We start from the raw sequence: 276,637 nt of genomic DNA, 5'->3' as shown, positions 1-276,637 counted from the left end.
CACGTGTGCCTGGCTGGATCCGCCAACCACGTGCGCAAGACATCCTTCTTCTTCTTCTTCTTCTTCTTTCTTTTAATGGCGGTTGGCAAACAACTTTTAAGTGTGCATTACCGCCACCTTCTGATATGGAGTGTGGATCACAATAGCCTTTCCTCACTACCTTTAAATAAATATATAAATAAATACATACATCCGTAATAAAACCAATAAATAACTTCATAAATATTTAATAACATTATTAATATTCATACATGATCATTATTATTAAATACAACTTTCTAAGACAACTCAACTCATATTCTTCTACTAAGTCCTGTTTTACTCAAAAACACAAATATCGCTCTATACCCTACATGTCCTGAATTCATTTGTAATATTTCCTTCATTTCAAATCTAATTTTTTCTTTTCTAAACCAGTTTTTCAGCCTCATCCTTTCCTCCTTATACTTATGACAATTTATAATAACATGTTCTACTGTTTCATTAATATTACATACCTCACACATCCCGTTTTCATGTTTCCCTATTAATGTAAGCGTACTATTCAATCCAGTATGCCCAAATCTCATTCTTGAAATAATGTCCTCTTCCCTTTTATTCCTATTATTTTCTCTCATACCTCCTACCCTCTTTTGGATACTGTAATACATTCTTGCTTTTATTTCTTTATTCCACTCCTCTTGCCACTTCTTTATCATTTCTTCTTTGATTATGCTTTTAACTTCCGCCTTACTATAACTTATTACCATATCTATCTCTGTTCTTTTGGTTGCATTTTTGGCATATTTGTCTGCCATTTCATTTCCTTCTACTCCTATATGAGCTGGAATCCAGATGAATTTTACTACTACTCCTACTCTATTAACTCTATAAACAGCTTGAGCTATTTCCAACAAAATATCATGTCTTGCTTCGGATTGCATGTTCTTAATACTGGTTAACGCACTACTTGAATCTGACCCAATTAACACTTCCCTTGACCTACTATTTTCAACCCACTCAAGGGCTAAGAGAATGGCCAGCATTTCTCCTGTATACACTGACATTTTATCATTTATTCTCTTATTTAACATAACATTCACTTCTGGTATAATGAACGCAGCTCCTACTCTATTACCTTCTGTTTTTGATGCATCTGTATATATCTTAATAAACATAGAATAATTCTCCTCTATATATCTACTAACCTGACTCCTATCAATACTATTCTCTTTTTTCCACTCTAATAGGTGCAAATCTACCTCTAACTCCCCTAATAGCCAAGGAGGAACATTAGATAATGGCACAGTTGGACTAACCGTCATATTTCCTATCCCTATCTCATCGACTGCATCCCTTATTATCCAACCAAAGCTCTTAGTCTTTCGTCTTTCCCTTTCTTGACATGGTTGTAACACCTTCTGAGTCGGGTGACTTTCCTTATGCCCTTTTAAATTTGCCCAGTACGTTAATGCTATCTGTCTTCTCCTAATCTCCAATGGCATCTCATTAATTTCTACCTGTAATGCCGCTACTGGGGTTGTTTTAAAAGCACCACAACAGAGTCTCAACGCCTGACTTTGAATAACATCCAACTTTTTTAGTAAAGTTTTTGAAGCAGACTGGTAAACTGTACATCCATAATCTATAACTGCCCTAATTAATCCAATATAAACTACTTTCAATGAGGTCCTATTTGCTCCCCACTCTCTACCTCTCAGACATCTTACTACATTCAATATTCTTTTACATTTTTCAACGACTTTCTCAATATGTATTTTCCAGATAAGTTTTTTGTCAAACCATATCCCGAGATATTTAAAACATTCCACTCTCTCTATATTTTTATCATAAAGTTTAAGTTGAATCTGTTCTTGCTTTTTCCTTTGAGAAAAACAGACTACTTTGGTCTTTTCCACTGAAAACCTAAAACCCCATTCCATTCCCCAACTCTCTACCTTCCCAATTGCCTCTTGCATCTTCCTCACTATATATTCTATATTTCTTCCCTTTTTCCACATAACACCATCATCTGCAAATAAAGCAACACTTATAGATCTATCAACTCTACTAAACACCTCATTTATCATAATTGAAAACAAAACTGGACTAACTATACTCCCTTGAGGAGTTCCATTTTCCACTAAATACTTTGTACTCAATTCTGTCCCTACTCTTACTGCAATCCACCTATCAGTTAAAAAGTTTTTAATCCAACTATACATTCTCCCTTTTATTCCCAATTGATAACTCTTAATCAAAAGTCCTTGTTTCCACAACATGTCGTACGCCTTCTCAACATCAAAAAATACAGATAATATACTTTCTTTATTAATTTGAGCTTTTCTAATTTCACTCTCTAAACATATAGCCGGATCTATTGTGCTTCGTCCCTTCCTAAACCCACTCTGGTAATCCTTTAACAATTCCTTTGTCTCCAAATAATACTTTAATCTTTCATTTATCATTTTTTCCATAATTTTCCCTACATGTGAAGTTAAAGCAATCGGTCTATAACTTTCTGCCAAACTCGGATCCTTACCTGGTTTACATATAGGTACGATAATTGATTCTTTCCACTGTTTTGGCAAACATCCTACTTCCCATACCTTATTATATAACTTTAATAACATTTCTTTACTCTCATCATTTAAATTTTTTATCATACAATAACTTATTTGATCAATCCCTGGCGTTGTTTTTCCCGATTTTCTTAAGACATTATTCAACTCACCCATTGTAAACATCACATTTATGGTACTTTCATTGTCCCCACCATCCTGTATTACTTCACCACTATCTCTTATTGTTTTCTCCCTCTGCGTCTTTTCCTCATTACTCAAATTACTATTACTATGTATTCTAACAAATGTCCTTGCCAGCAACTCTGCTTTCCCTTTGCTCTCTATTATTACTTTCTCACCTTCTTTCATTATAGGATAATCATACTCTCTTTTATTTCCTGACATTCTTTTAATCATACCCCATACTCTATCTAATGGTGTACTTCTTCCTAGAGATTCACAATACTTCCCCCAAAAGTTTTTCTTAACTCTCTTTATTGTCTTCCTTACTACAGCCTGCTTCCTCTTATAATCAATTAAATTCTGGAAGTTATGTGTTCTTTTCAGGATTTTAAATGCTTTATTCCTCTCTTTAATTACCTTTGTGCATTCTTGTGTCCACCACGGAACAATTTTCTTTCTAATACTGCCTCCTCTTTTTGGTATCGACTCTTTTGCTGCACCTAAAATAATACTACTTATTTCTTCATTAAGATCTTCAACTCCCTGATTTATACAAACCTCCTTTAATTTTTCTTTGGACAATATTCTAAACTTGTTCCAATCTGCTTCCTCATATTTCCACCTACTTACTCTCTCTTTCTTTTGCATATCCCTTTCTATTCCAATTTCTATATATATAGGATAATGATCACTCCCTATAGTACTTTCCTTTTTCACTTCCCAACTACTTATCCCTACCAAAGACTGAGACACCACCGTAAGATCTATTGCAGTCTCTATACCCTTACTTAAATTGATCCTTGTACCAGACCCATCATTTAGACATACTAATTCCTTTTCATCCAATATTTCTTCTAAAATTTCTCCATTCAAATCTTCTTTTCCACCCCACACCTTACTATGTGCATTAAAATCCCCGCACCAAATAATTTTTCCTCTCCACTCCTCCAGTATTGATTCTAGTTGCACTCTCTCTAGTTTCTTACATGGGTTATAAAAGTTAATCACTTTGATATTTTCTTTCTTATTCCATATTTCAACAACTATTACCTCTAATTCTTGTATTGTTTTTAACCTCCTATATACTATACCCTCTTTAATAAATATTGCACATCCCCCTCCAATTCCATTTCTTCTATCTTCACGTATGGTATTATATCCCTTAATAATGAAATCCAGATTAGTTTTGAGCCATGTTTCCTGAATGCAAATGATATCTGGTTTCTTTCCTAGCTTATCAATATATCCCTTAAACTCATATCCATTTGCTAACAAACTTCTAGCATTCCATTGAATTACCAACATTAAGTTATGCTTTGAGAAGCTGTATCTGCGTTCCCTTCTCCATGGTTAAGATCAGCATGTATCTTTTCCCATGACAAATCTCTCATGTTTAGGAATTTAGCTGCTGCCTTAACTATAATTTTTATCTTCTCTGTTTTTGTTTTTGCTTGTTCTGAACAATTTATGACATATGCTACAAAAAGCACTATCCTATCCATTGACATTCCTGTATTTTCCTGTTTTGACCCCGTTCCTTCTTTATTCGTACCAATGTCTTCTTTTTCTCTTTCATTATTATATATTTTCACAGCCTCTGCATATGTTACTTTCTGATTTGATTTTACTTTTTGAACCTCAACTGCCTTTTTTCGGATTTCACATCCCCCATATGCTGCTGTGTGGTTCCCTCCACAATTACAACACTTTATTGTAACATTACTCCCACACTCTCCATATGCATGTTCTCCTCCACATCTACCACATCTCTGTTTCCCTTTACATACATTTGCAGTATGTCCATACCGCTGACATTTATAACATCTTAATGGAGGAGGTACATATTCTCTGACGTTAAAGCTCATGTATCCTACCATCACTTTCATAGGAAGTACATCATCTTTAAACTGTAGCAGTACAGACTCACTATCTGTTTTTTCTCCATTTCTGAAAGCCTGCAATCGAGTGATTTCTGTGATCATTCCTCCTTTAATCACTTTCCTTAGTTCTTCCAGATTCTCTTCTACAGGAATTCCTGTTATCACTCCCTTAGTTCCTCTCTTCTCACCAATTATTTTTTTCTCCACTATTTCTTTCTTACATACTGATTGCAGTTTCATAGTTTTATTTTTCTGCTCAATATTTTTGCATTTCACCAATAGGCTCCCATCACGCAACACTTCGCCATTTCTATTTCCCCAATCGCTTTCTTCAATCCATTTGTAAGAGTGATCGGGCTAACTGATGTAATTTCATTCCCCACTTTAAATTTAAGAATGATCTTAAACTCTTCCATCATTATCTTTTTCCTTACTTCTCGAATTTCTTCATCGTCTTCTAATGTTCTCTTCTTTGTCATCTGACTATTTCTATTTTCTTTTTTCCCTCCTCCTTTCCTACTAGTACTCTTTTCCCAACCCATCTGCATATCTTCATCCTCTGAACATCCACTATAGTTTGCCATTCTGATCCAGTCACAAATCAGATTATGCCATGAACCCGCAAACAAAACAAACAAAATAAACTTTAAGAAACTAAGTAAGAAACAAAACAAAACAAAACAAAACAAAACAAAAACTTTCCTTTCCAGCAATGTCTCTGCTCCCGGTAGCTACTTCCTCCTTCCCCTCGTTCGGAGTCACACACACTCCATCCTGCGCAAGACATCCGTAGAAGAAGACTGACTTTATGCCTTTCTCCTTCGTCTGTCTTGGGTGAATACACCAAGTGAAAGTGACATATACCGCCCCCTACTGTACATTATTAACTTATAACAGGTTACTGCCCTCCATTGGCTCCTCTATTGCCATATCTAGCACCACCTTTGCTTTGATATATAATTTATATTCCCTCTCTATACTCTATCCCATACATAATGTCCATACACTCATTTAGATTTTTACACACAACCAGCCTAGTCTAGTAAATGGCAGTGATTTACTAGAGGGACCATGCTTTGACATTTCAGAATTCAGATGTATTTAAATATAAAAATTTCTATAATCTATACCAACATTACACTCTGAACTGGAACGCAGACCACCCTTGAAATTCACTCCCTGGACTCTGTCCCCCCACGCCCCCATTTTCAGCCCAGCACACAACAGGAAAATGACTTAAATCAGGTTTTTTTTTTTTTTCACTTCTCAAGATTCTGTTGTGGTTAAAAAGTTACCATATCATTAGTCTAGGGGTGTAACAATATATCGCAATACATAAATGCATCAATATGTATCATGAATAGTGACAATACGTATTGTGTATAATTCACCCCAAATGAAAATTACTGTGTGAGAAAAAATTCAAGTTTACAGAGTTTCAGTGTCAGACATTAAACTACTATATATAATGTTAAATATAATGTATAATGCAATGGGGGAATATTTGTGAGCCCTGAAAATGCCAAATGTCTTATGTTGCCAGAAAAAAAAGTGCCCTAGATTATTGTAAATATATCTAGCGGGTGACAGAGTGCAAGCATATTCGTCTAAAATAATTCTGTATTTTTATTTTTATTCTGGTGTCACTATTGTCCTGTGCATTGGGTTGCCAGCACCAAGTCCAAACCTATTAATTTACACCCACAATGTAAAACCCATTTAAGCATTTTAATCAACAGTACATTTTTTGTTAACCTTTTATCATATGTCTTGGACTGGAGTATCGCAATAATATAGTATCTTGAGTTCAGTATTGTGATATGTATCGAATCGTGACGCGGGTATCGTTACACCCCTACATTAGTCAAATCGTTAGCAGGTACATTGTTTTAAGGAGTGCAGACAAATTACACTACAAAAGGGTTTTATTATTTCCCAGTTTATATTTCTAGTTCCATGCGGAAAACTTTAAAATTTGAAACTTCTTTTAAGTTGAATTTCCACACACTGTACCTCAAGGAGTATCATTTGTCGCTCATCCATATAACAATTCTTAGATGATTTGAGAATCAGATGGGTTTGTAAACCATTTAAAATCATAGATGCATATTAGTTATGAGTAGAATTTTGCTGTCAGTTTTGGTTTTATTTGACCTAAGAGTTTTATTGTCTCAAGGGTATAAACAAAATGAAGACTACATTTTTTCTCAGTATACTTTATTTGACAACTTACAAAAGAGAGTCTCTTGGCAATCATTTAATTAACAGAAATCTTATAAAACGAACCAATAATGCAAAGACATAATTTGAGCATTTTAAAACCACATAATATCCATCAATACTGTTTTAAGAAGATCTCTAGTGTGTATCTTTGATTATGTGATTTTTAAAAGTGCATGTTTTTAAAAATATCACTATGAGAACCACCCCCAGTGTTCAAGGAAAAAGGCATAAAAAAAGATTGAAACAAATAACAAAATAAAAACCACTTAACTAAATTCCCAAACATATGCAAATACACACAGCAGTCCCTGAGAAAACTGTCTTGCATCTTCATGTCAAATTTCAAAAGTTCAGAATAAAAATCACACTTTCTTTAAATCAATCCAGGACAACTTCTGAAAATCTGATTTTGTGCTTTAAGACAGGATATGGTCTGGAGGAAGTTCAGTAAGGCTTATTAGACAGGAAACTCTGTAGCATTTGTAGAGATGGACCAGGAGCCCACTGAGGAACCATGTGACCTGCACCCTGGAAGAGTAGAATTGTATGTCACAAGAGCTTTGATAAGAATGATTTCACTCACACTCACACGTTTTCTATTTGTGAAAGAAGTCTCTTATGCTCACCAAGGCTGTTCAAAAATACAGTAAAACAGTAATATTGTGAAATAATATTACAATTTAAAATCACTGTTTTCTATTTGATTATATTTTAAAATGTAATATATTCCTGTGATTACTCCAGTCTTAAGAGTCACACGATCCTTCAGAGATCATTCTAATATGCTGACTTGGTGCTCAAGAAACATTTATTATTATTACACCACAAAACCATATTTGCTAAATGAAATCCAATAGTTCTTTCTTACTAATTTTAGGGTGATGATTCCAAATAAACAGCACCTGTTTTGAATTTTATAGCATTTTTGCTTTCAACAACCATTTGTAAGGTGAATAAGTCTTGTATTACCCCTTAATTAATATGATATAAAATTACTGTATAATATTACCCTTCAAAGACATGATTCCCATCTTCCTCTGAGCCAGGTTAGAACTATTTAATCAATTCTCAGCTGATTTTCACATGTATGACATAATTTTATGCCTAATCCTGATTTCAAGTGACAGAAGAACATGCAAACATGACCCAGATGTTTTCTGCTTTGTACATCTGTGCATTGTACTACATTCAACCAGCGACAGAAAATTACAGATTTTAAAGTTGGGTTTTTTTGTTGGTAAGTTGGTCAATTAAATGATACTTATTTTGTAATTAAAACTGAATCTTTTGACATATGACTCCGTTTGTTATTTGGATTAGTGAATTAAACTTGATACATACATATAATTTGAAAAAAATAAAAATGTTAATTTATTTTGTATCGTATATTTTGCACATATGACATTTATTGCTATGTTATTCGATCTGCATCGTCATCAATGTTTGCGGCGGCCATTTTGTTAACAAAGAAACTGGCTTTATGCACAGCTGCACTACTTCCTGAACTTCAGCCAGCTCCTTTGTTTCCTGTCTGCCATTATTGGACAAACTGATTAATCCAGGTGTGCCTGGCCTCAGTAACAATAATCAGGCACACCTGGATTAATCAGTTTGTCCAATAATGGCAGACAGCAAACAAAGGAGCTGGCTGAAGTTCAGGAAGTAGTGCAGCTGTGCATAAAGCCTATTGACAAGCGAGGCAGCGTCGGTATTATCACTGTATTTTTTTTTTTAAACAGCGTGATGGTGTGTTGTGTAATACACGGCTGTTCTAACAACAGCAATAAGAACCCCGGAGTTAGTTTTTATGCGAGTTACCGACTGTCAGAAAACGTGAAGGGAAGGAGACAGAGTTGAGCCAGCGCAGGAGAGGCGAGCTAGGATAAATAGGCTAAACTTTCAGACAACTCCCCACAGAAAAGTCTGTTCCCATCATTTAACTACAGGTTTCACACATAATCCGTGTGCGGTGCGTATACGGTACAGAAGCAGGACGCGCTATAGTGCTTTATATGCTGCGTTTGCAGTGCGTAACTGATCCGCGGGGACCGCGGGTGTACCACAAACGGTACTCACTATTTTTATTTGAACACATACTCACTATTTTAACAACGTAAGCCAATTATTCCATGCATTACTTCTATATATTAAGTTGCTCAAGCAAGTGGTCAAATATGTAACCATGTACTTATATTAAAATCACAAACATTTTAAATTAAAACTTAAAATTGACAAAAACAACCGACTCTCATGCCTTTTCTTTTGCATTTACATTTTAATACAACAAATCTTGCATGTCACAAAGAACTTGTTTTTCCACCTCCACGAATGAGACGAGTGTCGTTCATTATGTTGCCTTGTTGAGGTAAAGTGTAGTTTGTATACGGATACTGTATGAACGAGATAAGTTAGTTATAAATATCCGGATAAGTTACGGCTGGCAATAAGGACGGATCTTTACTTAATGCTATTGGGTCTATTTGATGTGGGTCCACCACACCAATCAACCTCATCTTCTCTTGATACCGACGAGATGAAGCCATTAGGCTACTGCTCCCCTCAACTCAAATCTGCGCGCGGCTAGGGGCAGCAGGACAGATGTCATGTCAACAATATGGCCGCGGTTAGCTACTTCCGGTGTTTGCGAATAAGGTCTATAAAATGGAAACCAGCAACATTTTTAGGCATATCATTACAATAACAGTTTGGCGCTTTTACAGTTTAGCCTGAATGTCTAACTGATTAGAGCCAGTCATATGAATCTCTATAAAGATTACAAACAGAGGTTGCACATCAATGGATCTTATTGAAGCTGTAAGTAAGTAAAGTATTACTACACCTTGGAAAAGAGCAACACACATTTACCTTGACTGTGAGGAAAGTGATGTTGCCAAATTGCTGGTAGAATCCAGCAATCTGATTATCATAAATCCAGGACTGGTACTGTGTGCTTGCCTTGAAGAAGAAAACCAAACATTAAACCTAGAAGGTGCTATAAAATCTGCTGAACATCTCAAAGAACTTACCTTCTGTCCAAGCTGCTCGACAAACCACTGGTCTCCAAGGAAGTTACAAGCCATATCGGTGTCTCCATTATAGACCAAAGCTCTCAGACCCAAAGTCAGCAGCTTCACATAGACGTCCTTCACAGTTTCGTAAATGGTGTGATACTGGTTTCCCACAACATCACTGCATAAAAAAGGAAAAACACAGTATGCACACATGATCTTATGCACACACACAGTCAGGACAGGCGTCAGTTTACCTGCAGATGTCCCATGGTGGTAGGACATCAGGAATGTGCAGCGCCTTTCTCACATCTCCTCGGTTAAGCCAGTTTATCTGAGCGGTACTATTGATGCATGGAGGAACTCCCTTAACATTTGGAGTATTTCCTACTAACTGAACATACAAACGAGAACACAATTCACCTTTTTGTTCTCTCTGGTTTATTAAAGTAGATGTTGGAAGGATGCATGAGTAGAGCAAACAGGCCTCACCTGATTAGCTTCCCAATGTTTCCTGAAGTTTATAAAAAGGTGCTTCATGGCTCTCTGAGATGTGACACCACCAGCACAGTCAAGATACAGCGCATATGTATTCAACCCAGAGCTATAGACTATATTAAATGCATGCGATACCTGCAAAACACAGAAGACAAATCACAAAGTCGGCATGAAACGGAAGTTGCGATAGTCTTTTCTTCTCTAATGTGATGTATATCCGGCTTCTCAAACAAGAAAAAAAGTAGACTTGATTTTGTCCATCAGGAATTGATTGAATCATTGTGGTTTGCTATTGCTGTGATCTCATGTGAGTGACGGGTTGTCCCGCCCTCACGCCGAAAAACACAACATCAGAGAAGAGAAGTCGCTGCAAGTGAGAGTGGCAGTTATTTTGATTAAGATTACGAAGGCACAAGCATATATTTTTTTAAATATGATGTGCACGAATAAATAATTTATAATAAAAACGGCAATATTCCATTTAAACAAGAATAGTACATTTTTATTTCAGGGTTGTACAACAAGCAGCGAGCATGTGGATGTATTCACGTTACCATGTCAGAGCAGGACTCTTTAGAATTATTGTAGAAGTTACAGACTCCATTTTGACAGCAGTTGTCATTCAGATCCTTCCACAACCTATAAGCAAAATAGCATAGGAAAAAAACCCCACTTTAATTAAAATATTAATTGTCATTACTGTAATATAAATACACACATGAGTGGCCACATATACTGAAGGAATAATTGATTTAGCTTACTGTTCTCCAAACAGGCCGTGATAGTTACCAAAGTAGATTAGTGATTGATCATTTAGTGCAAAACTACTAATGCCATTTCCAACAGCAAAGCCCTGCAAAAGAAACCAAACGAAGAATTAAAAAATAAGTACATAAATGAGAAATAAAAAAATAAACCTTTCAACAGACATTTGTCTTCAAGTATAAGCACATAAATAAATTACATTTTAAAAATGAATCAAGCATATTTTAATTTACCTTAAAGTTCACTTTAAGCTGGCCTCCAGTGGCAACTCTCAGACTGAGTGTGGGTGCATAGATGCCTCCATAACTCTCGCCAAAAATGAAAAACTCATTCTGGGTGAAATTTGGGAACTTGGTAAAAAAGCTTTGCAAAGCCAGGTAGTTGTTATCCGCCACCTAAAGAAAAGGTACATATCAGGCTTTCAGAAGTTTTTAAAGGCTATTAATGTCTATGAATGTTTGCATACTTACCTCATCATCATCGGTTTGATATTTTTGGTCATCTGAGTAGGAGTAACCCACTCCAGCAGGAGACTCAAGATACAGAACATTGGCGATTTTATTCCAGCTGAATTCGTTCTCGTAAAGAGTGGCTCCATTATCATTGACCTAAGGACCACAGATAGATAGATACACACACACACACACACACACACACACACACACGGAAGAAACAATGTTTATGTTTATGCTTTTGTGATTAACAGAAAAGCAATTTAGAACAATTCAGAACTCAACATTACGTTTTCCCTCTCTAAACTTTACAGCTCTGTAGTTCTTAGTCCTTTGCAATTAAATCAGCTCTTGAGTAATTGTCATTTTTAAATTGAATGGAAGAAGTTTATCAACCTACATGAAAGGGTCCATTCTCTGATAGAAACCCATCCAAAGAGCTGCATCCCGGACCTCCATTCAGCCACAGCAAGACTGGGTCCTTGAGCGGGTCCCTCTGAGACGTCACAAACCTGAAACATACACACACTCATCAATGCCATTATTAATACACAAAACATTATCTTTCTGCCTTACTGAGGAGACTCAAACCTTGTTTGCACAGCTACTAAGTTACTCGTACTCACACTAAAAGTTCAAAACCAAAACTTATAGTATTACAATTATGTACAAAATGTAATACTTTTCTAGACAGGCACGATATGGTATGAATATGGTACAGGTACACTATTGTGTCTTAGTTTATATCACACCCCATTCAATGGACCATATCGCCAAAATATTTTATTAAAAAAAACAAAAACATTTTTTTTATTACTTAAAAAAAGGTATGTTTGGTTTTTTGCATTTAAGACGTCTTTATTCATTCAGTGTGAAGGCGGAAACGCCATTCGCCTAAACATATCCTCATCACAAACAAAACATGCTGCATATTCACGCTCAGACAAAAAAAAAAAAAAAAGACTAATTAAACTCACCAATAATGCAAAAACTTGCCCGAACTCGCCTTCAGATAGCCTGACCACTGACGGTAATTGGGTTTAAAAGACATACCCGGCAGATCCAGCACCTCGTCTGGATCATACATGCCGCTCACGACATGCACCGACACGGACAGAAGACAGAGGAAGACATGGAGAGAAAACATTTTACACAGTCTGATGGACATGGACCTCGAAGACTCCAGCGAGATGCTTTCTTTTACTGTCTATGGCTGCGACCCTCTCTGCTGCCTGACCGTGGGCTTTGAGTTTCCCTTCCTCTCACGGTCATATGACTTTTACATTCGTCAGGTGATGCTGACAAACATCAACTAGACTCAGCACTTCCGCTTTACTTAAGCAACCAAACTCTGTTTGACTGTCTACGTGTGTAAACAATCACCTTTTTATCATCTTATCGATTATTATCCTGTTATTATCAGATTATATCAAAGATCCTCATAACAAACGAATTGAATGACATTTGCTGGATCAGCTAGGTAGAGTAAATATATTAGAGCAATTTTATGCAACATAATACTTTTTAAAATTACTTGATATTTTATTAAGCACATGCTTGAAATGAGAGTAGAAAGATCAGACGGAACCTGAGATATTTTATGTGAAATTAAGAAATTAAGGTCAGATCTGAATAAAAGCATAACATGTATGTTATTTAATAATTCGTTTAATAAATGTGAGATGTACGTTTTTTTTTTAAATTTCACATAATTTTCAAACATTTTTGAAGAATTGATTAGAGATTAAATAGAATTAAAATAAAAGAGTACTTTCATAGCTTAAAAAGTACTTTTAATTGCAGATATCTTGCGGTTCGCCGAAACAACAAACTAGGCATATGCGAGGGAAAAAATGGACATGTATCGTATATATGATGCATTCTCCACATGCAGCACATTTTTTATCAATGTTTTTTAATTAAAGTAAAAATTGAAATGTCCAAGAAATATGTAACTAAACTATATTTCTGTATTAACCCCCCCCCCCCCCTTCCCTTTTTTTAGCTGAAGCTATTTCCCCATTAAATTTCTATGCATCAGTATGATCTATCAATTAAGTGCAGTATGGATTTTGCCAGTATTAGCAGTTTTATGTCAAACAACATAATTTACAGCTATGTAGTTGGGTGAGTTCTTTTCACCACAAAGTGTATCAGTAAAACACAATTAATCTAATTCATCCTGACAAAGCATTGCAGAAGAAATGCTCATGCTTCATCCTCCATCTCCTGCCCTAAATGACATGAGTTAGTCTTACAGGCTAATTTAAACTGAGCCTTGGTTATTTGGCCAACCATTTACATTTTCTGAGTATTCAATTTTATATTTTTTAGTTGAATGCATGATAGTTTAACAGCATCTTGCAGTTGAAGAAAAAAAGAGCACAAGATCAGTATAATGTGGAACATCCCTTTAGTGATTGCACTGAAACTGTAAACATACAATAATAAATGATTGAGGAAAAGGCAAACATCCATGCTAGTGTTACTGATTAAATCCATGAGATATGACATAAGAATTTTGCTAATATGCATACACAATTGACAACTGGACCATGTGGTGCAAAAGGAGAAACCAGCACACCAATGTGACTTACACAATTTAACTGTTTGGAGAATGGTTCAAATGAATTTACTAGAGAAATGCTCATTTTCAATACTAATGATTCCACCCTAAAACAAAATTGTGTTCAAGTGTTCAAGTTAACCATTTAGTCTTCATTACACTCATTCAAGTATCAGTGAACTTATAAAACCAGAGATTATTGCATCCTTGGCCAAAACATCTTTTTCATGAAAAGCACATTTAGAAAATCTAGCTAAAACAACAACAATGCATCAAATTAAAAATAAAAACCATTTTTCAAGAATACTCTAAAAAAACATCTTAAATTGTCACTTTCAGTCTAAAGCGGTGTATATATACACGACACACACTATTAGTCTTCCCAGATCTTTTAGAACTAAAGAATTACATGTTTGGCAGTGCAAATCATCGAGAAAAACAAAGTTTGCAATAAGATTTTAAGGGTAAACATTATGAACACTGACCATATTAGCAATGTCAAGTATATAAGGCCATCATAAAATCAGTTTCTTAAAAAAATATATAAAACTTAAAAAGAAGGGAAAGGGGACACATTTACATTTCAAAAGAAATAGATTATATTTGGAAGATCTAACTTAGGAGCATTTAACACAATGTCCACATCCATTCAGAATAGAGAAGTATAGCATCCTTTCCAGGGGGTCCTCCATTCACAAACAGCCAGAGCAGAGAGGTTGATGTTGCATGCTGGTGGTTGATCCACTACATCAAGAGGTACAGGTTTCTGTGGGAGTGCATGCTTTGCAATATGAGACATTTAAACCAGTCTCCTGAATACGTAATAGAGGTCAGTGGTAGACATGATTTTTGGACAGTCTTCATTCCCTTGTTTTAACTATCTCTATTGGTTCATAGCCCATATTGGTGGTCACAACAACCCCATTCCCCCTCCCTATGGGCTGCTGATGATATCTTTGTAGATAGCATTCGTGGTAGTCTGGCCAAAGATGAACGCGCCAATTGTAACCATGATGACTCCATAGGCCACCATTGCATTCCAACTACAGAGAAAGAATTAGGTTATCAGTTTTATCATTTAAAACACAAATCTTTAGGCATTGCTGAATATTGTTTAAAGGGGTAGTTCACCCAAAGATGAAAATACTCTCATCATTTACTCACCCTCATGTTGTTCCAAAACCCATAAGACTTTTGTTCATAGTTGAAACACAATTGAAGATATTTTTAACAAAACCTGTGAGATTTCTGTTCCTCCATTGAAAGTTCATTCCACCAAACAGAGATTGTAAAACTAATCCATATAAATCAAGCGGTTTAATCCAAGTCTTCTAAAAAGACATGATCGCCTTACATGATAAACGCATTTAATTTAGGCTTTTATTCATATATAAACATTGATCAAAGTACAAAGAGCCCATTAAATATGGTAAACAGAATCTCAAAGGTCAAGCAAGCAAGTAGGGAAGTATGTTTGAGCTTCCGTTTACCATATTTGATGTGCTCTACGTGTGCGTGTGTAGTTTATATGGATTACTTTTACAAACGTCAAACTTTTGGTGAAATGGTCCTTCATCTGAGGTACAGAAATCTCTCAAGTTTCATTAAACATATCTTCCTTTCTATTTCAAATATGAACAAAAGTCTTATGGGTTTGGAACAACATGAGGGTGAGTAAGTACGGTAATGACAGAATTTTTGGGTGAACTAACCCTTTAATAAGTAATAAATTAGTTACCTGGCTGATCTGAAATCATGCTCTGAAAGCTTTGCCTGAATCAAACACAACCCTATAGACAAACATTAGAAGAATGAATATGATGAAACAATTATGAGATACAAGCAAGAGTACAGTCTTAGATCATTCTCATTTTAATACCTGGAAAAACAAAAATGAAGCACGCAGCCAAACCACCAATTAGTGAAATGACTCGTCCAATATCAGGAATGAAGAGAGCAAGAATTAGTGTGAGACAAAACCAGACGAGTGTCTGCACTATCCTCCGTCTCTGTTCCTTGGCCACATCTGTCTCCACCTCCTCTCCTTTAAAACGCAACCACAAACCTTCCAGCACTGCCCTAAAGCACAAACAAATACACACATCCTTTTAGACTGACTATATGCATCCTTCATCGACACACATCTATAGACCACGAAAGGCTGTTACCTTCCACAAAAGTGCAGAATTGGATACGAGGTAACAACACAGATGATGATGAAGGCTCGCGCAATGGCCACCGCAACATCATTAGATGGATACGACATTAATACATCCTGGCTCACGCTTGAGCCAAATGACAGGAAGCCACAGACGCCTGTGGAGAAGAACAAGCACAAAGCTTATACAACCAGCTCATCTTAGATCTCTTGTTCGGCCTGCTTTATCATTCGAATATTTTGGCAAATTTAAGCTCACACACCCGTGCCTGTATACACAAAGAGGCAGATGATCATGCTGACTGTAACAACTGCCCACCAAGGCCGGATTTCTGGCTTCTTCATGCTGTTGAAAACAGGAACGCTGCTGACATGACACTGGGAAAAAGAGTGTGAGGACAATGATGATTTGCTAGATTTCAAAAGTAGAATTAAATCAGACATTAATTCATTGGCTGAGACAGATACACTACCATTTAAAGTTTGGGGTCTGTATCTTTTGAAATAAACTAATACTTTTATACTGCAAAGATGCAACTAAATTGATCAAATATGACAATTTAGACAAACGTTACAAGATTTCTATTTCAGATAAATGGTTCTTTCTAGGTTTCTATTCATCAAAGAATCCTGAAAAAAATGCATCACAGTTTCCACAAAAGTATTAAGCAGATTATTTTATTATCTCCAATAAAAAGTGTTTCTTGAGCAGCAAATCAGCATATTAGAATGATTTCTGAAGGATCATGTGACACTGAAGACTGGAGTAATGATGCTGAAAATTCAGCTTTGCATCACAGGAATAAATTACATTTTAAAATGTATTAAATTAGAAAACAGTTATATTAAATTGTTGTAATATTTAATACTATTACTGGTTTGATCAAATAAATGCAGCCTTGGTTAGCAAGAGACTTATTAAAAAAAATAAAAATAAAAACTCACCAACCCCAAATTTTGGAAAAGTCTAAAATACTAAATGGAGTAAAGTCTACTTACACACCTGGAAACCAAAGCAGATTGTAGGCAAGGCATTAAACACATCGGTCCAGGATGCAGGGCTGAAAGACGCAAACATCACATTATAATAGTGATCACAATTTACTCTGTATTGTTTCTCTCAAATAACTATATAAAATGTACTTCTGACCTGATTGGGATGATTCCTGGAGAAACGTCTTTGTCAGGCCAGATGTATTTGATGATGACTATGATTGTCACATACCAGGTGCCGATAACACTCAGGGTGCTAAAAATTAATCAGTACAAATATGCATATATGATTTAACCAGCAAATACTGAGGAACAGTGTTGGGGAAAGTTACTTTGAAGAGTAATGCATTGCAATGTAAAGTTACTCCCTTAAAAAGTAACTAATTGCGTTACTTACTTTTTAAGAAAAGAAATGCGTTACGTTACTTTTTCTCACCTGGGCTGGGCTTGTTTTTTATAACAAAAAAAGTTTTATTTTGGGGCAAATGTAAAGGCCCTTACACAACTAAATTGAAATAATAGGGCTGAAGGAAATGCAAATTCACGCGTGTATAGTAGAGGGCGCAGCTCAAATAAACCTTTCAGCTGTGCTGCCATTCTGACTCTGGATTGCAGAAGAATAGGATGCAGGAGAAGAAAGTTTAACACTTACTTCACAAATAAAAACAAAAAATCTTTAGTCATTTTTAGTTTAACTGAATCATCGAAGGTCAGCAGCAAGTACATTTGTCAATAAAGTGAGATTAAATGCATAAAGATATTTGTTTTAACACATTTAATTATTGGAGGTTTGCATATTAGTATTCTGATTTTGCATTTCACTGATTTTATTCTTTGAGTAATTCGGAATCTTTTTTTGTCCAAGTGAGATTAGTAAATGCATGCTCAGATTTAGTTTAGAACTACAATAACCATCAAGTTTACACTCAACGCCTCTTCACTTACTCCTGATTTCTCTCAACGTGGGGACAGGAGAGCTGTCAGTCAATACATGGGAAAACTTGCGTTACTTGTTTGAAAAAGTAACTCAGATATTTTGTTCTGACCTTCATCGCGCAAGCTAACCTGTGGTGTACCGCAGGGGTCTGTTCTTGCACCTACTCTTTTCTCTCTCTATCTGCTTCCCTTGGGATCTATCTTTAGGAAACATAACGTTTCTTTTCATTGCTATGCTGATGATATGCAAATCTATCTGCATATGACCTCTGATAATGAGCATGCTCTTAGTTGCTTATCCGCGTGTCTGGACGACGTAAAATCATGGCTCTCAAATAACTTCCTGTTTTTAAATTCAGATAAAACGGAAGCCATTGTTTTTAGCCCCTCCGAAACTAGTAGACAAAACTCACAAAATTTGGAATTCTTAAATTTGAGTACCTCATCCCAAGTGCGTAATTTAGGTGTGATGATCGACAATAGTCTGAAATTTGACAGGCAAATTGCCTCTGTAGTGGGCTCTAGCTTCTTCTACTTACGCTCTCTTTCTAAAATTAAATCTTTTCTCTCGAACGCCTCATTAGAGGTTGCTGTCCATGCCTTTATAACATCGAGGCTGGACTACTGCAACTCTCTATATTATGGTGTGGCTAAGACTCAAATTTCACGCCTTCAAGTCGTTCAAAACGCAGCAGCGAAATTCCTGAAGGGATGTAAAAAGTTTGATCATGTTACACCCCTTCTGAGATCCCTACATTGGTTACCGGTTCAGTATAGAATTGAATACAAAATTCTATTGCTGGTCTACAAATCACTAAATAATCTTGCACCATTATACCTGTCGGACCTACTTCACTTATATACCCCTAAGCGAGGGCTTAGATCGGTAAACAAATTCCTCCTTCAGATTCCAAGAACCCGATTGAAAAACAGGGGAAATAGAGCGTTTGAAGTAGCGGGCACCACATTGTGGAACAAACTCCCAATCCAAATTAAAATGGCCTCCTCCTTATCTGAGTTTAAATCTGCTCTGAAAACTCATCTGTTTGATTCAGCTTTTAACATGTAATTGGATTTTGTACTCACTGAACCTAAGTGATCACTGTTTGTTTTATTATGTATTTTATTGCAAGTTTTGTACAGCACTTTGGTCGGTTGCCAGCCGGTAGTAAATGTGCTCTATAAAAAAACGGAACTTGAACTTGTTGTAAATCTAAAAGTAATGCGTTACTTAAAAAAAGTAATCTGATTACGTAACTCAAATTACTGGTAATGCGTTGCCCCCAACACTGATTAAATAATCAAGTGGAATTGTGTTTACAGAAAAATATTTGCACTCATCACAGCTGTGATATAACATTGCAATGCATGACAAAACTACAGTTAAACAACACGAAAAAAGACGTTTCTACCTGGCATACTTCTGGAAGCCAATCTCTTTGGGTATGGACAGAGGAAGAATGATCAGCACGGAGGTCAAAGTGATGGTGAACTTACGATCTGTGTACCAGTGCGAAATAATCGCTGTTTCTGACTCATGATTTATAGCACCAATCACTGTACCAAGAAAGACAGAAAATCAGACAACTCTAGTCAGACTATTTTGACATATCTTTGTATATGTGAATATACTTACACTTGTCCAACTGATCTCCAATAATAATAAGGAAGGCTATGCAGGTGCCAAAGGTGTAAACAGCGATGGCCAGCTCACATATGACACCGAGAACCTTCCCACACACAGCACGAATCACCTCCTGATACGTTGTTTCATTGCTCACCTAAAAAAAAAGAAGGTGTGGGGCTTAAACCAGTGGATCTCAGCAAGAGTAATTTTGAGGTACCCTATGGACCCTTTTCACGTTTTTACAGTCATCAGCATTGTAAATCCTCCAAAGTTTTATATATATATACACTCACCAGCCACTTTATTAGGTACCCCATGCTAGTAACGGGTTGGACCCCCTTTTGCCTTCAGAACTGCCTCAATTCTTCGTGGCATAGATTCAACAAGGTGCTGGAAGCATTCCTCAGGGAGTTTGGTCCATATTGACATGATGGCATCACACAGTTGCCGCAGATTTGTCGGCTGCACATCCATGATGCGAATCTCCCGTTCCACCACATCCCAAAGATGCTCTTTTGGGTTGAGATCTGGTGACTGTGGAGGCCATTTTAGTACAGTGAACTCATTGTCATGTTCAAGAAACCAATTTGAAATGATTAGAGCTTTGTGACATGGTGGAAGTAGCCATCAGAGGATGGGTACATGGTGGCCATAAAGGGATGGACATGGTCAGAAACAATGCTCAGGTAGGCCGTGGCATTTAAACGATGCCCAATTGGCACTAAGGGGCCTAAAGTGTGCCAGGAAAACATCCCCCACACCATTACACCACCACCACCAGCCTGCACAGTGGTAACAAGGCATGATGGTTCCATGTTCTCATTCTGTTTACGCCAAATTCTGACTCTAACATCTGAATGTCTCAACAGAAATCGAGACTCATCAGACCAGGCAACATTTTTCCAGTCTTCAACTGTTCAATTTTGGTGAGCCCTTGCAAATTGTAGCCTCTTTTTCCTATTTGTAGTGGAGATGAGTGGTACCCGGTGGAGTCTTCTGCTGTTGTAGCCCATCCGCCTCAAGGTTGTGCGTGTTGTGGCTTCACAAATGCTTTGCTGCATACCTCGGTTGTAACGAGTGGTTATTTCAGTCACTGTTGCCCTTCTATCAGCTCGAACCAGTCTGGCCATTCTCCTCTGACCTCTGGCATCAACAAGGCATTTCCGCCCACAGAACTGCCGCTCACTGGATGTTTTTTCTTTTTCGGACCATTCTCTGTAAACCCTAGAGATGGTTGTGCGTGAAAATCCCAGTAGATTAGCAGTTTCTGAAATACTCAGACCAGCCCTTCTGGCACCAACAATCATGCCACGTTCAAAGTCACTCAAATCACCTTTCTTCCCCATACTGATGCTCGGTTTGAACTGCAGGAGATTGTCTTGACCATGTCTACATGCCTAAATGCACTGAGTTGCCGCCATGTGATTGGCTGCTTAGAAATTAAGTGTTAACGAGCAGTTGGACAGGTGTACCTAATAAAGTGGCCGGTGAGTGTATATATATATATATATATATATATATATATATATATATTATGTATTCAATTCAATTCACATTTATTTGTATAGCGCTTTTCAAAATACACATCGTTTCAAAGCAGCTTTACAGAAAATGCATGAGTCCACATTACAATTTAATGTATGTACATTTATAATCCTATACTTTGTATTATATTACCTTTGCATTAAATTACAAAAAACTAGTAAATGCTGCTGTGGGAGTGTTTCTAATACAGCGGCTATGGGAGTGGCTGTAAAACTGACATCTTTCTGTCTTCTGACTGCTGTTATCAATCTCTCTCTGTTTTCCCCCCCTCTTTTTAAAAGTTGTGAAAACACTATTGTAGAGTTTTTCTTTTGCTATTTGAGCAAATGGGAACAAAATATCTATATTTAATGTAGTCTCTCATTCACCGTTATAAAAGTTAATCCAACTATGACGACTTCCGCTTCCGAGAAACCCGGAAATGTGAAAACGGTCAATTGTGCAGTTAATATTCAAAAGTTTTTATAAAACTAAATATATACACAACCGATCAAAAGTTTGGGGTTGGTAAGATTTTTTTAAGGTTTTATTTTAATGGAATCTCGTATGCTCACCAAGGCTGCATTTATTTAATCAAAAATACAGTAAAACAGCCACATTAATAAAAAATATTTTCTATTTTAATGCATTTTAAAATGTAACTTATTCCTGTGATGACAAAGCTGAATTTTCAGCATCATTACTCCAGTCTTCGGCGTCACAGAAATCTTTCTAATATGCTGATCTGCTGCTCAAGAAACATTTCTTATCATCATCAATGTTGAAAACAGTGCTTAATAGTTTTGTGGATTCTTTTATGAATAGAAAGCTTAAAAGAACAGCATTTATTTGAAATAGAAATCTTTAGTAACATTATAATTGTCTTTACTGTTACTTTTAATCAATTTAATGCATCCTTGCTGAATAAAAGTATTAATATCTTTCAAATAAATCTGAACAGAAGTGCATTTTCTCTTGATGCGTCTGATACAGATATATGCTTACCTGAGAACAATAAGCCAAGATCACCAGCCCAGTGATGATGAAGACCATCATGCACTGCAAAAGAATAAGGCAAACTTTGAATTTCACAACATCAAACTTCAAAGGACTAGAACACTTTTTGGTTTTATTTACAACCGTCCATACGTCTCTCTCACCATTTGAAGGGTCACTCCGGCTGTGACGCCACCAGCCATGTTGAAAGCAGCAGGAAAATTGAGAAGTCCGGCTCCCAGAGCAGCATTCACCACAATAAAAACAGCCCCTAATGTAGATGTCCCTTCCCTTCTGTTGTCTGATTGGTTAGGCAGTTGGATGGAGTCCACGCTGGGACTCTGCAGAAGCCACGCCCTTTCACCAGCATCCTCACTGTAGCCCCAATCGCCCACTTCACTGTTAATAGCCCTGTCCGCCCTCGACATGACGCTTGCTTTTCTCACACCCTCAGATAAAACTTACAGGGACACCATAGGGTAAAAGTAGAGGTAAACACACTTGTGCTGTCAGTCAGAGCCGCCACCATTGAGGGGGAAAAGGTGCAAACACACCTCGACAGGGTCCATACAGTTACAGAGAGTCGTGTTCAGTGTTCAATGTCATCTGTGAACAAAGAGGGGAACATATCACATGGTAGTTTTCACAAATTGACTAAAACGGTTTATGAGCATCATAAAATTACATTGTGTGGTTTGCACTTTTAGGTCTGGGAGTCACAGGACATAATTGTATTTCTCAGCTGAACAAACAGTAAATGTCTGATATCGTATTACAATTTCAAATAACTGTTTATTTTCTGTGATGGCCAAGCTGATTATCAGAGTCACATGATCCTTCAGAAATCATTCTAATATGCTGATTTGCTGCTCAATAAACATTTCTTTTTATCAGTTGAAAGTTGTGCTGCGTAGTTTTGTGGAAACCGTGAAATTGTTTTGATGAATAGAAACCACATGGTTTATTGGAAATAGAAATCTTTTGTTGCATTATACTTTGGACTTCTGAGTAATTTAACAAATCCCCGCTCAATAATTTATTTCTTGTCTTTTTGAATGGTAGTGTATTTGCTTTTGACTTGTCTGACAGATATTTTTGCTTGTTTGAGAACAATACGTCAAGATCACAGTCCACATGGTAGTTTTGATGACACAGAGGTTTGCACTTTAGTTCAAGTCTGGGAGTCACGGGACATAATTGTATTTCTCAGCTGATCAGTAAGCAGAAATCTCAGACGATGAGGAAATGAAATATGCTGTCCACAAGAGAAGGAATAAAGCACTGTCTGGACCTTATCTTTAAAGCAGCTTGATTAAAAGCTGATCAATAACATATTGATTTGGGATTATTTCATGAAATGTCTTAACTAAATGACCGAGGACAGTGGTGGTAACGTTAGTTTATGACGGTGTCTTTGAGATTATAGCAGATACATCACCACACACTGACCATCATGCTCACTGACAATAAGATTCAATCAAAACATTAGGCCAAGTCAAGGCAACTGACACTGATCAAACACTAAATTACTCCTGTAATAGGCACGATTTCAATCGTGCAGAAAATGAACTCTACATTCACTAACGTTAAAAAAACACAAATCAGAAAGGCACAAAACATGCCATGACACCCGAACACTTACGTGACTCACATAGCACTGCATTTGTTTAGCTAATAAACTGTCCAGGTATGAAGGATATGTGATAAAGCAGATGTCCCACCTCAAGCGTATGTTCTTCGCTAATCCCGCACCGTGATGAAGAGCATAGATGAGATGTTTTCCAGAGAAGAACTGAAATAAAGATGAGGCTGCTGCCTCCACTGAAACTGGTTCATCGATTAGCTGCTGACACAGACATGGTCACATGACAACATTCAGCTAGTGATGAGCGATTTCGAAACACCGCTTCATGAAGCTTCGAAACCTTTACGAATCTTTTGTTTCGAATCAGTGATTCGGAGCGCGTGAAGAAACTGCCAAAGTCACGTGATTTCAGTAAACGAGGCTTCTTACGTCATATGGGTCTATGGGTTTTACACATAAGGCTTGTTCGACTTCATGCAGCTCTGCGCAGACCGATCGGCGGCAGACTTGAAGCAGTGCATGCCGGTTAGAAATGTTGTCCGACTTGATACAGCGCCGACGCCACGTGACTGTGACGTATGCCATCAAAGTACCGCGAGAGCGATTCGAGAGTAGCCGGAGAACTCAGCCAGCGCAGCTTCTGAAGAGCGGCTGCTCTGGGCTGCACGAGCTGTGATGACGACACAGCTGTTCCACGATTGGCCGGATTCACCGCATGACAACGATCACGTGCGTTTCGTGTTTATTCTCACACCTTTAGTTCCACTAAAGCTCACAAATCAGTTTTTTAATAACAGTAAACACTCTTTTCATGTAGTCGCGATTTATTGTGTTATGTTTATCAAAATAAAACTGATTAAAAAACGTTGATTCCACTTCATTGATAGTAGGCCTAGCTGTGGGCTTATGTTGAACTTTATTCTTGTTCAAACAAACGCTGTATGAAGCAGTAGGCTACATAAAGTATTGAATGAAAATGTCTCTGAAACATCTGTGTATTTGGCAAATATTGCATTTATTTCACTTCAGCTGTGCTAAAGTATACAAACACCACGTGAGCGGTCACTACGGGAACCAGAAAGTGTCCGACTTCACGTCTCCGTTTGCAGCTCCTCCCCGCCTGCACGCGGCTACTCTCGCCGATCGCTTACATCCAGCCGCAGCCGATGTCGAACACACCTAAAGACATAATGCGATACGTCAACGGGTCCGCCATTTTGCTGAGGGCAAGACTGCACTGTAATCAAATGTAAGCAAACGGGGGAGCTGCGTTTTTTCTGGATAAAAACAAACTGTTTTTACATTATCAACCGATTGCAGTGGTTTGTATGTGGTGTACAAAAAGTTCCATCTCTAGTTATTTAAAATCTCGATAGTTAGACTTGTAAAATATTTTTTTTAATAAAGAATGGTCAAAGCTCAGGCTTGTCATGTATCTGGCTTTTTATTCTTGGATAAGAATGGTGAAGAAGACCCCCATACTGAGATATAATTTAAGTTTTCTTATTGTGGAAAAAGCATTTTCTGTGATTGACCTGATTTTAGCAATAACAAAGATAACTGATGGATCCTTTATAATAATACGTTATGGTCAAGGCCGTAACCAGGGTTTGAAAATTAGTGAGGTCCGGGGTGTTGTGTAAAGAATTTTGCTATAATAATGGTTTGGCCATTGGACCCACATTTCCCAATGGACATTAAGCTGTGACCCTTTTTTTTAATGGAATTTGGCATATATATATATATATATATATATATATATATATATATATATATATATATACAGGGGTTAAATTTGGATTTAATTATGTGTGGGGTAGTCTCTCACTAGGGGGGTCCGAGGGTTTGCCCCCCCGGGATTTTTTTTGTGAAAAATAAACCAAAATGGCACTTTCTGGAGAGTTTTGTGCAAAGAAAAAGTAGGTCTAGCAAGTGCAACGCAATCTCACGACCAATTCGTCCGAATTTGACGAGTGATTAAAAGATGGCTAATTCGTACGAATTCGTACGACCTCATTCGTACGAATTTGTACGATTTGTCTAAACCCACGTGATGGGTAGGTTTAGGGGCGGGGTCAGGGTCATTCGTACGAATTCATACGAATTGGGCAACTCGTCAAATATGTACGTTTTAGCAAAAATCGTACTAATTCGTACGAGTGAGGTCGTACGAACTGTTACGAATTAGCCATCTTTTAATCACTCGTCAAATTCGGACGAAATTCACACAGATCAAACACAAATATGCTGACTGAATAGATTGCTAGTTGAGAAACACTGCTTTAATTAATGTTTTTATGATGGCTTTGTGAAAGGTTAACTAAACAGCATGAGCCGTCTTCCAGCTGGCCAGTAAGTTATTTGGCAAATTTCATTCTGTAGGCTAACATACAGATCTGTTTTATGCTATTGTTTTTGATAGTGTTATACATTTCTTACAGATAATCGATTGTCATTGCGTTTGTCTTACCGAATGTGGTAGCTTTATGCAATTACAGTTTGTCTATAAGCTTCTTTTTTTTTAAATGTATTAATGCCGACAGTTAAATGTTGCCAGATATTGCTACGAAAAACAAGCAAAACAAAATAATAATAATAATCCGAAATAAGTTCAAAGCTTGTGTTTTGGAAATAAGGTTAATATATCACTAAACCTTCCCACATTAATAACTTCCTAAAGTGTCACATTAAATCAGAAAAACAGGTGACTACTGCCACCTTTCTATTAGGTGGATCTGGCAACACGGAGGCTGCACCCGCGTTCACAACGCGCTCTCAAGCCCCGTTCAGTTCACTGCGCCAGCTTCTCGCAGCAACATGAATTGCAAACACTCATATGAGGTGGTTTAAACACTGCTAATTAATCATTCAGAGAGCTTGACATTTTATTTTTGAATGTAAAAAAAATGACCGAGGTCCGGACCTCGGTGACCTCATAGCTGGCTACGGCCATGGTTATGGTACAACTACAGTGCAATGCAAATAGTAAATATAACATAAAGTGAGAAGTAATAGTAAATAGTTTAGTCAATAAAATAAACAAATAGTATACAGCAAATAAAATAGTAATGATTAGTATAATTATATAATATCATAAGTACAATAATACAATCATAAAAATATTGATAATAGCATAGTTTATTAATAATACTATAATAATAGCAATAGAATAAGAAATATCAATTACAGAATATACACAATAAAAAATAAGTTAAATAGTGACTTTAATATTTAACTCTTTTTGTTAAATTTCAGTTTTATTGATCAGTAATAGCCATTATAACAGAAGTAGCTTCAGTCAAGCATACAGCAGGATACAATGTTAAAATAGCCTAAATATAAAGTTATGAAACTTCACTTTGCCCTCAGCCAAAACGATTTACCAGGGAACCATTTATAGATTAATGAGACCAAAGATCGCCCGTTAGATATACACAAGACGAATTATATCTCATGTTTAACCACTAGACTACAGACATCCGAGTCAGCGGCAACACTTCAGAAGCACTGGCCGAGGTACGGCTGTTCCAGGCGGGGTAGACGAGCGCTGAGCGCATCTTACAGCTCCGAAAACGTCAGATCAAATTTTTAAATAGGCGCTATCTTTATAAACAAACCACATATTTGAGCTTTAAACAACTACATTGTCGACTGAAAAACTATTTAAACTACATTTCGTGACACAATAACAGTAGTATTTTTAAATTTATCCTCTGAACGTTACTATTACTAATTAAATCATGACCAAATACAACCAAAAACAAACGTTCAGTCTTGCTTGTGAAAGGTAATTCCTCGAAAGCTGTTTTCAATTGTGTGGCGATGTGTACAGCCCCAAACAGCGCACAAAACAGGCATTTTTCTCAATTCCCGGTATGAGAGGTATGGGAAAGTTGCCATCCCCAACATGGCGGCGCCGTTGACGTACGCTCCAGCGGCCAATGTATTTATTATGTCTATGGTTTTACATTTGTAGACGTTTTAATTAGTATACTTTAGTATACTACATTAGTATAATTAAAAGGAATAATAGTAGTTAATAATCTCTTATTGGTCTGTTTAACTAAGCCATCCATGGAATAAACAAAACAAGCACTGAAAATGTATTAAAAAAAACATATTAGATACAGACACTTGATATATAATCTTATTAGATGATCAGTTAATTGTATTTGATATATTTTACTTTCAATAAGGCATTTGCAATGGGTTTGTAAAAGGTGTTTTTGTTGCATTTAGACCTATGATTTACACACACTGCTCTGACCAGCAGGCGTCACCAGCATAGACATATGGTCACCAGTGTGTGGCGTTTCGAACGCTTCGAAACCATGTTCGAAACAGTGAATCATTTTGCGAAGCAATTGGTTCAATTGAATCGAAGCTTTAAAAAGCTTCGTTTCAGCTCATTATGGGTAATGTAGTCGACTCGATTCCATTGTTTTCACCGACTTAACCCTTTATTTAAAAAAGCTGTTTCCTGATAAGGATCCACTTTCCGCCTCCGTCGTCACTACAGTGAATCTGCTTTGGAACTATCTGTAATGTTTTTCTTTTAAACAGTCTTTGGTATACGATGACTTGCTTTAATTGAGCATGAATCTGCCCCCCACCATTTTGGGGAATTATACTTTTTTTATATATATATTGTTTTATTTAAAGATCATTTTCTGACAAATGTATTTATCTATCCACGGTTTTCTTCAAAAAGTGTATGTTTTTGTTTGCAAAGCCCCCATTTACTTTCCTGTGTAAAGTTTTTAAATATTATCGGGATACTTATGTACAACCAGCAACTTAAAAAACTATCCCAGTGTGAAATGTATATAAGATTTTTACATTCTTATAATGCATTAAGGATTTTGTACTGGCTTGGGAAGAAATATTCTACTGTATTTATAGACTATAGAAACATAACCATGTGTACAGTAACAGACAGTTTTAATGTTCCTAACAGTACAAATAATTTTTAAAAATCCATTTTGAATTGATATGCAATTCCTTGTAGTAAAAGCAATTTTTATGTATTAACACGATCATACTTTTGTACTACAATGTATATTACTAAAAAAAATCTATTTTATTATTTTCCTTCACTATTACACAAGAGACTGAGTATCAGATCAAGGTCAGACACTGCAAGATTCATCTTATTTAATATTTTCCATTAAGAGGCCTTTTTTTGTTGTTATAATTTCTGATGTATGTCTCCCTGCTCTGACTTAAATTCTGAGATTACCAGCAGTTGTTAAAGATAAAAAGGTTGCTTTGTGTTAAAAAGAAATCAAATCACACACTAATATCTTTGACAAGTATAAGTGTAATTCTTAAATTCAGTTACATTTATTTTTCTTAGAAACAAAAGGTAAATTTGAACAGATTAGTGATTGAACTCAGATTTTTCTACATTGATACTGAATAGATTGATTAACAGGCTTTTCTGTCTATATGTGGTTAATGTGTGTGCTTTGTTCTGTCCCCAACAATGAAAATCGCAGAGAACAATAAATGGACACAATACCTTTATTATTGTTGTTCATTTTACTTCACTCACACAATAAATAAAGTTCATACAGAATTTAACAGGATGGAAAATGTTCTCAAATGTGCTCAGTAAAAGAACCACAAGATAACCTGTGAGATGACTCATAGGTTACCATTAGATACCCTGATAACATGTTCAGGATCAATGTTGACCTAGAAAAACAGCCAAATGAAGTGAAGCCGAGATCTTAGTCCAAAGAGGAATAGTGGGGTGGACTAACAGAAACAGGACCAGTATACAAGTCTCCTGTATCAGCATCATTTTGGTCTACTTAGTGACCTGGTGAATGGCATGTGCAAGGTATCCCACATTTCCAGAGGTCACACCGGCAACGCTGATACGGCCATCTTTAGTCATGTAAACAGAGAACTCCTTTGTCAGACGTTCCACCTGAAACACAATACATAGTCTCCTACTATTAGAGCTTATACCAATATACAACATTTAGTTAAACACGCTACATTTAGTTAATTATACTAGTTTTTGAGTATGCAAAGGGCTGTACCTGCTCAGGTTTGAGCCCAGTGAAGCAGAACATGCCGATTTGTTCAGTCACGTGTTGCCAGTTGTGAGTGGAGCCCTCATTCTTCAGATTAGTCACCAGCATTTCTCTCATTTTAATAATACGGTCTGCCATTCCCTTCACCTCCTCCAGCCTACAGGAATACATTTATGTAAAAAAAAAAAAAAGAAAAAAAAAAGAAAGCTCCTCTATGTAGTGTATGCATTTCACACATTTTTGAGTGTGCAAGCATTTCTCACCATGTAGAACGCAGCTCTGGTGTTGTGAGGATCGTGGAAGCGATGCGTGCTCCATTCATGGGTGGATTGGAGTAAATGGGGCGAATCAGGATCTTCACCTGAGACTCCACCCTTTTAGCCTCCTCAGCATCTGCGCACACCACTGTAAACCCTCCAACACGCTCACCTACAATACAGTTGTAAGATTATGATGGTGTATAAACAAATGTTAGATGGTCTATGGCAGATCCTTTAATGTACAACTATCTTAACTGCACTACTGTTCAAAAGTTTGGGCTCAGTAGTTTTGTTTTTAAATTACTTTTATTCAGCAAGGATAACATTTTATCAAAAGTGACAGTAAAAGACATTTATAATGCTACAAAAGCTTTCTATTTCAAATAAATGCGGTTCTTTTTAACTCTCTACTAATAGAATAAAAAAGTAAAAAAAGAAAAAGAAAAAAAAAAAAAAAGTAATTCCGTTTCCATAAAAATAATTTTGATCAAATAAATGCAGCCTTGGTGAAAATAAAATAATTCTTTAAAATACAAGGAATTCAAATAAAAACAAAACATTACAGATCCCCAAAAAGGTAGTGCATGCGAGTTTTTTTTCATTTATTGCTTTTTGATCATTGGCTAATTTTCTAAGGATATTGCATGTTGTTTTCTGGCCTAAATGGTTTTTAAAAAAATTTTAAAAATTTTTTTTATTCTGCTATCAGAACAGGCTGTGTCTCGCTAGCCTAAAGAGAAAAGGTGATATTCTCACTTCTGGTGTGCATTTAAGGGACACACTGTATCTTTGATATTAAATTACAATCATTTTATATTAATAATTCAGTGTCCAGTATGTGTATAGTTTTATTTAAATAAATTTTTAACTTGGAAAAATCTTTAGTGTTCTAATTTTTAATATTACTTAAAATGATTAGATAAATGTATGCCTCAGCAAAGGACCAACAATTTAGATTAAAGAGGGTAGTCAGTACTTCATAGGTCAGATGACCAAATATTACATACATATCAGATTTGTGAAAAATAAAATGAAAATGCATTTCTTGCAATTTACATGCATACATCACGATCAAATCTGTGCTCTTTCTCATATATATATATATATATATATATATATATATATATATATATATATATATATATATATATATATATATATATATATATATATATATATACACACACACACACACACACACACACATGTAAAAGAAAAGAAAATGGTTTAGTGTAAATGCAGCCTCTGACACACACAATATACTCACCATAGAGACCCATGTTCTTAGCAAATGACTGAGACAGGAGGACGTTGTGGCCCTGCTCAATAAAATATCTCACAGCCCAGGCATCTCGATTAATATCTCCACTAGCAAAGCCCTGGTAAGCCATGTCAAAGAACACCAGAAGTTTCCTCTTCTGCAGAGAGAAAGTGGACAACAAGACAGTGAAGCAATGTCAGGACAACAGTCTGGAGTGTCTTATCAGTTCCTACAGAATTAAAAACATTTTTTTTTTTTTTTTTGCTGTGCTTTTGGAGTCATGCCTCTGTAAAGTGAAAAAGAAGGTAAGAAGGATACAAACAAAAACACCACACACATGCGCGCACCTTAATGAGGGCCGAGAGCTCCTTCCACTGCTCTGGTCGGGGGTCGACACCAGTGGGGTTATGAGCACAAGCATGGAGCATGATTACACTGTGCTCCGGAATTTGCTGTAGGTAGAGAAAAATTATTAACAATCAGTGTATCTTAGAGAGATTCATAGTTTAGTCACATAATCATGTCAGTAGGGACTTTAACCAAAATTATGTGAAAAATAGAGCCAGAAAGGACAACATTTTCTCCCTAAATATCTACACTACTGTTCAAAGGTTTGGGGTCAGAAATATTTTTTCATGTTTAAAAACAAACAAAAAGTTTCTTACGCTCACCAAGTCTGCATTTATTTGATTAAATATACAGTATTTTTTTAATTATAACTTTATAAAACTGTTTTAATTTTACATATTAAAAAATTTAATTTATTCCTTTGATGGCAAAACAGAATTTTCAGCATCATTACTCCAGTCTTCAGTATCACATGATCCTTCAGAAATCATTCTAACATGATGATTTACTGCTCAAGAAACATGTCTTATCACATTTGAAAACGGCTTAATTCATATTATTCACATGACGTCACACCTTTATAAGACTGCCTACCTGGAGGGAAAAACAAGGCTTTCCTCCATTGCACGCCAATTATTTTTTTACCAAGTTTGAGCTAAGTATTAATATCACTAGGAAGACAGTGATATTAAAAGACCAAATTCAATATACACCTCATTGATGATGCATACTACATACAGGCAACCAGATGAATCCAGAATATAAAAGCAACACACCCTCCATAAAAAACATTATAAAGAATACACTTAGTGTGATGTGTTCATATTCTGGGCTCATCAATAGTGTATAGTGAATTTGATCCTTTAATATCACTGTTTTAGTACATCAAGGCACTTTAGGTGTTTTTCACGTTAAGCGTTTTAGAATGTCCCGCTGTTTTTAATGATTGAAATATTGCAGCAGGTGCTCAATTTGTCCTTACTGAAAAGAAAAACAAAACCCGTACTGAGCTAAAACTTTTAAAGGGTAGTGTACTGATTATAGACTGTATGGGAAAGTGTGCTGTGTAGTACTGGCTCACCGAGATGTCATCAAGCGCTCCGGTAAAGTCAAAGCCACAGGTAGCAGAATCATAGTAACGGTACGCTTTCAGCTGCATACCACCGTCACGTAAAATAGGGTGTGGTTTCCCCAGGATGGCTTCGGCAAGTACACATCCTTTCCTCCTAAGTGGAAATTTGACTAATGGACAAAAGAAAAGGAAGAGGTGCAAGGTGTATTTATGTTTGCTTCTTCTAAGATACATAATTCTACTGTTTGCCATCTGGAGTCCATTCTTCGTAACTCGCTTAATACATCTGATTTGACAGATCTTCAAATTGTGAAAACTGATCTCTGGCTAATTTGGTTCTTCAAACGGATTTGATTCAAATATCTGGATTTAGTTGTCTGTGCGTTCTTGTGTTCATTGGAAAGGGCAGATATGATCAGCAATGCAGTGATTGGCTGGTGGCAAGACAGCAAGGTAAATGACATCATATTAAGAAAAGAACATCAAACACCTGACGAAAAACTTGAGAAATACAAGGAAACATGATTCCCAGTTATTTCCATTATTTCATGATTTCTAGTGGGCTATTTGTACAGGCTTTACATTTTTATTTCAATGTTGTAATTAGCAATTCATTTAATTTAACATTTGAAGCAGATTTTTTACGTGAAAGAATGAATTAAAGTTTGACAGCACAGCAGACAGCATTTTTTACAAAGTTATCCACATCTCCTGCGCTGCATCAAGCCACTCCCATCATAGCTGTTCAAATTAATGCACGGCATAGACTTACTGTACATCATGTGTGTAAGACTCTTAAATAAAAATTAGGTATTTATTCCCTCACAAATAAATCTCCAAATTAGTAAAACTGTCTATATTGTGCCAGACTACACAACATTATAATATTACTTTCATTTAAATCTCATAAAATTCATTTTTAAATTATTATTATTATATTAAATTATTATTGTTCCTGGTTCAATAAAGTACTCTTTAAAGGGTTAGTTCACCCCAAAATTTTAATTATCCCACAATTTACTCAGCCATCTAGGTTTATAAGACTTTCTTCTTTAAGACGAATACAATCGGAGTTCTATTAAAAAAAAATGTCCTGGCTCTTCCAAGCTTTTTGAGAGTGAATAGTAACTGAGGCCATCCATCATAAAAGTAATCCATACAGCCTCAGGGGTTATTAAAGGCCTTCTGAAGCGAAGCGTTTTTGCTTTTCGTTTTTCTAACACGACATGACGTAATGACAAACACGGAAGCGCAGAGGACAGAGCAAAACAAAACACCAGTCACAAACTATAAGTGTAAAACAAGAATTTTTAAAGCGAAATAACGAGAATTTGTTTTAAAAGCGAGAGGCGTCTACTCACCTAAGTGTACGATACTCCTACGTCGGGTCAGAGGTCACTCTCCTGGCGGAACTAGACTTGTGTACGGCCGTTACCGGAAGCCAGTGATTGTAGTTTATATAGTTATATGGATATTTTTCTTACAAAAGCACATCGCTTTGCTTGAGAAGGCCTTTATTAACCCATTGGAGCTGTGTGGATTACTTTTATGATGGATGTGCTTTTTTGGAGCATCAAAATCTCAGTTACTATTCACTTGGAAGAGCTAGGATATTTTTTAATATAACTCCAAATGTGTTTGGCTGAAAGAAGTCATATACACCTAGGATGACTTAAGGGTGAGTAAATTATGGCATAATTTTCATTTTTGGGTGAGTATCACCTCCAATGAAAAGGATGCAATCTAATCCCGTTTACATAAAATAAGCCGGCTCCCGAGCAGGTTTGAGCTCACAGACCTGTTACTATGACAGCAACTCCGGGATGATCTTAGAAGAACCTAACAATCCTGGACTACATCAAATCGTCAACAGTAAAATCCAGATAACGGAGTAATCCACGTACAAAGAACGGGCCCCTGGCCTTGATGCCAATAAAATCTCCTTCTCCTTAACGTGGAGATGCAAAACTTTTTGGCTGAAGGAATGAAGAGAAGGAATGAATGACACACCAGGAAGTTTGCTCCAATCCTTAGAGAACCAGTGCCTGAGATTGTCTGGACAGTGATGCTCTAATAATAGGGGAAAAACAGATGAAGTGTTTTGCTAAATAAGCATTAACATGTTAGATAATAAATTATCCAAGATGTAAAAGTAAAAACAAGAATGAAAGACGCACTGGGAACTAGAGAGGCATACTCACCCTCTTGCTTTTGAGAACCTCACTGTCCGGCCCCAGTGCAAGCTCAGCACAAGCTTTACTAAAATCACCCAGACCCCCAATGGGCAGATATTCTTTATCCAGCATCTTAGAGGCAATCAGAGCCTCTGCCTAAACAAAACAAAAAAATGCTTAATTTAAAAAGAATTACTCACTAAGTGAATACAATATTTCATCACAGTTACATAGCTAAGGGTCATGAATGTAATTGAAGGATACTGCTTAACCAGAGACAGCCTCTCAAATCACTGAGTACAGGGTGACTTTGCAGAAATACAGAAAACCAAATGCACACACACACACTGTTGGAAATACTGTTGGAGCACACTGACACGAATGCAAAAACATCTGCACCCTTAAACTATTGGTCAATCACTGACAAGCCACCGGAAACTTTAATAAACCATTTAACTCTGAATCAAAGAGAACACCAGGTTTAAACTCTCCGTCACACGCTCAGGCATAGGTACACACAGAAAAAGGTCCATACCTTGCGGACACAGTTGAGAACATATGGCTTGCCACTGTCGTCCCTGTATGCCCCCACACCCAGGTTCATTTTCTTAGAGTTTGTGTCACGTTTGAAGGCTTCTGTCACCCCCAGGATGGGATCAGGTGGTCCCATCTCCACCTCAGTCCACCATGAGCTAAATTGAAACATAGCAAAGCATAAAAAAAAAATCTGAGAATAGTGTTTTTAACCAAAAATAACACTAAGAACAACTATTCAGCCTTGCCTGTGGCGATCAAAATACATGTCAATGGCAATAATATATTATTTACCCAGCTCAACTACTGTAAATCTGAAACAATACACTTGTATTTAATGTTTCAAACAGCCATGCAGATTTTTGTATTCGCTTTTATCACAGACTTCATAGGCTATTTTTTAAAACATTGTTTGCACTGCTTATTATGTTGTTCTTTATAGTTATTTTACACTTAGGCCCTAAATCTGTTTGAAACATTTGTTTGTTTTATAATTGGTTTTGCGTATTTTTTTATTGTATTTAATCAGATCTTTTTGTTATTTACCATTTTTGTCCGGAGATCTTTTTGTTGTTGTAAGAACAAAAAAGTTATTAAACCTATAAGGAGGATAACAATTAGGTTTTGTAACTTAATTCAATACCATGATGACAATACCATATACCAAGATAAAGCTTCAGCAAATATCATAATACCATCAAATGCCTAGAACGGGACAATAACCATAACAGACACTGCAAATAATCCCCCTTCCGCCCCCCAACCCATGATTGTGGAATCATGGGAGTTGTCATCTTCACCTCCACGGGCGATGGAAAGCAATCCAACAGGACAGAAATCATGTTCTTGGATGAGCTAATGTAGTAAAGCTTTAAGTTACTGAGGTTATATTTTATTATGCTTAGCCTATATGCTGCAGACGGCCGCTGCTGCTCCTTTCATTTTGTGTAATTAATTTTAAAATATACTGTATGATGAAAAAAAAGTTGTACTGTTACAAATAAAGCTCTCTATGATTATGCCATGTTAGCCACTTGACAAAATAGTGTTGTCTCTATAAAATGGTAAAATAAAGTCAATCAGTAAAATTTCTCTGGAATTAAACAACATTGTTATATATTTTGACTTATTTACTTGTATTATCCCAAATGTTTCCAACATTGTTCTAGTGGTTTTTGGATATTTGAATCCAAAAATCTTACATTCGGTGCCTTTACAGCTATTTACAGCATGATAGCATCAGTAAGCTCTGCTATATCTTTTTAAGTGCATATTAGGCCATGCACAGTCCCAAGGAGTCAAAGGTCAGTCATGGAGTCAAGTTTCAAAAACTCCTACTGCATAGTGTCAAAGGGGTTTATTTAGTGTATGTGTGTGTTTTTATACAACACTATAACTTGGGATCTGACATTACTTGGGAGCATGGTTGTTGCATTAATTCCAGACTTTAAAAGAGAATACAAAATTGAACAAAAGTTCAATTTATAGTGGCCAATGAGAAATGTACTATCAGTGTAAAAAAAATGGCAGTAGGCCTTATTACTCCTACAGCCCTTTTATGTTAACTATCAAATACGTGGACATGAGGCCGTTGGTGTGGCATAAGTGGCTGCGTCTCTTTAAGAAAAAAAATAATATTGTACTAAATAGGAGTTATTTATCTTCGTTCATCATCAGCTCTGCTTTGCCCCCCAAGTGCAAAAGGACACAGACTACCATGATAACTTAACGGAAGAACCCGGAAGCAACATGGCCCATCAGAAAGCTAAACCTGCTTGTTCCACCCAATGAGCGCACAGGAAACCTGTACGTACGGTCTCCTGGTGAGATCAAACATAGTTAAGCACGCTATCGCGCTCATAAGAATGCGAGTCATTTAACATCACACAAGATTAAAAAAAGTATTGACCCCTATAATAAGCACAATATTGAGTGACGGACAGCTCTTACCAAAAATTAATTTAGAATAAGGAAACCAATGTTGAATTTCTTGCCTTTTCCGAGATGAAGGTCAGAGGGATGCTGAATGATTCTTTTAGTAAACATGGTAGAGATGCGCTGTACATTTTTTGTGTTAAATCTGATCCATTAGCAGCTAGAAATTGGCTTGAAGATGATAATACAAAGCAGTCTACAATACAGATATCTGGCAACACCCACATGGTCTAATATCGTGAGCTGCAGTGTATCATTCTACTACTGCATCAACTCCATGTGAACGGATGTGACTGTAGTACGCGCGTGACCGTGAGCACAAATCTGATGGCGTGAGTTGTAAGAATTAATTTAATCCATTAGTAGTATTATTTAATAGTATTATTGAAAAACCTATTTTCCATCCTGCATGTATTAAACCTCAACTTAAAGTAATTCAGTGCAATTCCTTCTCAAAATGTAACATAACTGTCACAGAATAATATAGACAGATTATTTTAAGGTTCCTTACCTGGCTCGAATGGGTAGGGCAGCCAAAGACGGCGTCAAACTCCCAACAGAGGATACGAGCTTGGTCGTTTTGAGGAGAGCCATTGCTTTGCTGCTGCTGCTACTGTGTCTCTCGGCTGAACTAAACGCAGAGTGAGTGACTGGGAACCACTGGGAACGGGCACGCGGTTGTCGGCGTGCAAGAGTGCGCGCTCTTAAAGGAAAGTGCCGCGTGACAGCTCCATCTAGCGGTGAATGATGGATACGGAATGATTGATTATTAGATTGTAAATCTGTATTCATCCTCCACCTCTAGATGTCATTAGACATAATCATTAGAACCCAAGCTTTCAAATGGCTTTGACACATCAGACAATTACCTTACATAATTACTAGGGCTGTCAAATGATTAATCGTGATTAATCACATCCAAAATAAAAGTTTTTTTTACATAATATATGTGGGTGCATTGTGTATAATTATTTTATATATATAAATACACACACATGCTTGTATATATTTAAGAAATATTTTCATGTATAGTTTGTTGTACAGGTGAGGTGGCATTACCTGCTCTGGCTTTCAAGCCTGACGCACCTCCTCCGGTGCCAATTGGGACAGCTGCAGGGTCATCAGCTGGACACCGCCGTTCATAGATGTTTCGCCCCCACGACCAGTACATCTCCAGGCGGGGGGGCCGGTGGCATGCTGGGGACGTCTCCCCGCCACCCCCTGCAGCTGTCATTACTGGGGTGATGATCCCCACCCCATCTCTTTCCTCCTCAACCAAAGCCAGTAGCTCCCTTTCTCCGCTTCCTCTCCCAGCACCCCCGTGGCTTTCCTCAGCCTTGAGCCTGTTACGCCCACTCCATGTAGCAGCTGGACTGCTGCTTTGCCCACAAAGCCTCGACAGCCGATCTCCACCGGGTGTACAGTTGCTTTCCAGCCAGCATCTTTGCACTCCGCTGCTAACTCGGCGTACTTCTGATGCTTCCTTTCGTGGGCTGCTGCCATATTCTCCTCCCAGGGGATGGTTAGCTCAATGAGGAGGGCTCGCTTCGCCACTGTTGACCACATGACTATGTCTGGTCGGAGAGTGGTAGTCATGATCTCTCTTGGAAAGACCAACTGTTTCCTAAGGTCTGCCAGCATCTGCCACTCTTTACCAGGTGCGAGCATGCTGATCTTCTTCTGGGCAGGCAATTGGTGTATACCGCCAGGCTTTACAAATCCTGTCAGGGCATGCTCTTCTGTTGCCGGCAACTGGTTTGCTGCAACCCTACCACCCTCCAGAATCTCGGCCAGTTTCGTCAGGATTGCATCATGGCGCCACCTGAAGCGTCCCTGGGTCAGTGCCACTCTGCATCCCGACAAAGTGTGTCGGAGACTTGCCTTGGCGCTCCCACACAGATGACAGCCCACTTCATCACCATACCACAGTGTGAGGTTCCTGGGGCATGGAAGGGTGTCGTAGGTCGCCCTTAACAGGAAGCTGAGCCTGGATTGAGGTGTCCTCCAGATATCCGCCCAGGTAATACGCCTGTTGATGGTAGCATCCCATCTCGTCCAGGCTCCTTGTGTGCCCTGGGATATTGCCTTCAGATGGAAGCGCTCCTTCTCCAGTCTGGTGATTTCGTCCACCACCATTGTCTTTTGCTGCCTCTTGGTGGCTTTGGACCAGAATTGCTGCGCTTCTCCCCAGCCCAGCCCAGCACGACTGGTCTGGACCGCCCCCATCACTTCTCGGTGTTGCAGACTGGAGATGGCACGCTCCACTTCTGCTTGCGCCTTCCATTTGCGGCCTGTGCGGATGGGGACATTCGCACTCCTTATGAGCGGGTCTGCTGAGTTCTTTAGATCCAGCACAAGGCGAGCCTTTTCCTGCTTATATCCTAAGCTGATGGATTTGAAGGGGAGCTCGAGCACGCTCCGACCGAAGAGACCTGCGTCTGAAAAGCATCGGGGCAAGCCTAGCCACTTGCGGATGTAGCTGTTGGCTAGGCTATCCATTCTGCTGACATGTGATGAAGCGATTTCGCAGACCTTGAGGGGCCACAGTATGCGTTGGTACAGGATGTGCTGATAGCACCACACTTTATGCTTCCCGGGCAGTTGACTTTGCTCGATCTTTGCCAGCCCTTCTGCGAGTTGATGTTTAGTTATCTTTCCCATCTGCCTGTCTGACAAGTCTGCCGTGTACAGCCTCCCCAGGCTTCGCAGTGGTTTCTCGTCCAGCCGTGGAATGGGCTCCCCTCCTACGACGAAGCTGTTCTGGACTTGCACTGTGCCTTTCCTTATTGACAGGCTTCTTGATTTTTCCGCATTGACCTTCATCCTCGCCCATTTGAGAAGTTCATCAAAGCGCCTGAGGAGCCTGGTAGTACACGGAGCCGTTTGCAGGATGCTTGTCACATCGTCCATGTAGCTCCTCAGGGGTGGTAACCTCACGCCCGATGATAATTTGATACCTCCAACTACCTGCCTGGCCCCTATGAGGATTACCTCGAAAGCCATCACAAACAGGATGGGGGAGATGGCGCATCCCATTGCAATTCCACGTTCTAACTGCTGCCATCCTGTTGTGTAGTCCTCTAGCGTGAAACACATGTGCAGGTTGCTGAAGTATCTGGCGATGATGTTCTTTACACCAGCCGGGACATGGAAGAACTCCAAGGCGAAGTCAATCAACCTGTGTGGAACTGACCCATATGCGTTGGCCAGGTCCAACCATACCACATGCACATCACTCCTCTCTCTCCTGGCGCGCTGGATCTGATCCCAAATCAGAGAAGAGTGCTCAATGCATCCTTGAAAGCCGGGAATTCCAGCCTTTTGGCAGCCTGTATCGATGTAACCATTTGCCATGAGAAAGTTCGTCATTCTCTTTGCCAGAACAGAGAAGAAAACCTTTCCCTCTACGTTCAACAAGGCAATGCTTCTGAACTGGCTGATGGTCTGGGAGTTCTGCTCCTTGGGAATAAATACACCGATTGCTTGCTGCCACTCGGCTGGGACTTGCTGCTTCCTCCAAGCTGTTTTCATTAGCCTCCACAGTGCCTTGACTACCTGCGGGCAGTTCTTGTAGAGCTTGTAGGGAAGCCCATTCGGCCCTGGGGCTGATGCTGACCTCGCCTTCTTGATCACCTCCTCCACTTCTCGCAACTTCGGTGGAGAACTGTCGAATGGTAAAGTTGGGGGGGCTGGCCGTGGTACATACCCTGGTGAACCAAGCTGTGATGTTCGTTTGTCGTCACTATACTGGCTCTTGATGTATTGCTCCAGCTCCTCCTTGCTGACGTTCAACTTGCCACTTCTCTTCTCGTCCAACAACTGCCGGGCATACTTGAAGGGATCTCTGAAAAAATTGGTTCTCTCTTTCTCTCTTCTCTTCCTCCTCCTTCTAATCCTCTCCACTCTCCTCAGCCTGGCAAGGTTTTGTCTGACCTCGTCCCACAGGACCTTCAGGCCTTCCTTCTCCTGCGATGCGGCCTTCCTCCAATTCCGACGGAGCTGGCGCCTTGCTTTAACGAGCTGTTCAATCTCTCTCTCTCTTCTTCCTTTGGCTGGGGCTGCGGGCTCTTTCTTACTGACCTCGCCAAACCTCTCTCTGCATACCTCGAAGATGATGTCCCCAATGATGTTCAGTTTACTCTCGACGCTACCTCTCAGCGCCACCTCCAACAGTTGGCTCACGTCAGCATCCAGACTCTGCCACGCCACCCGGTCATTCGCTTTTGGCCATTTGATCTTTTCGCGCCTACCTGGCTGCTTTGTTACTGGCTTTGTCGGGTGTGCCTCTGGTGGGCTGGTGTCCTCGTGTTTGCAGGGTACCTCCTCCATCATGGGGTTTCCTTCTGCCACTTCCGGAGACTCAGCACCAATGGGTCCTGCAGCACTGTGGTTGCACTCCCGGCTTCTGGACCCTGTCGTCTGACCTGGTTCCTGAGCAGTGCGAGGTTGCTGGTCTACCTGCCTCATACACTTCATCTTCCCTTGATGGATACGCAGTCCCCTGCTTGACGTCACCTTCTCCCATCCACACGCACACTTCCGGAGGATTTTCTCGTTGTCGTTATTCGATCCTGTCGTTGCCTTTTGGTCCGTCCTTGTGGGCCCATCTTCCATCCCGCCTCTCGGAGGGCCCTCGGGCTGTTTTCTCTTTTGTTGCTTCGTAGTCAGGGATGGTGCGTCCTGGGGCTACCAGGTCGCTAGTGGGTAGGGTGACTAGCCGCCCACTCCTAGTGCGTTCTTTCCCGCCGTCAACTGGTCTTTCCCAGCTGTCCACCAGGCTTTCCTGGCTGTCACCTGCCCTTTCGCAGGAGTCACTGGTTGCCCAGGGTGTTCAGTACTGTATATATACAGTATATGTATATATATACTGTATATACTGTATATAGATTTATATATAATTTATATTATATATATAAATATAAATATTTTATATATAAATTATATTTTTTTCTTAAATATACATGCATCTGTGTGTATTTATATATATACAAAATAATTATACACAGTGCACCCACATATATTATGTAAAAAAAACTTTTATTTTGGATGTGATTAATCGTGATTAATCATTTGACAGCCCTAATAATTACATGAATCAGATCTAAATGTTGTTTATTAGAAAATTGATCATCAGCAAAATAAAGTAGGCTAGTTAATCGCAATATTACAAGAAAAACAGTTGGATAGAACATCAAATATAGCCTATTAAAAATTAATTAGGACACATAAAAGGGGGAAAAAATGATCTCTATTTCCCCCTATGTGTAATATTGATCAGACAATGGTACCAAATAAACTTTTTAAATTAGTATGAAATCAGTTTAATACTTGCACGAAATGTATAGTGTGTCATAGGTGAATATAGAGTCGTGGGAAAAAGAACCATGTAAATTGTAAACAAAAGCATCTGCTTTCGAGTATTCAAATGCACTTTAAATCTTATCTTGTTTGGTGAACATCATTGTGACAACCTAGTGATAGTAGCCTAAGTCATATTCTAGCCAAATCATAATCTGATTTATTTGTGACATTTGTTAAATATGGTATATCTAATAATACTTCTAATAACACAGCGATGAAAGGGTGGACAAAAGGATCTGGTGTCAAGCCAGTGTGCCAGTCTGTGGAAAGCCTCTCATCGCTGAGCATCATGGGAACTGCACTTTGCTGATTCGAATCTTACCTCACAGGTAGGTCTTTCAATGTAGCCTCGGGAAGGGAAGAAATTCAAAGCACATCAACTAGTCACAGGGCCAGGGGGTACCTGAAGGGTCAGTTCTTGGACCCCTCCTCTCCTCCATATATTCATATACATTACTGGGACCTATTATATAGGTATGCTGGAGACACACAGGTTTATTTTTTCACAGCTTTTCTTTTCAGTGCCTGAGGACATCTCGGCATGGATGAAAGAACATCACCTGCGATCACCAGAAATCTTGGGGCAATCTTTGATGACCAAGCTGACATTTAGAGATCACATTGCATAGACAGCACTGCCATACAGGTTATTTGCACAACACCAAGATCAGAGGTCCTTGTTACAATGCTATTCTGACTATTACAATGCTCTTCTGGCTGGACTTTCAACATGCGCATACATCTGCCTAACCCTATCCGGACAGCCGAATCCATGACAATATTCAAGAAACAGCTGAAAGCTCATCTCTTCGGTGAGCACTTCATAGCATCCTGCTGACTCTTCAAAGAAAAACGCTTCTGCTTTCACTATTAAATCCCTCTCTGTTTTAGCTTTTACTATTCTGAACAATGTTTGAATCTTTGTATTTTTAGCACTTCTTGTGTTTATTGTCACCTTAAGATGAATCACTTGTTGTAGTCCTTATTTGTTAGTTGCTTTGGATAAAATTGTCTGCTAAATAAATAAATGTAAACAAAATGTTCTGTTAAATAATTTTTCAAAGTTCTAAATGCAATAACTCATTAACAAACTTGATTATTTATCATAATTAACATTTTGACAGCTATTGGATATTTTTCTTTTTCTATGTGATATTGTAGTTGTTTTACAGTAAATAACTATGAATTTTAAATAAAAACATCCCAACCAAGTTTTGTCTCTAATCTCTCTATATAGCCTATTGTCTGTAGGGGAACAAAACTGGAAGGATATCTACCTACCTAAAAAATATTTTCCAATTAAATTAGTTTGAGTTAGACAAGCATTAAAAATGACTTCATAAATGTATCCATTTCATTTAAATTGTATTAGTTTAAATTCAGTTGGACCAACTCAATTACATTTCATTGCATGAATCTATGAGTTACTCATGCATGAATACATGAGTTACACATATTTATTGGATGGAAATCCTGCCCTCAATGAGTTATTTTATTTTTTAAGTGTTGTCACTTATTACAACTTCACATTTCATGTTTCAAAACTAAAGTTACAATTTTAAGGCAGCACAAACATTTACTTTTTCAAGCAGAAACGACATTTTTTATTACATGCAGGTATTTTTTTATAAAAAAATCAGGGCTGTCAAATGATTAATCACGATTAATCACATCCAAAATAAAAGTTTTTTTTACATAATATATGTGGGTGCACTGTGTATAATTATTTTGTATATATATAAATACACACACATGCATGTATATTTAAGAAAAAAATATTATTTATATATAAAATATTTATATTTATATATAATATAAATTATATATAAATCTATATACAGTATATACATGAAAATATTTATTAAATATATACAAGCATGTGTGTGTATTTATATATATTAAATAATTATACACAGTGCACCCACATATATTATGTAAAAAAAACTTTTATTTTGGATGTGATTAATCACGATTAATCATTTGACAGCCCCAAAAAAATATAAAGTACAATGTAAAAACATGTAGGCCTATGTACAGAAATAAAAATGTGAACAACAATATTTATGTGCATATTCAGTCACAAACAGGATTCATTCAGAATCCAAACACAAATTTGTTTGGTAGATTTGGTTGCTCCTTCACGGGCCACACTACAATACCTATGGCTTTTGCTCAATCTGTGGAAGCAGAAAAAGCCACCAAAACATTATGCACTTTAAAAGGAAGAGACTTCAATTAACAAAATATATAATTAAATGCAAGAATGATTTGTTCACTTAAAATTCAACACACAGATTCATTCATGAACCACTAATAACAGTTCCGAACAGTGATGCTGGCCTTAACATACACCACTATACACACACAGATCAGGAATATACTGTAAATGAAGACGACAATGGTAATAGAGAAGCATATAGTCCAGATAATATGTGAAAAATTTGAGGTGATATGTTCACTTTTTCATAAAAGCATGAAACTTAGTACTCTTATACAGTTTGGGGCCCTGAACATTTTCAGAAATGGAGCCATTGCAAAAACGCGTTGTGGTGGGCATTTTACTTTCCGCCATAACCAAATTATGTATTTTGTATCATATCTCCTGAATCAAACATCATAACACAGAAAGGTTGATGTCTTCCCCTACGATTTGATGGTCAAGGATTACAATGATACCATATTCAACATCATAAACTGTTCAGGTGAATAGTTAATGGTGAATTCAGGAACGTGAGAAGGAAATCACAGTATCTGAGAACATAGGCTAGACTTTATAATATCATGTCTGTTGCATGCATGTTATGTAGAGTTTAAAAAGCTTAATCCTTTTGTTCATTAACATTGACAATACAGCCTGTGGAAGAGTTGACCACAATGGTCTCCAATCGCGTGTGTCCATCCAACCCCGGTCTGTTGGAGATGGCATATTTGGTGCCACCTCAAGTGCTTGTCCCCAACAGTGTCCTCCTTGGCACACTGCTCTTTTGAGGTGCTGCACTTTGTAAAGAAAGACTATGTGCCCGCACACATACACATTCAAACGTGCATGCCTGTGGACTGAACACATAATGCGCATGTGCATACCGTCGCCGTTTTCACAGATTCACTTTTTTGAAGTAAATGGTAAATGGACTGCATTTATATAGCGCTTTCACAGACCCAATGGCCACCAAAGCGCTTTACATTTTGCCTCACATTCACCCATTCACTCACTCATTCACACACCGACGGCGGTGTCAGCCATGCAAGGCGAGCCACTGAGCCACTGCCGCCCCGAAGTGTATGTAGAGATGAGAACGGTATCATTTTCAAAACTCGTTTTCAAGAGCTTGCACTTTCAAGCCTATTTGGGGTTTGCGTTCTCGGGCCACCAGGGCGACGTTGTCGTGTGGATGAACGGCTGGAGTGCATTGAGAGTTTTCTGTTTTCAGTTGAGAACGGTGTTGTGTAAGCCGCCCCTAAGTTAATACCTAATGATTTTTACAATGGAAATTAATCAATAAAAGACTTACTTAAGCTGGACAATGACTTTCTTCTAGAGCTGCTGTACAGCCAAAACAATCTTTGTTGAATGAATTTTCTATTATCACTGTAAAGCTGCTTTGAATCAATCTATATTGTATAAAGCATTATATAAATGAAGGTGACTTGACTTGACTGCACCAGTGCATCCTTAGTTGGGTGGATTTGCTCCATTCCTCTTCCTTTCTTTATGAACTCAAGACGAGCTTGATCGATGTTGAGTTCGCTGCTGGTGCTCGTAGAGGAGAATTGTGAAGCGGGGTTTTTCCACAATGGAAATGACCCCCTCTGGAATGCTTTTTGGAGCCTTTGCAGAGCCATGAAGGCCTCTGTTGCCATGTCATCTGCATTCCAGGTATCACATGCAGGTTTCTTGCTCCTGGTTGCAAATGCAGTGACTGTGTCATAGCCAGTGAAGGCATGAAGTATGGAGTAGCATCCTTGTATCTGCCTCTTCATGTGTGCAATGTGTAATCTGATCTGATTCTTGTGGGTTAGATGGTTGGGTCCGCATGTGTAAACAACTTGTTTGGTAGTCGACATTTGGTTCCTGGTCAGAAAGTAAAAGAGCTCTGTTTTGTTTTTATCCACTCAGGAGCCTTTCCAGTTGATTTGTAAACTTGTTTTTTTCCATCCACTCTTGTTCTTGTCCCCTTACCCTGCTTCTGGGACTTTAGGCTGTTAACTTCATAGCAGTCCCATACAACATCCACTCTGTTGACCCTTTCAAGTTTCTCTTTGAAGATCTTGCTGGAAAAGTCATTGAAGGTTTTAGCTACGCCTGGTTTCAACATGTTGATGACTGCTGACCCATCTAATATTTAGACCTCACTGTATGGGGCACTGTTTCGTGAGGCACTGTCTGGGGCACTGCTTTTACTGTTTTCTAGGCAGATCAGCCTTGTTTCCCAAGCGTAGTCCACCATGAAGTGAAGAGTGATAGAGGGTAGGCCTGATTTTCTTTTTTGAAGAAGTTTTCTAGGATCCCATCATGGGTCTGACAGGCAATGTAGAGTCTGGAAAACAGTGCACAGTCATTTTTCAGCAAGTTTTGTCTTGGACTGTCCTCTTATCGGAGCTATTTTAAAAAGAAGGAGCTTGTTCCTCTTCAAAGGGGTGGTGATGGGTTTCGTGCCCGGTATCCTCTCTGCAACAAAGAGTTTGTTCTGCTCTTGGTCCATCCTCTCTGCAACCCGAACAGCATCCACAGCAGCTTGGTCTGCTAATTCTCTTGAGTTGCTTCAGAGGGTTGTTGGAACACACCGAAAAATTCGGCCGACACTCAAAAACTGCCTGCCGTTGTCGGACGGCCAACCGGCTTGGTGTGTCCCTGGCTTAAAAAGTAATCCATACACTATAAGACCCATTTCTTCTTGCCGGTCATCCGCCATGTTTGTTTACTTTAAAGTCACGTTTGATGCGATTTTGCGAGATTTCCTGTGTCCACTGTGAATGGAATATTTCAGTGTGTGGTTTGCTTTCCTGGTCACATCATGGCACACACTAGAGCAACAAAATGGATAAATCTATGTTTTTTAATCATCATGTTTGTGGTCTCTTACATTTTGAAAATATTATAAGATTTGAAAAATCTTTTAGTATGGCCCCAGCTTCAGATGTTCAGATGTTCTCAGATTCTGCGATTTTATTGTAATCCTTCTCACAACGTCACTGAATTCACCATTAACTATTCACCTGAACAGTTTATGATGTTGTATGGTATCACTGTAAATCCTTGACCATCAAAACATAGGGGTAGACATCACATTTCCCGTGTTATCATGTTTGCTTCAGGAGATATGATAGAAAATACATAATTCAGTTATGGCATGAAAGCATAATGGCCACCATTGCCGCCAAGAGGCGTTTTTGCGATGGCTCCATTTCTGAAAATGTTAAGGGCCACAAACTGTACATGTGTACCAAGTTTCATGCTTTTATGAAAAAGTGAACATAATTTTCACATATTACCTGTACTAATAGTACATATAGAGCTCTAACTGAATTACAGCTGATATCATGTGTTGTTTACATTTAAATGAGCATCAACATTCTATGTCAGTTCAGCAGCTTGAGTTGATATTTGAAATCAACACAACGCTCCCTGAAGCCTTGAAGCCTGTTCTCACAACTCTACAATTTGCTAAGTTTTGGAAATTTGCCCAATTTGGATAGTTATTCTTGAATTATCATCATGGAGCAGCGTCGCCCGAGAAGAACCAGGGCTCTTCCCACACACCTGAGGGGATTCTCTTCCACTCCAGACTCCTGTGAGCTTTCACATCTGGCAGCTGTAATCGGGTTGGATCACACTTACAGCTGCATCTCTGCGGAAGCTCAAAGTCCCAGCGGTTTGGAGGAGCGCTACCTGAAGAACGCTGCTGTCCTTCCCGACATCTGTCCAGCAGCCTCAGTCTCTTCAGTGGACACGTGTCAGCAGGAAGGGCCCATCTCCATCCACGGCAGCAGCGTGCAGGCCTACCAGGACATTTACCGTTCTGCGGCGGAGCCCATGATGAAGTCTCGCTATGGTCGGCACCGTCCCTACAGTCTTGAGCTGGGCCTGACGATCAAGCAGCAGCTGTGGGAGACACTCAACTGCCCTTCACTGGTGGAGACGGAGCAGCCCGATGGACGTGTCCTCGTCACCGAGAGCTTCTCCACACCCAGCAGAAGACGCTTCGCTCCACAAATCCATGTGGACATCAGTGAAGAGCCCCTGCCCGAAGAACCCCGAAGAAAGAAACCCAGACACTGAGTCATCACAGTGTCACATGGAGCCCGGAGTATCACATAGTGGGACCTATGAATGTAAATACTAGAGTAAGTTCACAGTTTGTGGAGTAAGTTTTATTTTGTACAGTAAGTCTTTTGCACATTGTTGTGTGGTTGTTAGGATGTTTTCTGTGGTTGTCTGTGGATTGATATGCGTTAGGTTGTTCTGAGTGTTTTCGCACTTTGCTTCTTGGTTGTCAGGATGTTTCGGGTGGTTTCTTGTGTGTTGACATGCGTTTGCTAAGGTTTCTGCGCGGTTGTTAACCTGTTTTATGTGGTTGCTGAACTCTTCTTTCTGGTTTTCATGCTTATGGTTGTCAGAACGCTTTGAGCAGTTGGTTGATATGCGGTTGCTTTTAAGCAGTTAGATTAGGGTAGGTTAGGGTCCCTCACAAGGTTTGGAGCTTGACGTGCTGTGAGGGCTTGTGTGCATCAGTGATGCTGAGAGCTACGCCACTGGTACTTCACAACTACTGGTAGGGTCACCCATAGTGGACAGGTCTCAGCTGAGATGCCAGACGAAGACAAACCACCTGATTCTGGACAGCAGCAGATTGACATGCATGATGCTCCTGGCAGAAGATCACAGTCTTGTGACAACAACAGAATTACTTGAATGGAAGAATATTGATTATGTGTGGAAGCCATCGATGGAAGCAAACGTTCGACCAGTACAGAAGGTAATGCAAAATGGTTTCATATTAGCTAATTCATATTTTTAAAAAAAATTCATTTAAAAGTGGACATTTCAAGCTTTATATAGATATATTTCTTATGTCTGTGAGGCTAGTTTACACTGTTTCATTTTTGAGACGCGCTCCAGTTCACGCCACGGAGACATGAAAGCGTGCCCTGTTTGTTTTCTTTTACAAAATGTGTTATTGTTATTGTGAGTTTACACAGATAAAAGTAGATGCGACTGATGTATTATTCTTTTCTGTATGACCAGAAATGATGGAGTATTTTAAGTTGTTTCCACTGTTATAGGAAAATGCAAGTGACCGCGCCGGCGCCTTCATGTCATGCAGTAAGAGCTCTCCACACTCCACACAAACACTTGGATATGCGTCTAATAATAGAGAACATTTATCTAGGTTAACGTTAGAACGAGCGGCCATACCAGATGGATAAGTCCTTTTCATGTTTAACAAATCAAATCATGCATTTTCTACCTACCGCGAGTAAGCGATGCGCCAGTTTAAAAAAGGCGGCTGAGGCTAGGTGGTAAAAGCATAACCAGCGTATCGAGAGAGGGGGACCCACTAAGGGGGATGCAGAGATGTTGCTGCGTCTTTATATTACCATTTCTGATTGTTTAAATGATCAGCCTTCGGGGGCCTGGCCCCCTTAAAATGCGGGGCGCCAGGCAATTGCCTGGCTTGCCTGCCCTATTGCGACGCCTCTGGATAGGCTGCATAACTTATGTATTTTATTTATTTTCAGAAACTAACGAATGTGGTTAGCTAGGCATAGCTTAAATCATTAGAAATTAATAGGCTAAGATGGGGAAAGATGTAAGGGTAAGAACAGGTAAGGGTAAAGGAGTAAGAACAATGTGCATTTACTTTAAAATTGTAACATATTCAGATAGGCTTTATATCTTTTTTACTCCGCAAATCTAAAAACACGAATGTAAATCCCTCATTAACAAATTGACACAAAAAACGATATTCAACAGATCAATCTTTTCCAGAGACACAAAATGAGATCAGTTAACCTAAAAAAAACAGTTTTTACTTACTAGCCCAAGTCTCACAAACAGTTAGGCCTATACTCATATTAAATGACAAAATTAAGAGGAGCATAGAAATGTATTTAATATGTTGAGATGTGATTAGGCTAAATCTTCTCAAGACAGCTGCTGAGTCACACTGTATTATTGTCATTTGTGGAAGTCGGTGTCACAGTCTTCGTCTGCACCAGTCTGTCTTAGTCTGCACTACACTCCCCAGAATCCTCCTTGTTTCCACACCTGAACTCACTCCCTCACTTATCAGCCTGTTCATCGTTATCATCCGTGTCACCTGTCTTCACCTTGTTATGTTTGATTTGTGCTTGTATTTAGTTCCCTCAGTTCATTCAGTCTTTGTCGGTTGTTAGTCGTATTTAGATGTGTTTTGTGTGCGTGTTCCTGCCCGTCATGCTGCCTGCACGTACCTGTGAGTGTTCAATAAGTAAACTGTTTGTATTGGAGCCTTTTGACTCTGAGTCCTTCTTCAACCCGCACAACACCGTGACAGAACAACCGACCAAAAGATGGACCACTTTGCAGCAGTCAAACTGCTTTGTTTAGAGCAGAAGGACCGATCCCTCGAGGAACATTTAGAAGAATCTCTCAGCCTCGTGCCAGCTACAACTTTCCCGGACAACTGCCTCTGCAGCTTCCTGCATGTTGGCCTCAACACCGCCACTAGAGAGCAGCTGTCCGGAGAGGGCCCCCAATGGAGCTTCTCCCGATACGTGGAATGGATACTGGTGTCCTGTGATTCGCCGCTCACGGTGATGGGTGACGAGCCTGTCATCAGGTCTGTCTATGGGCGTCAAGGGCTGATGTCCAGCCCGGCAGATCCACCGTTAAAGGCCGCACGAACCGCCAAGAAGCCCGTCCAGCCGGGGTCTCGTCCCACCGAGACTTCTTCACCGCTGGTTCCGTCCAGTCCAGCCGAGCCCTCACCGCTGGCCCCGTCCAGCCCAGCCGAGCCCTCACCGCTGGTCCCGTCCAGCCCAGCCGAGACTGCGCCGCTGGTTCCGTCCAGCCCAGCCGAGCCTGCGCCTCACGTCCCGTCAGCCACGCCGAGCCTGCGCTTCACGTCCCGTCTGCCACGCCGAGCCTGCGCTTCACGTCCCGTCAGCCACGCCGAGCCTGCGCTTCACGTCCCGTCTGCCACGCCGAGCCTGCGCTTCACGTCCCGTCTGCTCAGCCAGAGACTGTCCCTGAGACTGTCACCCCTCCCCCCCAACCTTTCTTGGGGGGGGCTATAGTTCTTCTTGGCTGCCCGAAGGGCCGTTTCCGCCACGGCCGCCCGAGGGGTCTTCACCGCCACGGCCACCCGAAGGGCCCTGGCCGCCTGCACGTCCTGCTCCGCCCTGCTCCGCCCTGGCCGCCTGCACGTCCTGCTCCGCCCTGGAGGCTTCCCACTCCTGTGATGCCAGGCCTTGTTCAGCCTTCAGGGCGCCCACCCCCCCCACCCACCCATGTTGTTCCAAGGCGTGAGGTCACGCCTACCGGGAGAGGGGAGTTATGTCACAGTCTTCGTCTGCACCAGTCTGTCTTAGTCTGCACTACACTCCCCAGAATCCTCCTTGTTTCCACACCTGAACTCACTCCCTCACTTATCAGCCTGTTCATCGATATCATCCGTTTCACCTGTCTTCACCTTGTTATGTTTGATTTGTGCTTGTATTTAGTTCCCTCAGTTCATTCAGTCTTTGTCGGTTGTTAGTCGTATTTAGATTTGTTTTGTGTGCGTGTTCCTGCCTGCACGTACCTGTGAGTGTTCTATAAGTAAACTGTTTGTAGAAAAAGTAAAAAGTCCTTCTTCAACCCGCACAACACCGTGACAGTCAGTGTGTTTATGCATATTTTTACTTGAGTAAAATGTCTGTTTTAAAAAGCTCTTATCATTTCTGAACTGTATTTCCACACAGGATATAAATGACACGTAACTTTTTTTACGTAACTCAACAAATTATAATTATAATGTAGATCTACATTAAGACATTGACATATTGAAATTTTCAAAGTTTTAACTGCTTTTTGCTTCATATAAAATCGAATTGAGTCAATATAAAGCTCCATTTCTTTCTTAAATGATATAAAACAGGGTCTTTTACAGGACAATTTACATTTTTGAATATGGAATTTTGCCATTAAAAATAAAATGTATTATATAAACCTGACTGTGCTTGTCTTTATAATTCTCCAAAAGACCAAATAATAGATGTTTCCAAAACAACACAAATTGGCCATTAATGTTCTTTGTGATAAAATCACAAACATTTTGCCAAAATGGTCTTACAAATGGGCAGTGCCAAAATAAATGAACCACAGTTTCAGGTCAACTGTCACAAAAAGTGCAATTAAAATCAATATTGGTTTTAAATTTCACAAAGTAGCATAATGTTTAACTGGGTACATTTTATGTATAATTTTGAATAATACCTCTTTAACTTTGTTTGTAATTAAATATTGATTAGGTATAAGCCAAACCCTTTTCCACACAATATTGTCTGTCAATTGATTCCAGTATGAGTAAATATAAGGCAAAGACAAATTGTTTTTTTGAAATAACGCTCTTATGGATCTGTTTTGTGAGTTAGGGGAAAAACAAATATTACCTACATAAGAACTTACTATAGTAGGTGGGGACCATTGTTGAATATTAAGTCTTTTCTGATGTCTATACAGATTTCAGGAGATATTGCATCAAACACATAGTCCATTTTGCATAGTCCCCTGGTGTTACAGGAATCTTATAATGTGCCAAAAACTCACTGTAAGTGAAAAGAAAACCATTTAAATTAAATGACTGATCCACCAATGATGCCATTATCAAACCAATATTTCAAAAACAATGATTTATGTTTATATAATATATCCTTATTATTCCATATATAATAGCCTACTTATGTGGTGAAAAGTTGTGCATGAAAATCAAGGACAATGATAAAAAGGCCTGGCGATGAAATTCTGATAATTTGACTGGTATTTTGTCAATGTTATTAGAAAGAGGTTGTTAGAAAATGTATAGGCTATTACCAACGTTAGAAAGCATATGGGAAGGGATAAAGTTCCAAATGGAGTAAGGATTTCTAACAACCTGACTAAGCCAATATATTTTAAATGTATTATTTAACGTTTCAAAATCCAAAAAATGTAGGCCACCATTTTCATATGAATTCATAATAATTGTTTTCTTTATGTAATGTATTTTGTTTTTCGATATAAAGTCAAATAGATCTCGCATAAGCCAATGATGTAATTTACTTGTTGTTTTTTCAACAATAGGATTGAAATTTAGTAAGCACCTTTTGTGTAAATGACACTCAATTTGAAAAGTTTGATAGGTGATTGAGCATGACGTCACACGATTAGAGGTGCACCAAAACGGTTGTCATCGTCAGGTGATGTTTAGGTTGAATTCCGCCCGCTGATTGTCTTAGACGATGGTAGCCTTCCAGGTGGCACTCGTCCGTACGAGGGGCTGAACATGAAGGCTACCAGCAGTCACAACTGTCTGAGACTCTGCGTACTGTCGTGTTTGTTTGTGCTGCACATATCTACGCGCGTGGCCGGAAACATGTCTTCTCCGTCACATTTTGGCGTCACCAGCAGAGAAGTTCGTCGAAATCGATACCCAAAACAGAGGAACTCTTATTTTAAACCTCTCCTTGAAAGCCAAACTGAAGATGAAGGTATGCGTCTGATGTTAAGTCTATACAGGATAGCGGCGGATGCAGATGGACGACCAAAGCAGCTCAGGTTATTTGGATCCAACACTGTAAGGCTGCTCAAAGCGTCCACCACTGAAAAGCACTTTCTCCCAACCTCAAATGGTAAAGCACTCTATCTTATCTCATACATGTCCATTACAAGTACATCTAGGCATTTTTTGTCCCTATTTGCCCCTTAAAAATAAAATTGGCATCTATTGTTCAATGAAGAACATTTACCATCAATGGAACCTTCCATTGCAAGGTTCTTTATAGTGAAAATGATTTAAAAAAAAAAAAAGATTATTAAAACATTCACTCTACACTCTTAAAGGGATAGTTCATCCAAAAATGAAAATGTTGTCATTACTTACCCACTCTCAAGTTGTTCCAAACCTGTATGAGTTTCTCTCTTCTGTTAAACACAAAAGAAGATATTTTAAAGAATGTTGTTAACCAGACAGTTGATGACATCCATTGATTTCCATTGTAGAGAATAGTGAGTAAATGATGGCAAAAGTTTCATTTTTTGGTGAACTATCACTTTAAAAAGTTTTTCATTGGCATCTAATGTTCCATGAAAATCATCCATAAACATTTATGGAACCTTTCCATTCCACAAAAGGTTCTTTATTGTGGAAAAGGGTTCTTTAGGTTTTGAAAGTGTTCTTAGTAAGAAAAAAATTGTTCTCGGAACTGTTCGCTGAAAGGTTCTTTGATTAACCAAAAATGGTTCTTTTATGGCATTGCTTTGAAAACCTCCTTTTGGAAACTTTAATTTTAAGAGTGTAAGAAAAAAAAGATTAACCATTTTACTGAATGGTTCTTATATGGCATTGCTGTAGGGAAACAAAAAACTCTGCTGGAACCTTTATTTTTAAGAGTGTGCTGTGCACATTAGCCCTTAAAGTATTATAATAACTATTAGATGTGTATTTTTGAAATCTAGGCCCACTGTCTGATTATTTATTTTCATTTTCTCTCTCCTATCTGTAAATCCTACTGGACTAGACCTTCAGTATAACTACACAGTGAAATATGAACTGAAAAACCTCTTGTTGAACAAACTGGTGAAGGCGTCTTTTATGCACCTGAGGTCTCCTGTGTCATCCCGTCATCCTTTTATTTGTGAGGCAAGGGTCACGTCTCTACAAGATCTTCCTGAAGGTGACCATGTCACTATGGGTCCTCGAAGCCTGTGGACCGAATCGGATGTTACAAACCATGTGTCTGAGTCAAAAGATGGCCAGGTATCCCTCTTAGCCCATTATCGATGCATTAAACCAAAGCATGCCAGGTCCATTACACATCGAAAATGCTTCCCACCTCAACACCATCTTCGAGCTCCTGTTTTGCTGCTCTTCTTAGAGGAGAACAAGCAACCTGTGGAATGGGGGAAGTACTTCACGCCCCTTTCCCGCCCCAGGACCCGCCGATCTCAGGAGTCTAGGAGCATCGTCTCTGACATCCCCAACTACAAGGACGGGTCGAACAGCGTGGCCAAAAACCAGTGCAAGCTGCACTCCTACCACGTGACCTTTAAAGATTTAGGATGGGACCATTGGATCATTGCACCCCACAAGTACAACCCTCGTTACTGTATGGGCGACTGCCCTCGTATCCTGCATTACGGCTACAATTCGCCCAACCACGCAATCATGCAGACTTTGATCAGCGAGCTTGGTGTGTCAGATATCCCGATGCCCTCTTGCGTTCCTTATAAATACAAACCTATCAGCGTGCTGATGATGGAGAGGGATGGAAACATAGTTTATAAAGAATATGAAGATATGATTGCAGACTCCTGCACCTGCAGATGACTTTGGGCTTGGGGTCAGATCAGGAGAATAATTGAATGGTGCTAAAGGACAATGTGAATTTGAACCAGCACAATTGAAGAACTCAGCCGAAAGGAATGGTTATATTGGGTTTGATTTGCCTGTTGCCATTGCTTGCGCATTACTAAGAACATTCACACAGCGAGGTTTGTGTTAGACTTGAATTGTGGAGAGTGATCAATTCAGTCTCACCTCTCACAGTACAGACTTTTTAGGGATCTAGGTATGAATAACTGGATTGGTGAATGAGTGACTATCATGTAATATTTCTTTTCTGCTTACTCTTGTCTATGTTCTTTATTTCTGTCTGGTATGTATTAATGTGACATCTTTTGTAATGTATTTATGGAGGGGGAATGAAATAGGAGAATTTTGGCACTTTATTGAAAAAAGGAAAATGGAGGAGAAAAAAAGAAGCACGAAAGAGCCCTGTCGGTTGACTTAGGCCATAGAGTTGTTGCTGTTTCTCTTGTCTGCTGCATTTGTGTCCTCTTTCTGAAAGCACAGATTTTGCCCATCTTTGATAAAGAAAGCCTTCGAAAGCAAGTGGAGAAAATAAGCAGAGGCTAATTTTGCACAACCTCAGTGAGGACATGCAGTAAGTGTATAAATGAGACTTTCATAGATGTATTTCTTAGAGGAGAAATGTCCATGCACCTAAATGAATGTTTTAATGTTATATTGAAAGATGTTAAAATAAAGAAGTTATTTTGTAAAAAAAAAAAAGAAAAAAAAAAAAAAAAGGAAGAAAGCAAACGTATAAATATGCTTGTTGTGTGGTCATTTGATTCTCTTTTGTTTGGTATTTCTCATATGTTTAGATTTGGTCAGTAGGAGTCGCTCTCTCCCAGCTGTGTTTCTCAGCTCTAGTAAATGGAGATGGCAGGAATGCTGGTTTGAACTGGCTTCTTTGATGTTATAGAGCTTGTCTGGTGTAAAGTTTGGGTGAAAGTTCATTTAGAACCTTATGCAAGTGTTCAGCATCTATGCAATATCAGGACAAGATATGGAAGAATACTTGAATGTTTTGAACATTGAACATAAAAAAACATTAGTGGTGTCTACTTGAAACAAAAATGGCACTGACAAGTCTCTTATGCTCAACTAGGCTGCAATTTGAAATTATTTTTTTCTATTTTAATATATTTTAAATCTTAAAATCTAATTTGCTGATTTGTTGCTCAAGAAACAATTGTATTATTATCATGTGTTGTGCTGCTTAATATTATTTTTGTAGAAACAACACCTTTTCCCCTCAATATTTTATGATTAATGGAAAGTTCAAGAGAACTGCATTTATTTGAAATGTAAATTTAATAGAAAATGTATATTAATAGAAATCGAATTTTCTCACAAATAAAAGTATTAATTTCTTTCAAAACAGTTTTACTGACCCAAACTTTTGAACAATAGCATATTAATGACAATTCTACCAAATGGAGAAAAAAATAAAATCTTTCTGTAGTCTTTTTATATAAAACATTTTTTTAATCAATATCTGACCCATTATTGTTGTTGTAGCATCCACACTTGGTTGATTACACTTCCATTTCCAGTACTCATAATCAACCTAAAGACTAATGGCTTTTACAGTGATATAATGGCATCTTTCAACAATTAACATACAACAGGTATTCCAACTGAATCATACATCAAATACATATATATACATATATAACATTTTTATTTGACAACATTTTTATTTGACAACATATTGGGGAAATATACTTTATATGTAGTGCTCTTTATTCTGCAGTTTGATGGGCAAGTTAATCCCTGTGGTTCTTGAGTTATTTACAGCTCAGACAAAACTATTTAGACTTTTAACTTTTAATTGTTTAGATGCACTATTGACAAGTGGAACAAGGTGGTAATTCATAGAACAAACATAGCAAGCCCAACAGTACATAATAAAACTATAATTATAAACTAAATCATGTACACTAGCAAACATTTGGCAGGTTTCACAGACAAGGCTTAATAGTCACAAACTAAAATGCATGTTTGAGCTGTCTGAACTGAAAGTAACTTGCTATATTTAAGATATGCCAGTGCTATTGTCTTGCACATTATCAATATTCACATAATGTTTTTTTTTTCGGCACACTTATAAAAGCTACTTAAATGTCCTTATTGAACTAAGGCCCAATGGTAGAACTAATCACAACCACAGAAAACAATCAAGATATCAGAGGAAAAATTAGCAGCTCCGTCTAAAGGTCTGCAATGAAATAAAGGAAGAAGCACAGTGGTAGCTTCCCTTATTGATATGGTTCACTCGCATTGGTTCAGTCTTTAGCTGAGACCGGGAAACTCCAAACATGCTGAAGCCTGATTGAATCGTTTGCAACTGCACAAACCTCTGGCGCTTCAGCCCGCCAGAATGGGCAGGGCTACCCGTCTATATAAGCAGGCCAAAGATCTTCTCCTCGAGCTGACCCTCGCCCCGGAAGTGGATCTCCATCGTGAGTATGACCATCGGCGGACGAGGGAGTCGTGACTACGGACGATGAGGACTGGCTGATCGACTTCAATGAGGAATTATCGACTCCCACCCAATCCAACCCGGTACCTTCATCATTGCTGTTTTGGAACCGTACCATTGACTGTATAAACTATATGAACTATTCTATGTCAACAGCCCTGCTCCATCTCCGTGGAAGCCCTGCTAAAACGTCGTGCCGCAGGTCGTGTTACAAGCAGCGTCAGTGCGAGAGGATTCTGCGGCTTCGACTCCAGCCTTGGATCTCTTCGCTCCATCTTGGCCTGTCGACCTGTTGGCTCCTCCCACCTTCAGCTCCACCGGGTTACCTCGTCCTGCTGGCTCCCCCTTGGTCAGTCGTCACACAACTTCCACAACGGACTTGTGGGCTTTCCGCTACACCCCGTCTCTCCACCCCTACGGCTATAGTGGGCTCCTCATTCCTCTCGACGTCACATCTGTCCTCCATCACACCGGCCCCACCTCAGCCCTTAGGTACTCTGGCTCCACCTTCATCGGCTCTCCATCTGCGCCTGTGGATCCATCGGCCTCGTCCCCGTCGGTCGTCCCCCAGTTGTCGTCAGCCGCTACACCACCTTGGCTCCTCCCTCCCTCGACCCCGCCGTGGGCTGTCGGCACTGGAGACTCTGTGTCTGTGGACTATTGCCATTGCTGCCAGGGGATCGTCGTCCTCTCATCAATCCTCTGTCACCGTCTCCTGTCACCACTCCTTCGCCACCTGCTCGTCCACCTCCGAAGCCCCCTCCCTCCCTCACGGACCTCCGTAATATTGATTCCCTCTCACATTTTAAATCAAAACTCAAAACCCATCTTTTTAGAATAGCTTACTCCCTCTGATCACAACTGCATTGTATTTTAATTGTATCACATAGTTTTTTACTTAAATATTGTTATTGTTTTGTTGATGATGTATGGTGACCTTGAGTGTCAAGAAAGGCGCCTAAAAATAAAATGCATAATAATAATAAAATCTTTTGACTAAGTGCCAAAACTGACAAACAAACCAAATGGGGACAGGGTGCTTGACCCTAAAGCACTGAGGGAACACCCTGATGAATTGTCATCATTTGATTCATAAAGAGAGATTAATGTTAAGGGAAAGGATACATAGAGTTCTTCCCCTGAAGTTTAACTCCTAAAAGACTTCTTAAGGCTTCTTCTGGTGGAAGGAATTTAATTTCTTATCTTTTTCAAATGATAGAATGGTCTATTATTGTGCATGGTCTGTTGTGCATGGAGTACGAATTATCTCCAAAAAAACACCCTCAAGGTTTGTTTATCAAATCTATGCAAAGTTGCATTTCAAACTTCTAAATCTATGCAAAAGTATTTTTTGGTAACACTTTATTTTGATGGTCCCTTTTGAACATTCTGTTGACTATAAGTAACTTTGCAACTACATGTCAACTAACTCTCATTAGAGTATTAGTAGACTGTCTGCTTAATATCTGTTCTTTATTGTGATGCTCCCCTAACAGACATTCTACTGCAACTACATGTCAACTTATTTTAACCCTAACCCAGTCTACTAATACTCTACTATCACTTTAATGAGAGTTAGTAGACATGTAGGTGCAAACATAGATCATAGAAGAACAGAATGTGTTAAAGGGACCATCAAAATAAAATGAACCCCTTTTTTCAGTGTTTATAAGAAACAGTGACCCTCAGAGGAGTCACGCCTGCGCAGATGGTGTTGGATACAGATTTCCTGGTAGAATTGCACAGAAAAGCCCACTGAACTTTGGAAGCACATGGTTTGTGTTTCTGTTCACCTCATTTAAGGCTAATTACACAACCCTGCTAAATAGCTAAAGGCAATTTTTCATCAAGCTATAGGTTTACATTTCAAATACTGCAACGTTTATGTTTCAGTGGCCTAAATCACACACTTTGTGTCCTTAGTTTGACTATTCAAGTAATGCCATAGCATCTCTGATTGTGTAAATAGAAAAGAGTAATTTTCTCATCTTTTCATTAAATATACACTACTGTTCAAAGTTTGGGTCGGTAAGACTTTTTAATGTTTTTGAAAGAAGTGTCTTATGCTCACCAATGCAGCATTTATTTGATCAAAAATACAGGAAAAACAATAATATTGTAAAATATTAGACAATTTAAAATAACTGCTTTCTATTTTAATATATTTAAAAATTTAATTTATTCCTGTGATGGCAAAGTTTTCAGGATCATTAGTCTTCAGCGTCACATCGTCACACATAGTCTTCAGAAATCATACTGATTTGCTGCTCAAGAAACATCGCACTACTTCATATTTTTCTGAAAACCATGATACTTATTTTAGCAGGATTCTTTGATGAATTGAATAAAATATAGAACACTTTTATAACATTAGAAATGTATTTACTGTAACTTTTGATCAATTCAATGTATCCTTGCTCAATAAAAGTATTGATTTCTTTAAAAAAGTGATCCCAAACGTATGTAACTCATAAAGAGGAAAGGCCAGTCCTCAAAGTGTGTAGATTGCTGTGCTTGACCTCAATGAACTTAACCTGAATAGATTTAATGCAATGTTGATCTGAACAAGAAGAAAATTGCAGATAAGCTTAACCTTGAGCTCTATCACAATACTATGACCAACACCGCGAGCATGCTAGAAATGTTTAAAACAAGTCCACCAGCTTATGAAATAGTACTGGATATTATTTACATGAACTGACAATCCCAAGATGACAAGCATCAGAACCAGTAAACACCATGAGTCAGTGTGAAACCTTTGTGATGAGCTGGATCAGAGGCCTGACTCATATCTGACCCGCTGCCATCTTTTCTGACTTGTTCACAGTCTTTTTTCCCTCTTTGTTTTTTGTCCATTTTTTTATTCTTTATTAAAACACAGCAGTTATCTAATCAGTCATTATTCTTTTTCAAGGTCCCTGTGCATGTGTATATGATAAAAGGGAGACAGAAGAACTATGTCAAAGAAACGTTGAAGAAGCAGGATGGGAAATGTTGATTCAGAAGCCTTAGAATCTGCAAATCGTTGCATTTACATTGGGGTTTTAAATCGGTGAGTATTGCATAGCTGTCTAAATTACAGTTCAACAAACTGTGGTGAAACTGCAGATTTACATCATTGAACTCTAAAATGCTGACAAGCACATATCCAAAAGCACGTCTTATTTTTTTTTCTTATCTTTCATTCCTCTCGTTCTTCCTTATCCCTTGCTTCTCTCAACTTTGGCTGCATTTTCTCCCAGAGTCCCAGAGGACATCAGATCACAAACATTAAGCAAACAAATGCCACATCTGGCAATGAAAAAGTAGAGAGAGAGGGAGAGAGAGAGAGAGTGAAAGGAATGAGGGAGAGGCAGTCGGTCTCTCTTATGCTGACTGGAGGGTATATAAGACAGTACATCATCTCTGTCGTCAGTGTCTCTGTTACAGCAACTGAATCTATTCATTCAGCATGCAGGATCACATTCACAGAGGGGCTCTTCTAGCCTGGTGCCTGGTGTTTTTGGTGATTGTCCAGCAGGTAATAATATATATATATATATATTTCATTTTTAATATTTACAAAACAATTTTTTTTTCATGGCTCTCTAAATTATTGACTTTTACACCATCTCAGTTTGATGATATTTCTGTTAGTGTGTTCAATTTTTTCTTAAGTGGAATTCCTTTAAAAAAAGAAAAGAAAAATAATATTTGATGTGCTCTTATGCTATTGTTACCTTTTTAATATTATTGTTAAATGGTGGAACCATTTTAAAGGAGCTACAATGCTGGTTTGGCTTAAATTTACTTGTGTTTATTCGTTTTTTTTTTTTTTTTTTTGAATTTGCTGTTAAATTAAAATGACATGATCAAACTAATAGTCAAACTCTTGCAGAAAGGGTTGTATAGTTTGATCTTTTTTATGAAATGGATATTAAGTTTTATTAGTGTAGAGCTCATTTAAGCATTATGTGTTTCAGGTGACCTGCAGCCCTCTGGCACAGTTGGACACACCCTCTTCTGTGCAGAAAGTTCAAAGGTCACTGAAGAGAACTGCTCGAATGACCCCATTATGGAGGATCATGGGTACTAAACCTCACGGTGCCTACTGCCAGAACAACTATGAGTGCTCAACAGGAATATGCAGGTAAATGCATCACTTAAAGTCACCTTGACAAAGGTGAAAAATGGACAATTTTTTTTTTTTTTAATGGAGTATTGCAGTGTTTATTAAAAATTATTTATCTGTGCAATTTTTTTTAAAAATCCACGTGCCCTCGTAATCTTTAACCAAAATAACTTACCCTTCCTCTTGCAACGACATATTTTCTCTTCTCTGATGACATGTTTATTGGCGCGAGGGCGGGACAACCTGTCACTCACATTAGATCAAAACCAAAACCATCCAAACAATTCCAATCAAGTCCCGCCTTATGTTGTTTCCTGATCAAGAAGCCATTTCACATAGCTCATAATAGGGAAGAAAAGACTATTGCAACTTCCTTTTCATGCCGACTTTAAACATTAAACTTTTTTTTTCTTTTTCTTGTTGGCAGTACTTTCAGACTTTTAAACAAGAAATGTGAGAACTATATTCATTGATTCTTTATGTATATTTTCATCCACAGGAGAGGCCACTGTTCCTACAGCCAACCGATTAATTCCTAAAATGAAGACTCCGTCTGTCCTCTCTGATCTGACGTTTTTACACCATCATGCATGACAAGAGCTTGATTCAATGAGCAACAGGGGCAACTGAATGTGAATGTGCAGTTAATCATCAATTAGATATATAGTTAAGGCTAGGACTGACTCCTCTAAAGCCACAAAGGAGGCAATAGGTAATGTTCTGAAGATTGGGCTTATCATAAAGTAGGCTACATAACGTGGACTTTTTCCTCATAACCTCATAACCTACATGCACAGTGTATTGCTATATACAGGAAGCATTATTAGTGAGATTCGAAATTACATTTTTGATGGACTGATGTGCTGGGAAGGTGATACAGTAAATGTTATGAAGAATGTCATTTTGGGCCAGATTCCCTGAACCAGATTAAGTCCAGTCCGTGTCCTGGATATACCTGGAGTAGAGTATGGCCCTTGCCACTAACAGCTCATCTCAGGACTAAGCTCAGTCTAAACATGGAAACTGGTCTGTAGTATTAGATCATGTTACTTGAAAGCTATAAATGCAAGTGAAGGCAAGCGTAAACCGTGAAGTGCCTTAGCTCAACCGAAAAGCCGTTGAACCAAAGTTAGTCTATGAGAAAAGGGACAGAGAAAGTGCAAAGGTTGCCATTATTGATCGTGTCTAGATATTATTAACCATTTACCTCCATCCTTTGCCTTTGTCTATGTGCTCACGTTTGTAGTATTTAATTTAAGACTCATTTACCTTTCACTATTTATGTTGTTATAAGTGTCTCTTCTCACCAAGCATCATTTCAATATTGGATTACTTATTTATTGTTTTTCTCTTTTTATTTTGTATGATTCAACAGTTCATCTAAAGCTCCATTTTTATGTATGTTACTATATATTTCTCTATAAGATGTAATATTCACTGTACTGTAACTCTATATGTGCATGTCTCATATGAGTGAAATGGGGTTCTGAAATAAAAAGGTGTTCCGAGAAAATTCCATATGTCATAAACTCCATTTATTGACTTCAAAGTTGAACAGATCACTGCAGTTTGCAATGCAGCATATTTCTCAGCAGTGGTTGCTGCTTCTTTTGGGGGGGGGGGGGGGGGGGGGGGGGGGGGGGGGGGGTGGGACGACAAAATTGTGCATTTAAAAATGTAAAGTTTTGTGAATTGGCCTGAATAGCTGGACATCACGCCACCTTGGAATTATAGGTTCTATCTGACATTTTTGTCAAAATTGAGTTATTCACATATTTTTATACTGTGACAATACACTGAACAAAAATATAAACGCAACACTTTTGTTTTTGCCCACATTTTTCATGAGCTGAACTCAAAAAGACTTTTTCTATGTACACAAAATGCCTATTTCTCTCAAATATTGTTCACAAATCTGTCTAAATCTGTGTTAGTGAGCACTTCTCCTTTGCCGAGATAATGTTTTTTTATGTTGTGTAACTTTTTGGGACTTTTTATTTCATCAAAACTCTCACTGCGCTTTCCCAGCGAATTAGGTGCTATATATCAGTACAAAAATGCAAAAAAGGTCTGCACATTATTTGCTACAAACAGGAGATAAAGAATATACAAACGTGTGTTCGACACTGACGAAGGCAAAGAGCCGTAACGTTTGTATATTCTTTATCTCCTGTTTGTAACAAATAAAGTATTTTTAGAGTGCGGACCTTTTTTGCATTTTTTGGACTTTTTATTTAGAAAACAAAAAGGTTCTATCTACAAAGTCGAATGTAATGCAAAAACGTATAATTCCAAGGTGGCGATCAGTCATTATATATTTGTCATGCAAACCTCAGTGGTGTGGTCAGGGTTCCTGAACTGAGACCATGGGACCCACGCAGCACACAGCCGCCATTTGACTGATATGGCAGACCTAGACTTCAAAAAGGTTAGCCAAGCATGTGCAATGAATAGAGATAGTGTTCAGAGACGTATAAATCAGTGTTGCTCATGTTCAAATGACAATTTGAAATTGGCATTCTATCACTGACAAGTTTTCTGCCAGACAGATATATCAAGAGGCTAGTCACATGGTGGCAGAGCTGTGCAGCAGATTGACACTCAGTCTAAGCATGCCTTCTGAGTGACAAAGAACTATGGAATTCATAAACTCATAGATAAGTACCTAGTAATCTTTGTCATTCCTCCTGACTGTCAGAGTGCTTTAAGTGCTGAACACTAGATGACCCATACCACAAGAAAATATTAACTTTTCAGAATGAAACATGCAGGCAACTATCTTATATGTCCCAATATAATTATTACTTTTGGTAACACTTTATTTTGATGGTCCCTTTTTAATATTCTATAGACTATAAGTGACTTTGCAACTACATGTCAACCAACTCTCATTAGTGTATTAGACTGCATGTCTGCTTAATATTTGCTAACTCTTTATTGTGATGCTCCCCTAACAGATATTTCTACTGACTAAGTAACTTTGCAACTACGTCAACTTATTCTAACCCTAACCCTATCAGTCTACTAATACTAGGCTACTAACACTTTAATGAGAGCTATGTAGGTGCAAAGTTACTTAGTCAGCAGAATGTGTTAAAGACACCATCAAAATAAAGTGAAACCTTGCTTTTCAGTAATAAGGTACATATTAAATAAAAATATATTTAGCCTATAAATAACAACATTAACTGGGATAAAGCAATTAAGCAAGAGGGGAATTATATGGCCACAAATCACTGCCCGGAACTGGGAGGAAGGTGAGATGATGAACAGAGCAGACATAAAAAAAAAGATAATTTTTCTTGGAATTCAGATGACATAAGTTGAGATGTGAGGAAACAAATAAATAATTCCTTCAAGCTAATTTAAATTTAAAAAAAAAATTCCTTAAAGTAAATTTAATGATGATTGAAATCTGACCTAGAAACATGATAGGGTGTGACTATACTGCCACTTAGTGGACACGAGCAAGACACTTCTCTATGAAACTATGAAATGTGCTTTTGGTAACTTAATTAGGCAAAAGGAAATAACTGAGCTTCGGTCGGTCTAAATTGTTTATACATGTTACACAACACTGAATACTTAAAAAGAATTATACATAGGCTGAGGATTTACAAAGTGTTCTTACTGTTACAATCATGATACCACCAAAGAAAACAATCAAATTAACCCAAATATATAAAATAACCTAAGTTATAAATGAAACCAACGAAATTATTAGGGGAAAACGAAGTAACAAAGGAAAAAGTTTCTTGAATCTTAGATATTGCTATTGCACCAGTTCAGTTTTAAATTGCAAGTTGTAAGGTTTATTGTTTGCGTAGGTCTATATTGTAGTAGTCTACTTTCCATAGGCTACATAATAGCAATAAAAATTTGACCCCCCCAACCCCCCTCCCCAAAGATTCATATGTGCATGCATTTAAACGCATGTTCAGCATGACGTCAGGAATATGACGTTTTCTGTATAAGATGTGTACCGTAAGTTAACAAACTTGAGGTGAAAGTTTTAAGTCCACTTACTCCAAGATCTCAAGCTTTTTCAGGCTTGTTCATAAACTGACATGCTTTCAAAAGTGTGTCGCTATTGTAGGCTATACATTATATAATTGAGCTCACTGTTATTTTGAAAAGTCGGAGGATCCTCCCAACTGACTGTAACTCGCGAGTGTGTCTATGGTGTGCACGAGTAATTTACTTTCCTTCCGGATTTTGCCCTTAAGTGAGCAGGTTTGTTTATGTTTACTGAATCTACGCAAGTTTTGTCGGGAAAAACACGTTTTGTAGTTTGGTCATGCAGCGCGAGCTTCTAGCACCATGCAGCCCTTTGACAACTTGGTTTCAAATTCGTTCAGCTCGCCTCCTATTCTTAATGTCCAAATTGCTTTATTGCAGGAGGATGTTGGCGGTTTTTGAAGCATAAAGATTTTTCGCAAAACTGCTTGGCACTAAAATGAGGAGTCGCAGCAATTCTGGAGTTAAACTTGACAACTATGCGCGGATAGTTCATCAGACTATTCTGCGTCATCAAGTGAGTGTTTCATTTCTACACTGACGCTTCACTAAAAAGCTTGTTTTCACTAAACATGCCTTCATTCAACGAAGTTCTTATAAGTAGTATCACATTTTTGATGTGCTTTAGTTATTGGATCTGTATTCATGTACCCTACATTATATAAAAATATCGCAGTTTTCTTTGTGTTTTGTTAATCAAACAACCAAACACTTGTATAAAATGTATAATAAAATCTACATCATGTGTAGGGTATTTCAGGGCCGAGTTTGACTAGGGTTTGGTGCAAAAATTGGCACTGAAAAGTGACAAAATCGACCAATTAGCTACTCAATCCTGTAATTCTGTTAATTACTCATTTATTTATCTGTGCTAGTGTACTTATTTACCATTTAATTCAAAATTCAGATTGAGTATTTGACATAAATAAAACACGTTATGTGATTTTATATGGTTACAAATATACACTGGCCTTCATAAAGATAAAGAAAAAAAAATACCCATGAAAATAAATTCCAGGGCAAAAACTTCTGACGCAGGTGTGCTATGTTAAATTTGGGGTCAGTAAGATTGTTATTGTTTTTAAAAAAGTATTTTAGGCTCATTATTTATTTGATAATAATAAAGTAAAAATAGTGATAATGTGAAATATTATTGCTATATACAATAACTTTTTTATATTTTAATATATTCTATAATGTAATTTATTCCTGTGATGGCAGAGCTGAATTTTCAGCATCATTACTCCAGTCTTCAGTGTCGCATGTTGCTTCAGAAATCATTATACAGTAATATTCTGATTTGCTGCTCAAGAAACCTTTCTTACTATTATCATTGTTGAAAACAGTTGTGCTGCTTAATATTATTGTGTAAACTGTGATACATTTTTTTTAGGATTCTTTGATTAATAGAAAGATTGAAAGAACAGCATTTATTTGAAATATAATTTTTTGTAACTTTAAATATGCCTTTACTGTCAATTTGATTTAATGCATCATTTCTGAATACATGTATTAATTTACTTAATATCTTTCTTACTGATCCCAAACATTGAACAGTAGTCTACATAATATATAGTTTACCATATACTATGTATTTGTGTTATACTGTATGTGGTAAAGGTAATTCTTGCTTATTGATTAGTTAGATAGTGTGCAAGGGCAATGGCAGAGCAGATTTATCATGTAGCTATTAAATCATTTTAACTAGCTGTATTGGTAACTTGCAGGACCCAGTGACAGGTCTGTTACCAGCAAGCAAAGAGCAGCCTGATGCCTGGGTGAGGGACAATGTCTACAGCATCCTGTCTGTCTGGGCTCTTAGTTTGGCTTACAGGAAGAATGCAGACCGCGATGAAGACAAGGCTAAAGCCTACGAGCTTGAGCAGGTACAACCTGGGACGGGACATGTTTGTTTAGATTTTTTTTTGTTTTATTAATCCATTACAATTTTTAAGATATTTGTTCAGTAACAACATTTGTTCATGAGGACATATATGCTAGAGATCCCAGAATAGTCAACAAAACCAACAAACTCAATATGTTCGACTGGATGAAAATCTGTGATCACTTGAGCAAACTGTAGCAACCGTTGAATAATCTTCATTCGAATGATCTTAAATTAGACGCCACACCAAAATATTCACCAGTGGCTATTTTACATTATGTGCGTGTGTTTTTTTTTTTAAGAAAGGTCAGTTGTCTTTTCATGCCCCATGTGTGTATGTATCAGTGTACCTAAGCTGTCTCTTTACAGTGGGCTCAGAAGTGTCATGTTACTCTTGCCTGTGCTATTAAACGATGAGCCGAAAGGTCACAGTTGAGCCTGTTCCAAGTGTTGTTTTTGGAGGCAGTCTGTGTGCACTGATCTCTGTTTTTCTTCTTTCAGAGTGTGGTAAAATTAATGAGGGCACTTCTTCAATGCACCATGCGACAGGTACCATCAGCTATTAACACTGAAGACTGGAGTAATGGCAGCTGAAAACTCAGTTTTGCAATCACTGGAATAAATGTTAAATTATAATATAAAAGAAAAAACGGTTAATTTAAATTGTAATAATCTACGGCTACACATTATTTTGATGGTCCCTTTTAGACATTCTGTTGACTATATGTAAAGTTGCACCTAGATGTCTTCTAACTCTCATTAGAGTATTAGTTGACTATAGTAGACTGTTAGGGTTCGGGTTGGGATTAGTAGAATAAATTGGCATGTACTTGCAACGTAATTTATAGTCAGTAATGTCTGTTGGGGAACACCAAAATAAAGTGTTAGCAGATATTAAGCAGACAGTCTACTAATACTCTACAGAGTTAGCTGACATGTAGGTGCAACATTACTTAAAGTTACTTATAGAATCTCTGTTTGGGGACCATTAGGTAAATTAGGTAACCAAAGTGTTACCTAATTTACAATATTAATGTTTTTATTGTATTTTTGATCTAATAAATGCTGCCTTGGTAAACATAAGGGACTTCTTTCAGAAACATAAAAAAAATATTACAGACCCCAAACTTTTGATCGGTAGTCTACATAAAGATGTAGACACAAATATACAAATGCACGTACATAATTATGTAATCTGTCAATCTCGAAAGCACCCACTTTAGGGTTAAGATTAATTGTGCATAACACAAATGACCACTTGTCTGAAGTGTTCTCTCTTGTCCCCCCACAGCTGGACAAAGTGGAGAAGTTCAAATACAGTAAGAGCACTTTGGACAGCCTTCATGCCAAGTATAACACTCAGACCTGTGCCGCTGTGGTGGGTGACCGGGAATGGGGGCATCTCCAGCTCGACGCTACCTCCGTCTACCTGCTCTTCTTGGCTCAGATGACTGCCTCAGGTACTCCAGGTCTTGCTTTAGAGCTTGCATAACGTGACATAAGGCACGTGAGACTCTGTCTGGGACTGTTGTCGCCTCTCGTCAGCTGCTTCTCGGCCAAAAAGCTGCAATCGAACACCCCAAAAGAACTAAAGGCGACTGTCAACAACCATGTGCATTCTGCGCCTGCGTGGAAGTGAATATCTGTCTATATCAGCAGGTATCAATAGTCTATTTTTGTTATTCAAAAAAGGAAACCGAAACTAGGACTGCAGATGAACCGTAAACAAAGCAGCGCTTGTTTACCATGTTGAATATCAATCACGCTGATCACTTTCTTCTTTTCTATTGGCTCATGTTATTATGACAATATTCGTGCATTCGAATGCTCAGGTAAGATGACGTACAATTATAACAGTTAATAAAACATAAAACACAATAAAAATAGTCCAGGCCTGGTCCTCTCTCATCCTTCACTGTCGTTGCTCCTCCTTTAACCTCCCAGAGCTCCTCCGTGAGTAACCGCTCCATTCCCACGGCTCTCGGCCCCGCCCTCCTTGCCACACTCGTTTTCATCACTTTCGTTTTTCAGTGCACTGACTCGTTCGCTAAGTTGAACAGCCAATCAGAGTTCTCTTTCTCACAGATGCTCCTACGCCGATTCAACATGCTGAATCGGCCCCCCCAAAAAAAACAGATGGCGCTCAACTAGTGCCAATTGTGCAGAACACACCAAAAAACTAAGCAGACCGACACTCAAAAACGGACCAACTTTGCCCAACTGCCGACTGTCAGCTTGGTGTGTCCTGGCCTTAGAAGTGTGCAAGCTTCCTTTCTTTTCCTGTAAACCAGTAGAATCTCTCTTTTGTCCGTGTTTTACAGCCAAGGTTTTAGTAGGGCTGCACAGTTATTCAAATAAATAATACAGATTATAGTCATGGCTTGTGAGTTGTTGTGAGCTTTAATTGTTCAAAAAGTTTTTTTTGTTGCAGTGGTTGAGCACTGTAGCCAATCACAGACAAGACAAAATATTTTGATTAAAGGATAGTTCACTCAAATATTATAATTCTGCCATCGTTTATTTACCATGTTTTTTTCAAACACACAAGAATATCATTCATCTTTAAAACATAAATGAAAATATTTTACTGAAATTTGAGAGATTTCTGTCCCTCCATTAAAAAGTCCATTACACCAAAACTTTTACACTTACACAAAAAGTTCATTGAAAGATTGTAAAAGTATGGTTTAATTCACGCCTTCTGAAGAGACACAATTGCAGTGTGCTTGCTTTGATGTTCAAGACCCAACAAGGTTTGCTCTGTTTTTTTAAACAAGCACATTTGAGCTTCCATTTACCATATTCGATGTGCTCTATGTATGTGCATTAACCAGTGTTTATAGCCTAATTTAAATCTGTTCATCATATGAAAGAATTGTGCCTCTTCAGAAGACTTGGATTAAACTGCTCAATTCATATGGATTACTTTATGAAGTTTTTGAAGCTTGAAAATTTCGGTTGCATGGACTTTCAATGGATGGACAAAAATGATAAGAGAAATATATCTTCATTTGAGTTCTGAAGTTTTATGGGTTTGGAACAACATGAGGGTCAGTAATTGATGACAGAATTGTCATTTTTGAGTGACATATCCCTTCAATTCTATTAATCAAAATTAAAGAAAAATAACCAACTATTAATAGATTTTTGCTGTAATTGTGTGGCCCTAGACTTAAAGGTAGGGTAGGTAGTTTTTGTCTAAAAAACTTTTTTCCAAATTTGTTTAAACCAGGGTTCATGAATCTCGGTCTTAGAGGGCCGCTGTCCTGCAGAGTTTAGCTCCAACCAGCTCCAACACACCTGTTTGAAAGTTTCTAGAATGCCTAATGAGACCTTGATTAGCTGGTTCAGGTGTGTTTAATTGGGGTTGGAGCTAAACTCTGCAGGACAGCGGCCCTCCAGGACCGAGATTGGTGAACCCTGGTTTAAACTGTCTTTATATATCAATGCATAATTAAAATGTAAGTACTGTGAAAAAGAGATAACAAAAAATCGAGTGTCTGTAGTCCTCTTAGGGCTGCAATAAACACAGCTCATTATTCCATTTACTCCCACCCCCTCCCGCCTGGGCTCCTTCCAAAGCCACGCCCCCAAAACACATGAACGTGCGATGCCGACCGCGGCTCAGTCAGCTGGAGGAGGAGGCGTTTACCAGCGCAGAGCGGAGAGGAGCAGTGCAATGTAGTGACATCATGTCAGAATCACAAGTAATAAAATAACTAACTTTATCATTCTGAATATAAACAACTAACATGGCTGTTAGTACTCACTATCAAGCTAGCATAATCGATACTGGTAAAGTTTAAAATATATTGAGTTTGATTCGGTAACGAGCTAGTAACATAAGGCAAAGCTATAAATAGCTTCATTGGTACACGTTTTCCCGTAACCATCAGTTACACTGTGATGAAGGTGAATTTCGTGTAAGATTCATAACATATACAGTGTTTTGCATGTAAGAGCTTCCACGATGAAAGCACTGTTGGCTCTGATGAGGACTACACTCTGGAGACAAGTACCGCATCGACAACCGGCTCAAGGACAGGTGTCAGCAGGGGTGGTAGCCATGGTAGCAAGGGAGAGTGACAGTCGCCCAGCCAATCATTTCATTAATCCCGAATGGAATAATGAGCTGTGTTTATTGCAGCCCTGAGAGGTCTACAGACACTCGATTTTTATAATCTCTCTTTCAGAGTACTTACATTTTAATTATGCATTGATATATAAAGACAGTTTAAACAAATTTGGGAAAAAGTTTTTTAGACAAAAACTACCTACCCTACCTTTAAGTACATGTCTAACTAGATTTACTAGTCATTGACAAAACAGCAGTGTGAGGAGAGTAGTCCAAGAATCTGATTGGCTGCTAGTTTACTTCAGCCCAGCATTAACTTCTCCCACATATATCCTTTGCTGTGTCTTATGTCCTTTTAGGGCTACATATAGTGTACACTCAGGACGAGGTGGATGTGGTCCAAAATCTGATGTTTTACATTGAAGCTGCTTACAAAGTGGCTGTAAGTCTCTCAGTATCATCATTTAGGCCTTATATATGTTTTAGCTGTGAGACGCTGTGTGTCTGTGACTGAATTTTTCTCCCATTACTGTTCAGGACTATGGGATGTGGGAGAGGGGAGACAAAACCAATCAGGGGATCCCTGAGCTCAATGCCAGCTCAATCGGGATGGCTAAAGTGAGTCTAATGAAACAAAATAAACAAATTTAACTGTCCTTCTTTTTGTCTCTCTCTCTCTCTCTCTCTCTCTCTCTCTCTCTCTCTCTCTCTCTCTCTCTCTCTCTCTCCTCTCTCTCTCTCTCTCTCTCTCTCTCTCTCTCTCTCTCTCCTCTCTCTCTCTCTCTCTCTCCTCTCTCTCTCTCTCTCTCTCTCTCTCTCTCTCTCTCTCTCCTCTCCTCTCTCCTCTCTCTCTCTCCCACACACACACACACACACTCATTTCCACATAATGTTGTCAGTCCTTCTCTGAGCAGCTGAGAACTCTCAGACGGGCATGGGGAGGGGATTCACACTGTGTGTTCATGAACACTGTCTATTAACGTCTCTGATGAACATAACCCAATGTAACCTCTACATGGCCTCTCTGGTATTAATGTTCCTTCCCAACTTACCCTGCAAGCTTGTGTCAGTTCTATTTGTTCCTCTTGCGACACTTTGCTCTGACAGAGAACAACCAGAACCATTCTTCTCTGAGAAGACAGAGTACCATTTTAAGGGCAAGGAACTAGCCCTTAACCTCATTTAATACAATGTACCCATTTGAATTCAGAAAATAAGTATTAAAAATTAAATTGTGGCAACCTCAATGATAAAACACTAAACATAAGAGTGAAGGTCATCTCTGGCAGAGAAGGCTATGCCTAATTTGTAGTCTGTGGCCCTGAATTTCAATTCACAGTGAATAAATATAGGCTTTGTTCTGACTATTTAGTTGAGATTCTTGCTAGGACAAAATACTGTAACAGCCCCTGAATGGACCCTTTGTAACTGCAGGCAGCACTTGAAGCCCTAGATGACTTGAATTTATTTGGGGCCAAAGGGGGACCTGACTCTGTGGTTCATGCCTTAGCAGATGATATCCAGCACTGTCAGGTGAGGCTATAGATATTCCAGTGCTTTGGATTTTCCTATGCATTGTTTTTCAGCATCAGCATGCTTTATAAAAAAAAAAGATTAAAATGATTACCATCTTCCTACTACCATATATTTCTCTCAGTCCATTCTGAGCTCCTTGTTACCCAGAGCTTCGACATCTAAAGAGGTGGATGCTGGGCTCCTGTCCATCATTTCATATCCAGCCTTTGCTGTGGAAGACATGGAGTTAGTCAATATCACTAAAGAGGAAATCATCTCCAAGCTCCAGGTCAGAACTTGATCTCCGACATGAGGAACTTGTTTAACAGCCGTCTGTCTCTGACACTAGGGTGGTTTATTCCTTTTACTTGCATTTCTTGTCTGTAGGGAAGATATGGCTGCTGTCGTTTCCTTAGAGATGGCCACAAAACTCCTAAAGAGGTCAGTATATCCAATACACAGACAAATTAGGTCACACTTTACATCTTATTGGATAATTTTCTGTTTATACAACCCCATTTCCAGAAAAGTTGGGACATTTTGTCAAATGCAATTAAATCAAGAATCTGTGATTAGTTAATTCTCTTCAACCTTTATTTAACTGACAAAAGTACAAAGAAAAGATTTCCAACGTTTCCAATGACCAACTTAATTGTATTTTGTAAATATATTTAAACAAATATTTTGATGGCTGCAACACACTCTAAAAAAGTTGAGACATAGGTAAAATAAAAGTGAAAAGATTATAAAAAAACAAAACCATCTATCATACATAATATTGTGAAAAGATTCAGAGAATCCAGAGAAATCTCAGTACAGTAGGGCAAGGCAGGAATTTTTCTGACCTTCGAGCCGTCATGCTACTGTGTTAAATATAGCCACATGGGCTCAGGAGTACTTTGAAAAACGTTCACTTTAACGCAGTCTGGCGCTAAAAAAAAAGCATCTTGAATCGTTGTTATGCAAAGAGAAACCTATACGTCAATTCTTTGCAGAGATGCCACTGAGTCCTCTATCCCAGAGATCATCTCAGACGGTCCAAAAGACAGTGCAAATGTGTGCTGTGTTCTGATAAGTCCACATTTCAGCTTGTTTTTGAGAAAAACTGACATCGAGTTCTCAGTTCCAAAGACGAAAGGGACCATCCAGACTTTCATCAGTGACGGGTGCAAAAGCAAACATCTGTCATTGTATGGATGTGCATCAGTGCAAACGGCATGGGTGACTTGCATGTATGTGAAGGTACCAGGGGCGTAGCCATCATTTCAAAAGTGAGGGGGACAGAATGTCAAGTTTTTTTCTTGAGACTTTTGTTGACAGGTTTTTGCTTAATTGGTTTAATATGCAATTTATTTTTAAAGCAATAAAACAGAAAGAAAGAAATGCAGATGTTCAGTACTTTATATTGCACATGCAGGGTGTTTGGTCGAAAACGAGGCGGAGGTGGTAAAATCCCGACCATGTATTTAAATTAGATAATAAAATGTTTATTTTTCGTAGATCACCATATAGCCTACTGTTACCCACATTATTTTTGTAGGTGGATCTCGGTACTTCTAGGGGGGTCCGGGGGCATGCCCCCCCGCAAGAAAATTTTGTAATTTTTAAAGATAAATTCATTAATCTGGTGCACTTTGAGCCCCCCGAATCCACTGTTAAAAATAAATAATCCACCCGTCAACCGCCCAAACATATGATATTCTCTGATTTATATTTGATCATCGCATTACAATTATTAAAATTATCAGTGTTAAACATGATAATATGGTTAAATATCACACTGAAGTAGACTGATTTAAAAATAACATTTAGGTTACTTAGAATAAAAGTTCTTCTTTTGGCAAAATTAAATTTCCTTAAAAGCCTAAACAATGTCTGTCTTACTAAACTTTCCAATTGAAAACCTTCAAACTTCAAGCTTTTAAAACTACTTTAAACTTTCTAGTTAGGCTTTTTCAAGAGAACTTAAAGTTTGTCTATAACTTTTTTATCTAAATGTAAAGTGTTACCGAATTATGGTAAACATCATGTAAATGTTACAACGCTGCCTGATTCAAGCAGATTGTGGCTATTATTGCATGAAAATACAAATTCAGCATTAACAATCACCATGTTTATTCTAATTTGAAGGGCTTTGATAACATATCTGTGAAAATAAAAGACATTACGAATAAAAAAAGATTGAAAATAGTGCACGTTTTTGCGGGTAGTGAATATTTTCAATTTACAACAAAACTTCTTAATTCAACAAGAGAAATAGGCAGAGTTATTCATCATTGTGCAACACAATTCGGATACCACATGACAACTTACAGTGCTTGACTTTTTCGTGAAAAACGAGTGAAGAGTTTTTGCCGCTTTGAACTGATACTGATGGATTCGGCGCAGGTGCGAGCATGGGCGTGTCGTAGGCTAATGCACGAGTGAATGATTACCATGGAAACGTGAAAGTCACGTATGTAGATAGACTATCCTTGACTCTTTGGATTTTAAATCTCGATGTAGGTTACACACACCCGCGAAAACCTCAGCTTGTTGTATACACACTTGCCCTATGAAAAAGTGCGGGGGACGAATTTACATTTTATAAAAAGTGGGGGGGACACGTCCCCCCCGTCCCCCGTGTAATCTACGCCCATGGAAGGTACCACTGACATGGAGGCATATATTAGGATTATACAGAGACATCAAGATGACATCTTTCCTGGGAAGTCCATGGTTATTAGGGCAAGACAATGACAGGCCTCATTCTGCACATGCAACAACAGAGTGGTTTTGTAGACACTCTACACCTGCATTCTTGTTTTTGCTCCTATTGAAAATGTATGGCCCATCATGAAAAGGAGACAACGACGACCATGGTTTGTTATTCAGATGTCTTGTATCAAGCAAAATTAGGCAAAAGTTCCACTTGCAGCATTTAGTATCTTCAATTCCCAAATGATTAACAAGGTGATACAGTGGTAAACATGTCCCAAATCTTTTCTAGTGTGTCGCAGCCATCAATTTTTTATATATATATATATTTACATAATACAATTAAGTTGGTCAGGGAAAAAAATGGAAATCTTTTCTTTGTATTTTTGTCAGTTAAATAAAGGTTTAATAGAATTAACGAATCACAGATTCACGATTTTACTGCATTTTACAAAATGGGGTTGTACAAATACTTTATAATATATAGCAGCAAATACATTAAATATTACATTGAATATTAAGAATTATTACAGACATGTAAATATGTAGCTGTGTAACTTTTGTTGTCTCTAATTGTGCCTTAAATGAACTAAGTTGATCATACTTTTCAAATGCATGACCTTATTTCCCAATAGGACCCCAACAGGCTGTACTATGAATCTGCTGAGCTGAAGCTTTTTGAAAACATTGAATGCGAGTGGCCACTTTTTTGGACTTACCTAATCTTGGATGGCATCTTCATCAACAGTCCAGAGCAGGTAAAATGATGATTTTACCTACATACATTATTTTTTAATCCATCTCATTCTTGAAATATGAAAGATTATAATCAAAATGTAAGGGTATTTCTTTTCTACCCTACATTTCTACCAGGCCTAGCCAAAAAGAGCTAGAATATTATTAGCACACAAAGCATTGAGTGCTACTGAATTGTTTGTCTATTCTTTAGTACACTTTGTTCAGATGTTTTCTAATCAAACCTATTACATGATATATTCACAAGTTATTTAATTGTCAATTGGGTAAATATTTAGCTAAAGATACTGAAATCACCAAAATACTAAGACTCAGTGGCAAGGGCTAGTACAGATGCTAATGTGATTCCAAACATAGTGTAGATACTGTTGCAGTAAGGTTAAAGTTACATTTAGTTAGTTAGTTATACTAGTAAAGGCTGGAATACTCTACACAACTTTTGCACAGATTTTTGCCCCAATTTGCAGTCTGAAGGAGTCAATGCTAGTTAGATCCAGTCTGCAGATTTTGGGCAGTTGGAGTTGAAAGATTTCACAGGCAGCTGCATAGTACAGTATGTGATGGATATATCATTTTTTAAAGCTTCAGGCTATGATTCTGTCCAGTCGTAGGGTATCAAACATGTTGGATATTTTAAGCCAATTTTAGAACACATAATTGTTTTCATTTGTCATGTATCTTCTAGCAATGAGGTTGTGTTGTGAAGTGTGTTGTAATCAGAATGACTTTAAAGTCTGGTAGTATGTGATCCTCAGTCATTTAGTGTATGATGCACATTTCTGTAACCATTTACAGTCACATGTAGGATGCCTAGTGTTTTAAAATCTGATGGTAAAAGTTGTGCAGTTTATTTCAGCCTTAAGTGGATTGGAGAGAATTCAGGAGGCTAAGTTCTGGCAGCTACTGTAAAGACTTTAGCAAAGGCACAGCTTTAAGAGTGACTTTCTGGAGGTTAAAAATAAGTCAAACAAGATGTTCTCAAGGTTGTGTTGCTCATTTCTGTCCTCTCAGGTTCAGGAGTATCGAGAAGCTCTGGAAGGTATCATGATCAAACAGAAAGATGGTATACGGCTGCTGCCTGAGCTCTATAGTGTTCCGCCTGATAAGGTAAGACACTATTAAATTTATTTTTTAAAACAAAAAATGGAATATCAGTGAAATTTCACTGGATTCATGTCAACTCAGAATTTCATGTCAAAATTCAGATGAAATTTGCTTTTTATACTTTTGATAACATATTTTTTCCCCATTATTTCAGGTGGATGAAGAGTATGTTAATCCTCACACGGTGGAGAGGATCCCATTGGGAAAGTGCCCTCTGAAGTGGGGCCAGTCCCTTTATGTCCTGGGGAACCTTTTGGCAGAGGTGAGAGGTTATAGGTCATGTCTTTGCTATACTTCTTCTTTGAAAGCTTTGTACCAAGCACTAGTTTCGTTAGACTTTCTCATTGTCATTTAGTCGTAAAATTTTTATCTTCATCTATAATTACCCTTCATTTTAATATTTTAATGATAAGACATTTGAGTGAATTTAAAAAAAAAAAGTGAACTGAAAAAAACTATCATTAACTTAAAGGTGAACTAAGTAGAAGAAGAAGTTTTATTTATATAGCGCCTTTCCAAAGCTCAAGGTCGCTTTACATTGTACATTACAATACATTTAGACACCCACATAAGTATTACAGTCACATTTAATCACATTATCCAAAATGCATGTTAAATAGATATGTTTTTAATTGGGTCTTGAATGTAGCCACAGATGAGGTATTACGTAGTGTAAGAGGTAGCGAATTCCATAATTGAGGAGCATTAAAACTGAAAGACCTTCCACCTACTGTAGACAACCGAAAACAAGGGATGGACAGTAAACCGAGTTCAGCTGATCTGAGAGACCGTGTAGGGCGGTAAGGGTGGAGTAGGTCAGACAGATATTGTGGAGCAAGACCATTTAATGCTTTGAACGTTAGAAGCAAGACCTTAAAGTGGATACGTGATGCCACAGGTAGCCAGTGAAGTTCATGAAGAAGATTATTAATGTGAGCAGAACGCCTAGTAAAGGTGAGAACTCTTGCTGCAGAGTTTTGAACATACTGTAATCTTGCAATACGTTTTTTGGGAAGACCAAGAAATAAGGCATTGAAATAGTCCAGGCGTGATGTGATTAATGCATGAATTAAGATTTCAGCATTAGCTAAAGTGAGAGAAGATCGTAAACGAGCAATATTGCGAAGATGGAAAAAAGAGTTTTTAACAATAATAATAATAATAATTCATCACATTTGTATAGCGCTTTTCTGGACACTCAAAGCGCTTCACATAGAAGGGGGAATCCCCTCAACCACCACCAATGTGCAGCATCCACCTGGATGATGCGACGGCAGCCATATTGCGCCAGAACGCCCACCACACACCAGCTTACTGGTGGAGAGGAGACAGAGTGATGAAGCCAATTGGTATATATATACATGGGGATGATTAGGAGGCCATGATGGACAGAGGCCACTGGGCAAATTTGGCCAGGATGCCGGGGTTACACCCCTACTCTTTTGGGATTTTTTGTGACCACAGAGAGTCAGGGCCTCAGTTTAACGTCTCATCCGAAGGACGGTGCTCTTTGACAGTATAGTGTCCCCATTACCATACTGGGGCGTTAGGACCCACACAGACCACAGGGTGAGCACCCCCTGCTGGCCTCACTAACACCTCTTCCAGCAGCAACCTGGTTTTCTCAGAAGGTCTCCCATCCAGGTACTAACCAGGCTCAGCCCTGCTTAGCTTTAGTGGGCAACCAGTCTTGGGCTACAGGGTGATATGGCTGCTGGCAATAGAAGAAATATGAGAGCCAAAAGATAGATTTTGATCGAATAAGACACCAACGTTACGAATCGATGGCAAAGGCTTAACGTGAATTCCATCAATATCAAAGGACTGGCCCATCCTTTCGACTGAGGCAATAGAGCCAATCACTAATACCTCGGTTTTCTTATCATTTAATTTGAGGAAATTCAATGACATCCAATGCTTGATGTCCCTAATACATGCAGTGAGTGAGTCAGGCAGAGATGGCCTATCAGAGCTGGTGGTGAGATAAATTTGAATATCATCAGCATAGCAATGGAATTTAAGTCCATGCCTGCGTATGATGTCACCGAGTGGACAGATGTAGATGATGAACAATAGTGGGCCAAGAACCGAACCTTGAGGAACACCCTGTGTAAGTGAGGCAGTGGCAGATCTAAACCCTTGTATGCTGATATAATACTTTCTGTCACTGATGTAGGAAATGAGCCAGGAAAGAGCAGAGCCAGTGATGCCAATATCAGAAAGCCTAGAGATCAATATTTCATGGCAAACTGTATCAAAAGTAACTTTTTTACCTTAAACGAACAGCTTTGGAGTCATTGTAATGTTTATATTACTGATTTCGTGTTGAATGGTGGTCGTCTCATACCCCCTGGTGCCTGTGAGCCGCAAAACCACCCTTGCAACTTTGGGCCGACGAGCCGCCGGCCTCAGTGTTAGGAAGTATCGTGTGATATCAGGTCTCGCGAGGTAACGAATTGCTTTACGGCAAAAAAACAGATCTGATAAAATTCTGATAAAATGAGCATCAAACAGAAATAACCCGGCGCCGTATACATGTGGTGTTGGGCGCGCGCAGCTCTTAAAGGGGCCATACCTTATTTCCACTCGTTATAGCGTCCATCCTACTGAACAGGTACCGGTGTACAGGGGGAGGGGATCCGGCCGTGAGTGCGAGCCATCTCTGCGTGAGTGCTATTCACGACAGTACAAGTACTCCACAGCGACTCTAGGGGTCGCTGTTTGACAAAAACCGAATTCCTACTTAGTGCTGCTTTAAAGGTTGAGCCTATAGACTAGATTATGCAAATACAGCATGCCCTCCTTCTGCACCAGTGGCCACCAACTGGACAAGGGTGGGAATTACAGTTACAAGTTATAGTAGATCACCCTCAGTATAATTTGTCAAAATGACGGACGTCAGTCAATGACGTAAAATATTCGGTTAACACGGTCTTTCGTATCAAGTTATATTTGGGGAAGTATGACAAACACCTCTACCTTTCCTATCCATTTCAGGGTTTTTTGGCTCCTGGAGAGATAGACCCTTTAAACCGCAGGTTCTCAACCATCCCTAAACCGGATGTTGTTGTACAAGGTATTTTTCAACATTTTTAACCAATAGCTGATGTGATGCATTGCATGGTTAAAATTCATCTTGATGTTTGCATTTTGTTCTGATAAGTGTCCGTCCTTGCTGAGAATGAAGATATTAAGGCACTCCTGCAGAAGAATGGGATTGATGTGGAGACAGTGGCAGACATCCACCCTATCAGAGTGCAGCCATCTCGGGTTCTCAGCCACATTTATGCTAGACTAGGTAGGAACTGGCACACCATAAAGTCTCACTTGATACTAGTATGAATAAATACAAAAACACGCTATTGCTTTTGACAGTCAACTATATTTTTAGTAGACACAAATCATGTAGACATGTAATTAGGGTGCATGTGTGTGTTTGCCTTTCTCCAAGGGCGTAATGAGAGACTGGGGCTGACCGGCAGACCTTACCGTAGGATTGGCGTGTTGGGAACCTCCAAGCTTTACATCATCCGCAACACCATCTTTAGCTTCACACCTCAGGTTCTTCATAATGTGCTGAACTAGGCATGTTTGAGCCTTATGTTGACTGAGAGAGCCACTGCTTATCACCCAGCAGAAGTTAAATAAAAAAAAAGTTGGTGAGGCAGAAATTACCCACATAAAGCTTTTAAAATATACCCTAAAGGCCAAATGTTTTTCGTCTTCTCTCTTTCTTTTCACATGATTTTACATTACTTCATGTCTCTGGGTTTGTCACGTTGCTGTTCTGTAGTTCATAGATCATCAGCAGTTCTATCTGGCCCTGGACAACAAGATGATCGTGGAAATGTTGCGCACTGACCTGTCTTACTTGTCTTCTCGCTGGAGGATGACTGGCCGTCCTACCGTCACCTTTCCTGTTTCCCAGACCATGCTTAGTGAGTAAAAACTGGTGCCTCTGATAATGTAGGGTCAACGGGAAACAATATTAAATTTGAAGTGTGTAGGTTTTTCCTAATTTTTTGTGTGTAACTTCTTAGACCATGACCACACAGACTTGGAACCTGCTGTGCTGGCCACACTTAAGAAGCTTCAGGATGGCTACTTTGGAGGGGCAAGGTCAGATAATGAGGATGTAAATAAATATCATGTCATCAACAATACACATTCAAGGGCAGTCTCCGCTCACTTGCTTGCTGCTCTCAATTTTTCTAGGATCCAGACTGGAAAGTTATCTGAGTTTGTGACCACGTCTTGTTGTGCTCATCTGAGCTTCCTTGATAGTGGTAAGACACGCTCCAGTAGGGGCTGGGATGAAGATGATGATGTTGAGGACAGCTACTTTAGTGGTGCTGTGCATGACCTGAACTTCACTGATGGTAAGGGGAAAGAACGAATATTCTGGCAAAGAGATTTTGTTTGACAATGACTTCTGAAATGGTCAGATACTGATGTTGTTAATGTGAGTTGAAGTCCTTGATGTAGGGTTGTGATTTAAACAGCTCACATTGGTAAACTCTTTGTTCCTTTGTGTTCTAATGCATTAGTTATTTTTGAATAATTTTCCTCTTCCCTCATTTTACATAGATTTTATGCCTAGACTACATTTTAGCATAAATGTTCCCACTTTTTATTTATTTTGATGTTTTGAGGGATCTTTTGGGAGAGTTTGTGTAATGGATTACAGAATCTCTAAACACTAAATGACACTAAATGACCTTAACAGTTTTTATAATGTAGAATTTGCTGGACGAAACATTTAAACATCTCTGACCTTCAACTCTTCTGGTTTACTTTGACATCTTAGCCTTTTTTCTCTACCATCATTGCAAAATGTGTTATTTTTATGTTGATCATTTGCAGTGAGCACTTGCAGTGTGAAAACGCATCATGTTGTTAAAAATTCTTGCATTTTTTATATTACTTTCTTGTGTTTTTAATTTTTTTTTCAAATTCCTGTAAAAAATTGAATGGATGATTGATTAATTAAAAAAAAACCCCGAATAATCTGCGTTATCAAGCTTGAATGATTCTCCAAGGAATGCATTTACCCTTTAGGTGATGATACACGGGGCAACTTTTTTGAGCAATGTTCCTTGGGCACTTTCTCATTGATAATGGGCAACAAATTTCTATCTGGATACTTTAGATCGGTCGTGGGCTCTGTCTCACCTGGTTGCCCATTGACGACAAAATTGCCCAGCAACATTGCTCAAAAAGTTGCCCCGTGTATCATCACCTTTAGACTGCGGGCTGTGATGTCACACAAACAGTTCTGTTTTTGTGCATTGCAAACTGTTTTACTTGAGCATCTTGCAGCTCATCGCCACCTCCAACCCAACAACCTCTCTTTCTCTCGTCTCTTTCTTTTTTATCCTGACTTTTCTAACCCTTTCTTTCTCAGATACAGATGATCTAGCACAATACCTGGACCAGCTGTTAACTGCAGCGGTGCCTCAGCGAGGACTCAGAGTCGAGGGAGAGGCGAAAGGACTGACTCGCTTCAAGGCTGCAGCCACCAAGACACGTGAGATGGTGTCTCTTATGAACAAAGCAAAGGAGCTCCAAATCCACAGTGAGCTGAATTAATGAACTCTTACATGTTGAAGGGTGAAGGGTAATTTTTAGGGATGCAACAACCAACCGATAAGGCAAATAGTCAACAATGAATCAAAAAATGTATTAGTTGGGTCTTTTGTGCTCTACTACTCATTGCAGTAGTAAATATAATTTTTTTACTTTGAAAAATAGCAAAGGCCACAAGGCAAGATGCAGGGCAGAATGTATGAATGGAAGGATGTTATATTAAAAGCTTAAAGGTGTGTAGTTTCACCTGGCCAGGCTGCCACATAAAGTGCTCAGGGTTTCCGCGGGGTTGTAAAAGGTAGTAAAAGGTAGTAAATTAAATTATGCCAAATTAAGGCCAGTAAAAAGTAGTAAAAAGTAGTAAACGTCATCTGACGAAGTAGTAAATTTTCGAACCCCCATCCAACTAGGCCTATGAGTTTCAATTTGTGTTAAGTGCAGGACTTTGTTCTAAAATTCGCGTGGATTTATTTATATGTTGCGAGTAGGACCTGTGCGATATCATGTGACGTGGTGTTTGTTCGTTCGCGCGCGCTGAAACAAACTGGGTACCCGGCTGGCCTGGCTTGCTGCCCAACCTGTTCGCGAGTTCGCTTCTATTTCAGTCATCAGTCGGCCGCCAAAGCCATATTTGATCGGTGAGTAGCCTAATGTAGACGACTGACTGCTACGCTTGTGACAGGGTGCATGTTAACTGAAAGAAGGAACAGAGAGAGAGCCCCGGCTGCGCGCGCGCACTCAATTCACTCTTGCTCTCTCTCCCTCGCTCATATTAATCAAAATCAATTGACAGACACGATGGTAAAAGGTCGGAAGACCGAAGTTTCACGTGGTGCAATTGGAAATTTATTTCCCGCTGTGTGTGAATTGTGCTAAAAAAACGTTGCCTTATCTTCTCTCACGGCGTGTGCCACATTCAGCTGACATAACCACACTTTCAATAAAGGAAAAATCTATCCTAAAAAAACCTATTTGTTGACACAAATTTTGTGCAATGTCCTAACTGATGGGATAACCACACAATGCGTACACGTCCGCTAATGACGCGTCACTTTAATGAATGGTTAACACAACGGATCTGTCCTCACGGGACTTCTGAATCGGTAACACAATATGGTTCCATTTATTAAAATCTAGTTAACTACATTAGTTAACATGAACTATTAATAAACTGCACGTCTACATCATTAATTAATCTTTCTTAATGTCAATTTCACCATATAGCCTACATTATTGAAATCAAAGTTGTATTTGTTAACATTAGTTAATGCACTGTGAAGTAATATGAACAAACAATTCATGTATGTTGTAAACTACGTAGTATTTTCAGGTTATTTATGTTATAATGTGTAGAAACATTGCAAAAAAAAAAAAAAAATTAGTTTAGACTGGAGTGAGGTGAAACCAGAAAAAAAGTGCAAAGCAAGTTGTTATCTAGCAGCAATTTTTGTTATTTAATTTTTTTTAAAAAAGTATCTGGCAGCTAATTCTATTAAATTTTACAGTATATGGTAGAAAATTAGACTTCAATAAACTTTTAAAATAAACTTTTTAATGCTCCGTTTTTATTCTACTTTTTGATATTGATATGATTATACCAAAACAATTATCACGTCCAGCAAAGAAGTATTTTTTTTTTAAAAAGGGCAAGAAAGGATAAGTGTCTGTCGGCCACCAACGAAGACCAATTTTGACCAAGGAAAAAACCCTGGACATTATGGGGAAATGCAAGTTTTCGAAGATATTTCATTACTTTACTTGTCTCTATATACGCCACTACAGTTGCATCTTGAAGTCGTGATGGTATTAAAAAATATAGTGAAGGTATTAAATTAATTTTAAGAATTTCTGTGTATACCCTGTATTAAATGAAAGATAAAATATGATAGAGCAATAGAATGAACAGTGACAGAAACAGAAGCATGCTTTTTAGCAGGATTAATTAAGCATGAAAATATCTGAAGGAAATATATATTTGATGAACAAATTAAGCCAACTAATATGATTTATATTCTTTTGGTTTATCTACTAATACATTTAAAAATTACAAATGCAGTGAAAATTCAGGGATCGGTTACGGTATCGATATCGGCGAGTACCAAAAATGAAAGTATTGGTATCCGTCTCGTTCTGCAAAAAGTGGTATCGTGCATCCCTAATTGAAAATATTTAACGGGTTCGCGTGAGGGAGGAGCAAAGCAGTGCCATATTTGAAGCACATTTAGAGATGTGATTTAAATAAATTGCTGTTTTGGGATAGTAATTTCACTGCTTAAGTCTGTGTGTGTGAGAATGTGTGTTTGTGGGTAAGTGTGTGTGATGTGACACACTTTATTATTAATCTTTATTAAAGTTTATGGCTGTTAAGTGTCATTTGTTTTTAAGTGCCAAGGTTATTATTCACCTTATTAGGGCTAAGGGCTAACGTAATGGTTAGGATAACTCAAGGGCTAGGGTTAAAGCGGTCATATAATGCCATTTTTGTACAAGTTAATATGAATCTTTAGGGTCTAAATGAAAACTTTGTAATATACTTTTATCAAAAATTCTCATTAGTATTTTAAGAAAACACTCATTTTACCAGCTCAAAAATAGCTCTGTTTTCAGCACGCCGTTTCAGTGCACAATCACATCCCTTTAAATGATAATGAGCTTTGGTCACCCCGCCCCTCTGCGTACACAGTTTTTAATAACACAATAACCATAACGCGTTGTTCATTATAAACGTGGGATTATGAATTATATTGAGAACATTGTAACGTTACATAGAATATATGTCGTGTTGGTAGTAAAAAATATTGTGGAGGTAGTAAAAAAGGTAGTAAAAGGTAGTAAATTCATCTCTATGATTCCTGCATAAACCCTGGTGCTTCAAGAGCCTGATCCTGTTTTACATTTAAAGGGATAGTTCATCTAAAAATATAAATTCTATCATTGTATACTCGCCCTCATGTCATTCCAAACATGTCAGCAAAAGAAGATATTCTTTTTTTGGTGACCATTGACTTCCACTGTATGGACAGAAAAACACTGAGACGTTTCTCAAAATATTGTCCTTTACTTTCCACAGAAGAAAGAATGTCATACAGGTTTGGAATGACATGAGGGTGATTAAATGATGACAGAATTGTAATTTTTGAGTGAACAAGCAACAATTAAGGGAAAAAGAAAAAAAAACTGTTCTTTGGAAGCAAATCAATCAAGCATTTGTCTAACAAGGCAAAGAGTACACCGTTTGCCTGTCTACATTTCTATTCAGTTTTGCCTTGTCTTTTTTTTGTTCCTTGTCTGTTTTTCAGATGTGCAGATGTATCTTCCCAATAAGCTTTTCCGCTCCCCTCAGCCTGCGCTTAATCTAAAAGATTTCCCGGGACCACGGACCAGTCATGTGTGTATATGCAGACACACAAAGGATCTTATAAAAATGGAAAACTGAGATGACAGAAAACACTTTAATATGTTTAATTGAACTCGGTAGAGTCCAGATGTGCCCATGTCCTCTGAATGTAACCTGCCTCGGGACACTGGTGGCGGCATTGACTACAGTGGTCTAGTCCAAGTGCTTAAAGACACCGAGAGCCTTCATGATCAGGCAGACATCCTCTTCATCCTTTTCAAAGACAAGTAAGTCCCTTGCCACATTTTAATCAGAGTTATGAGTGTGGACACCTCTATAGAGTTGTTTTTATTTTGTATTAAATCGAATGTGTTGTGTATTTTCTCACAGGGGAATGGATTGGGATACTCAGCTGCATGGGAACGGCACCACTGTTAAGAGTTTGCTGGTGGAGCTCTATGAGAAGGCAGGAGAACTACGCTGCTGGGATCTCATCCGTATGATTTCAGGCGTGCTCCGCAAGAAAGTGGAGGAGCTGGACTGGGTAAATACAAGCTTGTGGTAAAAGGAACTATAATACCGACTATTAGCATTTCTCACAACTCTTTCTGTTAGATCGGCACTCTTACTTTACAGGATAAGATTATTGTACAGTATGTACTTCGTGAATTGTTCTGTATTTTGCTTGATGGTCATGTTTGTAGGCCTGCTCAGATTTGCTGGCCCATCAGAAACACTTGACAGTTGGTTTACCGCCAGAGCCCAGAGAGAAGACTATTACTGCGTGAGTTTTCATATTCCCAGCTCAGATGACACTAAAACGCTGCACAATATTGGTAGATTGTGTGTGTAATCTTGATGTTTCTCTGCAGGCCTTTGCCTCTTGACCAACTTGCCTTACTTATTGATCAAGCCAGCGAGAACAACATCACTATCGCCATCCTCACACAGGTTACACGCAAACATATGTTGATTTTCCACTACTATTCAAAACTTTGTGGTCAGTAAGATTTTTTTTAAAGGGATACTCCACCGTTTTTTCATATTTCATATACATACCTCTCTCGTCTCAGTGCGTGCACTAAATCACTCTTTGTTAGCACTTAGCTTAGCCCAGTTCATTCATTAGGATCCAAGCAGAGAAGCGACCAAACACCTCCACGTTTTCCCTATTTAAATACAGTTACACGAGTAGTGTAACTCGACCAAGAATGGTGACACAAAATAAAACGTTGCGCTTTTCTAAGCATGTAAAGTGGATAACTATAATGTATGGCGGAATACCATAGCAAGTGCTTGGGAGCACTTCGACTCGGCGCAGTAATATCATCTCTCTGCGATGAATGAACTGGGCTAAGCTAAGTGCTATCAAAGTTTCGCCGCAAGACAGAGCGATTTAGTGCATGCACTGAGACGAGAGAGGTATGTATCAACTCGTCTTAGTTAAGGGAATAACATAGTTTAATATGAAAAAACGGTGGACTATCCCTTTAAGGAATTTATACTTTTATTCAGCAAGGATGCATTAAATTGATCAAAAGTGACACTAAAGATTTATAATGTTACGAAAGATTTTTTTTCAATGTTTTCTTTTGAACTTTCTATTCATTAAAGAATTCTGAAAAAAATGGATCACATTTTCCACAAAAATATAAAGCAGATCAATTGTTTTCAACATTGATAATAATAGGAATTGTTACTTGAGCACCAAAGCAGCATATTAGAATGATTTCTGAAGGATCATGTGACACTGAGTAATGATGCTAAAAATTCAGCTTTGCCATCATTTGAATAAATTTCATTTTAAAATGTTCAAATATAAAAGTTATTTTAAAAATGTAAAAATATTTCACAATATTACTATTTAAACTTTATTTTTGATCAAATAAATGCAGCCTAAGTGAGCATAAGAGACTTTCAAAAAACAATAAAAATCGACCAAACAATTTTAACCAAAAGCACACAGAACTTTTTCACTTATTCTGTTGATTGTGGGGGAAAACTATTTGAACACGATAAATTGTAAGATGATAGAACTACTCTTATGTCAGTAGATGAAAGCATTATCAAATTAGCCAAAATATTTCATAATTCATGTTTTCAGTGAAATTCTTTGTGCTGATTCCATTCAGACCTTGCTTATAAAAATTTTTTTGAGGTTTGTTTTCAGTGTATATGTTTGTTTTTGTATATGTGTTAGGAGATCATAGTGTACCTCGCAATGATCATCAGAACGCAGCCCAGTTTGTTCAGTGAGATGTTTCGGCTGAGGATTGGCCTCATCATTCAGGTTATGGCAACTGAGCTGGCCCAATCTCTAAACTGCTCAGGTACTGCATTTATCATTCATCATGTGTTCATAGTGCATTTTAGGAGATTTGAGGATGTTTGTATAGTTTTTTTTATAATGTTTGTATAATATTTGATATATATTGTGTGTATTGAAGGTGAGGAGGCCACTGAGAGTCTAATGAAACTGAGTCCCTCTGAGTTGAAGAATCTTCTCCACCACATTCTGAGCGGCAAAGAATTTGGTGTTCAGAGAAGTGGTGAGTGACTTCATGAAAATAACAGTTTTCTGTACTATTGAGCTGGGAATTTTTAAATATATGTGTCAGTACATTCAGCATTGCATTTAGCATTCTCTGGTTGGTTTGGTTGTCTGAATGTGGGCATGTTCGCTGTTCAGTTCGTTCAGTTGAGCCCGGCGCTAGTCCTGTCATCTCCATCCATGAGGTCGGCAATGTTGGTGCCACCAAGAGTGAGCGTGCAGGCATCAGCAAACTGAAGAGTGACATGAAGATGGTAGGTGACTGCTCATCCAGAACCAAAAACATACAAGCCAGATATTACAAAAGCACAATTATAAAATTCAACCATGTAAACACTATAGCTACTTGTCTCTATATGTTTAATAGTGTTTAAATGTTTTCAGCTAGAAGATCACCGATTGTCATGGTCGATCCAAAGTAAGGTGATGTGTCTAATGAGCCGTGACTCAGTCTCATGTAATGTGGTCTAATCTCAAATTAAGTTCAACAACTCAAAAATGTAAAGAGAAAACCTGACATCAGCTGTTCAATTTGGTTATGGGATGTGTTAATGTTATGGAAGGAAATCCACTGTACATCTAATTTTAAATCTGGATATCGCATTAAAGAAAAATGTACAGGTTTCACGGGGTCTGAAGGTGCATGGCATGGTGTTTAATTCCATGGGTAATGTGAACGTAATTGTGGAAGGAGGCTCAAAAGAGTTTTGTCATGTAGAAAGTTTGTAAAACTGTCCATCCCTGTGTCTGTCTTTTCCCTTTGTAGACATTATCAGGTCAATCCTTCGACACTGGAAGTGAATGGACAATGGAGTCAGGGGTAAGTGCTTAGTTCTTCAAAGCCATATTAATTTTTCGCTTAGATTTTTTGAAGGGTAAGATTAGGCTACAAAGAGTTGCAAAATGTGCAAATAGTTTGTGCCTGAAAAATAATTTAATTATTCGATGTGCTGTAGGAATGAGTCCTAAAACCCAGAAAAGAGTTAGTATTTTTGCTCTTCTGGTTCCATCCCCCTGAAGTCAAAGTTTTTGGTTAAAAGCCTGAAATAAGGTCTGTGGTTAACACAAGCTCAAGATATTTTCACGTTTTTTTGTACGACATAAAATACACCAGTTAAACCGAGCTTGTGAGTTTAAGTGTCTTGAATAAGACTGTTACTAACAATTGACCAAATGGGTCTACAAAGTTTATCTGGGAAATTAAACGTTATCACACCGAACAGGTAAATTCATCTACTCACTACTCCGCATTTACAGCCTTGTGTTTACACTCGCATCCTTGCATACTATTGTCAAACTTTCCAACTTGTAGATTTTAAATAAAGATAGAAAGAGTTTCCAGAAGCTTAGTGGTGGTGAGATTTAAGTCATGCGACTGTGGTGTAGTTTGTTTATAGCCTAACTTTAGCGTTTTACTTTCGAAGATTGTATTTACGCTTCAAAATTCATAAAAGGTGTTTACATTTGTGAAGATTATATTGATGAACAAAATGTATAAGAATCATAAACGTTTGTTTTTTCACAGACCTTATTTCCTCAATAACCTAATGGGAAAATCCTGTGGTCTTTTTTGTCGAGGGAACCAGGTTGATGCTAAGTTCTGGGTTGGCCTACAAAAAAATGTCATCACTGCAGCACTCTGTCATTTTAATAAACTAGATGTTCAACTTGTTTCCACCACCTTTCTTTAACGATGTTCCTACATAACCGGATGCAAATACTTCTAACCACTCTATTAAACCAAGTCAAACTTGGTGTCTGTAAACACCAGAATAATGAAGTCACATGCCTTCCTAATCACCAGATCAAAGTTTTGTGAAGTAGATTTTCATTTTATTTGTCATGAAGAAACCATTTCTTGAATAATACAGTACGTCATACCACTAACCAAGAAATTGGTCAAATTGTTGACCTGTGCTAAAATGTGACTTGCAGAGGTACCGTATGCCTTCGATTGATGGGCTTGACAGCTCGGTGAGTGTCGGTGCGTCCCGGGACAGTCGGCAGGGCCAGTGGCTGCGCAGAAGAAGGCTTGATGGTGCTCTCAACAGAGTTCCTGTAGGCTTCTATCAAAAAGTCTGGAAGATTCTACAGAAGGTTGGAAGAATTAAAGCAGTGTTATGTTAATAACATGAAATAGTTTGAAAAAATACTTGACCTTGATCAACCTCATTTTGCTATGTGGAAGTAAGCTATTTTCTGTGATTTATGTGAGACCTAGAAGAATAACAAGTGCTGTAAATATAGGCTCTACAAATCAAGTGAGTTTCACGACAATGCTTTAAAATAACATTGCAATATCAAGCATCATAATGAGCTGTTTTGTACAGCTAAAAATAACTGGAAGCCTCGTACATTCAAGTTACAAATTATCTTGTCTGCTCTTATGTTAAAAATAATGGATAGCAAAATATTTTTATGCAAAATAGTGAAATATATGAATTTTCTTTTTTCTCCCCGCAGTGTCATGGCCTTTCAATAGAAGGCTTTGTGCTCCCATCTTCTACTACAAGAGAGGTTTGGGCCCTTTTAAAAATCCTTTAACATACTGCGCTAATTGCTTTCTGTAACTTAGACTGCAAATTTCCTTCTCCACCACTCTCCCTCTCTCCAGATGACCCCGGGGGAGATTAAGTTTGCGGTACATGTAGAAAGGGTGCTGAACCGTGTCCCTCAGCCTGAATATAGGCAGCTGCTGGTGGAAGGGATCCTGGTACTTACAATGCTGGCTGATGTGGACATACAAAGCATTGGGAGCATCATCCACATAGAGAAGGTTGTTCACATCGCCAATGACATGTTCTTCAAGGACCAGGTATGGGTATTTAACAAAAAAAAAAGTATGGCATATATTATGGTATGTGTTATCAACAATACATTATCAACAAATATTTAAAAAAATCTCTTCTCTCTCTGTTCTGCAGAAGGATCTAGGTGCAGAGGACAGTATTTTAGAAAAGGATCACTCTACAGGCATCTGCCGGCTCCTATATGATACTGCACCCAGTGGCCGCTTTGGCACCATGACTTACCTCACTAAAGCTGTGGCTACCTACGTCCAGGACTTTCTGCCTAGTGGCGCCTGTACCGTACAGTGATACCATGAAGTTTTTAAATACTATAGTTTTTATTGTATAGTGAAAACACCACTGTTTTAGAGCAGTTATTGAGATGTTTGTGTTCGGTGGATGATCAAAGAAAATATGTAGCCGTTTTGAACAAGACTGAATAAACTTGTTGACCACATGCTTTGGAAGTTCAGTTTGATGGTGTTGTCTTGTCACTCAGTAGTCCTTTAATAGGTTCTCCATAGACCTTATAGTCAGGGTAGCGCCATATTTAATTTGTGACAGGAATTTAAATGACCCAGTGAGGACAGTGTGTATTGAACAAAATGCAGATTATTCAGCTGATGAAAGTAAAAACAAGTAGTGTATTTTGAAAATCACATGTGATCTAGGATGTTTACAGTGCCATTGTAAAGACTGTAGGTGTATCCCTTACAGCCTCATTTTCATCCTTGTAAAATTTAATATGGTGTCTATCCTGACTTAGGTCTATTAAGCATGAAACTCAATTTTGTTCTTTTTGGTTTTTATTTGCCATCATAAAAATAAAGGTACTACATAAAATATAATGAGTAGTGTGTTTACAAATTACAATCCATAATGGAGAGGCGTGACTTGTTTATAGATGTGTTTTAGACTTAGCATTTGTGGTCTTTACTGCCATTTTACAAGTCAATAGTAGATGTTTGTTTATACTTTTATACTTGTATAGAAGCCATTATGGGATAGTAACTTTTATTTATTTTGCTTAATATAATACATTACAACTGAATAAAAATGACAAAAATAAACTTATTTTATTTTATTGAATTATCCAGATATTTGTCAGTTTTTACTGTTTCCTATCAGAAAGCAATTCAAAAACAGCACGTTATCTTGACAAACATTACAGTAAATTGATAACAAATCCGGACTTTTATTTTGAAATAACGGACGATTGTTGTTGTAACGTTCATTGTTAGAACAGTCAGCCACAGCGCACCGAAACTAGGCTCTGTGTCGGTTTATGAGGAGCTTTGATTTTAATAGTTCGATTTTAAATGAGTGATAAAAGCGACAGTAATAATGACAAAAGCAGAAATCGCAGTGTGGTGTATGTTTACAGTCCGGAATACATCCAGACATGTGACTCGCTGTCTAAAGCAGTGGTTCTCAAAGTGGGGTCCGCGGACCCCTGGTGGTCCGTGAACTATAGCCAGGGGGTCCGCGAAATAATTTATAACAGCCTACCGTTTTTCCCGACTGTAAGTCATGTTTTCTTTAGCATCTGAAAACTTGCTATTTATTCCAAAGTGACTTATATAATGCATTTAATGTCAAATAATAAAAAAGTAGGCTCTTAAAGGTTTCTATAGATAGATAATCTATCTATATTTCTTATGTCTGTGCGTCAAGTATTCGCTGTGTTTTGGTCGATTTTTGGGCACGTGCGCCAGAAAGGAGACAGAGACGGCAGAACGCGCATCCTGTTGTGTTCTTTATTTTTAAAAGGCATGACATTTTGTAGTCATTTTTAATGTATACACAAATAAAAAATAGACACTTTGCCTTTTTGAATGATGTACTCTTATCTTTATGACCATAAACAAGAGTATTCCTTTGTTTCCACTGCTGAGGAAAAATCCAAGTGTTCGCGCCGGCGTCTCGTGTGCGCGCACAATATGTCAGTTCTAGCACTGCTAATTTGACATCAAAACCTGTTCATTATCAAAATAAAATACTCACCGAACTTATAAAAAGTTCTGCTTAATTTAATTTGTCTGTTGTACACTATGAAGGCAGTGACGGTCAATCATATACTGTCGACTTGCTGTTGTTCCAATCTCATTTCTCCAAATGTGAAGATGCTGATACGTGTAGGCCTATATTGGGACTGAAGCATGAAGCTTTCTTTACATAAATAGTTAAGCATCCAAATGTTAGGCTACATCGCAAATATGGACACTTTGGACCGAATGAGAGATGCACGAGCCCAACGTCTGCAGTTTCAGTTTCGATTCAACTTAATTCGTTTAGACTTGATGTTTTAAATAAATGTTGTCTGTATACTATTATTATTATTATTTGTATTATTATCTATTAATAGTATTATTTTTCATTCTCGTTTTGTTCTGAATACCATTAATTTAAGGATTTGCTGTGGAGTGAGGGGAAGTAGGCCTACTACGCCTCAAGAACGCAACAAAGTATTACACACTCAGGTGCAACTTATTTTCTGAAAAAATATAGTAAATTATAAATTTGTGCATAGGGACAGGGTCGTATACCCACAATTGAGGTCCCTGAGGTCCGGGCCTCTGTAATTTTTCTATGTGTATAATGAAAGTTGTGAAATAATTGCCTAATATTAACTCTAATTTGGTGCTGCAAGGATATTAAACATCGCGATGATGATAACTGACCTTCTCATCTGAGCGGTTTCAGCAGACTAACAGCGCTCGTCAATGTCAAAATGTTTGAGTCGGAGATTAAATCAAGGCGGGTTTATGTTCACAGAAGCTGCAAGCCGAGCGCGAATTTCCGCATGACGCTTCAGTTATTCGGTCATAAAGTGCGAGATAATATGTAAATCGCTAAACTAAACAGCTGTTATAGAAGTTTTAAACGAACGACAGAAACAATCAGTTTGCAAAGTATCAACCGGGAAAGGAAATATAGGGGATAGCGGGGTCAAGTGGGTCATGTTGTCACACTGCGTTACAATGAATATGTTTTGAACTATGTTGTATAGCTTTTTTGTTTGTCTTGTATATTTGTTTGATTAGATCAGATAACATTTTAATCTGTCATATGGTCATGTTACAATGTGCCCCACCTATGGGACATGTTGTTGTCACATTGCACTTCCATTCTTTCTGGGTATATCAAGAAAAAAGTAAAAAATTTTGGCCTTAAAAACACCTTAAAATGCACGTGTAGATCAAGAAAATCTAAAATTCCTCGGGGGGCATGCCCCCGAACCCCCCTAGCAAGATCAATTTTGGGACCTCAGTATGCTATTTAGAAAACCCTGCATATGACCCTGGGTCGAGACTATTTGTGTCAAAATATTTCATTAACCGCTCCCACATTAACTTTAGGCTCAGTCACTGTTATAAATATGAGGGGGTCCTTGGAAATGTTTTTCCCCTGTAAGGGGTCCCTGGCTCCAAAATGTTTGAGAACCCCTGGTCTAAAGTGCCAAACCGGGTGAGATGAGCTGCACTTCTCACACTCCCAAACACAACACACACATCTGTCTTCTGCCAGATTGATGCTTCATACTTCACCGCATTACAAACAAAGATATAAATAATTCAAATGGAATCGCGAATGACTGTGAACTAACTGTTAACGAAAAAGTACCATGTTTTGACATCTTCCGTGGTATATTACCGTGGTATTCTTTGAAGAACTTTGGAATAACATGTAACGTTAGCGTTAAATACTATAGTAGCCTACATTAATGTGTTAATCAATTAGTTAAATATATATATGGAATATATGACACATTCCTGAATTTCTTTACTACTTTCTTTCTCTCACAGGCGAGTATGGTGCATTCACTGATTGAGGCGTATGGCTTATTGAAATACATGAGGTGCCGTTTACATAATTTTCATTTAAATATGTATTTTTTAAATACCTAAATAATGTTAACTGATGTTTATGTTGTTGAAACTGTTTTGTGTGTTTTTTAGGGTGGTAAAGCCACATGCGGCTTCAATAGAGGAGATGGCCGTGTTTCACACAGACTCTTACTTGCAGCACCTGCACAAGATCAGCCAGGACGGGGACAATGATGACCCTCATTCTGTTGACTTTGGACTGGGTGAGATCTGAATTCAGATGATCAGTCATCATTTTTTTTAATCAATATGGACTCCTTTAGCTGTTTCCAGCAGCTTTTACTCTTCTGAGAAGACATTTCACCAGATGTTTGCTGTAGGAATTTGCTCCCACAAGAGCATTATTGAGATCAGGCACGGGCAGATTGTCCTTGCCAGGCATTTGCACGGCTTTTGGCTTCATCTTCATAAACCTATTTTCATAAACTTTTTTTGTTTTTTTGTTAAGTTTGCAAATTTTTTGAACCCAAGGACCATAAAATATGATAACCATTCCTAAAATATAAAGGCAGCTATATATGTTCATGTGAAGGGACAATTATATTATTATACTATGTGATAAAAAGTAATAATGTGATGATATAAGTTCAACATGGTTTTTGCAAAATTAAATAATTGGATTTTATATTTAAATTATTATCTGGAAAATATTTTCTCAGCAGTAATACAATTTCAGTTGAGCGTATATATTTTTTTCTACCCATTTTAATGTTTATAAACCTGATGTGATATTTTCAGTTCAATTCAAATTATTAAACCTCAGCAAACTTCCATGTGGGGTGCAAGATTTAAAGTAATTGTAAAATAACTTCATATATATATATATATATATATATATATACACACACACACACACACACACACATACATACATACAAGTAGCTTTGTCATCATTATACCAGGGAAAGTTTCAGATTCAAGAACTACTGCCAATTGAATTTCGTTTTTTTTTTTTTTTACTTGAAAAAAAAACATTAAAATTCTCCCTCAAATTTTTCGCAGACCACCTAACACCCCCTCCCAGAGCCCAGTTTAAACCCCTCTGAATTAGAACTAGATTTCCGGAATAGTCAACCAAGCCAATGGTGTCCCTTGTGCTAGTGCATGCAATGCCCTCTTGCTTACAGCAGTGGGCAGTATTATACTTGAATCTTTCTCAGACTTTCCAGTTATTATAATCAGTGTTTAATTTTTGCACTGGATCACAGCCATGTGTAATTTAAATGCCTGACAAACTGACACTTCATACTAATCTCCAGGGATAGAGAATGGTGTTATTGTTTTTGAGGGGGAAACAAAGCTCTTGCCAAAGGATCTATTTTAATGTAGTTCAGTGTTTATTGTTCTTTCTCACCCTCCCACTCTGTGACAGACTATCTTTCCTCAGTTTCCTCTCTACACCCCATCCCATTGTCTCTCTGTGTTATCAAACCCCCCTCTTGACGCTCTTTTTTTTTTTTTGTTGTTCAGGTTATGACTGTCCGGTGGTGGAAGGTATTTTTGATTACGCGGCCTCCGTTGGAGGAGCCACTCTGACTGCTGCCCAGAATCTGCTGGATGGAAAGTGTGATGTGGCCATCAACTGGGCCGGAGGGTGGCATCACGCCAAGAAGTAATACAGCACAACAGGCCTTGTGCCCACCCTCTTGTGTTTCACCTCCACATCAATCATTGAGATGCCAGTGTCATCTTTAGCATGTTAAAACCAAGTTCAAATTTTTATGTCACAGTTTGTTTGCAGAAGATTTTTAAACGAGCTTAGTGTTTAGTTTTTTGTAAAATGTTTATTATAGATGAATGTTTATATATGTGTAGGACATTGTTCATCGGGTCACTGGAGCATCTGATTGAATATGTGTTGTTATGTAAGGGATGAGGCATCTGGGTTCTGTTATGTGAATGACGCTGTTCTTGGAATCCTCAAACTGCGGGAGAAGTATGAGAGGGTTCTCTATGTGGATGTGGACCTTCACCATGGCGATGGTAATAACACTTCCATAACAATAACCATAACAACCTTTTGTCGTTAATAGCATTTAACATCCTCCTTTTCCACAAATAATTCACAAATTGGCTTTAAATTTATATCTGACGTCCAAATCCACATTAATACCAAGAGTGAATGTTAGATGGGTCAGTGACACAACACTTACATTTTTTGGAAATTGGATATTAGTATATTCAAAAATGCAAAAAAAAAATTAAACTCCTAAAGGATGAATATACCTCTTCTACGATGAGCTTATTTTTAAAATTTCTAAATTAAACATCATTTTGAGTTTGACAGGGGTGTTAGGGTGATACAACTGTCCTGATATCACAATGAAGAAAGTCTCATTAAAAGAATGGCATTTTTTAAAAGAAACCTCATTGGGTAGTCTGGCAAATTCTTTTTTTTTTTTTTTTTTTTTTACAAAACTGCTAATAAAGCTCAAAGTCATGTGTTGCAGTCAATACAGGAAAAACATACAACACAAAATTATATAGAAATGAGCATTCAGACCCTTAAAGGGTTAGTTCACCCAAAAATGAAAATTCTGTCAGTAATTACTCAGCCTCATGTTGTTCCAACCCCGTAAGACTTTCATTCATCTTCGGAACACAAATTAAGATATTTTTGATGAAATCTGGGAGCTGTCTCACTCCTTCATAGGCTGCTAGGTAATTTCATCTGCCGGCCCAGAAAAGTTAGTAAAGACATCGTTAAAATAGTCCAAGTGACTACAGTGGCTCAACCTCAAGTTTATCAAGCGACAAGAATACTTTTTGTTTTTGTGCGCAAAACCCCCCAAAAATAACGACTTTATTCAACTATTCATTTTCTTCTGTGTGAGCCTCTGACGTGTGTTCACGAGAGCGCCACGACGCATATGCGAGAACTGAGAAGATGACGCAGATGGGTATCGATGTAGTGTTTAAAATGGTTCTAAAGTGTGCATTTCCTGGATGTCCGAATCTTGACAAACCAACAAGAAAACGTAAAAGTGCCTTACAAATGCCGCAAAATGAATGGCTTACCTTTCACACTTTCCCATCAAAGGATCGTGAGCGTCATTTTCTCAGTTCTCGCGCATACGTCGTGGGCCGTGGCGCTCTCGTGAACTCACTCAGAGGCCCACACAGAAGAAAATGAATAGTTGAATGAAGTCGTTATTTTTATTTATTTTTTTAGCACAAAAAGTATTCTCGTCGCTTGATAAACTTAAGGTTAAATAGCAATAGTCACTGTAGTCACTTGGACTATTTTAATTATGTTTTCACTAACTTTTCTGGGCCGGCAGATGAAATTACCTAGCAGCCTATGGAGGAGTGAGACAGCTTTCAGATTTAATAAAAAATAACTTAATTTGTGTTCCGAAGATGAACGAAAGTCTTACGGGGTTGGAACAACATGAGGGTGAGTAATTACTGACAAAATTTTAATTTTTGGGTGAACTAACCCTTTAAGACAGTGTTAAGTTCAATAAGTCTCTAAAAATATGATATAATTGAACCTTTCTTAGAAGGGTTTTCAAAAAATTGACACCAGATTCTATTTTATTTATTTTGGAATATTTAATTTTTCATTGACCCAGATGTTTAGATAGTTGCATGTCATATTCCTTGTTTGTATTTATCTGTTACCGGTTCTGTTTATTTCTCAATTAGAGCACAAGTCCATCAGTGCAAAAGAGCACTTCCTGTATGCTTTTCCTTGGACATGATTTAATATCCTTCCCATTAAGTAGACTTCTGCATTGTTTCCTCTCCAGGTGTGGAGGACGCTTTCAGCTTCACCTCTAAAGTCATGACAGTGTCTCTGCACAAGTTCTCTCCTGGCTTCTTCCCAGGTTAGTTCTGCATGCCTCTACGCCTCAGTGAAGACCAGCACGTCTTTTAATTCCCTTAATTGACAGTCATGTTTCAAGCCATGCCAGAGCTGGAGCTGCAGGCTCCACTCCAGCGCCCAGAGTCTGATTACCCAGCTGATAATGGAGACTGGAGCTCTGTGGCTTCTCTGAGAGCCCCTTCACTAGTTTAACAATAGCACTTGGAAAGGTAACTGAGCAAATACTCTATGAAGACAAGATATTTAATTATTACAGGATAACTGAATTATTGTTTACTTAATGAGTAAATATGGGCTTGTTTGCCTTGGCAAAACATTGGCTTGGTTTTTCCACACAGTTGCTCTTCACAAATATGACACATTCAAAACATTAATTCATATGTGGACAGTGAACACACTTGGAATAGATTTTCTTAACATTAAATAAAATTATAAACTCTGCTCCAGATACTTGTAGTGGAAATCTGACTGAATTGAGTAAAACACAATAAAATTAGACTAACTGTCAAAACAACCCAACTGAATCTCTTTAACTAGCTAGCAATAGTGTTCATACTTTTTTTTAAACATTCTACTAAAGCGAGGAGGAAGAGACTGATCACTGCACTTGCATTTCAACAGTAATTGCTCTTTGAGTAAAGCTGAGTCATACACGTTATACATTATTCATATACATTAACGCATAGCAGATGCTCCGCTCTTCACCGCGGTTGTAACCCCTGAAAATCCAACCCTAAACATAACAACATTAAGCTCCTCCCAATTTTTCATCATCAAAAACACATAAAATAACATTTAATTTCAACAGTGTCTCTCTCAGTGCAGTTATATGCATAGCATGCTGGGAACTGGAAATCCCCTGCACAGTTTCAGCAATGGTATGGTAATAGCAGTGGAATATGTTCATGCAGTCCCAACACAATTGGATTAAGCAAATGTCTGCTTTGCAAACTTCAATGAACTGCACACCATGAAATTACCTTGTGACAAAGTGTCCAAGAATTCTAGTTAAGTAAATTAAGCAAGTAGCAAAAAAAAACAAAAAAACTCTCTTTGAATATGTAATATACTTGCAACAGCTTGATCTGAAAGTACAAAGTAAAAGTTTGGGGTCGTTAAGATGTATCTTTTTAAGTTTATGCTCACCAAGGCTGCAAAAATACAGTAACAGTGAAATATTACAATTAACAATTAAAATAACTTGTCTATTTTAAAGCAACACTAAAAAACTTTTTTTTTTTACCTTAAATTTAATAATGTTTCCAAAATCGTTTCAGTGGTTCATCAAGTCGTAACAGAATGAAAGGTACTTGTGCATTCGCTTTGCAGCCCTACATCTGCTATAACCGCACTATGCAAGTTTTCCCAGATCGGGTAGCATTTCTGTAGTTCGAATGAGACATAAGAAAACTACAAATTTGACTTGCTCTACGGCAAGCGTTACAATAGCTTTGTTTGTTTTTCTTCGTTTCTGATGCCGCAATACATCATACTTTCATAAAATCATGCAACATACTGTACCTTGTCTGTGGACATCGTTCATTCCAAAGCCGGTGCTGGATAAAATGTGCGGTAGGTTACATTATTTACGACAGCGGTAATGGACAATTCTGCTTCCAACCTGTAGGGCGACCGAAGAGGAAAAGTTGTTTAGTGTTGCTTTAATATGTTTTAAAATGCAATATATTCCTGTGATGGCAAAGATTGATGGCATTTTTTTCCAAAATATTTTGATGAATAGAAAGTTCAATAAAACCGAATTTATTTGTAGATTTTTTTTGTAACATTACAAATGTCATTCCTGACACAATTGAGCAAAAAAATTAACTTATATATATATCTGACCCCGAACTTTTGAACGGTCAATGCCAATTGCGTGATGTAGATAATTCATACTGGCTCAGACATCAGTTTTGTCAGTGATATGATTGAATGACCAAAGAGATCAGCGTAAGGGCTATCATTATTATTTGTTTCAAAGGCACAGGTGATGTGACTGACACTGGGCTGGGTAAAGGACGCTGGTACGCTGTTAACGTCCCCTTTGAGGATGGCATACGTGATGATCGGTACTGCCAGACCTTCACCAGGTTTGTAAAGATCCATTAACCAGCCATCCAATCAAGTTCCTTGCAATGTTTTGTTTGTCCCTGTGGCTCAGTGTCATTTAAACATAAGCATTATTTTCTTTTTTTCTTTTTCTCTCAGTGTGATGCAGGAAGTAAAAGCTCTATTTAACCCTGAAGCAGTTGTGATGCAACTAGGAGCGGACACAATGGCGGGTGACCCCATGTGCTCCTTCAATATGACTCCCGTTGGAGTTGGAAAGTGTCTAAACTATATACTGGGCTGGGAGTTACCCACTCTGCTACTAGGAGGAGGTGTGCGTCATTGTTTTTATTCAATTGTATTATGCTCTTAATCTCTTAAAGGGTTAGTTCACCCAAAAATGAAAATTCTGTCAGTAATTACTCACCCTCATGTTGTTCCAACCCCGTAAGACTTTCGTTCATTTTCGGAACACAAATTAAGATATTTTTGACTAAATCTGAGAGCTGTCACACTCCTCCATAGGCTTCTATGTTTTTGAAACTTGCCGGCCCAGAAAAGTTAGTAAAAACATTGTTAAAATAGTCCTAGTGACTACAGTGGCTCAACCATAAGTTTCTCAAGCGACGAGAATACTTTTTGTGCGCAAAAAACAAAACAAAATAACTTTATTCAACTATTCATTTCCTTCTCTGTGGGCCTCTGACGTGAGTTCACATAGTGTAACAGCGCAGCGCTTCTGCGTTGTACGTCAGAATGTAGGCTCACTATTGGCCAACGCTGGTCATGTGTGTGATGCGTGTGACTTACAACACAGAAGCGCTGCGCAGTTACACTACGTGAACTCACTCAGAGGCCCACAGAGAAGAAAATGAATAGTTGAATAAAGTTATTTTGTTTTGGGGTGGTGGACAGTCTTACAAAAGTGAGAGCTTACAAAAGCTACAGTAAACACTACATCAACACTAGTGTTGGCTAAAGTTCGTCAGCCTTTCGAAAGGTCAAACAAATACATTTTGGAAACGGGGTGGACAAAACAGCATCTCTTTGACAGCGACAACACTGTCTTCTCTAATGCAGCTCAACCAGGCCTCATCCCCTTTTTTTGTTTATTCCGTGGGCGGGACAAAAACGCATTGTTGTCCAAACGAGTCGTTCGTTGTAGTTTTTGAAAAGTGGATTCTGTTAAATAAAACATCTCCCTTTGGAGTGGACTTAGAGCTTCGTAACCTTGCAGATCTTTTTTGGCTGAAACAGCAACATTACACACTAACTGACATGAAGTTGAAAAAGCATAATAGGACTCCTTTAATATCCATAAATAAAAATTCTGTCATTAATTGATGACGTTCCATGACGTTCCAAACATATAAGACTTTCATTCATCTTTGAAACACAAATCCATATGAATCGAGCAGTTTCATTTGCTTATTATGATGACCAGATTTAATTTAGTCTTCTATTCATGACTTATGCAATGTTAATATGTAAATAAAAGCCTAAATTAAATGTTTATTCTGTTTAACCGCTCGATTCATAAGGATACATGTACTTTCTGAAGCATGCAAAGTTTGGTTGCGTAGACCAGCCTTTCTCAAACTTTTTTCAGTCGGGGCACCTTTCAAAAGTGCATAAAATCTCAAGGCACCCCAGTGTAAAATATAAATTAAAAACACTGCATAACCCAAATGTAAATGCAAATGCCCTGTTTATTTAGACAGAACAGTAATGAACAGAGCATAATACGAACTGTAAATAACAATAACAATAACAATAATAATAACAACTTTACAGGGCTATCATTTTTGTGAAAAAATCCTGATCGATTTTTGAGACATAAACGTTCATTGAATCGATTGTAAAATCGATTTTCCATGTCTAAAGACGTTTCCATTTTCAGCGCCAAATATAGGCAAATCCACGGACAACTAACAGGCATTAGCACGAGCGTAAAGAGTGCGCTTGAGACGCGCACAAGTCAGCAATATTTCTGATGATTTATTGGCATGAAGTTTCGTGCACAATGACAAACAGGAGTGCAAGATTCTCGAAAAACAACAAGCAGAGTGGACTGCCATAACATCAATGAAAAACATTACTGCAGGCTTCGACATGGCTGTGTTTACGATTAGAAATGTCAAACAAATTTCGCCTACGTAGGCGATTGTAGGCTGGATCTGTATCTGTATGCATGAGACTGTCTGAATACCGGCAGAATTCACATTTTTGTTGTAAAAAGAGACACGTTATGCAGAAGTATAGTATAGTTTGTATGTGTGTTTGTCAGAGCCTGCAGTTGCTGTGTGACGCGCGTTCACGCGGTCGGTGTTGTTGCTATAACGCGGTGCTATGGGTTGCGTCACTTGCGTCAAGTTGTGTGTGTGTCTTGCTTCGGTCTTGTGAGACGGATTTTTATGGTTAATTTTATATATATATATTTATCTAAAATGAATTTACAATTTTATTAATACGTTCATATGTTTAAAAAGAAGAAGAATGTATTTATGTAAATTCAAATATATATATATATATATTTTTAGCCTACGTAATTTTTTGGCGGCACCCCTGACAAAGTCAGGGGGCACCCCAGTGTGCCGCGGCACCCACTTTGAGAAAGGCTGGCGTAGACTTTCAGTGGATGGGCAAAGATGATGAGAGAATGTTAAATTATCTATTTATTAGATTATTAGATTATCTTCATTTGTGTTTAGATGTCATGGGTTTTGTACGACATGAGGGTGAGTAAATGATGACAGAATTTACATTTTTGGGTTAACTAAATCGACAGACGTTGTCAGCAGTGTTGCCTCAGTTTATTCTTCCTCTATGTCTTAACACTGACAACTCCATCTTCTGTCCTTGTTGCCAGCTTTCTGACTCGGCCAAAAAGTTTATTAGTGTGTTGTTACGGCCGGGTTGGGGTTGGGCTGAGAGAAGAAAGTGAACTTTTGTGATTTTAGCCCATTTTGAAATGAGCTCTAAGCTGCAGACCTGCCTAGCCAAGCTAGATGAAAGGTAGTAATTACACTAGTACAATGAAGCCCTTTTGCTGACTTCAATCCCGCTTCTCTCTCTCTCTTTCGCTCTCTGCGTATACAAATCTGCCTCTCTCAGGCGGCTATAACCTTCCCAATACTGCCCGCTGCTGGACCTACCTAACGGGGACCGTCCTAGGACAGACTCTGTCTTCTGAGATCCCAGACCATGAGGTGAGACCCTGTTCCCTCTCTTCTTTCAGCAGCTGTCTAAAATCCCAGTCTCTCCTCCTCTTCCTCTTCCATTCCTGCTGAGTCACCCAGTCTAATCAAATATGTCCAAGCACCTCTCAATAACCGGGTTTGTTTTCATGAAGCGGGGGGGGTTGTGCGTGTGCACACCAGTGAAGGGGTCTTAACAATACTACTCTGTCCCTACCGGTTGACTGAGAGGGACTTGTGCTTTTCTCTCCTCAACTGTTTATTCCCCCTCTCTCCTCTTTCTCTTTCCTTAGAGAAAGAGAATGTGTGTACCCAATTCTGAGTGAGTCTTTTTAAGAGCTTTTTCAATCCTTTTTGAGAAGCTTCTTAGGAGAAATGAAGGGCTGGAAAGGCCTTCTGGTTGGTCCGAGAGAGTTTGATATCTCTCTTTTCTTCCGACTCACAAAGAATGTCTTTTAATGTTTATAGAGAGCGCTTTCATGGTCACCGCAATAAAAGATTCCCTTGTTTCCTCTGACATGACCTCCTGCATCATGTTGACCTTTGACCTCTCCACAGGACACGCAAGCCAAAATAAGGCTGTGTAGATTAGGGGTGGGCGATATACCGGTAGACACGAATAACCGGTAGAAATTTGGCAACCGGTAGAGATTTTGGACTATCGTCTCTATCAATGTCACGCTCCTGTAATGTTGCAGTGCTTCACGGTCAAGGAAGCTTATCGTTTGCATGCATTTTTAAGTGATTTTAAACTGTTGAAGTGTAATTTGCAGCGAAAGAGAACTCATTTCAGTGTATGCGCACACTATCTATGAGTGAGACTGTTTCTCAGCGCTGTCTGACATGAGGCCGCTGCTCATAGAGCACTTGAGAACTGAACTGAGTGCTTTTTGCCACCTAATTGGGTTTGAACAGTTAAATACACATACCCATGTGTCAAAGTGACCATGTATTTGCAAGTAAACGGAGTCATTTATGTCTTAAGTGCAGTTGGTTTTAAAGGGTTAGTTCACCCAAAAAATTTCACCCTCATGTCGTTCCAAACCCATAAGACTTTAGTTTATCTTCGGAACACATTAAGATATTTTTGATGAAATCCCAGAGCTTTCTGATCCCTCCATAGACTGCAACGTCATTGCAACTGTCAAGGCCCAGAAAGGTAGTAAATACATCATTGAAAATGTAATGTTATAAACCCCCCCCCCCCCCCCCCCCAAAATAACTACTTTATTCAACAATCTATTCTCTTCCCCGTCATTCTCCTACACTTGATATAGTGTGAACAGTACAGTGCTTCTGGGTTCTACATCAGAACGCCGCCTCACTATTGGCTATATTGGTGCTCACGTGAGCGTCGGCCAATAGTGAGGCGGGATTCTGGCGTTGAACCCAAAAGCGCTGTATTGCGTTTAGACATGTGCCGGTATTCGGTAATGCGATAAATCGCGGTAATGAATATGCACGATATCGTTATCGCGGGGACTTCGAAATACCGTGAAAAATAATAGATCCGAATTTAGATTTTTAGAACGTGCATCAGCTTATTTTCCATCAACCGCTTAAAAAACAATGCGTATATGCTGCGCAAAACACGTGCGCACTTTGATGTAAACAATCCCCACATCACATGTATAAGCACTGTGTGCATGCAGTGCGCACTCTAGTCTAATGTAAACAATCCTCACGTGGAGAAGAAGCACGGCGGAAGGAGGAACGCTGCCGACTATTTATCCCCCGCATGGCTGCCAACTCTCACGCATTCAGCTTGAGACTCACGCAATTGACACTTTCACACGGTCTCGCGCCACACATCCATTTTCTCACGCAGAGAAAAATCGCGGAGCAAAGAGGACACTGACACCGACAGACTAGACAGAGCAGGTTACTTTTGATATGAAAAAAACATCAGCTCTCAGGTTCTGTCCATTTTATAACGAAATTCAGACAATAAATACTGTTTTGCTGCTTGTAAATGTGACGTGACAGATCGCGCGCCTCAGTTCAAGTAAACCGATCATCTGTTACTTTTTATTAAAGGGGCATTATGCAGAAATCCCGTTTTTGTCAAACAGCGACCCCTAGAGTTACTGTGGAGTACTTGAATTTAACGTTACTGTCGTAAATACCACTCACAGTATACAATAGTACATTGTGTTTAATTTGTCGTTTAATGAGATATAATATATGTTGTTAGTGGTGAGAATTTTCACGTGATTAAATACATAGATCCGACAATTTTAATGGTCCAGAGGCAGAACTTTTGCCAAGTGTGTCAGAGGTTCTGGGTTCTAATCGGTACTAGTAGTATAGTTTATTTTCCTCATCAAAACCGATTGTTTATTAGTGGTTGTATTTCAAGCAGGGATATGTTTTTTGTGCATTAGATTTTGTGATTTCACCATAACAAAATATAGAGAGTCTCTCAGTCCCCGCAACGGATTCAGGCACGCGTCACAACAGAACACTGTAACTTATCTGCACCACTGATCGCAGAGGCAACGAGCACTTTGGTCACTTGATTTAAAAAATAACACATTTCAGATCGCCTCTTATTTAACAAACGAACGAAATGAATGCTCTACTAGAGTTACCTGGAGATGTTTTATTTGTTTGTAATGGTACATCCGTGCCGCGAGAAGTTTCAATGGGGACATAACACACCTGCAAATTATGCCTATGCTCGTGCCCGACTCCTCGCTCGGTCAGTCTGCCGTTTCCTCTTTCTCTGTTCCTCCGACAATGCTTTCCTAGCTTTCTGCATCTTATATGCCGGCTCAGCCATGACGATAGTGTGACAAACTCCATCCATCTATACCTTGTTCCTGTGTGTATGTGTGAGTTGCCGTAAAGGAATATGTTACATCGCGAGAGCTGATATCACGCGATACTTCCTGACGCGGCCCGCCGCACCGAAGTTGCAAGTGAGATTTTTGCGCTCACAGGCACCAGGGGGGGTCGAGACGCCCACCATTCAACCCGAAAGAAGTTATATAACCATTTCAATAACTCTGAAGCTGTTCAGTTAAGCTAAAAAAGCTGCATAGTGTCCCTTTAAAGATACAGTACAACCCACCGAAAGGTACGTACTTTCGATCAATCAGTGTTTTTCAACCACGGAAAGAGGTCAATAACACTGCAGGAGAACAATTATGTCACAGAACGTTACATTTACCTCAGGAAAGCCATTTAATGTTAATTGACTATAAGAAAATAGCTATAGAGAGGAGTATTTTGCTAAATATGTGCACTATATTACATATTTTAATATATGTTTACTTGTCATTATATAATTGTTATTATAATGAAAATTACGGCATATTACATTTTTATATTTATATTATTATTATATTTATATTGTATGCATTATATTTAATTTCTCTCTGTATGTTTACAGCATTATGTGAGATATCTTTTCTTGAGAAAAATTTAAATGCAGGCTATCTACTGTAGCCTACCTAATATTTATCCAAATGAGTCAATATTGAATCAAGATTGAAATTAAATCCAAGAATTTAATTGAAATCGTGAAAATTGTGTTAAGCAATAATACAAACAGTAGCCTCAGTAACTGTACCATGTAAACATTGTAACATGTTGTCACTAAAAAATAAAATTAATGTTTTGACAATCACAATTACACATTGTGATGCAAGTTTTTTTTAGATACCCCCAATCCATCTGTTTCTCTTGTGCAATTAAAATATCGTGATAATACCGTATACCGTGATAAAAGCTCAATCAATTAATCGCAGCATGAAAATTTGATACCGGCACATGCCTAATTGCGTTTAGTACGCAAATAGCGTAGGAGATATGACAAAGAAGAGAAGAAATTGTTGAATAAAGTCGTTATTTTGGGGGGGGTTTGCGCACAAAAAGTATTCTTCATAACATTTCACTTGAACCACTGTAGTCACATGGACTATTTTAACGATTTCTTTACTACCTTTCTGGGCAGTGACGTTGCTGTCTATGGAGGGACAGAAAGCTCTCGGATTTCATCAAAAATATCTTAATTTGTGTTCCGAAGATGAACGATAGTCTTACTAGTTTGGAACGACACGAGGGTGAATAATTAATAACAGAATTTTCATTTTTGGGTGAACTATTCCTTTAAAGTGACAGCATCATTTTATTTACACAGTGAAGACTATGCAGTGTTTTTTAAACATTTACTTTACACATTTTATGTAGTATTTCTAGTGCTTGAAGTTAGGTAGGTCTAATTAATTTGTGTCTTTGTTTTATTGTAGTTTGTTTTCTTTGCTCTTTCTTTTTCAGTTTACTTGTCTTCAGTAAGCTTGAGAGGTTTTTTTAGGCTAGTATTAGTTTTTTATATTATATTGAAAATAGTGATACGAATTCTGAAATTTCAATGGGATCAAAAATTGATATCATAAAACCCTAATTTAAGGCAAAAATAACTATATCATGATATATATAATTATCGTGAGATAAGATTTTGGTAATTTCACCCTCTACTAGTGTAGATAATTGTCAGGGTGTTTGTTAATGACAGTGATGGTCGTGATGATGATTTATACAATTGAAGAGATTTGAGCTTTCTGGAATACTTGATTCGGATAGGTAAATCAGGGATTTTCTTTCTTCTGTAGGCTACAAAACATATTGCACTGTAATGATGGCAAAACTGTAAAAAGGTAACTTCACCATTTAGTTCTTTAAAGGAGAGCAGTTCTAATTCTAAACTTTTTGAAGCGTTTATGTTTACTAGTGCCATTTTTTGGAAGGCTCTTAAATCCGTGAAATGGACTTCCCTTATACTATTCACCATTCAGAGGCCAGGGTCAGAAATTGTTTTTATTTATGTATGCTTACCATAGACCAAGGCTGCATTTATTTGATCAAAAATACAGTTTCTGACCTGTACAGGAATTGTTTTCTATTTGAATAAATATTAAATAATTATTTACTCCTGTGATGCAAAGCTGAATTTTCAGCATCATTACTCCAGTCTTCAGTGTCACACGGTCCTTCAGAAATCATTCTAATATGCTAATTTGCTGCTCAACATTTCTTATTATCGTCAACTGAAAACCGTTTGAAAGAGAAATCTTTTGTATTATAAATGTTTAACTGCCACTTTTAATGCAAGTTGGAATGCATCTCTGCTGAATAAAAGTATTAATTAAAAAAAAAAGTCTTACTGACCCCAAACATTTGAACAGTGTATATTTTTCCATCTACTGCATTTGATTGATTGATTGATTGATTAACACATGCTAAAATGTACAGTAATAACCTAGTAGTATGTAATATGATTTTATAAGCTACTTCGCAACCTTTGAAATCCTTTTAGGGACATGGTCAGAACTCTGCATATTCTTTGGGTGATTTGGAGTTGAAGTCTGTTTGTCAGTGTTGTCCATATTGCTTATCGTCCAATGTGACTTTTATTGAAAATTGTGCACTACTCCTCCCAGAAGAATGCTTGTCCAGTCATGGGATGAACACAATTCATCTCAAATAATCTTCAGTCAGTTTGATCAGTAACTTACAAAAAGTACATTAGAGGAATTTTTTTTTTCAAAATTGCTGGCATATAAAACAGTAATAAATTCTATATGAACTTGAAAAATGGGCAGTAACACTGTATCTTGGCATTTTCACACTTTCAAGGTAACTTTTCACCCAAATAGTTTTGAAAAACATTTTGTAATTTAAAACTTTTGTCATTTATATTTCAGCACATTGTAGTGTACCTCGTGTGTTCTATTCTATTCTATTCTATTCTAATCAATTATATTATATTATTATTCACTATAATGTTGAAATCATTTATTTGGTCCCCAATAAGTTGACAGTTTTAGGACTGCCACTCGTTCTCCCCCTTCTCCTCACCTCTTTCTCTATAGCTTCTCTTCTGTTATTGTTCCTTCCATCGGCTTTTCAAAGCATGAAACTCTCTCCTCCCCTCTTAGAGAGAGGAACCCCCATCTCCTCACCAGCACTATTATTGTGTGTCCATCCCAGCCAAACAAAACACTATTTAACTGTAGTGTGAGTCCATAAAGACAAAGAAGGTAGAGGGAGAGAGAGTGCGATAAGGCTGTTAAAAGACAGAGAGGCATCCACCAATGGGGGTTTAAAAAAGATAGAAGAGTATTGCAGCATAGAAGAAGCTGGGAAAGGAGAGGTGGAACAAGAAGCACTTTGTACCTGTGCAATCTCGCTCTCTCTCCTCGAGCCGGTCCAGCTGCTGAGACTCAGAGGCGGCTCAGTCTAGGTCTGCCCTGCCAGGACTCCAAACAATGAAGACAGACTGGAGTGGAGGCATACAACGAGCTCATTCAGGCCCTGTCACAGACACAGAGAGATGAAAAAGTGAGGCTAATATAGACAGTCCTCTCACAAGGGAGAGACCCAGAAAAAAAAGTGCAGGGCCTTTTATTTAGACCTGAATTGTTTCTCTTCAAGAAGCTGATGAATTGGAAAAGCTTGGTCCAAGACAGCCCTGATATTGGTCTAACTAAACTCCATTGTTGGCATTATAGGCACCATCTTCTGTGACAGCTGTGTGTCAATCCAGTTTTTTTTTTTTTTTTTTTTTTTTTGTCAACACATTTGCACCAACAAATTGTCTCTCTTCAGTGTCTAAATTTGACCATGGCACGAGACTTAAACCTAGGGAATATACAGCTGATTGAGATGTTGTGATGATCTCTAGATCATCATACCTCTTTATTTTATTTCATTTTTAAATAGAATAGAAAGTTAGCAATAGATGTTGTGAAGTTTTCACCCTTTAGATCTCCATACATCATGAGAGACAACTTCCTGAGATTTGTAACCTGTGGAATTATATTTGTCACTGGTGAAGTATGTAATTGAAGTTGTTGTGTAAAGGTGAAGTGTGTAATTTTTGTGCCACTAATGACACCAAATAGAATTCCTGAGAGGATTGCCAGACACTTCTTTTGCCCTAATTTCACAGCATTGATTGAGGTAGAATTAAGCACACACTGCCGTTCAGAGGTTTTGGATCGGTCAGATTTTTTTGTGTTTTTAAAAGAAGTCTCTTCTGATCACCAAGGCTGCATTTATTTGATAAAAAAATACAAAAGTACTTTTGTATTTTTACAGTAATTTATTGTTAAATATTATGACAATTTAAAATAACTGTTTTTTCCGCATCATTACTCCAGTATTCAGTGTCACATGATCCTTCTGAAATCATTCTAATATGCTGATTTAATGCTCAAAAAAATGCGTTATTGTTATTAATGTTGAAAACAGTAGTGTACATTTTCTTTCAGGATTCCTTGATGAATAGAAAGTAAAATGAACAGCATTTATTTGAAATAGAATCTTTTGTAACATTATAAATGTCTTTACTGTAACCTGATAAATTTTCTTTCTCCCAAAAAATAAAATCAAAATTCGCACTGACCGAATTTTGAACGATAGTGTTTAATGTTACAAAAGCTTTCTATTTCAGATAAATGCTGTTCTTTTGAGCTTTCCATTCATCAAATAATCCTAAAAATTTTTTTTTAATAACTGTTTTTAACATTGATAATAATGAGTTTGTTGATGTTGAAATGTTTCTTGAGCATCAAATCATCATATTAGAATGATTTCTGAAGGATCATTTGACACTGAAGACTGGAGTAATGATGCTGAAAATTCAGCTTTGCTGGAATAAATTACACTTTACTATATATTCACATAGAAAACAGCTGTTTTAAATTGTTATAATATTTCACAATATTACTGTTTTATTTTTTTAATCAAATAAATGCAGCCTTGGTGAGCAGAAGAGACTTCTTTTAAAAACATTAAAAATCTTACCGATCCAAAACTTTTGAACGGCAGTGTATAAAATTGCTGAAACTTTATCATGGTATATTATCACTGTACTAAATTAGATTACAAATACAGGTTAAGAAGATAAACTTAAACTAACCGTGTTATTCTCTTTATAACAAGTTTAATAACCTTTTCAAAACCCCCAAAAACTTAAACATGTTAACACAATACACAATAAAACTGCATCAAGTAAATGTTTCAAACAGGTTGAAGTGCAAAAGAACAACTATAAAGAACAATAATTAAACCAATATCTAGATCTCTTTCTTGGGCTGGCATATTTAAGCCCATAAAAAGTGGAAAAAAAATGTTAGGCAATACATATTAAGTTTTATTGGTGTTTGGGGTTGTTTGAGAAGGACCATCACAAAAAATGTGGCTGTTTGAAATATGTAAATACTGTTTGACTTCCTTCTCCGTGTCAGGCGGATGTCGTAAACAGGAAAACTTTGTTTTCTGGGGTCACTGTGATATTTCTGTTTTTCTATAAGCACCACCTACTGTCAGAGAGTGAATTTTCATTCAGCCCAATTATGCAGCATTTACGCAGTGTTTTGACAAAATCAAAACAATTTGTACTTAGAATTATTCATTGTATTTTGAAGTGCTCATGATAACAATACTGTACTACTGAATAGTTAATAGTTGTCTCTGTATAATTAACTGTAATAGAAGAAAATATTTTAACATAACTTGCACATCTCACCTTAATAGGTGAACCCAATGTTGCAGACTTTCTCAGTGTGACTAAAGCTCTTTTTTATTTTTGTCTAAGGAAGGCGAAACTGAAAACAGAATAAAGATTGAACAGTTGGCAACTTGGCATAGTTGTTTACTGGCAGCATCAAAATAGCTGCATTATATAAACCGTTAAAGGGATAGTTCCCACAAAAATGGAAATTCTGTCATTTCTGTCACATTGTTCCAATACATGTATGACTTTCCATTTTCAATGGAACGTAAAATATATTTTGAGAAAATACTTTTTTTTCTTCTTTTTTCTTTTCTTTTGTTCATACAAATGAAAGTAAATGATCACCAAAACTTTGTTCTGGTCAAATCTTATCAGCGAGTGGTAGGAAATTTGCTATGTTTTTGTTTGAGTGCTGTCAGGGACTCTGCTCGGCCTGCGGGTGGAAACAGCCCTCACCGCTCTTGTGGCCAGTCAACATCTGTACATCCTCTCCTTTTTTAAAACTTCTTTTCACTTGTTTCTGGCAAGCTATTTTCAGCACAGCCCAGTGAAATAACAAACACCCAGAGCTCTGTTTCCCCCCTGCAGCCAGATAGACGTTTGTCTCTCTCTCCCTCTCTCCTCTCTCTCTCGTTCTTTTATTGAACTTCATTTCACAGGAACATTTAGAGTGTGGTGGTTACAATAAATGGACAGTCTGCATCATTTCCCCCAATTGTACAAGCAGTTTCTCTTACAGACAAACTTCAGCATACCAGCGTATGACTGAGTGACTGAAGTACTCCACCCATGATCTCAAACACTTATCCAAAGAGTTTACAGGTTCATACACAGGTGTATTGTTAACTCGTGAGCTCAGCCTACACACACAATCATAAGAGGACTGCTGTGGTGGTTACGCTAGTCAAACAGTGCTAAAGGGATTGTAAGGTCTTCTGTCCTGTCTGAATAACTTGAGGAGGGGGTAAAGACCCCATTGGGCAGCGCAGGGACAGACAGTGCAGACCCTTTAGAGGAGCTGTGAGTGGATTGAGAAAAGTAAAGATGTGTGAATGTGGAACCGTTTTATAAAAGCAAGCTCCCCATGCAAATTGATTTGTATGGACCTATAATGCACAGCTGGATAGTTCGCCATCACAGTTCAGCTGGTTTAGTTACTTGTATCTCAAGTTGTGATGTCAATACCTTTAGAATTTGTGAAATGTTCCTTCAGAAATCTTTTTTGATGCACGTACACATGCTCTTATTGGCTGCCAACTTTTTCATGCTGAGGTCAACAGGATGCTGTGAGTGCCAGTAGTGTTATGTTTGCATTGTCTGTAGTTTTGCCCTTTGGTCCAGCTCTGGTACTTCACTGTAAAGTGCAAGACAGACAGACAGACAGACAGACTGGCTTGGCTCATTACCGCCTGCACGTACTGACTGTTCTAGAAGGGAAGCGTTTCAGACAGTGCAGACGCTGTATGTCCACCCATGTTATTTACTTGAGATAATAATAAAATACACCCTCTGGTCAGTGCTTCAGTGAATGTTACGACAGCTTATGATTTCATAATACTTACTGTATTTTTTTTATTTTTTATTTTTCAAATAATGTTTTTCTGACATTTAAGCAGACAAGACTACAGACTTTAAAATCGGGTGTTACTTAACGTCTCCAGTCTCATCTATCTTGAACAAAACGTGTGATGCCACAACAGTAACAATCAGTGTGGCCTCTATATCTCCTTCTGTGGGTGGGACCTTTTGTGCCGTTGCGTCTGGGAAGTAGCTGGCTCCCAGAATTCCGGAGTGGAATAAATGCTGGAAATGAGCTTTGGGGAAGTCCATAATGGAGGTTGGGTGGTGTTGATGGTTAAGTGGTCAAAGTTCAAAAGGTCAGATGAAGAAACCAAAACTCACCTTTATGATGAGCCACTCAAGGAGACAATGAAGTGCCGGTTATATTTTGACTCTGAGCATATCATTTTGTCTGCTGTTATGGAGGGAGTTATTGACCTTATTCTGTTATGTCTAATTTGTCTAACTTTATCTTTTACCTATCAACTGTGCAGTTTGTCATGTATTGTTGAAATAAGTACATTTTTCTCAATGTGAGAAATTTTTTCTCAATCAGTTACTCACCCTCATGTCATTTCAAACCCTTTTTTTTATTTATTTTTCTTATTTTCATTTTGTTGACAATAAACAAACCAGAATGAGAACATGAAAACACGAATGAAATCAACTCCCCACCTACCAATCCCTCCCTCCCCTCCCACCCCACCCAGCAACCCCGCGGTCTCTTTGCAATGGGGTACATAATGGATAGATAAGTTAACAAAAACAAAGCCACAAGAAAGATAAAACATGAATTAAGAAAACAAAACAAGAAGAGGGATAAAGTGTTAGGGTATTCAATCGGAGTCCTGATCATTGCTTTGCGCAATATAATTGGAGATCTTCTCAGGAGCTATAGTCCGTATTTTTAATGTTGAGATTTGTGCCGAGTTCACCCGAGCTGTGGATATTTCCAACATTATAATGTCCTGAAGTTGAATCAACCACATGAATATATCAGTGTATATACAGTGTTGAGCTATCAGTTTTTTTTGCAGACGTTAAACCGGCCAGCCTGACAATTTTTTGCAGTTTAGAGAAATCAAACTGAGAATCATCATTCAGTAATAATACAGATGGGATCACCGGTATAGGATATTCAATGATTTTCGATAAGGTAGCACATACCTCATTCCAATTTTTTTTTTTTTTTTTACCTTTTCACATTCCCACATCATATGGAAAAAGGATGGTCAGGAAGTCAGGAAGTTGTTGGTCAGGACATTTATCACAGAAGGGTCTAAAGGAGGAGTCAATACGACTTTTTTCATCTTTGAAACATGGATGATGAGATTTCTGTCCCTCTACTGAATGCTCATTTTCCCAAAACTTTGATGCTTCAGAAAGTTAAAAAAGACTTTGTAAACCTATTCCATATGAACCGAGCGTTTTCTGAAGAGACACTTAGGCTTTTATTCACATATAAACATTGATCAACGCACATACATAGAGCACATCAAATACGGTAAACGGAAGCTCAACCTGTACATGCTTGACACATGAGAACAAACATAATTGGTTCTCACATGTCAAGCACGTTTGAGCTTCCTTGGATTAAACCACTCGATTCATATGGATAATATTATATTTACAATGTCTTTTTGAAACATTAGAGTTGTGGTGGAATTGACTTTCAATGGAGGGACAGAAATCTCTCAGGTTTCATTAAAATATCTTCATTTGTGTTTCAAAGACGAACTAAAGTCTTATGGGTTGTGTTTGGAACAACATCAAGGTGAATTATTGATGACAGAATTTACATTTTTGGGTGAACTAACCCTTTAAATAAAAAAGTTCCAATGTTATCTTAATGTGGTCCAAACCAAACAATGCAACAGAGATGTGGACACTGCTGTTTCAGATTACGTTGAGTTCATGGGAAAACAAGTGGCACACTGTGGTGTCCTGTGTGTGGGAATGCTTACTAAAAGCATTGTAACTAATTATGTATGATCTGCACACATCAAAATATACTGTAGGCCAAATAGCTCACATCAGTTTATTATACAGAGGCCACAAATAGACTAAAGTGCAATGTGCAGCAAAACGGTTTTGGGTTCAACCCTTCATTAGTGCCTTGTGCTTCCAAGCATCCACCTGCACAAATTTACAAGCTTATTACCGTAATCATTATAATACATCGCAGACGGACTTCGCCACAAACATTACAACTACACAAAAATACACACATACTACATTCAAAACATTTTAAAATTCTAAAAGCGTAACCATAGAAATTCTTGTTATACATTGATTAATCTCATAATTTAAATCTCAATATAAGTGTTTTATTACAATATACATTTCCAATACCACTTGATTAAACGCTGACATTCAATTTATATTAAATATTTAGATATATAAATTAAATATAAATTCAATTGTTTTTGTATGTCAGTGTTTAATCAAGTGGTATTGGAAATTTATATTGTAATAAATAGACATGGTTAAAAATGCATGTGAATGTCAATAAATAAGCATTCACAAAAAACAATTAGGAATTAATTCTTCATGCCTAAAGAAAACATGCATCTAAGGTCAAAAATCCTTTTACATTGTCTCTGTAGAAGTCTTCGTTCCATATTCCCACCTCTACGAGACTGTGTTATTTGCTCTATAGTTTCAAAGTTCAATTCAGAGACTGAGTGCGACATTAACTAAAGTGACGAGCAATGGGACAATTCTGGTCTTTTTTTCTTATTGGACTTGTGTTCAATAATACGTGTCCTAATTTGTCTATTTGTCTCGGCCACATATTGTTTTTCGCACGAACAAGACAACAAATAGATTGCATTAGTAGAAGTGCATGTAACGTATATTTTTTTACATGCCAGCCGGTTTTGGATCTACGCACCTAAAGCCTTTTTTTCATTAACTTCTCCTGGACGAGTATTTGGTGCTCAGCGATTTCTTTTTTTCGAACTGTGCGCGCACATGCACAAATCATTGTGCATCCTATTTCACATTTCTTGAGTGTGTGTGTAAAAACGTGTAAAAAAAAAAACTGCACACATTCACATATGTGAATGTTGTATAATCCCTAGCATGTTAGAGCACATTGGGACCGGAGGTAAGCCGGATAAACAAAATAGTAATTGAAAGCAGAGTTGAGCTAATGCATGTAACACGCATACAACCAAATCTGATCTCTATCCAGTTTATACACCAAACACCCCACCAACACAATGCAGACCGTGTTTTTCGAATGAGCAAGGCAACATGCCTGACTGTCTTTTTGGCCAGTCCCTAGAGTTTCCATTTCAAAATCATAATGAATCGCTAATTGAAGCATATTCATGATAGGGGAAACTTTAACTGCTTTTGGCTTGCCTTTTTGATCTAAAGGATCAGGACACTGACAGAGCGTAGCTATCCAACATTGAAAAGAGTTTATGTATATGTGTGTGTGTGTTTGGAAGAAAGTGGAAGTATGACTAAACCTTCCCAAATTTACTCAAGTAAATGCTGCTTCCTAGCTGAGAAAAATTGTTCTTGTTTCAGTGAAGGAAACCTTGATCGCATTAAAAGGTCATTAGTGAAACTGATTAGCAAATCTCTGTCCTAGGTTGAGAAATGTTGGCTTGCAGCATACACATAATGCTATTTTGATCGACGTATTCTGAATTTCTGTAATTAATTAATTATTTAAAGGGGGATCGTTTTCCCAAAAAGGAATATTCTGGCATCTTCTGTGCAACATACAGTCAAATAAGATATTTTGAAGAATGTTTCAACTGTTTCAACTCTGGACCCTCATGAGTTTGATTGCATGATGAAAAACATGCATTTTTCTAAATATCTTATTTGCATTCTATTGGTTTGGAATGCCAATAGAATGCCAATAGAATCTTAATTTTTGGGAGAACTGTCCCTTTAAGGAAATTCATGGTGCAGCAAAACCTTCATACTCACAACATTTCTTTTAAAGTCTTTTGAAGGGGTCATATAATGGTACATGCACTTTTACAAGTTGATTGTACTGAAATGTGTGTTGGCAGTGCCTGTACACAACCATCATATAATGATAAAAATCCATCCAGTGTTTTTGTTTTAATCTCCTTATATGTTTTCCCCTGCCTCAAATTGAGCCGTTCGTTTTTGTGACGTCAATAAAACGGACGCCCCTCCCACGATTGTTGATTGACAGCAGTGTTTCAACACAGACCCGCCCTGAGCGAGATGTCATCATAGTCCGTCATTGTTGATACACTAGAGCAGAATGGCGTCTAAGCGATTGTGGTGTTCTGTTCTTGGGTGTAATAACGAACAGTCATTTTGATGTTCCTAAATCCAAACCGCTGAAGACACAGTGGCTGAGTTTTGTTTTCGAAAGGAATATTCCCCACGAGCAACGTCAATGCTTTCATGTTTGCGCGAATCATTTCTCACCAGACTGCTTTATAAACGGGTCAGTATAAAGCTGGTTTTGCTAAGAAGCTGCTCCTGAAAAAGGAATCGGTAGCAACTATTTATGTTCCCTCTGCACCTCCAGAAGAAGTAAGTGTAAGGTTTTATTAAACTTTATATTAATCTTTGCAAATCGCGAAAAAAAGTTTTTCATGACAATTAGTTGTAACGTCAATCTGTCAATGAACTAACTAACGTATACATCAGTAAACGCATAGCGTTTGTATCTCACTACTCTACCCAGCCAGTGCATACAAAAATAGATCAAAGTGACATTACGTTAACCAACCATTCAGAAACGTCCTGTTCGAGCCTTAATTGTCGAACTTCTTCGGGGCCGTCATCTTGTTCCGGGTGCGACTCCGGTTCAAACTGATACGGTTGCACAGATATGTCCTCAGAGACTCAACTGTTGTCAAGGCAACACTCCACATGTGTTGTCAAAACGCCCCACAGAACAGAGGGGCGGAGTGAGCGAAGCTCATTATCATTTAAAGGCATATGCACTGAAACGGCATGCTGAAAACAGAGCTGTTTTTGACCAGTTATAATGAGTGTTTTCTTAAAATACTAATGAGAATTTTGAATAAAAGTATATTACAACGTTTTCATTTAGACCCTAAACATTCATATTAACTTGTACAAAAATGGCAAAAATGGCTTTAAAACAGATGAATTGATAAAAAATAATAATGTGGTTGGATAAATTGTTTATAATACACAGCAGAGTTCCATAAAAAAATATAAGAATAGTCCATTTTGATTTCATGCTAATTTGAAGTACTTTTTTTTATCATCTCTAATCCAGTACTTCACTGAATACGGCCCAGATTATTCCCTGGAGATCAGCCCGAGCTGCCGACCCGACCGCAACGAGAGCCAGCATCTGGAGCGGGTCATCAGCACCATCAAAGGTAATTGCCATGACAACAACCAAAACCTCATCATACACAACACCGGACCCGAATATCACCCTTTCTCCACACTTAATCCAATACCATTTCCACAGATGGAATTACTTTTGTCCATTTCAAAGCTGGTTAAAATAGTCAAAGTAATGGTCTGTTTATTTAGAAAACCATTGATGATAGATATGATGGTGTGTCAGTCATTCATTCATTCATTCATCCAGCTGTCTCTCTAGCCTCTGCAAGAACTTTGCGTCCCACCCCCCACGAGTGACCAGGGAGACCTTTAAACAAACCACAGTTGTCCCCTGTGACTGGCTCTCCTCAGCTGTAGAAAAGAGAAACATGTCTGTTTGATGTTCCCAGTCATCAGTAAACAAATAAGCAAAGCATTCTTAGGAACTTGAAACTGAAGTCTCAGGAGAGAGGCTGGGATGAGAATGAGAACAGACTAAACTAGGAACATTTGCACACATGTACGTGCAGGGCTCCCAGACACGCACTTATCCAAACTTTTATGAGATGTTCCTTGACAAAGTGTCTGGTTAATCCCTTTGTTCACACAAGGTTTTGTTTTAATGTTCTTCCTATAAGTACAAGTTATCACTTAGTGTATTTTTATTGTGCAATTGTGCTAAACTCTGTGCCCGTTTGTGTGTGTGCGCGCGCATATTCGTGTTTATTTTCGAGGTTTCAGCAAACTCTTGCCTTTTCACCTTCAGGGACAAAAGTCTTAAGACTCAAAACATGTTTCAAAGCTATGTTGAGAACATTTCAAATGCCCCTTGGATGTAATAAAATAAAGTTTTTTCCTCTTGAGCTCATTCAAACATCTGTGTGAATGGGTAAAAATCTGGCAGTGAAAAGGGAAAAGCTGTGTTCAGAATTTTAACACATTGGCATTGTTTGTGAATAAGAAGAAATGTAATTTAGAGAAGCCAAAAAGGACGAAAGAAGATATTTTGAAGAATGTTTCAACTGTTTTAGGCCATACAGTGAAAGCCAAAGACAACATCGGACCCTCTGATTTTCATAGTATGGACAATCTTCTTTTGTGTTCATGGGTAAACGATGATAGAATGTTCATTTTTGATGAACTTTCCTTTTTAAAGGAATAAGTGTCCCTCTCGTGTTTATGAGAGAGACGTGAGTGACGGTTTGTGTTCTTAACACCTCACTCCTTATGGGATGAAGTTGACCTGTTTAACCACCCTTGACTTGTGTTCAACCCATGGGTTTTAATGTGTCAGTACTCCTAGTCACATCTGCTCCACCTTAGCTTCAGTCTACGTGGTGTTTCAACTATGACTAAACATTTCTTATTGATCTTATCGCTCCGGCCCCTGCTCTGGCTAACGTCTTCTCCACTTTTCTCTTCTTGACAAAAGGCATCAGATCTTTGCTGCTGACCTAAAGGTCCCTCAGAGGTCACGACCACGTCACCGTAAGAGAAGCAAGTACAGTCTGACACCTTCAGTTCAGCTTAGTTAGAATCACACTTGGTTAGAACCCCATTTGTTGCTTTACACATTAGCCCCCTTTCACAAATACAGTCTTTACTGGTAAATTACCATTTAGAGATCATGGGCCCTATCTTGCACCTGGCGCAAATGACTTTGTACACTGACGCATGTATCATTCCTATTTTGCACCCGCGCAAAGCGGACTTTTCCCTCCACAGACACACGTCGGTTAACTAAGAAATACACTTGCGCTCCCCGGGGCGGTTCAGCGCAAAGAGGAGGCGTGTTCCGGCGCAAACTTTTCCTCATGCTATTTTGCTGTTCTATAAAACAATTGCGCCACTGACCAGAAAAAACCTAGTCTAAAGTCAGTGGCGCGTTGCGCGTTGTTCATAATGCTATTTCAAGCGTGCATGCTTGACCATAATGTATAGCGTGCACAATGCGCATACACTTTGCTCATGTAATCTACACAGATGCAACAGTTATTTTTGCTAATCATACATTATAACAAGGAAAAATATTAACACATGAGGGAAATCATTGTGGTGTCCATGAAGATGTAAAAAATTTAGGTTTTTTCCTCCCACGCCTGTTTAACCGACGCTGATTTGGGTGGGTTTCTCCCATCCCCATACAACGTCACTTCTCTGTCTTTCACGGTCCTGACAAGAACGTCGGTCTCCTCGGTTGTGAACCGCTCCTACCGCGCGCTTGGTAAATCCGCCGTTATAATAGCAATCCGCCATGGAACATGCGCACCTGCTCTTAAAGGGTATGTTGGATGACGCTCTGATTGGTTTATTTCACGTTACGCCCAAACCACACCTATGAATAATGAAGCTACTTCAGACCAACCCCTTTTAGATTTGCGCCAGGCGCAAGAGGCATTTATCCCGCCGGGAAAATAGCAACAGCGCCGGGATCCGCCCACAAAGTTACTTGCGCTTTGCGCTTTGACACTTGCGTTTCAGATCGTTAAAATAGGGCCCCATGTGTGAATAGGCCATTTTCAAAAATACCGGTGAATCAGTTCTGTAAATTTTCCGTGATAGAAAGTTAAATTAATGGTATGATGCTATGTATGAGGAAAGAACAGGATTACCGGTACAAGATTAGAACGCACTGATGTAAGAGATTTGCTAAGATGTAAAGCTCTGTTGGAGCTGTTTACAGTAAGCTCCGCTGCTTTTAATTTTTTTTCTGTGTAAACATGCACTGAACGGACTTCTGACCATTGCACCACGTCTCGCGCTGAAGACCCTGCCTTATTTTCCATTCATCAGCGATGCAGGTCTGCAGTTATATTTTTCATACTGTAGCCTATAACAACTGTATTATAACTACAATATTTAGTTTTTTTAAGAGCAAATCTGCATTGTTTGATCATCCTCTTAAGACTTGCGTGCTCCACTGTGCATGAATTAGATTGCAAACCATTGCTCACGGGCAATATCCAGTCAATTAAATATGAATGCGCATGATTGGGAGCGCGAAAAAGTTCCCCACGCAGATTTCACTGGTGTAAAAGCTGGTCTCCCGAATTCGCCTCATTCAAACCAAGCATCTTTCTGTTGGTCAAAGTGACTTCTGTATAAGCTGTGCTTCATGCATCACTACACTATTGACAATAGACAGTGGACCTTTTTCCCAATGACATTTTACTGAAATGTCACTGTGACCAAACATTAAGTGTGAAAGAGATTTAAAAGCTATGGCACAGGGGAATATTGTCTGTGTATGTCAACTCAGACTTCAGTCCTTTAACACTAAATAATTGATATCAGTTTTCAGAAGATTTATTCGTAAGAAAGCATCACTTGTACTCCTTTTACTTCAGCATTGTTTATTTATATTTGCAATATGGGTGTTCTGTCTATTTCTTAAACAGTATGGGACAAACATGCTTATTTTCTGCGCCCATGCGGTATGTGTAGCATGTGCTACGTGTTTGCTCTGTCCCGCAGCTCTAATTAAAAAGGGCTTAAGGCGCAGACTGCTCAACTTCCATTTTAAGGTTTCCACCCATCTCTTAAGACCGCTCTATGCCAAGCTATCACACATGAGCACAGATTCCAGATCAGTTTGACTTTTAAGATCTTCTGCTTACAGAGGGTCACTCGAGAACGAAATATTGTACTGAGGTCAGCTTTCGAGATGACCTTAATGGAGCTACGTTAAGTGTACTGTGCTGCACGCAACACATCACATCCTCAGTTTTATGAGAATGGACAAACTCCTCTACTTAGATTCTGTATGGCTTCTTTAGGTTAACCAATGTGTTTATATTGGCATATTTTACTTTACAGTAGCATCTGTTCTGCCATGTTGAAACAGGATTTACGTGTGGTGTGTGAAATGCGCTATGCAAAACCTCTAACTATGTCTCAGATATAATTGTTTTTGGGTGTTTTTAGTTTAAAATGCATTTTGATGGAGCGATTATCTGTCTGTCATTTTACTTGTACGTGGCAAATCTTATGTAATATACCCAGAGTAGATTCCTGCAATTGAATGAGTACAAAAGACAAGCATCTATGCTGCAAGAGTTCAAAAGATTGGGGTCAGTAAAATTTGTTTGAAAGAAATTCATTCTTTAATTCAGTTAGGATGCATTTAATTCATTAAAAGTGACTTTTACATTGTTCTAATTTTTTTTTTTATATCTGTTTCAAATAAATGCTGTTCTTTAAGAATCCTGAAAAAAATAAATCACCGTTTCCACCAAAATTTTAAGCAGCACAACCATTTTCAACATTGATAATAATAAGAAATGTTTCTTGAGCAGCCATGATTTCAGAAGGATCATGTGACACTGAAGACTGGAGTAATGATTCTGAAAATTCAGCTTTGCCATCACAGGAATAAGTTACATTTTAAAATGTATTAAAATTCAATGACGCTTAAATGTGCCAGGTAACTGTGGTGTTATACTTGGCATGTGAATGGGTGTAGACTGGCATTATTGGCTGGCATGCCACTTATTTTGTTATTAGATAGTCAGTGGAGCACATTGGTCAATTGAAGTCAAACGGTTGGGATTATATTTGGAGGAAGTAATTGTTTGTGATGAGATTTTATTAGGCACTAAATTACACCACAAGTGCAGGGTTTTCTAAAGTCTCCCCTGTCGTTTTTCAACAAGCTTGCACACCCCCATGTTCCTCAGCTTTCAAATGAGTAGCTCACATCAATTAAACCGTTTAATTAGCCATTTTCTGTTGTGCTCTCTGGTTGTTTACGGTCTTATGTCACGTAAGCATTGCGTTTATGAGGGAAAGGAAATTGTGCGGATGAGGGGAAGTGAGTGAGTGCCAACCTGTGTGAGTGAGGAGAGGCACCTGAGGTCTGTGTCTGACCTTCCCAAACATGCGCTGTTCTGATAATACGCGCAACCATTTCTCTGTGAAGAACTGTGATTGATTAACGCAGGTAATAAATAGAGAGGCTCGCAGTTGTTACACATTACCGGAGTTTGCAAGCACATCTGGGTAACATTTACGACACTCAGCCTTGCGTTATAAAACGCTGAGAGAAAAAGGAGCAAAAATGTGTAAACACCATACATGGCTGTTCTGATGAGCAAATACTGCAGAGTTTATCCATCTCAGCTTGAAAGCCATATAATTTTAAACAGTGGGTGTTAATAGAGACCGTACGGTTTGTGAACATTGTAGGCAACTACAAACAAGCTGGACATTTTTTGTTGATTCCATCCCTGAAAACAATCAATATTTGAAAAGAACATGCAAATGTAGGCCAGAAAGATGTAGACAGGCAGTCATCGGACAGCTGCTAAATGCTGAATGTACTTGCGTTCATAAACATTTACGGTTTCCTTAATGTGAAACCGCTCGAGTTTTAGGATAGGAAAAGCTTGCTCATTTCAAATCAGAAAATTAGTTCCAAGGGCCTCGGGAACCACAACCTTCAAAGTTAAAGGAACATGTTGTGCATAAAAATAGTGTTAAAAAAAAGGTCTCTGTAAATGTATGGCTTCCGATTAAATCTCTCAAAATGAAGAAACACTTTTTTTTTAATGCAGTTTTGAAAGAGCCACAACGTTTCGTGACAAATCGCGGCCTTAGCATTTCTTGAATGCTTCTCTGCTTCAACAGTTAATGCAAATTTAAAGGATGTGATTTTATAAAACATTGTGAGATTAAATGACGTTTTTGTCTTGATTAAAAAGCTTGCCTTGTACAGTATGGATTCCTATTGATTTCTTTTTAAAACCAGGATTTCCTTTAGTGCCTTAAATTCAAATTCATTAGCAAGCCATAATGTTATCAAAACACCAGCTGGTGAGAACAAAAAGGGACGTCCTGTTTCAGCTCAACTGTATAGTGTTTGTGTGAGTGGAAGGCACAATTCCAATGCAAATTGCGGTTTGTAAATCCATGTAAATTGATTTAGATTGGAAAAAAAAAAAATATTTGAATAACTTGTGCTTCCTCAAAAGACGTCATAGGAAATCCTGTTTTTTCCTGATTGGCAACCTCTCTGCTTTGTTATGATTCATGTCATTGTGCCATTTGGTTCTTTGTACAGATGTTCTGGTGGACACCCCAGATTTTTGTAGATATTTAGGTTTGACACTGATTTCATCTGTATATCTTTTGATTTCATTACACCACTTGTCTCCATCACTGTATGAATATTTCTCAATAGGTTTTCTGAAATTCATTTTGACCCATTTTTTTATTTGTCTTTACCCCTCTCTATCTCCTCCCCTGCTTGTTTACAGGGAATCTGAAGAATGTAGTTTAGGAGTGGGCTCCCAGCTCATGTTTCCAAATCAGGCCCTGCTCCTCTAATGAAGACAGTATGTCGGAGCCATCGCCAGAAGGGAGTTTGGAAAACATTACTTGAATGTTTCCAGGGAACATTTTTTAAAATGCAGAGATGGACCAGTGTTGCCACATTTGAACGGTTTTAGTCAAAGTTGGATCTGGGGAAAATGTGTGTATTTTTTAACAAAAATCCAAAGCCATTTTCAGATGAAACAAAGCGTGAATACAACACGTTGTGAGTGCGATATGTAAAAAAAAAAAAAAAAAAAAATGTTTTTTTTTTGTCCCCCTTTTTGTTTTTAACTATCTGGGATCATTTGTAAATGAGAAATAATAAAATGCAAAAAAAAAAATCTGATGATGGTGTCTTGTCAAAAATGCATCCCAAAAACATGTCTAACCAAACGGAATGGACATGGCATGTCACTCTTTATGGTTTGGCTACATCCTCCTTAATGAAACCATCCTATACCTTAACTGCAATATCTTGTCCAGTTATGGATTGGATAAATCAACTTTAATGGGCAGACTGACCAGTTACGTTGGCTTCATTCATTCATGTTTTGTTTTACTTGTACGCTTTTACCACGTTTATTTTCTTGTGTTTTATGAGTGAGCAAAAATGTTTTCAAGCTGTCTATCAACTTTTGATTTTTGTATAAATGATTTTTTCAATTATATATTAAAATAGAAAAAAAGTAATTGTGTGGGTTTTTTTATTTATTTTTTATGTTTTTCTTCCAGTGAGTGTTGTCCTTGTGTTTCAGTGGGGGCTGCCACATGTGGAAGTCCTGCTCTTTTCAGTATGATCTTTATAGATTCTTGGTTGCAGAGTTTTCTCTGAATGGCACACCAAGTGTGATTCATTAAGTCCTTTATTAGCTTTGAAAGATGGGGCTTATTGCATTTTAGTCCAATAAACAGATCCATGCTACCAAAAGAGTGCCGTAAAACTTGCAGAATTAGGTGGAGAGACGGGACTGATTTTCAACGGCTCACCCTATTAAAACCCTAATGTGTGTAGAACCAAACAGTCTACTCAGTGATACATGACTATTCATTTTTCCTCTGCGCTTTCTGAAGCATGTTGTTTTGAAAAACTAAACCGGATTGAATACAATTCTTTTGTTTGCAGCGAAAAAGAAACGTGACACCCTTATATCCTGTTGAATTATTTTTAATAGTTTAAAATATGCATATTGAATACTTGCAGCTGTGTTTTGTTCTAATTTTTTTGGTCAATGACATACTAATTTTATTCATTTATTTTTTTAGGTTATTCAAATCCATAAAAAAGCAATACATACTCACAATGACCAGAGTACATTTTCTATGAATGTTTTCAATTTCTAAAGTAAAAATTGATCAAATTCAAGTCTTATTAAAAGTAGAAAATTATTACTTATAAATTAACCAGTTTTGTTTTAAAATATTAATATCTGAAATGGCCTACTACATAAAGGTGTTGTGCACTCAATATTTTCTTTTTTACATCTCAGTCACCTTATGTCATTGAGCCCTATAAACTGCCTGAAATAAGGTTAGCACATAGGCTATTGTTGATCGGACTGGTTGACGTTCGTAAAGCCTATACTGACACCTGCTCATCTAGTTTTATGTTTGACATCACAACGAATTTTATGCAAAGTGTTCATCTGTCGACGTTGTCAACCGTTCACTCAGTCTGATCTTCTATTCACCCCATTAAGCACAAGCAGATTGTGTCAGTTCTGGACTGAAATGAAGTATTTGAGGAGTGTGTGGCCCATTACTCTATACAAAAGTAGCCTTTATGACATTCGTTCTTGAGTTGTGGCAAACAAAGGGAATGTCAAAACCGTTTGTCCTCATTTGCATAACGTTTCCCACAGGAGAAGAGCACATCCCTGCTCCTTTACCCGCCACTTCCCTCCTAATCTACATGTGAAGTGTCTTCATGAATGACGACAGATGCGGTCTTTAAACCCGTTAAAACGGAAAAGAAAGCAGCCGTTTGGCGTCTGCTCTCGTCAATATTGAGACGAGCAGCTCAAGTTTTTCTCATTCTGTGAAGATTGAAAAATGTGACAAGTTTCTAGGGGAAATTATCAAAAAGAACTTTACTTTGAAGAGAAAAAAAAAACTATTTATGGTTTTATTTCCATATTCTGTTTAGAGTACCTGTACGACTCAGGGTTAATTGTCCCAGCGATGTTGTTTTATTACTGCCTGTCTTGTGTCTATGACAATTATTAAGTGGGCTATTATGGGCAACAGTGTGTGCGAATAGTGAGTGAGCATCTGCCTGCCCTGCCCACGCACTTTAGCAGGGTGAAAAGAAAACATGGAGAATACTCCAGTCTGGCACACGGAGCCCATATTAATCGGCATCACTTCGATGCCAAATGAAACGCATCATGTTTCCATGATGATTCTAAACAAAGCATATTATTGACATTAAAAAAAATACCACTATGTTAATACAAATAAACAGGCTTATTCGTCACAGCAAAGCTTAACATCATTTTGCTTCAAAGTCACGGACTATGGTGCCAGTACAGTGAAGAAAAGCAGAAAAATACTGTTTTCGAACAATATGAGGGTGCGTTAATGGTGACAGAATATTAATTTTGGAGTCATTTAAACTTTCAAATGCTGTAATTTTAAATGATCGGTTTATACTTGACCCGTCGTCGTCTTTTCTCAGTCCGCTTCCGCAGATGCTCCATCCCATGTTTGTGAGCGGACTCGGATCCCTCTTGAGAGCGTCGAGTGTGTGTATTTAGGCTAATGCCTTTGATTCAGTAACAGTTCATTGAGGGTGCTCTCCTCTCCTGCAGCAGGACTGGAAACATTTCTCTAACTTCACGTCCAGCGTCGACCTCGCAACTGTTCTTGCCAAATACAGCAGTGACTTATTTCAACAGCTTTGTTTTCATGCAGTACCATTTTAATGCATATATAGTCATTATTACAAATTATAAAAAAAAAGAAAAAAAAGTTGGTCTTTCGTCAAACTGGATTCGCAACACGAAGGCAAGTTGACAGTTACTCGTATAAAGGTACGTAATTATATTAAAAAAATAGTAAATTAAGAAATTATTTTATTTAGTTATTTATTTTTACATCTCAATTGTGCAAATTGGACTCATTCCAAATAACTTTTAAATTATCCCAATGTGTACGGTTTAAATAACGCACGGAGACAAGTTCATAATTATTCTGAAAGATTTTGATAAAAGTAACTTCATCATTTTTGTTTCTACTGTTATCTACATTTTCCACACTCGTTAATGAATATTAAAAATGGATATATGACGCAACACATTATCGCACTGTTTTCGCTCTAAGCCAGTTAGTGGTTGTAAACCATGCTGTTTAAATCAGTTGAATACATTTGACCAACTAATGTCCTAATCTTGTTTTGACTGTTTAACTGACACCAACCCACAACATCTCATTGGCCAGTGATAGAGTTATCTGTAGTTCACCAGACAGATTGTGACATAAATTATGCTGTGGAAAATGGTTATATTTGTATGACAACTTTTTAAATAATGTATTCTTAAATGTAACTATCAACTCTTTACTGAGGCTTTTTCACAGGATGCATTGAATATTTCACCATGCAGTCAAATACTGAAGTTAGGCTTTGCATATAACCGCAAAGTTCGGTTTTACATTTGTCTTGGTCTAATTAAGTTTTAGGCTTCATCGTGTTGTATGTGACTGCTTCCAGGCCATGAATAATGAATACAATGAGCTAAACACAAAGATCTGGAGATGAATGCCCTACAGCTGTCAATGTCTGGAAGAGGCGCTGAGACGAGCCTGTGTGTTGCTCATTGCTGGAGGTCCATTGCAGCTGCATGCCAGCTTTCAGCAATTATGCCTTCCCTCAAAGGAATGGCTGGGATTGAGAAGAGCGGAGCAGCACATATGATTAAGTGCCTCATTACTTGTCCTCCGTGTGTAAGAGCACATGTGAGACGCATGAGGATATGAAGTCAAAGGGCGCTGTCACGTACTCCATAATTAACCCCACATATGAGTGGATTATGAATGGCTCATCTCTACAAATGGTCTTGGAAAGTCATATGACTTGCTGCCCTTCTGAGCTATTGATAAACTCTTGCCTTGTGATCTCAGTTAATGGCATAGTTAAACTAAAATCCAGCCTTATAATGTTTTTTTTTTTTTTAAGCTTCAGACTGAATTCGTCCAGTTAGAGGATATCAGACATGTTTGATATTTTGAGTTGATTTTAAACCCCATATTGTCATCATCAGTCTCCTAGTGACGAGGCACATATTTCTGCATGTGTTCAGAATGACTTGAAAGTCTGGGTAGTAGTATGTGACCCTTAGTCAGAACTCTTTTTCTTTTTCTTTTTCTTTTTTGGTCAACCGAACCCCTTAGAAGTCAAATTTGTACTTTAAGTACCTTTATTAGCTTTTCATCAACTCATGAACTCCCTGCAGTTCCCTCATGAACAACCCCAGTTTTTCCTCTGGAACCATTTTCAAAGTGTATGATGCCTATTTTAAAATCTATGTAGTGTATTCCAGCAGTCGTTCCAAACCTGTATAACTAACTTTCTACCGTGGAACACAAAAGAAGATATTTTTACTAGACTTTCATGTTGTCGTCATCTTTTCCTTCAGGTGTGTCCATCTAAAGAGCCTGCTGTGTTCTCACCATGAAAGACCGTGACTCTCTCTCCCTCCTGCACTACTCCGGTTCAGGCAAGACGAGCCCTCAGTTTGCTTCCTCTGCTCTCCATCCCAGCTCCCCTGTGTTGGGAAAGCCCCAGCCTTTCTGCCTGCAGTCCGGCCAGCATCTCATAGCCTCCATGCAGCTCCAGAAACTCAACAGCCACTATCAGAATCTGTCCTCTGCAGCTACAACCGGACCCGGCCGGGGGTACGGAGCCACCATGCTGGGCACAGGACAGATTGCCACCCCTGGTGCGGCACAGGCACCCGGGATCATTGATTCTGATCCGGTCGATGAGGAAGTTCTGATGTCGCTAGTGGTGGAGCTGGGTTTGGACCGTGCCAATGAGCTTCCGGAGCTATGGCTGGGTCAGAATGAGTTCGACTTCATCGCGGATGTGCCGGCTGGCTGCTGACCCTCTCGGGTGCTACCAAATCTCCTGCGTCTTTAAAATCAAAGCAATTAAATGTGCCTATAAAAACTGTCAGATCTGAACTGTCAAGAGCTGTTATTTACAGTTTTGGAGGGCAGACTGATGTTGGTTTGTTTCGAGACTTCTGTTCGGGAGACTATGTAGACTCTTCTTGTTGAGGAAGAATCTCAGACATTTTCAAAAGTCAGAGGACTAAGCTCGCATACCAAAACGACCATCCTTAAGATGTTTTCCGCTGCCTTAGGGACATCTATATTTCCAAAGCTCATTCACACCCTTATGAATCCCACATCATGATATGTGGAATGGATTTGAATAGTCACCTCAAAGTGAGGTTGGAGGAGGAAGAGATCTACAGCAAATATGGTTTGTAGAGAACAAAGGCTACTCCTGCCCGCTGCCTATTGCCCTAACTTGGTCCGACCCTAAACTGTGGGATGGTATTACATGTGTGTAATGGAAGGTGAATGTGAAACTGGTGCGCTCAGCTGAGCCCCTCCATCATTCGTGAGATTCCCTCGAGAAGCCGTGTCATCGCAAGCCTCGCTGGTCACAGAGGAACTCGACCTGGCCGAAGGTTTTCCATGGTTAAATATATTAATGAGACGTGTCTGTTTACCCCACAAGTCAACCTGCATGGTCTGATAGCCTTAATTTGATATTTTTGTCTAGAGATCATTGATTCATGCACTTATCAATGTTCATCCAAAAAAAAGTATTGCCTACTTTTTTTTTCTCTCAATTTACTTCTGTTCTGTTCTTTTTTGTATTGTATTGTAGGCTGATTGAATATAAGTTAATTGTAATGTAGATCTATGCAGGCCTTGTCCAAAATCCACTAATATGTTAAACATTGTGCATGCTTAAAATGCATTTGATTACCCATTGAATAGAACTTTCTGTTAGATATTTCCTCTGTCATTTTACTTTACTGTTTTTGAAATTTGTGACTTACTGAACCTTAATCAAAGATTTTTCGTTTAGCACTTTTCTTTCATCCATTTATTTTTCTACATAAGAGTTATTACCATATTATATTTAAAAGTGTGTACTTTTCTGTGTTTTTTTTCTAAATGTGAAAAAATAAAGTAAAAAAGCACATCACCTTGTTTTTCTTTCCCATAAAAAAAAACACTTTACTGAATTCCACGTTTAACAAGCAAAAAACTTGCACTGCTTTATAATTTAAGAACAATAGCTAGGAGATTGGTAACAACTGAGATGGAATATAAACCTGTTTATAAAACTCACATGATCACAGTAACCGAGCAGTCTCGGCTAGATCCATAGACAGTAAAAGATAGATCCCGAGCTAGGCAGTGAAGATGACTAACTGTTTAGTACTGGCATCTAGTGGACAGCGCAATAAATACATCAACCCTTGTAATTAAATGTAGAAACATCAGTTCACGGTGAATTTAATTCTCCTTAACTTGCGTCTACGTTACTCAAGAAGAAATGCATAAAATCGAGGGATAAATGACATTTAACTTAATTAGCAGCATTCATAAAGTAAACGGACTACGACAAATAAAATATAAACATAAATGACCAAGAGGAGAAACTGCACATTCAAGACCCAAACAGTGCACAGAAAGGTTAAGGTATTCAAGCCATTGTTTAGTGATCAGTGGATGACTATCCTTTATGTTTCTATTAGCACAGCAGCCCTGGTTCACATCCTGGAATTTTCAAGCACTCGTTTATTAACTTGAACAATTAAAATATAGGCCTGGCTTCACAGGACTTAGATAAAGCCAGGAGTAGGCCTTAGTTAAATTAAGTTATTAAGTAGCTTTTATAAGCATGCCTCAGAAAAAATAAAAATAAAAACATTATGGTGTGCATCTTGAGACAAAACAATGGTGCTGACATCTTTTAAAGATGTGTTTAAAGTTGCTTTCAGTTAAAACAGCTCAAACATGCATTTTAGTCTGGGACTAGGCTTAAGGGGCTTAAGCCTTCTCTGTGAAACCAAGGGATAAAGTTGTATATGGGCTTTTCCTTATCTTTACTATTAACACTGTTTTCCCCTGATGGAATGTAATACCACAAAACATCACAATTTATCAAACCCACTGCTAATCCTATAAAATGTCATTCGTGTAGATTCAAGGAACTGGCTTTTGTTAGTCTAAGAGATATTACAAAAGTCTAAAAGGATGGAAATTAAAAAACAAAACAAGAAAATAGAGCACAAGAAAAAAATGACAAATTAAAATAATATTCCCAAACATGTTTTGTTTGAAATAATTTTATTAGAGAAAGTGTGGGACATAAAAAAAAAGAAAAAAAAAAAAGCAGTAATTTCCTAATAAATTTCCAATTTTCATGCATAGCACCAGACACCAAAGTAGTCAAATTAGTTAAAATTCACCCTTATGTACACTCAGTTGTGATATTGTGATAAAATACTAACAATGAACTGAACATTTTAACAAAGCCGATTTTTTTAAATCCAATATAGTGATGTTGACATGATATGTAGCTAATGAGAAATGAGGCAGTAGGCCCTGTACTTGAAGAAACATAGTTATAACATCGATACAAATTTCGAAGAAGGCAAAGATATTCCGTATTAGAAAAAGATAAGAAAAAAACTATGTAAACGGATGCATCGCATCATGTCACAGTACCAATGCTGGGTTTAGAGTGTGATTCCAGACCTCCCCGCTTGATGGCACTCGTACAGCTTCTAGGGGAAGCTTGGATTGTCCTCCTTCGGCACCGGTAGTTCAGCTTATCTTCCGCTGACAGGAAGTGGCTGGTCCTTTTCCCCAGACTCCAACATGGTGAGTGCATTTCATTCACGAGACCCTTCCAAAATAATCCACTATCATCAACGTTTAAAAAGAGCAAAGTTTTCCATTTGTTTTCCAAATACTGCTCTTTTATCCCATATAAGATGAACAACACACAAATTGTCTTGTTAAAGGGCAGATGGAATGTTTAAAAGGTTAACGGAAAATGCTGAGCTCAACCGCGGTCTGTCTTTAGCGGTAGAGTGGGTTCGCTGTTAGATTTTGGGTGAAATGTGAGTTTTTAAACGGGTTCGGTGGTTTTAATACTCTTTTAATCAATTGAAAGTGAGATTTACACATCTTGCACTTTTCAAATAGCACGCGTTACGTATTTAAGTAACGTTAGCAGGAATGAATCTAAAGGCCTCGCCTGGCCGAGTTGGTGTCCATCATGGTGCAGGACTAACGTTATATGCTATGCATTTACTTAGTATGGGCTGGTTTTCTCTTTTAAGCTGATTAAATGGTTTCTGTTCTTTTTCAGGCCCGAGGACCGAAGAAGCATTTGAAGCGCGTCGCAGCTCCTAAACACTGGATGCTGGACAAACTCACTGGAGTATTTGTAAGTGATGCCTTGCTTTCATAAAGATGCACTCAGTACTTTTGTATGTGTTAAAGTTATTGGTATAGCGAATTGTAGAGCACTTCTGAGAGAAAATGTTTATAATGTTGAACACTCGCATCAGATGAAGATTAGGATCTTTTATAAGAATTCTTGATGGCTGTTGTGTTTGAAAGTGTTTGAAATTGAGATACAACTTGTAAAAATAATAGTAATTTGCTATATGGTTCTAAAAAAAAAGTGACACTGTATACATAGTTAGTGCAACAAATTGATGAGGGTTGATTTTGTTTGGTTTCTATAGGCTCCTCGTCCCTCCACCGGTCCTCACAAACTGAGGGAGTGCCTGCCCCTCATCATCTTCCTGAGGAACCGTCTCAAGTATGCTCTGACCGGAGATGAGGTCAAGAAGATCTGCATGCAGAGGTTCATCAAGATCGATGGCAAGGTCCGCACTGATATTACCTACCCCACTGGCTTCATGGGTGAGTTCTGCTGCAACAGTGTTTGGTTTTCTTCACTGAACTGTTATTTTAGTGGTCCTCTGTGAACCTACTGAGGGTTTCTGCTGGTCTTGATAAGGTCACAAGTCTTTAATTCACCCTTACTCAAATTAAGACTTAAAATAGTCTTAAATCGGGCTGAAAGTCATCATTTCACGTTATTTTGCAAAAAAATTATATCCTGTTTTCCACTATAAAAGTGTCCTGTTTTCCAGTATAAAATCTAAATCTTTAAATTGAGACACTCACTTGAGATGCAAATGAAAATTAAGTCTTGAAATATTATGAACTTTCCTTTGAATTAAGCTGATTTTTCTGCCTGTTGGCAGATATTTGTTTTAATCATGAACTCACTTAGTGCTTGGCGATAAACGTTAACGATAATTATCATGCTATGATTTTCCTTGATAAAATGCTAACAAGAGTTCGATATAATGTTGATGCGCCAAAAGCGGAACGAAACAGCCCTACTCGTTTGAACAGCGCCACACAGAACACAAACCTGTTACATGTCTTAAAACAATATCACCTGTTAGCACATGCTGAAACTAAGAAATACATTTTTCTATTAAGATTTATTTTTAAGGAGAAATGACTGAAAGTGTTGGGAATTCAAAACGTGAAGTTTGTCATGTACTGACAAATAGTAGTAATTAATGGTCTGGTTTCTACAACTTTCAATCTGGAGCCTTCAAAAGATAGATTAGACATTTATTGTGATAATTATCAATATCGACTTATATGAAAAGTAATTTTTTGGGGGCATATGAGATCGCCCAGTAGCCTGGCATGCCAGACCTACATCAAGATGTTAGGTCTGGGAACTCATCATTGACAGGGCTCAATTTGATGGGCGGGATAAACGGTTGTCTTTCAAATTCTCTCAGCACGCAATTGGATAGCGCTACAACCAATCAGAGCAACGAAGAAGGGGACGTAGTTAGCGGAGCAAGTTGATATATTAAACTTTTACCGTATCCAGTCCATAGCTGTCAACATTGAACATTGAAAATAAGGGAGATTTCCAGGAATCCATCCCCAAAATAAGGGATTTTTTTTGTTTTTTACACGACCCACAAACTTTAAAAATAAAACACTAATCATTAAAAGTCTAAAGAGTTTATAACTAGCCTATGTGTGAGAGAGAAAGAGTCATTAAAACATTTTTTGTCATTAAAATAATAATATCATAGAGAATGTTTAAATACTAATATCAGCTTACGAGGGAAACGGAGGCGGAGTAGTGGTGCTTCGGAGTGCTGGAGATGATTCGGAGGTCCTTTACCGATCAGAGCGCGCGCTGACACGGAGTAAATAAAGCCTTTATACTCGACGCGTCCGCACGAGTGCGGCAAAAATGACAAGTTGATCGTTTCGCCACAGCTTTTTTGTAACAGCGCGCGCGGCGCCGCATCCGAGGATGAATGACTTCAAACCGAATATGTCCGAGCTTGCTCTGACCGTCGCAACTCTGCCGTCATTGTGTTAAGCCCGCCCACCAACTCTATACACGATGTGATTGGCCTGACCAGTTTTTGGTTTTTCCAGCTAAAACGTCTATGGAGAGTTGCTAGACCACACTGGCAGCGAAATGATTTTTGCTGCCGCTAGGGTGCGTCTAGATTTCTAGGCTAATCGCCCAGCCCTAGACTCACTTTTATTCATTTTAATCAACTTCTCAGGAATGCATTTTGATTTTTAGAATCTTTAGACATTTACACTGGAAAATAAGAAATACTGAGGAAGAACATCACTATTTTTGCAGTGTGATTAGAAGTTACAGTAAAATATATTTTTATATTCTAGTGGTTGGGAGCAAAGGTGTTTAAGTTACCTTTTTGTAAAAAGAATTAATAGATATTAGTTGGAAGTTGTATTTTCTAACTGAAATGTTAATACAATTCATTGTTTCTCCCTGCACATTTACATTTAGAGAACCTATTGACCTAGTTAATTTAAATGTATTCCTTATTTTCTTTACTTTAAGTTTTTAAAATTACCTTCAAAAACCTGTAGAAACCCTGCCACTGATTTGGAGGCAAAACCTGTAAGACAGAAATGTATTACTATTGTATTATAACTGAAATGTAAAATATGTATTAAGTAATTATTTTACTTTATAGTAATTCAATAGTTTTTTTCTTCACTTACAAGAGTTAAACCTATTTTATTTTGGCAAACAAAAATTCTGAGAAACCTTTGAGTTTTTGTCAACCGGTTTATGAATGTTTCAGTACAAATCCAGTGAAATGCTGCAATTATTGGTCCACAAAAAAGTGCGTATTATGCAAATGTAGAGTGTAACTGGCCCATGTTGCATTCCCAAGTCAGTGCTGCCAAGTTCAAGGTGTACCTGTGGGATTGGGCTACCTTAAATTATTCAAAATCCACTGGTGTACAAATTAAGTTTTCCGAAATGTAGCTTACCTTTTATTAAGTGTAAAAATATTTTCGGTTCATTATGACATGGATACAATTTTGCACAGTTTAGATGATTGTGAAAACTACTGTAAACAACCTTTTAGAGCTTAAATATTTGAAAAATAATATTTTGCATAATGAAAAAACTGCATGTCTTTTGAGCTTTAATCAGTAATTTCTAAATGTTCTATTCAATGCTTCCAATACCTATTCTCAAGTGTCCCAGCTGCATAATACTGAAATTCTACTTGTACATATTTGTTCCTCTTTAGCTTGTGTTTAATATGTTTAGCAACTTTCAAAAACCTATGATAATTGCACAATTTCAGCTAGAGTACCATGCACTCATTTAGGTGTTCTCAGTGTTTGGACGATGGGCAGAGGTTAGTCAACGTTTGAGATGTGGAACCAAAAATGTTAGTCGGGTTCTCAAATCTTGAGGTCGACTTTCCTGTAGCATTTACGTCAAACCCTAATCAAACACCTGAACAAGCTGATCGCTGCCTTCAGGATTACTAGTAGGGGTGGGAGAAAAAATCGATCCATCGATGCATCGCGATTCTCTCTCCAACGATTCTGGATCGATTCTGAGCTTAGTTTAACCAGATGTGCGATGACGTTGAGTTTGCTTTAGAAACACCCGTATTCTGCTTGCTTCCAATTCCTCACACACATACACCACTCGAACCTTCCGTAAAATAATCTTTCATAAAGTTCGGAAAGGTTGAAGCGAATTACAAGGACATTCACAGGCTTCATTGCACAGGATACGCTGTGAGAGACGCGCGCTTTCTTTGATGTTACACAATTGAAGTGTGCTGTCTCGCCCGTCGGTATTTTCCTTACAAATGCTCTACGAAGTCATCATTTATGTGGTTTGGAATGCAGTGGACTTTATATTTAAAATATGAACCTCACTAACAGAAGGCTGCTTTCAATTTCAAATGCTGACGCGCGCTTTGTTTGTGAGACTGCTCGCGCATGCGGCTGTGCGACTCCGTGTACTGGTTTAATGTAGCCTACTTGTGCAAAATTAACGTAAACACAGCCAGTTATGTCTTAAGGGATTAAACGGACAGGACACACCGCATTACTACTTTTATTTCAAAAGAGATGCGTGCGTGAATGCAGCTTAATAGATCTCCTGCAGTCTATGATGTCATAGTAAAAAACAACAGTAAAGATGAAGAAAAATCACTCACAGTTCTTGAATGGAAAACGTTCAGATAATCTATAGGCTACTGAAAGCACTTTTTGTTTGTTGTTTGTTATATTTTTCTATGCTCTTTATTATTTGTTATATTAGTTAGCCTATATTAGTTTAAAATTCTTAACATACAACTGTTTTAATAAAAAACAATTAATTTGTAATTCTTTTTTAAAAAGTACTTAATTACTTATGTTAACTAATGAATTAATAAGGGGGGGGGGGGGGGGGGGAGGTAGATAAAGAATCGTTCTGGAATCGGATCGTGACTCCCAGAATCGGATCGGATCGTGGGGTGACCAAAGATTCCCACCCCTAATTACTAGAAAGTTGCAGGTCGTTGAGTTTAATCAAGGTTGGATGTAAACTACAGGAAAGGGCCAGAGTTTTCAGACCCCCTGATCTAAAGGTTTTTTCCCCAACATATTCATCTCATTGTGATTTAGAAATGTCTGGTTTATTATGCAGTCACAGTCTGGCACTGTAGTGTATGTGAGGTGATTTATTGGGCCACACAACAAATAAATGTTGTCCAGAAATATCAGTCATATAGTTGGCTGCTGATTTTTTTGCTTTAAATAATTTAATAAGACAATAGTCATTTAACTGGCTCTCACAATTGAGCATGTGAGCTGTAGCTTACCAGATGGTTGAACCACGAACGTCACAGAGTAACTAATCCCTCAGTGTTATAACACTCTCCTTCACATAGCGCTTCTACTGTGCACCCATATTGCCTAGTAAGTGCCAACAGGATATTAATCTGCTGTGACTGATCTTCCAGCTCAGGTGATGCATTAGGTTGTTTATTGAGATGTTGTAAAACATAAGCTGAGGTGACAAAATGTGGTGTTAATAAAATGTCTTGTGAATTCTGTCGTTCTTTCAGATGTGGTCAGCATTGAGAAGACTGCAGAGAACTTCAGGCTGATCTATGATGTCAAGGGACGCTTTACAGTTCACCGCATCACAAATGAGGAGGCCAAGGTGAGCGTAATGTTCTTGTGTAGTTCATAAAAAAATTAAGTGACAAGATCACATCAATTTGATTTGAGACTGCAGATCTTTTGAACTAATGCTTTTGTCCTCTTATAGTACAAATTGTGCAAGGTGAGGAAAATCCTCATTGGCACAAAGGGAATCCCACATCTGGTGACCCATGACGCCCGCACCATCCGTTACCCTGATCCTCTTATCAAGGTCAACGACACCGTCCGTATTGACCTGGACACAGGCAAAATTACAGATTTCATCAAGTTTGAGACAGGTTAGTGAGCAGACTGTCTAAAACTGTCTTTCTCCTTTTGTTTTTGTGTTTGAGTTGCCCATCTCTATTTCCTTTTTCCTTGTGTAAATAGGCAACATTTGCATGGTGACCGGAGGTGCTAACTTGGGGCGTATTGGTGTGATCACCAATAGAGAGAAGCATCCTGGCTCTTTTGATGTGGTGCATGTTAAAGACAGCACCGGGAACAGCTTTGCCACCAGGCTCTCCAACATTTTCGTCATCGGCAAGGTGAGCACAGGGTTCAGAAAGTTTGGGATGATTAAACTGTTAGCAAGCAGTTGACTCTGCTCAGTATGTGCTGTAATCCTCAAAAGGAAGACTTGAAACTTTAGGAGCTTTCTGCACACATTTCTACCCAAGACATGTTATGATGTTGGGAAAAATTACTTTTAAAAGGAACTCGTTACAATATTGCGTTATTCTCTTAAAAGTGACATTGCATTACTTGGTTACTTTTTTTATAGAAAGTAATGCATTGTTACTTTCTCGGCTAGGCTGGGCTTGTTTGTTTCTTAATAACAAAACAATTCTGTTTTTGGCAAATGTAAATGCCATTTTATTCCGCAAGTGAAATCAGGGTTTCCGCGGGGCATTAAATAGCATTAAACGATTCCTACTGGCATTAAAAATGTATAGTTTTAAAGAGAATTGTATATCAATTTATTTGAATATAGCATTCATAATTAATCTTTTTTTTATTTCCTGTCGCAAAATATGTACGTTAGTGTGATAAACAAGCGGAACCAGTTTGGTAATTGACGTGATGCGGAGGTGACAGGACTGAACCATGCTCTGAACCTTGGAAAAATGGGAAAGTGCAAATTCCAGCCAAACTGACTGGATAACGAAACTTTTAAGACATGGTTGCAGCCTGTTAGTGGTAAAAATGAAGGATTTTGCGGCGTTTGTAAAGCATTTAAAGGTACAATATGTAGGATTTTTCGCCACCAGGGGTAGCTAACATCTTAAAATATCAAAGGCGTATGTCGATGACACAAAGCATTAAGTGGAATTATGGATCTTGTCGTCAAGCTGATGGATCTTTTATGGATGAGTGAATACAGTGATGTTTGTAACATGACTGGTATGAAGCAGGGCACGATTTCTAGTGAGACGTATACCAGCGTCACATGCAACGCGAGTCCCGCGCATTTAAAGGAATGAGGACATTTCATTCTACCGAAAGGTCAGTTTATTAGACGAATGAAACTTGAGGTAACGCAGCGCTGTTTCACTTGCTCTAACAGTTACACTATCACACTAAACGGCATTTGAGTGTGTTGAATGTTGTTAGTTAGGTTGGCTGTATGAGACTAGCAGTAAGCTAGATCAACATTAGAATAACATACAGGTCATATTCTAACATTTTATCATGTTGAACTAAATAACATTGATTAGTTTTGTACATTTGCTCACCTGTCTAAAGTACATGCAACACTCGCGTCTCTGTCAAGTCGAATTTATTCGCGGACGTGGAGCTCTCGGCATCTCGAAAGATTTTGATCTTCCCCTGCTCACACGTCCCGTTTCCCTGGTTAAAATCGCAATTTTCTCACGATTACTGTTTGGGCACTTTGGTCACTTGATTTCAAAAACAACACATTTCAGATCGCCTCTTATTTAACAAACGAATGAAATGAATGCTCTGCTAGAGTTAACTGGAGATGTTTTATTTATTTTTTATTGGTACATCCGTGCGGTGAGGTTTAAAAAAAATGGTGGGAACACAATTGACCCTGGCAAAAAGTGGTGGGGACATGTTCCACCCGCAAATGTGTTCCAGGAAATAAAAACATAAATAAATAATAATAATTAAAAAAAAAAAATTTATATATATATATATATCTCCGTGGTTAGTCATGGGTCGTGTATGGCATTAAACATTTTAAAATTGGCATTAACCCTCTGGGGTTCTTCGGGTCAAAAATTACCCGAAGTGTTTAATTTTTTTTTTTTAAATCGTAGCTTCATCGGAATGGTCCAAAACTTGGTGACTTTTTTGGTACTTGGTATATGAACACCCAAAAAAATTGGGGACAGGATTTGAAAAGTCTAAGTGGTCGTAAAAAAAATAGTCACACTCAGGGTCTTCGGGTCTAAAATGACCCGCATAGGAAATGAATGGGAAATTGGCAAAAATATGAAAATACAGTTTTTTTGTACATACAATCTACCAAACAGCCAGGATGCAGAAAAAAAGCACACAACAGTGAAGGGGTGAATCTCTTAAAACAATGGGTGACAAAATGCTTTCCATTTGTTCTCTTTATAATGCAATGTTCAGGTATAATGCAATGTTCAGGTTTGAATGTATTATAAAGTAAAACTGCCACTTCAAATTACCATTTAAACCAACCAAAAAAATTGTTTTTAATTTTTTTTTTTTAAATGACAAAAATAGTCTTTGAGAATCTGTTATTATACATTCAAATCAACAACCTGAAAAAAATTAAACAATATGTGAAAAAATCACTAGAGTGTTTCTACCATAGGTTTCTACAGAGAGCTGTAAATCCACTAGTGGTAAAAATGTGCTATTGCGTGATAAAAATGCTCAGTGTGTCCACCAGATGGCTCCGATCTCATTTCAAAAATTGCTTTCATGAGGCCTAGACTTGACTCTAAAATGAAATACAGCTTTAATAATTTTTTTTATTTATTATATATATTTATATATATATTCTATTATATTCAATGGGAAAAAATGGGTCTTAATTATTGCATAAATATTAATTAGAAATCATAAAATTATCTCAAAACACCAAAAAAGAAAAGAGAAAATATTATTGAACAAATATATTTCATTGATTTTACTCAAATAAAATGTATCTTAATGCCGCCCTCCGGGTCATTTTTGACCCGAAGGTCCTGAGTGTGAGTCTAAAATGAAGAACCCCAGAGGGTTAAAAAGGCATTTAAATTTAATGTGAAGATACCTGCAGAAACCCTGGAAATGAATATTCCCTAGCCTGGAGGAAATGCAAATTCACACTTGTACAACAAACATAACCCAGTTGTCCATGTCTGTCGCCATGGTTACTATGGTAGTACGAGCGGAAACCTTTTACCTTTGCTGCTTTTCTGGATTGTAGAATAGGAAGCAGAGTAAATGAACACTTTCTTCATAAAAAAAATGTGATCAGTCATTTTGCTTTTTGGAGTCGTCGTATTGGATTATTGAATGTCCGCAACAAATACATTTGTTAATAAAGTGAGAATGAATACATTGGTATATTTGTATTCAACATTTAATTACAGGTTTACGTAATCTGAGTTTGCATTAAACTGTTTTTATTCATTAAGGAATATTGAATCTGTTTTTGTGCAAGTGAGATGAATAGATGCCTGCTTACACTATTAGTCTAGAACTACAATAACCATGTTTGCACAGCGCACACAACGCCTCCACACCTCAGTCCTGATTCCTCTCAACATGGGTACAGGAGACCTGTTGGTCAATAAATGGGAAACAAAGTGAAAATGTAACGGATAATTTGAGTTTAAAAGTAATGCGTTACTTTACTCGTTGCGTAATCTGATTGTTACTGCCCAACGATGCACCTGACCATCTTGAACTTTGCAAGTCCTTCATAAATGGCCATATTTGCATCCTGAAAAACATATGTGCCAAGAGTCTTTTTTTAAAGCAGTTTTACAGATTTGATCTTGCAGTATTACAAGTTTATCTTTGTACTAATGGCTGTCTCTGTCATCAGGGCAACAAGCCATGGGTTTCCCTGCCTCGTGGAAAGGGTATCCGCCTGACCATTGCTGAGGAGAGAGACAAGAGACTGGCTGCCAAACAGAGCAGCAGCTAAGTCAACAGGACTAGCGTACACCTTGATTTCAAATAAAAAGTTATTTACAACTATGAATTGTGGTGTTCTTTTTAAATAAGTGTATGGCCTACAGCAATGGTTCTTATCCCTTTTTCACTCTACGGCCCACTACCCAGAAGTTTGAATATTATTCAATTTCACATCTTGACTTTTATTAGTTGTAGTTATTTAGATAATATTTTGAATTCTTGTGGCCCTTGTGGCGTGGCCCTTTGCCAGTTTTCCACAGGCCTTTTTTTTTCTCCTTCCTCTGTTACATACTGCTTGAACTGACATTTAAACTAGTGTATTGAAAAACAGTGTTCATAAAGAGCTGTCTCAACTTTACATGCATTTTGCAATTTACACTATTATGTGTCCCACTAACAATATATAAGCAATATATTGTGTGTCTTGTAATAATTAAAAGTTCTACAGACTTGCGGTCTTAATGTAGCCTAGAAATCTAGACGCACCCTAGCGGCAGCGAAAATTATTTCGCAGCCAGTGTGGTCTAGCAACTCTCCATAGGCTTTTGAGCTGTAAAAACCAAAAACTGGTCAGGCCAATCACATCGTGTATAGAGTCGGCGGGCGGGCTTAACACAATGACGGCACAGTTCATGATGTTCCGCGTGATTTCCATAGGTGATTTCCCTGCTACTTGAAAACAATGAAGATGCAGCGGTCTTTCGAATCGGCTTTGGCCGCGACTCTGGAGGACTTGGAGTTAAGAGAACGTCACTTAAGTCATTCTTAAAAAAGGAAGATGTGTTCGGAGTTTTACCGACCTGATACGGCAAAAGTTTAATATATCAATTAGCTCCGCTGGTGGAAAAACGCATGGGACTCACTCATCCACAACCGTTCGTTGCTCTGGTTGGTTGTAGCGCTATCCTATTGCGTGCAGAGGGATTTTGAAAGGTAACCGTTTATCCCGCCCCTCGGATTGAGGTATGTCAATGGAGAGTTCCCAGACCTAACATCTTGATGTAGGTCTGGCATGCCAGGCTAGTCTTAATGCCCACTTGGACCAAATACAGGAACTATTTAATGCAAGTCAAGTGCAAATATCGGAAGTGCTAGTATTGGGACTCTAATTAGTTTGAATGGTGGAGTGGGTAGTTATATATTTACTGACACCTGGTGGTGTGGTTATCACACCAAAGGAAGCCTTGTTTGATGCCATCATAGAAATGCGTTGTTTGTAGTCAATCATGACTGTCTAAAACGCTACCAGGTTACTGACGTAATCTCCATGTTTTCCCCCCATAAGGCTGACCCACTCATGTTAAACATTAACAGAATCTAAAATGATAATGTAATGTATAGATCAAAATTATGAAATTTAGACCTATTAATATACACCTTTGTGTAATCAAGTGTTCCCAAATATATTATTTAGCAGGTTCAGGTGTGTTTGATTAGACTTGAACTAATAAACTTTGCAGGACAGTGGAATCTCCAGGAACTGGATTGGGAATGGGCACTCCTGTTTTAATCTAATATTTAAAGGAATAGTTCACATAAAAATTGTCATCATTTACTTGCCCTCAAGTTTCACACCTGTATGAATTTCTTTCTTCTGCTGAACACAAAGATATTTTGAAGAATGTTGGTAACCATTTATCGTTTTTAAGTGAACTATTCTTTTAATTCCAAATTATTATTTTTTTCTTTGATCGGATATAAAATGCATGGAGTGACAAGTATAAATAGGCCCATAGTTTGTGGAAAAGCTGGAACTGAGGTGTGCAGTTTTTAAACTAAAGGAAAGTTTATCTTTGATAAAAAAAATTAGTCTTAAGAGTTAAATAAGCAGGATGGTTTCAGCACAGTACTGAACTCTTATTTTAGAGTATCTTAGCATTTGCAATGTTTGAATGAGTGGGTGTTTATGAACTAGAGCAAATATTTGTATAGATGGTTCTACTTTTGGATCTGTTGATTCGATAAGACTGGAACACACATGTGTGTATGTTTTCCTCTTGTGCCACATAGCTGAGGCTCAACTCCAGAAGGCCATATGGGCCCTGCTGAGCTTCAGCCTGTTCCTCCTGCAGCCCTTGGCCTGCTGGTCCACAGCAGCTCAGCACGGCTCACCTCAACACACATTGCAGGGGCTGTCTGCCAGAACGCAATACAAACTAAAAACACACAGACTCTGGTGTCCTTGAGTTTAAACATTCTGCGGCATTTGAAAGCATAATCATCCTGAAACCACTCACCCACCTCCCTGTCCTGATGGACTTTCTGCTAGGTGTTTCTCTGTCATCTATGGAAGCCTATTTCTGCCACATACGAAAAAAAGTAGGATAAATCATAATAATGACATAAAAAGTCAATTATTACAATATTTTGACTTTTTAACTCATAATTCTGACTTGGTATCTCATGATTTTGACTTTTTATCTTAACTGACTAGTATATTTTTAACTTTTATAATTAGTCATAATTATATATTTTTGTCATAATTTTAACTTGTCATTATTATGATTTACCCACAGAATGATTTTGTGGTGGAAATTGGCTTACATGGTCATCACGTATTTAAAAGATGGAAATAAATAATGACAAGTTGAAACTGACAGAAATGAATAATTATCAACATTGTCAAAAAGTTGAATTTATTAGATAAAAAAATCAATTATGACAAACGTTTGACTTTTTAACTTGTTATTGTGACTTAGTGTCTCACATTTTTTACTTAAGTCAATAACGTTTAGTGTCATAATTTCAACTTTTATCTCATCATTTATATTTTTAAAGTTATAATTGTGATTTACCAAAGCATGATTTTTTTCTCATGTAGTTGAAATGGCCTTTCCATCATACTGAAATAAATTACTTAAATAAATTGCTTAAATCACATCAAACTTTAGGTCAGATTTTGAAGCATTTACTCATTTCACATGGTCCCCCATATTAAGTTAATATATGAGTCTGGCTATAGTCCAGGGACCTGTTTGCAAATATACAATATTATGAAAATGAAATTTGAAACTTGCCAGGCCTCACTCCTCCCTCAAATCAAACTTGGCAGATACAATCTATCGCAGGAGACATAAAAAGAAACCATGAACAGAAGAGGAGAAAATAGTCCTTTCAACGAAGCGAGGGGGAGGAGGGTTGCCATGAAGAAAAGGTCCACCAGGAGTGGTTCCTGTCATGCACTCGGGCCATGTGGAGTGGGGTGGGGAACCAGGAACAATGAAGACAGTCATACAGTGAGGCAAAACAAGGCCCAGATGTTTCCAATCAATTCCTGTATGAGATAAGGTTTCATATGAAGCCATAGAGAAACATGCCTGATAAGATTATTAAACATGGAGGACTCTCAGTCTCTCCCCTTCTCTCATAATTTTTGACTGTACGCCCTCTTTCGTCGTCCAGTGTGGAAAGACTGGATGAACAAAACATCTAGGTGAGCCAAGTTCTAGTTCAGGGTGGGGGAGCTTACACACACACACACACACATACTAGACCAGATGTGTATTTAGGGATGGGCAAATGCAATGTTAGAATGTGACTGGAGGAAAGGATTTTTATCCCTCTCATTGTTCTCAGGTTTGTTGGAGTCACTTGAAGCACTTTTAAACCTTATTTTTGTGAGCATGCGCAGAGCAAGGCTGCTTACTAAACGCATAGTTGAGTTTTCGTGAAAGATTCAGCTCATAGGGTCTGGTTGCACGAGTGGGTGAGGTCTCTCAGGCGCAGTTCATGAGAGTTTTGGGCTGTGATTTGCAGTGATATAGTGAACTGGAGGGCTGCAGAGCTCCTCACAGTGGACAGTCAATTACAATGCATAAAATGCCTCCACTGTACGCGCAATCCCGAGCAAGAGTCTCCGCCAACACTCTTCAGCGCTGGCGAAACACGCACTTTTAAAGGGAGTTTACCATAACAGAAGAAAAGATGCCCTTCTGCAAGAGGACTGTAGTCCCTAAAGATGTGTGCAGAAGCGGCGGCAAGAGTCGCGGTGCGATGTTCACGGATCTGGTGGATGTGTGCGGCTTGACTCTGTGCGCGGTACTCCGGCAGCTGTCGGATTTATCCCGTCAGTCGGTGAGCATCCTGGAGGAGCTGGAGGGAGAGCTCGCCTCCATCTGCTACCGCTCCGGAGCTCTGGAGAATAAACTTATCAGCCTGCAGAAACACATCTCAGCACTGGCCACCAAGCCGCCGCTCAAAAGTAGGAACTTTTCAGTACTCTTGCTGACTTATTGATGTGCGTGGATGACTTGTTTACTCACTTAATTGTCAAGTTCAAGGTCTTCTTAACTGATGTTTACATTCACCATGCAACATAACACATCTCTTGACTTTCGTTCCTGGGCTGCTGAGCATATTTTGAGAACAATAGGCCTAACGTATTTATGAATTATATAGGTAGATATTGTGTTTAGTCTCTAAATGTAGGCTATAGCTGTTTCTCCTCTGGCTGTAGATGGAGGGATGATGATCCATGGAAGGAGCAACAATGTTCTTTTGTTCACCACATGAACCTTGTGTTTAGTTCTACCGACTAAACCAATTGCCAAGTCACCAAATAACAATAACAACCCGTTGTTAAGATATTACCATGGTAAACTGTGGTTTCTGCAAATACATACCTTATACTATAGTTATTGTTTTCCCTAAGTATCCCAGGGTCAAATTTGACCCCCTCTGAAAAAAGAAAAACGAAAATTCAGAATTCCCAAATTAAGCTATAACATGCAGGTTGACCGGTGTGTTTTTTGTTTTTGGTGCCAAAGTAGGCTATAGTAGAAAAAAATATATACTTTTTACATACAATGTAAAACCTACATTACCCTACATTATAATATATTGAATATTGATAGAGTAACACAATTTGACTAAAAAGAAATGTTAAAGAATTTTGGGACACAATTTCTGCAAAGGTGTTGGTTTTCCTGGTTAATTTCTATCACTTTTGACATTTCATAATATGTCACATATTTTATATCAACTTCAATGTTATTTCGCTATCAGTTAATGATGTAAATGGACTAATTACAAAAAAAAAAAAAAAAAAAAAAAAATCCTTTTATTATGGCAGTAACAGTTTGTTTCAGTACTACAGGTGTTTAGGAAAGTGCCTAAAGGTTTTTTTTTTTTTTTTGCCATGTAGTGTTTTAGGAGAAAATTCCATCATAGAGAACAATATCGTAATGTGCCATTTTAGAAAATCTAAAGATATTTTTGGGTCATACAAAATGAATTACATGCCAAAAGGTCAAAAGTCAAAACTGGTTCTGGAATTATACAGACCACAGAGAGAAAACCTTGTAATAGTTAATTTGATAAAAAAACGTTTTAAATAGCTTTTTATTGTATTATTTAGTCTTTCTGTAATTTGTCTAATTATTTTTTTATGACCATTACCAGTTTTATAGCATCAACAATAATTACTATGGTGTTTTGGAAACTATGGTTACCATTATAAATTTATGTAAGAAAATAAAAATAGCTCTAGCATTTTTTTGTAGATTCATTTGTGACATGCTAGTTTTTACTATTATTTCCGCGCTATAGTGTATCTAGGCCGTGTTGGAGTGGGGGGAAAATGCTGTAAAATTGCAATTGTACGTCACTGCCACAAAAATACTGAACAAACAAGAGATGGCCTTATTGTTTAAACAGAAGAAATCAGTGTCATTTGACATCTATTCAAGTATTAGGATAATGAACAACACTTCTCTTCTTAATGAACAGTAAACAAATGCTTTGACCATACCACAAAGACTGTTTATTACCAACACATTCACACTTGGCTTTGTGTTTAACTTTCACATTATAATGCGTTGTTTTTAAATCTTTCCCATTTGCATTGGAGACGCATTTGGCATCTACTCCCCCTGACACCTCCCACATTGCTCTGCGCACTGACTGAAACAGGATAAACCCTGCCAACTTTCACCATCTGAAGATGTGCAGAATATTTCCTCAGTCCATTTCCTTTGTCTTATCAGAGAAAGCCTCTCTGTGTTGTTTAGCTTAACCCTGAGCCCGGCACATTTGGCAGAGTGCTGGAGTCCTTCTTTTCCTCCGTCCTTATCATTTTCCAGTGGCAGACCACAGTAGAAACAAAACGTGGAGATTATCCTCCAAGTTCAGGAGGAGATCACTGGTACTGTATTTGTTTAATACTGTAATGGTGAAGCATTAGCAGTTTGAACCTCTGCCATGCTTTGACATGTTGAAGATAAATGATGTGGATCTCTGTATGCAGCGGATTCTTTGGCTGGGAACCCTTCTCCACTGCGGTGTGGGGACAGAGGTCAGGTCCCTCTGGAGACTGTATGATGGGAACAGGAGGTGAAGGAGCAGACTGGAGGCTTGTTTTTACAGTGACTGAACCAATTGCATTAAAACTGTCAGTTGATTCGGCTCTTCCTGAGTGAGTGTCAGTCAACTCCACTGATTACTGCCTCATTCCTCAGGCATTCACGTGAAAGTCACAAGACCAAGTGTAGGTATGTGTGTGTTAAGGCAGAAAACCGAAGGAGTTCTGACCCTTAAACATTTTTTTGGTTGTTTTTATGGGCTTTTTTTTGCCTTTATTTGATAGGACAGTTGTGGACAGACTGAGACTTGAACTTGGGTTTCCTGCTTACAAGGCTATGGGTCCAAACCTTCAAACATTTCTCTCTGATTTTTTATAGTAGCCTAAAGATGCATAATGAATCGGTAATTGGTCAATATTAGAGATTCTTTTAAATGTATCTGTTTTAGTCGATATAGGATATTGAATTGTGATTTGCTCATTTCCCATATTTTCACATCTAGATTACCTTCTTACTTGAAATAAATCTTACTTAAATCTTTAAAAACACTAATAATTTTAAAACACTGTCAAATGTAGTCTTTAGCAAATCAGTTCAAATAGTTGGTGTCAATTTTCCTACTGTACTTTATCCACCTTATTTTGAAACGTGGAAGTAAGCTATTTTCGGTGAAAAGTGCAAGACTTCCGACTAAGGCTGCCATAACCAGAAGAATAACAAAGTGTAACAGTAAACAGTGAAACTTTTTGTGCTACAAAGTAACCCATGTGTTTATCATTATGATAATGAATAAAATAATATACGCCATGGTTTCACAGACAGGGCTTAGATTAAGCCAGGATTAGGCCTTAGTTCAATTAGGACATTTAGGTTATAGGTTTCTCAACCATTTTGAGACAAAACAATGACATAGAAAAAATGTTAAGATATTTCTGTGCAAGTTGCTTTCAGGAAAAACAGCTCAAACATGCATTTCAGTCTAGGACAAGCTTAAGCCTTGTCTGTGGAACCAAGCAATAGAATTTTAATATATTGAATATAGTTATTGGCTATAGCATGACAATATGAAATTATAATATTTATTATCTGTGCATCCCTGCTTGCAAGAATTCAGTATCTCTGTAAGTTGATGATATCATTGTTTGACGAACATTAGTGGACTGTTCTTCCCAAGCACCACCAATGAGCATTTCGGAAGTTTTCGAAATGTACTCTTACATGAATAAATAAACATTATTTATTCTGAGCTTTATGAGTTTGTCTCCCTTGCTGAAAGTTTCATGTAACTGTGAATGGTTATGTGTAAAGTGTCATGGATCTGGTGCAGATTATGGATGTAAATCTTGAAGTGACTTTCATATTAATGTTTGAAGATTTATACAGAGAGAACATCCCTGACTTTTAGAGGCGAAGTGTGAAGAATGCTCCGTACTGAGTCGAGCCATTGCTTTTTTTCAGTGTCTTTTATAGTCTGCAAGATTAACTGGAATTTTAATAAGAGTGTGTGAGAGAGCAAGAGAGGATAGATGGAATGAGTGAGACGGAAGATCAGAGAAACAGAAGATGGAAGGAGAAAGCGAGTGGGCCAGAGTGCTCATGCTCAAGGACAGAGTAGCAAGTTTCAATTCAGCTTGAAATGCAAAAGAAACTTCAAATTGTCTTATTTTTGGCCTCTTTTGCTCCTTTTGCTCTCTTGGACTTGGCTCCCGAGTTGCCATAGAAATTATCCTATTGCTTTAAATGAATAAAAAACCCACGCAGACCTTTTCATTTCATAAACTTGTAGTTACAAGTTGTCATCACCTTATTATGACACCAAAGATAAAACAACAAGCACAAAATGAATCACTTTGTCTGGAATTAAATGCAACAGTTGCTCAACAAGTCGAAGAGCTTTCACCTCCAGAAACTCAGTCTGTTTCTTTCTACCTTTAATGTGCTCATCATTTCTTGGGCTAGCGGCTAAGAAGGATCGACACAGGTGTCGACACTGAAGATGTCTCGCAGCTGTGACAAACTCCGTAACATTGGTTGTGTCTGTCTACCAGATGCCTGCAGACATAACTGGAGAAAAATTCAGCTCTAGCACATTCTCTCAAGCCAAGGTTGTGCTGTGCAGACATTTTGTGTGTGTTTTTATGTCAAACATATGTAAGTCACTGCTCGCCTTTCCTGTCCTGGCGTCCCATCTCTAGGCAGTTGTGCAGCTCTTGGCGAGAAAGTGTTTGGCTCTGAGACTAGACCAGAGAGAGTGTGTGTGTAATACACTACAGTCCGTCCAGCTCTTACTATGACACAATAGTGTTGTAATGTAGCAGAGGTCGACATGCTTTTGGCCCCCTGACACACTAAAACATTACTAAAACAGAACACTTTGGCTTAACTGCATTTTAAATGTAACAGTATAGTGTTACAAAATGCGTACCTTTGTATTATATTGAATATATAGTGTACTTCAAATCTTAAAAGTATACTTTTAGAAAAAACTTGAATTGCAGATAATAAAATGTTGAAGTAAAATATCTATTATATAATATTAAAATAAACTTAAAGGCCACTTAAGAGACTACACTTTCATGACTGTTTCTTAACACTGAAATAATGTCAAATTAAAAGTTTTACTTTAAAGTAAATTTTCATTCACAATGTTTTAATCTTTCAAGTACTCTTTTTAAAAGAAAGCTAAATTGTTCTTCTGTTTCTGTTTTTTGCCCATTACTCAATATTTTACATTTTCATTCTTGACATTAATATGTTTTGAAAAGAGGCTGGAAAATGTCACACACAATGTTCACACACTGTGTGAATCCTATTATGTGTTTACTCTGTCTTCTCCTTTAAGATTCCTATCGAGAGAGAGAGAGAGAGAGAGAGAGAGAGAGAGAGAGAGAGGAGCTACATTTCCTCTGGGCCTTGACACACACACACACACACATCACACAGACTTAGACCAGCCACTGACATTTGAAAAGTGTTTGTGTGAAGTTTAGCAGCTGTGTACTGTTGCATCATACTGTAATGTGTTTCATCATTTCCCTCCTCGTCTTTGAGCGTGATTAAACTTAACTATTGTGAAAAGCTGTGCAAAAGCAGCTGTTTATGTGAAGGTAGCTGGAGATGCACCAGAACTATCTATACCATCTCAAAAACCATCCACAAGCAGACTGAAACTATTAGCCACTTGTTACCATGGCAACCAGACAACAGGTCTTCTTTTATGAGTATACTGAGCATTAGCTTTGACTGAAGTGACCTCATGTTACCTCAAAGGGGGAATAATTCTGGGTCATGTTCAACTGTGATAGATCCGTATAGCAGCTGCTATTACTATAGAGACATTTCGGACTGGGATTTGATTGGTGGAGATCTTTCCAAGCAATGATGCTTTACATGTTGTGCACTTTTAGTCTCAGTCTCTGTTCATGGTCTCGTCTCAGCACCAAGCAGCCAAAGGAAAAAAAAATCCCTCTGTTTATACTGTATGGACTTCAGCTGACCCACCACTCACAAGCGTAAGATAATGAGGATGAATAAACAGGGCACTGCCCGAAATGTTACAGTGCCTTTTTTATAAACCATCTCTAGTTTGTCTGCATCTACACCTGGTACTGTAGTGTTTTATCAGCACACAATGACTTAGCAATGAAATAATCGATATTTAGTTGGAGAATGGCTCCTTGTCAAGATCAACAAATGGCCTGAGCCTGGCAGTGTTGTAATAGGTGAGAAATGATTTCCAGATGTAGGGGAGCAAGTGGAGTGGCTTATAGGAGAGGAAAACATGGAAGAACAAAAAAGACACAAAATGAATAGAAAAGCTGTAAGATCCATATGATACACATTTGTTTTACTGCTAAACCTTAACAAATTAAATACAATACTCAGAGAATTTGAGTAAATTCATTGCCTTATAGTAGCTAATCTCTCTAACAGTAGTAATTGGGGTCGTCATTGTGGTGATGAGTGAAGACTGCGGTAAGGACAGTACAGTACAACATCCAATCAACCAATCAGATTTGAGGAACAGGTTTACAGTTTATGTCAAGTTTAGGCTTAAAAGCAGGATTAGGTGCTTCTACATGAGTGTTATTTCCCACGTCATTTCCCACTGATTTTAGGAATAGGTTATGTTATGGTTATGGTTATGGTTATGGTTAGGTTTAGGGGTAGGGATAGGGTTTTCAGACAGGAATGTTGTTCCAGGATCAAAATGTTGATCCAGGAAACTGTCTCACTTGGTAAAATCACTAAGACCTGGTTTGGTGAAAAAACAAGTCTATAATCAGAGGTGCAAGTCTTTAATCAGAAACTTTGTTGGTCTGGTTCTTAAGGGAACACCTGGGGATGCTGCTTGGTACTCACACTTTACGCGGCACACACTATCTTACAAGCTGTCGTCATCACTTTCATCCTGACTGCTCTCCTCACTATCTTCTTTTCCCTCAAACATGGTATATAATGATGATTTTATTAACATTAAAGGCAAGGTAGGCAGGTTTTTTCTAAAACACTTTTTCCCAAATTTGTTTAAACTGTCTTTATATACCAATATATATTTAAAATATAAGTACTCTGAAAAAGAGAGTATACAAATCGAGTGTCTGTAGTCCTCTCAGGGCTGCAATAAACACAGCTATCGATATGCTAGCTTGATAGTGAGTACTAACAGCCATGTTAGTTGTGTATTTTCTTACATGTGATTCTGACATGATGTCACTACAAGCACTGCGCTCCTTTCCGCTCGGCGCTGGTAAACGCGTCCTCCAGCTCCTATTGAGTTTGATTCGGTAACGAGGGAGTCAACCGGGTGTGCGCATGTGTGCAGCTCCTGTATCAGCAGGGGTGGTAGCCATGGTAGCGAGGGAGAGTGACAGTCGCCCAGCCAATCATTGCATTCGTTCCGAATGGAAAGAGTAGCTGTGTTTATTGCAGCCCTGAGAGGACTACAGACACTCGATTTTTATACTCTCCTTTTCAGAGTACTTATATTTTAAATATGTATTGGTATATAAAGACAGTTTAAACAAATTTGGGAAAAAGTGTTTTAGAAAAAACCTGCCTACCCTGCGTTTAATGACACAGACAAAAGCAGGAATATTAGGCTGCTGTCACTTTAAGACCGAATGCACTGACCGAATATAGACGGTTTCATCGAACGCACGCGCGTTGCCGGGGTTACGCGCTGGCCCGAAGTTAACTTCCGGTCTGTGTTTGTTAACCGGTAATATCATAATATCATTCTCTGGTAATATGGCGCCGACTACAAACGCAGTGAAAATTAAGGTGATGAGTAGACTGAAGTTGGGCTCAGGTTGTTGTGTTGTGGGATGCAACCTGAGCAGGGATGTAGTGGAGGCTAAACGCACGTAAACGCCGTTTACGCACCTCCCAATATTCGGAAATAGCGTTTACCCACCTCCAAAGTGCGTTTATCCACCTCTAAATTGCGTTTATCCTCCTCTAAATAGCTATAAATTAAGCTTATGTCGTTTTAGTTTTATATTGTTCATTACTAGTTTCATAGGTTGTTAAACCTAAGACGAACTCTTTCATATTGCGCTGCATTACTGTCAGTGTTGTTGACTTTTACTGACGGTGGTTGCGCTGTTGACGCTCGCGCAGCCTCTCGAGGAGAAATCTACTCAAATGAGCGCACACACACACTCAGTTAACAACATACTGCCTATAAAAAATCTAAATGTGGAGTTTTTATATTTTTTACATATGTTAAGCAACCTCAATTATTTTTCCTGAACACCATCACGATTGAAAATGTGACATTGATTTCCTACAACAGTTCAATAAACAGTTAAAATTAAGTCACTTACATTTTAGATGCAATATTGGCTGTTTTTGTTCTATTTCAGCAGCGAAAATAGTTCCAAACAAAAATCACAGCAGAACCACGGCGCATCTCACAGGAACACTCGACCTGTTTTCATTACTGAATGATTCAGCATTTTGAAGGAATCGATTGAGTCAAAGATTCAATGACCCATTCGTAAACATCTGTCTCATTCTTGAATGAATCAACCGTTTGAACAAATCGTTTGAATGAATGAATCAATGACTCGCTCATTAAGACGGTCGCCTGCCGCCACCTACTGGCGGTTTCGTGTTATGTTTAAAAGTAGATCATTCTGTCCAACGTTTCTTTTTTGTAAATTTAAATCAATTTCATAACATTATTTTATGCAATTGGAATTTTTCAGTGTAAATGATTTAATTTGATCAGCCCTATAGTGTCTTATTAATCGAAATAATTGAATTTATTGATCAAATTTAGGAATTTAAAATGAAAGATGAAGCATAAATTTAATAAGATTGGGGGAGGGGATGCCCTTTAAAGGTGCAGATATTATAATATGCCGATTTAAATATCAAAGGTGATTGAACACTGATGAGAATATATTGTTTCAGAATAAAAAAAATAATAATAAAAAATCCGGACGAGAAACTTTTTTACTCGGACAAGTGAATGACAGATTAAGCGTATGAAAAGGCTTAATGTCGAGCCCTCCCTATATAGCAATGTCATCAGGATACACATACACCGGTAGGCAGTGGCCCACCTTACCGGGTGACCACGTCGTGGTCCACCAGAATTTATAGTTTACCCACCTCTTTTTTTACCACTACACCTCTGAACCTGAGGCTCTGCTCTGGGACAAATACCTTATCAAAAAAAAAAAATGTCGGTTTCCTAAAAACGAAGGGAGACGGCGAGCGTGGATCACCGCTGTGCGATGAGAGGCTTGGCAGCCAGGCAAGAATTCAAGGATCTGTAGCACTCACTTCGTTACAGGTAACAAACTCATGATAAGCAACAGATAATTATGGAAGCTTGTTTCCGCCACTGAAGAAATAATAATAATAATTGCGACTTTTTATCTCACAATTGCGAGATAAGAAGTCAGAATTGTGAGAAATAAAGTTGCAATTCTGATAAATAAAGTCGCAATTGCGAGGAAAAAAAGACAGAATTAACTTTTTATCTCACAATTCTGACTTTTTTCTCACAAAAAGTCTATGATGAACTCTGTTGTTATTGACTCTACCGGAAGTTAAGTTTGGGCCACAAAAGCGCGCATGCGCAGTAACGTTTGTTTATGTTGTTGCCGTTGAAACCGTCTATACTGACACACATCTGGTTTCTTTCTCAACTGTTCACTTATGACATAACCGAGAGACTCCTTGCCGAGACGGGTATTTTGACATAATTTTGTGTGTATGTCCGTCTAAGTGCAAGTAAACGCGAAAGAGGAGTCAGTTAGATGTTCGAGTACTGTCTGAAACGTGCCTCCCTCTCTCTCTTCTCTGCGCGCTCGCGCTTCGGGTGTGTGAGGCTGTGCAGCGCGCGAGTCCCAATTTTTTTCACCTCTTCTTCCGCGTTTAAAATCATTTGAATGTGTAAATTGGCAAGACAAAACACGTCCAAATGATAAACTTTCACTCTATCATGTTAAACCTAGCAGTTAATCCGTAAATCACATGCGTACCGATCCACATGCGGGGCCTGGTCCATACGGATCACGGTTCAACTGCGATCCATTGCACCCCTAATCAGGGCCGTCGCTAGTGGGGTGAAAGGTGGTGACAATTATAGGGGCCCCCGCTGCCAAGGGGGCCCCACAAAATCCAGCAGTTATACTATTTAGGCCCCTGTAGTATGAATAATTCTAATATTTATATTAGTTGTATGCCTGAGATTTAAATGAAAACCACAAAAACGTGCAATTTGGGTAAATATTTTTCCAAATATCTGCTTCTCTTACCATAACAATGGTTTAGTCCGACCTAAAGTATTTATTAATTATTCAGTCAGAGTCAGTGACAAACATCAGATGGACCCAATAAAATTGTAAGTCCCACCCCAGCTCGTGAACAGAACCAATCAGAGTTGAGGCGGCAGCCTGAAGTTAACGATGAACTTGGTGGAAGAGCGTCGGGGAAAAGAAAACATAAATCAGGGAACCAGAAATGCCAGGAAAAGACGGAGAGGGAGGCAAGGAGAGTGGTTGTATCCCAGTCGATCAAGACGTTCTTAAAGACCGGTTATATATTGTTATTTCGCTGGGAATTAGAAAACTTCCATCTACAGTCTGCCGTGTACAGTCATTTTTTATTATCGGTGCGCGCCGCAATCGACCGAATGATTACGTGGTCTAAATTCCTGTCTTTTTACACTATTGTAACTAGAGTTTTAAAAAAATTACACGAGTCACGACGCATTGCATTATGCATCTGACCTGCCGGCTGATGATATTTAAAACATCGAGAAAACACGAATACAACACACTGCACTTGGATGAATAAATGTATTCGCTTTATTTAATAATATTACCAGTTCCATATTATCTTTATTAAAAAATAAGACAATGAATGGTTTTATTTTTTGAATTAGACTGCATTCTTGTCAATTTCTAAGGGTGTACTTACACTAGGCACGGTTGCCATGAACCGGGCCCGAGTACGATTGTCCCCCCTCCCCCTCTGGCCTGCACTCACATAGGGTTTCAGCATTCGTGCCGGAGCACGCTTACGTCATTATGGTGCGTGCGACGGTTTCGGGATAAACAAGAAGAGCGGCGCTCTCTGAACACAATGAAGTCCATCGCTCTGTTTTCTTTGTGGATAATTTTGTGTCGTTTGGTCCACGGTGGTCCACAGCCCTCTCACAGCCTGTTGTTAAACAGATGCGTCGCCTTAGTGGCGCGAAAATTTTCACGTAATCGTGCTGCTCGTATGAGGAGGTTTGCAAGGTACCAGCTGAAGTGCAGCAAGGACTTTGCAGCTTTGATTACGGACTGTGTTGGTTTTGGAGCGTCGCAAAACCATGACGCCACGCGTCCTGTTCCGTGCTCCAGCACGGTTAGCGCTCACACTGCATGCGAACCGCGCCCGAGTCCAACTGAACCGTGCTCTGGCCCACCTCTTCCAAGCGGGCCAGGGCCGGCTAATCGAGCCGCGCCCAGGCACGGTTCGGAGCACTCACACTAGTCAAACGAACCGCGCTTTGGTGGTCAAACGCACTCGGGCACGGTTCAAACTGGCTAGTGTGAGTACACCAAATGTTTACTTTTTGATTTATGAATTATAACAGACTGATGGGGGGAAAAAATTACTTTTTAAAAATAGTTTTTTTTATTATTTAACAATTTCTTAACAATTACAACTTTTTATTAGTTGTAATTTTTATATAAACATTTAACTTTTAAAATAAAGGTTTTACAACAACATCACCATCTTCTGTTATGTGGGCCTCCATGTTCATCTATTGTACAGTATATGATATTGGTGGAGGGTGGTGGGGGCCCACATCAATATTTTTTCAGGGGGCCCCGAATCCTCTAGCTACGGCCCTGCCCCTAATCATTTATGAACCACACTTATCATCATGATTGCTTACCAGAGATAAGTAGGTAAACGTGTCCCTGTCCCCAAAAACTCAGTTGGTACTCAAAAGCGCTTCCCTCCACGTTTATTTATACCTGCGCATCATTTATTTATACCACGCATGCGCCCCTGCACACCAGTTATGTGCACCCGACAGTCTCATAAAAAATCGGGTTGTCCCCGAAAACGTTCTTCCATTTGAACCCCAAGTGATCCCACTGACTCTTTTAATGGGGACTCTGGGTCCCCCCATCTGGGTCTGGCGCCTGATTACAATTTTCACAAAATTATATGTCATTTTAACTACTTTATAATGACCATTAATGTTTGTTTTAGTTAGTTTATGTACTAGCATAGCATTCAGATACACGATTAGCCTGATAGCTTAGCTTATACTTTACGCATTTTGCACTTACCCTACATGCATTCACAACAATCTTTAATGTAATTTGTAAGTTTGTATTTTTGAACCACATACAGTACTTAATCACTCAATAAGTGATGAGAGCAAATTTTGAAAATGTGATGGCATTGTTTAAAATACATAGACCATAAGTGTTTACAGTGTGCCATGTTTAATGCTGCACAGTGTGGGCTACTTTAGGCTTTTAATTGTACACTTAAGCCTAGGATATACATACATAATTTCACACTTGTCAAATTAGAAAGTGGATTTGCACTGCTTTCAACCCCTGGGGTATGAACCTCTGGAGTAGTCTTACCACCGCTCTGAAGCTAAAAGGGTACAATGTGAATTACATTAACCCATTACAAATTCCAATTATTAAAGCCCATAATTGTATTCATAAAACTATAGTCTTCTTAGTTTTGTTTTCTTGTGAGTTGTTCCAAATATCTCAGCACTGTACAGGCAGGTTCATCAGTGTGTTCTGGAGAGAGAGGTGTCAGAGTGCAATAAGAGAACAGACTGTACCAGCGCTGAGGCTCACACTGAGTTTTAATTCTGGTGACATAATGAGGACCGTATGTGTGAACGCACCCCTGTGCTGTGCAGCGCTACAGGCCTCGTGCTCCACCCAGTCCACACACACACACACACACACACACACACACACACACACACACACACACACACACACACACACACACACACACACACACACACACACACACACACACACACACCTGCCTGGTCGCACTGTGTAAACATTTCAAGGATTATGTCTTTTAATTAAAAACTCATCACAGCACGATAGTAACCGAACCATCTAATGAATGCTTAAAAGTGACTTTGCACGGAGAGTGCAATGATTTTGTTTAGTGGTTTTTATTCCACATCTCTAGCCAAATCACCAAACCCACATTCCTCTGGTGGGTCCAGCATGTTTCTTGTAAACGGGTTCCACTGGCCACTAATTTCCAGTCTTTGGAGCACTTCCGACCACAACACAAACACAGGGAACAGAGGCGGATGCCATCACATCACTCAGGATGTCAAATTCTACTGTGAATTTAGCGTGAAAGACAGAAGCTTGCTCTTTCCTTCAGCCAGACACCATGAAGTGTATAAAATTGTATATTACTGCCAGTGTAGCGATGAATTCAGGTGACAGGCAGTGCCTCGGTATAAAATATATGATTTTATATTTCCTACTTGGTTACTGTCCTAAACTTATGGAAGGGTAAATCAGCTTTGATCTGTTGCATGATTTATGATTTATTACTCGTTTTGTTAATCAAGATAATCTTCACAAATGAACACGACTTTTATGATTTTTGAAGCCTAAATACAATCGACAGAAGTAAAAAGCAAAAGTTAGGCTATAAACTAAATACACCAGTCACATGACTTAAATGTCAACACCATTAATCTTCTGAAAACGAGAAAACGAGATATAGCTTTATACAAGCTAGCAAATTTGAGTTATAATAGTTTGCATGAGCAGATTATAAACACAACAAGGATGTAAAAGCAGACTAGTGAGTAGATGATTTCACCTGTTCAGTGTGATGATTTTTAACAACTTTTGTAGTCCTATTTAGTCACTTTTTCAAGACATGTGAAAGCTTAAAAAAGTCATAATTGGGGTTTCGCTGATGTCTTTTATGTCATAAAGTAAAACGTGAAAATATTTTAAGCTTGTGCTTGCCACAGAACATTTTTCAGGTTTTTAACCAAAAACTCACTCAAAAACCAAAAATGCTCACTAAATTTCCAGCTTTCCTGCAGCACTTTTTTATCTGTTGATGTCCTGCTGAAATTTAATTAGTGGACTGCAATTGCTCTTTTTCCAGGTGTCTTACGTTTGGCACGTGCTCATGATGGTTCATGTTTCTGCATGTGAACAGATGATTTAGATCAGTGATTTTCTACTGGTGGGTCACAACGAAAAAGAATGAGCTCTGCTCTGATAGAGAAAAACAATGCTAAATGGAAATAATAAAATGGAACTTACCATTTAATTATGCATAGTTTAAAAAGCAAATCAATAGCTTTTGGGGGAGATCGTCTTCATGTTGTTGTTAATATCAAAGGCCGTGCGTCCAATCAATCTCAAAGTAAAAAATTGTCTGTCACATGATGGAAGTAGTCGAATTAGGCAGATGCCAGTTTGGACAGATGTGATATTAACAAACTATGAACAAACTATGCAAGGTAAAAGGAATTATATTTTTTTTGCCACTGTATTGCATCACTACTTGATGTCCAATGTAAAATCTTTCCTGAAACAAAACCATTTGAGAACCACTTATATAGATGTTGTAGATCCATCAGCAGCACATGATGTGAGAACAGCAGGTGTTTCATAGCGGTGATACAGTGTGAATGTGCTGTTTGCTTATTTTCAACAGTGTTGCCTTGTGTGTGTGTGTGCACTGATTTGAGGCTGACGCCGCAGAATGTGCTGCAGTGAGGATGGAAAGCCACCGAACTGATGAGAGAGAGCGAAAGGGAGAAAGTGTGAAAGGAAATGCAGCTGCATCCTCTCGTCCTGACTCACTGTGAACTCCTGTGTTAGGTGTGTGTGTGTGTGTGTGCTCAGAGTATGACGCCGTCCATGAGGGAAAACGCACATTCCTGACTTGTCATTTATTCAGCATATACAACTTTACAGAGCATCGGTGGGCAGGGTGTGTGTTATCGGACTCTACAGTGATGCGTTGGAGGAGGCGGAGGTCTCCGGGACAGGGCAGGCAGGGGGAAACGGAGGCACCGTTCACCATGCCCTTCTTCAGAGGTAACAAAGCTATTAGTGTGCTCATCTATGCAGTTAGGTGATGCTGTGTGATATCGGAAGGCACTTTGCATGATTTGTAATGTTCGGTGTATGTGTTGTAGTTTAAAGTGCTGTTTACTGATGTGCTGCAGTCTCAGGTAAGCATTCCATCACACACATTGATCGGCTTGCTCAGTGTTTACACACACACAGTTTACTATTCAGCCAACTCATAAGCTGTAAAATAAAATTTAAAGTATATTACATTTTTATATTATATTTAGGGCTGTCAAATGATTAATTGTGATTAATCACATCCAAAATAAAAGTTCTTTTTTACATAATATATGTGGGTGCATTGTGTATAATTATTTTATATATATAAATACACACACATGCTTGTATATATTTAAGAAATATTTTCATGTATATACTGTATATAGATTTATATATAATTTATATTTTTTTCTTAAATATACATGCATGTGTGTGTATTTATATATATAAAATAATTATACACAGTGCACCCACATATATTATGTAAAAAAAAACTTTTATTTTGGATGTGATTAATCGTGATTAATCATTTGACAGCCCTAAATATTATTATATATTGCTGTATTTAATATTTTAATTTAGTTTAATATTTTTTAATTACATAATAATAATAAACTTATTCTTTATGAAGCTATGTTCCCTGGGAAAAAATACTTGTAATGTTAATTGAAATAAATTATTAAATGAATTTATATATATGTATATATAAAAAAATTGTAATTGATTGATATAGCTTTTATACAATTCTGAGAAGTTTCACATACCTTGAAAATGTTGTCAGTGATGCAGTAAGGCCAAGAAATGTTTTAATTGCACATTTTTATAAGACATTATCTAGCGTGGAATGGTGGTGATTTTCTGGAGTCTTTCCTCCATCTCTTACATATGTTAACTAGCGAATGAGAGCTGGTATATTGGTCTCACGACTGCACTATCAGTCTACTGTTTATCAGCCAGCCAGGCCTCAGATTTCTGCTCACTGACTCAACATCTGCAATTCTTTTCATACTTGCTTTGTGGACTAAAACAGATAGAAAGCAGCAGAATAAAGCAGAGCATTGAGCTGTACCCTCTGGGCATGGGACATGGAGACCTTCAGCTCCAATCATCATATGACACTATCAGATGGGAGTATTGCAGCCCAAACTGAATTTTTAGTTTTTCATGTGTGCACTCAGTAATGGACTGAATAGTTCATGTGGGTATTTATCTTTGGTGCGTTTAAGCCATTTGCGAGTGAGTACATTTGTTTGGTCTATGTGTTTAAACCTCAATAGGGCTGAGAAACGTGTTTTGATCAGTTTAGATGTTTGTGTTTTCTAGGCACTGAGAGACGATTTTGAGAACAGGATGTTTTTGGCTCTCTGGGTGAGATTCTTGCATTTCATTTGATCCATATTTCATGAAATGGGTTTCTCAAAGTCTTCTGATTGCGGTCCAGGCAACGGCTCCAGAATGTTGAAGAGCTGAGATGCTCTTTCATTCTCCCTGTTTGTGTTGCTGGACGAGATTAAAAGAGAACTTTAGCGTCTGGTTAGTGCTGTATTTTTTTTTTATTATTAACTCAAAACAGACGGTTTCGTAATTGGTGGTTTCTGCAGAGACTGTTGTTATTCATTGATTGGATGTTTTTAATGGAATTTAGCTGCCAGGTTTCATTAGTAGTTATAGGTCATTACCTATGGTCATTACCCATTGTGATTCTGTATATCTACTGTAATTTGGATTCTTGATCACATAACAACAACTGGCTTACTCACTACTACTTTTTTTTATAGTTTAAATGAGTACCCATGGACCACAATAGAGAAGAAACAGATGTACATTACTGTTTAAAAAAAAAGAAGAGAAATTTAGCAAGGATGCATTAAATTAATCAGAGGTGACAGTAGTAAAAACTTTCAAATAAATGCTGTTCTTTTGAACTATTCATCAAAGAATACTAGTATAATAGTATCATGGTTTCCACAAAAATATTAAGCAGCACAACTGTTTTCAACATTGATAATAATAAGAAATGTTTATTGAGCCGCAAATCAGCATGATGGATCATGTGACACTGAAGACAGGAGTAATGGTGCTGAAAGTTCAGCTTGGCCATCACAGGAATAAATTGTATTTTAAAATATAGTAAAATAGAATATTTTAATTGAAATAATCTTTCATAATTTTACTGTATTTTTATTTTAAATAAATGCAGCTTTGGTAATAGTAATAATAAAAGACTTCTTTCCAAAACATTACAAAATCTTACAGACCCCACAATTTTGAACGGTACGTCAATACATTCAAAATGTCTTTCGAGTGAATATTTGATTCAACATCACTATGCATTTTTGTCATATTCAAGTAAACCAGCATACCTTTAAGTAACAGAAAGGCTTTGGCTGCTCTGAATTGTGCAGGGAAAGTAGGTTATGTAGTCTGGGACCATTTCTTTACTCAGTTTAAGTCTTCATAAACACTGTGGTCTGGCCAGATCTGTGGTAATGCTTTGAAAGGATTTTACAGAGAATAACAGTGCTTTGAATCTCTAAATGTTTCTGGTAGTATTTAAATGAGTGAGGTAACTAGGCATGGCTTGGAATTAGATTATATATGCGGTCGTTCAACTTCTTGAATTCCTCATGTTGTGCTAAGGTAACATATAAGTTACTTTTGACTTTTTTAGCCCCCCCTGACTAATGGCATTAGCTCATATTTGGCAGATGTAACTCAGCGCTAACCCCAGCGTTTGTTGTTGTCATTGTTTATTTTTAGAGGTAACCGCTGAGTGTTCTGCTGCCTTACTGCCATGCTACGACATTCACGGGCATGCTGGGATAGCTAAATCCCCAGGCCTGCTGACAAGACTCAATAGTATGTGCCCAGTGTGGGTCTTATAGCAGATTTGTGGATTCTTTTATCGTGATTAATATTTAGATAAGAAAAAAAGCATCCTGACAGGAAGGCAGATCTGAAAACACGTCTACAGGGAGTCTGAATCATCTGCTCTTAGTTGGAAGTTTGGTCGTTCTCTCTCCATGGAAACAGACAGAATGACTTTCAGAAAGTCAGTATAGGATGGTCGCCTGATGTGAAATCACCTGGTGTGAAAAAATTTCAGCGACCGCATTACATGCATGATGTCTCCATGTTGTCTACATTAACGAACGTCAAGAGCCAAGTTGGGAACTGATGCTCAACACTCATGCTTGTAATTACATCATCTTCCACTTTAAGCTCCGCAACTCTTCCCTTTCCCCTCCATTCGCTATGATGTCATCCTCTCCATTTTGTTTTCATTGGTTTTACATTCCTCAGTGAGTTAGGACTGATCAAGTATCTGGTTGAATAAGTGTGCAGATGGCGTGCTTATGTTTTACTGTATTATAGTGCTGATGTGGAAACGCCTCTATAACTTATGGGTGGGGGGTGGGAGCGAAGGTATAGAACGAGAGTCGAGAAACGGTGCTGACGGCCTGGCCCCACTTTCCAGGCAGGAAATGAGCACCGTGTGGATTGTGCAAGTCGTGTGTCTTTTTGCACGTGTGTTTGTGAGGCTCCAAGGCGCAAGAGGTGCATGGGCGTCCCCCGACGGCTCGTAATGCTCAGCAGATGTTTTCCACCTTCCATGTTCGTATTAATCCAGTCATGTGGACAACAAAGAAGCAATCTTTTCCAATACAGCTCTCTCTTTTCCAGCACAAAACAACCCATTGCTCCATTCTCACAGCGTTGATAGTTATCTCAGCTAGGCGGCCATTCCAGAGCAATAGCGTTCTCTCCATATTTCTCTCACTCCCTCTTATTTCCCTATGTGTCTGCACTCCATTGTTCCATTATCTCAAATATAAACCTGTTCCAGCTATCGAATTGTTGGTGAAGTTTGCCCAGTGGTAAATAACCCCTTTAGAGCAGCTGAAGTCCTCACTATATCAATATGGTCTGCAGTGAATTACGGGTATTTTTTTTTTGTAACAAGTCCATCAAGTTTCTTCACTGTTTGCTTTGTTTACATTCTCCAAGAGAGTTGAGGCAGAGGGCGCGAGGGGCACCAAATCGCTTTTTCAGAATGGCCTTTTCGTTAAATACTGTTCCAAGATGAGTTTTGTTTATTTTGGGAGATTTTCAGAGTTAAGAGGAGAGAGTTGACCACCCAGTGCAAGGAGAATATGGAAACGTTTTTTTTTTTGTCCATACACTAGAGGGTTTAGATTGATTTGGACGCGTGTCATTCTCTTTACGCTGTTCATTCTTTGAAATGTTTTCGTCTTTGTGAGGGAATGAATTCATAACCTATATTTTTTTTGCGTTCCTTTCATTCCGCTCATCCTTGGAGTCTGAATCTTCGTGCTGGCTGCTTGTCCTGGCACATGCAGACTCATCTTGGATGCTGCAGGCCCACATTAGGAGCTTTTCCCTGACCACACACACCTCCCAATGGTGCAGAGGCCAAGCCCTATTCTTGCTGGTTAACCCAACTCAGCTTCTTATATCACTGAAAATATATTTTCACTGCTGCAGGGGAACAGTGGAATCACTCAGTCCAAGTGAGTCAGTCATATTGATAAAGCACAATAAAATGTTTATTCGCTGTTGTTTTCTTTTCAGGTGATGTAAAGATAATTCCTCACTGCTGCAGAAAAAATAAATCATGACGATACTTACTAACCCATCCAAAAATATGTGTGTGTGTGTGCATTTGGCTGCCTTTATTTGATTAAAAAAAAACAGTTAAAACAATAATATTTTTTAAACATTATTACAAATTAAAATAACTTTTAAATAATTTGATGTATTTTAAAATGCAATTTATTCCTGTGTATGCAAAGCTTAATTTTCACCAGCTATTATTTCAGTCTTTAGTTTCACTTGAAATTATTCTAATATGCTGATTTGGTGCTCATTTCTTATCGATAATGTTTTTTGAATAGAAAGTTCTTTAAATAGAGATGTTTTGTAACATTATAAATGTCTTTACTGTCACTTTTGATCCTTGCTGAATGAAACAATATAAAAAAAATATCCATCTTACTGACTCCCAAACTTTTGGCTGGTAATGGTTGTTAGAGCTCATGGTAGACCAGGAAGATACTTGTTAAAACCTTGCAGATAATTTGTTTAAAGTTACACTGACTCTGAGTGTGAAATGAGTGTTGTGTTTATATTTGTGTCACTCTTCTTGCATGTGTGCAATGTTGCTGTCTCAATTATATCCTTATTGTGGAATCTCTGACTCACACACAGATCAGTGTTAGATTCAATGGTGGTGACAGAGGGTTATGTGAGTGGGTGTGTGGGAAGGAAAGGCCTTTTTCAATATGCCTTCTGGCTGGTTTAAGGGACGGACACACACACACACACACAGAGGAACATTTGGTCCCCACAATGTAATATACACACACACACACACACACACACACACACACACACACACACACACACACACACACACACACACACACACACACACACACACACACACACACACACACACACACACACACACACACACACACACACACACACACACACACACACAATAAGGTCTTTAGAGCATCACTCAGCGTGTGCTCCATTAGCTGTAGGTCCGAGTGAAGTGTTTAGTATCATAACATAATCAGTATCGAGTGTGTGTGTGTGTGTTTGGACCCATGAGGAATTGTATGTATTACATGAGTGCTGTTGCTCTGTAATTAAACTGTTGCAGTGAGTGTTTCACAGCACAACAAGCAATGGACGAACTGGTTTAGGTAAATACTGGAGAACCTCCAGTGGAATGTAACCTATCATCTTAAATTCTCCAGAAACCATCTCACTAAGTGCACGCCACAGCTCAATCTTGATCTGCACTCATACACACACAATTGCATTTCACAAAGTGTTGACTTTTCTCTATATTGATAAATGGATAGATCACATTTTCCATTCCACATTTTCCCCCAAAATATTTTTAGTGAATAAATTAATAAATGTTGTGTAAATTAATATTAAATCATATATGGATAGCTCAACCAAAACTGAAAATTCTGTCATGACGTTCTTTCTTATGCAAGAAAAAGTATTTAAAGAATGTTGGAAAACAAACAACATTGGAGCCCATTGACTTCCTTCATTGATTTCTCTTGTCTTCTTTTATGTTCCACAGAATAAAAGAAGTCATACAGGTTTAGAACGACATTAGGGCGAGTAAATGATGACAGAATTTTCATTTTTGGAGGAAAAGGCACTACTGAAAATGCTTATTTTGCGTTTCATTTAAAAAAAAATTTTTTTTAAAATCATTTGGACGTTCTCTTGAGAACCACTGATCTAGAAGCAGTTTGACTCAGTCCTGCTCAAACACTGAGTAATTACAATCACATGATGCCTCTGTGGACCAGTGTTTGAATTCTCAAAAACAGCTTTGCACTTGAGCAAGTCCAAATCATTAAAATCACTATTTCTATGGGTTAGAAAGAATGAGACCAAATATTACAAATATTAAAGCAGAAGAAATACAATATAATTCTGAGAAAGTATGAATCAGTGGTTTTGCTCATCTGGTTCTGGTTGGGAAAGAAAGGGAGGTTGGGAGACGAATATAGGAGGAGGGAGAGATCCTGACAGACTTAATTGAGTTTATAGGCAGTTGAGACGGAGATAGTGGCATCTTTATATACTGGAGAACAGATCAGCCCAGTGCTTAACTGAAAGACAGGCCAGCTGGAAGCCTATGCACAGCTCAGTCAAAGAGTCACACCACCTCTATGTGTGTGGAGGAGGTCTAACTCCTCCTCCTCCTCCTCCTCTCTCTCTCTCTCTCCAAACTTGTGTGTCCTATGCAATACGGTATGTGTATGTGTGTGCAGGCCTGAGTTTATAGCCTATATGTGTTTGTCTTACTATTGGGCTGTTGTTTAGCTGCATCTTTTGATCCTTGTGAACAGGTTAGTCCATTTGTTTGCATATTCGACATGTGTATACATTTATGTGTGTGTGTGTGTGTGTGTGTGTGTGTGTGTGTTCCTGCTCTTTTCGTATCTGCAGTATATAGACTCAATCAGTGTTGCAGCTCTGATTTGCTCAAATGTGCTGAAAGCAGTATACAGACAGAAATGCACACACTTGTGCGTTATTTAAGATTATGTTTTATATTGCTAATCCAGCATGAGTTCATTGATTTTGAGGCTGACTCAGATTTGTGAGGTGTTGCATGATTGATGGATCAATCACTGTTTAACCGTCTTTGGTTTGTTGTTTCTTCAGCGCGGTTCATTATATCTGTCCATCAGTCAGTTTTGTGGGCGGGATTAGCACACTAGAAGCATTCCTTGTAGCAATGAACAATGGGCATGTAAACAGCAGGTGTGTGTTTATATACACCTATGGGCTCAACACCAATGCCAACTGCTGATATGTGGATGTTTTTAAATGACATGCTCTATTTCTCTCTTACATTTACTTCCCATTCTGCCCCCCATTCTTTTAGTTTGACTGCTTCAGTGGCCATTTGTCGATTAATATACAGAATAAATGCACTTTCCTCGCTGTCTTTGCTGAAAGCAGCATCCCGACACACATTACTCTCTTTGAAGCCCTTCAGAGCTTTGATAGTGTTGTGTTTTACTGCTTGGCTTCCTGAAAAAAAGAAGAAGCTCAGTTTGAATCAGTGACAGGGATATGAACAGCATCTTTAATTAGAGAAATGGATGGTTGTGTTTAAAAATGCCCAGTAGAATTGTTGTATTGTTTCCCCTGTTTGGATACACTTCGGTGCCACTAAATAGTTAATCTTTGTTTTTTTCTTCTCCATAAAAAGTCAAAAACGTTACCGTAATCCAAGCCATTTAGTGTGCACATATTAGGATTTTTCCCCCCCAAAATTGCTTGCTATGGTGCATTCATCTCTTAATAAATGTTTCATAGATGTTTCGTTAACAACGCCTTGATTAATGAGAGATTACATTTTCTTTCATGCATCATTTATACTCTTATACCTCAGTTTTATGCTTCAAAAGAATACTTTGGAGGAGACTAAATATTTGAACATTTCTGCAGGAGCACGTGCAGTTCTATTCACCTCCACTAGAGGGAATAACAACACTGCTTATCACTGCTTTGAACTCTGCGTGATCTGCCTATATTTGCCCTACTCATGTCCATTTAACTTTGTTATGGTCTTTATTTTAAATCTCGGCATAATTAAACACCTGGCGAAACCGATGGATGGTTCGCCCTCCTACTTTTGTAAAAGCTGTAATGTACAGAGAGATCGGGTGAACGACAGACTCAATGGCCTCAGGGCTTGGAAAGAAGCCCTTCTTACAGAGAGAGATTATGGTGTCTGCACTGCTGTTTACAGTATGAAGAGGAAGACAAGAGAGAGAGAGAGAGAGAGAGAGAGAGAGAGAGAGAGAGAGAGAGAGAGAGAGAGAGAGAGGCAGAGAGAATTTGCCTTAGTAGGATATATGTTGAAGTAGAGGGATTGAGTTTTTCCTTCCTTTTAAGGGATTATATGCCAGAGTGTGGGGTTGTGCATGAAATATTGTATTGGAAAGTGTATTTTAATACTATATTTAATAGTCTTGCCATGAGGGATGCAGAAGACTGATGTCATGCATGCACACATGCTCATTATTATGTATATGTACACAGTGTCTGCAAGCATGCATTCACGTTTTGCTACCAATAACATAACAGGAAATGAGAGAGATTATGCTACTTTTGTCCCTTCTTCTCTTTCCTCTAGTATGTGGCTCTTGGGATCTGGAAAGATAAGACGCAGTTCTACATCAAAAGCTGTCCAAGTTGCGGCTCCAACTGTTGTGCTGTTTGTAAAGGACTGTGTGAACCAGTGGCGTGCAGTTAGTGCTGTTCTGAAACGAGGATGCTTTTTTAAATGTAAATTCATCTTCCAGTTACACTTAATGATGACACATTTTTCACATTAAATAAATAAGCATTATTTACACTATCAAGAAAACAACAACAACAACAACAATGAATACAATTCTATATCAGTATTTTTATTTGAAACTAGGCATGTGACGGTCTCAAATTTACACGTTGCGATAATTGCTGAAGCTTTTATCAAGGAATACGGTATTATCACGATATTGAAATAAGTTGCGAAAAAAAAGTGTTGTCATACTATAACAGGTTTAATAACTTTTTCTTGTAACTAAAAGAACTGAACATTTAAATACAATAAAGCACAAAAATCTATAAAGTAAACAAATGTTTTAAACAGATTAAAGTGCAAAAGAATTATAAAGAACATAGGTAACAATTTACAATAAGGTCTCATTAGTTAACGTTAGTTAATGCATTAACACATCAGCAATGAGCAGTTATTATTCTTTGTTTGTGCCCATGATAACAGTATCATGCATGTTCATTATCGTAATATATCGTATTACCGAATACCAGCACATATCTATTTGAAACTTTTAAAACACAGAACAAGACAAGATAGTCCCGCCCCAAACAATTACACACTTCAGCTCTAAATGCTGTTAGTTTGTGTTTGTGGGTGCTTTTTACTTGTTACATCATTACATCAGTTGGTGGCGACAAGTGGCTTTCTTTATGATCGATTCGTTGAATAATTCACATAACCAATTCATTAAACACTGATTGATTCAAGAACAAATCACCATGACTGTGTTGATTAGTGATGTGCATTGTGTAACTGTTCTGCTTTGGCCTTGTTTGAAATTGTTTTCATTGGTGGTGCAAAAACAGAAGTTGTGTTTAAAATTTAAGTTAGGCTACTCAATATTAACTTCTTGTTTATTGAACTATTGCTCATCATTCTGTTTTTTTTCTGAACACTGTTGGGATTACCTGCAGCGCTGCTGATATTCATGATGAACAGCAGGACTCTTGCTTGTGTTCAATTGCGACTGACTTTACTTCAGTATTGTGACGTATTTATGAGTGGAAGAGAATATAATGCTGAATAAAGTCGTAGTTTTTGTTATTTTTGAACCAAAATGTATTTTCGATGCTTCAAAACATTCTAACTAACCCACTGATGTCACATGGACTACTTTGATGATGTCTTTATTTCCTTTCTGGACAAGGACAGTAAGTATCCCGTACATACATTTTCAATGGAGGGACAGAAAGCTCTCGGACTAAATCTAAAATATCTTAAACTGTGTTCCGAAGATGAACGGAGGTCTTATGGGCTTGGAGTCATTAATGACATAATTTTCATTTTTGGGTGAACTAACCCTTTAAGAATGTTTTGCCCAAGACCAAACTGACGTCATCAGAAAACCAATGCCGTTCAGATTTTGACTAAAGGTTACAAAGACAATTTTTTTTTTGTTTACTAATAAAGTAAATAGGGCTAATTTGATTACTTGTGGACCTTAATGAAATATTAGCAATTTATATGTTGTTTGCAACGTAAATTGTGGGCACAGGTGAAGGTGAAGCATCACAGGATCATCTCAGTTTAGAGAAAGGCGTGTAAAAGTGAAGGAAGTGTGCAGAGATCGTATGAGAAAGAAGTTCTAGCTTTAACCTCTGGAGCAGTTCTAATCCTCTCAGATGTCAGAGTGGAGGGCATTCTTTCTTTGGGTTTATTCATCCCTCTCTTCTCTTCTCTCATGTTTCTTCTTGCCTGTTGAAAAACTGAGAGGCTGACTGAAGGGCCAGGTGCTGTAGCTGTAGGAAAGTTACCCAGTGTAAAGTCATCCTGATTGTCTCTCTACGCACTTCACCCACCCAGGACGCTATAGTGGCTGCGCTCACAAAGCTAGAATCAGATCAGATGTGCAGCTTTTAGATTGATATGATCACATTCAGAATCACTGCACTAGACTTGAACTAATTTCCAGCCTTACGTTTGTGTTTTGCCTCTAGATGGTGTAGTTTATGCGGCTGAGGTTTATATGTGTGTGAATGTGAGGTCTTCAGAGTTTTGGCTCGTCTTACAGTGACTGTGCTCACTACCTCACAAGCACCATAAACCCATCCATCACCCCTCCATCTCTGCGGTACTCATCTGTTTCTGCTTAAACACATTGTGCATTTTCTATTCTGTTTGAGTTTCTAAGGTTTTAGCCTCATCTTATAACACCCTCCATCGAAACAATATTATTTTAAGTCTTAAAGCTACAAAGGCAGCCTCCTCCGCGTTGGGAATGCCGACTGACTCGGAAGGCAGGAGGGTTTTATTCATTTACTACAAACAAGTCTTCCAGCAGCTCCACATAGTTTCTGGGTTTTCTTCGTAATTAGTTTTGTTCTGGTCCTCCATATTCTTTCTTTCTTCAATAATGCCTGTGTGCTGAGGAGCTTTAGGAGGCCTTAACCCCCTCCTCACTAATCTCTGCACAATATTGTTGGGAAATGGCTCCAGAGGACGGAGTGAAAAGGAGGGAGCAAAACCAGGATAGGAGGAGTAAAGTGGGCGTTCCCTCCTCCAAGGCCCAGTTCATGGGGTTTTCACAAAGTCTGCCATGAGTTAAAAAATAAAAACAGAGAAGAAAAGGGGGGCTCTCTATCCTATTTCTCCTTCCGTTTTTCCTCTTCACTCCACCTTCTTTCCCTCCCACCACTCCTTCTTTTTTATTTTCTCTCTAAGCCCCCTAAATGTGACCGCGTTCTTCTGCACCCCTCACCCTCTGTTGCAGCAGAGCAGAACAGCTCATGCTAGTGTCCTTTTCCATTTGCTTTGTCAATTTGTCCTGTGGGAATCGGAATGGTGGGTCCTGGTCTATGATCCAGGTGAGTGTTGAACAGGTAAACTTTGTTTTGAATATACTTCCTAGTTCCTAGCCAATATTACTAGAAACTTGCTTGTCAGAATGAGATGAAATAGTCTGAAAGTTTTGCTTCCAGTGACCAATTTTGTTTTCCTGCCAATGCAACTTGCAAAATCTGTGTGATGTGTCCTGGCAATTACTTCCACAGGGTGACCAATTACGTTTGTGGAGTTTGATGAAGCTTATTGATGAGGGTATGACAGTGAGGGAGAAGCGTAGATTTTCAGTCATGTTTTTATGACTGACGACTGGCTAATGACAGAAAATTCCCAGCATCTAGGCCTTTGGAGAACCTTTCGTATGGAGTTGATGATTGACAGCCAGCATATTGTAAGAGCGAGAGGGAAGAGAGATGTCATGAGAGATCGTCTGTGCTGCTGGAGTAATGAAACCTGCTGTGCTATCAGAGTTTCGCCTCCCTTTTCTCTTTCTGTTTCCCGTGTAGGAATGAAGTAATAGTGATTTTCAAGCAACTCTGCAGGTTTGACAGAAGGTGCTGAAACTAAAGATGCTGACACAGCTTTTATGATGATTGAGTGAGCAGAATATATTATGGTCATAGACGAGAAGAAAAGCCAGTTGAAACCAATGTGGTATGCTGGAAGAGATGCCATGTGCTTATACTGACACACAATTTGGGGAAAATCTGATCATCCTTCTGTTCCATGTCTTGTAACATTAACTCGTTTTATTAGCACAGTTCTACTGGTGGTATGATCACAGAAACACAGCATACAGATGTTCCCTAAAGCATTTTACTCTTTAGCTGTTTAGCTGTTTCACTTACTGTTAGTGTCAATGTCAGTCAAGCATTTATATGAAGCTTAACAATATTGCTGTTGTCACATTTAATCATAGTAACAGTTGGTTGACGTGGTGCACAGGGTCACATTGCAGCTGGAGTCACTGCTGTCATTAAGAAACAGGTCCAGTTTCTTCTTATACCTTGTTGAACCCCTAATTATTAATGTGGGAAAAAGGATAATGGATGTTTCTTCAACAATGGGCACACTTGGAAAATACAGCCTCTTAAAGGGAATGGGATAGTTCACACAAAAAAAAATCCATATTTCGAATGGTTTAATCCAAGTCTTTTGAAGACCCTGCTGAAAAATCCAGTATAAACCAGCATGAATTCCAGTAAATGCTGACAGAATTGTCATTTTTGGGTGAACTAACCCTTTAAAAGACCATTTTCATCACACTTTAATTTATTTACAGTAGGTAGTTAATTTGTCCACTAACAATATCCAACAGTGGACCACCAAACAGTATTCTATCTTTGTTTTTTTGTTTTTTTTCTTGACATACACCACTATGTTGTTTTGCATGATAAAAAGTTTCCATGTCAGTTTTAATGTGTTTTTTTATATATCAAAAAGAAAAAAAAATCAACCCCTGGGACATTAAGTGTCTGAAGTTGAAGAAACACCCAGATATTAAAGGATGTATTTTCTGTTTAAATGGCGCATAATTTCAATACCATGTATTTTTATCTCAGCTAAAAGTGATAAGCGATAAGTTTTAGACAGGGCTATATGTTTTTATATACAGTATACGACAAATTTCTGTGAACAATATTTATTTAACAATTTGCATGTGGTACTGCTGGTGGCGTAGAACAATAATTGTTGAAATATTTAAAGTTTAAAAAGCTGTTTGGCATTCAATTTCACAGTTAAGAAAACTCAAGCCTCAAGACACAGCCTAAATAATTACTGTAAATATTTATATATTTAATGAGCTTTATTTTGGCAGAGGCAATACTAAACGTACACAGTGAAGCGACGAGTCGGAGAAATTAAAAAGACAGTATTCCTGCAAAATCAGCCGGCACTCACTCATTGAAACACTCAACCCCAGACAACAGTAGCCTGCAAACCGACTGACACACAGTTCTATGAGTCTTGTTTATATGAGCGAAGATCTGGTTTCTCTTATTTTCTCTCAGTTGCTGTCTCTCTGAACAGTGTGTCTTTTGCTAACTGTTAGATCCTTCTTACGATCTCTTGTGTTTAACAATGTATGCGTGTGTGCTTCTGTGGTTCAGAGAATGAGAGTGTTTCAGTGAGGGTGCATGTCATTCTCTGAGTATACAGATCACATACACAAGGGCATAGTTGAGAAAACAGACATTTATCAGCAGTCTGTCATCAACGGGCTTATGTAATGGAGTATGTGAGTGTGCGAGTGGAGGGGACAGATCCAGGATTCCTCTTACATAACTAAATGACTGGGGCACCTGACCCCAGTGATTGTGCCAGGAGCTTCTGGTAGCACACAGATCCATCATTTCTAAGCTCCATCTAGTTTAGTGAGGAGGATTGCTTCTCTGTGGAAATGTGGTTTGATAAAACATCTCAGCAAAAGATTTAGATCAGGGGTTTTCACATTTTTGGCCTGGGGAACCCCAGGTGGCTGCAAGGGGACAACGTAAATTTAAGGTTCTAGTAGCTCAAACATGTAGGACTTTGATTTCAATAAAGAAATAGTGTGCACATCCAGAAACTTTTGGCAGGTGCTCGATCAAATAAAGCATAAACTCAAAATAAACAAAAATCGGCACACTGCTACTTCTGCTCCCAAGAATTTATTAAAAAGAGCAACGTTTTGTAAGGCCTGACAAAGACCCTTTGGGGTGAAACGTTGCTCCTTTTGTTTAGCATTTTTGCATTTTTGTTTATTTTGCTCCTTGGATTTTTTATTATTATTTTGACATGGGTTTGATTCCCAGGGAATTCATAAACAGCCATTACTCTCAGTTATAAGTTTTTTTTCAGGATTCTTTGATGAAGAGAAAGTTCAAAAGGACAGCATTTATTTGAAATGTTATAACATCATAAACATAAATAAATAGCAAATAACATTGTAACATTATAAATGTCTTTACTTTTGATCAATTTAATGCATTCTTGCTGAATAAAAGTATTAATAACAGACACCAAACCTTTAAGCAGTAGTGTATTTTGTATTTAATTTCCCTATATTGATTGATTTTTTTTTTTTTTTTTTTTTTTTAGTATAAATTGGTCTTTACAAATGATATATAATATATAGCTGCCTTTTTTTAAATTTAGGAAGCGGGTCAGCCGCTAGAGGATCATCATATTTGGGGGTCCGTGGCATAACAAGGTTTGAAATCCCTGATCTAGATCATTGATTTTCTGGGAAGAACTTCTCTGGGATTTTCTGGGAAAAATTGATTTTCTGGGAAGAAGTTCTTTTTCGGTGTCCCACCATTTTGAGCATCACAGACACGAGTCAGAACCCATATTTCCACCTTTCAAAGATAAGAATTGATCATCTATCAAGCCATAAACAATAGTCAATTATAAGTGAATCAATTCACAGCTCTGGGTCTCCTCTGTCATTGGTTTTTGTTTGCATGAAGCAAATCCTCCTGTGCTTCCGTCTCTGGCAGCAGGACAGCTGTCCTCGTTTGTACAGAGACTTTTGATGTAGCGTTTGAGCCGGTCCACCCCACTTTCCCCCCATCCTATCATAGCGTGAGCTGAACGACAAAACTGATGTCCCTTTAAACCTCCCCTGCTCTACATGCACAGTCCTCCTTCTCATTCAGATAAACTGAGCAGTTTAGCTGGAATTACAATCCCCTAATCCAGCGCTGCATGGAGGAGTTTAAAAGAGACGAACCAACGGAATAATCTAATGAAATGAATTGATTGAAATGAGAGTTCAAAATACATAAATAGATGAAAGAGAGCCTGCAAATGAGATTAAGGCACTAAAGAATGGTTTTCTATCTAGACGATTGTCGAGCACGGGAGAATTGGAGAAGTGCAGCTGAAGCGCTGTTGGGGTGTGTGTGTAATCCAGCGGGTGGATGGACAGTTAGGGGTTGTAATCTGCCATGTTCTTCCTCTTCTATATGCCGCCAGCAGTCGAGTCGGATTATTAATCCACAGCCAATTATTCCAAATCTCAATCTGCGGCCAGATGTCCAGTGCTCTAGATCCAGCCTCTCGATGATAAATCATGGACAGACATACACATACACACACATCTCAGTGACAGTAGGACATCTGATTTCATGCTGTAAAACAGGAGCTGAATGATATTGTGGATTGGCAGCACTGATCTGAACACACTGGATGTGCACTAAGGTACCGTAAAACCTGATTTATCCCCTTTTCCTGGGTCTATGAAACAGTGTTTTTCACTCTCTGCTTCCAGCACCGTGTTTGTGTGGGGGAAGTCACAAATCTAGATATAGTAAGACAGTAGTTTATTTGTTCTGTGGTGTAAATAGACCTGATTTGGTTAGCTCTTGTCATCCGAAGGGTGAGGTGCTCGCACACACTGGCAGGCTTTAGGCGCGATGAGCGGTTCACATTCCAGAGAGGAAGTGTGAAGCCACGCATAATCCACTGATGGACCCCAGGGGACGCTTTTATCATTCTTAACTGATTTTTATTAACTCCTTAAAAAAGCAAAACACTACAGCAGGTGATTTCAGAGTTTAGAGGGACAATATGAGAGGAAAAGCTCAGTGGAAGAGATATTCAGCAGACGATATCTTAGTATTTATTTATGATAGGATTTATTAATGTTGTGAGTTAGCTTTTATTTGTATATTTTCAGTTTTCATTTTCATTCTTGTATGTTTTAGTCATTTGTATTTAATATTTCGGATAGCTTTAGTTTTAGTTTTGTGTAACTGTAGAAGTGTGAATTTCACAGGGGTCACTCTTGAATGTGTGTGGTCTGAGAAAAGGACGAGAAGAGAGGACAGCGGAGCGGCTCTGATCTCATCTCACACTTTCTCTCCTGTCCAGTGAAAAACAATAGGATCAGTGCAGCTGTGAAGCCAGCTGTCACTTTCAGCTCGGTCAGTCAGCAGTCAGACAGCTGTTACTGTACGAGCTCTAATCGTCCTTACGGTTTCTCCATGAGATCTCAAGTCTTCTTTTCTCTCTTCTTATATAAGCACATGTCCAGTTACACTTGAAAATCAATAGTAGCAGATTCAGCACTGGACATATTTTAGGTGGTCGTAAGCCTTTTTTACTTCAAACATATTTAATATCAGATGATTTTGACCCTCATTAAAATCTCGCTCATTTGATCGCAAAAATTCATCTGTTTTCATTTGATATAATGGGGTGAAAAGAACAGCGAGCGAGTGCTGTGATCAGTGAGATGTGAAACCGTGTTTTTGTGTGATGTTTCAGTTAGAGTCATCATTGCACAAGAAGTGTTCACCCAAATTCTGTCATAATTTACTCACCCTCATGTCAGTCCAAACCTGTGTGACTTTAATTTTCAAGTAGCCGGTTCTAGATTCTTTCTCTGCTATTCCCTGGCACTTAAACAGCTCTATAAAAACAGTCAATGTGACATTAACTGCATACGAATGTTAGTGTTGGTCTGTACAGACGCAGCCATTCATTCAATTTAAAATGTTTATCGCACTGAATTTTCGTACTGAATATTCCTCTTGGTGTGAACAAGCCTCACCCTGCTAAAGGTCAATTCACACTGCACCGACAGATGCCGACATACTTTGTCGGATTTTGTCAGTGTGGGATCAGTGTGTTACCCCTGTTGGTGTCTGTTGGCTTCTGTCAAAGCTTGTTTTCGCAAGGGTCGTGGAATGTCTGAAAAGTGACTTCCTGTAATCTGGTGATTGTCTGCATTGGTCGGCGTAATGTCGGTGCTGTATGAATTTGTCTTAACCGGGAACGTTCTCAGAACTTTGGCTAATGCTCTGGCAAGGTTCTCTCAAAGTTATGAACAAACATTATTCCAGACAGTGGTTAAAATGTTTGTTTAAAGTTATCTGGTCTTTAATAATGTTCTCAAAATGTTAGCACAAAAACATTATTTATACATCGATCATGGGATTTTTTTTTCTGAAACGTTTCAGTTGGATGTTCGTCATTTGTTTCTACTTGTTTCAGAATGTTTAGAGATCATTCAGAAGTAACAATCTCATGTTTGCAGAATTATAAAATGGAATGTTCCCTTAATGTTCCTATAACCAAGCTTTAAACGTTCAGAGAACATTTCAAAATAACGTTTGCATAACTTAATGGGAACGTTAGCAAAACTTTTTGTTAGCTGGGTAAAACCATGTTTTCTGTACAATATAAGGTAACGCTTCCTTTTACAGTACAGTACTTACGTGTACTTACAGTGTACTAGAAAGTACTGGCTAATATAAGGTAAGTACATGGGTTAGGGGTAGGTTTAGGGGTAGGTTCAGAGTTAGTGCCTAGTTATTACCCAGTAATTGTAATTACTATAATAAGTACATAGTAAGTACATGGGTAACAGGACTGTATTTGGTTTGTCTCTCTTTTGCTTTAATGGCAGCAGCACTCCAGCTGCATGACCTCCACAAGTTTGTGTCAAACCTGATGATCATGTTCTCTAACATGATTTTGAGATTATCCAAAAAGCATCTTGCTCTTCAATCAGACCGTATGCACAAAGTCACATGATCTATGACTATGTGATTCAATTATTTGATAAGTTCCCAAGAAATGTGCGTGTATATTATTCATTTTTCAACATGTTTCTTAGTTTTAAATGTTTCAAAATCCTAAAACATCCTGTTGAATTCCAGGCTTAAATTAGAATTACAGATTTTCAATGTGGTGTCATGTCATTCTTTTGGACCCCACTGTATATAACAGCCACATAAGTATTCATCCAGAGTGCATATGAATGCGCATGAATAGTTTATGAAAAGTCTTTTGTATGTGTAATGGAGCAGTGTGTGTTTACTCAGGTAATGTTATTGTCAGTGTGTGTGTTTGACCTCAGGTTGCCCTGTGCAAAGTGCTCAACAACTGAGCCAGTCTTTGCCTGAGCACTTCCTCTGCCCCTTCCTTCCTCTCCCTCCTGTTTTTAAAGGAAGACTGTTTGATCACTGCAGAGGGTCCTGGAAAAGTTGACGTGGTATTTGAGGTGAAAGAGTAAACCTGGCTGTCGTATGTCTGGGTTTGAGGGGGAGAGTGCCTCCAGGTAGGAGGGGGTGTATTATAAATGTTTGAGAGAGCTAAAAGATATTTGAATCCACTCCAGTGGAAATGTATTATAAATTGTGGTTTTATTATGTGGAAAAACATAGAAAGAACTTTGTGTGTGTGTATATTGGTGTGGGTAGTTTTTTTAAGGTTCAATTTAATATGGATGTGTAAGGGAAACAGTATGTTTTAGGTGTTGTAAATGACAAATGACTTTGACCTTAAATATAAACATTTTTCAATTTAGAATAGATTTAAAGGAAGTATAGAGACCAATTCAAACTGCACCTACAGATGCAGACCGACAGTAAAAGACACTTTGTTGGGTTTTGTTGGATCAGTGTGTTACCTCTGTTGGCATTGGTTGGCACTTGGTATAGCTGATTGTACATGTTCAATCAGCATTTGTCAGGTCATGGAATGTCTGAGAAGTGACATAATGTAATAATCTGATGATTCGCCCATATCATGTTTAAATTTCATTGATGTGCACTAGTTGCTGTGAGGGCTAGCTAGGCTCAGGGGTTAGGAGATAGAAAATATTATTTAACCTGATTTTATAAACAATGAAAGTCTATGAGATGTCCTCACTAATATGAAACAAACTTGTGTGTGCGTGTGTGTGTGTGTGTGTGTGCGTGTGTGTGTGTGTGTGTGTGTGTGTGTGTGTGTGTGTGTGTGTGTGTGCACACATATACAGGTTAAATTTCATGATGACTTCAAGTAAAAAAAGAAAGAACTTTTATTGAAAATTCCTTCAAATAACAATAGCAAAGTACCACAGCTGACCACTCAGTCTGGATTTCAGAGTAGGCAAACCATAGGTGTAATGAAGGCGAGAAGTAGCATGACCTTTACTTGCATCTCTACTTGTAATGATGTCATGGGGGTTGTGCTGACATCATATCACAGTGTGTGTGTGTGTGTGCGGGCGTGTATTATCAACATGCACAAAGCAGGCTGTGGACACTTGAGTGTGTGCTCTGTTGATTAATCATTGTGCTGCTGCATGCAGTGTGTGTGTGTGTGTGTGTGTGTGTGTGTGTGTGTGTGTGTGTGTGTGTGTGTGTGTGTGTGTGTGTGTGTGTGTGTGTGTGTGTGTGTGTGTGTGTGAGAGAGAGAGAGAGAAAGAAATGTGTGTAGACCTCTTTTATGCCAGGTCTGCTGTTCTTATAAATATTCTATTGCTGAGTTTTAAGCCTCATATGGAATTATTCTCTTCCCTCTGGTCTTATATCTATTTTGCAAGAAGGCAGCTGCATCTGTGTGTGTTAAATTGCGTAAGTATGAATGCATGAGAGCCTGTATCGATCTCACTGCATCTGTTGGTCTGTGTGAGCAGGTGAGTGTACATATTTGTGGATGTGACCTCTGTGTGAGCGTGTGTGAGTGTGTGTGTGTGTGTGAAGGGGCGGGCATGTGATGTTTACCAGACAGATGTCTGTGATGAATTGATAATGGAGAACAGTGTTGTGGCTTTGAATGCTAAACCTCCAGTCTGCAGAGGGAGGGACCTGCCCTCTCCACTGCAGTGTGTGTGTGTGTGTGTGTGTGTGCGCGCGCACAGCCAGTCAGCAGCTCGGACAGCAAGCTGCTCTCACACGCAGCCTAGGCTCATAACAGGATTTTACACTCGTTTATTATCCTCCGCTATTTATTACTCTGTCCCTCATTTCCCATCTCCTCCTTTTCAGGAAAAAGTGGGCTGACAGTCATCTGTCCTTGGGAAGCATCCTTCCTCCACCAATCACACATTTTTTAACACACACATCATAACCTGTGTGTTTGTTTTTGTCGGTGAGATCGCTGTCGTCGCCTTACAACACCTTTCTCACCATGAGTCTCTCTTACTCGCTATCTGCCTTTCTCGCCTTATAGCGTCTGTTTTTACTTACAGCGTCTCCTTTCTTTGCTCCACCTCTCCTCCTCTCAATATTCCTCTCCAGCTCTCTGCCTCTTGTGATTCTCATCTCTCTCTCTCTCTCCCTCTCTTTCCCCTCACTCTCTCCCTGTTTGCCGCATCTTTGCTCATCCTTCTCTCTATCATTCCACCCTCATCTCACACACATGACTGTGCTTGAGTGTTGCGAAAGCAATGACCATTTAAAACAAATTCAATGAAGTCTCACTTACAAAATATCTGAAAAATGAAAACAAGGTTAAAGTTGGGATGAAATGGAAATTCACCCTATCTATTTTCTAAACGCAGGTTTATTGATCTTATTGTGAACGATTCATCCATGCATGTTTATTTTTTTTCTGTTTTTTTTTACCTTGTAATTTTGAATTAAGATGTTGTAAATGGACATTCCATTGAAACTAAAGACTTCTCTCAGGTGATGCTGCACTTCTCCAGTCATTTAGTCTGCTTAAACCCCACCCTTTTTTTACAATCCACTGCAAACTCACATTCAGATCTGCCTCCATCCAATCAACAACCAGTGGATAGAACCAAGTCCCCATTCTACATTTTTGTCTTTTCGTTATCCGTTTCACAGATATATAGCCTACGTCTTGATACAGAAGAAAATATGTTGCTACTTCCGTTTTTCTATCATGGTTCTCAATTGTTTTTATTCATAAATTATATTTTCTGCCTCATAATCCCAAAAAGAAACCCTCACACAAATGTTTTATTTTTTTATTTTAACATTTTCACTAACACATTATTTTGCACAATTATCAAACAGTTTTCCTGACAAAAGTCAAATCAAGACAGATTTATTTATACAACGCTTTTCACAATACACAGTTTCAAAGCAGCTTCACAGAAAAATCATGATGTTTTATTTCATTCAATTAAGATTATTTAATTTTGCGATGATACAAGCAATTAAGCAGTTGAGATTTGCTATTTAGTATATATCGCTTAACATGAGTGTACTGTATATATTTGGATATCGATTTATGTACATCATGTAAATGTACATCAAATAAAACATCATGTAGGCTACTGTATGTGGATCAAGTTGGATATTATATATGTAACGTGGTGCGGTTGAGGCAGAGATGAAGCAGGATCCAAATGCAGCACACGCTTTATTTAACAAACTAAACTTGGATACAGGACTCGGGAACAGGATACAAGAACAACCAACATACACGTAAACATTAAACAAGAACTCACAAAGACAAGGCTGAAACACAGGGCTTAAATAATCAGGGACACACGAGCTAGATAGGATAACAAGGGGGCGTGGTAAATGGGAAACACCTGGGAAAACTAATGACAAGACAGGGAACCACTAAACATGACAGGACACAAAACCACATCGTAACAATATATCCAAGTTTATATATAGAGCTGTTGAATAATATAGTTTACATTTTGCGACAATGTAAACAAGCAGTTGAGACTTTGGGTTGAGATGGTTTTTGTCCATAGGCTAGCATAAAAAACAACAACAACAAAAAACACTGAACCCTACTGACTTTCATTGTATGCAAAAAAAGATATCCTTTTGTGTTCCACAGAAGAAAGTCATAAAGGTCATAAAGGGTGAATAAATGATGGCAGCATTTTAATTTTTGGGGGAACTCTTTTGAATAAGACCGATAGAATGGTTTGGAGATGGTCACAGTGTAGCATGTGAAAATGCTGTTCATGCTCTCTCGCCCCACTCTCTTTTCCCCTCCAACTGCAGCAGCTCCACCTCTTCTCAGAATCACTCAGCGGTGATAAAGCATCCACCTCCCTCCTCTATGTACACCCTCCCTCTCTCCCTCTCCATCCCTCTCCTCGTTTCGGCATTCCCTACATCCATCCGTTCAGCCTTCCCTGGCTCTCAATGAAATGAACGCAGAGCCTGTACTCTGACTGGCTGGAATGGAACTGGATGGGGCGCATGCTCTCTTTCTCTCTCTCACACTCACACACATACACACGCACACACTCACGTTCACGCAAACAAACTGACTCAGTCTCGCCGACTGCTCCGTGTCAGGCGGGCACACGCACATGCTTGCGCTGCCGTGCTCACGCACATAGACGCACCAACACACTCTCAGTCATTGTCAATCTGTGTGGCTTCAACCTTGGGATGAGGTGATGTTTTGGGACAGGAAACACGGAACTATGGGCAATTCCCAACGCCGGGCAAAAGGGAGGCATAAAACCAAGGGGGCAACAGGTAAAGCGCACACGCACGTACCTGTGTCACAATTAGATGTGTGCACAGATTTGCTCGCACGCGCATTCTCGCACATGCACTCTGCACAGTGCCACAGATTTATTTGACTGTCACTTCAGGTGTTGTGCATGTCATCTTGTGTGTGTGCATGTGAGAGGATATCAGTGTCTGTGACTGGTTTCATGTGACTAATCAGTGTTGCTGCTGTAGTCAGGGTCACCGTTGGGTTTCAAACCACTGTTCACCCTCTCGTTATCACTGTGAGCTCTTTGAAACCTCTTGCGCTTTCTTCCCTTTATCCAAAAAAAAAAAAAAGAGAGAAAAGGAAATCATCAAAGAAGTGGCAAGCCTTGAGAACTGTGTAGCCCCACACGGACACAGAGGACAGCCGGAGTCAGAGAGGACCAGAGAGAATGGAGATGAGAGGGGAAAGGGGTGGTGGTAAATGGATTGGGAGGAGAGAGGTTTAAGACAGATGAGGAGTGATGGCAGTTCGAGAAGACGATCAGGACGGGGAGATGAGAGGGAGAAGGGGAGTGTGGAGATGTGGAGCTGTCACTCTATCTCTTATCTGTGAATTAGAGAGGACACGCGCATGCACACTATATTGGTTCAAGTAAACATATGTCTATAACACTATCACGCTCTCTCAAGAACATCCTAGACATAGAAAAACAGTGTTTAGGGGGCTTAAAACAAGGTGCCTTCATGGGATATTTAAGGAGCAGAATCAAATACATCTCTTTGTCTTGCAGTGTTGGCTTTTTTAATGTTGCTTGGCTGGTTTTTAATTCAGAACTCATTATGCAGTGTATTTGTTTTGGGTTTTTGTGCTGGATGGTTCCCAAATATGTTTTAATTTATGAATCCAGCATTCATTGTGTGGCATTATTTTTTAACTGGACGGTTTTGAATCAGTGTTGTGTTAGGATAAAGGGATTCTGTTTGTGATTCTTATTCTGAATCTAATTCTGAATCCAGTGTTAAAGGTGCTCTATGTAACTTTTCTACTAAAATGAATCCTTTTTTATTGCCTGTGTGTGAAGGGGTTAATCACACATTAAAATGATCCACTTGTCGAGTTTTGCTATTACCTCTGAAGGCCAGTATTCCTATTTCTATGTGAAGTCTCCGGGTCGGATTTACCGCGAAATCCAACGGATGTGACGTGCATGCACACTCCCGAGCCTCTCTCCTTATATCTATGATATACAGTCTATTGTAGACGGTCAGGGAGTTACGTCCGGTTAAAGGCGCACGTTTATCGGCTTATATCTCAGTCAATCTTTGATCAATATTCCCAAGACTCTAATCGTTCGTAGTGCTGGACGGGGCCTTTCGAACGAGCCCACCCCCGAGGACCAACTCGCCCGGCTCCCCGAGTTATAGCCGTTCGAAATCGGGGGTCCCAGCGAACGGCGATCCGGTAGGGGGCATCCCCGAGGCCCGCCACTCTAGCGTTCGGGCAAGGGTTCCCCTGGGACCTCCTCCCCCGAATTTGAGCTCTCAGGGTCTTTGCGTTCCAGAGATACGAGCGATTTTCTTCGGAGATCGTGACGTCACCGGCGTCTGCAATTTTGCAGCGCGCCCGATGGTTTTCTGCTAATATCTCCGCGAAAACACCACCAAAAACTATGGAACTTATATGGTTCTTTTCAGCTCGACTAGATGGTCCCAACGAGCTCGGTGCTCGCCGAATCCGTCAAGTATTCGCCGAGATATTTGCATAATAGACGCTATTGTCTATGAGTTCGAGCACGAGCGCTCTTGTGAAATTTGGTTGCAATCTGAAACATCACCACTAGAGGCCGCTAAAAGTTACGTAGAGCACCTTTAAGTGATTTTTCTTCGGAGTACTGGAAGGTTCTGAATCAGTAATTAAGAAAACGTGATTCTGTTTCCTTTTTGGATTCTGATTACGGATACTTGATTCTGCATCCAGTGTATATAATGGCAATAAGCTTTTTTTGGGGGGGATTGTTCCAAATCAGTGATCTATATGGAAGCTTGTTTCCACCATGGAATAAAAACATTTAAAAGATAATTGTGACTTTTTATCCTACAATTCTGACTTTTTTACTCAGAATTCCAAGATATAAACTTAAATTTTTGAAATCTTTTCTTGTAATTGCGAGTTTATATCTTGTCTTTCTGATTTTTTATCTTCCAAAATATCAGAAATTCTGACTTCTTTTGTCAGGATTGTGAGATAAATAGACTTTGCGAGTTTTGAAGTCCAATTCTGAAGGAAAAAAGTCAGCTCACATTTTATTACAATTGCGAGTTACTGTATAAAGTCAGAATTCCTATATAAACTTGCAATTGTGTATAATAGTCAGAATTGCGAGATTAAGAAAAAAAGTCAGAATTGCGAGATATAAACTTTTTAACATGCAATTGCAAGTTTATATCTCGCAATTCTGACTTTATAACTCGTATGTGGCAGAAACAAGCTTCCATAGTGATCAGAATAAAGCGATTCTTATTCTGAATCTTATTTAATTTCTGTTTCAAATTCTGATTCTGGATCCAGTGTCTGCTTTAAAGTGTTGGCTTTTTCAGCGTACTGGAAGTTTCTGAATCTGAATCACGGGAAGGTTCTGATTCTGGATCCAGTTTCCAATACGCAATAACTATATTTGCACTGTTCAGAATCTGCAATGTGGAAGTGATCCTCCTTATTGTGAATTTGTATTACAATTCTGGTTCTTATTTCTGATTCATGCCACTCTGAGTTTGCAGTCTGATGTCTGAGATCTAAGTTATTGATGGTCTCGCACAGTTCTAGTGCTCAAATATTCAACTGCAAAACGACTGGCGATATATGTGTGTTTGTGTAATGTCTGGAGGTCACAGTGCTCTGAACACACGTTGCTTTCTATACACACATTGTTTTCATTCATACTTTTTCGCCTACGCTGACGTCATGCTCTCAGAGAAGGGCCGTACCCTGACATGAACAGATAGAGAGAGAGAGAGCTGTGTGTTGCTGTGTGAGACTGGCCAGTTGTTGTCATGGCAACGGACAGGTGGTATTGCCAGTCAATTGAAAGCCTGTTTGATACTGCCTGTATAAGTGTGTGTGTGTGCGTGTGTATTTTCCCACACTGCTTCAGTGTTCCTGTGTCAACCCCTGAGACGTCTTAGTTCACTTTACCTCATAAAACCACATAAATGATCATCTATCTATAAACAGAAATTCTCAACATTCAAGCAGACACATCTGGTGTTCTTAACAGAAGTGTGTGAAAATACTTGTGAGTTATGCACATCCACACACTGAAACCTGAATTAGACCAGAACAGCATGTGCCGTAGTTGAAAGAGTGTTTTTCTCACCGCTGGTTTATCGGATCTGATTGTTTTGTACAAAAACACAGTTTAATCTGTTGTGAATATTTGTGTTTTTGGTTTTGTGTATGTGAGATAGTGGACCTAATCCATGTGTTTTTGACCTTGCATGTCACAAGCAGCTTGGACACATAAACACAGCTGTTGGTCAGATAGCACAGCAGTCATATACTGAAACTTTCAATGCCATATTATGAAGGCTATTTGTTATTTATTTATAAGCATTTGTGTTGTGTCTTTATTTATTTTATAATAATGTAAGATTTTTTTTACCATACAACATGTACCCTTTCATTTTGTCAATCTTAAATCATAATATTGTGTTCAGGGTCTAAAATTCACTCCCCATTGCCACACCTGCCGATGGGAAATGAACTGTGAAGATTTACATTGTGAAATATTACAATTTAAAATAACATGATCACATGATCCTTCAGAAATCATTCTAATATGATTTGCTGCTCAAGAAACATTATTATCAATGTTGGAAACAGTGGTGCTGCTGCTTAATATTTTTGTGGAAACTATTGAGTAATATTTTAAGTACAAAAAGAATGGAATTTATTTGAAATATTTTGCAAGTCTTCACTACCACTTTTGATCAATTTAATGCATTCTTGCTTGAACAATATATATATTTTAGAATTCTTATTTACGTTTTGTCCTTAGAAGACGGATGTACCACAGCAGATGTTTGTTATGCATTATATATTATGTTGCATTTCTTTATATAAAATTACTATCCACAGGCAACGAACTCCCCAAAGCCAATTTGTACTCCTATTTGTGACTTGACGAATGCTAATTTTGGACCCTGGTAACTGTTTTGCTTGAGTAGTTAGTTAATGTTCAGTGCTGTTGGACTTTGTTGGCTTTATAGCTGCTGTGATTGCCTGTGAGCGTTTCCAGACGTCTCATTGGCTGTTTGGCTGTCACCTCCAGCAGGACAGGAAGGCACTCGTAAGCATGGGAAGGAAAAAGCAGTGCTGCGTTGACAATAGAGTGGGGAGGGGGACGACCTAAAACACTGAGTGCTCATGTATCCTGCCTCTCTCTCGCCTTCCCTTCCTCTCTTTCTCACTCCCAACTCACATTTTGGTAACTCTAGAGGTCTATGCCACTAGACCATTCCTTTCTCTAACTCTCCTTCCTTCTATGGATGTTATTATGGAGAGGCTAGATGTCTTCCGAGGAAAAACAGGTAGGGTTAGCGATCCTGTGTTTTCTGTATGTTCTTTGTAGAGCCATGACTGACACAGAGCGCTTAATAGGATCATTTCTTAAATATTTTAAACTCAGAGACCCACCGTGACTGCTGGAAGTATAAGACGCTCCATAGAGCGACAGGGAGGTCAGACAGTAATGCAGGAGGACGTCTGTCAGAGGGTTTCTTTGAGATAGGAGATCATCTTCTCTCCTGAAGCAGGATTTGTGAGCTTACACCGTTAGCTTTTGTGTTGCAATCTGTCATATTTAATAATGAGTTTGAGAGTGTACGCTGATAGTTTGCACTGTTGATAACTTAAAAACAGTATGTTTTGGTTGACAAAGTTAATGGAATATGAATGCTGCATGTGAATGTACTGTTTTGTGTGCCATTGCATGTGTGTGTGAAGCACACCTTGGTCATGGAATCATAACACACCTCTGTGAAAGTGATCCTGGGTCACAGAGATTCATAACAGTCTCACACACACACAAAACATGCTGAAGCTCAAGACATGGAGCTGGTGCCCATTTGCCATTCCAGTTTTCACTCTCCCTTGGGTTCATATTTCAGCACTGAATTCCTGCTTAGTCCCACAAATGCGGAATAATAACCATGACACACTCACTTACTGTATTTTACACAGACACACACAATGCCAGTTTGGAATACAGACCCGCAAACATGCAGAAACTGAACACATATATTCATGACAACATACACAAGCAGTTTCTCTGCTCAAACATTACACACACACACACACACGCACGCATGCACGCACACAAGCACACACACACACACACACACACACACACACACACACACACACACACACACACACACACACACACACACACACACACACACACACACACACACACACACACACACACACACACACACACACACACTCATATGGAAGGCTTCCAGAGCTCACTGGCTAATTATGCATGTAAAATGAATAGGAGAGAAAATTAAGCTTCATATAATTTTTTATGCAAACGAGTTTCTAAATGAAGTCTTTGAGTCCAGGCGGCCACACAGCCTGACTGACAGTCTAAATGCCTGAGAAGAGAGAGCTGAAGTGAGGGTTAAACTACTGTGTCTGCATATGTGTGTGTGTTGTGCTTATGTTTTCCAGTGTGCGTTCAGACTTCTGCCAAACCTCTGTCTTTATCAGTCATCTATTGATCCTGCCACTGACAGATATGTTCCAGCAAAAGCCAGCTGCTTACAAGCACAAACTCTCTCTCTCTCTCTCTCTCTCTCTCTCTCTCTCTCTCTCTCTCTCTCTCTCTCTCTCTCTCTCTCTCTCTCTCTCTCTCTCTCTCTCTCTCTCTCTCTCTCTCTCTCTCTCTCTCTCTCTCTCTCTCTCTCTCTCTCTCTCTGTCCATCCCTACACTTTCACAAAAACAGTCTTTATTTGTGACTTTTCACACTTTGCTTCTTTGCACATACCTTGTCTTGCACGTGATCTTTCCATTTCTGTCTCTCATTGCACCTTATCTCCGTCTCGAGCCTGTATACCGTGCTAGAGGCTGGAGGAGATGAACAATATTTGAGCAGCCACTATGATACTTGTTTTTTTTCATTAGGAATAGAGGTATAGAAAAGATAAATACTTAATAAAATCACAATTCAAACTTATACAAATACTACAGTCTAAAGATATAGACAAACAATTTCATCTTTTTAACTGGTGTTAATCACACTTTTCAACTTTTCTTTCAGTTTTTTCGTTTTTTTAAATATTGGGTCTGCCAATCAATGGCACCATTTAGTGGTTGCTAAATATGTACAATAACTTATTTAATGGTTTACTTTTCAAATAAAAATTTTCAAGTGAGAAAAATTCAAAAACAAAAAGTTAAGCAATAGAAATGAAAATAATCAATTAAATATTAACAATGTTTTTTTACAATTTTCCTAAAATATTTAATAAATTCATCAAAATAAAATATTTATGTTTTTATGTTTGTAGTCTAGTAATAATGTAGTTATTAATGTGTCAAAAAATGGAAACAATTAAAAATCTGTTCTGCAAATCAGTAGCTTGACGCATGAGGACCAGTTTGTTCTGGAGTGTGTGTGCGTTGATCAATTATATGTGAATTAAGCCTAAATTAAATCTGTTCATCATATAATGATCTTGTCTCTTCAAAAGACTTCGATTGCTTTCAAAAGACTTTCGGAAATCGATTGCTTTTTTGTCTTTTTGTCTTTTTTGATGCATGAAACGTTTGGTTGTGTGAACTTTAATGGACAAACATGAGAGAATGTTAAAAAATATTTGTGTTTCAATGATGAACAGAACAGAAGTCAGACATGATGGTCAGTAATTGATGACAGAATTTTCAGTTTTGGGCAAACTATCCCTTTAAACATTATAATAATTGGAAACGGTCATAAATAAGCAATGTTGCTCTATCTATATACAGTAAGAAGCTCTGAAGAAGTCCCTTCTTGCTTTACCCTTTACTGAGCTGTCATTTATTTACGCCTCAGTAGGTTAGTGTAAGGGCAGAACTTGTTCTTTTGTGTTGGACAAACTTTAGATGCCTAAATCCTGTTGTCAGCACATTAGAGCTGCGGCATCCTCCAGACTTTGTCTGTCTTTGACCTCTGTGTTCAGGCCCATGCGAGTCCTTCCCTGAGGAACGAGCTGACAGCTCACTCCCTCCATATCTACTTCTCCTGTTACTCTCATTCATCTACACCTTCACAGATCTCTTTTCATCACAGAGTCTGTGTGCTAGCTGTGACAGGAAGTGGATGAAGTGCACTTTCCTGTCAGTACTGTTGTTGGGACAATAGATCCTGGAAGTTATCTAAAGAGCATTGGTCTCTATTCTTCTTTATTGTGTGTGTATAAACTGTTTGTCTAAGTATAAGCAGTGGTTATTACATGGCTCGCTGAAATACTTGATTTTAATTAGTCAGTTGAGGCATACTGAGGTTGAATATTTTTGTATAATGACTGTCAAACTGACCGTTAATTAACTGTTGTCCCAGGCAACAGTCTTCCTACATAGCTGTGCTAGTTTCATGTCTCTCATTTCACTCTGCGGTCTCTTTCTTCTCATGTAATGATGAAATTATTTAAACCCAATTACTATTTATTTATTTATTTGGTAAGTAGCTGTGTAATAAGAGGAAAAACGTACAGTCAGATTGACATTATCTTCCCTTAATTTAATAATTATGTGTATGTGTGCATTTTATGGTATGCCAAGTGCACCTTTATCTTTATTTTCCCAGAAAATATCATTTTAAACTCCAGATTTGTTAAGTCTTGACAGGCAGTCAAATTCGCTGGTTCCCTTGAGATTTTCCTATGCGGTTTTATAATGGGGTTTTTCAATTTATGAGTGAAATAAAGTCTGTGGTAAAAATAATTTGACGATACTCGAATGTTTTGCTCTACAACGTTACACACAAGCATATCGAATGTTTTTTTTATTTGTTTTTTTTAAATGTTTTTAATAAGTAACTATATAAGAACGTTTGGGGTATGAGTGTGTGAAGTTTACTCTGTAGAGCAAAACGTTCGGGTATCGTCAAGTTATGTTTACCACGGACCCATTATAAAAACCCCATGGGAAAATCTCAAGGGAACCAGTGATGAATTCGTCTTCCAGGTTTTGACATTATCCCTGCACCACTCTGTTGTAATGTAGCAGCACCATCTTAATTTATTTCTGTTTATTTTTGTCCCGCAGCAGATTTTTTAAATACTCTTGCATTTTCGCATGAACAAGATATTAAAAGATTATTTGAGATGCTTCTATGTTTTGAGCTTTCTTCAAGCTGCATCTGACAACTCTTTTGCTATAGAGTTTATTATAGACCCAAGTGTGACATGTAAAGCATGTACTGTGTCAGAAAAAAATGTGCAAACATTGTACCTTTAGGCGGGGTACAACGGCTTGCCACTGGACCAGTACCCTGAAACACACAAGGGGATGAACCTTTCTTCTATGAACCTTTTAGATAAGGTCCAAAATTCCTTTAAGGGTACTGCTCCAGTGACAAGTTGTTGTACCCCTAAAGGTTTTCTGAGTGTGTACACACACAGGTATAACGTGTGTTTTTTGAGCAAGTGCAGCATGCCAGATCCTACTGTAAATGAGAATGTGCCTGTGAAAGCTCAAAGAAGCCTGGGATTTGTTGTCCAGGGGTTGAGTGGATACTACAGGACCCAGAGCCAAAATAAACCAGGTCAACAAATGACATCAAAATAAAGCTTTCCTGTGGGATTGTTCTAGATTTTTGTGTCAACACAGCAAGGGACGGAAAATAGAGCTCACCTTAGCCAATCAAAACGTCAATTAGACTTCTAGTCTACAACCCTGAATGATTCCCTTATAAAAGCCGTAATGAAATTAAACATGTTTTTCGTGTAGTCCAAACTACTGATTTCACATGAGTTCACATTTCTTTTTGTTGTTGACGATAACTAGTGGTTGCACCAGAATTGAACATAGTTTTGAACATAGAAATGCTGGTAGCCAGTGTGATTCATTCCTTGTTTGGACGTAATTTAAAAGCTTCACCAAATGAGAGTTATAATGGTGCTAACTGCTATAAGCAGCAGATCAGGCTTTGGCTCTGACACCACAGTATGACTGCACAACATTAATCCCCATCAGCCACCACCAAACACGTATAAAAGCGGAAATTGGACAAAAGTTCACAGCATTTGCATGAGCTCATTCTGTTTTTCAGGGGGAAAATGTCTCTTGCCTTTCCTTTTGATTGAGTAATTTCTAGCCCACTCATGCTTGGACACTAACTCTCTGCTTCAGACCGGTGGATTTTCTGTGGGGAATTTCAAACATTTTGTCAGCTTGTATACGTACGTATATCTGCTTCATCCTGCTATCTGCTTTCTTAGATGATATCCCACTTCCTTCACACAGGCTGTCAGAGCTTGTACTGTCTGTTCTTTAAACTCGTTTTACTGTTAGTGACACAGCCTGTTCCTTAAAGTGATTTTCTCATCTCGGTTTAGCATGTATTTCCCCTGAGAACAGGACCTGTGAGAAACACATTATCCCACTTTAAGTGCATGTGTGATCTGATTCTGCTTAGGCTATTTACAAGGTGAAGACATTTAGAACCAAACTCTGCATGGAAATCATATGGGACAGTGTATTTGCCAACCATGCTTTCAGTGTTTACTGAAGTATTGTTCATGTGTGTTTCATTCCAGTGCTGTAAGGGATGTGTGGCTATCAGAACTGATTTGAGGATGAAGGGTGTGATTTCTGATTTTGACACAAAATATTTTATATGAAGTGTGTTTAGCTACTATGTACTAATATTTAAATTAATCATTTGAAACAATACATTTATTGTGTACATACATGTGTTCACATTGTAAAAAATACCTTCATGTATTTACAGCTTAAATCATTTTTGTTATCTCATCCCTCACACTTTAACCAACCCGTAAACCTAACCAAACTATGAAACCTGTCCCTAACCTTAACTCTATCACACCTCAAGTGCAGAAATTGCAATTAATAATAATAATAATTCCATCTGTGGTTGAAACATAAAATTGCAAGTTACTTAAAAAAAAAAAGAAACATCAGTTGTGCTTCAACACAGCTTTTCTGCATGGATAAATTTGATGATCATTGATAGCAGACGTGTGATAAACATGTTGTGTGAGCAAGTTGCATATCCGCTGCCATAGTAGCTGGACATTCTTTTTCCTGTTTACGAACATGATATAAACACGAAAAGGCGAAAGATGTAAACCTGAATTTTTCCATAAAATCCAACCGATCCAAAATCAGTCATTCATTGTAGGCTTACCACAGTGAGTCGGACCGTTTAAAATACTTAATAGAAAATAGAACTTTTTAATTTTTGTTACAGTTTACTCACCCAGTGCACTTTTAATATGCAGAAATAAAGGTATAGGTACAGTATATGCAGTAAAGGCTTGCGCACACCGAGAACGATAACTACAATGAGAACTATTTTAGTGCCCACACCAATGGATGACAAGCTTCTTTTTATAATAAGCATATGCTGCAGTTATGTCATCTGCCACTTTAAATGCTTTAGCTCTTTAAAGTTGGGTGGATTCTGATTGACTGTCAACGTTCATTATATTATATTAGAAAAATATTTGAAAACAATCATTGTATTCATATTCTGTTTCTTTGTTGTGCACAAACACACTGCAACCATGTGTCATTTTGAATAAAGGTCAGGCCTAATAAAAATGAATCACTGCCATTTTATTCTGTCAATAAACATAGAAAAACAGCTTTTCCAATCAGTGCTGTAGCCTCTTGTCAAAGTGTTTTGTAATGCCTGTCTAATATTCACTCTTATGAATAATGTAACCACATTTGGGACTCATCTGCAAGATAGTTTGTACTCTTTATGTTCAGAGGAGCATGAGTAGATGGATAAGGCCGAAGGGGATATGAGGGGTAGAGTATTGGAGAGGATGAGAGGAGGATCAGGGAAAGATTAACTAGTGGTCACATTTCCTTTCCTCCGCACACTTCCTCTTTGGGAAGTGTGTGAGCTTGTGCATGTTTGTTTATCAGACATACTGACACATAGACACACTTTCACTAATAGTCTGTCTTTCAGCACTTGTCGTTCACACACGCTCACTGGCACCGGAGGAAACAGACGGGGAGGGGTGAAGCAGTGCAGAGGAAGCGGCAGTCACTACAGTCAGCACTGCTGGGAGCAACACTGCAGCATATGCAAACACATCACAGCCTCACAACACTCAGTGCCATGTTTCTGTGGAAAACATGTGGAATGGAGGAGGTGTCGTGGATTCTGTGTGTGCTATCTCGTGTGGTGAGATTGTGGCCTTGAGATAAATTATGCCTATATTGTGTGTGAGAGTAGAGACCATCCATCAAATTCTACATCCATCCATCCATCCATCAAATTCTACATCTATCCATCCATCCATCCATCAAATTCTACATCCATCCATCCATCAAATTCTACATCCATCCATCCATCCATCAAATTCTACATCCATCCATCCATCCTATTCTATTCTACATCCATCCATCCAATTCTACATTCTACATCCATCCATCCATCCTATTCTCTTCTACATCCATCCATCCTATTCTCTTCTACATCCATCCATCCTATTCTCTTGTACATCCATCCATCCATCCAATTCTCTTGTACATCCATCCATCCATCCTATTCTCTTCTACATCCATCCATCCATCCTATTCTCTTCTACATCCATCCATCCATCCATCCTATTCTCTTGTACATCCATCCATCCTATTCTCTTGTACATCCATCCATCCATCCCATTCTATTCTACATCCATCCATCCATTCCATTCTATTCTACATCCATCCATCCATCCCATTCTCTTCTACATCCATCCATCCATTCCATTCTATTCTACATCCATCCATCCATCCATCCCATTCTCTTCTACATCCATCCATCCCATTCTCTTCTACATCCATCCATCCATCCCATTCTCTTCTACATTCATCCATCCATCCCATTCTATTCTACATCCATCCATCCATCCATCCATCCATCCCATTCTCTTCTACATCCATCCATCCCTCCCATTCTCTTCTACATCCATCCATCCATCCCATTCTCTTCTACATCCATCCATCCATCCCATTCTATTCTACATCCATCCATCCATCCCATTCTCTTCTACATCCATCCATCCATCCCATTCTCTTCTACATCCATCCATCCATCCCATTCTATTCTACATCCATCCATCCATCCATCCCATTCTCTTCTACATCCATCCATCCATCCCATTCTCTTCTACATCCATCCATCCCTCCCATTCTCTTCTACATCCATCCATCCATCCCATTCTATTCTACATCCATCCATGACAGCTAGAACATGCATTCTATTCTACATCCATCCATCCATCCTATTCTACATCCATCCTATTCTATTTTCCATCCATCCTATTCTATTCTACATCTATGACCCAGACCCCATGACATATGGGCTTTGAGCTAATCTATACGCTAGTGTACTTTTGTTACACCCTGTTGCAAAGCATGAAAAAAAGTAGTTAAATTTCACTTTATAATGATTTTAGCAGATATAAGCATTAACAATTTTAAGTCCTTGGGGCCATACAAACAGAATGCATTTTTTGCATATTACTGCAATGGATGCCAACAGGGGAAACTGTGTGTGTGTGTGTGTGTTTTTTAATTTTAAACATGTTCTGTGTGAAAGGCCCCTTTCTCCTCTGAACACAGACAGAAAATTTGATGACTTGTTCATTTTTGCTCAATATATCACTCTCTACTAGTATAAGAATGTCTCTCCCTTTAAAATGTAAATACCACCTGCCTTCTTTAGCAATAACAAGTAGCAAATCATGGTTTGTTTGTGGCGTCAGTTGCGTGAACTCTTGTACATAATTTCGTTATTTGGACTAAGAATGATGTGGCTGAAATTCATTTTGAAAGTGTCTTAATTGCATTCGTCCCAGGTACAAGCTGTCAAATGTAGCTTTGATATGTCTAGCCCATCTTCCTATTTCAAGAGAAAATGCATCAACACAGGAAAGAAAAGAGAGCTTTGTCTTCAAATGTAGTAGAAAGATATAGAGATCCAATATAATAATTTTTCACTCTGTCTGTGCTCACAGCTTCTCCATCACACTGTACATACAGTTACCTTGGATAGAAAGACAACAGAGAGACACATTTCCATAAATATGAGCTGTGTACTGTAGGATGTGAGCCTGGCTTATGCTTTATGTGTTGATTTCACACTTGCATCGTAGTTTCCAAACCTCAGCCGAATGTTTCTGTGCAGATGTGGCAGCTGAGAGCGGATGTTAGTGTTTTCATCATTTGCTGATCGATTTAATTAATTGAGCGTCTGTTTTATACGATCACTTTGAGGACTGAGATTGTTTTTGTCTCAGACACACCATCTGCTGGTGTAAATCACCTTCATTCACTGCAGTGTTTCACAGCTTCTTATTGGTGCTTGTCCAGGTGTGGTGGTGATGTTGTTATGAAACAGCCCTTAACTCTGTCGGACATTTTTAGATCACTATCGCCTCACGTTCGGTGCTGCTATGTACATTCTCAATGTGCACCCAGTAAAAAAACCATCAAGGGCTCTAGTCCTGCTTGACGGTGTGGAAAGGCTTCAATCTCACACATCAGTGAAAGAAAAGAGGGCAAGATTGGGTGGAGGTAGAGAGAGAGTTTGGATTGGGATTCATGCCACTACAATTATCCTGTGAGAGTAATTGCTTTTGGCAGCACTCTCTGTACGATCACAGAGCAAAAACACAATTTGATTCCTACGTGTATGTGAGAAAATTGTGCAAGCCGATACGGGTTGGTGAGGGACACTAACACCCTTTTACAAGAGGATTCTTCTTTACTCATATTGGATATGTGCACGCTTTTATCATCATGTATCTAAACACACGTGTGTAGTAAAAAGCCCAGTCAAGCTTGGGATAAAATTATGAGAACATCTGAATAAAAAGGGGCTTCGACAATGAGTGAAATACTTATGGGTTTGGAACAACATGAGGGTGAGTCGCATTGGAGAACAAGTCACATTATCATTTCATCAATGGCCGGTTTCACAGACAAGGCTTAAGCTAGTCCCAGACTAAAATGCATGTTTGAGCTGTTTTAACTGAAAGCAACTTTATTTTGTCTCAAGATGCACACCAGTAATGTTTTTTTCTAAGGCATGTTTATAAAAGCTACTTAAATGTCTTAATTGAACTAAGGCCTAATCCTGGCTTAATCTAAGCCCTGTCTGTGAAACCAGGCCTAAGGATAATATAAAATACCAGTAAATAAAATGAAACGTTTACCACATAATAAACACTATGAACATTTATTTTAATTCCCCTCACTCTTGGGTGAACTATCCCTTTGATTATAGTATAAATATTTACCTATCCCTCAGGAGAGTTATGTCTTATTGAAATATTAATTTTGTAAATTACCATAAGACATACAGTATATTAAAATACATACATTGTAGATATTATAGACGTATATTAAAATTATAGAGCTGAAGAATTTGATGAGAACTATTTAAGTTCAAACTGAACCATTTTAAAATATTTTGTCTGCAGCTAAATTTGGCTGGTCTGAGCACAGTTTGAGACATTGTTGAGATCTCTTCTGAAACCCTATGAAGGCATACTGTATGTGAGATTACTGAGGATTTTTGTAAGGCTTTAGTTACAAAGTCTTCTCAACTTTCGGCACTTTATGTGCTGTTTATGTGATGTTGTACCAGCAGACAAGTCTGACAAATATCCTCCGGATACATTCTGCACAATGAGAAGAGTTGAGACAAAATGCCTATAAATGTTGAAGTGGGTAACAGCAGCAGCCTGGTCGTTTCTCTTTGTTTATCTTGGCCGTTGTCTTCTTTTAGCTGGATATGCCACTTGGAAGAGCAAACAAACATGAGAAACGAATACATTATTTAGAGTTTCTGGAGGCAGGCCTAGTATAACCAAAATATACAGAATATGCTTTGAATCAGCACAGCGTGATAATTATGGCCTGCATGACATGCTATTTCTGCATGTGAAAAAGCCAAGTATAGTTTCTCAAAAAAATAGCTTCTGTCATTAGAGTCATCATGCAGAGACATCATGCCATGCTTAATGTCATGTAGTTCAAAGATTCAGCTCATGCACGTTAATCATCCGCTAACGAAGGTGAGAACATTGGGCTAATTAAGCGTAGCATGCATGTGACTGAGTACAGGGGAGTTCAGATGCTGCAGCAGGAAATGGAAACATGGAAAGATTTTACACCTTTAACATGAGATTGTTTCCTTAATCTTACTGCTGTTGCACCACTACGGAAGTAATTAGGAGTCAGTTGTTTTTTTTCTTCTGTGAATTGACTGTATTTTACTGATAGCCCAAAATCAAATGTACATGTAGGTTGGCTGAGCCTAGGTTTGTATCTTTAAAGTATTGTGTCTGATCCAGACAGAAGACTTACCGTGAATGACTTCTAGACATCAGCCCAGGCTAACTGTAAAAAAACTTAACTCATTATTTTGTGTTATCTTTTTGCATGTTTTTTTTTTTAGTTTAACTAACTTATTTCGATAAGTTGAGGACAAGAAAACTTAAAATTTCTTGTTGTCTGGACAATCTAGTTATCTCTACACATAAAAATAAGTTGAAATAACTAAATTGCTCAAATATTTTTTACAGTGTAGTCTTTCACCTTTCTTATTTTCTCATTCCTACACAGCCCTCATACACCGCCATAAAGTAAAAAAATCTATGCAAATGAAAAAAACATAAAAAAATGTATCGGAGTATGTTTTACAAGAAAACACTATTTCAGTCTTTATAAAAAATGTCATGTTTTAATAGAATGTTTTACTTGCTATTTCTTTGTAATTCATTGTGAAGTTTACTAGCCATTTTTGAGTGAAAATTGTTTATACACCATTTTTTTATATAGCCCCTTCTGTTTGTCCTGATGCTCAACATGTTGACTTTGCTTTGAATTCCATCAATCTTTATGCTTTGAAGATCAGTCAGAGTTGCGTAAGAGGAAAAAATAGCATATTAATTTCCTCTTGGAGAACTAGTGCTGAAGTTGTAATTAAGTGTGCTCAGTTAACCTCTCGGGAGATAAGTGAGCGTCCTTTTTAATCAGTGTCTTTTTCTATCTATCTGCTCTCTGGCAGTAAGGTTTAAATAAAGATGTGTTGTTGGTATGCAGGATTATAAAAGTATAAAAAAAAATTATGAATCATTTTGCCCTCACCATTGCATTAAAACCTTACTGTGTGACATGTCTATCAGTCACAATGTAATCTCTCAGAGCAAGTACGTAGACATGCTGCTGATAGCATGTAAAATATGCTGCTGATGCTGCTTAAATAGACATACAACTATATATAATATAACTTTGTTATATTATTTTCATGTTATCACTGTGAAGCTGCTTTGATACAATCTGTATTGTAAAAAGCGCTATATAAATAAAGGTGACTTGACTTGACTTGACATAAATCCTATAGCAGGTGGAGCTGGGGGAGGTGGAGGGTTTCAGAGGAACTCTGATGGCACGCTGCAGGACTAGCTTATGGTGCTTTTCCACTGCTTGGTATGGCTCGGTACGGCTCGGTTCGCTTTACTTTGGCTCGGTTTGCTTTTCCACTGCAGTTTAGTACCGCTTCAAAGTGGGTGGGTGGGACTATAGACTGATCGTTATATTTGCACCAAATCCAAATGATGCAAATCCAATGATGCTGGTAGTGACGATTCTCTCTGACCAATCAGTGATCTGCAGTGTTTACACATCACATTTTAGTATTGGTACGGCTCGCTTGGAACCTTAACCGGGCGGCAGTGGCTCAGTGGTTCATGTAGGTTGTCTACAAACCAGAAGGTTGGTGGTTCAATCCCCGGTTCCACCTGACCAAGTGTATGGCCGTCGGTGTATGAATGAGTGAGTGAATGGGTGAATGTGAGGCAAAATGTAAAGCGCTTTGGTGGCCATTGGGTCTGTGAAAGCGCTATATAAATACAGTCCATTTACCATTTAACCGAGGTGGTACTAAAAAAAGTATCAGGTACTAGGTACTATACACAGTGGAAAACCCCACAAAAGTGAGCCGTAATGAGCTGTACCATGCAGCGGAAAAGCGCCATTACAGTAAACAATAAACCAGACTATTTAAATGTTGAGCAAGCAATCTTATTGGCTGCAGGGTGCCATGTGGTAATAGTGTGATTGCTTGAAGACTGCATGTAAGGACCAATCAGCTTGCCCCCTCTAGAGTTTCCTGACTGAACTAGATATTTCAGCAGTCTATAATATGTAAACAAATTATTCTAAGCAGTCAAATCTAACTCTAATAGATGGGCAATAATGTTCAGTTAATTATTAAATGCTTGAGTTCTTTAAAGTCAGTGGATTCTGATTGACTGACAATGTCGGTTTAATCGTTGATCAGCTGGAAAAAAAACATTCTGAAACTGATTCCAACGATATCATTCCTCTGTGTTAGTTGTGGTGTGGAGTGTGGACTTCCCTATTCTCATAGAATTGGAACAATTATTAATCATTTATTGTTATCATTATAGTTATCATCCTTGGTGTGAACGGGCCTTAAGTCTACAGATGCTGCTGCACTACCATAAACCAAAAGAGAAAAAACATTGTTCGCTCTATCAACGCATGCTCTTTCTGTTGGGTCTCCAGTATAATTTGTCAGACAGAAAAACATATTAGGTTTGTAATGAATTAATTGTCATGATTAAAGGATCGCAAATCTAGCTTCGCTGTTGGATGTCTCCAACTCTCTGCTGCCGTAGTAGGCAAATATATAAAAAGATATGCAAATTGTATCAGTTTTTATTTATGTATCTTTTTTTCTCCCCTCCCTCCTTTCCGCATCTCTCTCTCTCCTTTTCTCTTGCTCTCACTTCCTCCTTCTATCTGTATCTCTTGTTCTTCTCCCCTCCCTCTGTCTCTCTCTCTGCCAGCCGCCACCAACTTGGACTCGGAGAGCAAACGAACGGCCCACTTCCAATCGTCATGGCAACAGCATGTGAATGTGTTCGGCTCGTGGAGTAGGCCGGAGTGTGTGCAGGAACTGCACCAGGAGGCTCAGCTGAACCTACAGAGTCTGCTTCAAGGTAGGAGAGTCAGCTGCAGGCGCTTCGTCTGTGTGTTTCGGTGCCACCATCGTCCCTGCCTGCCTGGATCTGCCTGTGTGTTTTCGTTTTGTTTTTGTGGGTGTGTGTTTTGCTTTTCCTTGCATGCGTGCTGTCTGCGAATATCTTCAACATCCATTCCCATTCTGTGTTTCCCAGTGCGTGTAAGAGAGGCACTATTTGTTTTTCTTTTCCTCCGAGCATCCTCATGTTTTCCCTCCCCTCGTCTCCCATCGTTCCCCCTCTATTTCTGACTCATACTTCGTCCTTCCTTATGATCCATTAGATTAATTTCCATTTGTAGAGAATACACAGTCTCCCTTTCTCTTTTGGCTTTTTCATTCGCTGAATGAATATGTCAATGCTCTTGACTCCTGTCGCTGTGTGTGTGTGTGTGTGTGACTGTACATGGTTGAATTTCCCTCTTTTATCTCTTTCTTGTTTGATGTCAGCTATTAATATGTTTCTGTGAGGTATGAGATGCTATTCTGGTTTAAAATCAGATCGACTGGGCAGCTGTTGCTTAAACAACAGTGAGTTGGTGGTCAGTGTTTATGAATGTGTGGCACTGTGCTATGTGCATAAACAGCAATTTGCCATTGCATATGCCTATCTGCCATTCAAGGATGTAGCCAAATTTTAAGACTGAAGGGAGCAAGAAAAGTTTAAGACTAAGAAACCCGTTGATTGACTATTCAGACATTGAATAGTTGAACATTGAACATTCTCCACCTCAATGTCTATGGTGGTTACGGCCTGACAGAATATCTTCCTTATGCCTGGTACACTTTGTACGATTTTGGGCTGTCCAAGACTAAAGATGACCAATCGTGGCGATTTCTGTGGTCGTGGCTCCTAAACGGTGGTCCTACATCGTACAGAGAGAGAGAATCAAAGATGGCCGTTGTCACGGTCTTGCGACCAAAGATAGCCTGCAATCATTTTCTGACAGTGATCATCTTAAAGTGTGTTGGCTGCTACAATTTATGTCTGCTGAATAGCCAATAAAACTGCAAAATGAAATGGCATATTGATCAACGTGACATGGTGCTAAAACTTAAAACTACTTGCCTCCATTTACAAAATTGTCATGCCAAGTTGGCCTCTACTCCCTAGCCATGACCGCGTCCATATTCTCCTTCCTCTTTTGCTTCCTCTTTTTTTCAGCGCACATAAAAACCACAATTGCCAAAGTGCGATTCATCTTGCTTTATTTGTTTACCAGTAGCGCATGCTGATGACATTTTATTCTTCTATACTAACTTGCGTCGTTGTCTACGATTCAATAGTTGTCATCATCGTACAGTCTACATACATCTCTTATTTACATACTCTCGGACAACATGTAGTAAACACAGGACTTGTTTTGGAAAGCTCAATTAGTTGCAAAAGTACGTCACATTTTATCTAAAGTCTAATTGGCAGCTTATCTTGTTGACCATGAATATGTGCCTATTTGTATAATGATATACACTCACCTAAAGGATTATTAGGAACACATACTAATACTGTGATTGACCCCCTTTCCCCTTCAGAACTGCCTTAATTCTATGTGGCATTGATTCAACAAGGTGCTGAAAGCATTCTTTAGAAATGTTGGCCCATATTGATTGGATAGCATCTTGCAGTTGATGGAGATTTGTGGGATGCACATCCAGGGCACGAAGCTCCCGTTCCACCACATCCCAAATATGCTCTATTGGGTTGAGATCTGGTGACTGTGGGGGCCATTTTTTTCAGCGCACATAAAAACCACAATTGCCAAAGTGCGATTCATCTTGCTTTATTTGTTTACCAGTAGCGCATGCTGATGACATTTTATTCTTCTATACTAACTTGCGTCGTTGTCTACGATTCAATAGTTGTCATCATCGTACAGTCTACATACATCTCTTATTTACATACTCTCGGACAACATGTAGTAAACACAGGACTTGTTTTGGAAAGCTCAATTAGTTGCAAAAGTACGTCACATTTTATCTAAAGTCTAATTGGCAGCTTATCTTGTTGACCATGAATATGTGCCTATTTGTATAATGATATACACTCACCTAAAGGATTATTAGGAACACATACTAATACTGTGATTGACCCCCTTTCCCCTTCAGAACTGCCTTAATTCTATGTGGCATTGATTCAACAAGGTGCTGAAAGCATTCTTTAGAAATGTTGGCCCATATTGATTGGATAGCATCTTGCAGTTGATGGAGATTTGTGGGATGCACATCCAGGGCACGAAGCTCCCGTTCCACCACATCCCAAATATGCTCTATTGGGTTGAGATCTGGTGACTGTGGGGGCCATTTTAGTACAGTGAACTCATTGTCATGTTCAAGAAACCAATTTGAAATGATTCGAGCTTTGTGACATGGTGCATTATCCTGCTGGAAGTAGCCATCAGAGGATGGGTGCATGGTGGCCATAAAGGGATGGACATGGTCAGAAACAATACTAAGGTAGGCCGTGGCATTTAAACGATGCCCAATTGGCACTAAGGGGCCTAAAGTGTGCCAAGAAAACATCCCCCACACCATTACACCACCTCCACCAGCCTGCACAGTGGTAACAAGGCATGATGGATCCATGTTCTCATTCTGTTTACGCCAAATTCTGACTCTACCATCTGAATGTCTCAACAGAAATCGAGACTCATCAGACCAGGCAACATTTTTCCAGTCTTCAACTGTCCAATTTTGGTGAGCTCTTGCAAATTGTAGCCTCTTTTTCCTATTTGTAGTGGAGATGAGTGGTACCCGGTGGGGTCTTCTGCTGTTCTAGCCCATCCGCCTCAAGGTTGTGCGTGTTGTGGCTTCACAAATGCTTTGCTGCATACCTCGGTTGTAACGAGTGGTTATTTCAGTCAAAGTTGCTCTTCTATCAACTTGAATCAGTCGGCCCATTCTCCTCTGACCTCTAGCATCAACAAGGCATTTTCGCCCACAGGACTGCCGCATACTGGATGTTTTTCCCTTTTCACACCATTCTTTGTAAACCCTAGAAATGGTTGTGCATGAAAATCCCAGTAACTGAGCAGATTGTGAAATACTCAGACCGGCCCGTCTGGCACCAACAACCATGCCACGCTCAAAATTGCTTAAATCACCTTTCTTAAATCACCACACCCCTAAATGCATTGAAGCAACTGCCATGTGATTGGTTGATTAGATAATTGCATTAATGAGAAATTGAACATGTGTTCCTAATAATCCTTTAGGTGAGTGTAGTTGGTTGCTTTGATATTTTTTGTTGCATGTTCCTCTAGGGTTAACCCTAACCCTAAAAATGATTGTATTATATTATAATAGATTTTTTTTATAATAGAAAAATGGTTATCACAATATTTGATGGGAAAACAACACTGTCCTGTCCTTCCCTGGTGAAAAAAGGGAAAGGTCCAATTTGTACAAAATACTATTGTATACTATAATGTATTTTGAAAGTATACTTTCAATGCATTGTTACAATGATCATTTCCAGCACACAGTTAAAATATACCTAAAATATATTTTTTAATAAAGTGCAAATAAATACACTTTTAAAAAATAAACTGAATTTTCACTTCAAGTATATTTTTCTAAAATATATTTTTAGAAAATATACTAAAGTACAATTATTTTAAAGTGTGTAAAAAGTTGTATTGTGAAAATAGGTAAAACCATGATGCTAATATACTTTTAATATATTTAAAGATAGTACCATTTTTGTTAGTATATTTGTACTATTGAAAAAGGGAATATATTTCAAATACAATAAAGTATACTTTTTTTCCACTAGGGTTATCTTTCGCTGTCATATTCATTATGTTTGCAAACTAAGAGGCCCAGCAACATTGAAGAGATCAGGCATCCATAGTGCTTAAGCTTCTGCCCAAACACAAACTGCCCAAATTGACAAGAAAAGGGGCATTGTTGCTCTTGACCTCTTCCACTTCTCTACTGCATACACAAGACAAGGAGTGACCCATATTTAATAAATGGTTGGTTTTCAGTGAGCATCTTGTTAGGCGATGCTTTGAGGTCATTCATGACCACTCATACACGCTTGAGTGGTTGGCATCTTGTCTAGACGAGCCATTTGATTGGCTGATAAGAATGGAGATTTTTGAGTCCCATTAGTTTTACTGACTGGCCCAAAATCAGGTCAGGGAAGGGGAGGGTGTGTTTGAATGAAATACCTTCTCTTCTCACTCACACACACACACACACACAAACTCATTCTCCCTGTTGCTTCTACCCTCTCCCATACATCATCTTTGAAGTTTTGATATGGTCTTTGAAGCCTACCCTTCCACAGAGGCTTGTGTGATCCAACCACTGTTTTGGTGAGTTCTGACTCTCTATCTAGTTTACTTTTTTTCTCTTTTGGTTGGAACTTACTTTAGTATTTAGTAGTATTTACTTACATAGCTGCATCCATTGTATTTCTAACATTGTGCATATATTTAAATTAGCATGATTAACTTTGCTGATCTATTTAAGATCACAATACCGTTCAAAAGGTAGAGGATGGTAAGATTTTTTTTTATGTTTTTGAAAGAAGTCTCCATGCTCACCAAGGCTTCATTTCTTTTATTAAAAAATAACATTGTGAAATATTATTACAACTTAAAGGAACTTTTTTTCTATTTGAATATATTTTAAAATATAATTTGCAAAGCTGAATTTTCCAGTCTTCAGTGTCACAGTGAAATCATTCTAATACTGATTTGCTACTCCAGAAATATGTCTTATTATTATCAATGTTGAAAACAGGTGTGCTGCTTAATGTTATTTGGGAACTGTGATATTTTTTTTAGGATTCTTTGATTAATAAAAAGTAAAAAAATAAAATAAAATTTAAAGTCTTTACTGTCAATTTGATTGATATAATGCATCCTTGCTGAATAAAAGAACCCAAACTTGAATGCTAGTGTAGAAGGTGGGAAGGTTATTACTTTAATATAGCACAGCGTTTGGAAAAGTGAGGTTAGTTATGTATATTAAAGAGGAATTTGCTGTGTGGTTTGTGTGTAGAATGCTTTGGATGTTGGTCAGTGTTTGCAGTAGTTGGTCTTGTTACAGCTGCAGGAAACTAATAGTTATAACGCATTCCATAACACAACCCTCTTTTTTATATTTTTACTTTGCTTTCCATGGGATTTTACACATCAGATTGCATGGTTTGGTCCATCAATCTCTGCAGTGCATTCAGCACAAGTGTTTCCCTGAGTAACTTGAGGTCTAAGGCTAACTGCAGGATTGTCTTTCTGTGTATCTCATTAGTGTGGCAATTTGAAAGCCATCTGGTCAAGTATCATTCCTGGAATAGAACTCTCTTTATTCGGCATGATAAATAAAATCCCAAAACATATTCAAAAGTTGTGCATGTGGCAATGCACAGCTGTAGGCTGTAGTTTTGCTGCAGTCTCACTCTCATTTTAGTGGAGGTTTAGGATTTCAGATGTGTGCTCTGTTCTGCTCTGTCCCAGCATGTGAAGAGGACTCTACTCAACGAGGCTAAACTTGGGGCTTGGGGCTATTGTTGACTCCGGAGGTATGTCATTGTCTTAGACAGCCCACCATTGCTAGGCAACCCCAAGTCTAAGAGTGCGGCATCCCAGTTCGGAAAAAGAGGGATCAGCCCCCCCACCCCCCACAATCACAGACACAGACCATATTATTGAGGACTATTATTGATAGACTGAATGCTTTTTTTACTACCATTACCATTTTATACTAAAGATAACATTTACTCTTACCTTACCCCTCAACCTAACCCTTACAGAATCCTGTCGTCGACATTTTTAGATTTAAATCACAACATGATTTGGCCGATTTATGCGCCTTTCAAGTAGAGGACAACTTAAATGTCCTCACAAGCCAGTCAGCCCTATTTGACATTTGAAGACATTTGTGAAAGTTCGGCTCTCACGAGTATAGCCAAACCAGTAAGGATAGAGACTTGGATAAGTGAAGGACAGTGTTTTTGTGTGTGTGTTTTTGAGTATATAGTGGGAGGGGTGAAAGAGAATGTTTTGGGGGATTAAAATGGCTACAAGAATGGGGTGGGGTCTTGTGAGGGGAGTCCTTGGAATGAATGCAATGGTAATCATTCTGTTTACAAGAGCCCTAGGGAACATTTCTGACAAAGAGGGAGAGAGATTTCATTAATTGATTACAGTGTGTCTTAGTGCTGTTGGCTGCTACCTTTAAAACTAGCATGTTGTGTCTGTGTCTACTCAGATTTTGAGGAGCAGTTGTATGATAACAGAGTGACAGGACAGACATTCAGACACCCTTCCTCTCAGAGCTCGGAGGACACTTCAACCACTCTCAGCCGATCCCCTTCCTCGCTCAACAACAAGAAGACGGAGTTCGTTTTTGTGGTAATGCTTTCTTTTTAGCTCTTACACTAATGAAAGTAGGGTTTTACTGGGCATTTTGAGGTCACTGTATTTTGACTTGTGTGCCACCAACAAACTCGTTTGTTTGCTGAAAAAGCATTAATGTTTTGTATAAAGTTTGCAAATCTAATTAGATGTGGTTTGTCCCCTGAGTGGAAATAGCTACAGGCTTCTCTGAGTCGGTGGTTTTGAGTGCGTAAACAAACAGTAGTTTAAAAATCCTGCAAAATAATTTACTAAAACATTATAATATCCCAAATTCAGTGTTTGAATATAAAGGAAATTATTTATTAATATGAATGAATTATCATTCGTTAGTACCAGATTTACCAATTCTGATATACATGCAGATTTATACCTAATACTTTAGTATATTATACTTAATAAACCTCAAAATCCATATCTAGAAATGGTTAAGCATTTGAATAATTACATAATTCATTACAAATACAAATTATTTCTCTCTTTAGCCTGCAAATAAGCAGGTGTGTGAGGATGAGACTACAACTTTAGGGGTTCGGGCGCAGGACCCGACCCCCTGCGGTTCAGAGAAGTCCCTTCTTGGCTGGAATGCCTCACTGAGTCCAGCTGTTGCAGTGAAACCTCGCTGGTACCTGGGCCGACATACTCCAGCTCACCTTGTACCCATTGAGATCACAGGTAAAGGTGACTTGGAATACCGTCATGTTGAGTATATCTGTATGTTTTTAAAGTCTTTTTAGAGTCTAACAAATACGGCCTGTTTGAAGGTGTCATTGACGTGTTATGCTAAGAACTTTGTTGCTTAATGTTTTACAACATTTCCCCATTTTATTAGCTGTATTAAAGTTTGCTTTTTTAATGGAATGAGTGTATATTATGGAGTATGATTTTTTTAAATTGTGTACAGCTGATGTTCTGTACGGGGGAAAGAAACTCAAGCATGACAAAGACTGAACAATAGTGTATCCCCAATAAGAAAGTCCTAGGTCACTTAGTTCTGGATGTTTTTGGTCTTGCAAATCATATTATCATCAACATCATCACAGGCAACCCCATTTCTTAGTTTTAATGCTCTCTTTCCTAAGAGTTTACACATCAGATTAGATTGCTTGCATTCACATTGTATATGTACTTTAAATGTTAAAGCATTTGCTCCTTTCTCAAACTTTCACCCTATTTTTTGTTTTGTGTTTAAAGCTCTTGTTGTAGTGGTGCTCTTGCTCTCCTTCCCTCTCTCTCTGTCTCAGCTCTCAGCTGTCCCACACCCATCTCTCTAAATCTCCCTCTTGACTACCTTCCTGTTCCCCTCTCTGGCCTGGACACAGTGGAGAGTTGGTTGGATCCATAAACACAGATAATGCTGTGCTTAGGCAGCCTGAAGTCTGATTCCCAAAGTGGTGCTGTTCTTTAGCCACTAAAGATAATGAACAGGTAGCTGTTGCCATGGCAACATGCAGCTCTCCCTCCTTCGCTTAGCTAGGAGGTGCAGAAAAAGCTGCATAGAGTGAGAGACAGACAGAAAGTGAATGAGTGAGAGAGAGAGAGAATTGTAGCCGATGGGTGGGAGCAACAGGGATGGAGGAAGAAAGATTTTTTTCATGTTTTGTTGGTATTTTCATGAATGAAGCCAGCTCACGTGTTGGGAGCAAATGAGGTTTCGTTGGGTGTTTTCGGAGAGCTGTTTTCTGAGAAACAAAAGGGGTATAATCCATGTAAAAAACATAGTGAGAACTGGGCTTAATTAGCACATTATGTTCAGTTCCTTTCATCATTGTAGAATGGTGGACTATTTATCACAGCACTCCCTCATGCACCGGATGTTTAAAATTATTAAACACCCAGTCCAGTTCTTGAAAACACATCAGTGTTGTATTATCCCACAGAAAGGAAAGAAAGTTACATAGATCTTCCATTGGGTAGTCCTTAGTCAATGCCCAGCTCTTGTTTTGATGTAATATCCAGTGTCCATTGTCTGATTTCATTTCTCCAGATCACTCTGGCACCATCTATCTCATGTTGGCTATTGCTTTTATCCATAATATACTTTTTTCTTCATAAATTTACCAAAATGCTTGTCATTGCATACTCAGGTCTGATTACGCGGTCATGGCTAATGTTTTTCAGCCCAGTCATAACATGTATAGAATAATGCAGCTTTTATGCAACCATTTTAAGGTCATAAAAATAATTTATAAAAATTAAAATTTATCTGACTGAAGACTGTCAGTTAGCCTGACAGCTGGTATCTCATATCTTGCCTCAGGCCAGAGCTTTGATAAGCACTCCGCACGGCACAGCGAACTGCGGGCCCCCTTTAGAACTGATTCAGCGGTCAACCCAAAAACCGTTCGCCGCCCAAGGAGTGTGGTTGCAGGCCCTGATGTCACGCTGCACTGCCAAGGTGACTAACAGGAAGTTAGGCAAGTTACTGACAGGGTCTCAGAGTGCAAAAAGAAATAAACAGGGAAAGGACAATGGGCACTGACCAATGACTTGTATCTAGAGTAATTTGTAAATCTAAAATCTAATGTTTGTTACAGCCACACAGAAGCTTTGAGAAACTGTCACACAGATTGTAATTTATTTTAGCTAACAATGTTCTGATTGAAATACATCTTTCAGAATCTTTACAAACATTCTTCTTATCTAAGAATGAAGGACTAAATTCTCTTTTTAAACTATTTTTTAAAACTATTTTGTCTTTAGGTGACAGCAAAATTCTTGCTGTTGATCTAATACAAGGTGCCTGTTCCCCTGGATCCTCTCAACCCAGATCTTTGGAGCCCACCACCGAAAACACGGGCCAACAGCATATTCCCCTTCGGAAGACCCAGAGCGACCTGGAGTACAGTGTTCCCCCATCCCCGAAGACCCCATCAGGCATGATGGATCATGCCACTCTGATGTGCCCAAGCCCCTCCTGGAATGGCCCAAAAGGTTCCACTTTCTCTCCTTCCTGGAATGACACCTACAACTATGCTTTGGTTACGAGCTCTGCTTCCAAGCAGCCAATTTCTAAAACTGGAATGTTAACACCTGGAGGTGAAGGAGGTGGTCTAATGTGTCCATCCCAGACCAGTTCAGGCCTCTCCATGAGCTCAGGGTCACACTCCAGTTCTTTCACCTCCATCTCGGAACCATGTGGGCACCGGGTGTACAGTGTGTTCACACAGGGGAGTGGGGTTGCCATAGGGAAACGGAATGACACAGAGGGGGCTTCCACTGCAGTCACGGGAAATACCAAAAGTGAGCAGGAGAAGAGATCAGCCCGGTCCAATATATTCAGGTTCCGTGAACGTTCACTTTCAACACCAACAGACTCTGGATCATTTTGCTCAGCAGATAATATATGTTCCCCAGGTGAGGCTGTCCCTGTCGTTCCAGAGGGTGAGAGTTATGCCCTGCTATATCCGAGCAATAGCTCGGAGGATAGCACGAGCACTGATAACGTCTCTGTCACCACGGGTTCAGACTTTTTTCCAGATAGTCGACTGAGGTCCCGCTCACGCAGTATCTCACTAAAGAAATCTAAGAAAAAGCCACCGCCTCCAGTACGTAGTGTATCCCTGATGAAAAACCTATCAGAGGTTGGAGGAATGGGCTCCTACCACAGTGAAGGGCGTTTCAGGGATGGCAGACCCAAGAGTCTCTTTATCCCTCGAGATCACCATATTCAAGATTCATTCCAGCCTGAGTTCCTGATTGTCAAACCTGAGGACGACACAGATCAAGCCCACAGTAGTTTGGAGACATCTTCTGATATTTCTCAGCCTGCTGACAGGGAAACAGAGCTTGGATTTCCTCCTCACTGGCAGCTCAATGAGTGGAAGTCCAACAATGATCCCTACCGATCACTGTCAGGTTCAAGCACAGCCACAGGTACCACAGTGATTGAGTGCATGAAGGTGCGGGGCAGCTCAGAATCCCTGAATTCACCCTCAACCTCACGAGCCACGTCTCCATCCCAGCTCTCAATTGAGGCTGAGACCAAGGTATCCCCCTTCAAGCCCCCATGTCTCCTGTCTCCATCCAGTGGCTACTCAAGCCAGTCTGAAACTCCAACCCCAACTATATCAAACACCCTCATCACTGGACCTTCTCCAGTTGGCTGCAAGATGCGGCCAAAGATTCCAGAGCGGAAATCTTCCCTCCCAGCTTCTGCAAAGGATAAATCACGGTCACGTCTTTCATTTGAACTACCTGCAAACTCTCAACTGGATTTGTCCTCTGTCAAACCCAAGCCTAAAGCCAGCCGACGCCATTCTGACACATCTACAGCCAACAAACCAGGTAAACTGAGCCCCAGTCAGTCTTCTCTGCCTATGGTTACCACAACAGACTTGCGAAACATCCGCCTTCGTTCAGTAAGCCGCTCAGAACTTGAGGACAGTCCTGATGGCTCTTCTGACATTATAGAGGAAGAGCAAATTCGAGATCTCAGCCCTCCTATCACCCCCTCTAACACAAAACAGTCAAAGCCACCAGTTGCAATGAAGCCGCCTCTACCTAAACGACCCATGAATTTGATGCTTAAATCTCCCTCATCCTCCCCTCTGGCACCTGAATCTCCTCCATCTTCCCCTGTGGACCGACCCATGCCTGTGGGTAACATCTATATGGTTGTAAGAAAGCCCAAACCTAAACGACCACCTCAGTCATCACTCAGTACATCTGCAATAGCCCCTCAAGAGCCACTCCGCAGCTATGTACCTCCTCTCCCCGAGTTTGACCTGGAGCATGGGATTCCCATTGAGGAAGATCTTCCATCCCCAAGTAGCCCAGAGAGAGAGAACAAAAGTAAGACCCTTCCAAGTAGAATGACAATATCCTGTTTAGCAGAATTAGACAAAAGAAAGCCTAAGGTACCTCCTCCAGTGCCCAAAAAACCCAATGTCCTTCTTCTGCCCTCTCCAAGCAGCCAGACCAATGGCGGTGCAGAGAGGCAAACTCTACTTTCCGATAGCATCTCCCAGTCACCTACAAGTCCATCAGCATCTGAGATTGAGGGAGATTTGCTTAAAGATGAAGATCAAGATGATCCTGCAAAACTAATTTTACATGGAAACCATAAATATTCTGAAAGTTATGAGACCTTTGAAAATCAGGAGACAGATGTGGTAGTTGAAGAGAATAGTTCAAAAGATTCAGGTTCTCAACAAATTATGGAAAGAGAGACACTTCCAGCAGAGACAGTAAAAGGTTAAACATTTTTTACATTTTCAGTTAAGATGTTAATTTAAACAAATACTGTTTTATTTAGATATAGTCAGTTTGTGGTTTAATTTGTGTTCTTTTAAAAATGCTGCTCCACAGAAACTTATGCAGAAACAGAAATATTGGAAGAGAACAACGCTGCAGTTGACAAGACCGAACTACACATTACAGAGGAAACAGACGACGATGTATCTGTCCACACACCCACAACTCATACCACTGAGGACCTCTTCACCATCATTCATAGGTACAGAACTTGTTAAACATTCACACTGATTCATTTAACTATTTCTGTCTAACCTGTTAACCTGCAACCCCATTTTTGAAAAATCCCCAGATATGGCATTCCCAAACTGAAACAGATACAGTTCATGAACCCTTTGTACTAAAAGCACAAGTAAGATCTCATTTGAAAGCTGACATCTGGAAGTTTATTGTAAAGGTAGAATTAATTATTGTCATAATGAAAAAAATAGTTATAAATAGCTTCAAAGTTTTGTAAAGTTATTATACATTTATTTTTATGAAACATATTCATGAAAATAAAATTGAAGTTGGCATTGTAGCAATCTAGAAATGCACTGCAGCTAAAGCCACATGTCTGGCCATGTTATATTTAAAATCTGAAGATGATAAGTCTAAAACTCTGTATTTAGTTCAATGTTTTTCAAGATCATGTCATATGACTTTATTTTGATTAGACTGGGGTTTATTGTCATCTTATAAGCATCTATTCAGTCTATTGCCTCTATTGTTTTGTGATGCAAAAACGAGCCCCATTCAGTCTCAGTCTCCCCTGCACATATTCACACCTCTCCTCCCTGATTATTGCTCTAAATATGCTTTTCTTTTGTCTGCATTATAATCACTAACGACTAGCAATTCACAATGTTTCAATCCCTCATTTCTTTTATAAAAGTTCTCACTTCACAGTGAAACTGTATCAAATGCCCTTTTTGAAAAACGAAACATTTCAGTAAGCATTCTTATTTAGAAAAAAAAAATCATAAAAATTACACCGAAGTTAGGTAGCAGGTGCTCAGTACTAGCTAGCATGTTAGCTTAGCACACCATCAATACACGACAATTTATGAGAATAAAACTATGTTTGTGCTCTAAACTTACTTTATAGCGCAAGTCGAGTGTTTTAAATAACTTTCTGTAATCTGATTTGGCTTCAGATAAAAAAATCAGATAGAAAATATATTATTTTATTGTATTCTGCACAATTTGAAAGTCTATCTCGATTAGCATTAGCCTGGTTCTACCAGACTCTCGTACATTTCATTTGTACAGAGAGTCTGGCCTCGCTCCATTGAGAAACGTTTACTTCCTTGTAGGCGGGTTCTCTGTTAAAGTTCAAAACTATTGGATCTGCCCAGCGTCACTCAGGATCTGCCATAGCTAACGTGTGGTCGTGACGTATGTCATGCGCCGAAACCGGCTGGAAACAACAAGTCCGAATTCCATATTCATAAATCTAAATATCTAAATGCTAAACCTCTCTTTCTTATATTTGTGAAAGAATTTTAAAAATACCTCTTTTCAATTAAGTTGTCTGAGAACAAAAAAAAGCCTTAAAAACATTATCTGTTTTCCTTTTTTCAGTGTCATGTAATTCTCTTAACTTGTTCATGTTTATTTTATATTATCCCCCTACTGTTTTATTTTTGTTTTGTTTTTATTATTATTTTTTGTTTGTTTTTGTATTATGTTTTCTGTTATTACTTGTGTATTGTTTTAAGCAATAAAAAAAAAAACAAGTCCGAATGATCAGAGGATTATGTTTAGAATAAGATGTCTGTCAACGAGAGCTGCATGTTTTGTTAATCGAATTTAAGAGTTCAAGGAACAATTCTAAATTCTAAATGTATATTTGACACTAAGGACAGTGATGTATTCAGTCAACTGTCGAAGCTGGGTGTAATCATTAACAATACGCCGCTGCGGTCGTTTCGGATCTGCCGCAAATGCTGTACAGTGATCATCGTGCACGCCGAGCTGCCCAGCACCAACTCCTAACCTTTCTGCCTCCCTCACTTGGTCCTCCATTAGTGCAACAAGAAGAGACGACAACAACTATCGGCTTTGCATCCTATCGTTCGCCTTAGCTAACTCAGTCACCACTAGCGGAGTGAGCTGGAAAATTAAACTTTTCCCGAACCCCGTGGGGAGGAGGGCCACCAACAACACTTAGCAAACATTGATCTTGCTCCGGCTTTAACTTCTGGATATTCGGCAATTTTGCAACAACGGACCGAATAGATTTTCTCACGTCTTTCTCCGCTGCCATTACTGAACTCCAACTCAAACTGACGCGCTACATCAACGTCATCGTTCTCAGCCACTCCCTCTGTTCGCTGATTGGACCGGTAAAAAAATTATTTCTGGAAACCAAAGTCTACAGCACAATCCCAGACGTAGTACTGAAGGAAAATAAAATTGAGCGGAAGTGCGTAGGAGGGCGGAGCCAGGCTAGATTAGCATTACATTATACATATAATCTATTATTATGAAAATACCTGACATGACTCGAAGAACACAGGTAAATCAAATATCATTGCAATCATGTTTATTGTCTTCAAAACATCTTTATCTGCACTTTACAGCGATCTCGGATAGCTTTGTTTATGTATCAGGACTTCCTGAATGTCACATGATTATGGCTCTTCTTCATGTGATCCATATATGGACTTTACTGTGCAACAGCGCCCCAGACTTCAGTATGAATGGATAACACAGTAAATCAGAGTATACAGCGCTCAAAATGATTACATCGACGCATTTGGGTATAAATTCAATAAATATTATTCCTGTCTATAGAAATCTGATGTAAACCTATGATAATCTATCAATATTTCTCCAAATCTGCACATGTTTGAGCTAAAAGCCCTGAGGGACGTTGTTTTGTGAATCGCTGTCATGACGATCGCACGGGAGTTTTTTTCTGAATGAGAGCAGCTGACGCTCATAATTCATATTAAAGGTAACGACTCATTTTTTTATTTCATAACTCCTGACACAAATTAAGACATAACTGTCACTATAAGTTTCTCAGAATACAATAGTGGTCAAATACTGAAACTTGAGTCTTATATCGTTTTAATGATGTATAGTTTGTCAAGTTAATAACATTAAATATGATAGTAACTTTGAACTATTTAAAAAAAAAACGCTTCAGAGCGCCCACGCACTGGTGAAGGTTAACAGGCTAACCAAAGTTACTCACAGTTTAGTGTAATCTGGCATAATGAACACACGTGCGGATATGCTCTGTTACCTCATGTCAGGAGCTATGTCTTCTAGTGCAGTGGTAACAACTTAATTAAATTATTTTAATATACAAGTCATTTTGTGGAACCTTCTAATTTAAATCATCTTTGTCAATTAAAGATTTATTAGAACTATTCACAAATTAACAATAACTCTTAAGGTATTTTTTTTAAAAACTTTTTACAGTTTATATACTGTTTCGGAGAGACTGTTTTGACTATTTAGGTTTTATTATTTCTTTCTTCTACAAAGTACTATTTTTCTGCCCATGTGGAAATAATTTTATTTCACAGTAATAATATATAATGATATAACTATGTTTTGCTGGAAACAATTTTTTCCAAGACATATTTCTGTGGGTATTTGACCGTTTAGGCTCAAACTCGAAGCCCAAAGTATACTTTACTTTTTTGTGTTTTGCTTCGTCTCAGGGTACACACACAGAACGCTCCCTATACTCTAAGTGTTCAAGTACTCAATTGATTTCTTTTTCGTGGCTTAATAGACTACATTTTACGACAATACATTACTGATTTGGACGTTAAGTTTGACCTTTTTGGGAAGGACGAAAGTGCACAGCTATAAATGAAAGGTGTGCATCATTTATATTTATATGATAAAATGAGTATTAAACCATTATTATTATATCTTTTCACAATCGTTGGAATCCAAAATTGAAATCTGAAATACAATTTGATTAAAGGGTTAGTTCACCCCAAAATTAAAATTCTGTCAGTAATTACTCACCCTCATGTTGTTCCAACCCCATAAGACTTTCGTTCATCTTCGGAACACAAATTAAGATATTTTTGATTAAATCTGAGAGCTGGATCCTCCATAGGCAATTAAGGGATTGAAACTTGCCGGCCCAAAAAAGTTAAAGACATCGTTAAAATAGTCCAAGTGACTACAGTGGCTCAATCTTAAGTTTATCAAGCGACGAGAATACTTTTTCTGCGCAAAAAAACAAACAAAAATAACGACTTTATTCAACTATTGATTTCCTTCTCTGTGGGCCTCGAGATAGTTCACGTAGTGTAACTGCGCAGCGTTTCTGGGTTGTACGTCACACGTAGGTTCACAATTGGCCAACGCTGGTCATGTGTGTGATGCGTGTGACATACAACACAGAACCGCTGCGCAGTTACACTATGGAGGATCCAGCTCTCAGATTTAATCAAAAATATCTTAAAGGGATAGTTCACCCAAAAATGAAAATTAAGTCATTAATTACTCACCCTCATGTTGTTCCAACCCCGTAAGACCTTCGTTCATCTTCGGAACACAAATGAAGATATTTTTTATTAAAACTGAGAGCTGGATCACTGCTACATAGGCTTCCTAAGTAGGGTTGGGTACCGAAACTCGGTGCCAATAGGGAACCGGTTCCGACGTAAACGGTAGTAACCAGACCGAATAAGAACGACAATTTCGGTGCCTGATTTCGGTGCCTGACTTAATTAGGCACACACACACGCACAGTCTCTTCTGTCTCGCAAGAGCGCTCTTGCTTGCAAGGTTTGGCTGCATTTCACGTGTAAAATTACGCGTCAGAACGCCCTCTGGGTGTGCCGATAGTCTGAATCCTATATAGAATCAAGCCGCGCGGGCGCCGCCTCGACGCACTTACGTCGTCATATTATGTTGGCGCGCACGCGCGCCATCTGCTCCTCAGATTTCTCTGTCGCAAAAGGAAGCTGGTCGGCAGCGCGAGGAGCTTGGCAGTGTCTCGTTTCCTATTGAGAGAACATGTTACACCAGTAACCAGAGATGTTCTCTTTCATAGGTTCACTCAACGGTGCGTAGCTAAGAAGCAGTGGATTTGTATTTGTAGGCTGCTGTATCACGTGCCGTTTGAACCGACGCGCTACAGCGATGTCACATTTCAAAGAGCCAAAACGTTATTTATTGGGTGAATCTCGTAAAAATATTGACAGAATCTGACAGCTGTGGATTTGTTCCATTGTATTTATATTGTTTAAAGATTTAAGTTAATATTGTGTCCAGTTTGGCCCTGTAAATAAAAGGGTATTATTTTTTGATAAAGTGTGTGCGGTTTCGTTTTCTTAAGTACCGTTTCAAGAACCGTTTAAGCACCGGAACCGTTTAAAAAATACCGAGTAGGTACTGGTATCGGATAAAACCCAACCGATACCCAACCCTATTCCTAAGGGAGTGAAACTTGACAGCCCAGAAAGTCATTGAAGAAAATGTTTAAATAGTCCAAGTGACTACAGTGGCTCAACTATAAGTTTATCAAGCGACGAGAATACCTTTTGTGCGGAAAAACAAACAAAAATAACGACTTTATTCGACTATTCCTTTTCTTCCTTGTGGGCCTGAGACGAGAGATCAAGAGATTTCCACAACGCATGCGCGAGAACTGAGAAGAGGACGTTCTTCTTTATTACTTCTTGTTCAGTTCTCGCGCATGCATCGTGGAAATCTCTTGAACTCTCGTCTCAGGCCCACAAGGAAGAAAAGGAATTTTTTTTTTTTCGCACAAAAAGTATTCTCGTCGCTTGATAAACTTATAGTTGAGCCACTGTAGTCACATGGAATATTTAAACATTTTCTTCAATGACTTTCTGGGCCATCAAGTTTCACTCCCTTAGGAAGCCTATGTAGCAGTGATCCAGCTCTCAAATTGAATAAAAAATATCTTCATTTGTGTTCCGAAGATGAACGAAGGTCTTACGGGGTTGGAACAACATGAGGGTGAGTAAATACTGACAGAATTTTCATTTTGGGGTGAACTAACCCTTTAATCACCCAGCCATATTTGATATCATCGTAAACTCTGTGAATTCATTATAATCAAATATATCAAATACTGTATCACTGGGATACACAGCATATGTCAGTGTAAACCAGGGTTCCTCAAATCTGGCCCTGTGGATGGCCACTACCTGGCAGAGATTAGTTCAAGCCCTGATCAAACTCGCCTACCTATAATTTTGAGTAACTCAGAAGACCTTGATTGGTTTGATTGAGTTTGCTTAGGAGTCTTTGATTAGGGTTGAAGATAAACTCTGCAGGGCAGTGGCCAGATTTGAGGATCTTTGGTGTAAACTTTAACAAAACATTTTTATTGTTCTGGCTTTCCTAGGTCAAAGAGGAAAGTTCTAGGTCGCAAGGAACCAACAGATTCTTTTGGAAGCAGGCAGTGTCTGGTCTCACCCGTGAAAAACAGTAGCACAGACCTCCGAACTCTGGGCCTCGGGACCACACCTAGGTCAAGCTCACGAAATGAAAACTTTATGGCTCTTCTCCAGAAGAGGAGCAGCAAAGCCAGCAGCGGGACCCGAGTTTCTGCCATGGAGTTGCTGAAGAGCACAAACCCCTTGGCACGACGAGTCACTGAGTTCTCTCAGTCACAACCAGAAGGGAGCGTGTCAAACACACCAAAACCAGCTCAGCAGGACCAGTGATTCCATTTGTCGAGAACCACATGCTGGCTATCAATATGGCTGGTTTTCCCTATGCTCCACTGCCCATCTAAACGGTTTAATTTACAAAGACCTCATGCTGAAGGAAATTAAGTGGGTTTGAGTTGTTGCTTTCAGACAAGGGGATCACACTGATGATGTAATGTGGAGTATAGTCAGTATTAAAGGAAACTGAACCCATCACTGAAACAAAATTCTGGCATAGAAATCTGCTATTTTGGAAATATGAATGCGATGATGAAACTCTTGAATGGAAACTGCATCAAGAAATATTTTCAACACTGTTCACTATTTTAGGAGCCCAGCCTATATTTGTGGCCAAAGCCTGCTCTGCCCATTTCAGTGGTGGACTAGAAAGTGTCTTAGTAGGATAATTGTGTTTTAAAAGACTGCACAAACTCGCACAGAGAGAGAAACATTCCACAGAGGTTGTAAGCAAGGTCTGGTACCCCTAAAAAATGAAGCACTTTCACCAGTACAGGAACTAGTTTACATGACAAAAAGCTATATTTGTTATTTTCCCTAGTTTCTTTTTCGGTGTTATTTTTTCAAAAGATATGAAAGGCCATATAAATGTCTTCTTGAGTTTATTTAATCTGTACAAAACTATGTATACGACATATAAATAAATATATATATATATATATATATATATATATATACGAAAATGTAACTGCTTGATCAAAGACGCAAGGGACACAAAGCTGTCCATATCTGTGACAATTCTTAGGAAACTGCCTATTATTTTATAAGCTCACAGCACACAATGGATTGAAGTGGTCATATAAACCATCATCATGCAATATACATGAACCACATCTAACGATCTTCCCACACTAACAGAAGTGTAAACAGACAGCATATAGCTATGATTGTGCCCAATATACAACAAATCAAAATTGACATAGACAAAACATACCTTAGAAAAGAACATTTGTGGACGGTACAAAATGAGGGAATAACACAGTAAGTGGGAGACAAAGGAAAGGACACCGGGCTACAGAAGAGGGGCAAGTAAGCGTTACCACAGAGTCATTGGTTTGGTGCTGGCCGTACATTGGCCCTCATTTATCAAAAGTGCGTACACCAAATTTCCAGCGTACACCTGGCGTACACCCAAACCCACGGTGACTTTGAGATTTATCAATATGGACGTTGGTGTACGGAACGCTCAAATCCTACGCCAGCTCAGGAGGTGGTGTACGCACGTTTTGAATTAGTGCGGAAATGCGCAGAAAAACAATTCCTAACACCACAAAACGCACTGACAAACTAAAAGATATGATATATTATGACCAACAACAACAACAACATAGTAATTATAAACTTCAGTGTTTATTTTTGTGCAACATGGACTTCAATGTTTAATTTGTGTGACTTTACCAAAGCATTTGATTTGAAGCCATATGTATTCCTTCAGTTGCGAGCCTGTGCGCTTTACCCTGACGTTTCATGGTTAGGCCCGGCAGGTGCGCACGGACTGGGTTCGGTAATGAAAGGCTTTCAATGACCAAAAAATAATTCAGACTGACAAAATAATAAAAAATACATTCTTCTTCTTTTAAATAATAATAATAATAATACAAATAAATAATAATAACGACGTTCTTCTTCTAAATAACAACAAGCGTCATTAATAATAAAAATCATAATAATAAGAAGAATATTACAAATTGTCATGCAATTATTAATGTGAATGAATGGTACTCCACATCACATCATCATCGTCACTATTGTACACCCCAATACATGTGACGCGATTCGAAATTGAATGCTAATTGTTTCAAAAGACGTGCCGTAAAATATTGCATTGTGATAGGACATTTCGGCTCCACGTCGGAGAAGTTTCTCTTCTATGCCGTCTTCCGTGTGTACATGGCGTAAAATGAGGGCGTGGGGGAAGCGGAGACTTGAATGGGGCGTGCTATTCTAATGACGATCGTTTTCAGCCGCGGGATTTATCAAGGGCAGGTATTGCGTACACCTGGATTTCAAAGGTACGCACAGCTTCATAAATCAGGCGGTGAGAGGAGTGTAAGCATAATCTAACGCCAACATATACGCCCGTTTCTACGCAAGAATGATAAATGAGGGCCATTGTGTCAAATCTCTCAGGGGTTTCTTTGCAACTCAAACCCATCATGGCTACTGGTCAAACTGTGGCTACTTCACAGAGATTTTACTCGTCAACACAAAGTTTTAGGGACGAGATTTGCTAAGGCCTATGGACGGTAAAAGATGACATGATTCATACATCTCTCATTCTTGCCCCCACTCCCCCCCAGAAAATTAGACAGCTCTAAATACCACAATTCCAGATCATCTCACAAGACAGGATCATTCAAACCCAAGTGCAAAGCTTCTCACTTTGTCCATTTCAGACTATGCATCAAAGCTGAATCAAACCTGCCCTTCTGTCTGCACTGGCAGTAAACGCCTGTGAATGTTAAGAAAGGGTGTGGCAGAGCTCAACACTTTATGTTTAGGTTCAATTTTTGACCAAAAAGATTTTTTTTTAATGGTTGCCCTCCATGCAACTGCAAGATCGGATTGTAGATCGATGTTTGAATGCACAAAAACTTTGCAGACTTTGATCACTTGTGGTAATTTACTCAAGAACTCGAGTAGGTCATCTGTGGTAACTGACCACCATCCTACTTTAAGGGAATTTTGGAGACTACTGCAGACCGAGGATCTACAACAGGCAGCCGCAGAGACTGAAACTTCAGAGACTGCTTCTTCTTACCATTCCTTATGAAGCTCCCCTTCCTCGTGTGACTGTTTTTCTGGCTCCCAATCAGACAATGGACAGAAACCTGGTGCTATTGAGCCAGAGCGCCCTCAGCAGTCCAGGAGAGGAAGTGCTTGGCAAAAATCTGTTCTAACTCTAGATATTCATCTTCTCAGACTAGTCGTTCAGGTATTCCGACAATATGAAAAGCATAACATGAAAAAAGAGACAGAATACCACCACATTAAAATAGTATACACTTGTTTTAAATATTTAGTGAATGAAAAAAAGTCAGACAACCAGTGTTTATTTGCCTTGTTCTCTGGCGTGAAGCCTCTGTGTTTTTAAATGCCTTGGTATTGCACTTCCGTAGAAGTATGGAGAGTTTCTTTTACTCTTTTTTGGATTTACTACTATGATATTTATCACTACTCTTGTGTACTCTGTGCTTAACCCTATCAATGTCAACAGTACTCTCACAGGTACACGCAGAGGAGAGAGGGAGGAACAGTGGAAGGAGAAGGGGCAAAACAAAATAGAGAAATGTACCTTAGTGGACTGTTAGAAGCCCTGTACATCACTATGTAAATCCCACAGAGGGGGATCCATTGGACAGACATACTTTTGTTATAATCACATTAGTAGCGTTTGACAAACTGACATGAAAAGGTGACAAATTCCTCTCTAGAGTTTCACTGACTTCACTCAAGCCATTTTCTGCTCATCTCCTTTTTCCTCGCATAACCGATAGGGGTTCATTCTGAATCACATTTTGGTATACAGAGTGAAATGTGCCAACTAAGGGAGAAAAAAAGGGAGTCCTGAACAAGTTTGTTAACAACCATCTTGCTGTCAAGCGAAGCCAACCACTTTTAATCAATTCTTGTCATCGCAAGTTGACAACTCCCCGCATCACGCATTGCCAGATTGAATGGGAAAAGCTTTAAAAAATTGCAGATTGCCCTTGTTCTTTGGGAAGAGAGAAAAAAAGACAGGATGGGAAGGTTCCTCAATGAAAATTATATTTTTGTTATTTTTTTCCTTGGAAAGACATTTTAAAATGTGCATATTATAGACCTCACCCTCCAGCAGAAATGAAGGTTGCTGTGGGATCTTTAATCAGCTGCAGTATGTCTTGCCTATGTGGTAAAAGGTATATCATTAAAATAAATTATTTTTCTTGCATAACAGTCCTTTGCGGTTGTGGAGTTCTTTTTCTCTTTAAAACTATACGACATACATTACTTTTTCTGGAGTTCCTTTCCATAAGATTTTGAGGTCTTGGATCAGATTTCCCTTTCAAACTGAGAAGCACACAAAACATTCTATTAGTAATTCTACAACGAACTTATGTAATGACTTGCATTATGATAAACCTGAGCAATATTGCCCCCTTGTGGGTTTATTTTTACTCTCCGTTTCTGCTTTATCAAACCTCTGCAGCGCTCACCTCAATAGCAACCACCGCGGTACTTTCATAAACACCTGTTTTTCGCTGGGCACTAGAAAATGCTTCTGATCCATAAGCCTATCGTGTGCCTACAACAAAGGTCACTGAGGTACTTTGATCTAACTTCATTTTTTATGTGTTGAGTAACACATAGTTTTGAACGACAGTTCAAATTTTAGGGGTTAGCAAGATTTATGCTAGATGGCTGCATTTATTTGATCACAAATACAGGAAAAACAGTAATATTGTGAAATATTATAATTTAAAATAATGTTTTCTATTTAAATATATTTTAATGGAATCATTATGTATATAATTAATGTATTCATGTGATGGCAAAGCTGAATTTTCAGCATCATTACTCCAGTCTTCAGTCTCGCATGATCCATCAGAATCAGAAATCATTCTAATATGCTGATTTGATACTCAAGAAATATTTATCATTATTATTATCATCAATGTTGACAATAGTTGTGCTGCTAGGCAATTTTTTTTTCACTTTTTGTTTTTCTGTTTGAATTCTAAATATTAAAAAAAAAAAATGACATATATTGTCTGTGGAAGTCTCAGGACCAAAAAATGTTTGTCTAATCATTGCATTCGGTCCAACTGTACATATATGTATTTTCATATCTCCGTTCAGACATCAGACGTCATCAGCGCGTTACATTAGGCTATGCAGAGAGTTGGAGATAGACACTCACCGAGCGCTGAAAAAAAAAAAACTGCCTTTTACATTTCCTCCTGAACCAAAACAACTTATGCTACATTCATGCCATGTCGTAACCGTAATTTAGAGACAGCAACCCGTGACGTCCAAAAACTGCCTTTTACATTTCCTCCTGAACCAAAACAACTTATGCTACATTCATGCCATGTCGTAACCGTAATTTAGAGACAGCAACCCGTGACGTCCCCCCCCCCTTACTAAGTAAGAGCTCTGTAAGTTATTTAAGTTCATTATTATTCTAATGTTATGTGCTTGATACGTGAGGTAATTAAAGCTGTATCTTTATGACATTTGCTGAATCTGCTCTTCCTGTAGGCTACTTGACATGTGTTTTGGAGGAGGCGTGGCTTTGGAGATGCTCTGAAGGGAGGGTGGGATCTTATGCTTTCAATGCTAGCTTGCTATTGCTAGCCGCTCCAAAATTGCCTATCCTACCTTTAAAGGGGTCATCGGATGCCCATTTTCCACAAGTTGGTATGATTCTTTAGGGTCTTCATGTAAAGTTTGTAACATACTTTGGTTAAAATTCCTCAATGGTTGTGTAAAACAACACCCTTTTTACCTCCTCAAAAACAGCTCTGTTCACAGCGACCCATTTCGGTGCATGTCTCTTTAAATGATAATGAGCAACTGTTCACCTCACCCCTCTCTTCCTTGGGGCGTGTTGACACACAAGACATGTAAAGTGATGCCATGGCAACCTACTCAGCCGAAAGTATACAAATGGCTAAGGGCGGAAATATGCTAATACCAAGGGGGTAATCCATCAGCCAGAAACTGAGGCTTCATCTGGGGGCCGCAATTGTAGCAGAACTTCACCTGGTGTTAGCATTCCATTGACTCCCATTCATTTTGGCATCACTTTGACAGCGAATAACTTTACATCTGAGGCGTCCAAAGACTCCATTTGTCCATTATTTATTTATAAAGAAACACGACAATGTATAAAAGGCTCCATTACTTTGTATCTTACGTTATGGCCCCGTAGAAGCCGTTTTTGTAAAAATAGGCTAATGATTGCACCATAACCACGGGACGCTCTGTCGCACAGTAGAGAAATGACCATATAGACAGGAGGAGAAGCTGGCAGGCAATCTTTTACTGTCTATGAGGCAATCGGGGGGACGTGGAGGCATAAAGTCAAGGGAGAAGCCCATAGATAGAGATTCCATAAAAGCAACGGGACAAAATATTTCAACAACAGATTTGTTTCAGATTTCAATTCAGATTTGTTTTGGCACAGTTACTAGAAGTGTTATGTTTGTGTAGGACTCAATAACCACACCGTGTAGCTCCGTTCATGTTGCGTTTACTGAACTGACGCAAACCTTACATTTGTTGACCCTTGCCGTAAATCACTGCCGTAAGCCTTAAAGGCACCGTAACCTGTCACTCGCAGTGCATAACATAACAGAGTCCAACAGGAAACAATACTGAACGTTTTCAGACATAACAAAAAGGCTTACAACTGTCAGACAGGTTGCTCACGTCACACCTCCGTCGGCAAGCTCAGTTTGAGCCTGCGCAGTGCGCTCAGCCATCAAGTGAGTGCTTCTAATTGGCTTCACTTTTCTCCGTTGAAGTCTATGGGGTCGCTGTGTCCCTTTCTTTTACTGTCTATGGCTAATACGGGACAGTCCTTCAGTGGTCGTGGGCGGAGCATTAGCAATATGACATCAAATTGCTCAGAAAATCCAAACGGCTTGATTATTGAGAGTGTTTAGGCTTTTTGAGGATTTAAAAAAAGGAGTGAATGGATTTTTTTCATTGTATGGTGGTTGTGTCTACACACTGCAAAGACACTAAAGTGAATTTAGCATCCGATGATCCCTTTAATAATTTTGTAGAAACGGGGATACTTTTTTTCAGTATTTATAGAAAGTACAAAAGAACAGCATTAGTTGAAAGAGAAATCTAATGTATTAATGTAAAAATATGCAATACTTCCTTGCAAAATAAAAGTATTCCTTTCTTTTAAGACGTAAGAATGATTAAAACAATGTTGTTATAGTAATAACTGAAAAAAACTACTTTTTGATGAAAACAACATTTGTTCAAATGATATGTCTTTAAGAAAGCGTTATTTTGTCAATGAGGTAGCTTTTCTATTGTTTGCATATGGCTGGTCTGTACAGAGTACAAAAAGTTATTTGTAGGCCATTTATGAGCATGCATTAAGTGTCTTCACAAAGGACTTTGAGCATACCTCTTGCAACTTATTTGACAGCACAGTAATATAATTTTTTGTAAATGTGATATAAACTATTACAGGGGCCATAAAGAGATCTGTTAAAGAGATCAATGTCATTAAGGCAGAACTTTTTTTAAAAATATTTTTTTCATTTAATTTCTTTCTTTGTTTAACACACAAGATGACACACTCACCATCAACTATTAAAAGTCATAGTAAGTCATAATACTTATTCTAGTATTTCAATCAGATCAAATAGGTCATGGAGCAAAGTTCAGCTATCATACTGCAATTACTACTGAGATAAAAGCTGGACCGACTTGAACCTTCAGACCTTTTTATGGCATGCACAGTTAAGGATGTTGTAATGGTAGGATAAGTGAGACCTGATCCCAGCCACCGGCACAGCCCATACTAATGCATTCCCAGTGCTTCCTGGTGCTGCATCAGAGAGAAGGCTGAGAGCTTGTCAAACTCTGAGCAGCCAGTGGCACATTTCCTGTTGTTGACAGGCGAGGAGAACAGCAGAGGCTGCGCTGAGCTGCGTGCAGGGACTCGCATTTTATCAGCTGGAGTGCACACAGACACTCTTTCACAGGAAGAGCTGCTATCACTTCTCAGATACACAGACGCAGAGGAAACACTGACACTGAACCTCTTACCAACGGCCCAGAAAAAGGAGCTGCTCCACAGGTGGACTGACTCCCTCCATCAAGAGTCTGACTGAAGAAAACAAGTGGGAACTGCTTTGTTATTTGTTGTGTTTTCACCTGATCTGAGTGTATCCAGGAGGTGTTATGGTTTTGTTCTACATGGGATCGGATAAAACCTCATCTATAGTCATGCAGGCTGAGGACCCTGTTCGCCAGGACATGCAGTTCTACTATGTGGTGAGTGGGGGAATTACCTACAGTCGTATGCAGATGTGTACTAATGCAGTGTCAAACTATATGATAATGTTTTATATTAAACAAGTGTAAAGTGTAAAATGCTGTCAGTGCACAGTATTTATATTTTCCTGCAAAGACTCATTATCAATAACACAAGCTCTCTACTATGTGCCTAGTTGTAAGCAACCTACATAATGGTTGTTCCACTGAAATATTAATATCTCTGTCTGTAAATGACTGTAAATATGAATTATTTACAGCATCAGCATAAACCAATATTAATATAAGCCTATTTAGGGTCAGCAGTATTGGTAAACATGCTATTAAGGTGGTTGTCTGTATATTTCTGCACTTTGATTCATGGGTTGATCAGGAACAATTTAAAAAGGATATAAAACTAATATCTACAGTGTGTTGTACGTACAAGTTTGAACTAAAGGCCTTAAAAAACTTTTTTTTTTAAGTAAAAAAAAAAAAAAAGCAAAGATTTCGGTATGTAGATATATGTTTGTAAATAAAGTAGCCCGTGCGCATTATAGTTTGGCTGCTAATGATAATTGTGGCTGGCAATCCAAAGATTGCAGGTTCAGCTCTGGATGTCCTGCATGTGGACCGAAGAGTTGAAAATCCTGGCACTGTTGTCCTGGACATTTAACCCCAAATTGCTCCACAAGGACCATCCTTGCAATTCTTGCAAAAGGCTTCTGCTAAATGACCTGTAATGAAGTTTAAGATCAATTCAGAATGAAGGCTTTGTTTCTAATGGTTGATTTAATAGGTTCTTCACCCATTGGGTCAAGCCAATCTGAACAGTGCAAATTTAATTAAACTCATTGGGACATCACATGAGCTAATGAGCCAACATAGACTACACACTTACCGAAATCTCAGGATCTGCGTCAGCTGATCACATCATTTAGTTGCTCTTGGTGGCAAAAGATTAGGAAGTTGCTTCAAAACAGTGCGCAGTGGAAAAGTACAAAGATTTGATGGATTGGCCAACATCTTGGACAGTGTGCAATATAATGAAGACCATATGCTATGAGTGTAAGTGTGGGGGAAGGGGTTCCCTTCTATTTCATCCTGCTGTCAGCTGTCTACTGATAGCCATCGGCGTACGTTAGAAATAGGACAGGTGCAAAACCAGCATTACTGTAAACATCTGCGCTAATTTATGCCCCGTGTCCAACAGCATTTCTCATACTTCAGTTGTTCTACCAAAAATAATGAACATAATGGCATTGCGAAGAGCTTTTATTATGCTTTCACTAGCAAAGGTAAAACATGCAAGGGTCTATTCTCATGGGAGACAAAACAGGGCCACCAGCTTTCACATACTTAAGAGCTTCTGGATAATGATTAGAGTCATTCTCTGGTGCTGCACATTCCTGCAGTGCTAGTCAAGGTAAACAGATCCATGTCTAATGTCAGTGCCTGATCAATGAGGGGCTTCTCATCTCCACATAATACTTTATAGATGTGTCAATATAATTATTGCATACGGCCAAACATACTTAAAATCGGGGTATGGTAACGCTGGAAAACTCTTATTGCCAACAGACTGTGTGAGGGAAAAAACGTCAAATATTTGCTAGAACATTGGAAAACTCTGCATTGGGGTGTTGGAAGGATTGGAGCCAGGCAGAAGAGGATTAGATTGTCTCTCTGTGTCTAGATTTACAGTTCGAACCAATAAAAGTAGCACGAAAAAGAAAAAGAAAAAAAAGAACCTGACACACAAGCTCTTGCTTTAAACAGCCAAACTCTACATGGGTTAGATTAGGAGGTTTAGTTTCACAGACACAGTACAAGAGAGGTCCCTTGATCAAAGATGATTTCTAAGCTCTTTGTGTCTTAATGCAAGGGTTCCCCAAACTTTTTTTATAGGATCCATCTAGAGAGGTGTAGTTTTTCTTAAATATTTCTTAAATTTCCACAAACTTTATCTCTATACCCTAAAATGTTTTGATGAAATATGATTGGTAGAATGCAGTTGTTCTCTTAACTTATCCTTGTCATAATTATTAGATTGGGTATATGCTTATCAATTTCATGTCATTATCATACGGCCATATGGTAAGCTAAAAAAGAGTATAAACATGAACAAAGACACAAGTGTGAGGTATGACAAAGAAAGAATATGTCTATATCTTTTCTTACTTGATAGCACATGTGCCGATGCATTGCAATGTAATATAATGATGCCCTGAAAAGGAACTTGCCGTTCAGTAAGTGACTCATGTTGATTCAGTAGCCACTCTGATGGAGTGAAGGGTTCATCAGACTGATTAAACTGAGAGGGTATAGCCAAATTCCTCATTCCATTTATTTATTTATTTATTTTGCTCCCTTGAAGGGTACTCCTGCTGAAAAATCCAGCATTGCTGGTCACCAGCACAAGGCGTGTTTTGCACGCTGGGGCCATCATGAGATGCTGGTGGCTGGTTTGCTGATTTTTGTTTTGCGATGTACACAAGCTCTTTTTAATTGATTTTAACTGATTTGTGTACAGATCATTTGAAACAGGAGGCAATTCATTTGATGTTTTGAAATGTTTTATCAGTTTACCAGTGACTGATTAATAATGTAATCATAACTAAAACAATTAAAATTTTCAATTACTTTCAGCAGAGGGAGCAAAAGAAATTGCAAAGTTATAATATAATTCAATAAATCATATGTTTTAACCTTATATTGTTGTTCCTTTACATCATGAATGTGTAAAATATAGAAATACGCAAGCAAAAACATTGCTTGTCCCCAAAACACTCCTTGCACACAGCATGGCCTACTTACACTCAACCCCGCAAGACCATGCTGGTGAACCAGCTCTACCAGCTCTGTTTTGCTTGAGAACAGCATGCTGGTCCATAGCTATACCAGCACTAGCCAGCATAAACCAGCCTGGACCAGCATGAATGCCGTTTTTTCAGCAGGGACTGTGAGAAGGGGACGCCACACGAAGGGAAGTTCTAAACATCAGTGAGCATCTGAACTCCTTCACAAAATTAGCAAAAGCTATGGTCAATAAGATTCATTTTACCATTTATTTTCAGAACCAAATTTAAGTAGAATGATTGCGTGTGATATTTTATGCATGCATGAAACATATTTTAGTTTAGTTTAAATAAGTTTCGCAGGTAAGAAATAAAGTGAATGACTAAATGTGTTTCAAAAAGCCACATTATAAGACACAATTGCCCTGCTCTCTCCACAGTTCCCACTTCAAGGGCAATTGGTCCTTCGAAATAATTATAGGGATGCTCACTTGGGATTGAAATTCGCTTTCAGTTTTTAAACGATTCATCAAAAGAATCTGCGCTTAAGAGTATTTGTTCAATCAGACTGCACAGTTCATGTTGTAGTTTGTTTTTACGTGTAGCCAGTGAAAATTTGCAGCCGCATTGCAGTAAACACTGCTGTGACCTGCGTCATGGCAAAAATATACAAATACAAGTTATGCTTTTCATATTTCAAAAAATGTTGGTAGCACTTTATTTTACAGTCCTGTTCCCCATGTACATATTATGTACTTATCTATCTATAAATTACAGGAACGTCTGTCTGTCTGTTAATCGAATATTTACAGAATATCTCTCGAACCGTTAGTCCGATGGATTTCAAACTTGACAAGTGTCTTGCTACGGGCACGAGTAAGTGCAGTGCAGAGTTTGACGTTGTTTGGATTAGAAATGCAAAATATATCATTAAATATATTGGTAAAAGAAGCACACATTGAAGTTGTGACATTAGGTTGTGGTTTAAAAATAAACATTCTGTCAGCTAAACATTAAGTCAGCTACACTGTTTACTTCTGAACATTGTAGTTATACAGAAGTAGTTAGTTGTCAGTAGTTAGTTATGTCATTATCAGTATTATAGTATGTCAGTATCAGTATTTGCTTTCAACCATCCACAAATAAAAATGTCACTGAACTTTTGGTGTGTAATTGTAAAAATGTGCACTCAAACACACCAAACCAACAATTACTAAAAACACACACAAAAACTGATTTTGCACATGCATAATGTTAATTTGCACATGTCAAATTGATAAACGAGATTAAAAAAATATATATACAGTACACAGGTATAATATACAGTATATATAAATATAATATATACACAGACACACATAGCCTATCTATCTATAAATTACAGAAACATCTGTCTGTGTGTCTGTTTGTCACGGTATAGGCTTGGAGATGAAGGAGGCAGACGAATCACTACATCAAAATCAAAGGTTTAATTTCCAGAAGGCAAAATACAACAAAGAGCTCCACACAGAGAGCGTATGCTCAAACATTGACCGACAAACACTGAATAAAGAACAGGAACTAAATACACAGATGATAATGGGGTACGACAGGTGACGGTGATGAAGAAGATAGACTATTTAACTAAACACAGGTGACTAAACTGAGGACAAACGAGGAGCGGGAAAACTGAGATACAGGACTGAACCAAAACACAATGCAGGGGGAAACACAGGACACACATGTAACATAACGCCCCCTCCAAAAAGGCGCGTCCTCGCGCCTTATAACTTCAATAGGGGTGGGGGGGCGGGCGCCCTGGAGGCTGACGAGGGCGTGGCCTACCCTGAGCAGGAAGCCTCCAGGGCGGAGCAGGCTGGTCAGGGGGCCATGGCGGAGTAGGAGACCACCCCTCGGGCGGTCCTGGCGGAGAATCCCCTTCGGGCGGCCATGGCGGAGAATCCCCTTCGGGCGGCCATGGCGGAGAATCCCCTTCGGGCGGCCATGGCGGAGATTCCCCTTCGGGCGGCCATGGCGGAGACGCACCTTCGGGCGCCCATGGCGGAGACGCACCTTCGGGCGGCCATGGCGGAGACGCACCTTCGGGCGGCCATGGCGGAGACGCACCTTCAGGTGGCCTATATCCCCCCCCCCAAAACTTTCTTGGGGGGAATCACAGGCTCTGGGACAGGCTCTGGGTGGGCAGACGGGACGTGGAAAGTCTCTGGCTGGGCTAGCGGTGAAGGCCCGGCTATGCTGGATGGAACCAGCGGTGAAGGCTCAGAAGGGCTGGACGGGACCAGCGGAGAAGGCTCAGAAGGGCTGGACGGGACCAGCGGAGAAGGCTCAGAAGGGCTGGACGGGACCAGCGGAGAAGGCTCAGAAGGGCTGGACGGGACCAGCGGAGAAGGCTCTGAAGGGCTGGACGGGACCAGCGGAGAAGGCTCTGAAGGGCTGGACGGGACCAGCGGAGAAGGCTCTGAAGGGCTGAACGGGACCAGCGGAGAAGGCTCTGAAGGGCTGGACGGGACCAGCGGAGAAGGCTCTGAAGGGCTGGACGGGACCAGCGGAGAAGGCTCTGAAGGGCTGGACGGGACCAGCGGAGAAGGCTCTGGCTCGGCCGGCGTGACGCGAAGCTCCGGTCCGGCAGGCGTGACGCGAAGCCCAGGCTCGGCAGGCGTGCAGGGAAGCCCAGGCTCGGCAGGCGTGCAGGGAAGCCCAGGCTCGGCAGGCGTGCAGGGAAGCCCAGGCTCGGCAGGCGTGCAGGGAAGCCCAGGCTCGGCAGGCGTGCAGGGAAGCCCAGGCTCGGCAGGCGTGCAGGGAAGCCCAGGCTCGGCAGGCGTGCAGGGAAGCCCAGGCTCGGCAGGCGTGCAGGGAAGCCCAGGCTCGGCAGGCGTGCAGGGAAGCTCAGGCTCGGCAGGCATGCAGGGAAGCTCAGGCTCGGCAGGGCTGCAGGGAAGCTCAGGCTCGGCAGGGCTGCAGGGAAGCTCAGGACTGGACGGAATCAGTGGCGAAGGAAGCTCGGGGCTGAGTTCATGGGCTGTAGATGTGTGTGCTGCCCACACACACAAAACAGCCACAGACACCACAATGAACTGGACGGTCTCTGGCGCAGGATCAGCGAGCTCTGGCGCAGGATCAGCGGGCTCTGGCGCAGGATCAGCGGGCTCTGGCGCAGGATCAGCGGTCTCTGGCTGGACGGTCTCCGGCTGGACGGTCTCGGGCTGGACGGTCTCGGGCTGGACGGGGCTGGATGGAACCAGTGGCGAAGGCTTTGCTGACTCTGGATCGGCTGGTGCTACAGTAAGGGAGGAACCACAACTCCAAAGAGCTCGGTCCATAAACTCCATAAAAGGCAGATCTGACTCTTCGAGCAGCAGAATCTGGGCTAGAGGATCATCGAGTCCTCTCCAGAACCGTTGCTTTAGAAACTCTTCCTCCCAGTAGACATCCTGGTGCAGATGCAGATAAACTTCGACAAACTCCTCCAAAGAACTCCCGTTCTGATCAAACAGAAACGCCTCCATTGCGTCGTCCTCCATACTCACTTTTGGGTCGGTCAATCTGTCACGGTATAGGCTTGGAGATGGAGGCAGACGAATCACTACATCAAAATCAAAGGTTTAATTTCCAGAAGGCAAAATACAACAAAGAGCTCCACACAGAGAGCGTATGCTCAAACATTGACCGACAAACACTGAATAAAGAACAGGAACTAAATACACAGATGATAATGGGGTACGACAGGTGACGGTGATGAAGAAGATAGACTAATTAACTAAACACAGGTGACTAAACTGAGGACAAACGAGGAGCGGGAAAACTGAGATACAGGACTGAACCAAAACACAATGCAAGGGGAAACACAGGACACACATGTAACACTGTTATTCGCATATCTCGGTAAAAGAAGCACACATTGAAGATGTTTAGATGATGTTTAGAAGGTTGTGGTTTAAAAATAAAGATTCTGACATTAGAGGGTTGTGGTTTAAAAAATAAACATTCTGACATTAGAGGGTTGTGGTTTAAAAATAAACATTCTGACATTAGAGGGTTGTGGTTTAAAAATATCTGAATATTATATTTTATTCACTGCCATCATTTGTAGTAGCCTATTCACAAACTGTTTGCTCAAGCGTATCGTTTTCTCTGAGTTCACTGTGTAGCTGCTCCCTGAATCGTTGCGCTTATTCATTTGTGGATGTTAACTGAATCTGTAAGTCAGCTACACTGTTTACTTCTGAATATTATATTTTATTCTGGTGCGCTTAATGTTATCGCTACTGTGTAATAGCCTATGCTATTCACCAACTAAACATAAAAGACGTAAATCTAATCTAATCTAAACTCCTGCTACCTGTGTACACAGATACCCAAATACATGTCACCTAATATCACCATTATAAATTGTTTTGCAACCATGTAGTTCAATTTTCCATATTTATTGTATGTCAGTATGTCAGTATCAGTATTTGCTTTTTAGCATGCACAAATAAAAATGTCACTGAACTTTTGCTGTGTAATTGTAACAATAAGCACTCAAACACACCAAACCAACAATTACTAAAAACACACACAAAAACTGATTTTGAACGGGCATATCTGTTATTCGCATATCTCTCGAACCGTTAGTCCGATGGATTTCAAACTTGACAGGTGTCTTGCTACGGGCACGAGTAAGTGCAGTGTCGAGTTTGACGTTGTTTGGATTAGAAATGCAAAAGATATCATTAAATATATCGGTAAAAGAAGCACACATTGGCTTTTACCGCTCTAGCCACTGGCCACTCTGGCTCACACTCCACACTGAGTGGCCACTCCCCCTCTCACACTGCACACTGAGTGGCCACTCCCCCTCCACACTCCACACTGAGTGGCCACTCCCCCTCTCACACTGCACACTGAGTGGCCACTCCCCCTCTCACACTCCACACTGAGTGGCCACTCCCCCTCTCACACTGCACCCTGAGTGGCCACTCCCCTTCTCACACTGCACACTGAGTGGCCACTCCCCCTCTCACACTGCACACTGAGTGGCCACTCCCCCTCTCACACTGCACTCTGAGTGGCCACTCCCCCTCTCACACTGCACCCTGAGTGGCCACTCCCCCTCTCACACTGCACCCTGAGTGGCCACTCCCCTTCTCACACTGCACACTGAGTGGCCACTCTCCCTCCACACTGCACACTGAGTGGCCACTCCCCTTCTCACACTGCACACTGAGTGGCCACTCCCCCTCCACACTGCACACTGAGTGGCCACTCCCCCTCCACACTGCACACTGAGTGGCCACTCCCCCTCTCACACTGCACACTGAGTGGCCACTCCCCCTCCACACTGCACACTGAGTGGCCACTCCCCCTCCACACTGCACACTGAGTGGCCACTCCCCCTCTCACACTGCACACTGAGTGGCCACTCCCCCTCTCACACTGCACACTGAGTGGCCACTCCCCCTCTCACACTGCACACTGAGTGGCCACTCCCCCTCTCACACTGCACACTGAGTGGCCACTCCCCCTCTCACACTGCACACTGAGTGGCCACTCCCCTTCTCACACTCCACACTGAGTGGCCACTCCCCCTCTCACACTGCACCCTGGGTGGCCACTCCCCTTCTCACACTGCACACTGAGTGGCCACTCCCCCTCTCACACTGCACACTGAGTGGCCACTCCCCCTCTCACACTGCACACTGAGTGGCCACTCCCCCTCTCACACTGCACCCTGAGTGGCCACTCCCCCTCTCACACTGCACCCTGAGTGGCCACTCCCCCTCCACACTGCACACTGAGTGGCCACTCCCCCTCCACACTGCACACTGAGTGGCCACTCCCCTTCTCACACTGTACACTGAGTGGCCACTCCCCCTCTCACACTGCACACTGAGTGGCCACTCCCCCTCTCACACTGCGCACTGAGTGGCCACTCCCCTTCTCACACTGCACACTGAGTGGCCACTCCCCTTCTCACACTGCACACTGAGTGGCCACTCCCCCTCTCACTGCACACTGAGTGGCCACTCCCCTTCTCACACTGCACACTGAGTGGCCACTCCCCCTCTCACACTGCACCCTGAGTGGCCACTCCCCTTCTCACACTGCACACTGAGTGGCCACTCCCCCTCTCACACTGCGCACTGAGTGGCCACTCCCCTTCTCACACTGCACACTGAGTGGCCACTCCCCCTCTCACTGCACACTGAGTGGCCACTCCCCTTCTCACACTGCACACTGAGTGGCCACTCCCCCTCTCACACTGCACCCTGAGTGGCCACTCCCCTTCTCACACTGCACACTGAGTGGCCACTCCCCCTCTCACACTGCACACTGAGTGGCCACTCCCCATCTCACACTGCACACTGGGTGGCCACTCCCCTTCTCACACTGCACCCTGAGTGGCCACTCCCCCTCCACACTGCACACTGAGTGGCCACTCCCCCTCTCACACTGCACACTGAGTGGCCACTCCCCTTCTCACACTTCACACTGAGTGGCCGAGTTCACTGTGTAGCTCCAGCCAAGGTCTGAACCTCCCCTTATTCATTTGTGGATGTTAACTGAATCTGTAAGTCAGCTACACGGTTTAATTCTGAATATTATATTTTATTCTGGTGCGCTTAACGTTATCGTTTTCTCAGAGTTTAGGCTCCTGTGTAATAGTAGCCTAGGCTATTCAGCAACTCAAACAGACCAAACCAACAATTACTAAAAACACACAAAAACAGATTTTGCACGGGCATTGCAGTAATTGCAATAACTGGATAATAACTAAGTAGCCTACTAACACTGAACCTACCCCTAAACCTAATCTTAACCCATGTAGTTACCTTATATTACCCAGTACTTTCTTAGGCAAGTATTGTACATGTAAGTGCATGTACTGGAAAATAAAGTGCAACCAAATATTTTTATATTACTTTCTCGGCATGAACTCATCAATTCTCACACTTTGTGCGACTCACTTTTCCCCGCTCAGTAACCCACAGCTTGAAAATAGCTGTTTCGAAGTCAGCATCAAATGTTATTGAACCTATTATGAATGATTCATCCATGCATAGGCTATGTTTCTTTTTAATTTATTCAAATGAATTTTTAATTCTTAACTCAATATTGACTTCCCTCTGGTGATGCATTCCGGATTTTTCCAGTTATTTAGTACAATTGACAGCAAGCTCACATCCAATCAACAACTGATTGTTAAAACCAAGTCCCGCCCTACGTTTATTTTTCTTTTGATAATCACTCAGATGTGCTTCACAATATGGAGGAAAATATCTATCACTGCTTCCATTACATCACTACTTTAAAGTACGCGGCTGTACTTCAAAGCTTGTCACCAACTTCTGTGGTGAGCTATCACAAGACTTGAAGCATTTCCAGTTGAAAGGTTTTTATCATATGATTGATGAACATAAAAGAACAAAGGAGGTTTGACGTTCTAAGAACTTCCCTTTCCTCCCCTCTTCCTGGTACATTTCACGGTCAAGCCCATTGAAAGGTATGCCCACTAAGTGTTGGGAGGTTTACTGGAGGACACCAATGGCCTTAACTATGATTTTAATTGGAAATAATACTACTGTATTATCTGAGGGATTTGAGGAAAGGCCATTGCGTGGAATGTGAGAATTCAAAAGTCTTGCCTTAGAGAATCAGCTTAAATCTTCTCTGTTGTTTGGAATTAGAAGAGAGTGGCTTAAGACCTTTGAGTTGCATCACACACAAGTCAAAAGTTGCCAGAAAAAGTTTAAAACCTTCCTTTTGTCCTTTTGAGAGTTTACAGTCCTTTGGACCATAATCGGATCTAATTGAAGTTTCTGACCTAAAGGACAAAGAGGGTTTTCTTTTTACAAGTGTTTTAGAGACCGTTATGCACTCATAACTGCATCATTTTAAACCTCAAAGCAAATTCAATCTTCTTTATTTGAAGTTCAGAAACAGCATCTTCAGACAGTGTGTCACCATCTCATGTCACAAGCCTCTGCACGCTAAAAGGGAATCAGTTTATGTGTTTTATTAAAAAACTCCATGAGAATAAATTGGATAGCTAGGGTTGAATTTACTTGACCAGCAGAGCTAAGCAATAATGAAAGTCAAATGAATCTAGAATGTAGGGCCAGAGTGCGTAAATGGAGTGCATTCAACCAACACATATCTAACAATCAGTTTTACATCACTGGAAGCTGATAGGGAACACTAGTGTCAATTGTCATAGCTGATTGATTGACTGATCAATATCAAGCTGAAAGAGACGTTCCAGCCTATATCGTGATTGCAGCCTTCAGCAATTGTTATGATGTCTGTCATGATTGTGACCCAAATGTGATTCCTATATGGCGAGATTGATTATCGATGCCATTTCTTCCTGTTTGCAAGGACTGGTCATCCATGACGTGAATAAACCTGTTACATGATGCACAGATATATTTGGTTGTTGTTTAGTAGACGCTTTCTATCTAAAATTGAGTAAGGTCAGATTGGGCTAAATGTAAAATCAAATTACCTCAAATGTAATTTTTGTTGTTGCATGTGATGACCTCGAGGTAAATTTCGCAGTTCATAGTGACAAACAGGTGTTTAGGAAAAAGTGGTGTTTAGTGTTTGGGTTGAAAACACCAGCACAACCGTTCTCTGAGGTATTATTTATCGTAAATGTCAGTCAGTGGTGGTTGGCGATCTCTTTCAGAATAATGAGCAGAACAGTAGAGAGCTGTGCCGATGGGTGGAGAATGTCCTGTTTAGAGAAGCATGGCATCTTTGCTGAATGTTTTTCTAAATGGCATTTCCTCTGCATGACCTCTAGGGATATTTTGAAGAACAGATTCATGTTATGATAAAGCAGAGAAAAAAAAGCCTTATTTGATAAAAAAAAAAACCCCTGTAAAACAGTAATAATATGAAAAATTATTACAATTAAAAAATAACTGTGTACTACTTGAATATAATTTAAAATGTAATTTATTCCTGTGATGGCAAAGCTGAATTTTCAGCAGCATTACTCCAGTCTTCAGTGTCACATGATCCTTCAGAAATCATTCTAATATGCTGATTTTCTGCTCAAGAAACAATTCTTATTATTATCAATGTTGAAAATTGTTGTACTGCTTAATATTTATGTGTAAAGCATGATTCTTTTTCAGGATGGTTTGATTAATATATTAAAAAAACAGCATTTATTTGAAAGCTTTTGTAACATTGTAATTTTTTTTATTGTCACTTAATCAATTTAATGCGTCCTTGCTAAATAAAAGTATTAGTTTCTTTCACAAAATGCACTTATGACTTGCCATAGATGTTAGTATGGATATATTGATTATGGATGTGAAGTGTGTGTGATTTGTGTGAATGTGTGTAACTGTGTGGGGGTATAGTTGAAGGCACAAGACAAAGATGAGGGTATAACACAATGTTAGACTCAGACAGGATAACCACAACTAACATTAACGAGAACCGACAAGGGACTGAACAGAACAGGGAGTATAAATACACAGGGTGAAATCAGGAAACTAACTAGACACAAGTGGAGGAAGATTAACTAATCAGGGATTAACAAGGTGCAGACAAGACAGAAAATAATTGACACAGTGTGTGATTGCTCTTCTGTTCTATATTTTTGTAGCATCATTGTTGATGATGGTCAGGGTGAATCAGGCAGTAATAAAGAGGTCAATAAAGAGGTAATAGAGAGGTCAACCTATAATATTGTTGAATTGCGCTGAATATTGCATAACGCATAATATTGTTGAACAAATACTGGAGACAGAAAGAGAGAAAATAAGAAAAAGAAAGAACAGTGAATATCTGAATTAATGCTCAGCCATGGCAATCTCCTTTTTCTCTCTTTCTGTCTCCAGTGTTTGTTGATACAGACACAGCTTCTCATTGCAAGAGAAAATCATACCAGCAGCAATAAGAGCGCTGTAAACACGGATCATTGCCCCTGCTTATGACTGCACTGCAAAGTGAGCGCTAGTCGCTACCTTTCCCCCCTCAGCATGTCAAGACAGATCTTCGACTCTGCAGAGGACATGATCCGTTCTGAGAAAAGTGTGAGGGTAACAGGAAGAACAGGCGAATGTCATGATTCATAAATGACTCATGTTTTTTTTGTTTGTTTTTTAAGAGTCAAGGCATTGTGCTGAGATGTTTAATGCCAGTGAAATTTTATATGATGTGGTTGAAATTTATTTTTGATGGTTCATGTGTTGTAGGACTTGCCATCCTTGACCTGTAGTGGGCAGTGTAGTCTATAGCTTTAAAGGGGCATTATGCAGAAATCCCGTTTTTGTCAAACAGCGACCCCTAGAGTTACTGTGGAGTACTTGAATTTAACGTTACTGTCGTAAATACCACTCACTCAGAGCGTGACATGCCTGTTACATAGTATACAATAGTACATTGTGTTTAATTTGTCGTTTAATGAGATATAATATATGTTGTTAGTGGTGAGAATTTTCACGTGATTAAATACATAGATCCGACAATTTTAATGGTCCAGAGGCAGAACTTTTGCCAAGTGTGTTAGAGGTTCTGGGTTCTAATCGGTACTAGCTAGTAGTATAGTTTATTTTCCTCATCAAAACCGATTGTTTATTAGTGGTTGTATTTCAAGCAGGGACATGTTTTTTGTGCATTAGGTTTTGTGATTTCACCATAACAAAATATAGAGAGTCTCTCAGTCCCCGCAACGGATTCAGGCGCGCGTCACAACAGAACACTTATCTGCACCACTGATCGCAGAGGCAACGAGCACTTTGGTCACTTGATTTCAAAAATAACACATTTCAGATCGCCTCTTATTTAACAAACGAACGAAATGAATGCTCTACTAGAGTTACCTGGAGATGTTTTATTTGTTTGTAATGGTAACGTTACATCCGTGCCGCGAGAAGTTTCAATGGGGACATAGCACACCCGCAAATTATGCCTATGCTCGTGTCCGACTCCTCGCTCGGTCAGTCTGCCGTTTCCTCTTTCTCTGTTCCTCCGACAATGCTTTCCTAGCTTTCTGCATCTTATATGCCGGCTCAGCCATGACGATAGTGTGACAAACTCCATCCATCTATACCTTGTTCCTGTGTGTATGTGTGCAGTTGCCGTAAAGGAATATGTTACATCGCGAGAGCTGATATCACGCGATACTTCCTGACGCGGCCCGCCGCACCGAAGTTGCAAGTGAGATTTTTTCGCTCACAGGCACCAGGGGGGGTCGAGACGCCCACCATTCAACCCGAAAGAAGTTATATAAACATTTCAATAACTCTGAAGCTGTTCAGTTAAGCTAAAAAAGCTGCATAGTGTCCCTTTAAGTCAGAGTCGGCTTCCACTAAAGCCATTACACAAACATTATATAACCAATAACTTCATGATGTATTGACTTATCTGATGATAAGTGTAAAAAAATTATATAAATCAGATTTTTCATAGACATGATAAAGTATACATTTAGTTCAGATATGCGTCACTCTTCCTGCATCATCTGAGCAATCGCAGCAAACCTGCACACACACTGGATTTTACTCCTGTCCGCTCTATTGGGACAGGTCTGTCCCTGTTCCTGTCCATCCTGTATCAGGGTCATACAACCCTGTATATTCACCTAACAGCACTGTGTAACGGCCAAAACAGGAAGAGCGCATCCTTGATGCCAGGTCCAGAGGTCAAACACATGAAACTGAGGGGCACTTCTCTTTTAATGGCCGGATATGATACACATCTCATGTGTATGGAAAACTGCTGGGACAGTCATCATCACTTTTTTTTTCAGTGCACAATGAGAGTCCAAAGTTTTTCACGGTGCGTTTCTGCCAATGATTTATTAGATCTCATTAATAAACACAAATCAAAATGAAATGTTCCTGTTTTTTTTACTGAAGCACGTCACTGAGGACGAATAATTTATGAACGTTACTCGGTCCTCCCTAAAATCAGCCAAAAAGGGTTTTTGTTCAGCACCCTTCTTAAGTGATGAAGGCTCTTTTGGCAGTCCTGACGTTGTGAAAACAGTATGACTGTGGACGGATGGTATAAGTGATGAAGACATCTGGACTGTATTTTCATCCCTGATGGAGAGGGAAGAATCCCCGGAGAGCTCAAGCTCATCCAAGCGCTGCAGATGGTAAATTAATGGCAAATCCAAGACATACCGCACACAGCCTCGCACCACATTCCAAACGCATTATTCAGAGCCGCACATTTATCAGCCTGAAAAAATATGTCTACTATTGGTGGCACTGTAGTTATTTTAGGCCAAAGAGGTCCTGGAGAAAAGCTATCCGTTGGCACTTGCTGAGCTGGCACAGGACCCCTGTCAAAAGCACAAGACGGGGACAAATATCATCCAAAAATCAGTCAACATCTACTTATGAACTATTTGTGATTTATATGTTGCTAGTAAAAATGTTATTCCATCAGAATACACAGATGAATAGCAATCTGGAGAGGTGGTGTAGTTACGATATCTACCAGCAGGGGCTCACTGCTTCATGCTAACCAGCCAGACCAGGGCTACTTGTTCTATCTAGGTCTACGTTTGTCTATAATACTTGCTTTTTACCTCGGGCTGGTCCAGTTGTCTATTACTTCCCGTGTGTTGTGTGTTCAGGCTTGACTGAAGACTAGTCCAGATGCTACTAACTGTGCCGCTATCTAGGATCTCCTCACTAATGTGCTCAATCTGTCAGTCTGTCAGCTAGCCGCACAGAAGTGCTCTAATAGGATCATTTGCTGAGCCATCAGGCCCAAACAAACATCTCAAATACACACTCACTTATGCACAACACGGGCACCACTAGAGAAAATGCTTGTATTTTGCATTCTTTTCGCCATTACGAATTATGCTACGCTATTACTTAGAAATTAGCATATACTCGAAATCAAAAAAAGCACCATCTATCCAAACTGCTTGGTTTATTTCAAAGAATTATACATTAGTTTGGGAACCCAGGTCTTGTTTCAAGCTACTTAAAAACTACACTACTGAACTAACAGTTCCCACACTTATGTACTACTAAGTTTTAACATAGTGTTAGGGTGAAGTCATGCCTCACCTAGAGCACCAAGTGAGTCAGAACTGCCACTGGTGCCCCTTCAAAACAAACTGGTGCAGATGTTGACGCTGGCACATGAGCGCCACAAGTTTGTGCAAACCCTGATGATCATGTCATCCAGGATGATAAAAAAAAGAAAATAAATTGAGCATTTTATTTAGGAAGAATGCATTAAATTGGTCAAAAGTGACAAAAGATGTTAAAGTTACAAAATATTAATATTTCAAATAAATTCATCATTGAATCCTGAAAGGTTATGGTTTCCACAAAAATATTAAGCAGCACCACTGTTTTCATCATTAATAATAATAATAAATATTTCTTGAGCAGCAAATCATATTACAATGATTTCTGAAGGATCATGTCACTGAAGACTGGAGAAATTATGTTGAATATACATGTTTCATGTTTTCAATTTTAATATATTTTAAAATATAATTTACTCCAATAATTTACAGGAATAAATTACATTTTTAAATATATTAAAATTGAAAACAGATATTTTAAATTGTAAAAAAACAAACTTTTTTAATCAAATGAATGCAGCCTTGGTGAGCATAAGAGATTGTAAACACACATAACACACACACACACACACACACACACACACACACACACACACACACACACACACACACACACACACACACACACACACACACACACACACACACATATATATACCAACCCCAAATTTCAAAGTAGTGTCAGCCTTTTGAATTTTTCCCACACTTTTCCCAGTTTAGAACAGACTGAGCACAAAGACTCTTAAGGTATCTTTGCCTTTGGCTGAAAGGTTATCGTAAAAGTGGAATTTGTGTAACAGATAAAACTTAGATTTGTGAGGTCAGCACAGAGTTGAAAGGTCAAGCTTTATTTGTCTGTGCTCATCACGAGGTAGCCAGTTTGTGAATGTATAGTGTGTTTGAGTTCATCACTCCACCTTCTGCCTGAAGCCCTCATTTCTCATTTTTCTTCCTTTCCCTTCCTGCTGTCTCGGTCTCTCTGAGTCTGTTTCTTCATTATCATGCTGTTTTAATATTTCCATTGCTGTGTAGAGAACAGGATTTCAACAGGAGTGAACTCATAAACACACGTAGAAGGAAAAAGGAGTAGAATCCCTGCAGTGGGAGGTGGGAAGGGAGGACAGTGTGTCTCTAGACTCCAGTGTTTATGATGCTGATGTTGAGTGACAGTCTGACAGGGGAACTGGTTCAAAGCTCTGCTGTATCAGTTTCAGGCTCCTCCCCCTCTGCTCTACGTCACTGTGCGAGTGTTTACGTGAAGTTTGCTCTTGGCTGCACTCTGATTTACAAGAGTACATGGCAGATGGAGAGGACAGACCTCCCTCTCGCTCTTTATCCTTCTCTGCTTCTGTCTGTCTGTTTCATGCTCGGGTCGGACCGGTACCTGTCTGAAGAGTCTGAGGAAATTGCTCATATTCACAGTTTGTGTTTCTGTCAGACGTCTCCTAGACTGCAGGTAGAGTGATTGGTGTGTGTGTGTGTGTGTGTGTGTGAGAGAGTCTGTATGCAAGTCAATTTACATATTAAATGAGCAAAGTTTTTGTCTAATTGTGGCTGCAGTATTATAAAGGCTATAATGAACGTGTTGAATACATTCAGTGAATATGTAAATGCAATGATCAACAGTATGTGCTTGGGGAATTAGCATTACGCATAGTGTTTATGCCACTATTTGCCACATGTGTTTTTTTGAGATAGTGCAGTGTTTTTGTGTTTGTTACGCGTGTGCTGCTAAATCTGGATTTCACGTGCTTAACTACCAGCTGCTGCACACTGTTTTAAATAAAGATGAACAGTCTGCTGTACAGTATGTACCTAAGGGGGACGTGACGCTCAGTTTTTATTTGTCTTTGGTATATTAAGTTATTCGAAAATTCAGAATACAAAAATGACTTGAATAATATTTTTCTGTGATTAACATGTTTTCAGTTGTTTCTGAATTAATTATAATTATATATTTTTTATTTTTAGTGTGCCTTGAAGTTAAAAATGTCTAGTTTGTGTAACGTCTGGTGTAATTTTATATTATTCATTGTATTATATTATTAAGTTTTATTTATTATTAATGTCTAAAATCACGTTTTCAGTGTCATTACGTTTTTTTTAAAATAACATTCTTAGCTTTTTATGAAAATACGCTTTGTTCAGGTCAAATGGAGTCCTAAAAGACAATATTTGGTAAAAACAACATAAAAAAAGCTTTAAAACTTGTGTACATTTGTATATTTAAGGTGCAAGGAAAGTGTTTTACTATTTTTTACTTGATGGGTGCACATTTTTGCAGAAAATATCATGCATTTTTTTCCAAAAAATTTCAAATTTCAAAATTAAAGATGTTTAAATGAGCTCACACTACATAATTTGTCACTGACACTTAACAGAGTGTCGATTTAGCTTTGCCTTATGTTTTTACATATTTATTTCACAAAGATTTTTTGATATTCTTGTGTAGGAGACGGACCTTAGCAAAAATAAAGCAGTCTCTCTCTCTCTCTCTCTCTCTCTCTCTCTCTCTCTCTCTCTCTCTCTCTCTCTCTCTCTCTCTCTCTCTCTCTCTCTCTCTCTCTCTCTCTCTCTCTCTCTCTCTCTCTCTCTCTCTCTCTCTCTCTCTCTCTCTCTCTCTCTCTCTCTCTCTCACTACTACAATAGCATTGTGTCTGTTTATGAGACTTTACCTTCTCTACAGTGGAGTTGTGTTTAACATTTTTTCATGTCAGTTTCAATAGCTTTAAAACATAAAACAGACCTCAAATTCCTTGGGATTCAGTTTTCTTTTGTTGACTTTATCCCATCAGGTACATGAATATAACCACTGATTAGACCACCAGACAACATTACACACAGAACGACGACTTTAGTTTTTTGCCTTTTAGGAAACTCTCTGTAGAGAATAATGCATACTTAATTTCGGTGTAATGGAGGGATGCTGTCAGCCTAAGTTTGAAACATTTTGGTTTTCTAATTGTTTTGGATCAAAGAGGTTACCCAAAAGGGATGCTCTGTGTGTGAGGACAGATATTGTGTTTCCCTTTTTGTTATTTGACACAGTATAGCTTAAATGGATAATTCAGAAGGGCTGACTGTTGCTGTTTTATTTTCTCACTTTTCTTTCAGTTCTCTAAATGCACAGATAGGTCGGTCTGGGGTTTGGTGTGTTGCTCAAGAGCAGAGAGGTTCTCTGTAACTTTCCATTGTATGGACGGGATGCTTAGCCACTTGAATTGTACAGCTGTTTATATTCACACATATATTATCCGCTACACAATTATGCACATTCACATGCGTACCGGCGCACCCAAACAAGCAACTGATTTAAATGCTTACCAGATGTAAATAAAACTGGATAAACAATAGAAGTTTATCACACATATATGCATATACTCGTCATCGTCACAAGAATAATCTGATTGCGTTGCTTTGATAGGAACACCAGGAACGGTCCTGAACTGTTATACAAACACTTTGAAATTATTTAAAAGGGGCATCTGGGAACCATCAGCATGTTTTTAAATACAAGTATTTATGTAGAAGTTCTCATAAGGGACCACGAGCCAGGTTTCAAGGATCAGGAGACAAATATGGTCAGGGCTCAAGAAGTACATGAAGTGGAAATCGGACAAGAATTCCGAAAGAAAATGAGAGCATGGACTGAGAAAGACTTTTTAAGGAATAAGCTATTGTTTGCTCTGGATGGCTACGAAAATCTCTTCAAAGTGAAGTGAAGCAGTTTCTCAAAACTGTTTACTTGATTGTTCTAGTACTCAAGAGCGGTCTTGCAACAATATTTATGGGGCTCTGATGTTTTTGTCTGGGTCTTGTCATGCGCTCAGGTATGTCTCTGCACATGGTTTAGTTGTCTCAGATATGAATGCATGAATATGGTTTTAGACATAGCAGCCTGTTATTTTCATGTTCCCTGTCAAATAATAATTTTTGGAGGAACAATGTGTTTTAGCACAATAAACGCTCAATAATAAGCAGTGATTGCCTATGATCCAAGGACACCAAGATTTTTTTTTTTTCCCATTGTCTATTCTAGATTTTCCTTTGATTTCAGCTACAGCCAAGACTAATATATTTGACACAATTACTGATTGTTTTATCAGATTAATTTTAACTGATAACTTTCAGTTTCAATTTTGCTATTATGTTTGTGCCAACTCTGCCTAATTTGGCACAATCATCATTATTTCTTTGTATAACTTTTGTAGATAGGCGTATCGCGTATGTATTAAAGTTTTTTTTTTTTTACAATCACTACGGCCCATTTCTCAATAGGTCACTTTTTCAAAACTCTTCACACAGTCCTCTTTATCACCTTTCAGCTTGGCATAGCAGTAAATTTCGAATTCAGAATGCACTAAAACTACCAAAACACTTCATACGTGTCTCAAATCAAGTCATTCTTCCATAACACAAAGGTTTTCACTTAACAAACATACTTTGTCACTCAATGACCTAAAAAACACCAACAACAGTCAGGCAGCATTATACAATGTTTTCTTTTGTAAAAAAAAATCGGTGACACTTTATAATAACTACACGCTAATAATCATTAGTTAAGCATGAGTAAACAGTTAATTCATCATTCATAAAGCATTAATAGACATTAATAAGCAGTTTATAAATACAGCTATAAATGCTTTCTTCTTGATTTACAAGCATATCCATAATTTATTTAATAATTGTATTTTCATCCTTTATTAATGATCAATTTATTATTTCTAAATGAATAATTGCATTTTTTATAAACCAGTTATTTAAGAGTTTTCAGTGGTTCATAAGATTACTTAGAACGTGTAAGTAAATGATTAATAAACTATTTAAATGTACATTCATACATCTTATTATTCAGACATATAGTACTTAGTGTGTTAATAAATGCTTTGTTAACATGCATTTATGCTGTAATTCAGGGTTAATTCGGGTAGTTATAAAGCATTTAGTAGTGGTCAGTTAACTATGTTTGTGAGCTCATCTAAAGTGAGGACTATTCATGCCTTGTAAAGCATTTATAAATCGAGATTTAAAGGCTGTTAAATATTTCTATGTTCTGTATCACTGTGTTGTGTTTGTTACATTTTACTGTTTAGAAGATTGATGCGCCTTCAAATCTCCTTTATAAATGCTTTACAAGGCATGAATAGTCCTCACTTCAGATTAGCTCACAAAATAGTTAACTGACCACTACTAAATGCTTTATAACTACCTGTATTTACTACATTTACTTACACTTTCTAAGTGATCTTATGAATGACTGACAACTCTTGTTTGTAAATAATGCTACACTTCATTTAGAAATTATTAATTGATCATTAACAAAGTATGAAAATACAATTATTAAACGCATTATAGATATGCCTATAAATCAAGAAAAAAAGCGTTTATAGCTGTATTTATAAACTGCTTATTAATGTCTATTAATGCTTTATAAATGATTAATTAACTGTTTACTCATGCTTAACAAATGATTAATAGCATGCAGTTATTATAAAGTGTTACCAAAAAATCTTTACAAAACAAGAATGACACTCTCAGCTGTTTAGAATTCACTGCAGTATATGTTATATGTGGTCCATGTTTACATTACAGTACAAACATATATTCCCTAGTTTTCCCCTTTTGTATAGATGGTAATGACATTGAAAACACCTGTGTAGGTATTTAACTACATCTAATCTTTTTGATAGTTTTTTTTTATTTTTAGATTTGTAATAGGCTATATTTCAATATGGTATTACTGTAGAAATGTAGCAAATTGTTGTGTATTATGTTCGGTTTTAAACTTAAGTTTTGAAAAGAACATGTAAGCATGTTCAAATTGGCATGTATACATGGAAAAGAAATTATGTAATTTGAGAGCATTTTGTGCCAAAGCAATGATACATAATCCACAATTTAGCACACATAGACATAGACTGCTGTTGTGCTCACTGTGTGACTAGTTTTGAAATGTAATAGGTCCATAACTACAACAAAAAACAAATATTTAAGTCTTGGTCTTTTCATGGAGCGACGGCGCTTCACACATGCAGTTTTGTCTCATTCTCAGCTCTTTATGGTCTCCTCTTCTTAGGGGTTTCAAGATGTTTTTGGGTTAGTAGGGTTTGATTGTTGAGGGTTGGAATTTTTGTAGTGGATACATTTTATGAACACCATCTACTGAACTTTTTAGAGTTCTTTAGCTATAATTCATTTTTATTCCGAATGGAAGTGATGGTACTCTCACTGTTCTCTTGTGTTGTTCAGTGTTGTTTTTAGTTGAATTTTTGCACAGCGAAATATAAGGTACTATCCTACATTGACAGTATATCCTATAATCACTTTTATATCCAGTGAGTGTTGGGTGTAATTCATTACTAAGTAATTAATTGCTGCAATTGAATTACTCTTCCCTTGAAAAAGTAAAGTACGGGATCTTAATTGGTCTGTATTTTAATTACAGTTACTTTTGATGTGTCACGACCTCCCCGTCTGGGGTTAGGAATGCCGATGACAAAAAACAACAACAATTGGATTGAAATATCCCTTCGCCTGACCCAGCTCAAGTACCACAGAACGAGATAGTGTCAAAAATAAGCTTTTTTTATTTACACAGAAATAAATAACAGGAAGCGTGAATCTTCAGGAGGGGTTTCAGGCCAAAATAACAAACAAAAGTGGTTCTAACTAAAGAGGAATTAATGTAACTTACCTAACAAAAGAAAAATCCCAAAGAAAGTACAACAGCCTTCCCTTACTCCCTAACTGACCAGTAAACAAGAGAAAATGATCACCAATCAAGCCCCGCTCAGAGGGAGAGGGAGAAAAAGAGAGAGACAACGAACTGCACACAATAACAGGTCACAACATCAAGAAATCAGAGAATTAACAAAGAAAAATAACACAGTATGCCCTGGGACGTAACAGATGTAATTGCATTAAATACTATAGAACAATCTACACAGTAAAACAATAGTAGATTTAACATCAAAATTGAATGTCTAATGTTTAAATATTTTGGTCAGTCCAAGGATAATTTATGCAACATTATATTATTTAATTAAAATAATTAAAAGAGCAGTTTCATGTCTATCCTGAACTGGTCAAGGTTGATATGGGATTTAGAAAGTAATTAGTAATAAGTAATGCAATATTTTTATTTTTATGTTGAATATGTAATTAGTAGCTATTGACTTTTTTAGAGTAACTTACCCTACACTGTTTATATCCTATAAACACTTGATCCCAACTGGAGTGGTGTGGAGTGTGTTTCTTCTTAGATGATATACACTCAAATTTGCCTATGTTTGAATTAACTATAATTATCTTATAAGCATGCACTTAATTAAGCCTGAATCATAACATGACTACATTAATTCCTTGTACGTCATATAGGACGTGTGTCGAGTTTGTTATGGCTGCTTGGTTTCTTGAAGGCAAGTGTTTCTCACAAAAGCTTTTGTGTCCAGTAAATGAGCACAATACTCCTGATGATTGATGGTGGTTTGGGTTTCAGTGGGCTTTGAAGAATGGTGTAATGCTACATGTGTTTGTGTTTTGCTCTTCCCTTCGTTCATGACCTTTTCTGTTTTGTTTTAAAAGAAGGGACAGTGTATGTGAGAAATAGAAGGGCAGAGCGGAGGAGGGGGAAAGGAAAGATTTTGTGCCTTGAATTGCCCTGAAGACTCTCTCATCTTCCCACTCTGAAATGACACGACATTAATGAACATATTGCTCAGCCAATCAACACAACAGTAGCTTTTCTGTTGTTTTACAAGTACAGTTTGCAACTTATATCTCAATGATCCTATAAAAGATTGTAAAGGGATGCTTACAGTTACATAATATAACACCTCCTTTGTTTGAATATGAATTTACAATAATAACTCAAAAAGAGATGGCCTCACAAATAACAGTTTACAGTTACTACTTGCAATCGAAATACTGGTATCAACAGGATATTTGATGGATGTCATGCTGTTTTCACTGATCTCTTAATAAACAGAGCACAACCTGTGACCTTTGTCCTTTTCTCGACACCGGTTAGTATGTTGCGTGACCACAACTCGAGTGGAAAGTGACCTCCCACGTGGACACAAGTAAACAGATTACAGACACACTCCTGCTTTCAATTAAACGCTAGTGAGATGACAACTCGCACGTTCATTTAATCAGTCAATTAATGATTGGGGCTTTAGAACCAGAGAATCAAGCTAAATTGCCTCATGTAGAGGTTCAGTCACTTCGTAATTGGTTTTGGATACATAGATTTGATTCTAACAATTTAAGAGCACTTAACACATTTGGTACTCTAAAATTGGATATGTTGACATCTCTCAGTTATAGAGCAGGACAAGACTTTGTGTTTTAATAGTTAGCATTATTCTAGTAAGCATCAAGGCTGATCAGCTGCACATTTCCTTTCAGTAATTGTTTTAGCTTTCAGTTCTTCTCATTGTTGTCATCACATCAGATGTGCCAACACATATGACTACACACAGGATGTGAGCTGTCAGAGGAATTACATAAGGTCAAAAAATGTCCACTAGCTATTGTATGTTTACCCAATACAGTCCTGCTGCCAAGTCTAAAAGTAGCCATCCTTGAACCCAAATTAAACAAAGAAGCTCAAATAGCGTTTTTTGCATATAGCATGTTTTAAGTGCTTAGACCTGTAGGCTTTTTGTGTTTTAAGTATCCCATACAGGGCCTTTTAGGGCATGTTTATCTAGACATGTTCCTATTAGGGAGAAATATCTAAAAGTGTGAATGTCTAAAAATGTCTCTTGAAGACTGTTGGGAGTGATTTTACACCCTTTAACCCCAACTTTTGCTGTACAATATTTAATGGATGGTTTGTAAGAGGTGTGCAAAGCACTTTAACTGCACTATATCACTTTCAGCAGGGTAAATCCTGGAGAAATGCCTTGTTGCAGAATTCCAGCTCTGATCAAAAACACATGAATCAGCTTCCCTTTAAAATGACAAACAGGTGTGTTTGAGCTGGGTCACAACCAAACTCTGACAAAAAAAAAAGGCAGGCTGAGACTGAAAATAATGCTTTCAATGTTTCACTTCTGCTTTCTTTCTTTCCGTGCCTGTCTCTTTCTCAGGGTGACCATACGTGGGCCACCATGCTGGGGCAGAGCGTGAGGCTGCAGCCGGTTGCCATCCAAAGCCTCTCAGAGCTCGAAAGAGCACGTCTGCAGGAGGTGGCCCTTTACCACTTGGAAAGAAGAGACTTGGACTTTAAGATCAGCATTCCTAGAGGTACATTTCCTTTACAGTGATATGCGTGTTGAAACACGTTTTGTGACAATTCGTAATGAGTAGTGCATAGATTTAAATGCACGATAACTTGCAGAGTCACACAGTCAAGATATGATTGTTTCAGACAGATGCTTATCAAATACCCATGCAAATACATCACAGTCAATTCATAGGTATTTTGGGGGGATTTCCAAAAATAAATTCTTCAGATAAGATTCTGCTATGAGGAAAAGGCGAATGTAAGATAGAGTACAGCAGTGCCGCACGAACACAATACCTAGATTGTTAAACACCAGTGTTGGCTCATCATGACCTAAAAATAGGTTCCAGGCCGCTTCGTCATGGACAGCAAGGAAAAAATAGTTCTAAATCCAATTTATAAAATGTAATTAACCATATTATTGTGCATGGCTGTAAATAGACTTATATATTTTGTTGGCTGTGTCTTCAATCAAGGTAATTTAATACAAATTCATCTGTCACTTGGCAGAAGCAGCCAAATTAGGCAGATGTCAACATAGACAGATTGGGTGACATGTCCTTATCCCTGAAATCCATAAGGAAAACCATGCAAGATAAATATTATACATTTGTCATGTTAATAATTTTGTATATTGTTGAGCCTTTGGAGTTCATTGTACTTTTATGACATTTTAATTTTTGGTTTGAAAGAAATTGTAGTGTACATTTTTACAATGAACATTTTTGGTTCTGTTGAGTTTTGGGGTCATGAATCAAACCAGTTTGTTGTAGACAGTTAAACATTAAAGGGTTATTTCACCCAAAAATGAAAATTATCCCATAATTTACTCACCCTCATCAAGCCATCCTAGCCAGTCCTATGTGTTTGTGTTTTGAGGTATCATGCGAGAGTCCCCTTTTGTCCTACCATGGAAAACCACATTGTTTTGTAGGAAGTGGTATTCCCAGCACGTACAAGCAACTTCACATGGTCAGATCAGGAAAGGTCATCCTCTATTCGCAATAGAAGTTTTCAACTGGTCATCTGTGAGAAGACCTCATCCGGCACTCTAGCTGACCCATGGGGAAGCAGCCACCACAATTTATGGGAAAATGTATGTAACATTTTCCTCCCAAAGGAGAAATCTGTCAGATTCAGCCTGGTGGTTTACTCAGCCGCTCCTCTTGGAATTGTCATCACCGTGTTTGGCAGCTATTTTTGGGGAAGATGAATGTCCTTTGGAGAGTTAAATTAAACTTTGTGAAAGACACTTAAGAGAATTCAGAAAGCATGTCATGAGTGATTGACCTCTGCGTTTGGCTTTTTTAAATCTTCTGGTTAGCTGGTGGCTTTTTGAAAGTTACATTTTTCAAACTTGCTGCATGCTGTTTGAAATATTGTGATTCTTAATCTTTGTAAACTCTAGCTGTATGCAGGCTGAAGCTGTTGACTTGTTGTCATTGTTTTGTTTCAGTCTCTTGCTCCTTTACTTTGTTTTCAATCTCTGCTTTGGCCTGAAGAGATTATTTATCCTAAATCAGGCAAATATCTCTGCGTGCTCTCTGTTCATTCCCCTAATCATCCCTCTGATGGGGGCTTTAGCCCATGATGACTTGGCGTGTGGGGAAGGTTGGGGGCAGTTGCCATAGAAATAAACTCTCATTTCCTGCAGTCATGGGAATATGACCCCACCTAAAGCCCCTCTGCTTGTGCTGCAATCCCTTTTTGTTTTCTCTATCTCTCTGGACCTCTCAACAGCATCTTTTACATTTTTCTCCTCAGCTCCACAACTCAGACCTCTTTATGAATTAATTTGATTCAAGACAGTCAAAGTATATCTTTTTAAGTTCAGGGCACAACAAAATAACCGAACTTAAGGAGGAAAAGGTTTGATGGTGTAAACACAACTATTGGTTTGAGTTTAAAATGTTGTGGAGGAAGTTTTAAACCCACTAAAGGGAATCGCAATTCATCCCACTTTTACTGTTCTCCTAAGGGCCGTATAGACAGAGTACATCAGGGTTATGAAAACACACAGACAAAGGTATTTTAGTTTAGCTACTTAATTTCAGCTCTACATTTGGAAAGAATACTCTTTCTCTAGCAAAAATGAAGGATAATTGTGGCTGTTTATCTATCCAGGAAATGTTTTTGCTTCCAATTTTGTGTTCCTCACAGCCTTCACTGAATATGAAGGTTTTATATTGTGCTTGCCTTGCCAGCTCTGTCCCCATTCTTGGTGCTTAATGGGTTTTGCTTCACTATCAGCCATCTAAATGGAACACATTTTAATTTTGGGAATGGAAGACTTGCTGTTACATGCATCCGTTAGGATGCTTGTGTTACTGAATGTGCCACTAGCTATTTTATGTCTTTAAATGCGTGATAAACATATTGCATTTGGTATGCAAATCAGAAGCTTTAAGCATTAGAATTTAATACAACGCCATTTATAAGTTTGGGGTCAGTAAGATTTTTTTCGGGAAGAAATTAATACTATTTCAACAAGAATGGATTGTTCCGGAGTGACACTGTTCTTCTGAATTTTCTATTCATCAAAAATCACTGTTTAAACAAAGAAATATAATACTATATAATATATTTTACTGTGGTGAGCATAAGAGACTTCTTTCAAAAACATAACAAAAATCTTACCGACCCCAAACTTTTGAAAAGTATTGTCAACATTTAATTTAGTAACATAATATATTTTGTGTTATGACATATGTTATGATATATGTGTATATATTTTTTTCATGTAAAAAAACTAAGAAAAAGATTGCTGTGATTATTTATCACACCTTAGCTCAAGGGTTAGCTCACCCCATAATGAAAATTCTGTCAGTAATTACTCACCCTCATGTTGTTCCAACCCCGTAAGACTTTCTTCAGAACACAAATTAAGATATTTTTGATTAAATCTGAGAGCTGGATCACTCCTCCATAGGCTTCTAAGGGATTGAAACTTGCCGGCCCAGAAAGGTTATTAAAGACATTGTTAAAATAGTCCAAGTGACTACAGTGGCTCAATCTTAAGTTTATCAAGCGACGAGAATACTTTTTGTGCGCAAAAAAAACAAACAAAAAGAACGACTTTATTCCTTTCCTTCTCTGTGGGCCTCTGACGTGAGTTCGCGTAGTGTAACAGCGCAGCGCTTCTGGGTTGTACGTCACACGTAGGCTCACTAATTGGCCAACGCTGGTCATGTGTGTGATGCGTGTGACGTACAACCAGAAGCGTTGCGCAGTTATACTACGTGAACTAACTCGAGGTTAACTATCCCTTTAAAATTCAACATTAGAATAAGAAATACTGTGTTGTTTCAACTTAAAAAAGTAGGTGTTCATGCTTGACTTATTAAGTTTAGTTAACGTTAATTTAGTTTAGTTAAGTTGGATATTTAAGTTATCTCAACAAATTTGAAATAGTTTTTAACTAATTGCAACAACATTTTTTACAGATCTATACACAAAACCAACCATAATCTTGTTTTTTTTTCTCTCCAGAGATTCGTAAGAGAAGGAAATCACTACGGAGAAAGTTTGACTCCTTCTCAAAAGAAAAGAAAGAGCGAGGTAAGAGATTATCATATAACATTTTTCACAGATCTTTAAATCTCATGCAACCTGTGTAAATGACTACAAAAGTAGTCATTTGCACGGACTACTTTTGAGTAGTCAAAAGATGTTGTTGAATATCTTGTTTTAATTTTAAATCTGTCATTCCCATTCTGTCAATACATAATTAAAAAGGTTTGAGAGTGGTGAATCACATTGTCTTTAATAGGGGTGTCACGATTCTCCAAATCTTCGATTCGATTGAATTTTCGATTCTAAGGACACGGTTCGATTTGATTCTCGATTTTTACATTTTTTTTTTTTAAAGCACAGGTTGCTATGCCATTTTTAGAATATACTTTTATGCAATATAATATCTGACCTTTGTTCGCAATGTACCACACTACATTGTCAAATTTAAAACATTTATTAACAACATAAAGTGCTTATAATATAATATAATACATTATATCTTTAGTCAATTGGAAACTTAAGCAAAATAACTTGCCATATTTTGCCATAACCTGCCATAACAGCGTGAGTGTTCAGCGGTGCAGCATCTTCTCTCATTAGCTATGTTTCCATCCACACGTTTTTATCCGCATTAAGTGATATCGAATGAAAAATGCCTTATGGAAACAGTAAAATTCGATTGAATTTCATGAATATCGACTCAAATAAAAAACGATCGGTCTCATCGGATTTTATCTTGATCGATATACGGCTTATGCGATAAACGCAGATGGAAACGTTATTATGGTGCGATCCATTTTGCCTAGTAAAACTTTGTTCGCAAATGTTGGCTTGAATGTTGTGCAATTCGGTGAGAAAATGAATGGAAACACCTTAACATGTCTCAAATCAATTCGATATACCAATTTGATCACAAAACAGTATGTGACGTCATTACACACAGGTTTTTATCCGCTTTAAAGCCGTTTGATGGAAACACACTTTCACCAGCTTTATTCGCATGAGGTTTTTTACCGAACTTCAGATAATTAGATTGACAATTGGATGGAAAAATGGCTAGTCTCTCAAAATGGGTTGCACAAGGCAATCGTCAAGCACGCTGCTCTCACGTTTGGGAGTCGTGACATGACGGATTTGTCACTTGCATAATCGGGCCAGCATTGCATCGTGAGTAACTAAAGTTTACCATTTGCACATCTTTTTAAGTCTTACCAGTTTGAACATTCAAGCGATTTTAAACTATTCAGTACTCGCGCGCTCTCTGAGAGATGGTTTTCTTTGAACACATGTACATAAAAAGTAGGTGTTTTCATTCAGCCTGTCTACTGTCAGTTGGAGGGGCGTGATTACGGATGTTAAGAAGACGCCCAAACCGTGAAACCTACGTCATCAGGCAAGGTCCTCCAACGCAGAGGGGAGGGGAAATTTCAGATTTTGATTAAAGATTACGAAGCCAAAAAATTTTTTTTTGTGGATTGACTTGCATGGATGAATTGTTCACCACAAAACGATCAATTTAGGCAAACAAAGTAAGTATGGTCAATTTTGAATTCATGGGGACTTTAAGTGTTTGCCAGGCAGCATTCCTGAGCACAGATGGTGGTCGTGTATCTCTGATAAACAACCAATATATACTTTGTCTTGTCTTCAAGTGATCTCTTTTATTTTAAACCACGATAAAATGATAATGAAACTTATATTTGTCCACTTAAATAACCATCTTCATGATGTCCTTGTTAAAACATTACAACTGTAATAATAGTAATAAAAACACTACAAAGTCTTTTTTTAGTGAACATGGCAGAATAGAGACTTAGCAGTTACTTAAAAATGGTGGCCTCCGCTGTGAATCCTCAGAGTCTGGTTGCCAAGACTGTTTGGTGGGTCACAGTTCTTGCAAATCTCTCATAGGCCTTTAAGACACACAGCTTTAAGACTTTAAGACACAGGATACTTTACATTAATGTAGCTTTACTCTCAACAATCTGCATCCCTGCAATGCCATGTTCATTGCTTTCTATTTAAGTGTTCATCTTAGTTTTTGTCTAGGGATAATTTTAGAGGCTCAAATACTGGATACTGACTCACATGCTGAAACCATCTAAACGATTCTGAAACTAATAACAATTCTTTCAAACTGTATAATGTGTGTAAACAGTAAAACCAGTTTACGTGAGGATACTCATCAAAGACTGGAGAGCTGCTTTTTGCAGACTTTTGAATTGTATAGAATTTTGACAGAATTTGACAACTACATTATCATTCGAAAGTTTAGGGTTGGTAAGATTTATTGTTGATTTTGACAGAAATGTATTTTGCTCACCAAGGCTTATTTAATCTAAAATACAGTAAAAACAGTAATTTAGCAAAACAATTTAAAATAACTGTTTTCTTATTTAATCTAAAATACAGTAAAAACAGTAATTTAGCGAACAATTTAAAATAACTGTTTTCTTTTTTAATATATTTTAAAATCTCATTTATTCTAGTGATGCAAAGCTGAATTTTCAGCATCATTACTCCAGTCTTTAGTGTCACATGATCCTTCAGAAATCGTAATATGCAAATTTGCTGCTCAATACTATATTTATAATAAATATAGCTGCTCCTATTATTCTCAATGTTAAAAACAGTTGCGCTGCTTAATATTTTTGTGTGGAACCATGACACAGTTTTGTCAGGATTTTTTGATAAATAGAAAGTTCAAAAGAACCGAATTTATTTGAAATAGTAATCTTTTGTAACTGTCTTTAAATGGACTGCATTTATGTAGCGCTTTCACAGACCCAATGGCCACCAAAGCACTTTACATATTGCGTCATATTCACCCATTCACTCACTCATTCATACACCTTTGATCAATTTAATGCATCCTTGCTGAATAAAAGTATGAATTTCTTTAAAAAAAATCTTACTAAACCCAGTGGATGTTTGAAACACTATAATGCTGTGTTGTAGCCTACATAATAATGTTGTAAATAATAATAGTAATGCTTTATTTCAATGGTCCACTTCCGACAGTCTACTAACTAAAAGTAACCTTGCAACTATGTCAACTTATTCTACTAACCTTAACACTTAACCCTATAACTTAACAGTCTACTAATACTGTAATGAGAGTTAGTTGACATGTAGTTGCAAAGTAACTTATAGTTATAGTATTTAACTTTGCTTGAAGAGCTCAAACTGATCTCAGAGCTGCTCTGAGCGCTGCCGGTGCTAATGCAGCACTGATTCCTCAGTCAGTTGGATTTGTTTGACCGTGTTCCTGGCATTCTGCCAAACGCCTGCCACCTGCAACCACAGTCTGGCACTTGTTTTCAGCATGTGCGTCAGCTCCACGTTCAGGCACAATGTGGCAGGAGGGGAGGGCTGAATGAAGGACTAGGCTGATAGGGTGGAGGGAGGAACATCTTTAAAGAAGACTCAATCCCCATATCCATCCAGCTTATCAGAGGACTAGCGGCCAGTGGACCAGACCAACCTGACCCGCCACCAGATCTTTAAGCCTTGGGGCAGCGATAGAAGAAAAGGGATTGTGAAGAGGGGAGGGAGGAGATGAGAAGAGAAGAGAATACAAGGCTGCTTTGCTTTTGTGTTACATTGCCAGCCAAAACAGATCAGCTGTAAGCTCAGTGTAGTCCTTTTAGGGTGTTAAATTTGCTATTTAAAAGTGCTTTACGTATACACGTCTTTGTACCTCCCCATCGATATAAATAGCTTGGATGGGTTAAGTTCAATCACAGTTAAGCTGCTTTAAAATAATATGTTAAATAAAGCTTTTTTTAATTAAAATAATGCATGTGAGATCCTGCAAAAGTCAAGTGGATTTGATTTTTGAAGTGCTAATACGTCTCATGTTTGAATTAGTTCAGCAGTCAGTCAATCAAGTAAAATGTTAACTGTCTTAAAGGCTTACCTACAGATGGACCTAAAAATGGACAAACTAGTAACAGTTGTTTTTATCATTGCAATTTCTGGTTAAAAGACAAGGTAATATTGCACTTTTTTTCTTCAAAAGGATCATACTGAAGCTGAAGATATCTGAAACATTATAGTGTTTATAAATACTTTCAAGTCATGTAAAAATCTAAATGTGATTTGTGGCAGATGGATCTTAAATGCAACTTTATTTAACATATGCAAATATGTTAATACTTAAAGCTTTATTTAACATATCAAACATGCAGGTTTTTTTTTAAATAGGCCAAAAATAAGCCACAGGGGACAATTAAATATTAACATATTTTTGTATTATTAAGGCAAGATACTGCAGGTGAATGTAAAACTTTTAACTGATTGATATTGGTATACTTTCCCCTGCTGATTAATCACAGTAGCCTACATAAACACAACTGTTTGATGAAAGGTTGTTTAAATATGCAAATAATGCATTTTCTTATAAAAAATGCACTAATTTGCTTACATTTCCAGACCAGAAATCTGAACATTGGATAAAGCCAGGAAATAAAACTGGAATGTCTGGTGTAAGTGCTAATGGAGTGGAGATTTCTGACTCTGTGCAGAAGAAAAAAAACTCATTTTGAGAAAACTGTGTTTAAAGATATGATTTGTAATTGAAATCTACAGACACAAATAGTAAAGTGTAATACAATCAAACACTTAAATGTGTATTTTAGATGTTTTCTTTCCATTGGTCAAAAAAAAAGAAGAAAAAAAGATAGGTTATGGAAGCAAAATCTCAAAATTGACCAGTGCATGAAAAAGCAATGGTTCTGCCTGTAGTGTCTAGTGTCAAATTGCAACACATTTCCTATTGGTGAATGGTAAAGTATACCTTCTTTCTTAAAATTTGACTTTGCTCATATATAGAATGTAAGTGTAAGTACAAAAATAGTGCTGTTGAAGCACTGTAAAGTGTGTAAATGAACAGTAAATGAACAAGAAGAATAGACTGATAATTGCATATATCAAATGTCATTGCAAAAACCTCAGAGTCATTATTTTCCAAGATAAAGGAAGAGTATGCCATTTTTCACACACTCCCTTCCTGAAATGTATAGTGTAAAAACTAGCAGTGTCCTTTCAAAAAATTTGACATGTTTCTTACATCTAAGAGAATTCATTGATTTGGAAGGAACCTATGGAAACTTTAAAGCGTGCACTTAAATAAAGATGAATTAAAAGGTCCATAGGCCTACTGTTAAAATCATTTGTTTGTTGTCTCTCCCACAGAGTCTGCGGCCAAAGCATTCGGTATCCCTCTCGCCCAGGTAATCGCAAACGATCGGGCACACAAGCAGCGGCAGGATGCTCTGAAAGAGAGCCGACGGGACTGTCTGGACCTGGAGGCCAGTGTTCTTCACTTCCGGGCCGAGAAATCGCAGCAAAATGGAAACCGGCCACTGGGCAATACAGCCTTTTCACCTGGTGCTGCCTCAACACCAGCATTGGAGGTCCACAGCAAACCTCCCACATCAGCATTCATGGACAACACCTCACGCTCACACAGACGGGTAAGGGAAACAATGTGTGCATATTTCTTTAGAAGTATACCAAACATCCTCACGAGAAAGCTCATCAAAAGTCATATTTCCTAAAAGCTGTGGTATGTACATTTAAAGCTACACTACTGTATGTACGTTTGACCCTGTAGCAGTTGAAGCATAAAACTACAAGTTACTTGCAGAGGAACATTGTTTTGGTCATTATGCGAGTTGTGCTTCAGGTCCGGTATTCCGCGCGGATGAATCTGATGGCTTGATTACAGATGAACGCTTTAGCAGTGTGAATGTCACTAACAAAACTCTCCCAATAATGAAAGACGGATATAGGCTATTTGAAAAATATGTCTTATGAGCAAGTCGTTTATATGCCATTGTTTTTTGAGTTTGCCAACACTTGAAATTAGACATAACGATTGCTATTCATATCGGACAAGGGTGGAAAGTAACTTGGCAAGGCAAATATGGGAAAATAGTAACTGGTATTGTTACCAAAAGACATTGTTTTGTGAAACTAGTCAATGCACAGCAAATGTGAGGCTATGCGATGTTGATTCATGTTTTATTACATGTACTGTCCTTTCTCCTTTTTGCTTACAAACTCTTTTCGATTCAAGGTTCAGTTGTTGCGGCTTCAAGCGACTTCAACTGCATAGTAGTTGCCTTGCGTTGTTGCTGTGAGAGATTGTTGCTGACATCTCAAATAAGAGGAAAAGACACTATATACACAAATATAAATCAGGGCCAATAGAAACTGCTTGATATCACTAACCTGGCATTCAAAGAATATGGTCGATATGGTACATCTCACAGATAAAATTCTGGCTGAGGCTTATAACCCAATCTAAGCAACTTGTTCATAAAAAAGCAACAAAAAAAAAAGAGATAATTCACTGTTCTCATTTACTCTGTCAAGAATAAAAGTTATAAAAAGAGAAATAGAAATACAAAAAGGACAGAAATGCTTCATTAAATCATTTGAGGAATCAGATTTTCCTTGGTCTTTTGAAATACTGTTAAACAGACTGGTATGTTCTATATCTAAAAAGTTATATAAAGTTAATTTTCAGGAAGTGTCATCAAATTATAATTAAACAAATAATAACAATACATTTAAATATAAAATTCAAATGAATTTTGATACAATTTTAAACAAAATTAAACAAAATTAATTTATATTTTATTTGATCATTTCAGTCTGATCTTGAGTTTATTCTGCACATTTCACTGAGTGATCATATAGGCTTTAAAAAAGACTGAAGGATGGGACAGTTAAAACAATATTTGATTAAAAAAAAAACTGACGAAACATTAAAAAAATGACTTTTTAAAAGTAATTGATGAGCTTTAAAACACTGACACCGTCATTGAACTGAATTTAATCAACAATGAACTAAATTAAAGTAAAGAAGACACTATTGTCTTCTGTAGAGCTGAAATTGAAGTCGTTTCACTATTATTTATTGAGCTTTTAGACTGTTATTTTCCTGTTTATTACTGTGAAGCTGCTTTTCAACAATCTGTATTGAATAAAGCGCTATATAAATAAATGTGACAGACTTGACATAAAGGAATTGTTATGGCCACTTCAATAAATAAAACAGTGTTAATTAGTTCAAGGTAACACAGACATCAAGTAAAGTGTAGATTATGAATATTAATTTGAGGAATATCATAAACATTATGGTATTCCTCATGTTAATAATGGCTAAGATGTTTGTTATTACTGAGACAGGCAGCAGTCGGCGTGATTCAGGTTATTGTTTGATGCCGTATGCGAGATTTCCATACCTCTCTCTATGACTGGAGACAACATCTCTATGGGTGGCTACATATCAGCAGGAGGGAATGAGATCTATGTCTGTGTCTTTGCCAAATCAAACTATCCATTCTGTCCACCCAAACATGGAGAGAGAAAGGAAAAAGAACAGATTACTGACATTCAGTCATCATTGTGTTGACATTTGAAAAGTTTTTATAAAATCTGTGTACATTTCTTTTGTATATATAGCATAAATAGATTTATTGTGTTCATTTTTTTCTGTCTAACTGTCTTTGAGCTCCACTGATCAGTGTGAAAGTGTTTCAGGTGTTTACCAGTTTTAATAATCCATTGTAAATAGAACAGGCTTTCGCTCAAATTTATGTTGTCATTCTGACCTTCATCGTCTACGCCTTACGTTCGCCATATGCCTTAACCGTCATTCCTGTGACTATTGACCTTAAAGGAGAACTCCGGCGCAAAATGAACCTTTGGTCTAATAACACAGTATTTTATAAAGACAGTCCACTTCGCGTATACAGGCAGGAGCCATCTTTGGAAAACAGTCTCGACAAGTCGAACCACGAACGCCTGTCTGTATACGCGAAGTGGACTGTCTTTATAAAATATCTTCTTATTAAACTGTCTGTACACTTCTAAAGTTCTCAATGCTTCGGTTTGCATTGTAGGGACCCTCATTATGCTACCGTGTTAGTGTGGGGCTATTTTGAGCCTTGTTAGTGGTATTAACTAGCGATCTTTATTTTTCATTACTCTATGCCCTATATACTAGCGTTATACGCTAAACAGTTTTTAGAGATAAAACTCTTTACATTCGATTATCATGAAAACAAATCTCAGAGAACGGTTGACTAGGTACCACTGTGTTATTAGACTAAAGGTTCATTTTGCGCCGGAGTTCTCCTTTAATGACTAACTATCTTTTATTTCTCTCTATATCAGGGAGGGATGTCTGTAGACTGCATCTCTGATCTGGTTGAGAGTCAGTCCAGACTACTGGAAGCTCTGCAGCTTTCTCACCCTAATGAGCTGGAGATGAAAAAGGCTGCTGGTCGAACACAGGCCAAACTCAGTCTCAACCCCATCTACAGACAAGTTCCCCGAGTGGTAGAGCGCTGCTGTAACCACATCCAGAACTACGGTGAGCTGCAAACCCCATTACAGCACAACATGTCCAGTCGTTAAGTTTAAATTGGCACAGGAAGTTGAATTGAAAATTGAATTAGACTGGCAGGCAAAGAAATTGACTGAATTGCAATTGAAACAAGTTTGAAACAGTAGGGAAATTTCATTAGGCTTTTTCATTTGATTATGTCTATTCTTACGTATAGTACTTTTTCTGAATCTTTAACTGATTAAACATTTCTCTATATGAAGTTAAATTAACAAATTAATGTTAAAATTAACCCATCCATCAAAACAATTTCCATTTTAACATACAGCTCTACAAATTATACACCACATTGTATTTAGACAACTTTATATTATTATTTTAGCTCCATCCCAACAGGGAACATTCTCAGAACTTTCTAGTTGAAAAAAATGAGATGGAAAAATATGTTTCAAGACTTTTGCGTTCATTCGAAAAACTTTTGCATTCCCCAGAGAAACTTTGCGTTCGCTCGCAAAACATTTGCATTCCCCCAAGAAACTTTTTTGCGAGTTAATACAAAGTTTCTCAGGAGAATGAAAACATATTGCGAGCGAGCACAAAGTTTCTCAGGGTAGGGAATACCAATGATTGGTAACGCTTCCTTTTACAGTCCTGTTACCCATGTACTTACTATGTACTTATTATAGTAATTATAATTACTGGGTAATAACTAGGCACTAACTCTGAACCTACCCCTAAACCTACCCCTAACCCATGTACTTACCTTATATTAGCCAGTACTTTCTAGGTAAGTACACTGTAAGTACACGTAAGTACCGTACTGTAAAATGAAGCGTTACCCAATGATTTGCGAGAGAACTCTAAAGCATTGACAATTTTTTCCGCCCATCTTATATATTTTTTCCATCATCATGTTCCTTTAGGGGCTGCGTAAAGTTATGGCAAGGTTCTTTTAAAGTTATGTACAAATGTTCTTCCAGTAACATTATTAGAATGCTCGTTCAATGTTATTTGGTCTTTAAAGATGTTCTTAAAATATCAACATGTATTAAATCCTTCATGGAACATTTTTTTTCTGAAACATTTTAGTTGGCCGTTTGTATAATGTTTTTTTTTACTACTTGTTTGTTACGAGAAAATTCAAAAGGAATGTTTTCATAATGTTTGCAAAATTACAAAATGGAATGTTTCCATAACGTTCGTTAACAAAGATAAAATGCTTTTATTACATTTAAAAAACTGCCGTTTTGAAAGTTCAGGGAACATTCAGATATAACTTAATGGGAATGTTAGCAAAAAGTTTTAGAATCATTTTTTTTAGCTGGGATTTTGAATAAGTAAATTAGTTTGTTGTGGAAAATAAAGTGATATTCCACCATTAAACGTCATTAATTAAAAATAATACAATACACATAGGTGGCATTTCAAACATTGTATTTTTAACATGTTCCTGGAAATACCTTGTATGTTTTGTGCATGCTCATAAAAGCATGTGTGTTTGTATACTTTAATTTCTTTGAATTTTATTCTTTCTACTTAATTAAAATTTGAATTTATTCTAATTCAAGAATGATTTGATCTGATTTGAAGACCACTTTAAGTGTCATAAGTGAAATGCTTATGAACTATCTGGGAGTAGTTAGAAACGCCATGTTAGAAATACTGAATATAAACCCAAGTACTTTTTGAGAATTTAGTTCTTTCCCTGAAACATAAGTGAACTAATTTGAGTACATCCTCAGGCTCATAACACACCCTTGGTTTAGGTTACAAATATAAGGTCACCCAGATGAGACACCACTCAAAAACAGTCAAACCAATATCAAATCAGGAAGATGAAATATGAGCCCAGCACTTGTTTACTATCTCTCTCTCTCTCTCTCTCTCTCTCTCTCTCTCTCTCTCTCTCTCTCTCTCTCTCTCTCTCTCTCTCTCTCTCTCTCTCTCTCTCTCTCTCTCTCTCTCTCTCTCTCTCTCTCTCTCTCTCTCTCTCCAGGATTACAAACTTTAGGGATTTTCCGTGTAGGCAGCTCCAAAAAAAGAGTCCGTCAGGTAAGTTTGTTAGTTCCATCTGCTCTCTAGAGCCAGTTTACATCACTGCACCATACACAACCTTTGTCTCTCGCATGTGGCATGCGCCCCCTGTCTTTCATATCTAGAAACACACTGCTGTCAGTATGATACTGACACACTGTTTTATCTATTTGTGCAATGACAGTCTCCTTAACAGTGACTGTTTTAAATAATGATCATAGCATGTACAGTGTCTTGTTTTCATAGCTGACCTCAGACTGACTGTGATTTGTGTGTGTGTGTGTATATTATGCTGTGTTTATACAGGAACAGGATACATGGGATACTTGAGTCTTGTGTGTGGTGGCAGTTTGTTTGATAATGTTTTATCCTTGTGTGTTTTCAGCTGCGCGAGGACTTTGACATTGGGATAGATGTCGTGTTAGACGAGGAACACAGCGTTCATGACGTGGCTGCGTTACTGAAGGAGTTTCTGAGGGACATGCCTGACCCCCTGTTACCACGAGAACTCTACCAGGCCTTTCTGCACGCTAACCGTATGAGCATACTGTCGTAAAGACAGGCATTCACAAATGATTTAACATCTATTATTTTACGGGAATCGGCATACACAGTTTAATGGTGTTATTCCATAAATATCCATCACACTTCTCATTACTGTATTAGCTGTTATGACATACGCTCACCTTACGAGATGTTTTGTGTCTATCTCACAGAGTTGAGAGGGGCAGATCAGTTGACATACCTGCAGCAGTTGTTGTACTTGTTGCCAGCCTGTAATTGTGACACTCTGCTGAGGCTCCTGACACTCCTTCATATAGTACAGGAGAACGCGAAAAGCTCCACTGGACCCAACCAGCAGGAGGTATGGTATAGTTGTCATTTATGGTACAGATGTTTTTACCAAAGAAAATTTATTGTGAATTTTTTTTATTATGTAAAAACAAGGGATGTTTCAGTTAAGTGTGGTATGAGTGGCAATGTCATAGCTGGACATTGTTTTTAAATACTTAAACTAAATTGAGTTTTTCTGATAGCTATGTGCCAAAAGAGACCATTGCAATTCAAGGATTACATATATTATATACATACTGTACACACACACGTTGGGTTTCCATGTTTTATAGGGACTTTCCATAAACAGTTTTTTTTTATACTGTATTATATCCCCTACCCCTAAACCTACTCATCCCAAAAAACTTTCAGCACTTTTACATTTTCAAAAAACATCACTTAGTATGATTTATATTAATTGATATACCCCAGCACATTCCGCATTAGTTTATAGTATTAGGGTTAGGGTTTGCCTATTTGTGACAGCAAAACCTTTAGCAGTGCATTCTGAACTACTGAAATTCATAAACTGGACGCACTCAAAAAGTCTGGTATATTCACCTTATATCTTTGAGCTGGAGCTGGATATGAAGGGTATGCACTGCTGCCCCTTATATACATCCACTGACAGATACCTGCAAAATAAATAAATAAAATATATAAATCCGCTCAGCAGGATTGGAACCTAGCCCCTTGTGTAAACCAACAAACCATTGTCCTGTAACTGACAGTACCAGATTTAATAATGCCAGTACTCAATAAATGATATAACACTCCCACCAGACTGTCACTATTGGTCGAATCAAATTTTAGAAATCAAATCAAGGTTCTGACCTGTTTTTAAATTGGTGTTGTGATTTAGATCTCAGGTAACAAGATGACAGCAGCAAACCTGGCGGTGATCTTTGGGCCCAATCTCCTGCAGAAAGAGAGAGGATCAGAGAGAGAGCTCAGCCCTCAAGCTCTGGGCATAGAGGACAGCACTGCCATCATCTCCGTCACCCTAATGCTCCTCCAGAACCACCAACACCTCTTCATGGTGAGAGAGAGATCAGTGGAGGTGTGGAATGATAAGAGAGAAAAGAGGGAGTACTATTAGGTCACTCAAAACAAGAAAAATGTTGTTCCAAACTCACATCTGTGGAACACAAAAGGAAAAATGCAATGGAGACTGAAGCTTTAACATTTCAAAAGGCCACCAGACCTCCAGAATTTCTCCTATTGTGTTTCATGGAAGAAAGCCATATGTGGAAATGATAAAATAATAAAATTTTTGGGTAAAAAATTAAGTTTCAATGTTTTTCTGGGAGAACAGAACAATGGATAATATCGTAGGCCTAGATATGATGCATGATATCTTTTTGCATGCACAGAGCTTGAAAGATGACTTTGTTGAATTATTTCTCGAGTGGGCGTTTTTTATTTCATGCACAGGTGTCTGCTGAGCTGCAGCAGGAGGTGCTCATGAGCCTCATTCAGACGGACCCTGACGTCATTGACTATCTGCTGCGCAGGAAACTCAGGTCAGCTGACTGATAATAGATCTAATAGAAGAATAATCTATAATGAATATGGGATTTTATTAGAGCAATAGTCGGGCTCCGGAAGTAAAAACTCATTATTTTTTAACAATAACCTTTAAAGGTTAAAATGAAAATGATTCAATAATTTAGTCACCCTCAAGTCATCCTAGGTGTATATGGCTTTCTTCTTTCAGCCAAACACAATCCGAGTTATATTAAAAAATATCCTGGTTCTTCCAAGCTTTATAATGGGAATGAATAGAGCTTTTGAAGCTCCTGAAAAGCGCATCCATCATAACAGTAATCTAATACGGCTCCAGGGGGTTGATAAAAGTCTTCTGAAGCGAAGCGATGCGCTTTTGTGAGACAAATATCCATATTTAATAACTTTATAAACTATAATCACTGGCTTCCGTTCCATCTGCAAGTCTAGTTCCGGTGAATAGAGCAAAACTAAACACCGGTCATGAATTAGAAGTCTAAAACAAGAATTTTTAAAGAGAAATGTCGGAGGAGCTTGAGTTTGTTGACCAGCCCTGTTTATTTGAACTACTCCCACATCTTACGTCATGCGTCGGGTCAGAGGTCACTCTCCCGCCGAAACTACAGCCGTTACCGGAAGACAGTGATTATAGTTTATAAAGTTATAAATATGGATATTTTTCTTACTAAAACGCATCACTTCACATCAGAAGTTTGTAATGTTGTGATTTACCTCATAGCTGGTTGGTTTGGTTCATCCCTTTAACTCTTTAATGAAAACTCCATGTTGGGAAAATGTATGTGAAAAGTACTTCTGGAACAAAGGCCACTGAAAAAGTGTGCGCTGTTGCACTGTATAATGTAACTTAATCTAAAGAATTTGACATATAATTGCTTTCTTTATCTTAAAGGACAGACCTCTACAACACAGACAGTATTATGTTTACATGGTTAATAAGTTAAAAACTACTAGACTGCATTTTTTCCTCACTCTTAACACTGAGTCTAAAACATCTCTCCTTTGTGACAGCAGTAGTAGCAGCCTTACAATACAGACGGACTCTGGTGGACGGAGGGACACACAGGCATCTCTGGACTCTGTGGGTCAGTCCAGTGATGACCTGTCATCCCTGGAGCCACTGTGTCCTCTTTATCCAGAGACATCTGCGATAGGAAGTCTGAGCAGTGAGGTCTTCCTCAATGTTCTTCATCTTAACACTAACAGGAAACGTGAGTAGTGCCGAGTTCTTCTCAATGAGTCAGTTGTTAGACTAGTAATATCTACTTCCTACTTTTGGGAATCTGTTTTCTCCCTCAATTGTAATTATGGAATTATAATCTACACTACCATTCAAATGTTGGGATAAGTAGGGAGTCAGTAGAAACAGTAATATTGTGAAATATTGATAATATAGTATATGATCAATTAATCCATTCTTTGCTGAATAAAATATTCATTACTCTTAAAAAAATCTTCCAAACATTTGAATGGTAGTGTGCTTTCCCTTGTGTAAATGAATGCAAGCAAATATTGTATTGATATTCTTTTATGCTTTGTATAACAGGCTCCTCTGAGGTTCCACCCAAGTCCATCGTTAAAATGAGGCAGTTTCATTCCCACCACAACCTGCTGAGTCTGACCCAGTCTTCCGCTAATGCCCAGAGTGATGAGCTCCAGGAGCAGAGGCAAGGTGTTTCAAGACAGACCTGCTCAGAGGAGCGCCTTCATTTCAGTCTGGGGCGGCAGGACAGTGGCTCGCAACCACAGAGTCCTAGAGAGAGGGGCATCTGGGTTCGACAGAGCTCCAACACCTCATCCACGACGTCAGACGACAGCAAGCCGCCAAGCAACTTCTGGGACTTTTTCACTGGCAAGGTGTCAGGCTCAGAGACTATAGTATGACCCATAGATGAACAGATGTAGTGTGGGGGTTGTGTGTGTGTGTGTGTGTGGGGGGGTGTGTGTGTGTGTGTGTGTGTGGGTGGACCTGTACAATTGTAGAGAGAGAACTGCCAGTAGATACACACACAGATATAATCTATCTGTGGACACTATACTGTTTATATAATATAATCTTAACTAACCCCACTCTTCTAGAAAAAGAGCATAGATTATCAAAAGAATTATTATAAACCTGTCAGAACTGCATATATAGCATACGCTGTAATTAACCTTTTCTAAATAGAAAGCATCTTTTATATACATGAATCCTCAACATGCACTCAGCAGGAACTGAAAATTTCAAAATAGTCAAAGGCTGACATCTCGTATTATATTTGGTTACATTAGCATTGAAGCTTTCTGAAGTACTTTTCTGATGTATTGGCAGCTGATTGAGGCTTGGTCTTCATCATTATTGAAGCTTTTACATATATCAACAACTTAAACATGTCCTTTTTTTAAATAAAGTGTATATAGTACATTTGGTAGCTTTGAATTCTTTTGATCTGTACCCTTAAATGTTGTACATGTTGCTTTTCAGATACCTGTTGTCAGGAGAAGCCCTTCGCTGCAAAACTTCTTCAACGACCATTCACAGTCTCAGAAAAATTAGGTGGAGTGGAAGACTTTCTTTGAAGGATGGGATATTTTTGATAACTTTTTACCTTTTGGAGAACATGCTCTGAACTCATGGCATCACTGAACCACAAGGGGGTGATACTGGTGTCAACATTACATTGACATTAAACTTGCATTTGACTAGATCCTGTCCAAATATCTGAAATGATCTCTATTAATGCTGGACTCACTGTTGTTTTGGATTAAAGGCAGGATTTCCTCCAATAAGGGTGAAACTGTTCAGAGTGAGCATTGCCATTTCTATAGCTGGCAGTCTAATAAAAACTCCAAACTCTAATACAATCAACCTACCAAGCTTAAATGCCATACTGACCAATAAATACACATTTACATAGATGAAAGGGCAAATATTGAATTATGAATTTAAGGTCTGGCCTCAGAGGTGCCAATTCATGTGTGAAAATGTTTCTTGAATTCATTCTCTCTCCCCAACCATTCTTTCACAATTTGAGCATGAGAGCATGATGAATCTTGACAATTGTCATCCTGGAATATGGCCATGATGTGTCTCTCACATGGTTGTTTAAGAAATGAAAAGCTACTGTTGCCAAACATATAACATGCTAGAAACATACTGGCAAGGCAATAGTGAGCGGAAATCAAGCCTGTATGGTCAGTTTGCTTCAT

The 276,637-nt window shown here is 38.6% G+C and overlaps 11 protein-coding genes across 25 annotated transcripts; 8 read left to right on the top strand and 3 right to left on the bottom strand.

Moving 5' to 3' along the window:
* Positions 1-6,811: 6,811 nt before the first annotated feature.
* Positions 6,812-12,766, bottom strand: si:ch211-122f10.4 (cathepsin A-like). The gene is made up of 11 exons (XM_056258961.1): positions 12,530-12,766; positions 11,953-12,064; positions 11,571-11,708; positions 11,334-11,495; positions 11,097-11,188; positions 10,890-10,974; positions 10,330-10,470; positions 10,095-10,231; positions 9,856-10,018; positions 9,695-9,784; positions 6,812-7,357 (listed from the first exon to the last, which is right to left on the bottom strand). Exons 1-11 carry the CDS (start codon positions 12,718-12,720, stop codon positions 7,274-7,276), a joined length of 1,395 nt encoding a protein of 464 aa, XP_056114936.1. The 5' UTR covers positions 12,721-12,766; the 3' UTR covers positions 6,812-7,273.
* Positions 12,767-14,652: 1,886 nt separating this feature from the next.
* slc38a7 (solute carrier family 38 member 7) lies at positions 14,653-24,252 on the bottom strand. Its single transcript, XM_056258963.1, has 12 exons — positions 24,074-24,252; positions 22,517-22,958; positions 22,362-22,415; positions 19,842-19,986; positions 19,618-19,762; positions 17,427-17,525; positions 17,280-17,337; positions 16,540-16,654; positions 16,287-16,434; positions 15,998-16,197; positions 15,857-15,908; positions 14,653-15,161 (listed from the first exon to the last, which is right to left on the bottom strand). Exons 2-12 carry the CDS (start codon positions 22,778-22,780, stop codon positions 15,053-15,055), a joined length of 1,389 nt encoding a protein of 462 aa, XP_056114938.1. The 5' UTR covers positions 22,781-22,958; positions 24,074-24,252; the 3' UTR covers positions 14,653-15,052.
* Positions 24,253-29,521: 5,269 nt separating this feature from the next.
* got2b (glutamic-oxaloacetic transaminase 2b, mitochondrial) lies at positions 29,522-38,191 on the bottom strand. Its single transcript, XM_056258964.1, is given in 11 exon segments — positions 29,522-29,872; positions 29,988-30,138; positions 30,245-30,410; positions 31,509-31,659; positions 31,850-31,954; positions 32,932-33,032; positions 33,035-33,092; positions 34,933-34,992; positions 35,124-35,252; positions 35,632-35,788; positions 38,077-38,191. Coding segments are annotated over 11 exon segments (1,284 nt in total). The 5' UTR covers positions 38,160-38,191; the 3' UTR covers positions 29,522-29,749.
* Positions 38,192-54,321: 16,130 nt separating this feature from the next.
* Positions 54,322-57,229, top strand: bmp15 (bone morphogenetic protein 15). The gene is made up of 2 exons (XM_056258968.1): positions 54,322-54,779; positions 55,668-57,229. The coding sequence occupies exons 1-2, from the start codon at positions 54,434-54,436 to the stop codon at positions 56,474-56,476; spliced, it is 1,155 nt and encodes a 384-aa protein (XP_056114943.1). The 5' UTR covers positions 54,322-54,433; the 3' UTR covers positions 56,477-57,229.
* Positions 57,230-62,378: 5,149 nt separating this feature from the next.
* leap2 (liver-expressed antimicrobial peptide 2) lies at positions 62,379-64,606 on the top strand. The gene is made up of 4 exons (XM_056258971.1): positions 62,379-62,499; positions 62,942-63,108; positions 63,590-63,645; positions 63,691-64,606. The coding sequence occupies exons 1-3, from the start codon at positions 62,431-62,433 to the stop codon at positions 63,627-63,629; spliced, it is 276 nt and encodes a 91-aa protein (XP_056114946.1). The 5' UTR covers positions 62,379-62,430; the 3' UTR covers positions 63,630-63,645; positions 63,691-64,606.
* Positions 64,607-67,198: 2,592 nt separating this feature from the next.
* On the top strand, positions 67,199-93,859 carry phka1a (phosphorylase kinase, alpha 1a (muscle)). 4 transcript variants are annotated; one of them, XM_056258957.1, is made up of 34 exons: positions 67,199-67,323; positions 67,489-67,624; positions 68,835-68,993; positions 69,494-69,541; positions 70,284-70,452; positions 73,427-73,509; positions 73,605-73,685; positions 74,502-74,600; positions 74,725-74,871; positions 74,970-75,023; positions 77,915-78,037; positions 79,047-79,142; positions 79,294-79,401; positions 82,137-82,215; positions 82,303-82,437; positions 82,591-82,700; positions 82,933-83,077; positions 83,180-83,258; positions 83,355-83,425; positions 84,544-84,714; positions 88,025-88,113; positions 88,204-88,349; positions 88,453-88,606; positions 88,767-88,846; positions 88,935-89,013; positions 90,263-90,392; positions 90,510-90,611; positions 90,752-90,867; positions 90,998-91,036; positions 91,380-91,433; positions 92,549-92,710; positions 93,077-93,130; positions 93,228-93,428; positions 93,538-93,859. In XM_056258957.1, the coding sequence occupies exons 2-34, from the start codon at positions 67,547-67,549 to the stop codon at positions 93,709-93,711; spliced, it is 3,615 nt and encodes a 1,204-aa protein (XP_056114932.1). In that variant the 5' UTR covers positions 67,199-67,323; positions 67,489-67,546; the 3' UTR covers positions 93,712-93,859. The 4 variants fall into 4 exon arrangements, with proteins under 4 accessions (XP_056114932.1, XP_056114929.1, XP_056114931.1 ...); XM_056258954.1 differs by having other exon boundaries at positions 83,355-83,518; XM_056258955.1 differs by having other exon boundaries at positions 67,223-67,315; positions 83,355-83,518.
* A 762-nt stretch (positions 93,860-94,621) lies between these two features.
* Positions 94,622-132,862, top strand: hdac8 (histone deacetylase 8). 3 transcript variants are annotated; one of them, XM_056258967.1, is made up of 12 exons: positions 94,622-94,824; positions 96,860-96,870; positions 97,209-97,261; positions 97,362-97,492; positions 98,760-98,901; positions 99,160-99,272; positions 101,042-101,119; positions 103,100-103,208; positions 103,327-103,499; positions 106,282-106,376; positions 121,703-121,808; positions 132,702-132,862. In XM_056258967.1, the coding sequence occupies exons 1-12, from the start codon at positions 94,722-94,724 to the stop codon at positions 132,713-132,715; spliced, it is 1,128 nt and encodes a 375-aa protein (XP_056114942.1). In that variant the 5' UTR covers positions 94,622-94,721; the 3' UTR covers positions 132,716-132,862. The 3 variants fall into 3 exon arrangements, with proteins under 3 accessions (XP_056114942.1, XP_056114940.1, XP_056114941.1); XM_056258965.1 differs by lacking the exon at positions 132,702-132,862 and adding an exon at positions 122,027-122,288; XM_056258966.1 differs by lacking the exon at positions 132,702-132,862 and adding an exon at positions 128,013-128,323 and having other exon boundaries at positions 94,623-94,824.
* Positions 132,737-133,168, top strand: cited1 (Cbp/p300-interacting transactivator, with Glu/Asp-rich carboxy-terminal domain, 1). The gene has a single exon (XM_056258903.1). The coding sequence runs from the start codon at positions 132,737-132,739 to the stop codon at positions 133,166-133,168; it is 432 nt and encodes a 143-aa protein (XP_056114878.1).
* Positions 133,169-135,893: 2,725 nt separating this feature from the next.
* On the top strand, positions 135,894-145,839 carry rps4x (ribosomal protein S4 X-linked). The gene is made up of 7 exons (XM_056258972.1): positions 135,894-135,978; positions 136,472-136,549; positions 136,854-137,034; positions 141,570-141,667; positions 141,776-141,947; positions 142,039-142,196; positions 145,685-145,839. Exons 1-7 carry the CDS (start codon positions 135,976-135,978, stop codon positions 145,784-145,786), a joined length of 792 nt encoding a protein of 263 aa, XP_056114947.1. The 5' UTR covers positions 135,894-135,975; the 3' UTR covers positions 145,787-145,839.
* A 3,502-nt stretch (positions 145,840-149,341) lies between these two features.
* On the top strand, positions 149,342-225,130 carry nhsl2 (NHS-like 2). Of its 6 annotated transcripts, none has more exons than XM_056258951.1 (8): positions 149,342-149,977; positions 205,653-205,805; positions 212,045-212,187; positions 212,676-212,865; positions 214,451-214,588; positions 214,894-217,386; positions 217,501-217,701; positions 220,618-220,688. In XM_056258951.1, exons 1-7 carry the CDS (start codon positions 149,701-149,703, stop codon positions 217,662-217,664), a joined length of 3,558 nt encoding a protein of 1,185 aa, XP_056114926.1. In that variant the 5' UTR covers positions 149,342-149,700; the 3' UTR covers positions 217,665-217,701; positions 220,618-220,688. The 6 variants fall into 6 exon arrangements, with proteins under 6 accessions (XP_056114926.1, XP_056114922.1, XP_056114923.1 ...); XM_056258947.1 differs by lacking the exon at positions 220,618-220,688 and adding an exon at positions 223,784-225,130 and having other exon boundaries at positions 149,346-149,977; positions 217,501-217,648; XM_056258949.1 differs by lacking the exons at positions 149,342-149,977; positions 220,618-220,688 and adding exons at positions 164,357-164,671; positions 223,784-225,130 and having other exon boundaries at positions 217,501-217,648.
* A 6,528-nt stretch (positions 225,131-231,658) lies between these two features.
* Positions 231,659-276,135, top strand: arhgap36 (Rho GTPase activating protein 36). Of its 5 annotated transcripts, none has more exons than XM_056258944.1 (13): positions 231,659-232,115; positions 257,045-257,201; positions 260,671-260,739; positions 265,891-266,171; positions 268,885-269,083; positions 271,053-271,108; positions 271,476-271,626; positions 271,807-271,955; positions 272,787-272,963; positions 273,359-273,447; positions 274,463-274,659; positions 274,995-275,326; positions 275,913-276,135. In XM_056258944.1, exons 1-13 carry the CDS (start codon positions 232,023-232,025, stop codon positions 275,982-275,984), a joined length of 2,022 nt encoding a protein of 673 aa, XP_056114919.1. In that variant the 5' UTR covers positions 231,659-232,022; the 3' UTR covers positions 275,985-276,135. The 5 variants fall into 5 exon arrangements, with proteins under 5 accessions (XP_056114919.1, XP_056114920.1, XP_056114916.1 ...); XM_056258945.1 differs by having other exon boundaries at positions 231,660-232,115; positions 274,995-275,305; XM_056258941.1 differs by lacking the exon at positions 231,659-232,115 and adding an exon at positions 249,221-249,405.
* The last annotated feature ends 502 nt before the right edge of the window (positions 276,136-276,637 follow it).

Source organism: Rhinichthys klamathensis, unplaced genomic scaffold, assembly GCF_029890125.1.
Source record: "Rhinichthys klamathensis goyatoka isolate OS25496 unplaced genomic scaffold, OSU_Roscu_1.1 h1tg000161l_1, whole genome shotgun sequence".
In the NCBI taxonomy this organism is placed as follows: Eukaryota; Metazoa; Chordata; class Actinopteri; order Cypriniformes; family Leuciscidae; genus Rhinichthys; species Rhinichthys klamathensis.
Note: the sequence above shows the minus strand (reverse complement) of the source record. Positions and strands in the feature narration are given on the sequence as shown.

Excerpts from the sequence above, each read along its gene's own strand:
- si:ch211-122f10.4 (XM_056258961.1), bottom strand. The coding sequence starts at position 12,720 with ATGTCCATCAGACTGTGTAAAATGTTTTCTCTCCATGTCTTCCTCTGT. Across the intron at positions 10,975-11,096 it reads CACGGCCTGTTTGGAGAACA|GTTGTGGAAGGATCTGAATG; the intron begins GTAAGCTAAATC and ends TTTTGCTTATAG. Across the intron at positions 10,232-10,329 it reads AACATTGGGAAGCTAATCAG|TTAGTAGGAAATACTCCAAA; the intron begins GTGAGGCCTGTT and ends TTGTATGTTCAG.
- slc38a7 (XM_056258963.1), bottom strand. The coding sequence starts at position 22,780 with ATGTCGAGGGCGGACAGGGCTATTAACAGTGAAGTGGGCGATTGGGGC. Across the intron at positions 22,416-22,516 it reads CCGGAGTGACCCTTCAAATG|TGCATGATGGTCTTCATCAT; the intron begins GTGAGAGAGACG and ends ATTCTTTTGCAG. Across the intron at positions 19,987-22,361 it reads TCTTGGCTTATTGTTCTCAG|GTGAGCAATGAAACAACGTA; the intron begins GTAAGCATATAT and ends CTTTTTTTTTAG.
- bmp15 (XM_056258968.1), top strand. The coding sequence starts at position 54,434 with ATGAAGGCTACCAGCAGTCACAACTGTCTGAGACTCTGCGTACTGTCG. Across the intron at positions 54,780-55,667 it reads CTTTCTCCCAACCTCAAATG|ACCTTCAGTATAACTACACA; the intron begins GTAAAGCACTCT and ends CTACTGGACTAG.
- leap2 (XM_056258971.1), top strand. The coding sequence starts at position 62,431 with ATGCAGGATCACATTCACAGAGGGGCTCTTCTAGCCTGGTGCCTGGTG. Across the intron at positions 62,500-62,941 it reads TTTTGGTGATTGTCCAGCAG|GTGACCTGCAGCCCTCTGGC; the intron begins GTAATAATATAT and ends TATGTGTTTCAG. Across the intron at positions 63,109-63,589 it reads TGCTCAACAGGAATATGCAG|GAGAGGCCACTGTTCCTACA; the intron begins GTAAATGCATCA and ends TTTCATCCACAG.
- phka1a (XM_056258954.1), top strand. The coding sequence starts at position 67,547 with ATGAGGAGTCGCAGCAATTCTGGAGTTAAACTTGACAACTATGCGCGG. Across the intron at positions 88,847-88,934 it reads AGAGAGAAGACTATTACTGC|GCCTTTGCCTCTTGACCAAC; the intron begins GTGAGTTTTCAT and ends GTTTCTCTGCAG. Across the intron at positions 90,612-90,751 it reads ATTTGGTGTTCAGAGAAGTG|TTCGTTCAGTTGAGCCCGGC; the intron begins GTGAGTGACTTC and ends TTCGCTGTTCAG.
- hdac8 (XM_056258965.1), top strand. The coding sequence starts at position 94,722 with ATGAGTGATAAAAGCGACAGTAATAATGACAAAAGCAGAAATCGCAGT. Across the intron at positions 101,120-103,099 it reads CTCTCCTGGCTTCTTCCCAG|GCACAGGTGATGTGACTGAC; the intron begins GTTAGTTCTGCA and ends TTTGTTTCAAAG. Across the intron at positions 103,209-103,326 it reads TACTGCCAGACCTTCACCAG|TGTGATGCAGGAAGTAAAAG; the intron begins GTTTGTAAAGAT and ends TTTTTCTCTCAG.
- cited1 (XM_056258903.1), top strand. The coding sequence starts at position 132,737 with ATGAAAGACCGTGACTCTCTCTCCCTCCTGCACTACTCCGGTTCAGGC.
- rps4x (XM_056258972.1), top strand. Across the intron at positions 141,668-141,775 it reads TCACAAATGAGGAGGCCAAG|TACAAATTGTGCAAGGTGAG; the intron begins GTGAGCGTAATG and ends GTCCTCTTATAG. Across the intron at positions 141,948-142,038 it reads TTTCATCAAGTTTGAGACAG|GCAACATTTGCATGGTGACC; the intron begins GTTAGTGAGCAG and ends TTGTGTAAATAG.
- nhsl2 (XM_056258947.1), top strand. The coding sequence starts at position 149,701 with ATGCCCTTCTGCAAGAGGACTGTAGTCCCTAAAGATGTGTGCAGAAGC. Across the intron at positions 149,978-205,652 it reads CACCAAGCCGCCGCTCAAAA|CCGCCACCAACTTGGACTCG; the intron begins GTAGGAACTTTT and ends TCTCTCTGCCAG. Across the intron at positions 205,806-212,044 it reads CCTACAGAGTCTGCTTCAAG|ATTTTGAGGAGCAGTTGTAT; the intron begins GTAGGAGAGTCA and ends GTGTCTACTCAG.
- arhgap36 (XM_056258941.1), top strand. The coding sequence starts at position 249,253 with ATGGAGAGGACAGACCTCCCTCTCGCTCTTTATCCTTCTCTGCTTCTG. Across the intron at positions 271,109-271,475 it reads CCAAAAAAAGAGTCCGTCAG|CTGCGCGAGGACTTTGACAT; the intron begins GTAAGTTTGTTA and ends GTGTGTTTTCAG. Across the intron at positions 274,660-274,994 it reads TCTTAACACTAACAGGAAAC|GCTCCTCTGAGGTTCCACCC; the intron begins GTGAGTAGTGCC and ends TTTGTATAACAG.